This window comes from Paralichthys olivaceus, chromosome 23 (assembly GCF_024713975.1).
Source record: "Paralichthys olivaceus isolate ysfri-2021 chromosome 23, ASM2471397v2, whole genome shotgun sequence".
Taxonomy (NCBI): domain Eukaryota; kingdom Metazoa; phylum Chordata; class Actinopteri; order Pleuronectiformes; family Paralichthyidae; genus Paralichthys; species Paralichthys olivaceus.
Genome location: NC_091115.1, coordinates 5,771,386 through 6,009,657, shown reverse-complemented (window position 1 = coordinate 6,009,657; position 238,272 = coordinate 5,771,386). Strand labels below are relative to the sequence as shown.

The 238,272-nt window shown below is 41.6% G+C and overlaps 4 protein-coding genes across 5 annotated transcripts; 2 read left to right on the top strand and 2 right to left on the bottom strand.

Moving 5' to 3' along the window:
* The first annotated feature begins 13,971 nt into the window (after positions 1-13,971).
* hgfa (hepatocyte growth factor a) lies at positions 13,972-34,861 on the top strand. Of its 2 annotated transcripts, none has more exons than XM_020092175.2 (18): positions 13,972-14,178; positions 17,656-17,812; positions 17,969-18,081; positions 18,709-18,820; positions 22,242-22,384; positions 22,753-22,873; positions 23,063-23,181; positions 25,365-25,536; positions 25,732-25,865; positions 26,753-26,846; positions 27,922-28,061; positions 30,030-30,062; positions 30,303-30,411; positions 30,498-30,572; positions 31,051-31,188; positions 31,292-31,398; positions 31,515-31,648; positions 32,128-34,861. In XM_020092175.2, the coding sequence occupies exons 1-18, from the start codon at positions 14,115-14,117 to the stop codon at positions 32,299-32,301; spliced, it is 2,139 nt and encodes a 712-aa protein (XP_019947734.1). In that variant the 5' UTR covers positions 13,972-14,114; the 3' UTR covers positions 32,302-34,861. The 2 variants fall into 2 exon arrangements, with proteins under 2 accessions (XP_019947734.1, XP_019947733.1); XM_020092174.2 differs by having other exon boundaries at positions 25,714-25,865; positions 32,128-32,449.
* Positions 34,862-37,470: 2,609 nt separating this feature from the next.
* pax4 (paired box 4) lies at positions 37,471-41,131 on the bottom strand. The gene is made up of 10 exons (XM_020092184.2): positions 40,990-41,131; positions 40,314-40,444; positions 40,024-40,239; positions 39,850-39,934; positions 39,436-39,567; positions 39,241-39,323; positions 38,764-38,827; positions 38,543-38,610; positions 38,210-38,315; positions 37,471-38,008 (listed from the first exon to the last, which is right to left on the bottom strand). The coding sequence occupies exons 1-10, from the start codon at positions 41,021-41,023 to the stop codon at positions 37,698-37,700; spliced, it is 1,230 nt and encodes a 409-aa protein (XP_019947743.2). The 5' UTR covers positions 41,024-41,131; the 3' UTR covers positions 37,471-37,697.
* A 5,235-nt stretch (positions 41,132-46,366) lies between these two features.
* snd1 (staphylococcal nuclease and tudor domain containing 1) lies at positions 46,367-215,163 on the top strand. The gene is made up of 24 exons (XM_069520370.1): positions 46,367-46,641; positions 49,685-49,834; positions 50,608-50,728; positions 51,054-51,135; positions 55,033-55,193; positions 56,629-56,720; positions 57,305-57,463; positions 57,567-57,673; positions 58,122-58,212; positions 63,665-63,769; positions 74,511-74,612; positions 84,191-84,291; positions 86,126-86,236; positions 87,704-87,776; positions 91,041-91,182; positions 100,483-100,592; positions 149,697-149,885; positions 172,322-172,463; positions 190,608-190,731; positions 192,752-192,821; positions 195,228-195,341; positions 198,764-198,967; positions 212,101-212,145; positions 214,145-215,163. The coding sequence occupies exons 1-24, from the start codon at positions 46,567-46,569 to the stop codon at positions 214,208-214,210; spliced, it is 2,736 nt and encodes a 911-aa protein (XP_069376471.1). The 5' UTR covers positions 46,367-46,566; the 3' UTR covers positions 214,211-215,163.
* lrrc4.1 (leucine rich repeat containing 4.1) lies at positions 119,455-123,020 on the bottom strand. The gene has a single exon (XM_020092236.2). The coding sequence runs from the start codon at positions 122,870-122,872 to the stop codon at positions 120,014-120,016; it is 2,859 nt and encodes a 952-aa protein (XP_019947795.1). The 5' UTR covers positions 122,873-123,020; the 3' UTR covers positions 119,455-120,013.
* Positions 215,164-238,272: the final 23,109 nt, after the last annotated feature.

Sequence of the window (238,272 nt, the reverse complement as noted above, 5' to 3'; positions counted from 1 at the left end):
CAGATTGTTCGAGCCACTATTCCTGTCTAACCCCCCAAAGACAAACTACTGGCTCATTTTACTCTTTATTATGGACGTTAAAACCAACCCTACCTCTGTAAGGAACCCTGCGAGCTGAAATCTGAAATCCCTTAGGGACAGGTGCTCAGGTACGTTTTAAATGAGACCAATTACAATGTCTTTAATATTTATTTTTAATAAAAAATGGCCTCTATTGTTGGAAGCACAGCTGGTGAATGGTTATACAGAGAATGTGAGATTACATATTTTACAGACCCTGTGAAAAAATTCAAGCAAAGATTTGTGAAACTTTTTGGCAAATGTGATTCGATGAGTGAATACCAAATAAAATCCACCTCAACCCTCTTAGATTTAGATATATAGGCCTTGTCTATTAGATTTTGTAACCATGGCATATTTTCACCATTTGTCTTTTTTTTTCATGCATTCAGTGAATATTGTACGACAGATTTATTATCGTGCTAAAAGAGAGAAACCTGTGTTTTCCCGTGACAGCACCGTATCTTTCATGGACCCCCGCTTCCCTCCCCACCAAGCTCTTCCTGTCCAGAAGTGTTATTCCTTGTCTGTCATGGATGAGCTGCGATGTCAACAGCACGCGGTGCATTTCCTGCCAGGGGCTCTGGATTTCATGTCTGGCAACGGGACGGCCCAGTCGGTTTACACGAAGAGGTCATTCCTGTTGTGTTTTTGATTGTTATCCTATGTCTCTGGGCTTGCGTCCCCTTGCCACTGATTGATATCTGTCCTGAAGTCCCATAAGTAAACGACCCTTCGAGTAAATATGAAAAGTTTACTGTGTAAGTAATTACATTTCTAAGTATTAACAGTCCTCTCATTACACAGGCAGATTTGTTTTTCCAAAATGGGCTTTTCCAAAGTCCTTAGAGATGGTGTCACATGTCGTTTGTGCACCAGAATGAACCTTAAGTGCTTCATTACCTGGGACCTCACAATGGTCACGCACTGTAGCTCACAGATTCATTTATATGCATGAGCCGCTTTCCGAACCCTCTCGCCCACTCACCTTAGTTAATGCTTACTCTTGCATACTTCACTGTAGATGGATAAGATATGATTTCTACTTTCTCCCTTCCAATTCCGTGAAAAGTGATCCGATGGTATGACTGGTTTTAGATTAACCACAAGGACATTCCCCCCCTACCCGAAAACCTACCTCACGCTCACAGACAATCCAAGCTGATCAACACTGAGAAAAATTTAGTGTTGCTCAGATGCAGGCCACAAAGGATCCAGTAGGCACATGCTTGTTAGGTAGAAAATAACAACTTTGCGGGTAATGGTTGGGGAAAAACCGCCTCGAGTGACAACAAAGAGCAGGGATTAGACCACCAAGGCATTGTTGAGGTTTTGGTTTGTGTAAACATCTTTTGTCCTTTAGCTCTTCTGTGTACTTTTACATGTCGTAACTTTGACTCAGTGCTCAATAGGGGCATCTGTAACAGCACCGATTCCCAAATTAAGTTCTTACCCCTTTCATTTAAATTTCAAGCACACCATATAGACATTTGTCTGGCACGGGATCAAATCTCAATCACAACCGCTGTAATAAATATCTTGTGATACTTATTTGGCTCGAGGGGATCTTTTTTTTTAGCTGAGCAGAGATTGATATGTTTTAGGTTTCTTGTTCTACCCCACAGAATGTCTCGTTCCCACTGTGACAATCTTATTTGATAATTCTGTACCCTGAGGGTCAGCAGTCGACTGCACGCAGCTCCTTATGGTCTTACATTTGTTGTGAATATTATATTACAACGGAAATTACGTGAGCCAGCAGCTCCAGGTAGCCTGTTGTTTTCTGGAAAAACAGCAATAAACTGCATTTGATCATAGAACAAACTTTTTAAGATATAACATGTAACCATTTATTTAAATATCTAAAAATGACAAGACCTATGTTACATATTTGTGGATATTGACTTCTTGTCTTGTACTTGCATTATTCAAACCCAGAGAAATCCTTCATTTTATTTAAGGTAACAGGACGTTTTTGTTGCTTTTCAATTGCGTCATATCGGCTTTATCTGTGGCTTGCTCAAGATGTATAATGAAAGAAAAGCACACTGCAAGCCACTTACCTAGTTAGCCAGTTGTCTATTTTTTCCTTCCACTGTCGTGTTATTGTAATGGTCACATTGATTTATTGCCATTTACTGCGTACTGTGAATAAAACTTAAACTAGCATGATATTGTCAGGTTTTCATTGACAGTGGTGGTGAAGACAGTGATGTCGTCAATCTGTCTTTTGTTATTGTTTTTATTCAGAGACCCCCTAGTTGCCAAAGTTGATATTTAGCATTTTAATATAACATTTTTCCGGGAGCTGGACTGCTGATATGAAATCCCATCGGCCATTATTATCCTGAAGTAAATTACCCGACTTTGTCATCATTATTTAACTGTGAGATCAGCTGTCTTCTCTGAGCTCGGGTTTCTAAAGGTTTCAGAATGCTTGAAACAAAAACACCACACTTGGAGTGGGTGGCAAACAAAACCCTTTTGTCCTAAGTTTACCCCGGCTGCATCTCGTAGTATTGGATACTGTGTGGTTTTTGTTTGTCAGGTTTTTGGTGTTGCTGTCAGCCGCACACTCCACCCACACACACCTTGCCAATCACTTATGTGTGTGTAAGTGAGTTCTTGGTTTCAGAGAGTCACAAAAAAAACGTGCGTTTTCGGTCCTCATACGGGTTTGAAGAGAGTGTCGAACACACTGAGGTCCTAACTGTGTCATTTCTAATGGAAAACTGAAACTCTGTGAGTTTACACACTTGTTCGAGTTCTTTCCTGAATGTTAATCCTGAAATCTGATACGTAATGTCGAGACTGAAATTATTTTAAAAATCCAGGTGCAGTCCAACAAAGCTGTCTTGGTTCCAATGGTGGTCCGGGCTTCACTTTGAGTGAACTTGTGTGATTCCCCTGGGACCACACATGCTGATTATTATAAACAATGTCTTTGGGTGAATGTGTCTTTTTTGTTTTGGTCTCTTAAGAAGAGGAAGGGGAAACTGTGGTCTTCACATGGGGGTGAAATGTCTGAGTTAAGAAAATACATGATATGCTGATTGATATTTAAGATCAATCAAGATAAAAAATATCAAGAGGAATGTCTTGTGTTTTTAATGTCAACAAAAGTGACTTGCATGATGGAAGATGGCTTAATGAATTCTGGATTAAGATATTTTATGTCAAAATAACACTGTAATCATGCAATTACATAGAACATTTGCTAAAGAAACTTTTCAAATGGTCCCATCGACACGAACCACCTGAAGGCTTGGCAGAGCCTGTTCTCTTGTTTCCAAAACAGCCTGAATTCCAAATATCCTCCACCTGCTCCGTTGTCTCTGCACCACTTCGTAGCCCTGTAGGGAGCTTTTACTTTGTGACTCATCTGCTGGTCATTTGTGCACTTACTTTGTTGTAATTGCTGCAGTCTGGGAGCATTGAGGCTTTTCATCTTCCTTTCATGTTTTTTTGGCCGCAGAGAAAGTGATGCTAGAGTGGAGGCCCCGGCTGTATCGGGAAAACAGAAAAATTCCCCCAGGCAGATGTGGGACTCCCTCCCTCGTCGGGCCGCGCAGTGACCAGTACCTGAGGCTTGATGTGGTTTTTGAATCACCGGCATCACCCACGGTTCTGTATCAGCTGTCCTTGACTGGAAATGTGAGTGGTCCTTATCTCAGGGGAGAGGGGAGCAGAGCAGAAGAGAAAATAGAGGAGCACTTAGAGAGATTTGCAGATGGACTCGAGGTGAAAAAGGAGCAAGCTGTCAAAACTTTAAATAACTTTAAATGATGGTGCCCCAAACAGGAAAGAAAGAAAAAACGAATGTTCAGTTACTCTTGAAGATTGATGGAAAAATTCCTTTCACTCATGGAGATAAATTGAGTTTCTCAGGAAACATGGATTCATCAATGTTTGAAAACTCTTCACGAACAAGAGATTGACACAGAGGCTAAAATGTTGGAAACAGATCTCCAAAAGCTTAAAGGAGAGATATTATGTCTCTGCAATATCATGTTCATATTTAGATTCATGATTTTAATTTGGGTTATTACCTGAAAGGGTTTACATGACATATCACTTTTCTAAAACGGTCACTCTCCGTTTGGAAATGTCGGCTTCGGTTATCACTGTACCTGCTTTGTTAGGGGACGTGTTGTCCAATGAGTGGTGTTGGGATGTCACGTGACATCATTTTATCCAGGAAGTATCGGCCGGACGACTGACCAGGGGCTTTAGAGGCAGTGTGGAGATGTTCTGTGGGGAGCTTTTACTTTGCAGAACGTTTAGATACACAAAAGACTCATATAACATACTAGAGGAAAGAAAATGTGAAAAAAGCTTGATTTGCGTCCTCTAAAATGTAAATGTGCATTTCTAGATCTCACGATTATCGAGCAAATATGTTTTGTGTAATTCGGGTGAGTGGACGCTGCAGGAAATGATCAGTTGTTTTCTGATAACAAACAAAGCAGTGAGGCAGCTTGAATCAGCCATGCAAATTGAGTAAATAGCAAAAGTAAATTGGATCGTCTGAGATTTGTCAGCATCTTAATCTCCCTCATCATGACTACTGTTCCTTTCTTCCTGGTTTGAACGGACCAACTGACAGAGTCACAAACAATGACTAACTTTGCCAGACTTATAACGAGTCCCAGGCTCATAGAGCAGATAACAAACGATTGTATAACGCAGACTCAAAGAGAGACAGACATTTTTTACTTTTGTCCAGCATGAGTTATTTCCTGTCACCCCAGGTGTATGATCAGCACGGCGAGTCAGCGTGTCGACTCCGTGTAATAACATCGTGATTAAGCGGCAGGGTCTGGCACACGCAGAAAGCAGACTCTCTTAAAGATCCTCTTACACACCAAGTCCCATCTTGGAGCAATATGCAGATGTGCACATTCTCAAAAGCCAGACACACACACACAAGCAGACATGCATAAAAAAACATGGCCTAAAAGCAGATAAACAAACGTGTAAATCCTCATGTATTAAACACTCACGCTCCCGGCAGCAAAAGTGACTCCTCTGACTCATTTACAGACCTTCATCTCCAGCGCGGCTCACTCACGCAAACAAACCGCCCACACACACTCACACACACACGATCCTTAACGGGCATTAACTCTTGGGCCGCTATAAATGGGTTGGTGTGTGTATGTGTGTGGCACAATGCTCAGTAATTGTGTGTTAATGCATAAATAAACATAAGCATAAACCTGAAGCTGGAGCCATTTAGCCAATTAGCTTTATTCAGCACAGAGACTTCAGCTCGGCTCTGTCCAGCACCTCTAAAACTCGCCAATTAGCACCTTATAGCTCTTGTCACAAAAAAAGACAAGTTAGGTTTTACGGGGGGTTAAGTGTGTGGCTATTTAGTGGCCCAGCAGTGACAGAGGCAGTGTTCACCTTCAGAGAGAGCCGGGTTTGCTCGTTTCCCCTACTTCTCCACTCAGTCTGCTGAAGGGATAGATTGCGTAAGTTAGCTAGAGTGGGTTTCAAGATATTAGTACAAATTGCGTGTCTGCACAAACGATAAAATGGCAACCCTTTCTTTAACAAGACTTCGGGACTCTGTTGGGTCGAGGTAAACAGCTGTTTGTGTTGCAAAGTCTCTTGCACAAGCATGTAAGTCCTCCTTAAATCACTTTGTCATTCTCTGTGGGACTTTGAGCGTTTACTCTGGACCAAGGTTGTTGTCTTTGTTATGGTATTTAAATTTGACGGATGTGCGTCTGACCTCAGCATGTTGTCAATTCTGTGGGTCCTGGTACGAGTTATTTGTCTGAATGGAGGAAATTAATGACCTGGTTCATTTCATTGCCACTGTAATATCATATCAGCAACTTTAGACGCAGTACTCAACACTAGATAGAATGAACATCCTTGTCATTCACACATTCCATCGTCTGAGGCGATACGCAATCCTGCAAAAAGCCTCTGCCTCTTTTTTTTCCTTTTATTGTTTAGTGCCGTCTCAACTTTTCCAAACTATCCATAAAAATGTTTTCACTCTGCAAACAAATGGTTCATTTTGATCCAGACCGAGATCACCTCTTTTGGTTGGACTGCAGTTGGATCCTTTTACACCTGTTATTTGGGTTTAGACCAAAGCAAAAAGTCAGATGGTCCAGATCAAACAAGAAAGTTGTGACAGCCTTAAACTTTGTGTAGAACCAGGCCAGATGTTTTTATTTTGTCTCATAGTCTCAGAATAAAAGAAATCAGCATATTTCTTGAATTATTTCAAATGGTAAGCGTGGCTTTATGAGGGCATGTCACCACTGGGGGTGTATACAGGCGTAACAGTGGATGTGTGCACACGACTGTCCCAGTTGGTAAGTGTGTGTCAGAATGTGTGTCGCAGGCGTGTGTCTGTGCTGTGTGTTGAAGGGAGGTCAAACCTCGGTCCGGGTAATTTGCCACAGATGAAACCAGACTCCATTCCAGGGGACCAGCACAAGCAAACGTTTCAAAGCTGCAGGAAATCTATTAGCACCTGGTGGGACTCCCCCCATCCCCCCTTTTCTGTCCTCTCTCTCTCCCCCTCGCTCCATCCTTCCATCCATCGCTCTACCATCTCACCTCTCGCTGCCCCACCCCGGCTAATAAAGCCACACAGGACCACCGCACTCCCGCTGTGCCACTAAAGCCTGGAGATTAGTGAGTGTGTGTGTGTGTGCATGTGTGTCTGTCTGTGGCGTGTGGCGAGGTGTGCATTTACGCCTGCATGTATGTGGACCGCGTTGTGTGTGTGTGTGTGTGTGTGTGTGTGTGTGTGTGTGTGTGTGTGTGTGTGTGTGTGTGTGTGTGTGTGTGTGTGTGAGTGCAGAATATACATGCAGTGGATCTGGACTTGTCCCTACACACGTGGAGCCAGTTAGCAGTGAATGAGGTGCCAGACAAACATGCAGCAGCTGCCACACTAGAAACAATAGCTCATGATCCAGACACAGTAGGCTGCAGAGTGCGGAGTGCTGACTCCAGGTCAGATCCTACGTTCTGCTCTAATTGCTGAGATGATGATAACTGGATTTCACATAAAGCCCCCTTTTAAGAGGATTTCTTTTTTATGTGTAAGATATGTGACATCGGAAAAATCTATTAGCTAGATGATTAAATCCTTTTATATTCTAATATTGAAACAACTGAGCCTGAAAGCTGGAGGCCAAACACAATTTAATGTCGGTACTCAAAACTTTCAATGTTGCAGATGTACAAGTCAACATTTACTTTGCTCATTGTTGTGAAATGTGGAAGAGGTCTGATGTTTTTATCGAGTTTCCATGACGACTTCGGAACTGCAGTCGACAACAAACAACAACAAAGTAGCTCCCACGTAGGTAGCAGCCAATCATTTAACTTTGCATTTAACAAGGCACCTATTCATATAATATTCATATTATGTGAGACTGTAACTAGCATGCATGCTCATCACCATCTGCTTATGGCACTTGTTCTTTATTTGCTCTAAAGCTGCAGCTTGTTTTAAACAACCTGCTGAATTTTGCACATTTGCAACTTGTGCTTATAAAACTGGTCTTTTCTTCTCCTCCAGTTCTCTTCTCCCTTTTGTCTTTTTAATTTCTTCTTTTTCACTTGAACCCGTTCACGTGACATCTGAGGTGTGATCCTCAGAGCCCTTGGATTCACAAGGCATGTGGTTCTAGGCAGAGCTAATCATGGTTAACTTAGATAAAAGCTGTCATGTGATCATCTATTTATAAAGTGATCATGTTTACCAACCCTTTTCCGTTTTCACTTCGGTTTAGTCTGATTTCTGAGCAACAACTTTAAACGTTTCCTGCCCACTGAATACCCCATTTGTGCCAGACCACAGTGGATTGAGCAGAACTCATGTGCCAACTTTTTAAAATCATTTAATGACTTGATGACAAACATGTTACAATGTCTGCTTCCATAATTTCAGTAACCTGGTGAACACAGATGGATGAGAGGCCAATTTATCTCCCGTTTATATCAGCCCCATAAAATGAAATGCTTGAAATCTCATCTACAAGTCAAAGGTCTTCTGGCTTCCAGTCCAAACAAGGCTTTGCACTATCAGGAGCCGACACTGGGAGGGCGACTCCCTGAGGAAACATGATTATGTCAAAGTTTTGTTGCCTTCAGCTATATAAGCTTGGCACAAAGTTCATGTTTAATTATTTAACCTGTATTGTTTGATCCCTTTGAAATTTGTTTGGAGAGATTAAGCATTTCTCTTGATGATGCAACCTCGAACATTAATCTAAAGGATTCTGCTCACAAAACCACAGTTATTAAAGTGGAATTTGTGGCTTTTCCTGACAGACCACCTGCACAAAGAAAACCCTGACACTGCTGTCAGAGCTGATCACCCACCAAAACACCAAAATCAGACAAACCCAAACAAGCGAAATCCTGAATTAGAACATTGGTTTACTTAAGCTTAGAAAGCCTTTAACCAACACTAAGTCTACACCTTCTCTTACCTGCTGTGAAAAATGTGATTACTTAAGTCAACTGTGTCTGCGGAGCGTTTGGGCGGTCGCAAGTGCACTCGCCTGCTCGCTAGCTGTAGCTCGTGTGCAGGGTCCTACCTAATTGGATTTATGTGCGGGAATGTTTTCCAAAGCCACACTTGTGAAATACCTCCACATCTGCTGGCCATTAGCAGTGGACATAACACACAACAGAGAGAGGAAAGCCCCCAACGCCTTGATTCATTGGACTGCAGCTCGACTTTTATTGCAGCGGAGGAAAAAGGCTCGCTGCAGCGTTCCGGCACAGCAAGTGCTGCCTTATCTGTCTTTGTCCTTTTCCTGTTTCGTTTTCTTTCTCATTTGTTTTTTCTTTTGGTCACTTTATCCTTCGTTTCGCTCAAAGTCTTTTCGTGCAACCTCTAACTCTCTGTGCTTGATATTAAATTTTTTTCATTCCAGCTACAACTGCTGTCTTTCCCCCTCAGGTGCAGCCATATCGCTTTCTACTTCTTTCTCTTTCTCTCAACTTTCACCTTTTCTCCCCTTGAATATCTTTCGTCCTCCTAACGCCCGTCCAACAGGTCTTATTTTCCATCTGCAGCCCACCCTGGCTCCCCCCACTCTATACGCTCCCGTGCCCAGTTGCCCCGACACCAATTTGTCTATGACAATGTGTCTTCCACTGCTGAACCTTTTTCCCTCGTCACTTCCCAAGGCAAAGATATCCTCCTGTTTCATCCCACGGTGGGCACGACGAGAAACTAGCAAGGGGGTCTGACAACCCCCGACCCCTCATCTGTCATCTGCAAAGGGGAAAAAGCACCCTCCTAATTTTTTGGGGATGGGGTTAAGCTTTGAGGGGTTGGGGGCTAGCTGGTATGGAAGTTGTTATTCTAGTGTCGGGGGGAGTCAAAGGTGAAAAGGGGGAGATCACACTGGTGATTAGCCTCCTTCATGTGCAGGAACGGAGAGAAGCAGGGGTGGGGAGGGGGGGGTTTGTTTGCTGGGCAGCTGGTGTGTAAGGTAATTAGAGGGAAGGGGTAAAATCCTGCTCTGGAGGATGGTCAGTGCTGCTAATGATGATGCTCCAGGTCAATGCATGGACACCTGGACCCCAATTAAGTGATTCCTGGTCAATTACATAAAATCTTTTTGCAAGAAAGAGACGGGATGAGCCCCGGGGATGAGAACTCTCCGAAACTCAAAATTTAAAAAGCAAATATTAGTTGACTAGCAGGCGTGCACTGAACTTCTGAAATGTCCTGCATCGGCTGGTTTAAAACTGTGGGTTCAGTCCTTTGAAATACATTCAGCTGCTCATAATGTCATAAATCACATATTTGACACTGCCAGCTGGATGAACACATCAGCTGTGAGCAACAAACGGCTTAATCTCATCTGAGGCTGCAGATTCTGTGAGTGCTGACAGGTTCTGGCCCCGGGAGCTGACGGTTTGTGAGACCTGCGAACCACCCAGGTCTTCCTGATGATGATGATGATGATGATGATGACCCTCCTCTCTGGGTCTCCCTCCTCTCTTCATCTCCATGTCCACGCCTCTCTACATGGCGCAGCAAGCCACGAGGTAGGCGAGTGTTTACATGGGCAGAAAAGACGAGGAAAAAAAAGATAAAAGAGAGAAATGGAATGCAAGAGAAAACAGCTGCATTTACAGATTCATGCCTGAGACAAAGAGCAGCTTTTGTAATGTTATTTTCGATCATTGTACTGTCTAAATTATCAAATGTCCATCGAACAGGGTATTCCAGACGTGCCTTATTTTTCAATTTATCTCTTAAAATACTCTCACAGTGCAAATTATAACGTCGCTGCCACAATGACTGATTCTCCAGTTCGGGGTTCTGTGTTCGAGCATCAGTGAACTTTGAATGAACAGGTGAACAGCTCTTTGTGCAGCAGTGGTGGTGTAGCTTCAGGGTTCTTTACTCGCTGCGGCTCAATTTCTGACAGGCAGATTTCAAATGGGCTTTATAAGTTTAAATATGGTATTTACAGTAAGATGGAAAACTTGAAATTCACCTGAAGTCATCTCTGTAGATACAGTGCAAGAATGAAATCTACGTGTGTACAGAGCATGTTTTTTTTCTTTTCTTTCGTTACAACTTTCATTTGAATTTCTAGTGTAGAATCTATTATCCCCGAGGGGCTATTTGTTGTACAGCTTTTAATCACTTAAAATCAAAAACAGATAAATACAATGTCAATGAATAAAACATAAAAATCACATGGACTAATTTATAAGGTCAATGGCAGTAGGGACTAATTTCAAATCTATTCATCCTGCATTTAGACCAAGAGAATCTGCGACCAGAGGGAAGCAACACAAAACAATTACATTAATCATTAGAAAGAAATTGAGGCTACAATCACTGAAGTTAGCTTTCATTATCTCTGTGGCAACAGAGGGTCATAGGAATTTATTACGGGTGATCGCAAATTACCTTGGAAATCATCAGGGAGTGACTTTTGCTATCTGATTGGATGTAGTTGGTGATTACGCTCCGCATGAACTGGCCCCTATTGTTCCTGGCAGTTGGAAAATTTATGTCAGTCATGCTGATTAAATCTTAAGCCTTTATTTAAATAAAGTTGCTCATCTGTCTTGCACATCAAAACACTACCAAATTTCCCATGTTCTAATTAACGATGCTGTGGAGTGAATGACATGTTGGAATCACCAATGATAGGCCCGGGGCTGGAGTGAAAAACATAAATCAAGCAAGTTAATACTCCCAATGCTTTGGTCTGTTTTGAAAGAGCACTCCCACCTCCAATGTCCTGTCAAACGTAACTTATTTACCTGCGGCTTGTGACGCACTTGGGACAGGGCTATGCGTAGTTCAAACGGCACCGATTGACAAAACTTTCCTGCGAGTCTGGATTTCCTCTTTTCGCTGACACTGATTGACGTTGCCGGTGTGATGTGTGTATGGTGCACGGTGCACGTGCAAGGCACAGTGACGCGCCTGCTGCCAAAGCTTAGTTTGCAGCCCCCCGAGCACACACACACACACGCACTCCTGCCTCTACACCTGCTGGTACTTCCCTGGGCACACACACAGACCAAAGGGAGGAAAAAGGGGACCAAAGAAAAAAAAAGACCTCCACACGTCTTAATGAGACAGAGTTGGGGTGTCTGGCATTTACCTCAAACCATTTCTTCCCCCCACTGCTGCTGCTCTCTGGAGGGCTTTAAGTCCACCTCCCGTTAACGGCTGAAGTGTGGATTTCCTGTCAAATAAGGGTTAGGGCCTAACAAAAGTCCTGTACGCTGGTACCTAAATTGGATCACTTCCAGCTGCCCTTCCTGAACGCACACTCGTCATGTGTTATAATGTCCCTATAGGGATATATACTGTGTCTGTGGTGCTCAGTATTGTCTTTATGGTGACCTTTATGACCTTTATGGTACTTTTAAACTCCTATAATCACTGTAATATTCCTGTAGGACATTTTGTGCAGTAGTTTACGCTACCCAACAGTTTCCTTGTACTATATAAACTTTATACTGCAGTTCTACTGTATGTAGCAGCAGTACCATGTCTAATGTGGCATTGGGATAAACCATGAACAGACTGTTGGCGCTGTTCTCCTTCTCCATACTTCTTTCTCTCGTGGGAATCGTTCTCACAGCAGGACAAATATTCCCTCAGTCCCTGGTAGATATTTTTCATTTTTGTCGTGATTTGATTTTCATGAGAACAGCTAAGCTGTTTTTGTTTTCTAGGGAAAATAGCGCAGTTATCTTGTGATGTGACCACAGTGGTTTAAAATTCCCAATTTGTCTCATTACAGACAAATTATGATGGACCATTTTGCATTTCTGTCCCGACGTGAGTAAACCTTAGAAGTCCTCTTCAGTTTAATTGGATGTGATGCTAATTCAGTTCACTTGCTCGAGGACAATTCAAATGCTATTTTCTTTCTTTGCTCTGTGTCTGATACTGTTTTAGATATTTTTGCAACTGGCTAATCCACTATGGTTCTCCAAGTGAATTTTGGCGTGCATAAAGAATCCTATCTGCCCTTTCAACCGAGGCGAGGCGAGTGCGGAGAGAAAGATGATGCAGGGAGCGTGATTGTTGCCAAAAACTGTCCGTCACATCAACACGAGTATTTTTCACGACACATCATCACTGACCTCACTACCCCAGTGTCTGGTTCAGCATCACCTCTTCGTCGAAGGGTGAATATGAAAGTCTTCTGTTCACATCTATTGCGACGGTTTTGATGAGCTGAAGAGCTTAAAAGAGCATTAACAGAGATTTCCTTCACAACCAGGCAAATTAAAATGTATTGCTCACTGCAGTGTTTACAGCTGATCTATGAATGATTTATGAAGCATCAGTAAAGTCATTATTTCAAGCTTAACCCTTCTTAAGCATTACCTCATTAAAATGTAGTGCCACGCGCTACCATGCAGACCAACATGAGGCTAAAAATGTCTGCGAGAATGCGCGGTAATTAAGTGCTTTGCAACTCATTTAGGACACTAGAATAGAATAGGACAGCTAAATAAGGACAGTTGCTTTCGAAATAAAAAGCCAATGTTTTATGATGAAGCTTTGCATATTAACAGAAGGGAGGGAGGGAGGAAACAGAACAAATAAACCATTATTCTATCTCTGCTGGCTTATTCTGGCTGACTGACTTTGATTAACATAATCTTAAGCCTTCATCCTTATAGAAATATGCTTTCTATTTTCTAAATTCTTTTGATAAGTGGGAGAACTTTGGGTGAAACCAATTTGTGTTTCAGGTCACAAAAAATAGCTTCCCAGGGTATTGGAAGCTATTTTTTTAAAACTAGAATGGCACTCAGTAGAGCACATGTCTCCAACGAAGGGCCAACAGTCCCCTTAAATTCAATCAGTATCCGTCCTCTCAATGTTCCAGATTATTTAAACAGGAACTATGAATTATTCCCTGGGAATTTGGTTGTTTGCATTTTCCTGCTGAAAAACAAACATAAAACAGAAATTAAAATGTAATCTCCTTAGGAGGAGGTAAAGATGTTGTATCTATCCATCTATCCATTCATCAATCCATCTACCCATCCATCTATCCATCTATCTATACATTTATCCATCCATTTATCCATCTAAAGCGTTTTCCTGGTGGTCAGGTGCTATATAGATCTCCTCCATGTTAATAGATGGCACATGGACCAAACTAAAAAGTCAATGTCAAATATTTTGTCATTTTAGGAACTTCTTTTGTCAAATCTGTATCCAGGATATTTTAGCTTAATTTCTGGATCGTTAGATGGTCGACATTGTGATGTGTATTAGTAAATGTCACTAGAACCTGCATCCGGTTTTATTTTGGCAAGAAACCACAGCCGGAAGTTGTTTGAGCTGATTACGCGGGAGTTGACGGAAGGAGCCGCTGACAGAGGAGCACACCCGAGTCAAAAGGGGGTTGAACCGAGGACGTGTGGCTCCTTGGAAAAGTGGCATCCGAGGGAGGAAGAGTGAGTCTTGTGCCGATCACCAGCCACCCGGGACTTCACACAACCACCGAGACTTCAGTCCGGACTCGAACCTGCGCCACAGCCCCTGAGCCACCATGAGGATAAACGTATGGATTTACCAGGCTCTGGTGTGCGCTGCGCTCACTGTACTGGACACAGGTAAGAGAGAGAAACTGTGGATTATGTGCATGACTGGTGTTGGTCAGTTTTTATTTCCTGCTGCAGTAGAAATAACTCCACCTAAAGAAGTTAGAAAGTTAGAATAAGTCCAGTTCCTCGTGTTTTTTAAATTGTAAACTCAGGATTTACTTTTAAGCAGCTCAGGATATAATGTGTATATCTCGTTTAGGTTCCCCTCCTGCATAAGCATGTAAACACTTTAATTCATAACAGAGCTGTGAGAGACACTGAATGAACCTGATCACAAGTCCTGTCTTGCTCTGTGGAAAGTAATTATGAACATGAACCTGCTCAGGGCTGTTTTCTGCGAGGAGAGTTATCAAACCTCTTGATAAGGACTTTGAAGAAGAAGGAGAATCACGCTGATGCCCTGGATGATTATTCCTCCTCCTCCTCCGGGTTTGGGTCATGTTAATCCAAAGCCTATATACAAATTGTTTCTGTGGTGAGAATGGATCCTCGCTTTGTGCCATTCCAGCTGTACATCTGCTGATCTTACTGCTTTGTCGTTAAACTTTTTATACAGGTCATGGTCAATAGCATCTGTTGGGCCCGCGCCAGCAGCTTCTTTGGGGAATTGCGCTCGGGGCGCGCGGTGCGCACCACCGCCGCATCCAATAAGAAACCCAAAGGAGCTCCGCGCTGCGCCATGACGCGCGGAGTCCGTGATGTCCTGTGGCCCTGCATGCACAGTCAGAGTGTGTCCCGGCTTCACATCTGCCCCCGGCTGACATGTCACCGGGTTAAAGCACTGAATCCATAGTTACCACCTCCAGGGGGTCCCGACCCTGACCCCTGACCTCCACCCCCCTCTCTCCAGGAGCTGGGGAAAGTAAAACGCGCGCCTGAGCAGAGGTATTCTGTATGTCCCGGTAGAGAGATAGAAAAGGTGTGTGTGTGTGTGTGTGTCAGAGGGGTGGGGGTGCGTGGGCAACATCTGGCTGCAGAGCTCAGTTCACTCTCTGGAGCAGATGTAATGTCTGCTTAATTCGCACACCCCTTTAACCTACAACCCTCCTCCTCTTCATCTCACACAACTTTACAGTGTAGTAACAATGATAGATTCCATGATTATTAATATTACTTTGCTTTGACGGGGGAACTCGACCAAAACACTTATGCAGGGCACACTGGGTTCTCTGCTCAAGTGGAAGTGTCTGAGGAGGGTCAGAGTGTTGCTCCTTCACCTTTCCTCTCCACGTTTTCAAGATCAAACCAGAAATCCAAACCTGCGCCCTGTGGCCGCCCCCTTCTCATTAAATGTCATCTCTCTCACACTCACCTCCGCCCGAGCACCTTTTATCGTAATCTCCACCTTCAGCAAATGCTCTGGATTTTGGAGATAGCAGCATTCTGACTGCGAGGAGAGGAAGAGACTAAGTGAAATCTAATTGAGCGGCCTGGCCAGACATCAGGGCTGGAACAACACGGTGATGAGTGCCAGATGTGGTCCAGTCCAAACATTAATAACACGTCCTCCCAAAAACCATTTTCAACCACGAGGAGCCTCTAAACGCTCCACAGTTTACAGTATCTTAAGTACACACACAACGTCTTGTGTCGGATCTTGGCGCAGCAGCACGTTGCTGTAACTCAGTAGCATGAGATTTTCCTGTGTGATTTATTTCGCACTTGCCCAATAATTATAAAAGGAAAAACGTTTGTAACCGAACACATTGTGCATCTAAAGATCTCGCTGTGGCTCTTAGAAACACTATTTACTCTACAACTCCATCCCACTGAAGAATGGACGCTTAATTTCTTCCAGTTGGTAAAAATGATTGATATGTATCTTAAAATATGCCTGTGTCCTGCTTTTGAACCCACTTGGATCTCTTATACATTATGCCGGTTCTTTGCAATGATAAAGTTCTCTTTTGATGTCCTTTTTCCAAAGGAACGATATGTCAGGAATGATACATCATAACAAGTCCTTTTGCACATTGACAGCTTTGCATTTTTTTTGCACATAACTGATGATGTGTGTGTTTCTTCCCACGTGTTGGATACCAATCGCTCAGAGAATACTAAAAGTTTTATTAATTCATGAAACAATGACTAACGTGAGAGCTTTTTATCTGACTTCTGATATGCATCTTGATTTGTTCATTAAAAAACAAAAGCATTACGCTTGTTGCACGAAATGAAAGAGTGTAAATTTCACCACAGCAGTTATTCCGACATCTCATGCCTGATAGGGAGTCATCAATGTCATGCAGTGGGTACCACAAAGCAGTAAAACTATAAAAGAAAACAGTTTTCTTTCTCTGAGCATTAAAATATGACATATGCAGAGATCTGCAGCTCTGGAGCATATTCACCCGTTGGATGGACTCCATTCTGCTTTGCTGTCTGTCTGCACAATTTTAGAATTTTGCAGTCAGCTATTCCTGGTTAAAGCATCAGCGCTGAGGGGCATTTAGAGATATTGTCTTTAATCCCAAACATACTTCACACCAGCCTTTCTCAATAAACTTGTGTGATCCCTCGTTGTGTCCAGCACAGCTGAAAACCTGACAAAAGCTCAGAACAAGCGGAGGCGTGAGGGTTTCATGTCAGTAAACATGGAGCATGACGCAGACTGCAGCTGGAGGGGGCGCTTTCGTAGACAGCGGGCCACCAAGTTCAACGTTCAACTGTGAAACTGTCGTTTTTCCTCTGCGCCGTCCGTGCCAAAACCGTGTTCTCGCTCGTTCCAATATTTGAACCGCCAGGAGAAAACTCAAGGAAATATTCTCATTGCTTTGACAAGGTCATCTTCAGCCCCAGCAACCTGACATCAGCAGAGAAGCATTTGGCCGAATCCTCCTGTGTTTGAGCAATGTGTGATGATGCTTTGTCAGTGAAGAGGAGAGAAACAAATTCCACATGGTTTCTCCGATATCTTTTTTGCATTTGATCGATAGCTGATAAAACCACAAACCACAACCTGTATATAAAGATGGACAATGCTTATCCACCTCGTCGCTCTATCCAGAAATGATGCCAAAATATCCCAAATACAAGAGCTGCCATCTTATGCATATTTTTATAGCATCAACTAACAACTTAAAACCAAACTGGACCTTGAACAAACATCAGAAAATGTTACCACCTTAAAACAATTTTGAGAAACAAATTTTGACAACATCCACTAACGTGGAGGAGGTGGATTTATGACCACCACTACAGCCAGCCACCAGGTGGCATTCAAAATGCTTTGGCTTCTCTTTTGGGGTCTATCTTCACGTACAATCTCTGGTACAAACAAGAGAACCAGTCATGTTAAAGGGTAAAAATACTTTAAAAGTACATACAAACATTGCATATGAGTTCAATTTTATGACCCTCAGCCATAAAACACCCAGGTGATGCGATCACAGCATTGGCAGGCCCATCTCGTTCAAGCCGAACATAAAGACCGTATTGAAACATGCCAATAGACGTTCTTATGCTGAATTCTTCTTGTTTCTTCAGGTTTCTGCAGAAGGAATCATCAGTCGTTACAGAGGTATGAGAAGAGCGAGAGCCACATGCTGGTTTGCACTGACTGTCCTCAGGCCCCTCTGGTACAAAACAGCCGATCGCAGGAGCACTGCGCCCGCAAATGCAAGAATAAAAACTTCAACTGCAGGTGAGTTGTAGTTTCTCACTCCGTCTCCGACAGGCAGCACATGTTGGTTTTTTTTAATCACTCCTCCTCTCCTCTGTATGACTCAGTATTTACATTTTTTTTCTTGTTTATCGTGGCCCCATCTCCACTCAACGACTTCCCGTGTGTTTTCGACAGGGCTTTCAACTTTCAGAAGCACAACAGGAAATGCCACTTGCTTCCCTTTGACCGTTTCACCCACGGCGTGAAGAAGCAGGCCAACGTCAACTTTACGCTGTATGAAAAAAAAGGTGAATCTCTTTATTTTCACAAAGTGTGACTCTGACTCTGTTGTTTTTTCTCATGAGAACGCTCAGGTGCAGACAGGGGTTTCCACAGGTGAGTTGTTTGTCAGTGATTGCCGGTTATTGGCTTCTCGATTTTTTTAAGGTCTCTTTCTGTTGACACAATAAAAAGCAACCAGCTCTACTGCACCCCCCGCGCTGTTTAATCACTCCAGTGAGGTTTGTCGCTCGCATAAACATGCAGCGGACTTGAGTGGAGTGTAAACAATAAAAAAGTCATTGTTTACAGTCGGAGCGCTGGCTGTTGGAATCTAGCACTTTAGAATTTACGGCAGAATGTACGTAAATCCCCCCCCCCCCCCCCCCCCCGGTGACATTTAATGAACTTCGGAGAGTTTTCTGTATTGAGAATAACACTCAGACCGGGACACACTAAGACAGAAGTGGGAAAAAGTCTCATTGACCTTACATGGGAAAATGTATTCCATGTGGTCAGGAAGAGAGAGAATAAACTTTTAATTTATGAAACGCTGTATAAATTGGCACAGGAGGAATATACAGGGACAGTTTGTATCAAAGGGAAACATGAATGGATGTTTTCAAATGCTTTTTATGCCTCTGCCCTTTACTCAGATTATATAAGGGAGTGTATCATCGGCACCAAGGACTACAGAGGGAGGAGGTCTTGGACGAAGTCAAACATCACTTGCCAAGCTTGGTCAGATAATAACATCAATGAACACACGTAAGTCTCTCATCTTTAACCGAACAAGTCAAACCAAATGCTTTTTCTACATGGGACGGGTGGTTACAATTCACTTGTCACATTGAGCGTGCAGGGCCTTGGACTGCGGTTGTTTTTAGGGAGGAGAGTGTTAATTATTCATTTCCCCCTGGCCGCATTCCTGCAGCCATCAAAGCCAGCATCTCAAATCCTCTGGCCTCCGCCACCTTGCCGGATGCTCCTTCTTTATTTCTCTGTGTCTGATATAGAACAGGCCCCGGCAGCTGATTTACCGATGTTCAAATCATCCCCTTGCACCTCTGGGGTTAAGGGAAGGCGGAGGCTCTGAGACGGTTGAACGTTTATCCAGAGTTAAGTCAGATTTCTTTCAACACATGCAGGGATGTCCTCCCCAATGAGGCTGGTGTGTGTTTTTTTGTCTGTGACAGTGAAGGTCATCAGGTGTACAGTAAAGATGTGTTTTTCCACTGCTACAGGAGAAGCGAGATCAGCGACTCTGCGAGGATGGTTCTGTGCCAGCATCTCATTAGTGGTGCTCATTAGTTACGAGATATTTTAACTGCGATGGGGTGGGCCAGGGGGGTGCGAGACACAATAATAAGAGTTTGAAGAAGTACAGCGGGGACGTAAAATGAAAGAAAGAAAAGTGCAAAGATTTATGGACTGAAGTAATGTTCTGTCTGTTGTCCAGCTGAGCTCACAAAGCCACAGACATACTCAGGGAAAATACAGGTTCAGTGATTACAACACTTAGCTGTGTTGGTGCCCGTCCTTTCCTTTCGTCTCCTACAGTTCCCCTTCAATCCTTTTGTCATTATTTGTTTGACACACGCTTCAGGTTCCTTCCTGCACGGCAAATGTAGCATCTGACAACATCGCCTCTGGCTTGTCAACAACTTTTAACTTTCAAAGGGTTAAAGCGAGCTTCACTTACGGGAGATTTAGAGCCACTGTGGGGTTACCTAACATGGGACCGTCCCGCTGTGTGAGAATTACCACCATAATGAACCACGCACCATTTGAGTCTCAGGTAACTATTATTTTCATGCTTGACCGATCACCATGGGGCAGGGGTGATTTCTCAGGAGGTTCCCTTCCAGGAATGGGACTTCCACCTGTTGCCTATATTTAGTGTTTGAACCACGTTGTGTGTTGATGCCCGGCCAACCCTGGAGAGAGGAATGGAACATTGTTATTCATCTTCTTAATAATACATAACAACGCAGTCATTTGTTTATTCCTGCAGAGACCTTAATTTATTTTTCTGCTCATTTCCACTGGGAGGTCTCTTAGTGCTGTTGGCTTCGGAAACACACTGGTGCATATTGGATTTTATGTTTCGCTCAAAGGAAAAGAGAAGAAAGATCAACTCTAGGAATGATTCATGTGTCTCAATTTAAAACTTTCACCGACAGCTAGTTAGTGTAGCTTAGCAGGAAAACAAAAAACTGTGGGAACTTCTAGCATGGCTTGTCTGATGTGTGCAGAATTGGGGAGCTGTCATGTCGTCCATACAGTCTGTGGCTGTTACTCTGCGCTAATTTGAACTAAACCAAGCTAAGCGTAAAAGCTTGCATGCTCCGGATCTTTTCATCTAACTCTCAGCAAGACAGTGAGTCGGTGTACTCCCCAAAATTTCAATTCTTTCCCTTAAGGACACTTCAGCAGATGTCAGCTGTCACACTCTGCGTCCAAAAAGCCTGTATTTATGTCTCCAAAATTATAAAGCAACCCCCTAACCCCTTACTTCCTTTAATCTTCCCGTCTTTTACTCCTCTGGATGCTGTAGCACCGAACCGTGACCGTGTTTGTTCCCCAGTCACCAGGTGCACATTGCTTGACATTTTGCAGCAGTTACTTCAGGTCTAGATTTCATCTTTAGTGATATCCAAAATCTAGCCAATATGTTAAGTCGGTCCAGGGAGCGAAGCATGTGTGCATAGTGTCTGCCTGTGCTCCGATGGGAACAGACTTTGGCAAGGAGATGAATAACTGGCCAACATCTGTTAGCACAACATCATTATGGTTAACTTGTTCCCATGCCACGGCCTTTTACGGACTCTCACCAGATGCTGCCTCTTTTGTGACGCGAGGAGCGTTGTATTTCCATTTATAAATTAGGGACAATGTAGTATGATAGAAATATATTACGCTTATGAGTTACACACAACAGATGTGTTTTGGCGCTTGGCAGAGCGCTGCTTCGGAGAGGGACAAGTGTTTTGTTTTAGTTAAATACGTAAGTGAAATGTCAATGTTAGACTTAACCCTGTTATATTTTGACACTTGTAGGAGTTACAGTGCGGTTGAAAGTCTTTGCCCCCCTCTTTCTCCTTTAGCTCTCTCTGTCTGTCTCTCCTTGGGCCAAGTTATATGTCTGAGATTTCTTCCACGCCTGGGCTGAATGATATTGTGCATTTGTGTAGAAGCCTTACATAAACCCCAGGGCGCAGAGGGGAGAGCATAGCAGACTCTCCCAGGAAAAGAGTCATTGCCTGGGGTAGAATGCTCAGACAAGCTGCTGAAGGGAGGGAGGGCTCTGGTTCTTTCTCCTCGTCGATCCCTGCACGTTTTTTTTAAAAACTTTTTACATCATCACTGAAACACTGAGCAACTTTTTGGCTCATTCCATTGATTCTGCTCACTTTCTCCTTTTTAACCACTAAAGTGTCACATGTTTCTTCTCCTCCTCCTGTGCAAAAAACATTTTTCTCTACTCTCCCCTTCTCCGTCTCCCTGGGTGGGAGGGGGAATGCGGTCGACATGGATCAGGGGGGTGCTGACATGCCAGCTTTTCATCATCCTGCCCTGACACAAGACGGATTTCACACACTGTCCATTTAGTACGGGGATCCCATGCCGCTCCCAGTGGTTGCGTCCCACATGTTTCGTTTATCCTGGTTCTTTTTCTTACGGCTCACAGCGGCTTGGTCGCACTGACGTGATGTAGCCGTTGACAGAGAGGGATTAGGTTTAAACGTGTTCAAAGGCTGCCAGCAAATGACCTGCTTGGGCTGCTCCAAGTGGTTCGAAGCGCTGTTCTGTGCTGTTGGTGGTCACTGTGCTGTGACAGAGTCTGGCTGCTTCACACATGAGGGACCTGGGTTGTGGCAGGAATCAGTGTGGCAATCGCCCAAAAGGTGCAAACCTGGAGAGTAGAGATGTATTGATGACCTACTTTGCATATGATTGCTATGACTGCTTAGTCTAGGATTTCAAATGTAACCTGGTCACATTTTGGGGACTAACATTTCTTAAAACTGAGCCAACATCTATGGAATGAATTTATTTTGCTTGCATCTGAGAGCATTAGCAGGCAGGTACAACGCTGTATATACTAGCGGAGCAGCCAAGTGTGCAAGTACTCCCTAAAATGTATTTATACAGCTTACAGTATCAGGTAACACTTTCTCCCTCGTAGGTTTTATCCTGATAGATTCCCAGCGGAAGACCTTAGGGAGAACTTCTGTCGGAATCCGAAGAACGATCCTGGTGGTCCATGGTGCTACACCACTGACCCCAATGTACGAGCGGAGGAGTGTGGTGTGCCGCAGTGTTCGGAGGGTAAGGCCCTCCAAAATATCATTATCATTATCTCAGCTACACATTGGTGGTATTTATAGATTTCTAGCAATGTTAAAGAAATGGACATTCCTCCATCCTTTGTCCAGATCCTATTAAGAATTTATCGGGTTCTTTCTTGGCCCACGTTCCATTCTTCCACCAATTTTCTTTAAAAATCCGATCAGAAGTTTTCGCCTAATACTGCAGACAAACAAACCAACCAGTAAACACATAACTTCATTGGAGGAGGTATTAACTCAGTTAACATCAGAAAGCAAAACAGGGTTTAATCAGTGTTTATATGGTAAATATCTTTGTCTATGTCTCAGTCATAACGTAAGTAACGTTAAGTTTTGCTTTGTTGACAGACGTCTGTATGATCTGTAACGGGGAGGATTACCGAGGCAAAATGGACCATACAGAGAGCGGGAAGGAGTGCCAGCGGTGGGACTCAATGAGACCTCACAAACACCTTTTCCAGCCCAAGAAGTGAGCTGCAAACCCGCTAACCACACTCTTACATTTCTCACGGACAACACCCGCCTACGCCCATGACAGATGCTTAAATAAATGACGCTAATACTCGAGGGAGGTAGACCTCACCAGTTGTTATGACTTACTTCTCTCCCTCCTCATTACTTCTTTTCCTTCTCGTTTCCCCTCTGTTTCCTCCCTCAGGTATCGTGACAAAGATTTAAAAGACAACTACTGCCGAAACCCAGATAATCGTCGCCGTCCCTGGTGCTACACCATGGATCCGAAGACTCCGTGGGAGTACTGCAACATCACTGTGTGTGGTACGGACCTATGCACTGTATACACTCAAATGTTGGACCTGGGCTCTGTGGACAAGTCTTCAACAAATCAGCAGAAGACTAAATTACAGTTATATGCTGATTTATGGCTTTCCTTTGCTGCTGGTTTTTCTCTGTGTCTAGTCCCCTCACAAACTGATAACAAGTAAAGCCTTTTTTCAGACAGTGGCTTGAGTTTGCCTTTTACATATGAAGCAGGAGATTGGTGCACGTCTGACACAGTTAGGAATCCTTTGTCAGATTCAAAGCATTTCGGAGCCCTTGCTTGGTTTTGGGACAAACCAACGGTGGTTTAGCACTTCCAGCAAGTGGTTTGAGTGCGTCAGGGAGTTTGTTACATGCAGGACTTTGGTGGTTTTTAGGTTCTTGTGGTCAGGTCCCCTGCAGAGTCTCAAGTCTTTTGTTTACCCAGTTCTGTGTTTCATGTGGTGATTGGGTTCAAATCCCTCCACCTCAACAAGGAAGAGTAAATAGGTTTTTGCAAATTATCAAATCTGACTCCAGAGAGCATGAAGTGTTTTACAGAGACCACTCAGATAACTAGGGGCAATAAAGCGGAGGACTACAATAGAGGCTACTGTGCTGCGATGTCCCACATTGCCACTGGAAGGTCTAATAGTGGTTTTAGTGCTGTGAACATTGTCTCTGACATTTAGATATTTAGAGGCAAGGGGCGAATTATAGGGAAAAGCTTAATTAATGCACGAAGAACAAAACAGTTGCAGATGCTTCCATGAATGACTCGGGGGTTCAGTGGATGGTGTGTGGAGCATAAAACCCCCACTGAGAACATCACTCTCCACCCCCGTGATCAAAACAACACGTGATGGAAACTGTTTTGATATTTTGAAACAATTGTGTTTGATCCCTGTTCAGAGACGCACTGAGGCTGTTTGTGGTAACTTTAAACCGAACTAAGAAAGTTTATTTTGTCACCAATTACAATATTATTGTTGAAAGAGCTTGTGCATTGTCAGGAAATGACGTATTTACACATTTACTTGTTTCCAAGGACGTCACTGTGTGTGCTTTGAAACTGATGAGTTATTTTTTTGTTTGCAATTAGTTTTTCCAATTTTTTTTATACTAAAACAATCTTAAGAGCAGTCAGTATATTGATATATTCATTATTTGCCCCTATCACTTGTGTCTGATTGAGCTGTAGTGTGGAACACTGGCCTCCATATGTATTATAAAAGAAAGAGTGGATGCCAAAAACAGGTTGCACCTTTGGAGAATTTGATTTTTTCACTGAACGCGCTTTGAAATATTCCCTCATGCTCAACGACAAACACACAGAGCATCTCTCTTTGTCTCTGTTGGCCGCATACACACATGCACTTTACAGTACATGATTTACAGCCTGGGCGGGGATCAGCATTTGTCCAGATGTGTGTATCCCTCAATGCCTGCCCTCAGAAAGATAAAAACCACTGACCTGTGCTGCGCAGTGCACACAGACACTGGCATGCATTACATCAAGCCAAAGAATCCCTCTTTTCCACCCGCCGGCTCGTCTCTGCCTCAAAACTTTTGCTTTACTCCTCCATCTTCTCCAATCTCATTTGTCAAAGGCTAAAGAAACAGAGACAGAAATCCGGAGGGGAGAAGTCGCTCCCTACGTACCGGCTATTCCCGCTCTGCTGAAAAGCAGAATTCCATCTGAAGATGTTTGGAATAGTTTTCCGGTGGATAAAGTTGCCCCAGTCGGACCAGGCTGGATGTGATATATTTTGTCTGGCTGAAATAAACAAATTCAAACCCAGATCCTGAATGTTTGATGTGAGGCTAAATGTATGTTCATGAATATGATCGAGTTCCAGGAGTTTCTCAACAGCAACCTGTGACATTGTGTGGTGTCAGCAAGTTAGATAACTGCATCTTGTTGTGGATGTCCCTACGTGCAAGAATGTGGGGCACCAGTGTTTTGAATACACATAAAGTTTCCTATCGCAGCAGAGGCGAACAGGGGGAGTGCTACTGTTTTTGATCATCTGTCTCTAGGTTAAACACGACACATTCTTCTGGGGATTAATATCTCCCTCCTTCTCTCCCTCCCTCCTTCCTGCTTTCAGTTTTTCACATTTCACTCTCTTTTTCTTTGCTTTCTTTTTCTCAAGCTTATTACACAATTACAAATCTATTTCTTTCTCTTTCTCTTCTAGAGTCAGACTCCAGCGAGGACACAGATTTCAATGTCACAACGTCCTGCGTCCAGGGGAAGGGCACAGATTACCGAGGCACAATGAATGTCACTCCTGAGGGTGTGACGTGTCAGCGCTGGGACTCGCAGTTCCCACATAACCACTCGTTTCTGCCCCAGAACTTCAAATGCAAGTGAGTCACGTTTGTTTCCTGGCTCCTGATTGGTTGGATTTGGTCCTCAGTGCTCTGTAAAGGAGGCGATTTGTTCGTTTCATGCATTTGACTGTTGAAATGCCAAGAACAGGGATTTTGGAGTTGTTAGCCACGCTGCAAAAAACACAGTCCTCAGCATCATGATTTAAATTGTAGTTTGTGTGTGTGTCACAGAGACCTGCGAGACAACTACTGCCGTAACCCCGATGGAGCAGATTACCCATGGTGCTTCACTACAGACCCTAATCAGAGGATAGCCAACTGCACCCACATCCCAAGGTGTGATGCTGAGGCGACACAAAAAATAGGTAAATGACTAGATGAGAAAGCTTGATTTTAAAGGAACAGTGACATTTGCACATCGTGCCATAGACTTGATATGAAGCGAGCGACAGCAGCTGAAGTTGTTTTTGGCTTTTGAAATAAACATATTAAATTAAAGATTTATGGATAAGTGATCTTTTTTAACCTTTGCACAGAGTGAGGCTAGCTCTTCCTCTCTCTTTATAGGCTAAGCTCAACCAAGTGAAAGAGCTGCTGGCTTCTGTAGCTGCGTATTTACCTTCCAGACATGAGCTTTCATCGAACTCAGCAAGAGAGCAAATGTTTTGCATTTACCAAACTATTCCTTAAAGTCTGTCAAAGCCTTTTCCAGGTGCCAAATCTTTTGAAAGTTACAATTATTCTATAATTTGGTTTTGAAATCCTGGACTACAGGTGCTTGTCATGTTTTTGCAAAGAGAATTACACATTCTGTATTTTTCCCATAGGACTGGACCGCTTGGCAACTGCCCAATGAGTTCCGCTTGATGGGAGATCAAAACACCAGACTTTGTCAATAGTTCTCGCTGTCGTTTCCCATCTTTCTCTGCTTTACGTTTCAAAAGACCACACATGTCAAAAAGCGGCCAGTCAGCTTATACAAACCCTCCTCTGATTCTGTTTAAGAGAAAAGACATAGCACGGTTTAAATTTTCTATTACATTTGAGAACCACCAGTTACGCAGGGGCCCTTGACATTAAACTGATGCAAACCACAAGGAGAACACGAAACACACAAATTCCTTTCTTTGTCTCCGCACATGCATGAATGTTCGTTTACGAGTCAGCCTGCTCACAGATTTAAGTGTTTGAGAAACTGCTGAGATCTGTGATTCCAAAATAGATAAAATAACCTTATCCTGTTTTTCCTCAGAGTGTTATGAAGACATCGGAGAGATGTACCGGGGCACTTTATCCATAACTCGGTCTGGGATTCCCTGTGCCAACTGGTCACATCACATAAACAGGTAACAAACTCATTGATCCTGCATTGAAATTTGTCCTGTGTCTCCTCCTCTTTTCTCCCAGTCGAGCTTCAGCTGCGTTAAGATACACTGGAAATGTTTCCTAGAGAGGCTGACATTCTTTACAGCTCATTTTGCTCAGTGTTTGTTGACAACTTAGCCCCCATTGCCATGTGAAAATCCCTTTCATATGAATGAAGCTAAGCAGTGAAAACAAACAGCGAGAGGAAATCAGGGGGCTCCTCAGGGGTCAATACGAGGCCCAATTATTATTCATCTAACTGTCGAGAGGAAACCCTGGGGTGCTCTCCGAGTGACCCATCGTGATGGAGAGGTTGCCCACTGCAGGGCTGTTGCTTCATGCTGAAGTCAGGCTGTTGGAATTACTTAATTTATAGGAATTTTAAAAGCCAAAATGGCACAGACAGATGGACATGTTCCAGAGCTGACCCCTGACCCCAGGAAGTGCTTTCTGAGGGAAGCAGATCAAAGCCAATCAGCTCCCTCACGTTGACTGCAGCCAGCGAGTCTGTCCTGCTCAAGGTTAAGGGTCATCCCAGGAAAACTGCTAAGAGCTGCAGCTTGTTTTACATTCTCCTGGGATGTGGAATTATCTTCACCTCCTGACAAATTGATGTCTATAGCTTGGGATTATTCTTTACCCACTAGCTGCTTTCCAGGGATGTCAGAGAAGGTTATGTTTAATTTTTGTCGGACGCTGCAAAAAAGGCACAATTAAATGTGAATTTGTTCCACGGAGGATGTGGCTCCTACTGGTCTGAGCCCTGCCGAATGCTTAGAGTGCATACTTTCATACTCCCATGAGCACGCCTCACAAAACTCTACGTTTCCTTCTACGGGCTCAGTGCACCGAATGCAGAGGATTCATTGCACTAAAGAGAAGCCAGAGTCAGACTTTCCAAGCATCTACCACGGTTACTTACAGTGTAAATGAACTGTACGTGCATAAAGGTGTAACCACGACATGGTTGTGCATGTTATTGAGACACGGGCTGGCGTGAGCTCTGTGCAAAATAACAAAATGGAACATGAGAATCTGTATTTGTGTGTTTTACAGTGGGGATTCTCACTCTACAGTGTCCCATGTAGGGCTGGAGAACAACTACTGCCGGAACCCGGACCGGGACAAGCATGGCCCCTGGTGCTACACCAATCCAAATAACCGCCTGGCCTGGGACTACTGCAAACTGAAACACTGTGAGTGGCTCAAATAACCTTGTTTCCTCTCATGTCCGTCTCTGTAACAGTAGATACGTCTGGGTTCATCACTCAAATTGTAATTTTATAGCCCATATTCACAAATCACAATTTCATAGGGCGTAGTGTTGTGTGTGCAATTCATTCATTTATTTTGAACATTAGAAATTATACACACAAATGGAAAAATAAAGAAAAAGTATTATTTACAATGCCAATCTCATGTCTGTGTGCTGCTCAACGTAGGCTAGCAGAAAGATTCAAAACACCTGTAAAACCAAAGTGTTTTCATCGATGTGCCAACAAGCGCCAACGTGCTCTTTATTGAGGTTTAGAGCAGCATGTGGGATTTTCCTGCACTCGTTTCCAGCCTTTGTGCTAAGCTGATCTTGCCGGCTCATGGAATTAGCTTCATATTTACCACACAGAAGTGATATATCTCACTTTGTCCTCAGCAAGAAAGGAAAATGAGCATAGTTCCAAAACATGCTAAACAGTTTCAAGGTGGCGTTTCTTCCACAATAACACTTTAAAAGAGAAAACATTTAGACCGACCCAATTTGTTTTTTAAATGTTTGTTGGTACGGGTGAACAAAAGGCTACACAAAGTAAAATCTTATGACAGAGTATTATTATTATTACACATAATCATCAATAATCAGACTTTGAAAAGATTGACGCAAAACATTTTCTGTTGTTTTCTGTTTTCTGTTAGAAAGAACCACACAGACTTAGAGGAAATTGAGCCTTAAGTTGAGGAGGAAATGTTTATTAATGATCGACTGTGAGGCTGTCGTTAGTGACATCTGTGTCATATTCAAAGGGAATGTAGTTTGATTGTTTCACAATTTTAGATCCAAAAACGTTGATCCAGCTTATTTGTACTTTATTTATTTCTGAGTTACAACTACATTTTAATAATATTACATCCTTATTCTTAAAATCTCCAATGTGTTTGTCTTCAAAGTGGCCCAGAACACTTGTAAACCCACATTCCCTGGTGTGTGTTTAATGTCCCCACATCTGAAAGCAGCTTTAGACAATTTTCCCCATGATGCACTTGGTCTAAAATATATTTTGTAAGCACATGGTGGATATAAACCTTGTGTCCTGCATGCTGTCATCAGGAGTTACTTTGCATTACCTCAGAAATTACGACAGCTGGTCTACATAATGTAAATAAGCCTGTGAGCAGTGGGGAAGGTATGTGACACAAGCCAGGAGAAAAAATGAATAGCACTTCTTCACATCAACATTTTAATTAGAATAACCCACTAACGTGTCCCCATGCTGCGTTATGCAAAAGTTCTCAGGGAAGTGATTCCAGTGTCAGCTCAGGACAACGTGGTCCTGATCTCCTTTAACTCCTTTTAATCCTTCAGGTATAAAGAATATGAAGTATTTGAACAATGTCGCTCAGATTCCAGCTGCTTAAAAACAGAAACAAATATTTCACAAGCCTTTGCAAACACTTTAAATAGAACTAGTTTATTACAAAGCAGAAAACGTGTTATTTCCAGCCTTCATCGACTCCAACTATATTGTCATAATTTATATTTTTCACAGCCAGGCTGGTGGCTTACCTAATGTGTAAGCTGCGGTTTAGTCCAATTGGCAGAGAATATATTTGATGCTCAAACAGCAAACAGATGCAGGACTGTGCTGTCATCCTTTTATTCAAGGAAATGGCTGGTTTCAATCATGTTGCACCGAAGAGCCTCTTTTGAATGGCTGCACGATAATTACCGTAATGTAAAACATGTCCTGCATGAAGTTTTTGAGGTCTTGAGCAAATTTCATTCTGTCCCGCGGTTGCTAACTGATATAGCCTCCAACAACAAGTCAGATTTGAAGTGCTGGCAAAGTAAAGAAATGTGCGGTCGGTTTTGTGTCGTTTGAAGGTCGACGGGTCAGAACTATTCCCGCTGCTGTCACGTTTCTTCTTACCGTTTTCTTTCCCTCTATCAGGTGAATCATCTACAGTAGCTCCTCAACCAAAAAGTGAGTATAACTTTTACTTATCTGGCTTTTACCAGTCTCGTCCTCTTCCTCCTATTCCTATCTCCAATCTCTTCCCTTTAAACGCTTTATATTGAATCCATCTGTGGTCATTTACCTGACTAATAGAATCATATTTTGCGGTCCTGTTTTGACGTTTTTAATAAATCTTTTCCCATTGAAATGTAAATGATACATCCATCTAAATAAACTGCATTAAAAATGTCTCCTTTCCTTTTTAAGATCTAACCAGACCAAAGGTTTCATGCTTCGTGCATATAAACACCAGAATAGTTGGCGGACATCGTGTGCAAGGTACAGACGGCAGCTGGGTGGTGAGCATCCAAAGAGAGTAAGTCATATTTCTTCTTTGAGTTTTTACAGATTCTCCTTCGTCCCCCTGTCATGAATAAAAATGTCTTCTTTGCGTTTTCTCAGGAAGGCTCATTTGTGTGGCGGCTCGCTGATCAGAGAGGACTGGGTTTTGACGGACCAACAGTGCTTCACCTCCTGGTAATACTGAACTTTATCGTGTGTCTGACTTAACAAGATCCTAATGTGTGTTTCCAATGCCTGCTTCCTCAGGCCAGACCGTGTTTACTGAGACTAATCCTCAAACAGACCTGAGATATGGAACAAAACCGTTGGACTGGAGATCTGTTTAACTTCTGCAGTTGTCAGAGCCACTCGTATACTTGTACATATAGCATCTCTGTCATCTGCAGCAGTGGTTTTAATGGAAACCTCCCTATCTGTGTAGTAATATGCAGTACTGTGGGTATTACATATGGTGTAGATCAGCAGCTTTCAGCTGATACTGTGTAGGGGAGGGACTCGCTGTTTTTCTTGCACTCATAGATATCAGTCATGTGCCTGACTATTTTCATCTTGTACGATCGATTCATCGTGTAGAAAGGGTGAAAATGTGAAAAAAAAAAAAATCAAAAATACTGCAGGTTCTCCATCTTACACTGGTCCTTGTGGTCTTCAGTGTTCCAGATCTCAGGGATTACAGCGTGCAGGTCGGTCTGCGCCACCTCAACGAGTCGTCACACCACCCAAGGCTACGCATCTCACGCCTGATTTGCGGCCCAGAGGGATCCAACCTGGTCATGCTGAAACTAGCAGAGTGAGTTTCCAACCACATGCGACGTTTCCACTGATATTTAAGATCTGAATATTTATCTATATTGCAGTTAAAGTACAATAATGGATTGTTGTGTTTGTTCTAGCCCTGCGCCTGTGTCTGAAGGTGCCTCCACGATTCATCTTCCAGTAAAAGACTGTCACATCCCCGAAGGCACCAACTGCACCATGTATGGATGGGGGGAAACCAAAAGTACTGCCTTCTCTTGCCAATATGCCAAAATGCTACATTCCATTATCATTCAAACTAAACAGATGTAAATGTGTGACCTCTGACGCTCACTGGTTTGTGTGTTCTTCTCCGCATAGACACAGGATACGATGAAGCGCTGAACACGGTCACCATGCCGATGGTCAACAATGACATGTGCTCACAAATCAAAGGGGACGCTGGGGAAAGCAGGATATGCGCCGGCGGCAGGAGAGGAGAAGGCGTATGTGATGTAAGGAGAACGTGAATGTACAGTACTCAGAACAAAATACCACGGCAACAACTTGAAATTTAGTTTTCTTTGGAACTACTTTCTACTAGGATTTGGGGAAAATGCATGACTGTATGTAAAGATGTAGAACACAACTGCTCACCAAAAGTGAAGCCAAATCCTCTTGATCACCGCCTGGTGGCTGGCTGCAATATAGGTTGTAAGCCCAGCCTCCTCCATGTTAGTGGATGAAACATGGACCAAACTATAAAGTGCTTCTTATTACACTGATTGATTTTAATTCAAGAAAATGAGTAGTTTGGTTTGAATTTGTGAATTGATGCTATAAAAACAAGGGGAAACATCATGATTGACAGCTGAGACTTGTGATTGGTCGAGGGCGTGTCAGCAGAATCCAGCCCTTAAATTACGTTCATCAGCACAAAATGGCCGCGTTTCTATCCACTATATAATGTTTAATTCTCTTGATTTTCTCACAGAAAGATAACGGAGGCCCGTTGGTCTGCCAGGAGCATGAGCGTAAAGTCATCATAGGCGTGAGCATCCAGAGGACGAAATGTGCCTCGTCGCAGCCTGCACTCTTCGTCAACGTTGCTTTCTACTCTGAGTGGATTTATAAAGTGTTTAAACTTTACCCCAGCGAGAGGGACTGAAGTAAAAATCAGGACCGCACCACAGCTGGCGAGAGGAGGGGGCGACTCTGGGCCAGACCTCTCCGGCTCGGTCCGCGTGGGAGACATGAGGAGAAATCACCAGTTTGGGATTTTGTGGCCGAAGCTGTCGTTTCACGGAGAGGACGGGGACTCGTGATTGAAGTCTGGATACGATAAAGTGGAATCTCATGCGTTCTTCCACATGTAGGTTGTTAGCCTGCATAACATTTTTACAACCAAAGTCTCGGGCACATGGACGGCGTACTAATTGTATTTGGACATGAGAATGACACGTGTGACTCAGTATTATCTCCTGGAATCTACTTGAACATGGACAGAACCCAGATCCCTGTTGGACACGACTGTGACTTGGATTTATTTCTTTGCTTTTATATTTTAATGTGTTGAGCTGGACTGCAAAACTTTTATTGACCTCCAACACACACAGATGTGGACAGAAAAAGTCTACAATGTCAACAAATTTACTAATTTGGCCATAATGATGTAGGAGGCCTTAGAAATATAACCATAACAAAAAATATCCAACAAAAAAAACAAGGTTTGACCAAAATGGAAGAAGATACGAGCATGAAAAAGTCATTAAACTACATTTGACACTCTCTAGGACTGGTCTGTAACTTCAAACCTGTACTTTGCTTCAGATATACCATGAATTAAGTGTATAGAATACACTATAGCTGCTTGAAACGCTGACTGCAGCAGCCTTGGCGAACCATTCAGTGCTAATTGTGCGCAGTAGCCGGACTACCTTTTCCCCAGTTAGCTGTAACTGTTAGTTTCCCCCATGAGAGGGTCTAAGTAGGAACTGAGCAAACTGCTCCAGATCTTATGCTAATATTTGAAGCATGAGAGAGAGAAGAGCCATGCCAAATATAACATGGTTATTTGGTCTCCAGTTTGGAGGGAACTGTGGCCCCTGGCGGGCTGTGTGTGGTCAGTAGGATATTTTATATATATGTATTTCTTTTTTAATTTCATGGAAAGTGACTCCTTATGTACATAACTGCAGATTTATTGAGTATGTCTCTGCCGTGCCATAAGATTTTATCGGTCTTATAGATCTGGAATATTTTTGGTTCACTTAGTAATGTCAGATTGGCTTCTTCCTGTTTCGGATTGTGTTTAATATTTAAAAGAAAGGACTGGTGGATTGTGAGCGGTCGGTTGGTGTATTTATTTTTTTTGAAATAGCAGAAGACGTTGCAGATAATGATGGCTGGTTGATTTTTTGTTTCTAACTTTTTAATAACATGCTGCATGTTTGACTCCAGGTTAAAGACATAGAAGCAGAAATGAACATACCATTGATAATGTGCCTTATACATTCAAACCAGAGACTTGAAATAAAGATGGACGACACGTCTCCACTTCCTCCCACTATCCAGATATGAAGCCAAATTATCCCTGATACGACGCATTTGTAGCCAGAGTCTGAACAGTAGTGATCGTGGGTACACGCCGATACACGCACTCAACCAGTCATGAGTCAGTCTCATCTGTCAATCATGATGTTTTGATAACTAATTGATAACTAACCTATTTGTTTGGTCTGTGTCCCGTCTACTAACATGGAAGGAGGCAGTATTTATGATCTGCACTGCAGCCAGCCACTAGGGGGCAATCATGATGCTTTGGCTTCACTTAAGGGGAGCAGTCGTGTCTTCCATCTTTGCTTCTTAACATGCTTCAGTTTTTACATTTTAATCTTTTTTATTGGGGGGGGGGTTCACAAGGAAGTGAAAATGCATCAGGTGTTCATGCAAATACACAAACGTGAAAAAGACGACAATCAAAGATGTGCAACGGTTTTATTCCCAGGTTTTTACTTAAAAATAAAGAAACATTTAAAGTTGTGATCGAATTATTTCATGAAGAATTAGTTCTTGTCAATGAGGAGGAAACCACGAGCACTGATGTGAAATCACACTTTTGATAAATCAAACGACCACTTGCCTTTTTTGAAAATTAGCTGGAAGAAAAAAAGTGTCTCCAACATTTCCAACCATTTCTGATGAAGAAAAACTGCATATTTTAATTCCCCCGATGACCCTGTTATTCCCACGTCGTTGTCTTAAAGTGGAAATGATTTTCACTTGTTCTGAACATCACATGTAAAATGCTACGTACATTAAAAACATCCAGAAACCCTCTAATAGCCTTAGAACGATTATAACAGTCTCTGCAGTTAACAAGAAAAACGCTTCACTGACTAAACTGAGGAAACCAAACACCAAATATTCTTATGTCACGTAGCAGATCACATGACCTGTTGCTTTCTTTGTAACTGTTAATTTATGTGACTTTCTAATTTACCTTCATGTAAATATGCCTCGTGCGTCCTGTAAATTACAACTTGTAATTTTTGTAAATACCCTCCTGGAGTATTTTTACTCCCTGATCTTTCTGTTTATACATTTGTACAATCTAAACGTTAAATATAACAGCTGCTATTTTGTTTTAGTGAACGTTTTCTATCTATTGCCTTTTTCTGAATTTTGTAGCCCTTGTATTATTCCTATTTTAATAAAGAAAAACTGACATCACACGTTTCAGTACTCGTCCTTCCGCTTGGCATTTTCCTCTTGAGTTATATGTGGAATAAGGAATAGGCCGGCAGCAACAATCCAAGTGTGTTTATTCCCTTGCTTTCTTTATCACTCACAGAAGCAGCTTGTAGAGAAATACCCTGAAGTGGGTGAGAGCAGCAGATGTCCTCCATACGACGGCTGCAGAGGATAAATAATAACGTGTCTTCGGAAACATTTGGATAACAAATTTGGTTGTCCCCGCAGAGTTAAGTGATACATAGTTGAACTTGGATCCGCAGCTCGGAGACTTCTGGTTGCTCAATGTGAGATAAGATAATACTTAATGCTCCGCACGCAAGATGGATGTTTGCGTCAGTTTGTTATATCGAAGTAAAAACCTGCTTTCTGTCATTTTGTTGACACAGAGTTCGGTAGCCAGTGGTGAGATATTTGACTTAAAGAAGAAGAAGCAACGTATAAGACAGATTCTGACCTCGCTGCATTCGCCTTCTGTTAGATTTCACATTCATGCTAAGATTGAATGAATTTTAAGGCTTTACACGACAAAGACCCTGTGTTTGTCAACGACTCAACTCCCTGTGACTCCCTCCCTTTACCATCTAATCTTAGATTATGATGATGATGATGGTCATTTTTTGGTAGTTCACTGAGTCCTACAGGAGACGAAAGTTTATCATAGACGTTCCATGTTTGTTGCTCCTTTTAAATCCCTTTTTGAAAGGTTCTGAATTAAATTTTTTATTTGTTTTTAATTGTATTTGTTTGTGAAACTTTGTAACTTGGTTATGAAAAATGCTATACGATACAATTATTATTATTATATCGTTATTATTAGAGGTAGTGGTAGAAGTAGAATTCCCTCTCCCTGCAACCCTCAGATAATGGATAAATAAGTATTATTATTATTATTATTATTATTATCACATTCCTGTGTCCTGCATAATAGAACATAATAATTATGGGCGTAAATCCTCCAAAGTAAAAGTACCCTTCGTGCAGATAAACTTTGTGACTAATGTTGTTGTGATTTATTGTTATGGATGGCTTAATTGGATTTTTAATACTGTTGCATCAATGTTTGAGCATCATTTCCTGTTGCACTGTGTTCCTGGCTGAGATGACACGCCAGGCAGTCACAAGATAAGTCTGAATCGTCAGGAGATGATTTTAGAAGAAAAACAAAGTTGCACTGAACAAATGTGTTTTCATTTTAAGGTTATTTTCTTGATTTACGTGAAACCACGTTCAGACCTTGGAGGGGGATTTTCAGTTTTGTGTGACGTGTGTGACAGATCTCAGAGGAACAAACAATTAAAACCAAAAATTTTGTCAACAACTAGTTTAAATTAGAAACAATCCCTTTGATTATATTTTATAAATGATTTATGTAATATTCAAACGGAAGATCTCAATCTGTTGTGAAATCAATTTAGTGAAGTAAAAACAATGATTTGCCTGTAAATTATCAAATCAAGTTGCATTAGACAGATATACTCAAGTAGAAATACAAGTACAGAAGTAGAATAAATGTACTGAGTAATTTTCCGACCACGATCGGTAATAGATGATTAACATAGCAGTAGAAATCCCTGCATACATGGTGTCATTTACCCATCAGACTTCACAGCATTAGATTCCGACATGGTCATTTTACCAGAAGGCCTCATCCACGCTGCTGACCGAGCTGATCCCAGCCTCCCCCCCCCCCCCCCCGGTGACCAATTATCGAGAAGTCGTACCGTCTCTCCGCTGCAGTAAAGGGACACGGAGGAATTCGATGCCTCTGTCCTGTTGCAGTCATAAAAGCCGACACACCGAGCAGAGCAGATATCAGATCATGTTTGGACTTTTTGAAGCCGCACTTTTATAGATTTTCCCACTGGCCGATCCCTGGAAAGAAATCTTGGAGGGGCGCCTGTACCGCACTCCACACTTAAACAAACAGCGAGCCCAAGAATATGAAAGACGTAACATCCATATATTATTATAGTGGTAACCTTAAATGAGCCATGCAGATATGATTTATGTCACTATCACTGAGCAGATACGCTGTTCTGCAGAGCCGGCTGTTAACCTTCTCCTCAGATATTCCTATTTCATTTCTATTAGAATTAAATTAAACGTTTGTTGGCTTCATCACACTTTGTGGAAATTCAACCAATAATTACCCCAGGGTAAAAAGAGGTTAATAGCAATAATCTGTTCAGCTTCTTTCCGTGCGTCATGTTTTAGAAAGCTGGGTTTTCTTTTCTGGATTGATTTAATGGTTCTTCTTCGTCTGTCGTATTCCAACACAAATACACAGCTGCATAAATGTACCAGGGCCTCGTGCCAGTTTGTCCGTTCTGGGCTACTGTAGAAACATGGCGGTGTCCACGGTAGCGTAACCAACTCCCTATTTAAATATAAAAGACTCATTCTAAAGTAATAAAAATATATTGTTTTGAATCTAAGGTGGCTGCACAGTTAATGCGACTTAGTTATGAGAACGATATCCAATATTTATAAGTAGATCCTTATAATTTCTGTGCACTGTACCTATAAGATCCGTTTACATTGTCCGATGTAACAAATTAAAGATTTCAGAATCCAGAATTTGGAAGAAAACTTTCTCCTTTTTAATGTGAATTTCAAGAGAAACAGATTCAAAGGAACGTGACGAGAACAATCTTTTTAACTTCAGTCATTTGTCGCCCTCTGCTGGCCAGAATGTCTCCCTCCAGTCCAGACTTTGACCTGCACCCCAAAAGAAAAGTTTCTGGAGATCAGAACAACCTGCGTTATCTCATTCACATCACAGAGGCGGTCACAGATTTAGTCCAGATTCTAATGTGGACTGACGTCCCAGGTCTGCGGCGCGAACAGAAACCTCTGGTCCGTCTGAATCTGGCTCCAAGTGAGAGAAACTCCCGGCTGAGTCCAGCACTGAGTCACAGGGCGGCCTGTCCGCACCCCCTCGCTTATCACAGGGAGGGACGTCCTGGTGTCTGCGGGCCGGTGGACCAGTGGAAAAGTGAATCCCTCCGAGTGCAGAGCCAGTGGGGCCGTGTCTATGTTCTGGCTCATCAGGTTGTTTGATGAGTGGAAGAGTGATGGAGGCAGGGAGATGGACGTCACACGTGCAGGATTTCTGACACCTGAACATCAGAGTGAAGGAATCCGATTTGTTAAAAACTCATATTTGTGTCTTTGTCAAACTTCAAGTGATCACATGTCAGTCATTTAAAAAAAACTCAACATAAAAAGGCCACTATTTAATTATTTTAGCCTTCGACATCAGTTACTGTATACATTTTTATTTAGAATTGAAAACACTGGTTTGATGAAACTGATTTTACCTGTTTCTGTGGAGAGAATGCAGCCGTTTTGTAATTTCCGAGAAACTGTGTCATACGAGGAGGAGGCATCTGAGTGTTGATGGTAGATTCTCGGCACTGGTGTTGCCTTCAAATCAACACAAACAGTTAACACTTCCAATGTGGCTACAAACAATATGTTCCTCTCCCCTGGCAATATGGACGTCTTGGATTCAAATGATGCTTTGAAATGACAGAAGTCTGTTTCTGACTTCGGCTGGAGACAGTCGAGCTCATGTTAAGACCCCGTCGCTCAAAGAAAAGAAGCTGAGGGGCTTCAAAGTTTCTCCCACAAAGTGTTACCTCCCTCTGTACCTGCTGAGATGTGAAGCTCTGCGGCATCGCTGGATTCACAGGAGGAAAATCTCTTTGCTTTTGAACATCTGTGAAGGAGAAAAACATTTTGTCAGCTTGGAACTTTCCACTCAGTTTAGTTAATTTTGTTGTGGTTGAAGGAAAGTGTCACACACATGGTGTCTAGGCCCCAAATACACACACGCACACACACACACACACACACGCACACACACACTTACTCTGAGTGGCGATCCTCTGTTTGGTTTCCCTCCTCCACTTCGCCCGTCTGTTTGAAAACCAGACCTTTGTGAGACATGTGGAGAGCAGAAGTTTTAATGATGGACAAATACATGTCACGTCTGTATTGTCCCACGTGTGGAAAACTGATTTGCAGCCATAGATCCACAGCATGCAACAAAAACACAACATCAACTGTGACAATAACACAATAAAATGCAAAAAAAACACAGAAGCCAAGAACAAAAGTGCCGGTGTGCTGAAATACAAATGTTCAAAGTAGCTTCAACTAAATCTGTCCTCAACCCTCGACTAGAGTTACGAAATTCAACCAGGAAAAAAATGCAGAAACCTCAAGGAGAGCCACCAGTGAGGGTCTGCAAATATACAAATATCTTCTTATTGGGTTTCCAAATGATATAACAATACAAAAGAATAAAACAGATTCAATAAAACCTCAATACAGTTGAGAAATCTACCTTGATGGTTTCCTCGGGAAGTTTGATTCTGTTCGACAGTTTCTCCCTCAGGTACATGTCTGCATACTGGCTGTGAGAAAATTCTGATTTGGGAGATGGGAACAGATACTTATTTTCTTATAATTGTGGGGGGGGAGTATGTAAGTAAGTGTTAGTTTGACAGATGCATGGACTCTCAAAGATTTTTTCCGTCACCTTGCTCAAGTGCTCTGCTCTGCTCTGGGGTGAAGGTGGTGCGGTTTCTCTGCTGGACACCTTTAACTCTGAGGTCATCACTGCAGACTGTGTCTCTGTGATTCAGCTCATCTTGAATCAAATGATCAAAATCTGTGCAGCACACACACACACACACACACACATTACATCAGCATCACAGAATGTCATTTCCATCTGGACTTCCCCCTCTCTGTTTATTAGTTCACCCAAATCGTGACGTGTGTTTATGTGGGAAATAAACAGGCTTAATTGAATTTTATAAACTGGGAGAACTCAACAAGAGGATTTGGGAAATGATGCATCTTGTATTCTGGTTATTTTGTTCCATAACATTCATCAACTGGAGTTTACAGGTTGCTCAGGATTTCCCTTGATCCTCTGCGGGTGACTTACCCGGCTCTATGTGCGCACTGAGCTCCATGCACATGGGTCCATGCTCCAAGTGGATCTTCCTTAAAATCCGGTTTATGGATGACACCTTGAAGAGAAACATTACGCAGTGAGAAACGTTTGCACATATTCAGTTTTCGGTTACATCCCAAACTAATTGATTTCAGTTGCACTTACGCTGGGAATTTTGGAGACTTTGCAGAACCGCGCCGCAGCCATGCGTTTCCGGATCTCCCAGGCGAAAATAGTCGGGTTCTCCCTCTTGCACTGGATGATGGTGGCGATGACGCCGGGGGTGAGGAGTCGAGGTCGGCTCCCTCCCGTGGTCTTGGGCTCCAGGAGTCCCGTGCGTCGGTACCGGCTCAGGATCTTACTCACGCACCCGTTGGACACCTGGCACAGGATTCCCACGTGAGCCACTGAACGTGTTTTAGCTGTAAAACTATGACAACAGTGTTTTTCCTTACCCGCAGAATTCTGGATATTTGACTGGGACGAACCCCCTCTGAGGCCAGCTCGATCATTTTCCTCCTCTTGGATTCAGGGAGAGGTCTGCCGTTCAGAAACATGCCTCCCAGCTGGTTCACACGTCCACCACCTTATTACAACAAGTCTATACAGTTGAATTTTGTCTTTAAATTACATTTTTACTACAAAAATGACATTTACACTTGTTCATATTCAACCTTCAGGCTAAAAAAGTCTCAGCAGGTAGTTTCCTGGATGTTTTATGACTGTATGGATGGTTTAGAGCGCAGAACTCATCCAAGGCCCAACAGCCCCGTTAAATTCAACCAAGCTGCGCCAAATTGCGCACAGTCATAAATATCAGTCCTCTAAACATGCCTGATTATTTTTATCCAGATCCATGAATTATTTCTCTGGGATTTTTTTGAGAATTTGGAAAAAGGCCTATTTCGCAATCTTGGAGAAAGTGGGAAAATTAATTCCTGGATCCGCCACCTGATCCGGATCCACTCCAAAATTAAATGGGGTTCTTCTCAGGCCCATATCCACCAAGTTTCGTTGAAATCCATTGAGTAGTTTTTGTGTAATCTTGCTTACAACCAGCGAACGCCCAGGGACGAAAACTGGATTTCTAATCAAAGCATTAAAGTGCGTAAAAGTATTGAAGAAATTAACCTTTATTTTGCAGATCAGCGTTGGTTCCGCACATCTCCACTCGCTCCCTGCAGCCTAGATGATAAAGCTGATCACAAAAAATAAAAGTCTTACAGTGATGAGGATCCCTGGAAAAACACGACCTCGGACGCACTCAAGTCTGTGCGCCTCTGCAGACTGACAATAAAGGACTGACGCGCCTCCGCAGACATTTATAGGCCCGCAGAGCTCAACATGACGCGGCGACCTGTTACCAGAAATGTCAACATTAGCTGGAAGTGAATGTGGCCAAACATCATCTTTAAATGTTTATATAGTCCCCAAATGTATTTTCCTAAAAAAAAACCTAAATGTGAACTTTTTATTTCTTCCAGGAAAATTCCAAAAGCAAGTGCAGCAGTTTGATTTAAGCGATGGGTCGAATATGACATCAGTCATGGAGATTCACGATGCAGAGAGAAACTGCTGTGATTTAAATCAGGTGAGTCCAGCATTTAGGTGTTTCACTTATAAATGTTAAGTGATATAATAAATCAGAAATAACTGATCACAGGTTCTCTCTCGAATGCATGAATTTGATTAATAAGGTTAAAATAAGATGAATTGTGTCTATTAATAAGAAATGTTTTCATTATCTTTGCATTGACTTGTTTAGAAGGCATATTCAGACAGTTGCTGCACCAGAGACTTGATTTTTTCTGATCAGACTTCTGTTGAGTGTTTTGGCTTTGGCACATTTCCTGCAGTGCCACGACATAAATATTTCCACTTCTGAATTATTATATATTGTGTTTCAAATAAACAAAAGGCATCCGTGTTGCTGTAATCAGCACTGCATGATTGTAATATTGACGTTAGGGAATCCAGGCTGATTTCCTTTTGCGCAGAGGCTGCCTCCACTCTCAGCCAGACAAATATTTGGAGAAAAAAAAAACATTCAGTGCCCAATCCACCCCTGAAATGTTCTGCTTCTGAGCTTGTTGTCCTGCCACAGTGACAGTAAACATTTCTGTATTTCAAAAAACATAAATGATCAACTCTGCTGTTTCCCCATCCTTCAGGGGGGGGGCATGGTGGTCACGTGACTCGAGCATCCTCTGCAGGTGAAGTGGCACCGATTAGAAAGCATCTCTGCTCTCCTTCCATAAAACAAACATTTGGAAATCTGCTCCAATGACGACTGCCATATGGTAAAGTGCTTTTGATAAATCATAAATCCATCGCGCTCTCTCCCTTTATTACATTTTCTTTCAAAACGTGAACAAATAGACTCGTGCATGGGCGCACGGATGTGGCCAATTGGGGAACCTGGTTTGTCCAAGAGAGGGAGGCTAAAATAGCCCTCACAGATGTTCCCTGGGCAGCCAGCAGATAAAAATGCGTTGTAAACGTTTCGAAGGGAAATATTTGACGAGCAAATATTAGCCCATGTGAAAACCCACACGAGCCTCGTCCTTTGGTCTGTTTAATGACTAATTGAATATCATTAGTTGGGTCCACACAGATCGAAGTGCCACCGAAATAAAGGCCCACATTTTAAAATGCCATATGGCCCAAATTATACATTAACCATGAGTGGGAGGACAATAATACTCTGTGTGTACAATAAGCCAGGTTAGATAGAGGACAGCCATTTTTGGACACCATCGTCTCCTTGCCAACCGAGTCAAAGGACAAATAAGACGAGCTTTTTTAAATTTATTACCGGGCAGTTTACGTGCTCATTGATTTATAGTAGTTTATTGCACGTACGGTGTGTGCCAAACGAGGTTGATTAAAGTACTTCGGTTGTGTTGTTGAGGCAGCACCGCATATTCGTGGTGCGTAAATGTTCATGTGAGCTCGCCAAAGGAAGGGGCGGGAGTTTGAGTGCTAAAATCATGTCACAGAACAAAGTGTGCCGTGTAATTACGAATCCTATATGTTTGCTTTTAGTGTAAATGACGTGTATCCGTGTTATTATCTGTCCTGAAGTGTAAATATGCAGAATAATTCAGCCGCGTAAAAACGTTTCCAAAAGCTCTCCGTTGCGCACCGAGCTGCCTTGTGCGCAACGGAGCTGCCTTTGTGGTCGCTGTAATTTCCTCTTTCCTGTAATGAGCCAGCAAATAGATTCATGAAACGTTCATGTTTTATATTTTAAGTCCAGATAATGTTTTTCTTATTCTGTTTACGCACATGAACGTTTCACTCTTTTATTATATAGAGATATTTAGAATCATTCTCATGATCGTGGGCCAAAAGAAGCTGCGCCACAACAATCGTCTGTCTTTACATGCAATTCAGTTCCAGCCGTGTCTTAAATACTTTATTTGCACATGTAAAAGATTGTGACCTGAAGATAACTTTTGTAATTGTTCACTTTATTTACCTAAAATAAAAGGTAAGAATTCACATTTTTAATAATTTGATTAAAATAATAAGTGGATGTGATTTCCATTCGTAGTGTCAGACACAACCACATTTTACCACATCGTCTGTAACCATCAATACAAGTCTGATAAATGACAAAAGTACATTTTAATAGGCTTTGTAATTTAATCTCTAACTGTCCTCAAATGTTGTTAATCGCCACATTTCTAAAACACGTGAGTTTACTCACAGGCAGAGAACATCCCTCTTCATTCCGCTTTTACTTTTAAATACTTCTGAATGAAAGTTTATCGTGAATTCTCGTTTATGCTGCAAACAGGGGAAACGCATACAATACCAACCAGGCCACTGATATTCCTGCTTTCAGATGCGTTGTTGGATTTGTCGAGGAGGAAGTTTGAGTTAATAATAAATGTCAGACTTTATGCAACACGCTGTAAGAAAATATCCCTGTGGTGAATGTCACTCTTCTTGATTTGAACGTTCATTTTGTACAAGGAACACCCAGTGCGCCTTTCCTAAACCCAGTGACGCACATTATATATAACAAGTGCGTAAGGTTGGTAATCATCGAATGTGGATCACATATTTTTTGATATGTAATATTAAAACAGGAACGTTTAAAGCCAGTGTGACTATAGATTTACCTGGAGAGGAACAGTTGAAGGTACTGACGGTCAGTGTCTGCTCATGCATGAATTACTTTTGTGTTAATGTATGGATTTATAATGCATCACAATCTTTTCTTTCTTTTTCCCTCTTAGGTGAGATCATGATGCCAGCCTCTCTCCTGGAGCAGCTTCAATACGTGAGTAGCTAATTCATTCATTATGATTAATTAAATCAAGGGATGTTCTGCTGTTTTTAAATTATAGTCATAAATATAAGTTACAATAACAGTAAACATATTAGTTGGGTGATGTTTAATTGTTGACAATCAAATAAAAATCCACATCACAACCACTGACTGGCTTCATTCAAACATATAAAACATACAACATGCTGACAGTAAGTCAAAATGATAACTCTGCCAGTGTGATATGACACCCAGAGGGCGATATTGCCTCACATTTAAATTCCACTCATATCATACATGATATGATATGATGCATTTATACATGTGAGCCACTATAATTTGCAGAATTAATAAATAGAGAGATGGTGGAGGGGGAAAGGGAATTCATTTGTAACAATAAAAATATATTATAAACCAACTGGGTATGAAATACAAAGGGGATTTTAAGCCTGTAGAGAATTTCAGTTATGCACATATCAAACGGACAAATTCAATACGAAAATCACTTTTGTCTTTGTGTGTTTGCTCTGTCTCACTCTCTCACACACACACACACAGTTAATGGACGTCATTACCAGTTGCTCCTTTTGGGAATTCATGTCCGAGCATTAAAAGAGGCACGACACAAGAAAACATTGCAAGGTTATGCAAATATTTAGAGTAGGTCCCCAGAGCCTTCATGTTATTTTACTGTTTTCCACTCACAGTTGTACCCACAGTCACATGTGGGAGCTGCAGAACAAGCAAAACATTTCCTTTTTCATCTGATGCATAAAAATAAATCTGAAGATAAAAATAAAGAAATCTCTGTCATCATGAAGGGGATGGGTCTTAAACATGGTTACCATGGTGACAGCAAGTGGTGTTTCTGGGGAGCTCAGGTTAGAGGAAGTGTTGGGGTCACTTGTTCATAAAATTTTAATAAACTTGTTAAATCTCATCAGACGAACCCCTCCATCTATTTTAAACTGCACTTGCTGTTACCATGGAAACCCCGTTTAAGACGCAACCCTTTCGTAATGGCACAGATGTGACAAATACACATTTTAATGGGCATGAAACAAAGTTAGTGCAACAATAAAACGAAGGAACCTCTGTCTGTTGAATGTGAAATTCTGGAGACCCCAACCCTAACTCCCCCCATTTATTTTCTCTGAGGATGTCACAGGTGATACACAGCTTTGACTGCTTTGATCAAATGATCTGCTATAATAAAAATCTACATGTTGGGTTAAAGTGTTGTAAACTTAAGATTTAATTGAGTTTTACCTGTAAACTGATATGAACACCAGCGTGTGTGTGTGTTTGGTGTTTTGCTTGTGTGATAATACAAAGCAAATAAAGTCGACTCTCAGAGCTAAAATGATATCCTATGTGGTTTATATCATTTTAGGCTTAAAGTCCTGTGCTGCAGGGGCAGAAAAATATGCAGGAAAGTTTAGTTAATTTATCTAATTGAAAAAACAACAACAGATAAAAACAGAGCAATTATAATTGAATTAGTTAAGTCTCATTTTATAACCACCACAGTTAACCAAAGTGCAGGATTAGAATACAAATATAAAAGTATATACACATAAAAACCCCCCAGAATAAATAGAAAATACAAAAAGCAATACAAAGTTAAACATCATGAATAATTTGTAATCTTATTTATTTTAAACAATATGGGTAATATATCATCAGTGCAAAAGTTTCAACAAATTCTGTTCCATGTATTGAATACAAGTTTGAATATAAACATAATAGTTTTTTTCCATAAAATATTTAATAAAATATGATATTATATTATACTATATTAAATATATTTGTGGAAACTTGGAAACCGATTTTACAAGATTTACCACGGAGTTATTAATAATCATGTACTCTCGAGTACAGTTTTAAGCCCACATATGTTTTCCTATTTGTAAAATGATATATGCCGAATTGACTATTAACAGTTACTTCTGAATATTCATCAGTCATTATACTGACAACTGTGACTGAATTACTCCGCGACCAAAGAAATCTTAAAAACCAGTTAATCCTCAGGCAGGTCCTGCAGCTGCCCCATTCGGTATCTTCAGTAGCGTGAAGCCCTGATTGAAATATAAACATTGACCGACGGGCCGTGAAGGCAGCATTAGCCGGGTTAACGCTATGCTGACGTGTCGCAGCTCCTGCTCCGGAAGTCTTTATTTCAATTTTCCTACGCGGTCGTGAAGCGGCGCCGTTCACTCCCATTCATTTCTGCTCGCCGGACCCGGAAGCGCTCGGACTGGTGTGTGTACGCATGGCAGAGCGTGTTTCCGGTATAACGTGTGTGTTGATCGGTGCTCAGCCCTTTTTCTCTCTTGGCTTCCCGTAGAACAGTCACTGACTTCAGGGTCCCTGCTCCCTCACCTGGTCGACCCCCTCAACGGCGTTTACACCTCTACCCGGCGGACATGGCATCTGTTTCGGCACCAGCTCAGGCGGCCCCCTCTCCGTCTGCTCATCTGCAGCGGGGGATCGTGAAGATGGTAGGAAACCATGAGGATGTGGGGACACAGTTAGCTTCGTTAGCCGGTGGGGGTTGGTGGGGGGGTGGTGGGGCAATGGAGGCTAAACTAAATTCCACTGAGCTAACGTGGCGGGTTGAAGCCACTTCTGTGCTGAATGCAGGTGTTGACATCGGGTCTCTAACAGCTGTCAGTGACGGTCACCTCACCCGGCAGCATGTCAGCTAACCCCGGCTACCTAGCCTGCTACTGACTTAGCTGCCCTGCTAATGAGCTGAATTGACATTAGCACACGTGAGCTATCCTTAAAGTCTGCTAGTTGCAAGTTAATCCAACATTTTAACAGGAAGTCTGATGAGCCCGCTGTCCCGAGACCAACTTTATTCACGTTTACAAACTGGTAAAGTGGCTGAAACACTGATGTCAGGCAGGGACTCTTCTGCTGCAACGTCAACAGATGTTTAGTTTCCCAGCTAGCAAGCTAACTAGCTGTTAGCACTCACTGTCCAGCAACTTATGTGAACAAAGTTTTTGGCGTGAGGCGTCGCAGAGTTAATGGGTTTGACAGCGTTTACCCCAAGGTTTAATTAATCAATCGTTTAATTGGTGGAAGCTTATTGCAAAGCAGCACCTAGCCACCTAGCCTGAGAGCTAACATCGTCTACTTTTACCCCAGTTAGACTTCCTCTATTGTGACTCATTGAAAACGCTGGTTGTTGTGATTATGAAATCGAGGAGTCCAGTGTGTCATGGTGGAGCTGGTTAATGTGTGGCGGACCTTTACAATCACAGGCTGACTTTCCTCTGTGTGCAGAGCGACCACAGGAAACTGACACGTAGCTGCAGCTTTCTTCCCCCTATAATCTCCCACTCATGTTGGACGGTGCAGCCTCTCTTCGTGTTTCTTCACCTTCCTCCATTCAAACTCGATCAGACCCCATGAAAGTTAATCTTTACTCTCCCAGATAAAGTCAACAGATTTTCCTCGTTGTGTACATTTGCATGGTTACCTAGTTTAACCTGTGGAAGTTACCCCCCCCCCCGTCTGCCATTAACCATAATAGATACTTTACTGATCCCGGGGGAAATTTAAGAATCCAGTGTCACACACAACTCAAACACAAGAGCATAAAAAGAATAAAAGGTCAAACTGGGTCAAGAATAAGTTCACTAAAGTGAGATGGACGTCCTGCCACCAGAACTACTACCAAGCTGTCCCTGTAGAGAAGTATTTGCAGATGGAGATACTGACAATACAAATATTTTAGGTACAAGTTGATTGAAGGACACAAGTAATCGGGGCACAGTATAAAAACCTGGTAACCTGGTTAATATGTTAATCTGTTTGAGCAGCCTTTTCCCCACAATATCAGTATTTAGATTTAAGTGTGTGTGTGTGTGTGTGTGTGTGTGTGTAGAATCTGATTTTGCGATGAACTGATTTAAGTAGATACAGCGTTAACAGTTTAACACGTTGACACAAGCAGATTTAAATCAGTTATCTGGTTGTACTCGTAGGGCTCCAACAACAATATCAACTGTTACCACAATGTAATTTTCTTCAAAAGCAATCTCACAAAAGTCCAATCACTCACTCACTCACTCACTCACTCACTCACTCACTCACTCACTCACTCACTCACTCACTCAATCAATCAATCATTCAAACAATCAGCACAGTGAGGAGGTGTAACACTTCTACCTCAGAAGTGTTTTGCTGCTCATAAAGACGAGTTTAAACTCACAACCTTCACTCGGCAGCAAAAACCAGTCTTGAAACTGGGCTTCAGTCGTGTTATATAATGTCTCTCGTGCTCCTCCTTGGCGTGAACTTCATCAGGGAACCTACGCAACGCACCCAATAACACTGGTCTCCAGGCATTAGAAGATGGGCTGTTATTAGAAGTGTGGTAGCTGCTGTAAACAGGTTGACATCGGTGTTCTCCCTGGAGAAAGATGTGTGCGTGAGTAGGTTACACTCTGGTGGGTTCATTACCAAAGGAATTGAGGGTGTTTGTAAAGGGGCTAATTAAAGCATTTCTTCAGTGCACTAACGTCAGAGATTAATTTTGCAGATTGAATCTTTGCTTTCTCCAGGATTTTAAATTATTTTGCACACACTATAAATAATCTTGTAATGTAATAAAACCTACATCTAATGCAGTCATGTCTGTGCCCCAAGAAACGTAAGCCTGGAGTCTTGCAAAGCATTGTGGTGCATTCCAAGTTGAACGTGGCCGTTTTGTAAACACAGAAAGGAGGGGTAGTGCCTCTTTTTTTTTCCATGCCTAGTTGGCATTTGAAAGATCCAGGAATCTTCCTGCTTAGCTCACACTTGTGGGATCTCAGTGGGTAATGGTGCTGATATGATGGAAGAGTTTATCTTGCCCACATCTTAGATCAACAGCCCTCAGTGATGCTGCGTGCAGACACTCAGGAGAGTCCGCAGATAAAAGCTGTTTGCTCAGATTTGTGTAAATGCCACGGTTGTCAAACCCAAGAGTAGGTTATCTTTTTTTGTATTTAGCCATGTTATCAGTTGGCCTGATCTTGTCCTGCGTTTGAATGACAGACTGTCACCACGGCAACATCTAGAAGAAGTTGCTTTCCATCTCCACAGCTGTAATAGTTTCGAGCAGTTTTCCTGTCCCACCCATAAAGCCTCCGCTAATTTAAAGCTAAAATCCACACGAGTTTGGAGCTTTAATTGATCCTCTCGTTATTTACTTATTTATTTACCTGCTGTGCTCGTTTATCTTGCAGCAGTTTCAGAACAATCCAGCTTGATCCACCCTCAGTGCTCATCAGACCGTCACAATGTTAATGAAAAGATAACACTTTTCTAAATGCCCCAGAGTGTGTGTTCTCTGAGGAAATACAAACTGAAAGCCACCACGGACTTCTCCCTTCACCAGGTGTTGTGGTCTGGTATTTGCCCCTGGTGTTTGTGGCCTGTGAATTGCAAAAATAATTTTTGTCTCTAAAGCCATGACCTACATTTTGCTGATTGAAACACAGGCTTGTATCTCCTCCAGCTCACACGTTTTTATTGTCATCCCTCCAGGTCTTGTCGGGCTGTGCTATCATTGTGCGGGGCCAGCCTCGAGGCGGCCCGCCCCCCGAGCGTCAGATCAATCTCAGTAATATCCGAACGGGGGCCATGGCCCGCCGAGCTGCTCAGGGCCAGCCCGACACCAAGGACACTCCCGATGAGGTGAGTCCCTTTGTGTTTGTTTATTTATATTTGTGTGTGTGTGTTTGGCAAAGGCAGAACAAGGTCCTGCTAAGTACCTCCCCCCCCAGCAAACTGATATTTCCAATGTGATGGTGTGTTGTCTTCTTTTTTTACTGTGGGAAGATTTTACTGTCACATGACTTTTCTTTCCTTTTTGATTGAGTAGTTTTACCATAATTATGTTTGTATATAATTGTGTTCACATTCTGCCTGTTTGTTTGAGTAATCATGAGGCCTCGAGATAAACATGTCTGCTCTCGGTTCGACTTGAAGCTTTAAGATATCGCTCTTGAATTTAACATTTTCTTATCAGTTTATTCAAGGCAGCCAAATGTGACTATTATCTCCTTTTTTGGGATTGATTAACATCTGCAAGACTTGACTGTCTGCTGTTTATGTTTTTAAATACTTTTTCCAATTAGGCTTTGACAGATGGCCACAGCCTTTTATTTTTATCAGATGAAAAAAATCTATTTAAATCAGCTGACAGGAATACTTTGCTTTGACAGAGATAAAAATCTGAGTGAAGAAGCACTGAAGCTTTTCCCTAACATGATCATCACGCTGCTAATTATTGCATTAATAGGAACATTTTATTTTGATTATGCACAAGACACATCTAAAATGAAGGATATGTCACAACGGCAATAAGTTGTTTAATTCTGCTGCTACTGATGAGTCAAACTGCACCATTAACTTCTGATGGGACCATGATGTGGGAGTCCATGTTAATATTCCTGTCTGTGTCGCAGCCATGGGCCTTTCAAGCCAGAGAGTTCCTGCGGAAGAAACTTATCGGCAAAGAAGTTTGCTTCACTGTGGAAATCAAGACCTCTCTGGGCAGAGAGTACGGCATGGTCTACCTGGGGAGAGGTGAGTCCACTGTCGGGTGCAGCTCGGGTTGCATCCCTCTGTATGAACCTGACCTGACTGGTATTCTGCTTTGTGTCCAAAACCCGACCGAGCCTGATGCAAAGAATAAGCTCCACTGAGTTAGTTATTAGTTATTGTTTGCTTTCCCTGACACAGTCAACGTCATCAACATGACATCAACATGAATACCTCAAATTTTTTCTCAGAACCCATTCTGACTTTGTAAATCTAACCATATTGTTAATAATACATTTTAAAATAATATAAACTGAATTGAAAATAAAAAATAATTTTGATTAATTTTTTTCTTTACCTCTCTTTTTAGACACATCAGGCGAGAACATCGCTGAGTCTTTGGTGAACGAGGGCCTCGCCACAGTCCGCAGGGAAGGAATCAGAGGGAACAAGTAAGATGTTTGCGTCTGAGCTTCGTGCACTCTTCTACTATTTGTTGAAATGCTAAACATGCTGACTGAATGACCGCAAATGTTAGCACCCAGTGGTATGACCTTTCAGAGATTCAAATAAAATGTGCTGACACATTGGTAGAAGCTTTTCTTCCTGTTAGTGCGTTGACAAGTTGGTAACATTGACCTTAAATTTGTATTCCAATGTTTTATAATCAAATACCCAAAGTAACATATGAATATAATATAGGTCATAGATTGACTTTGGGAGATCTTGTTTTTAGAAATCAGATTTTGAGTTATGTATAAGGTTTGTTTTAATGCTGAAATTACATCGTTGGCATGACTTAGTCAGTGGAGTTTAGCTTGTTTTGTTTCCTCAGAATTAAGAGGAAATCACTGTCAGCAACTTGATTTAATCTCCTGCTTGCAAAAGCTTACAGCAGCACAACACTTAATAAGCTGTGGCGAGAGATAATATATGTTTTCAGTTGGTGCACTGTAGAGAATTGAGATAAAGCCCATGTGTCCCTGATGGTGGCAGTATTACCCTGCTGCTACAACAACGTCCCTCAGAGGCCCTTCTCTGCCACATTGCCCTTAAGAGCTAATCCCCTAAATACACTCACACACCCAGCGCTCTATATGACTTTATAAGTGCTGCAGAGCCCCCCCAGTGGCAGCTTTTGCACATTACAAGCAATTTGACCCATGCTGCTACATTTGTATCCTCCAACGTGAACAGAGATGATGCACATATTTTGTCACTAATGACCCATTTCGAGCATCCTGTGCAACGGCCCAGAAAAAGCACTAATGTAAACGATGCTTTAAGAGTAAGTGGGCATCATTTAGCCAGAGGGGAGGCCCATTACTCAGTGAGGACTTCAGGCCGCAGTTTGTCCCCTGACGATCAAGCCTCCGATATCATTACCCCTCGTGACTGGCGACGCTAATCACACCAGCTGTAATGTGGTGATAATTACGTGGGCGACGATAACGATGATGGCTTCGGACAGTGCAGTTAAAGTGCTCCGAAACTCACCGCGACTCGGGGAAAACAGTCAGCTCACTGACGCATTTAAGAGCGGTGGCCAGTGTTGAGCAGTGTAGCAGAGCAGGCTGAGGCCCAGATGTTTCTGGGCTGGTTTCCCTCGGTTTATTAGAGCAAAAAAGGAACAAACAGGAAGTGTCTCACAAATCAGACTTTCACATTATACTGTGAAAGTATTTTAGCTCTTGCTGCTCTGCTGCAACTCAGTTTCCAGGCAACGTGAAGTTTAAAATTTACCATGAAACAATTGTGATTATCTTCTGTCTTTAGAAGTGAAAAGACAGAATTTTACATGTACTCTACCCACATCAGAAGTGCTGATAGAGGGGAGTGAACGGCTCACGTGATGAACTGCTCTTGTTGGGGAATTGCTGCTCACTAAACTGGTTTCAGTGAAGTCTGGATTTTTCCAAATGTCAGAGTCAGTTGCTCAGCACATTTTCAGCATTTTTTACTTTCACTTCCCAACAAAAATGTCCATAAAAACATCTGAGTGAGTCCCTGTGAGAAAACAGCAGAAAATTCACAGTGAGGGAAAAAACATAAGGAATATACAATATCCCATACATGTGGATGACACCGATGATGATGTCATCTTGGAAGGACGACAAGATTTTGGTTTTTTTTGGGGGTAATGACGTCGATGTGCTCTGAGCTTTCTGGAGCTTAATTTAAACTCTCCTGCTGCTCTACCCTGGTGCCACCCCTCACCCAAACGTTTTCCTGTTGTTGTGAATGTGTCTGACCTGAACAATGTCCTGCTGCATGCTTCATATGTGAAAGGAAAACTCAAGACAATGTCAAAAAAATTGCGCCTGGAGTTCATGTCTGAAAGCCCCTCAGCAGTGGAACCCTTCCAGTCAGGTCCACATGGGAACAACAGGACTTCCTGCATCCTTTTCATACTGTCCAGAGTTAACAGGGAGGTGTAAAACAGCTTCTCTAAGGTTCAACAGTTTGTCTATTTCTGGTTCTTTTGGCTGCACAAGGGAGCCACATGCAGATGAAAGATTTAGAACTGGAAAGTTTCATTCCTCCTCATCTCGCTCAGTATTGCACTTTCCTACCCGTCAATATCTGTTTTGATTTGAAGCAATATGTCGGTCGGGGGGATTTGCTGACATATTGAAAGAATCCAGTCTGCTTGGAGACATGGATAAGTTTGCTATCATCTTCCTCCACACATGGATTTATTTCTATATCTAAATCAATCTCTGCTTCTGAGTTTCTTTCCACTTATTTCCGTGGCTTTACAATGTCTGCTGTCCTTGATTGCATTGTTGCTGCCTCTCACTCTGCTCTTTGTAGCCGTCTGTTATTTTCTCGCGCTTAAATTCTAAGTAGCTTAAAACACAATTGACTCCTTACAGAAACTTTGACTATTGTTGCTCAGTAAACAAAAAACTGTTTATTAGTTAAATCAGCATAAAGGGGAAGGTGCGCTAGAGGCCATTTTGGAGATGTGTCCAAAGCCCATCAGGGAAAACAGCTGTGGAGCAGGTTGTGTGTATGTGTCGCTGGTTTCAGACATGAACTCATGCAGCAGGAGATTGTCCAGGTCTGACGTTTCATCCTGAGATGTTTGTTAGAAATGTCACCAACACTCCCAGTCGCTCGCTGGGGGCTGCGCTCATTCTCGGGACATTTCACTGTTCTGGAAAACATATGTTGCAACTGACTCGTGCATTTGCATTCTCACATACAGCCCCTGTGAAAATGTCTGGAATTCAGTGCATTTCTGAAAGCAGCTAGTTTATTTTGTTATTTTAATTGAGCCCCACTTTGTTGCCTCTCCAAAGTGAAAAATGTATTTCTGGCAGCAAGATGTAGAAATATTCATTTCATTCACTTCCACATCTCTCGTCAACATCACTTCCCCCACATCAAGCGGGTAGAATTCACTTCTCGCTAAAACAAAAGCCTGGTGGCCATTTGAAGTTGTGAATAATTAAAGATGTACAAGGGCCCTCAAAAAGCATGAGGCGGCACCGTGGAGAGAGCCAGCATGGACGTGATTGTGGCGTTTGTAGCCAGCTGCGTGATTGCCTTTTGAAAAAGCCGTCAAACGCTGTTATCGTCGCTCCTCAAAACGCTCTGATGGATCTTTTTAAGCAGTTATAATCTGATCTTCTGGTTTACCACTTGGGCAACAGTGTGGTTTGTCAGGAGCAGCACTTTACCCAGCACTTAGTTCGACGAAGCCGGAGTCTTACAGCTCTGTAAGGAGCACTTAAGCACATTTAAGTTTAGATCCGGTGACACTTCAGCTGCACAGAAGAGCTAAAACCATTTTATGTACCGTGATGAAGCCAACAGAAGTTTTAATTCTTGTATTTGCTTATTTGAACAAAGCTCCTGTAGAACATGTGAAACAGAGCATGTTAAACTTAACGGGGTGCAGCCCCGCAATCAAAACACTTGTTAGATTCAGTGCGCATCCCTTTCTGACTGGTGCGAAATTAACTGCAACTTGTTAACAGGTCGAGCTAACTGTGTTATTGTTCGAGTGGATTGTTAAAGGCGGTTTTATGACACTCAAAGACTGTAACCTCGTTATGAGCAGCGTTTCAAATGGAACTCGCCCGGCATCAGTGCAGCTGTGTTCATTAACTGCATTTTCATGTTCCAAAGCGTCTGTGGTTTAAGTTTCCGTATCAGTTTCAATCAGCTGCAAATAAAATGCTTGATATTCAACTTAAAAAAAGGAAAAAAAGTTGGTGGGACAACAGCAGCAAAAACACACACACAGAACGTAAAGAGCAACATAATGATTGTACCATTGAGTTTTAATGTGGTGTTCCTTTTATTGGGTCTTTAACTTCTCTCTTAATTTGTGTGAACAGTCCAGAGCAGGCCAGACTCTGTGAATTGGAGGACCAGGCCAAGTCTTCCAAGAAGGGCCAATGGAGCGAGGGCGGCGGCGCGCACACCGTCCGCGACATGAAATACACCATAGAGAATCCCCGAAACTTCGTCGACTCCTTGCACCAGAAACCTATTAACGGTAAGGGATTTTCTGTACACGTGTATGTACACTGAAAACAAAGACACAAAAACCCCAATACAAGCAGGCACAATATTACATAAGCCTCATTCTTATAAACGCCAAATTTCAGAAATCAAGCTATCTTCTCTAAGATCTTTTGCTGTGAACTTCCAGGAATGTAATGGCTCAGAGGGCATCACCCCTCTCTGGCTCATTCCCCAAGTCTCTCATCTCTGACATACCCGAGGTGTAATATGCCACTCAATTCATTTCAAAACGACCGTCGTTAACAGGAGCTCAGCTCATTTCAGTCCCCTTTAATTGAGTGGGAAAATGAACAGGGCAGGACCCTGTTTTTACCTCCTCACTCTTTTATTTCTTGTTCTTGCCATTCATGAGAGGCTGTCAGGGTTGTTTCGGAATTGAAGGCAGCAATCCAGCCAAAGAGGTTTGGTGAGTTGCTGCGACAAGCGGAATACCAATTTGTCTTACACCTGCCTATGCGAACACACACACACACACACACACACACACACACACACACACACACACACACACACACACACACACACAGAGAGACGAGGTGTACACAGAAAGCAACAGTTGAGTGATATGATTTCAGGGACAAACACAATGTCAGACCTCAAAAGCTTTACAAGGGAAATGACCTTGCCTGAAATTTTGACATGCTGCATATAACACTATCAGAACCTTAAAGTGACAGGCCACCGTAATCGAGCATTCCCCTTTAGTAGGCTTGAAAGGTGGCGGTCTAATAACAAGTGTATTAGCCGTATTGTCCTGGGCTCAAAATTAGGGCCAGTAAGATTGTGAGTTATTAAGGTGATATTCAGAAAAATCAGTCCACAGTTTGAAGTTGAAAATTAACCTGTGTAACCTGTTTGCCCTCTGATTGGATTGTCGTCATCCAATCAGGTTCAGGTGTACAGACAGGGCCAAAGTTCAGATTTGTAACTTGCCCAGCGACCTTTTGAAGCCCTCCACTATTGTGCGTTGAATGAGGAGACGTCTTGGTTGAAGCGGATCACACAGTCTGCTGCGGAGGCCTTGACATTCTCCTCTTTGAGAAGTACCAGCAAACAATCCTCTAGAAAAACACTTGAGTGTTATTGGTCAGTCAGACGATCACAGGTATTATTCTTTTGAATTCAATGAGCATCATGTGAAAAGAGAAAACCTGCTCTGACAATCTTCCCAGGAAGAAGCACCATTAGAATAAGTGACATAAATCCAGGGTATGATCAGTCTGGCCTGTGACCTTTGCAGTAAGTGTTGTGTTTCACCCTGGATGCCTAATCTTTCAATCATCGCCTGACATTTTCCACTATAGCGCTTATAAACCAGCCAGCATGTCTAATACTGGAGCTCGGTTTCTCTGTTGCTCTTCTTCTCCTACCTCACTTCTTAATTCTGTTCTCCTTCCTCCACACAGCCATCATCGAGCATGTGCGTGACGGCAGTGTTGTTCGTGCCTTGCTGCTCCCCGACCACTACTTGGTCACAGTCATGCTGTCTGGAGTTAAGGTAACCACAAAAACTGTCAACGCACTGTGTTATAGTCAAATGACTTCAGTAACAACAAGTAGTTAGCATATATGAATGCACCGTCCCTTCTTTAAGTCTGCGTTTGTCCTCGCGGTGTCATATCCGCCCCACTAAATTTCCCCCATCCGTCTCTTTCACCAAGTCCGGCTCTGCCAATGGATCATTCAAGATAACTAATCTGTTTCATCTCCCACTTGAAGATATTACATCCATTTCAAGGTGTTCTTTTTCTCGTTGTTCAAAAAGCTTGTCTGCCCACGGCGCCTGTTGTGTTTATCTGTCTGGCGGTTTGCCACGCTCAAAAGGAGAATACAGATAGGATGTAAAGTGAGGTGACAGTTAAAAGAGGATAACAGTAGTACAAAGAAAGAACAGATTATATCAAAGTCTAAAGTTTGTGCTTGAAAACCTCAGAACAAATGGTTGACTACTGGGAATTGACAAATTGCATGCTAGCATTGCAGTGGTCTCATAATCCGTTTCAGGACTCATTTTAGTATTTTATCAATGCTTGAGACGTGGAACAAGTATGATCGTGTTAATGTCATTTTTTCCCTCTCCAGTGTCCCTCGTTCAGGCGGGAAGCGGATGGCGGCGAGACACCAGAGCCGTTCGCAGCAGAGGCCAAATTCTTCACCGAATCCCGACTTCTGCAGAGAGACGTTCAGATCATCCTGGAGAGCTGCCCCAACCAGATCATACTGGGCACCATCCTTCACCCGGTAGGAGGACGCAGGAATCTGCCACCCAGCTGTGTTGGTTTTGTCCAAATTCTTCCTCTGTAAACTGATCTTTTTTTTCTGTCCCTGTTTCTTTTCCGTCCAGAACGGTAACATCACAGAGCTCCTGCTGAAGGAAGGATTCGCCCGCTGCGTGGACTGGTCCATGGCCGTTTACACCCAGGGAGCCGAGAAACTCAGAGCGGCTGAACGGTTTGTAGCTGCACCAGAGCTATTGGCCCTTAAATTCTAATATTCGTCATTTATGTTGGTCAGGTCCCTTTTTTTTAATAGAATATTTGAGAAGCCTATTTTACATAATTGTACCTTCTGGAAAATCGCGACATGTGATGAATACTTTGAGAACATGCAGATTCTTGAGATATTGGAAGTACTTGTGGAAATTAGATAGTCGATGTGCAATTACAGATTTATGCTACAATTACTCGAAATTAACAATGTCACTCCATTCTGCTGCAGTGACACTTATTCTCTACAGTCATCGCAGCAATGGCTTCTGTGTCATGTAGGAATTAATTACTTTAATGAGTTAATGTTTGATCCTGATTAAGCCCTTTTGTGTTCCTTAATATCTGACTAAATGTAGGACAGACTACCACTGATGATGATTATGATGATAATGTGTTTTCTTTTTGGCCAGATCTGCTAAAGAGCGCAAGGTCCGCATCTGGAAGGACTATGTGGCGCCCACAGCCAACTTGGACCAGAAGGACAGACAATTTGTAGCCAAGGTGAGGCCCTGACCTAGTTTTTATTATCTGTGTCTCATTAGAGAAGCTGCTCTCCCTGCTTAAGCTCCTTATTTTTTATGACTTTTTTTTCTTTGATCCTTAATATTATGTTTTTTTCCCCCACTTCCACAAACGTCACTCGTTCCGACCTGGCGTTAACATTCGTCCAGAGTGATCCAACAACAATTTGCAAGACACACATGCAAACAACGTATTTTGATACTGAACAGACAAACAAACTGTCGACTTGTGTTCAGATCTTTCAGAATGGACGTTAATACCAGGTTGGAGCATTGAAAGTCCTCACGAGAGGCACTACAGACAGAAAGCTGGAGTAAAGTATAAAACTTTCAACAGCGACATGCAGACGTTACAGAATATGACTAAGACTTGGCATTAGTGCTACAGGGAAGCTGGTCGTTTGCTTCCACCTCTCGATGTCTACCGCAGTATTTCCAATTTTCTCCCATCCACTGCAGCAAAATGTAGAGCCACTTTGCGCCCTCTAATGAATTATATCCTCCTGACTCCTCTTATTTTCACATTTGCAACCCCCACGACTGAATATAAAAAAAAAAAAAAAAAAGCAAGAGAAAAATCCCTTCGCTAAAGGTACGAAGAGGAATGCTTAACACAAACCTTGAAGCACTCCCCAGTCAAATTAGGGCCAAATCGCTGGCTTATGCTGTAGCGGTGGCACAGAACGACCCCTAACAGCCGAGAACTGGAGATATTAGCTTTGGAGGTTATTGGCCAGAGCCTCAGGGGGGAAGGAAGTGTCCTTAATATCAAGTACAAGGGAGAGCACTTCCTCCAAGTTGTCAGCATGCATTAGCTCAAATCCAGTGAGATGGACTCCTCGATACATTTTGGTAATATAGAATAACCTCATTGTCACTATGAGATGACACATTATAGGTTCCGATCCGTCGCTTTAACGTAGTAAAGCAACTCCGGCCTTAAAACATCAGCTTTATGTTTTTAAATCTGCTCTCCTCTGAGTTGCACTCCACTTTTCTCTTCATTTTGTGTATATTTCTCTTGGAATGTAAAAAAAAAAAAAAGTTTAATATCCCTAAAGTTTGTCTTTTGTCTGCGTTTGCTCCCTCCAGACCCTGAACTTTTAAGACCCTGAAAAATTCATGGCTAGCCGCAGGGTTACATAAAAGGTGTTGCTTTGGCAATCTGCTTACAGAATGAATTTGATAAACTGCACACACATAAAGAAGGCGCTCCCCCCAAAAAAAAAGCAACCGTGTATGTATATTTTTTCCTGAGTCAGAGGGAAGGGGCTAGAGAAAGGATAAAACATTTATATTATCAGTGTGAGCTGCTCTCAGATCTCTCTGAATCCCCCCTTCAATAAAAGAAGGTTGGGTAGTGAGGGTGTGGGGGGGGGAGCATGAAAAAGAGGCTGCAAAATAAAAGGTAGATGGTTAAAGAAGAAACTGAAAGTGTGAGTTTGTGTGGGGGGGACTTAAGGGATGAAGGATGAAAAGACATAAGTAAGAGTCAGAAAAAAAAATCACCTAATCAAGATCCCTGCGAATGCGCATGTCCTCTCTGGGTTTTTATTTTTTATCCTGCACTGTTGATGCCCCCAGTTAAACTTTGATGCACTTTTTTGATCTCTGCACGACTTTTCTGTCCTGTTTTCTCTTGCAACTTCGCTCCCCCTTAAAAAAGCCACAGAGGAGGCTTGCTATCAGTCAGCCGCTGCTTTATTCGTTGTCTTCGGGAGGACGCCACACTTTGGGCGGAAGTATTCTTCCTTGCGTCACCTAAGAATTAAAACATCAGTGACATCCAAGAGCCCGTTCAGACCCGGTGTCAACGTCCATCCAGAATCATCCAATCACAAGTGGACTCTTCAAGTACAGGTCCGATCCCTCTGACTGCAGTCGGAGGTCAAAGGAGACACAAACTTTGCCCTGTGATCAGATCGCTCATGTTAAAACCAGGTCTGAACGGGTCCTGGACAGTTTGAGAAGTTTTTCGAAGACCTCTGAAATGACGTGTCTCAAAAAACTTTTCCTTTTTAAAAAAGTGACTAGCAGTTGAGATGGAAAATGTCTTGCTGACCCTGCAAATGGTTGAGTTGTTTTAGAGCTAAGTATCGGACAGGCCTGTCGCCGTCCCTCCGTACTCGTCCCTGTGACATTTGCACGGGTTCTCAGAGGGACACGTCTATCCATCAGTCCCATCATCACACACCCCTCCCCTCCCCTCTCCTCGTCCACTCTGCTTTTCACTTCTTATTATCTGAGTGACGGGTAGAGTGGAGAGCCGAACCAGGCCCAATCCCCACTAGTCAATCCTGCTGACGCATCTTTCTTTTTGACTGTCTCGTCCCTCTCTTCTGCCGTCTCTGCGGGGAATGGAGATGCGGATGTAGGCCAGGTCCCAATAGTTTTCTCTCCTCCATTTCTCTCCTCCTCCCTTCGTCTCCCCTGGGTGAACATCAACCTGCGAGGTGATGGATAAAAGGTGACGTGGTGTAAACCTCTTCACCAACCTCGCATCACGAGCTTTTGTCGCCGCTGCACAAAATCCATTCGAATATGATGGTTCAAAAGCAAAATATGTATTTTTTATGTCTGAGATTTCAGATTGTTTGGCAGTATAGAAAATGTTTTACTGGTTGTATGGCCTGGTTAAACACTTTGAAAAGTAATAGACACAGAGAATGAATGGAATGGAACATCTTTTATCATCTAGTTTGACAGTCATGAATGAAAAAGAACTCAGAAAAATAGAGAGCTTGAAACTGTCTTGCATACAGTACACGTTGCCGTTTTACTTTTAGTGTTGCCTCACATACTGGTACGTTTATTTTGTGGTGGACTTAATGAAAAAGTGAAATTAAAGATCTCTTTCTGTAATTAGAAGTAAACCTCTACATTATTGAAGAAGGAAACAGATGACACGAAAGCTCATTTTGTACTTTGGCTGTTGAAATAAGTCAGACACCATGGTAACAAGAGCAGAGACATGTTTTTTTTCCCCTTGTAGGCCAGGATGATGAGGAAAGTGTATATTGGTTCGTGCCCTAGTTAAAATCAGTCAAGTGGAAAGTCTGTAGATTGTTGGTACCTGTCCCAGGAGGATGTCCTTCTTCAGGATTGCACCCTCGTCATCCTCCTTTTTTCCTCCAGTGGCTAGATTTCAGTTTAAGGTGTTTATCACAACATCAAACACACCACTTGTTGATGTAACGTCATGTCATTTGGGTGAGAAATCATGTCCACTGGCTCTGAGGCTGAGACGCTGCCATAGGTGTTGCTTTTTGAAGGAGTTGATCTGACGTGAGTAATGAGTAAGTCCTGGCTAAGCCCGTGCTTGGCCCTGTGGTTAAAACCAACTTAATGGATTCGGCTGACAACCCAAACATTCCCTGACGGCAGCCAAGAATCCTCCTCGTGCTGTGACTGATCTTGGCCACTGCAGATGTCATGTCGGCCGTGGGCAGAGGGTGGCAGTAGATCCCCACCTCTCGAGTGTGAGATCAGACCAGTGAGTCACGCCACTCGTCTGTTTGTCTTCTCCGTCTGCCCCGGCCCTCGTGGCAGCTACTCTGCTCAGACTTTTTGCTCTATTTATCAGTTTTTACCTCTTTTTTGCTTCGTCTCAGCTCCGGTGATATTTGCCGAGAGATTACGCCGCCTCTCTGGCTCGCTCCGTCTTGGTGTGTGTTGATCCTGTCCTCCTTCGCCTTCGCCTCCTCCGGCTGATAATTAGCCAGTAAACGTTGAGCCATTTTCCTCCGCTCCTGCCACATTCCCTCTCTTGCACTTTATTACTCGGGCAGGCCACAAAACGACCTTGTTACAGTGTGAATTTGTGTAGGCTGGTGTGCATGCATGCTCCCCCCTCGCACTCACTCATTACACCCTCCTCCCCCCCTGCTCCCTATGTCTCTGTATCTCTCCCACTCAGCTCAGTGATTAGTATATGATGTATTTTGGCTGCTGTTGTGGGCAGCCTATTTAGCATGTGGGCCGGTCTAATTTCTGTTCTCTGGTGGCAAGCGCAATGGCAGTCTGATTTGTTTTCATGGAATAATGAATCTCCCAAAGAGCCTGATACACCTGGATTTGTGTCCGTCACACACAAACACACATTATCAGATGGGTTCGACTCAATAATAAAACCAAAGGATGTTTGTTTGTGGTTTTTGTTTTTCTACCACACAGTCAGCCACAAAAAAACCACCCACACGGGCCTTGAAACACAGCTCAGACCAGCATCTCTCACTTTTAGGGCTTCAGCTTGAGCGCAGCCTACATACGAACTGCAGCCCGAGTGATGAGGCCATTTAATACGCGTGTGGGTGGCAACATGTGTAGGGCGATTGATTTCCCAGTCTCTTGCATGCAGCCTACTTAAAGGCTCTGGGATTGGATGCCTCCTTCATCTCAGTCACATTATACTCTCAATCTGTCTTTACTAGGAAGGGCACAGCCTCATACTAATGCACATATTGAGCAGAGACTGGGCCGAGTCACAAATAGTTATCGTTAGTTTTCTTTATTGACATAATCTCAGATCACAAAACACAATAGTCAACTCATCATGATGATAGAGTTTTAACAAGTTGGGAGACTGGACGCAGGAAATGCAAAGTAGGCCTGACGCAAACATGCACTCGTAGTTAAAAGCGTGTTTAAGTGCATCTCTGGCCTGAGTCACCAGCTGCAGCTTTTCAACATCCACCTGCATCCTCCTGAGCTTTGCCTGTGTTGGCTGCTAACCTTTTGATGCACGGAGAAATAACATTTAAATGCCAATCATAAATTTGTGTGTCTTTGCTTACACTTGTAAAGGTCGCCAGAGCAAAGTGCTGGCAGCCAGCTGTTGGACAGAGGGCTGTGTAACGCTCCATCAGCCCATCTTTAACGGGATGTTGGTGTTTTAGAGATTTCTCTTTGCACTCTGTCTCCTTCCTTCTCTCCCTCCCTCCTTCCCCAGTGGTGCCAATCCCCCAGATAGCGAAACGTCCTCCCTCTGTCCTCCAAACCTCGCTGGCCTGCCGGGACGACTCGGCTCGCTTACTTACTCAGTCACTCAAGGATCACTCTTTCTTACCCCGCTCTCCGTGTCTTGTGTCTGTGACGGCACACGATCTGCACTGTCACTCCCTCCTCCTTTGAATGGATCTCTTCCTCTCCATTTACCCTTTACCTGCTCCTTCACTTCCCATCTTTCTTTCAGTCTGTCTGCTCACTCACTCAACAAAATGCAATGCAAGTCTTTTTTTTTTTCTCCAACACTCCTTCAACCCATGGGGGGTGGGGGTGTATATCCGCCAAAGATTTACAGGTTTTTTGGACCCTGAAATTAATTTCAACTTGGTGTACATGTTTTTATTTTGACGATCACACTTTCAAAAACTCCCTCCTCCTGCTTTTATCTTAACCACCTCCTTCTCTTCTTTGTTCTTCTGTCCCTGTAGGTGATGCAGGTGGTAAATGCTGACGCCATGGTGGTTAAGCTCAACTCTGGAGAATACAAGACCATCCACCTGTCCAGCATCCGGCCCCCAAGGATTGAGGGAGAGGTACAAACAAACCTGTTTCTTTCTCTGTGCGTTTGTCTGTAAACAGCTTTGCACAGAGAGTGTGTGTGTGTTTGTGTTTGTGTGACCGATTGTCGTCATGTGGCAGAGCTTGTGGGCAGCCAGGTAATTAGAACCACCACAGAGACGGACGATGTCGCCGCTGTCTCCGTCTTCTTGACAGAGTTGCTTCATTTCAAGTCGAACACGAGCTGTTTACAATCTCCCTGCTCAATATTCACACCCTCTTCTCTTCCGTCGCACATCAGTCTTTTCTCTCTCTGTCTCTAAATGACCGTGGGAATGGTTTTGACCACTTGGTGGCGCCCCTGTAGTTGGGGCACATGCAAACAGCGAGACACTTGCACACACCCAGTGGTTGCAGCACTGCAGAGAGGGAGGCAGATCGATTTTCTTTTTTTCCTCCCTTTCCCTTCTACACTCCCCCTTTTTCTCAGAAAGCCTGTGAAAACACACACACACACACTTTCACATAGAGGCAGCAGGAGAGATGTATATTTATTGAAACACGTATATAGTGTCTGGGGGATAAAAGCTGCAGTGACACAGAAGTCGACTGCGCTGGACGTCACTGTCTCGCCATCACTCACCTCACTTCCCATCTCTGATTATCTAGGAGTTCATTGGTGGGAATGAAAACCTTTTCTCCACGTTGCAATGCTTATTCACCCGAAAGATTTTATTTCATAGAAAAGGAGAGATCATTTTTTTTATTCTTCAAACTACCAGTTGTGTCTGACTCCTCTAAACTGCTGTCATTTAGTAAATAAGTGGCTCATGTGTGGAAATGTCACACCCATTAATTAGATGTTTTAGTGTCACAACAGCAGAGGTTTTTCTCTTTAATTTTTGTCACGGGGAGAGTTACATCTTTCAAATGAAACCCTTCTCTCCCTTTTGTTTAATGTGTCTGCTGCTGTTTGACAACCAATTCCTCTAGCCGACACTGTGTTTACTGTAATATCAATTTATACACAAGTGATGTCTGGCGTTTCCCCTTTCAAAGAGGGAGAAAAGAGGGGGTGTTGTGTTTCTGTCTCGATTGCAAAATGTTTGAAACAGCCCTTTATTTTCTTATGCTTTGATTGCTTTTGTTTTATTGACTCCCTTGTTACTTCTTTGCCATTTTATGGTTTACTTTTTTCTTATCTTTTACTCCTTTTATTGGTGTGGAGTTTAGTTTTTATTCTCTTCGTCCCTGTCCCTGCCTCTACCTTGATGCCGTTAGTGCCTTGCATCATTAAGAAGCTTCCCGTCTTCTCCACCATAGTCCCTCTCTGTTCCTCTTGGTGGGGACACCGCGGTCAGATTGTTGACCTGCACTCTTGCCCCTCATATGTGTTGATCTTCTCCTTAGCTCTCTGTGGTTATAACAGAACACCTCTCCATTTTGTCTCTCTGCCGTTCCTCTTTTTCTTTGCACACAGCAATTAAAGCCTTGTCCTTCCCCTGTCGTAGAAAATTTGGTCTGGACATTTTTCCGAACTTTGCCTCTTGCATATGAAGAAATGCTGTGGGAGATAATCAGGGTCAGATGCCTTCAAAACGGTCATAATGTTAAACACATAAGTTAATTGCCATCACTGCAACTTGTTCGAAGGTTTTGCCGTTGGACCATATCGACTAAAAGCTCACTAATTTGAATTCCACCTGTCTGCTACTTGAGGAATATATATTCATTTGTTTTCTGTTTATCTGTATTTTGTTAGAAATTCAACACTTGCACTCAATGGCTGTGAATTTTTCAGAAATGTTCCTAGTAATGTCTCACGTGGTCTCACATTTTACATAGCGGCTGCCAGGGAAAGTTCCACAAAATGTCTGCAGCACTTGACTTGGACATTTCTCACTGTAAAATGTCTGAAAAATGTTTGGACGTCAGTGCATATCTGGAAACAACTCAACTTTCCTTTCCTGTCTTCTCCCTCCCCCCTCCTACCTTGAATTCCATCTTACTTTTGATTTCACACCCTTGTCTCTGTCTCTCTTTTCTTCTATTTCCTTCTCTGTCGTTCAGTGCCCGACTCTTTTCTGTCTCTGCCTGCACCAGATGCCTCGACAGTATGTGTTTTGTGCTTCATTAAACTGTCGTATGTTGCAGGGAGCCTGTGAGAGCGGGCCCAGATGTGAATGTCTCTGAGATATTGTACTGGCGTGACATTGCCACAGTATTGTACTGCAGAGGTAACATGCATAAGTATTCAAACAGGGGCACAGTTGTCGTTATTTGGCGTCTCTGACCAGGATGGATTTGAGTCAAAGCTTTCAATATGTGGCTGAAGCGAAGACGTTTGGCTTTGATTTATAGTTTTTACCAAGAATGTTGCATTAACTGTTAAGGGATTTAGAGATTTAGAAGATTACACATTGTCTTTGCTTGCTGCAGGCAGGGACTGCTGGAGGACAGTGTCTTTTTTCCAGAGCTGGTGTTATATGACAAACTGTTGCTCCATTTTGATTTTAATAAGGGCTGTTCATGGTGCTGCTGCTGCTGGTGTTGTTTTGTTAGCTAGTTATTTCTGTCTGTGAGCTAAAGAGCCACCCGTCTGTCTGTAATGCTGTTGGCTCAGCTTTGAGTGTTGTCGCTATGGCAGCAATGCAGAGTTGTGATGGCTTCACTGAGGCTAAGATGAGTCCTTGGACTGTGAGGCAAGAACAAAAGCCACTGACAGAGAAGCACTGGAATGTCTCTGATATCTTTACTAAATATTTTTCTATATTCATGCATGATAATCTTATGTTCTGTCTCATTTCCCATCATGCCTGTCTGCTGGAACACTAAATTAGGGAAGTGAGCTGTTACCTTTGTGGAGCCCGGGAACCTAATTTCATGCCCCGTCCACACGACTTTACAGAAGCACATGTAGCAGTTCACATTGTGTTAGTGCAAGCGATTGTGGACATTGCAATCTGTCCATTTCCCTTCTTGTTACTGTTGCAAATGTTTTACAGATTTATTGTGTAGCACCTTCAAATATGGAAGCTCACCTGCCAAAGTATTTCCAAAGCTCCACACACACACACACACACACACACACACACACACACACACACACACACACACGTTGGCTAACATTGTCACGAGTGAGCTGGCTTCTTGCTTACAGCATCCGATGGACAGACACAAAGACGTGGTTATGGTTAACAGCACAGCTTACACACACAAATACACACACACATACACACACACAAACATTAGCACACACAAGAAAGAGAATGACATGCTTGGTTAAGCTGCATTAGCCTATGTCAGGAATCATCTCGGAAATTGCTGTCAGTGTGTGCACAAACATGGATCACACAGACATGCTGTATGCGTGTGTGTGTGTGTGTGTGTGTGTGTGTGTGTGTGTGTGTGTGTGTGTGTGTGTGTGTGTGTGTGTGTGTGTGTGTGTGTGTGTGTGTGTGTGTGTGTGTTTGTGTGTGTGTGTGTGTGTGTGTGTGTATAGAGACTCCAAATGTGTGCATGTGAACACTGTAGCCTGGTGCAGGAGAGAAAACACACATATATAATTTGAGTTTGTGTGTTAAGCCGTTTTCAGACATGACCTACGGGCAAAATCTGAAGAATTTGCTATGGAGTTTACCCAGAGTTTGCCTTTCACACATGCACAACACAGCGGGGGGTTCTCTGCACAGACATGTTCGCAACGGCATCAAATCCTCAACGTTATTCATGCGAGAGGTGGAGCAGCCGGGTGCAGCAGACCGAGGCAGGAAGTGACTTATTACCTCCGCTGCAGAGATCACGTGATCATGTTTACATAACACCGTCAGCTCTTATCACCACTAAATCCCTTGACATCTTCATCAGTGTCTTCTACGTGTACGACACCGCTTTCTCATCCGGAGATAATACTTTTCTTTTTGTCTTTTAATTTGTTGGAAGCGTCATCAATGCCCCGCTCACTCCAGCGGGGGATCCCCTGCCGTGTTCACAAATCCACTTCTCCTGGATTTCTTCGGACTTTATACTAGTAGGCCAGGCGGATAAGGTCCGTAGAAACTGGGGGTGAAGAGGCCAGATGCAATGTCCCAGTGCACTGATGAGCTGTGACAGTTCCTGCCAAGCCCCCTTCCTCCTCCTCCCTCCACCACCTCTGGTTCCTTTTAGTCCTCTAACACTGCACCTCCCCTCTCTCTCCTCTCTCATGACCACACTAATTGTGCTCAGAATGACAGATTGGCTGACCAATGGTGTCTGGCTGCAACAAAACACAGGGCATGAATTTCCTCACTCGCGCTGCTTTTCCTCCTCCGTCTCTCATTTGGTTTCAGCCTCACACCCCCCGCTGGCATATCTTCATTTGTTATTTTCAGCTAGGGAGTTGGAGTCAGCCTTTTCTTCGCTCTCTTTCTCTTTTTTTTATTCCCTGTTTCTCTCATGTGCAGGACAAAGCCCCACTAGTGGGTAGAGGTGTCTCTGCCACAAAGTCTCTCAATCGAGACATTTTTTTTAAAAGATGAACTCCAGAAAATGTCCAGAAAATTGCATTGCTTACAGCCCATGAAGAAAGACATGAGCCTTTCGCGAGTATGGCACCTCTTTCATCCGTAGATATTTGTATTCTTTCCGTGTGTTTGAGAAACGGTATGAACGCGTGCTCTCGCTCGCTGTGAATTTTCCAGACATTTTCTTGCTGTATTCTCACTTTCAGGACCTTTTTATTTGAGGGTTGGCAGGAAAAGTTAACTTAAAATGTCCGGACTTCAGATGCAGGTCTGTCTCTCTCTCTTCATGCATTGTAATGCGTCTGTGTGCTTATGTGGTTTAAGTAGGGTTCAGGACAGTGCTGATGGAGCACAACCAGAGGTCAACCCGCTGTCCTTTATATAAGGCAACACAATGGCTGTGTCTCATCGCCACTCTATTCCATACAGCCCTGCCTACTCGTCTAACCTCTCTGCGGTCCACCTCTGTGCATGTGTGTGTGTGTTGACTTTGTGGATGATTTAGTCTCACAGTACATCTTTCATCCTTCTGCCGCTGCCTCCCATAAATCATCCGTCTCTCCACCCACCTCTCTTTTCATCCGTCTCCCTCTTATTTTTACTTTCACATTAGTAGGTTTATTTCCGGAGTGGAACATTGCACATTGATTAGCATTTCTGTAAATATAACCGTTTTCAGCGCAGGTCTGATAAGTCTGTGGGCGGATGTTGCCAGTTTCCACATCTTCATACCTGAGGATGAAGTGCATCCGATTCTGTGGACGAGCCTGGAAGGCATGTCACAAAACAAATCAAGGCAGATTGTTTTTGCTGCACAGCTACTGACATTTCACATATTATTATTTCAAATGAAACCTAAGAAGTTGTTCATGTTTTGTTGCTGTTGTCTGCACATGATAATGAATTAACAAGTGCAGCCAAGACATCAAGGTTTAGGTAGAATATAGAAATAGAAAAGGAGTTGTAATATAAGCGAAGCTCGTCAGGTAACTATCAGCTGTAGATTGACACAGGAAACACAATTATAATTGTCAGAGCTGAAACATGATGCTTACACAACTGTTCCGGGTCTCTCTCCCCTCTCTCTCTCCCTCCCCCATATCTCTGTCTCTTCTCCCCCCCCTTTTTCTTCAACTCACCCTAACTGGTCGAGGCTGACGGCCGCCCACGTTGACTCTGCTGGAGGTTTCTTCCAGTTAATGAGGGAGTTTTTTTCCTTCATTAACCTGCTCGTCGTAGGAACTGTTGGGTTTCTCTATGATCTTTAAGGTCTCCCACCTTCTTGAGATAATGTGAATTATAATTTGGCGTTATACAAATAAAATTGAATTGAAGATAAATCCTGTTGGCCAGAAAATTTACTCCATAACAAACAAAAACAATAACATTTGGGAGCAAGAGGACAATAACCGCAGTATATTGAGGTCATAATTTAGAAGGAAGCTTTGGCCCTTTTATTAAAATAATTTTGGTTCTAGTTTGTTTAATGCACTAAAGTTGCTTTTAGACATGCACTGAAGTCCAGACTCAAGTGTGAGAATGCAAATGAGCCGGTTGCTGTGGACATGTTCCAGGACTTTTCCTGTCAGCCCTCCAGTAAAGTGGAGTGTGTTGATGTTGAAGTTTTTACACACGACAGATAGGAAACAGAAGAATACAAATATCTCAGGATGTAAAATGAGGAGCCGTGCATGCGGAAGATGCAGACGAAGATGTCAACTTAGAAAGAACAGATTGGAGAGATTTTGCCGGTTCGGATATGTCCCAGTTGTTGTGAATTCCTCTTGAGTTGTTGGTATGAACAGACAAACTCTGATTAGATTGCAGGCAATTATCACTGTTAAATTAGAGTTCTTCAAATTGAAAACATGCATCAGAGAAGATACTGTTTTACAAGAACCAAATATTAACTAAGAAAAACCCCATCTGCTCTTTCCTGAGTTTGTGCTGCTGAGATATTTTATCCAGTCCCCCCCCCGTCCTCCTCCTCCTCACTGATTTCCACATCCTCCATATCTTATGTCTGGCCATGTGTGTGCCCTCAGCGTGCCCCCAGCCCGGCATCATGACATCCTTCGACCTCGGATTTTGGTGCAGGATGACAAGGGAGGAGGGTCGTCCCTGCTGCATGACTCATTTGTACGCCACCGGCTGGCCGAGGCAGATTGGTAGCCAGTATCCCTCCTCACCACTGGCTGAATATATATTTTTTTGGCTCTGTTTGGCTGTCACTGTTGAAGAAGCAAGGACTTGGCTTGCCCGTGTTTGTGTTACTGCAGGAGATGAAGTTAGTCAAGGGGCTTAAATTGGGAGATGAGGTCACTGTTGCTTTCGATAGATGAAGGTTGTAGTGGTATCTGGAGCACCGTGTACACTCCACCTGTTTGTGCAGAACTTGTTTCGTTATAGAAAAGGAGATTTTGGGGGTTTGAGATAATGCATCATGTTCCTAATCACCATGTATAAGCTGTGCAGATATTCTGTGTTTCCACTTGTGTCATATATTTAGCAATAATAGACATTTGGTTTTGCAGACAGCTCTGCAGTTTGTCTAACACTGCATCACCATGTCTGTCTGCAGGGCCAGTCTGACCGTCTGTCTCTTCGAACAATTATAAACACGACACTGCACATTCGAGCACCACACAGTGCAGCTGCCTTGCTCAAACAGCCAATTTAATGCTTTACCACACATTTTCTTTTCATATGACATCCTCATTAATGACAGCAGGATCATAACGTGGGCTTCCACCTGTCACAGCTGTCCCAGTCATTTTACCTGCACCAGTTGAGAAGCTGTTTGCTGTTCGTCGTGCTGCGGATTGATTTCATTCTGAAACGCTGTTTCATTCTCGAGCCATGTTGTGAGAAGTCACTAAGTAATGACTTATTTGTATTCTGCCGTATGAGCGATTATTCAGAAATTCTAATTTGATTTTCTATTGTAGTACTACAACCAGCAATATCCTTCATGCTCTTGCTTCAGGAGATACACGCCCCTTTCCTCTCTCTCTCTCTCTCTCTCTCTCCCTCTCTCTCCCTCCCCTCCCTCCCTCCCTCCACTGCAACCCTCTGCAGCTATTCGATGTTTATGCATGCACAATTAATGTCGTTATGCATATAATACTAAATGCACAAGACTCTGAGTGCTCTCGGACCTAGACACATCAGTGTTTTTTAGATTTTTTACACAGGAGAAATACTAATGATTCAGTTAAATGCAAAACTAGGTAATGCTGTACAGTCCCCAAGCACCAGAGAGCATGATGTGCTCCTGAGTCATGATTTCACCCTTGGAAGTTCCAGAAGCTGCAAATGCTTCCAGCGGTAGCATCCACACATTTGCAGCCCAGCCCCCCTGCAGCCCTGCGACACTGTACAATCCAGCTAGCGTCATGCCTCTGCAATAGTCAAAGATGATTCCTGAGCTTTAACGGGTAATTTGGAACGAAGGGAATTTACCCCAAATAGAACAGAACTCCCCCCGAGGATAGTGAGAGCAAACTGTTGTTATCGGGTCACGGTTAAGACATAGCAGTGACTCTCTCCTCTTGTTTGTAACCTTCCTACAGCTGCACGATAACAGCTCATGGATGATGTGCGCAGAGTTTGCCTTGTTGGAGTAATTTAATGATGATGATTTTATCTCTTTATCCATGTCTGGAGACTGAAGTTTAAATCGCTGCCATCGTCGAACAATTATACTTGTCACAGTCTACTTTTTCCTCACAGGTGTGATTGCACTTAACTGTCGGGGGGATGCTTGGTTTTCTCCTCAGTAGCTGTCTGACATGGGACCTGTTGGTAGTTGCAGCGTAAAGCAGACCAGGCCCATTTTGAAGTACAAGACAGTTGTTCCAAATCAATAGGCGTCATTGATTCGTGGTCATGCTAAAGCTCTTGCTGGCTGCCCTTTAAAAACCACCACTGGTCTTTTGTCTTTAAGCACGCTCTCACCCTTCAGCTTGTTGACCATCATAAGGACATGAGTACTATCAGCGAGGACGAGGTAGAAGTCGTCCAGTGGGTCACGTCGGAGTGGGAACATCGGCTCGGTGTGGAGAGTGCGATCGACAATGTTTTCTACCTCTTGATTGCTTGAGTTTTTTTTAAAATTATAGTTGTAACATTTCCCTTCATTGTCTCATTCTCTTGCTTTCCAACTCCCTCACCGGCTTCCAATCAGCCCTGCTCATTCCCCACAGACCTTCTAAAAGAGGAGGAGTAAGTACCTTTTGTCCTCCTCGTCTGCACCTCCACTCCTTGTGCCTAATTGGCATAGAGTGCTGACATTTACACCCTTCGCCCTCAGTGACATGGCTCCCTTTCCACTGGAAAAAAAAAAAGAAGCTTATTAGTTAGAAATGATTTTTTTTCCTTCTTATTCTTTTCCCCTGTCTGCTTAGGTTCATCCCTCACTTTTCCCTGTTGGGGGTTGTCCTCTTGATTTGACCTGTGTCTGTCAGAGGCCTAATAGCCTATTCATGGCAGAGCTCTATTATCAGGGGCCGTGTCTAAAAGCCTCCCAGCAAACACACCCTCATCCAACGTCCGGGAGTCACGTTAATGTATGACATAAAGAAAAATGGAGGATTTCACTGGAGCGTTGGTGAAATTGTCCTCATCCCCCAGCTGTGGATGGCTCAGCCCAAAGCTCAGGCACAAAATGGTGGATTCGTGGCTGGCAGTGCTCCTAAAAGGCCCCATCATCCCACCACAACTGACTTGATAGGGATGAAAGACCCATACAAAAACAAAAATGCCCTGGCTGATGCAAAATGGAGGACATCAGGGCTGAGCATTGTGGGATTTCCACTGGCCGTGTGCAAGATTAACTCACCTCTGAGGCTCCATGCTGCGCTGACTCCGCTTGTGAAAGTGGAACGAGAACGAGGGAGTGAGAAGAGAAAGACGGAAAGCTATTAAACTCAAAGGTTATTACATCGCTGCCAAGGTTATGGGAACTCGTTGACTTATTTTTAACTGTATTTTGGAAAATAGCCACTGAAACGTCACTTGGCGTCGCACTTGTTTGACATCAGAGGGAGTTTGTCTTGCGAAATTAGTATTTAAGACTTTAATGGAGCCATAAGCACATGCTTGAACATACCAACACATGTTCACACCCTCTTTGCTCCCCACGTGTCTCCTCTCCACATCCATCTGCCCATCTGTGTGCCACACCTGGCGGCTCTGAGCAACTGGAGAGGCATTAAAAATGAATGAAGAGCGGAGGAAATGAGGAATCAGTCCAAGCCTTTGTGTTCATATGGACGAGTGTTACTTCTGTTTGTATGGCAGATAATGATGGCGCTCATAGAGGAGTGTGGGAGGGGCAGGGGTGGCGAGCTCACTGGTATTGTCATTCATAGCCTTATTTCTCCTGTTAGTGCCTGTCGTTTATTTTCCCACTGTGTCATTGTCATTTGCTGTACGATTTTTTTTTTATTTATATCCCGCCCCTACAAAAACGGCACCTGTCACTGTGTGTGTGTGTGTGTGTGTGTGTGTGTGTGTGTGTGTGTGTGTGTGTGTGTGTGTGTGTGTGTGTGTGTGTGTGTGTGTGTGTGTGTGTGTGTGTGTGTGTGTGTGTGTGTGTGTGTGTGTGTGTGTGTACACTGGGAGCAACAAAAACCTCAGCTTCCTTTGAAAATGCAAATAGGTTCTATTTGTGGCCGACTCCTGTCAGAGAGTGGGTGAGCGTATTGAGGGAAGTTTTTGTGCGCAGCTGTGCGAGTGTGTGTGTGTGTGTGTGCGCGGCATGTGGCTTCGTCTGCGTACACGTACATATGGTGTCAGCTCGTCTTTATGCATCTGTTTAACACAGTGTCTGTGCCTTGGCTGCTTGCATGTGCGTGTCCTTGGTAACTGTGATTTCTTTTATATTTCTTGTTGGTGCAATGTGTCAGCACTGACAGCAAGAGAGATGTTTGTGTTTGAGGAAGGTGTGTGTGCGACTGTGTGTCTGAAATGCAGCCGTTCACACTGCATTGTTTCAGTGAGTTCAGAGTCCAGATCCTCCTCGGATGCAGGACTTGAAGTAGAACAAACAAGCTGACTGTGTGTTTTGTGTTCATGTACAATGTGCGTATGTGTGAGTTGGTTTTTGTGTGTGTGTTTGTGCATCTGCAGCGGATGTGTTAAGCCGCGCAGCCTTGAAAGTGCAGTGTGAATAACTTTCTCCTTCTATTCTGTCTCCTCTCTCCCCACATCCTCTTCCTGACCCCCCTCTCCCCACTGTCTCCTCCGCCCTCCCTCCGTCCTAATTCAGGAGAAGAACAAGGACAAAGACAAACGTTTCCGTCCCCTGTATGACATCCCCTACATGTTCGAGGCCCGGGAGTTCCTGAGGAAGAAGCTCATCGGTAAAAAGGTAAGAAACAGCGATGCCCCTTTTCCACTGGTCAAACAAAAAACCCAGTTAACACCCAGTAACATGTCAACTAAAGGTTTTACTGGCTCCCGCAATGGAGACATGTTATCCGGGTGAATGAGCTAATTGCTGATGCTGCACGTAACTCCTGGGTGTTACTGTGTAAATAGCCATGATACTTATTGTTTTTTTTACATCTAGGGAACAACAGTTCTTTAATCGTGTAAGAAGTTTCTGGTGTGTTTGTTGTATCGAACATGATTCACTGTGTGGGGGGGGAAATATTGTAAAGACAAAGTCCTCTTCTGGCAATGTTCAAGTTGTCGATCGACCTTTTTAAGCAGTTTTACCTGTGCTCAACCCACTCTGACCTGAGGCACCGTGTAATGTAAGAAACCTGAGCATTGTTTGAGAACAACCTCCTAAAACCCGAGGGTTTTCTGATTAATTTCCAATGTTTACACTTCAATTTCTCAGCGTCTGAAGCAGATAGAGACATGAAATAAAAAACATTTAACAGTTTAAATGTGTCCCTTGGATAAAAAAAACAATCCAGCAAACTCACCAACACCCTCCTCCTCTAACATGTCTCTTCCCGACTGAGCCTCACTAAGCAGGAACATCGCCTGAATCAGAATTTGCATTAATCTGCTTCAATATCTTTCCTGTCACTTAGATCTCCAGCCATCTGAAGTGCTACTTTAAAAACATTTTCCAGGCTAAGAGTGCTAACAAACAAACAAACTGCCTTTTCTCACAATGCCTTTCTCCTTTCCCACAAGAATTTCAGTGAATCATGATCAATCTCATCAATTACACGTCTCATCTCATCCGGCTCTAAAGGGAGAACGCACAAATGTCACACCCGGCCTTAAAGGTTTACACGTGCATGTGGTGCATTAGGTCTAAATAGGTAAAAAGACCCTGCGTATACTTGCTAATTTAGGTGTGACAGACTTTGACAGAGCCCTCTCAATCTTGTGTTTATGCTTGTATGTGAATGAACTTTATTGCCTCTAATCAGCTTTTAATGAATTAAACAATAGCTCTAAACAAGAATTCCCCCAGTGGCCGTACATACACTCCCAACACCCAGTCCCCCCTCACCGGTAACCAAACACACACATTTCTGGAGCCCTAAGCCACATATCAGTTTCTCTCCCTCTGTGCGTGTGAATACCAAGTACTCTCAGTAGATGCCCTGGGGCTCGGTATTAGCTCGAACGCACCCTTTAAATGAGCTGTGTTGATTTCCCCCTCTTGTGTCTATTGATCTGCTGGGTGTGTACACCCTGGGCGCCGCTATGATTTATACACATCTGACCCAGCGGAAGCCAGCGCTCAACCAGGGAGCACTTGAGAGACACACCACTGCTTGAACATCTGGCTTTTTTGTGTTGAGTTTGAATTGGAGTATGATTATAGGTCTGGAAAAAGAGAAACTGATGTAAAGTAGGTGCAGTGTTTGGCTTTGTCCCGATTTAAACGTAGCCAACTTTGCCAGTTTTCAGCAAACACAGCAGGTTGTCTTTTACACCAGGGTCCCTTCAGAAAATCTGTGAAATAATGTCCACATTGGCAGTAATGACACAGGGAGAAAAGGCCTCAGCCCAAGCTTTTGTCCACCATCGTATAGTTAAATGAATGAGGTTTTTGTTAATAGCTAACTTTAGCACTTGTAAGATACAGAGCAGCATTACAATGGAACCATTCTGGGAAAATGATTGGAGTCTTACTTTGCAGAAATCTACATGAAAATGCAGTTGGAAGTCCAGATAGATGGAAAACTCAGTCAGAATGATGCTTTTATGCATAATCACGCTGACAAAATGACTTCCCTCGACAAACGTTATCTCATAAATACAACGTTTCGCAGATCAGATCTTGGAGCTTAGACGTCCACAAATCAGTTCTCAGTGTGCTATTTAAAATCTCGGCCTCTGTTTCTGTTGATGCACTGAGGAAATGCACAGAGTTCAGGGGTCCAAACCACAGCAGCCAGATAAGAGATGGAACAAACACAACCGTGTCACATACTTTCAGAAGCTGACAGCAAAAAAAAAAAACATGTGCGCTGCAGCCTAGTAAACACAAAAACACGCACAGACTCGAAGCCAAAAAGCCAAGAGAGTATCTTTTGGCATTCAGTTCAGGAGTGAGATTCATGTCCCTGTCCCAGCCTCTCATCGCAGCCATTTTAATCATCCTCATTAATGTTTTTTTAATGACATAAAATTCTGCCGAAAGCCGGCTTTTGACGAGTGAAGCGAGAATAATGATCTTGCTGTTTATTTGTGGTGTTTGTGTTCGGGGGATAACGAGTGTGATGGGAACAGGGAGACTATAGTTTTGTCAAGGTGTACAATTACTGTACAAACATGAGCAGTGTTATGATGATGAAATGTGTGCGTAGCTCGGGTTTGTGGCACCAAACCTCACACGGGGCTGTGTAATAAGTGTAAAGTACCATGTTGGGGTTGTTTACAGACTTGCATCCTGGCTTTAAAACTCAATGGTGTGTGTGTGTGTGTGTGAGCACATGAATCCTCATGAATTCATCATACATGCACAGTTTATTACCTTGTAGTGCCTGAAACAAATACTGACTCATGCAAACTTGAGCCCAACTGATTTATCGGTTGAGTGATGGTTTCAGCTGATTCACGGCCATATCGATCATTTATTCTTTGCCAGTTTAAAGGCTTTTATTTTACAGAGTTTATGATGCATTTTGTGTGAAGGTTTATTTTCTGAAATCTAGTCCTATACAGTTGGTTTTATTTGTGTGTTCTTTTTATTTATAGTTATTTACAATGACGTTTATGAATAAACTGTAAAATATAAGGGTTTGATAATGACATCTTGGGAATTATAGATTTAAATTAATTCAGTATTACTCTGCAATATCAGCATCAGTCCCCAAAAATCCACATTGGCTTCTAATGTAAACCCAATAATGTGACTATTATCTGTTTCCTTATGTTTGCAACCCAAAGAAAGGGATCAAAATAATTCAGTACATAATAATGACACATCTCTTTAAATACCTTTTCTTGTTTGGTGTTATAATTGTTCTCCACACATGTAAACACAGGCACAACATCTGACATGGCTCAGATCAATCTGTGCTGTTTTTATTCTGAGCTTGATTTCACACTATTGCTTGCTCACACTCTGGGGTGTTTCAAAAGTCAACTCAGTGAAAAGGTTCCTGTGCTTTTGTGAGCCTCAGGCAAATCTCTGTTTGTTGTGTTTATCGGAGAGGAAAGTACGCATGATCGTCTATGTGTCGAAAGGAGTTTGTGTCTTAAGCGTGATAATGCATGTTTAGTTATTTTCGTTTTTTTTTTAACCAGATTGTGTCAGTGGCTCTGTTTACAATCTGCATTAAAATACATCCTGAGTGATCCAGTCATGTGTGGAGAGCTCTTATAGCAGGAGGACGTGCACTCCACAATGTGTGGAGGCTACAGTTGAAGTCGGTGGTCATCAGGGATCTGTTGGTCCGCATGAAAACAAATGCATCCCTGGTCTCCTAATTAGCACAACAAATCCTCAAGTCGCAGCCCATGCCAATCGCAAATTGCCTTTTACTCTTTCTCGCTCCAGTGTCTCGGCTGTAATTGCGTCAGTTCACACCTGCCATTAGATTGCATCTTCATGTGCATCTTGAGTGACCACTTCTGATCACATGTCCACGCTCCGCCTGCAAAGACCCGAGTGCTGTGTTGTTTTTCGCCAGTGCAGCTATAACAGACTCTCAGAAAGAGAGAGAGAGAGAGAGAGGAAAGGTGAGACTGAGTGAATCAATGCACTGTGTACAGCTCTACGATGAAATTAGATTTTACTTCAAGGAAATTGCAAAAAAAGGGAAAATGTATTTATGGTGGTTAATGTGACGGGCTGCTACAGATAAATCGATATCTGAGAAACACTGTAGAACAAGTATTTTCAGTTCATCGTGAAACTGTAGCAGGTCAGAGGACGTCAGCTGAGTAGGCCGTCCTCCCGACAATAGCATGATGTCAAAATCGGCTGGTTTTCCGTTTGATAGAGACATTTCTTTGCCTCTGTAATATCATTATGAAATACTACCAGTATACACAACTTCAATTGCATCTCCAATACTTGGGCACGTTCACATCTGTACTAGGTGCTGTCCTCTGAGTCTCTTTTTTTTTTTTTACCTCTTCTGCTTTATCACTTAAATCAGCTTAGATCAGGCCCCACACACTTCCCTGCTCTATCATTAAGCTGAATGTATATACGTACAGTATATGCCACTGTATTCCACTACATTTGATTAGTATTGAAGTTGGGTCTCCCCAGTGTGTGCTTGTAAGCTCTTTGAAGTGAGTTGGGTTTAAGTGGAGAGCTCTCGCCCATTTGCCAGCAGTAAAACCTCCTCGCTCTGCAAAATCAATAGCGGAAGAGCTCTGGAACGCTGCGTCCCTCCCATTCCTTTTAGTGTTGCTAAGACACAAGGCTAAAGCTCTGAATTATACCCTCTGTCACAGTGTTTCATCTTTTTTTTTTTTTTTTTTCAATAATTGCAGAGTCCCTGAAACAGCATTTTTTTTCCATTTCTACTAACATCTCCCATCAGCTGCCTTGGCAACAAGAAAGAATTGGTTTGGATGGACCGATGGAGGGATCATGGGTAAATGTTTAATATCTGTGCTACTTCGGTCTGATCTGAAGGCATGTTACATTTTCTGTAGTGTTTCTCCTGCTGGAATAATCTGTCAGCCAATTTGATGACTATTTTAAATAATAAGTACAACCAGGAAGGGTCACTGCCCTCTGCCGTGTTTTCAAACCCACGATGCACTGGGCTCCTGCAGACTGTTGCTACTCACGGTTTTGATAAATCAAATTTGAATCATTTATACCAACTGTTGGGATTTTTTAACTGCATTCTACTATGAAACTGGTAACCGTATTATCCGTAGAGAGGAGTGTAGTCGACCCACTTACTCTGTCATCCTGCCTTCCAACACTAAGCTCTATTGAGACAGATTTGGGGCTGTAAGCATTAGTAGAAGACTCTAACACCACCACTCCCCCTGAAATTCCGCTCCAGAGAAGTCCACTTACTCATTTCCCTCTCCATCAGCGGTGTGGTAATTGGGGTTTGACCTGGTGGATTCTAAAGAAAACACTTTGTCTGAGCGGGGTCTTCCCAGAAAGAATAACTGGAGGAGAACTTGAGTCCCTTGCAGAGCTGTCATTTCAGTTTATCATCGTAGTATCTTCAGTATCTTTGCATCAACATGCTTCACCTTCCCGTCCTGAGGTTGAGTTATCAGATCGACCTACAGGTATTCCCCTTGACAACATTTCCCTTCAAACCTCACAAACTGCCTCGGAGTGGGAAACAAGCAGATTTTCCCCTGACTAAACCTTCCAGGACGTGACTAAGCATTAACTATGAGTCGCAGTGTGCTGAGCTAAAGCTCAAAGCCTTAATGCCTCTGCTCTGCTTTAGGAGAATAAAGCGACATTAAATTCTTTTTTTCTATTAAACCCCCTATTCCTCATATCTATAAGGAGAGCATGGCGCTTTTGATCTTTTATAAAGCATATCTAATATCCATATTCAAAAGATTAGCTTTTTTTTTTTCTTTTTTTGGCCAAGCTGAGTCTATATTTAATAGCTTTCAGAGGCAGAAAAAAGAATTGGTGCAGTACCTGGTCTGGTCTTCCAAAAGAGAAATTTACAGCTTCAGGTGGTGATGAAATTGTGTCCTGGGCACCGCGTCAACTCTTACAATAATATATCCACGATTAGTTTCGTGTTGACAGCTTCTAATTTTGTTACCCAGTCATTGTAAGAGCTGAAAGTGAGATAAGGACTTAAACAGTTAATTATCAAGTAATAATGAAGCATGTCCTCAGATGACAATACAAAAACATACGACAGCTTTTTTTTTGAGTATTTCCTTCCTTTAAACAACTTCCTGTGAGCTTCCCCTTTAAGGTAGTCTAAATAGGCACTGAGGCATTTTCCCTTCGCTCCTTTCTCTCCATCATTCTACCACTGTCTGCCGCCATCTCTCTCTCATATACATGTCCCCACCCGCATTGAAATGACAGCGCTTGCATGGTGACATAATCCCAAAAAGCTTGATTTGGCTAACTTTATAAGTAGTGCTTCTTGTGCGCCTGGGTCTCAGCCTCAGCAGAAAAAAAAAGTCCAATGGAAATGTTGCATTAAGCCACTTATCAGGGTTGAGCACATTCGGATAATCCTGCGTGCTCAAAGTGGCTCCTGTTATGCAGCTGCTTGTGTTGTACTGTTAGCACCAGAGTTCCCCCCCCCCCCTCTTGTCCGTGTGCATGTGAGTGCGCGCACGCTCCGAGAGTGCTCCGTGCGCAAGGTGGTGTTTGATGCAGTGTGTATTTGTGAGAGTAAAGCCTTGGATTTGAGGGGAAAGCTCAAGGTTTGTGCGTTCAAGCAGAGTCTGAAAGTGTGTAGACCTTAGCGCCACCAAGTCCTATGGTGGAGGATCCAGATGGGGCTCCCTCCTCCTCCTCCTCCTCTTCCTCCTTCTTTTCCCTCTCCATCTCTTCCAGCGCAGCTCACTTCATTAAATGATAGCCAGCTGCGATTACAGCCTGCTAAAACACAGCAACATCTTAAGCACCTCTTTGACACACACAACACACACACAACACACACACAACACACACACACCACACATTCACACACGCGCTCTTCTCTCACTTCACCTTCTTACCTTGTTTTCCCTCTTGTTCTCATTTTCTGAGGCACCATCCCAATCACTTCTGTCTTTAGTTTTCCTCTTCAAGGCTTAAACGTGTCCAGAGATCTCTCCTGTCCAACTCAAAGTTAGCTTGTGATTGGCTGATACCCCAGAGTGTGTATAAAGATGGACGACACGTCTCCACTGTCGAATGCTGATGTTGTCATTCGTGCGATCTGTCTCAGCTGTCGATCACGACCTTTCATGCTTAAAACTATCAGTGTGATAAGAACGACCTTAAATGACAGAAACCATCTTCAAGAAAAACATATCTGACGTGTACTGGGACTTAGTTCGGTCCATGTCCCACCCACTAACATGAAGTCTATGACCGTGACTGGTCGTGTGCGTGTGTCAGTGGGACCTAAATATCATTGCACCAAACCATGATCACTACAGCGCAGACTCCGCAAGATGGTGGATTTCATATCCAGGTTATTTTTGGCTTCATTTCTGGATAGTGGGAGCGTTTTTCATCTCGATATACAATCTATGAAAAATGTCTTTATGTTCCATGTAATGCATATAAACACAGAAACAGTCATACACAATGAACATGTGTGTGGATACTTGTGTATTTGTAGAAACACACAACAGATACAGCCTCCTGAACATTGTTATGCAAACATGCTACAAACAAGTTTCCATCAACAGAGCAAACTGAGTCTCCTCCTGCCGCTCATCACATCAGTCTAACAAAATAATTTTGTCTTGCTCTCGTCCTGCTGCCCTTGTCCTTATCACCCCTCCCCTCTCTCTCTAATCCATCCACTGCCTCTTCCCCTCCATCTCGCTCTCCTCTGGGGGCTTCTTATAGATAGCTTTGCCTTATCAGGGAGATCTGTTAGATGGCCCGTGGAGAATGGACTTGGAACTCCTCTAATCTAACATCGTGCGGTCAAAGTTTATAATCTGTCATCACCCCGCTTAATGGGGGGACCACTGTTGTACTGGTTTCCAGCTTTATATTTTACTGTGTTCAAATCTTTTTAGAATGTTTGTCGGCTCTTGTATTCCTGTTTTTCACAGCTGTCTTTGTCTCACATCCGTGACGTGTTCCTGGTCCACGCACGGCCACCGAACATAAAAGCGTCCACAGATAAAGCAACGTGTTATTTTTTTCTTAATTTCAACGGCTTCACTTTTCAATAAAGCTGAATAGACATCAACCTCTGTCGTGTCGGGGCCACGAGTAGAAGAAGAGCTTTGATGAGGTCGGGATCACATCATTTCCTTTTTGACTGAGACAATGGCTTGTTTTCGTGGTTACAAAATTAATATGGAGAAATTGGAGGTAATTTTAAATCTGGATGAAAATATTGTCCCTGCTAGCATGTAATAATTAAATATAATTTGTCTGTGGTTTGCAGATGTTAATTTTAGATTATCATTTTCCATTTTGTCCCATCGGTTTCATGTTTGAGATAATATCGCTGTGCAAAAAACTCTACACGCAATATCTCTATCTCTATACAATGCTAAACTAAGTGAAGGCAACTCTATTGTTCAGCGACATTAGTAAGCGACCCACACATTTTATTTTTCTGCTATAAAGCAGCTTCAGAAACATAATCTTTTGTATTTAGCAGTGCAGCCAGCTGTGGCTTCAGAAAACCCTAATCCGTCTCCCGCTCTCCTTTTTTATCTTTCACCTGTGCTTAAAATACAGACAACACATTCAGCCGAACAATTCACCACCGCACATTCACTTCACCTCGACAGAATCTTTGTTTCTGCTCGCGTCACCTTGTCCTCATCCCGTCCATCTAAAGACAAGTCGACGTCATTCAGTGTCCTGTCTGGCGTCTCAGTAATAGGCCTGTCTGCGCTGAATCCATTTGACTTGTGTCTCTGCAATGACGGCACGTTCCCACATCATTTGTTCCCTCCATCACATCTGTCTGACATGGTTGACACATGGCTCTTAACCTGCCCATGGTGTGTTGTGTTATTGCTGCATCACCTGCTGTAAGTGCCGCCTGGACCGAAGTTGCCTCTCCTGTGCCACAAACAAGAGATGGACCGATTTTGCCTCTCGCATATGAACGAGGCAGCAGGAGATTGTCCGGGTCAGACGCGTCCACAACAACAGGAATATTTCAGATGAAGAGTGACATCGACGACTTCGACACCGATGTGCTGTAAACAAAAAAGCGCTCAAATGTTGATGTCTTTCCAAATTGATGTCTTTATCTTCTAGTTGTATGGCTCCTCTTATTTGTCCTGAGATATTTGTATTCACCTTACACCCCAGCCTGTCCGCTCCGCTCTGCATCGGCCAATCGGCTTGCTGCTCCCTCACTGCGAGGGAAACCTAGCCACACGACAAAATCACGACTGTTTGGAACGAGCCCCCCCCCCCCCCGTTGACATCAGGACAGCAGAAAGTCTACACAGACTAAAGACACTTGTAATTTGGCTTTTTGCAGCTAAAGTAATTGATTCTTGCTGTTCTGGGTTTGCCCCCTCATGGTTGAATGCACTTATTGGAAGTCTGATGTTTAATGTGATGTGTTCTTTATTTTTTGTGATGGGGCTGGAAGAAAAGTAAAAACTGCAGGAAAAATTTCTGAAGCATCTGACTCAGTGTCCCCCACATACAATTGTGTCTTGCATTGGATTTGTTTGTGTGGAATTCCACACAGCGACTGTGTGTTAATACGATCTACTGTGACTTTGAGAAATGGGACACACACACACAAGTCAAAACGCTCCTAGCACTTATTGTTACCTTAACTGCCATTGTCTTTTTTTTTGCCTCGCTCCTCTTTGACGTGTTTTTTGACCTTTTGTCTGCTCTTGTTTCTTTAGGTCAACGTGACAGTGGACTACATCAGAGCAGCTACCGGCCCCGGAGAAGGCACCCCTGCCTTCTCAGAACGCACCTGTGCTACAGTCACAATTGGCGGCATGTAAGTAATGAACCCGGCATCATCCACTTGCTTTCTTTCGATTAGTTTATTCAGGTTTACTACCCTAGGTTTCCAGCAATCTTCACTGACATACCACACAGTGTGTTATTTCTCTGTGTTAGAGGCTCCACCAACAAATTTCATTCTATCACACAATCTTGTCTCCCTGTGTAAAACTTAAAAACTTAAGGTCATCTGATGCAAGAAGACACAGAACAGTCATTTGTAAACGCTTTGTGATTCACAGGGAGATTAGAAGTTCCAAAGTAACCTGAAAGTGCTCGGCTTTATTTTAATTTTCACGAGAGGGGTCGTCTCAGTGCAAGCAATTATTTTCTATCTACAAACACTTCTTTGGAGGAGCCAGGTTTATCCTTTTGAAACGTGTATTCTTCACAGATCTAAACGTTATTAAACTGTTCGCGGGTTGAAATGTATTCAGTTCTGTGACGAGAAGAATCTTTAATGTCACCTGACTTCAAATGAACCTTCAGACGTCTGTTCTCAGTCAGAAAAAAAAAACAGTTTAAAGCGACGCTTATCATCAGAGCTGTCACATGGAAACATGGCTCCCTCGTCTTAGCAGTGTTGTATTTCATAGAACATGCTCACACGGAGGTCAGGACCTGGCCTCGTGACCAGTCCCAGCATCAGCCAACGGTACCAGCCGCTCCGCTCCACAGATAACAGTTGGCATGCCCCCCCCCCCCTTATGATAGCAGAGGGCAGGGGCCAATTCAGTCATTCTGGTGGAGGATTTGACCTTTGATGACCCTGTCTTATGCCGTTTTGCAGTATTTTCAATTTTCTCCCTTGTGCTAAGAGACTCAGTGCTTATCTCATACCTCTTTTACACCAGAATTAGTGAAAATGTTATGTTATTTTTTAAATGCCGGTAAACTCACCTTAAAAAAGGTGGTGACTCATTTCCATCACCAGTAGAGGAGGAGGGGAGTTTGCCTTTCTGTTTTTTCTGAGTCACGTTGAGAAGCTCTCTCCCCTCGCTGTCTTGCCAGTGTTGCATCTTGCATGATGTGAGGAAAACTTATGCCTGGAAATTAAATTGCGTGTCGTAACTTGCAGCATCGGTGCGTGCAGTGCAAAAAAGGGACGAATTTGGCCCAGTTCGTGTTTCCATCTCTGCCAATTGGAGCCGATTAAATCCTGTCCACTGCAGAGTAAATTTAACATGGGAATGAAATCTGATTGTGCACATTCTCATTGCAGACAAAAGTTTTGTCCAGTGAAAAAGGGGCTTTACCTTGTTTTGGAAAAAAAAAAAATAGTTTGCTTGATACTTTGTGGAGTTGCTATATTAAAAGCCACGTAGGGGTGATAAGGTGAAGGTGCTGGAAGCGGACACCTCAGTTTTATATTAAAATACTGTACAATGTAGAAAAAGCTCAATAAAACATTTTATTGGTGAGAATAACTGTTGTCAGCTCCTGTAACACAGGGACACGCGAATGCACCCAGTGACACAAGCTCAGTTTTTCTCTTATCCCTTCATTTCTTTCTTCCTACACTTCAACTGGAACGCTGATGTCCAAGGGCTAGCCACAAAGTGCTGCATTAAGTACAACAATACCCCCCTGCTCTGCCCTTCATCCTCTCCTCTGTACACCAGCAACACAGCGAGGAGGAGGTGGTTAGTCAAGTGTGCAAAGTCAACATTTAAGTGACCTTTGTTCCTTAGCGGAGCCACCTTTGGGATTCGTCATGTCCTTATTTTCTTAGTTTTGTCGAGCCAGCTCGCTTAGAATTCTGTATGCGGCCACTGTTTTTTTGTTTTGTTTTTTGTATTAAAGTCATCTCTCTTTTTCACCTCCACCAGTAACATAGCAGAGGCTCTGGTTAGTAAAGGCCTCGCCACGGTGATCAGATACAGACAGGACGACGACCAGCGCTCCTCCCACTACGATGAGCTGCTTGCTGCAGAGGCCCGGTGAGGAACACACACCTGACACGTACACACACACTCCCTTTCATCTCCCCTTAACATGAAGCTACACTCTTGAATGTCTCTCACCAAACCTTTTATTACAGCCACTTTCTACCATCGAGTTGTGTATGACTCTAACAAACTTCGCTCTTGAGAAGTGGAAGAGAATTGAATGTGACCTTGAGGCTTTTTAAAAAAAAAAATTGCTTTTACATCCAAAAGACAGGTTTAGCATCTCAGCCTGTCGGAGCCCACCGCTGCTGCACTGTCCCCAGGAAACATGTCATCGCTGTCACATATTCTCTCATACATGTATTGATCAACCCCCCCCCCCCCCCCCTTTACTAAGCATACATGCCTGGACTCACATATACACCCCCCCATGCGCTGGATGCTAAATCAGAGTCTCTCTTTACACAGGCCCTATGAATATAATTATGTGAAGGTGCAGCAGAGAGATTTAGTACGTGCTTTATTACTCTGCCACAGATTAAGATCTGCTGGCTATAGGTAGAGCAGATGCAGCCACAGCCTCTTTTTATAAGACCCCCCCCCCCCCTCTCTCCCCTCTCTCCTCTCTCCCCTCATGCAGTGTCACTGCTCGCCCGCCCTCCTTTTCCTGCTCACCCCCTCCTCCTCCTCATTTCTGTCTTCCTTTGCACATTTTGTCCTTATTTCTCCACTATTGCCGTTTCCACTTTTGTCCTTCTTTGGCCTTGCTCTTCTGTGTCTCCTCTTCTACCTTTTCCCTCCCCCTCCCCCCCCCCCCCCCCCCCGTCTCTCTCTCTGTCCCTAGTGGGGTCTTATTAGAGTTGATGAGAGTTTTCTGTCTATTGCCTTGGTTTTATTTTTAGATCCTCCGCACGAGGCCAATGGCCCGAAGCCTACAAGGAACCTCCTCCCGGCTATTAAACGCACATATATATATTTTTATATGCATGCTTTCATAAATGTACATACTATCTCAGAAGCAATTGTGTGTGTGTGCTTCCCAGTGACCCAGTGGTGGAATCATTCCTCTCAGCAGCCGCAGCCTCAGTGGTCATTTTCATCTCATGTGGCCCTTGAGGCTTTTTAAGGCAGCGATCGCCAGCACCGGTCATCATTGCTAAACCCCCCAGCTGGCTCTAAAGAAAGCAACCCATGTCTCTCCACTTCTCCTCATCCCTCCATTCTAACAATAATGTCTCCACCAGTGTGATTTCTCTGCCACCATTTCCACTTTTCATCTCGAGCCTATAGATTATCTTGGCGGAGAGGAAAAAAATCCCTGTAGTGCTTCCAATTGAGCCATAATGGCAGTTCAGGGAAGAGAACCTGGTATAAATTTACATCCTACTTTCCATCCCGCTATCTACGGTAGTTACTCAAAGAGCCCTTATTTCTCCAGGTCTGTTCATCCTCGAGCTCTGTGCTCTCTCACTGTTATAATGGTGTTGGTGATAAGTGTGTTTTGTGGTTTGTTTCCAGGGCCATCAAAAACGGGAAAGGTCTGCACAGCAAGAAGGAGGTTCCTATCCACAGAGTGGCAGATATCTCTGGGGTAGGTATCTTTTAGCACGTGTTTGCTACACCAAATTTTTATACGACATGCATAACCGACATTTCCGTGTATTCACTGATGTAATGAGTATAACTGCGGACTCATTTACACACAACCCCTGTGACTCTCAGATGCGTCAGTGCCCAAAAGCCACTGACTTGTTCTATCACACACAATAAATCTCAGAAGACGATCTATAATCCTCAAGTCACCCACTACCCCCTTTCTCTCTGATCCTCGCAGCCAGTTCCTTCATCTTAAAGAAACCGAGCGTCCTCTAAAAATAATCATTACCATTAATAAAACCATCAGCTGTGCTCGGTCCTGGCTTGTTTACGTGTGCCCAAGGGCTTGATGGAGGCATCATTTGGCTAATGAAGCCTGATTGGGAGCGCTCACCAAACGAACATTAGTGCAGCATAGCCATAAAAATCTGAGTAACGAGTAATGAGCGATTGGTACACATTTAGTTTTAAGCATGTTGTTGTAAATGCCACAGGAGAAGGACGCTGGTTTTAAAATGTGATCGCTGTGATGTGTTGTCGTGGCTTCTGTTCACCTCAGGGTAACACTCCCCTTCAAATTTGAATTGTGTGAAAGCCAGCCCCGCTTTTGTTGTAAATTACGTTCCTTTTTAATGCATAAAATCATTTCCCTTTACCTCTTTGGTTTCTGAGAACAAATCCATCTCTTGATGTTCCCCTCTCCAACACAAGGGGGTCACAGTCCACTTCAGTGTGCAGTCTCTGAATGGCCATCGTTATATACTTTTGATAATCCACCGGTTGGTTGACTGCGAACGACTCAAAGTTGAACTTGAGAAACATTAGCACCTCATTGTCTGTCTCACTTGAGCACTCTTGTTGTACTTGTATCCTCCTTAAGGCTAAGCGGTCCCAGCATTTGGTGGTCATGAACATGCTCTGTAAGTTGCTGTTTAAAGTGTCGTTAGAATAAATTTACAATTTATAAAGGCTCTTTACCACAGAGAGTACTTAAAGCTAATTTATTCTGCCTTTACATACAAAAAGACATGTGTCTAATTGTTACCGCCCACAGTCCTTTACTAGATTTCATGGTGACAGTGGTGCAGGTTGTGAGGATGATTTTAAGAAAGAGGCAAAAGCAGTGTTTTTTTTCTTTGACTCTCTCATCACAAAGTTCGGTCATTATTGAGATTTCTTCTACACTACCCCCGTTTTTCCTGTGGTACGTGACGATGTGCACAAATACGGACGAAATGAAAGCGGAGTATGGGCAGAACGCTCAGTCTGTTTCCATGTACGTACAACCAACGTTGAGCATAAACGAGCCTTCAGGGGTCAGATGTTGCTCTCACACGTTCCACATCATCATCAACATACCCTCCCTGTGTCTTATTGTGTCAGCAGGACAGATAAATGACTGCACCCTGTAAAAATAATTATGGCGGGGAATTGCTGTGCTGACTGAGTAACTCCCATGACTCTCTGGGAGTTTTAATGCATTTTACATTTATAAACCTCCAACCCCTTAACTGGCTAAATTGACCATATCCTATGTGTAGCAACGACTTGGGAGTAGTTGCGGGGGGAAGTGCTCAATAATTGATTTACTTTAAATAACACATAGACAAAAAGTAATATATGCCACACCTTGTTTCCAGCTGGAGATCTCACGTGTAACTCATTAAAAACTGTCCCAGTAACCCAGCCAGGCTGCATCAGTGTGAGAATGATTGTGCTGAGTCATGTATTTGTGTGTGACATGCACATCAATGCCATGGATCCCCTCTAAACACTCCCTGATTAGCGCCTCCCTGTCATTGGTTCAGGTCAGATGCTGTTATACGCAGCTCCTCCCCGCTCTTAACATTTCCGTACGTTTCCAAAAAGGACTCGGAGGATTTGCAGCACAGTCCAGGATCGTTGCCAGTCAGTGCCGGTGGGCATGTGTGTGTGCACACCCGCATGCACCAGTTGTTTGGCTAGGCTAATGTAATGAGCATTCTTATAAAAAGGACCAAAATAGCAACACCGCCTCCCACCTCATCCTTCCCCTCCCCTCTCCTCCTTTTTCTTTCCCTCTGCTCCTCTGTGATACACACCCGCACACAACTTTACACTTGCAGCGGCGCATTCCCCACGCACATGGAAACACACGCACTCCCGTACGTCAGCATCCTTCAGCTCAACGCTGGAGGTTTGCAGAAAAGGGATTATGTACATTGAGTGGGATGCAGTCGCAAATAGAGCAGAGATGTGTTTATAAACGTATAGTGTGGGAGATGAACAGAGGAGGTGGGAGGAGAGTGGATAAAGCACTTGACTCACCTCGTACCTTTAAAGGTTGCATAATGAGGTCCTCTCTTCTCACACGTCTCTTCACCCTTTTTTTTTGTCGCTGAACCGAGTTAGACTGCAGCGCCAGCCCACAAGCTGCAGGTGAATGTGTTTGTGTGCACGAGAAGGTGTTTGGTTTAGTTGTCTCCCACTCAAGGGACTATTTCAGACTGAGGTGGGTGGAGTTCAGTTGGTGCATCTAAAGCACATACCCTTTATTCACAATGTCATCGTGTGCATGTTCCATCTTTTCTGATACAGCTTTATTTGTTTTCCCTCAGTCAACTGTAGAAAATGGAAACTGCATTTTGGACTCTCCTTATTTGAACTCTATCCTTCTCTTTGCTTCTACTCAGATGTCCACACTGCCCCGCACATGGACACACAAACACACACACGGCTCTGTGACTCACTGCTCTGTTGTGCCTACATGCTCATGCCTGAAGTAGGCACATATTAAATTATTTTTCTATCGTTTATGAATCTTCCCCCCTGCTCCTGCATCACCAGCTCTTCTTGAAATCCTCATGATTTAGCTCCGCTTGTAATTCTGGCCCGGGCACACCAATAAGCTTGTGACTCACCCCCTGCAGAAGGAGATGGAGGCAGGGAGGGATGAGAATTATTTCTGACTGCATGACGTTTCAAGATGTGTCAGTGAGAAGTGCAGCGGACTTCATTAAGAGTGTCCAACATTTAAAGAAAAACCCCGGAAAACATATTTACTCTATCCCGTCTGTTTTGGTAGCTTTTCGTTTGGCTGAGTTTTACTTTCTAGATCCCATATCCAGATTTTTTTTCACTCGTACAGATGGTTACTGAGGTGTCTTTGTTTGTCTAAAACAATTATTTATATTTTGACATATGGCAAATCATTAGACTGTATTTATTTAGCTGTATTTATTGTTTAATGTCACATCTGTCTCTTTCTTCCTTCCATCAGGAGACACAGAAAGCCAAGCAGTTCCTGCCCTTCCTGCAGAGGGCTGGCCGGTCAGAAGCGGTGGTAGAATACGTCTTCAGCGGCTCCCGCCTCAAGCTGTACATGCCCAAAGAAACCTGCCTCATCACATTCCTCCTTGCCGGTAGGTAGATCTCTTTTACCCTCCTGATGTGGCCACTTAATTCAGAGTCCTCTAAATGACTCACCTCTCATTGCTGGGAAAAGTTCAACGGCGTATATATTTTAGAAGTGGACAAAGTCAATTTTCCGAGTGCTGCAGTTAGTACAGCACATAGAGAATGTTCCACGTTGTGAGTCCTGCCGGCTCAGAGGTCAGAGCGTCGGCCCCTCGTCACCCCGCTCAGCAAGAAACCCCCTGACAGGGCAGGAGGGTAGCTCTGTATCTGCACCAACCACCACCCACTCTCCTTCAAATCACCAGGGTTGTCGTGAAGCATGTGTCACCTTTGACCTCACCGTCCCCTCATCTTGCTCTGTGCCACGTTTAGTAGTGTTCATCTTCATTAGAAACAGGCCACTGTGTAGAAGTAGCAGGAGGCTGCAACTCCACATTCCAGATCTTTTCTTTTCCCTCTCCTCCTCAAAGTTTCTGAGAAGGTCATATCGTGAAAACTTGATATCTCCTCGGAATGTAAAGTTGGACCATTTGGCATTCAGCAAGAGTCAGTGTTTTTTTCCTGCCTGAAAGGTTGTTTTTGTTTGTGCTTCATCTGATTGGCAATACAAGGGCACAGAGGACAGATACTTTAATGAATTGGAATCATACGGAAGCAGAGCAAGTTTTCGTTCAGTCATTTGACAAATAAATGATCAGCTTTGGTTTTGGAACGATAGTCGAATAATACAAACCGTACATATAGAGCCTGATTGATAGATTGGCCCTTTCCGGGGAAAACATTTCCAATACCGATGTATTGGTCGCACTTTAAATTTAAATATTAATATACATTTAAAAATTGGTGATGATGTCATTTTTAATTGAAGCTTGATATTTTACAGTTTAACTATCAACTCTATTATAAAAACAAAAGAAGAAAACACAAATACAACCAAATATATTATATAAACATTTTGAATTAGTTCAAAAATTTAAAAGATTAATCTTATCTCTTATTTCTTCTGTACATATTTCATAAAAGCATGTATCTACAAACATATGTGCAGATACCGAAACGTCCACGAAGGCTCAGCTTGAAAAAATTGGTCTAAGGATAAATCGACTTTGGGGTTTTATAAGAGGCATCAACACAATTAGTTGAGATAATAATGAGGAGGATTAAACTTGGAATTAAAATAATCCATAGTAGCAGCCCTGGAGAGAAATATGTCCTCTCCTTTAGTCTTTCAGGCTGAGAAAACAACAGTGTTAAGCCTCGGCCGAGATGCAGATGGGATGAAATACACAGTGTTTGATCGCAGGTCCAGTCATTTATTTCCGCTCCTCGACTGTCTTGACAGTTTGCGCTAGTAATAAAAACACTGAGACTGTATCTTGGCAGCCGGCAATGATTTGCACATCCCCTCCGATCATGGGAATGGTGAGAGCGCCTATCCCATCCACCGCCCATGATACTCTTTGTTACTGTTGCAATAGAATCAATCCATTTCAGTCAGACGTTTCCTCGCCACACTCTTCCTCTCCTCTCCCGTTTCCAGCTGGATGAACACCACACACTTCTAATAAACACCCAGATTCAGTTTAATTATGCGTGGCTGAATTGTTGATGCATTAATTAATTTCGTAATTCGCTTCTGATTGTCTTTCCCTTTCTACTGATGGGTTTCGTAATTAACATTTCCTTTTCTCTGTCTGCAGCCTGCTACTCCATGTAGTGACATGACCCTTGCCAATAGGCAATCAGCATATAGGACCATACAAGTTTTTTATTTTTTATAACTGCTTTATGTTTGACAATTCCCCCTTAATAAGATTACTCAACGTTAACACTTGAAGGTATGTGTGGGATCTTTATATAGCCCTTCTTTTCTGAATGGGTTTTATTCAATCAGGGGTTATTAGCAAATGGTAAGAAGCACAATAGAGCTGATGGCCCCCGTGCAGGTTTGATTAAGGTTGTCCCCAGTAGAAAAAATTAATCTGCTGGAAATTGGATAAGTATTGTCTACAATATAAACATTAGGCTGCATTAGCGCTGATTGATACACAGGATCCCATCTTTTGTAATTTTAACATCTATTCCAATTAGATTCCTCGGAGAGCTCCCTGAGGTGTGTGTGTGTGTGTGTGTGTACCTTCATCGTCAGCCTCTTTTTTCCCTTTCGGCTTGTTTTCATCTTCTGGAGATTGAATGTTTATGAGATGAAACATTTATATCCGGAGGGTCTTGACCTCAGTGTTTCTGTGCATGTATGTCGTCGTATGCACAGCTTCCTCTGCCCGATAACTGATGTTAAACATTTAACCATACATGAAATGAAGTCCGTAGGCCCTCTCTTATCTGTCTACCCGCAATCTCAATGTGCTCCCTATCTCCTTCCACTTTCTCTTTCCTGTCAAAGTCATATCTTTCCATGTTTTATTCCCCTCATCTGCACCATAGGCTGTGTTTAAAATGAGACGTGTGATAAATCGGCTCCTCCAAGCCTCATGTGTTTATCAGTGTATGAAACATTTCAGTGGTCGAAGGTCGCAGGTCCTTGGTGGATGGAGGCATACGACTGTGCCACAATAATTCTAGTCCTCACGCTGTATTCATTAAAGCTACATTTTTATTCTTACTCATTTTACGGTAAATGATCTCAAAGCAGCAAGTGATTTCACACAGCAAATCAAAATCCACATCTTTGAACTCCTTGCCCAGCAGAGTTTGTATTTGTGGATTTTATTTCCCTCATGTTAACATTGAACCACACTCATTGCAAGGACCCGTTGGTCCTCAAAGCCTCTGTGTCTTCAATGCACCTAGGCTCCTTCCTTTTCCTCAAGTTTACCTTGATGGATAAAGACAGCGCTTGAAGACAAACGGGGGTGAGGAAACAAAGGGAAGCAAGAGGGCCGGAGGTGTGCTTCAGGGGTTGAAAGGAAGCTCCCTCTCCTCCCACATCACACTTCCTTTCTTCTCCTCTAACTCGCCGGCCTGCGCGGTGTCACCTGCGTATGCAAGTTTGATAAAGGGTAAAGAAGTCATCCTGTTCCCGAACGGAAAAGGGATTTGAGAGTGTGACGAGGGGAGGGAATAGGAGGATGATGAAAGGAGGGGGCGGCGAAAAGAAGAGGTGTGGACGCAGAAAGGACAGACGAGGAATAAAAAGGAGGGTGGCGGTATGAGAGAAGACAAAAAAAGAGTACAATTGATGTGGAGTATGTGGGTTTAAGGGCCTGTTGAAGCCGACTGAGGCCGAGCGGCGAGAAGGCTGTAAAAGTTTACTCGCTTCAGTAACTTTCCCTGAGTTTCAGATGGAGGCCACAGCAGGTGAGGTGTACTTTGAAAGTTCCTCAGAAAGGTGTGTTGAGCAGCAGTCTGTCAAAAAGATGAAACACTCATCACGCGGACACAAAGATTTACAGTGTCAGCGAGAAGCATTAGCCATCACACAGTGGGTGGCTTAGTGCCATTCATCTTGATTTTTGATATCGGAGGGTGTGCGTGGTAGTTTGCCCGTGTGTGTATCTGGTACACCTCCTGCAGTGTGCGAGCACAGGACAGAGACGAGTGGTAGAGAAGGTGAGCAGAAAATCTATAGACTTCTTTCCTAGAAATAACTCTTCAAACAAAAAAAGTTTAGCATAGTTTCAACTTGAGGCAGAGAGAAAAAGTCTGCAAATAAAATGTTACCGTGCTCTGCCGTGACCTCTACGTACTGGCGTCCTTGTTTGGAGCCGCAGAACTGCATCACACTGAGATTCACATGTTTATTAGAAGTGTGTGTGTGTGTGTGTGTGTGTGTGTGTGTGTGTGTGTGTGTGTGTGTGTGTGTGTGTGTGTGTGTGTGTGTGTGTGTGTGTGTGTGTGTGTGTGTGTGTGTGTGTGTGTGTGTTCGGAGGCCTTGAGACACATTTTAAGGCCTGCCACATAATAAAGTTGCTGGTGAGGAAGGAATAATAACTTTGGATAATAACACTTTATTGGTGTTAAATTTACTGCACTCCGAGCTGCAATCTTGAACCTAAACATAGGCTATGAGCTGCATCAGCCTATAGACAAATCAGTCATCCACCATAAACCTTGTGCCGCTGCTGCAAGAGGGAGATGTCCTCAAGCCCTGGAAATATGCTCTTGTCAAAGCCTGGCTAATATTGAACGGAAATAAATAAAGAGTTGGCCGTGCATGAGTAGTTGGGCTGCTGTCTCGTGAAGGTGGAAGCACATCTGGGATTCAGTGAACTGAAGTCTACAAGAATAGTGTAATGAGCGTTCGTAACGTGTCACAGGTCTGAATTCAGCCCAAACCTCATTATTTGGGTTAAATCACCCAAACAGCTTTGCACAGATAACAGGGGCAGTTTTACATTTAAAGAACCATGGAGTTGAATTAATGTTCAGCTTAAAATGTATGATTCCACACATGTATTTCTTTGAGTTCACTATCCAGTCGCTAAGATACATGTAAATACAAGGCTGGAAAAGAGCTTTACACTCATATGAGAACCATTTCTCTGTGACCGATACTAAAAGCAGATATGATCAGTCACAGTCTGTTTTTTTGTATTTTAAAGTTTAACCATAAACTTCATTATAATCAATTGTGAATGAAAAAAAAAAAGAATTTGAATAAACAAATGCAGATCTTTTCAGCGTTGCTTATTATGTAAAATAAGAAGTTGTAATATCAGTGAATATTGGCAAACGAAGAAGCCAACACCTAAGTTGTCTCTGAAATTCTTGTATTTGCTGATATATTATCCTCCGACAGATATATCAGTCAGGCTCTACTTTAGAGAAGCGGACGCAGCGCTGCCTGAATCTCATCTGAGGTAATGAGGCTGAACATTCGAGGGAAGCAGCGAGATGATGGTGAGACAGAGGGATGGATTGAGAGGATAAAAAAGAGGGATACTTATACAATCCTGGGCTTTTCACTCAGAGCACACTCCTGCCATCACCCCCACCTGCATCTTTCACCTCCCACAGACCTCCTGTGTTGAACGGACTTGTGAAAATACTATAAGACTTTAAAACTTCACAAATATTCACACTGACACACCTTTTATTTTTTGCGTGTCACAGCGTTAAACGGTCCTTTCACCGACGTGTCAAAAATAGAAAATTAGTAATAATATTAAAAATTGGACACTAATTGTGTTCACACTGAGCTGACTTGTCACAGGACATGATCAAAACAACCCAGGCTAATCTGCATATAGACAATTAGCGTCAGTGTTTACGCCATGATGCAGTGGTGACACTAATTCACAGCGGCCATGTTTCTTCCTCTAGATGCGCAGGATGAAGCTCATTTTCTCGGTTCGGCTGGCGGAGGCAGGGTTCCGCTCAATTCTGTTCTCACTGTAGGGTCAACTGAAAACACATTCTCTTACAAAGTATAAAAAAATATATTCGAAATTGCCCGGGAGGAATGAACGCATGTGAATTTATCCGGTTGGTTTTGGTCTGTGAGAAGAATCTCATCTGGTTCTCGCTGAATAGATGCATACTGTGTTAACTGCATATTTACATTGTACATGCATATTAAAGGCTGCACGTGTGGGGGGGGTGGTGACTCAGCTGTCATCCATGACGTTCGAACTCGTCTGTGTGATTAGAAATACCTCAAATGTCAGAAACCATCAGAAAAACGTTGCACTTTGACTTTTTAGTTTTGTTGTTGTCCCATCCACTAACATGGAGGAGGCAAGGTTTATGAGCTTCACTGCACTCAGCCACCAGATGGCGATTGAGATACATGAGAAAACACATTTAATGTGTTTGATTTCTTGTTAAAACTCTAAAAAAAACAACAACAAAAAAACTCTAATAATGAAATAATCTTTCTCCTGTTTAAGTCTTAAATATGTTAACATATTATGTACAGGGTTAATTTAGGTCATATTAATGTTAGCATGCATTTACCACAACGTCTCACATGCTTAGAGTCTCGAATATTAGCAAAACTACAAACAAGGCCGAGATAAACTGCTGTTTCTAAGGTTATTCTCTATTAGACTACCTCATCATACTGCTATCACTATTCTATTCTATGTGGATGGAGGAATTGGCAGAATTTACAGTGAGGCCAAGAAACAAAAGGATGTGCGTGCATGCTTGAGCAAGAAAGGTTTTTTGTTTGCGCTAAGGGGGCAGGCAGTATTTCATCAGGCGCGTGGCTCGCCCCAAGCCACAGATTAAAACATTACATCTTCTCCACGGGGCCTCCCAGCCCATCTCTGAGTCACGGCTCTACGGCGGGGCAGGGGAAAGAGGCATGGTGGGACACAGGCCGTGGGAAGAGATGCGAAGCGGTGGCGTTATTAAATGAAATGCTTGATAGATTGTGATCTTTCTGGAGTCGGTTAAAACGACATGAATTGATTTTTCTTTTTTGTTCCAATCTGTTTATTCTGCTGTTCATCCATTTGTTCCATCATTTTAAGACGACAATTCTCCGCACGTGACGCTGTTCAAGTTTTTTGCGTGTCTGCTTATGTGTTAGGCGTGATGTCGGGAGTGATCAGCACATGTCTTGTTTCCCTCTGAGATCAGATAAGATGGATCTCCTGTAGTTTAGCCCAGATGTTTATCTCAGTGTCAGGAACGAGTTGTAAATCACGGCGCAGGTTAAAATGGTGCAGTTAAGTGACTCGCTGGCTCGGTTTAAATGCTGCGGGGAGGAGACCTCGAGAACTGTGTGTGTGAGTCGCAGGATATTAAGTGCAGTTAGAAAAGCTGTTTGTCACTTGTCAGTATTTGACCTATTTTAACCCTTTTTAAAAAAAAAAGTATAATCCTATAGATTTTTCTTTGTGTGTTAAGTCTTTTCGGGGACTTTTTTTAAAGAGCTTATAGTTTTGGGTTGCGTACGCTCGCTCCTGTGGGCCTATAAAGCCATTTGAGACATTGTGCTGTACGTGCTCGACAATTTCTTCGTCTGTTTCATTCTTGTCGCCTTTTGTGTGAATTACGCTGCAGAAAAATACAGTTCCAGCCCTTTTATTATAACCCAAGCCGAAACTCAAATATCCCTCCTCTCAGCAATTACTTCACACCAGATCTTGCTAACAGTGTGCAGTATTAACCTCTCTTGTCCTTTTCTTTTTCTCACATTTTGTATTTCTCAAGAAAAACAGACTCAGACTACAACAGCAGTTTGTTTGCCTCAGATTCAACAGACCTCTGCTCTGTGTTGATGAAAATCTATAAGTCATCGTGTCAAACCTGCCCCATTTTAGATAACCGTTTGTGATTGGCCCACAGCATGGAAATCAGTCCGACCCGTCTGTGAGGGAGAATAATGGTGAGCTCGCTGATTGGTCCGGTTCCCTGCGAGCTTTCCTCTTCTCTCCTCCTCTTGATTCTGGCTCTGTCGTAGCCACAGTGTCCCACATGGAGGCCCCGTCCTGGTCCACTTCTATAAATAGTTTCAGATGATCTTGGCCGTCAGTGTCGTCTCCTCCTCCTCCTCTGCTCTCTTCAGGAATACTTGTCTGTTGTCTTATATTGAACGTCTGCATGTATATCGGCATATTGAACTGTGTATTGATAACTGTAACAATATTTATTTTGACTTTGGCATTTCTAAATGTAAAAAACACATTTTTTACCACAGCTGAATTTAGAGAACTTGGATTAGCTGCAGTGCAAAAGGTGCAGAAACTTGAGGGTAAAGCAGAAATTTGCATGTATCCAACAGTTTTTTGTGCTTTTATGCTGAACACCTTTAAGTTTTAGAGAGGGTTGACTCAACAGTTCTTCATGATGCTCCGGTGCTGACTGTCCTGTGGCCTCATTTTACCTTTCCTGGGTCATTTGCCCCTCTCAGCCAGAGCGAATACGCTGATGTCTCCAGTTCTCGTCCTCGTAAATGGGACAAACAAGGACATTAAGGGAACAAATAAAGCTAATCAAAAATATAGCATCTATTTTGTTACTGATCCTTGCAAGAAAACAAATGCATGCTGGTAAGTTAGCTCCCTCATTATACTAAGATTATCTGCAAGGGTTCGGTCACACTTTTGCTGTTATCTTTTCCAAACAATGCACAACTACCTTTTAAGAAGCTAAAACAGGGCGAAGACAATGTTCTTGAATTAAAAATACATTTGTATTTCCAAAACAAGATAATTATACGAATGTGGCTTGTTGAACAGATCTCTGTACACTGTGTCCCAGATTAACGTCGCTGAGAAACACTGCTCCATTGACAAGTTTTAAGGTGTAAGTACTAATCAAAAGAATTTGGAAAGGAAACTTAAGACAAGCCGTGGTGTTCATGTTACATTTTAAATCTTATAAACACATCAATTCTTTCTTTACTCTGCACATTTATTTCAAGTTCGTAATTTGTTTTCTATCTTTCACATTGGCACAAGAGCCCAGCAGCATTTTCCTCAAGGGAAAACTGAATCTCTCCTAAGGATACTTTGCATAAATCAATACAGCACCAACATGCTTTCTCGTGCACGTTTGTAGTGTTAAAATTCCTTCTGTGCTTGTTCTCGAGAACTCAACATGTATACCTTCAGTATTCAGTGTGTTTGTCTGCTCCTTCAGCATGTGTTGTTGAACATGTTGCGCATACACACTTTTCACTCCTAAGGGGATAACACACAAAAGGAGTGATTCTTCACTGATAGGAGGTGTGTTCCTCCCATAGAGGCTGCACATGTAAAATTCATAGTGTATGCACAGAACGTGAAATTTCTGCATTTCTCTTTTTTTTTTTTAGTACATAGAAAATCCCACAGCCTCAATACCCACTCATTTCCCTCAGGCTGATCCAATCCCACCTTAACTTTATATAGCTGCTTTCAGACATGCACCAATATTCTCCTGAATGAATTTCTTGGTCAGTTGCTCTGGACATTTTCTGGAATTATTCTTGTGTCTATGTACTTTTCTATCTAATTCATGCGTCATGTTCTGCCTCCTGAATGCTCTCTCCAGACACCACCCCTCACCTGGACACAGGAGATTTGTCTGTTGTTTGTTGTGGACACGTTTGATGCAAAATCTCCTCCTGCGTCACCTCTTGATGAATAATTATCCTTTTAGTTGACATGAGTTTATATATTTTTTCCATTTGTTGTCAGGATCACTACAGGTCCCAAAATGTGTCGCTACAAGTCTGTTCATTAACCTGCAGATGTTTGTGATGATTTCTTCAATTTTGACAAATACAGCCAGTTTATGTCTTGTGGTGTTTAATGACTTGATCGTGCCAAACTATCCAGGGCACCTTGCTGTTCTTTTGATTAGCTGCTGCGCTGCTTCTCTAACTCTTGCGGTTGTTCCTGTCTTTCCAGGTATCGAGTGTCCACGCAGCTCCAGAAACACGCCCGGGGGCATGCAGGTGGCTGAGCCCTTCAGCGAAGAGGCCATGCTGTTCACCAAAGAGCTGGTGCTGCAGAGGGAGGTAAGAGCTACAGCGGGACATCCCTGGCACTGATTTCATCATTTCTCTTACAGTTTCACCGCCCGTTCCCATGTTGGGGAAACTCTTGATGTTCTGCTGCTTTGGCTCCTACAATTTTTTTTTACTTTCACACTCGCAGTTCAACTTTAGTTTTGCATTTGAAGACCAGATGATGTTGGTTCAGAGATTTGTGAAGAATATCTATAATATACTTGTAATACAAGCTGGTGAAAATCCTAGCAGCTTCCCGACACGCAGTCTCCCTGTGTTTTTGTGTTGAATAACAGACAGCATTACAGTACTATAGATTATCCCCATGTCTCATGTTGATTTGATGTTTGATGCCGAACTTTTTCATTAACAGCAGTAAATGCATTATTTAAAAGACAGTGGTTTTGAATAATTAATTATAGACAGGATTTTTCTTGTTTCTCCCAAACGCTTTTCAAGAAACATGTCGGCATTTTCAATTTTACCACCAGAGAAATCTACACTAGTATAAAGTTTGGTTTCATTCAAGTGTTTTTCTTCTTGTGCATCTAGTGCTTGTACGAAGACACACTGACAAAATGGTTGACTTTTAAAGTGCAACACTCTCTGTATTGTGAGTGCTTTGAAATCCCAACAAAAATCCAGATAAAAGTGGGCTAGACCACACACACACACACACACACACACACACACACACACACACACACACACACACACACACACACACACACACACACACACACACACACACACACACACACACACACACACACACACACACACACACACACACACACACCCTGTCCTGTCCTGTCCGTTTGCTCCCAGTTTATGGAATGCTCACCTGATAGTGGATCAGTGCTCTTGGGCTTTAGAAAAACTCCATCCACTGTGTGCCTGTTCATTCACATGCTAATAGGTTTTTATAAGAAGCAGTGAACGGACCAAAGTCATGATGGAACTAGCTATAATCCTGCCACCACTTATCCAGGCCGCACACTCCCTCTGTCTTGTTCTCTTTTACTCCCCCTCTCCATCCACATCTCCTCGCTTAAAGGGCCTTTTTCCCGTGCAGGGTGGCTGACTCCACTGTCCTCTGGTGTTTAATTGTCATGTAAATGTAGGCTTGGCCGGCGTTGGAGGTTTGGCTAATGTCAAGAGCGTCCATATTTGTGTGTGTGTGTGTGAAGGCCAGTAATAAAACTCTGAAATAATTGGCTCAAGCAGCCGCAGCAGATTTTGATTGACAGATTCCTGCATGACTCAGTACCGATGCATGTGCTTTGTTAGTTTTTCCCAAATGTTCACAAATGAATAATCACTCAGATTAAATTCAAGACTTGCCTCAGTGTCTGAAGTCGTTTCTGCGCTCGTATCAAATTGAGGATAGTTTTTTTTTTTTTTTTTTTTAAATCACAATCTATTCTATCGCACACTGACGCACACACACTCGTTACACATTGTCTCCCTCGCCAGTCACCGGTGGTGTCGGCAAGTTTTTTCCCAGGTAGGTGGGTGTTAACAGGCAGTACCGAGCCTTATAATGAGACTTGAGCCCAGTGCGGGGGCTGCTTGGCTGGCTGCACTGACCCCCTGGTATGGGCTAATGTGAACACACACTCACACACACACACACACACTGACACACTCTCTCAAAGGGGAAACATTCCAGTCGATAACACAATTAAGACTTCACACTTGAGAGCTGTCGATGTTCCAAAAAGGCAAATTATTCTCTGAAAGAAAGTTAAAAAAATGTTAAAACGTTCATGGAGCAATTTGGGATGTGGCAGAGAAATAAAGTGACGGCTCTGGAACACACACAGACACACAACTAGCTGGAGAAAAGATTTAATGATAAACAGAGTTGCATGGAAGAAGCTAGAGTAAAGGACCTGCTGGTGGCAGCAGAATAAAGATGTGATGTGTGATAGACAGGAAGAAATGGTCTCAGCTCTTCATCCACACGTCCCTCCGTCTCTCCCTCCCCTATAGAACAAGTGGAACCTGAGCAGGTTATTAAGGTACATGTGGCACTCAGACATGAATATGGATCATTTGATTTCATTAGCATGAGATTCAGATGTTGATTTGTCTCTGAATGGCGTCTGATTGCAGCAGCGTTTTTAAAGATGTTCCAAAGATGGCCTCGCATGAATAACTTTTGATTTTGGTTTTGGTGATGTATTTATTTGCATTCGTAAAATATTTTTCCACGCTGGCACTACTCGACAAACATCTTGAGCTTTCTAGGGCTTTGTTGATCTGATGATATGTTGACTCAATCGTCCACATGTTTTTTTTCTCCCCTCTCTCACATTTCCACATTTCCCGACTCTGTAATTAGCTCTTTTTCTCGTCTGCTTTGAAACTGGAGCTTTAGCGCAGACGAGGCTTGAGCACACTTTTCTTTTTCATTCCTTTGTGCTGCTGTTTTAGTCTTTTCTCTTCTTCCCCTCTCCTCTTCTTCTGTGTCCAGTTTTAAATCCCTGACTGACATTCGCTCTTAGCTGCCTCCGTCCTCGCCTGCCATCGCTCCCTCTCTCAGTCTCTCTCTCCGAGCTGCCACACAGCCGTGTCTTAATTTCTCCTGATGCAGACACGCATAATTAATGTGGCATCCAGTGCGGGGAGAGGTCCTGGTTTCTGTCTCCTCTATTTATAAGCCCCACCTCGCCACCCCCTCGATCGCTCCGTGTCTCTATGGTGATTCTCTCCGTTCTGCGTTTCCTTTACTTTAAGACGCTCTCTTTTGTGTTTATCAGCTCTGTCTTCCTTTCCCTGTCTGTCTGTCTGTCTGTCTGTCTGTCTGTCTGTCTCCATCTGTCTGCCTCTCTCTCTCTCTCTCTCTCTCCCCGGCGCTCTCTGTGTAGTGTTAATCTCTGACAGACACTGCTCCCCTTCCCAGCATGAAGCCAGAACAGCTGCACAGAATTTTTTTAGAGAAAACACATCGGTAAACACTACTCCCCAGACATTTCCATTTCCACTTTTTGATGTCTCACATTTAATTTTTCTCACCTCCCACCTTCCATTGACAAAAACTCATCCATTCACGCTATCGCAGTCACAGAGCAGATCTGTTGATTTTCTTTATGGTATTTTTTTTTTGGGAGGGGGGGGGGGGGTGGCAACTTCAAACACTCAGTGTGAACCAGGAGGGAGGCCGACAGAGGAATTTCACTGCATTGATGTTTTTATCTAGGATGAGTCAGTTAGACAAGGGACATAATTAGTGGTGCAGTGTTATTTAGTATAGACGTCAGTGAAGCAATATTTAAACTATTCCCAGAACCTCATTAAAATACTTTATGTTTAATTAACCATATTCTAAAATATACAAAATCGTCATGTCAACTCAGTTTAAAGCAGAATAATCTTCTACTTGTGTTACATGTGATGTTTTATCTTTACATGAAATGTTTCAGACTAATCAGCTGTGAAACGTTTTTTTAAGTTTGCATTAAAAATACCAATTTCAATCAATTTCCTATGATTGGAGCCTCTGTTGTTTTAACTGCAAAATCAATGAATTGATCACCAGGTGGGAGAGGAGGGAAGAATAAGAAAATGGGGTGGAGCAGGGACGAGAGCGGACTAAGTGGACAGTAATGTGCGGTGTACTGTTCCACCTACGTACACTGTCAGTCCCATTGACCTCATTCAGTCTGGGCGCTCTCCTATCTACTGTACTGTGCTGGCTGTCACAAACAATTACGCCTCATCTCACACTTAAAAACGCTCACAGCTTATTTTATATTCTCACATATTTGTTGGCATGTAATGAAAAAGGAGCAAATGTGAAGAGTGGCCTGCTGCGTCACGTCTGGCTGTTTAAACACAGCTTTGGAATTTAGTCTTAAATGTCATAATGCAAGTGAAGATGATGTCTGTTTTGTGACACACAGAGCCCAAGAGAATGAATCCCATGTGGCTGCAGAGGGCGCTGATGCTCAGTGAAAGTTACATAGTGTTGCTTTAAGCTGCAGTTGAATTAATCTTGAATTTGAAGAGGTAATAGTTGTATTAAATAAAGATATATATGTTAGCTGCTTAATGTAATGGTCCTAACACACACACACACAAACACACAGGCACTTACCTCTGTCTCTGAGCAGTGTCAGTTTTAGGTGTGATGTGTTCATGCGTGTTGTTCCTCTGCGAATCGCATCCTTAACCCGGCCCAGTTGTGCTCTAAATGAGTCCGTCCCCCCCCTCAACGTAACATGAACGCTGCATGCACCAGGCTGCCATGGGTGGGTGTCAGCAGAGTCTGCTTTCAGACCTGCAGGAGGTTGTGTTGTGGAGCGGTGATGAGTCACAGTGCCAGCGAGGCATCACAGATGCCCTGTAGTGCCTCCCTCCACAGATCTCTCTGCTTTAATAAACATTCTTTTTGGGCATTTTAATTAAATGCTAATAAATCCAACACATTAACAAAAATCAAGAGGATTTTGTTCTCTGTCTGTCTGGGTGTTGTAATTTCTTACTTCTTAAGTAGGGACATTGTAGCAAGTGGATAATCAAAGTGTGATCAAGTTTCGTTTCTTTATTTTTTTCTCTCCCTGTGCATATTTGTGGTCAGTGCAGCTCAGATCAATTCATTTAGCATTCTCCACACACACAGGCACGCAAAATGCATCCTTCATGCATTTCAGCCTCTTTTGCACGTCTTATTTTGCCTCTCAGGGCCGCAGGACAGCATCGGATTCCTCCACAGCTTCCATGCTCTCACATTGATTTCCAATCACGCTTGAATTATTTTGGCATGAGGCCGATTACACAAGTACTGCATCTCACACTCTTTGTCCATGTCTCCTCTTCTCTCATCCCCTCCCCCCACCTTCTCCCTCCCTCTCTCACACACACTTGACTCACACACTGTTGTTCGAATCGGCCTATTTTGCCGAAACACATTTGTATATCTGTTGTTTTTGTGTTTTTTTCTTTGCATCTATTTTTGACTTGTTCTTCTTTCGTCATGCGGCGCATGCATTCACGATGTGTGTGTGAGAGATGGAGGGGAATCAGTACACATGATGAATAATGCATGGTGTGGTTTCCTGGTCAGACAGACGGTGGGGACAGTGAACTGCCCCTCGGGTCCTTTTTTCCCCACCGCATACTGTAGTTAAACAAACCATGAGTGCAGAAGACAGTGCTGTATCCATTATTGCTGCTTTATAGCCACAGACAGGATGTGTCCCCATCAATTCATCACCAGTGTGCAGTATGTCCATATATCAGAAACATTTAATGCCTTTTACCATCATAGTATAATTGTATCTTCTGCTAATCTTACAGTTAACTGTTACTGTAAAAGTTACTGTCTCACACACGTCTGTGTTCGTATCAGAGGGATTTGACCCGGATGAGTTCAAGTGAATCATTAGGAAAACTGATTGTAAAACTTTATGTTGTCGAAAGTTGCGTATCTTTGCTGTAGGGTGTCTTTATGTCATCATCAATATTTTAAATCCCATATTGTCGCGACATGTTGAAGTCGAGCTGTATCTTTGTCTCACTAGCTGCAAAATAACTGTCAAACTATCGCAGTTAGCAATTTAAATAGAGATTAAATTTGTAATTTGAAGTTTGACCTTGACATCCACCTTGTGAACATAGAGCCATTAAATGGTCATTTCTGTTGAGTACTCAACATAAATTCTGGCGTCCGTGTTACTTTGGACTAATTGGTGTCACAGGTAGAGATCGTTTTATTCTTTTTAGCGTGAAAAAAAAAGGAAAGTGCTGCTCGGCCTGTTTGCGTGCATCAGTGTCACAGTCGGCTTGTTTTTGTTCCTTGAAGATTCTTGAATTATAGCCTGAAGGTGAACACAGCGACCCACATAAACGCATTCACACCGTCGCCAGAGATGGAGAGATAGATGGGCGCTGAATCGAGATGGAGAGATGAGAGGAAGGGAGAAACCCACTTTATCGCCCCCCAACTCGTTTACTTGGGCGACCTTCTGCTGTGACGTGCGTGGTGTGTCTGTGTGTGCGTTAGTGTGTGCGTGTGATGGAATTGCAACTTCACCGTCCAGCCTGATAAGCAAACCATGCAAACCGTGCAAAGACACAGGCACTCACAGCGCTTGGGGACCAGCTGAATCCTCTTAGCCTTTGCCTCTACATGAAGGGCACTGCAGTACTCTTACACATCAATGAGGGCAATAGTATAATGCTCTCATGCACTTGCACTGCACTGTCTCCCATTATATTTCTCGCTGTACTCCTCATTTTCAATTCTCTTTCTTCCTCTATTTTCCTTACCCCTCACATATGTCTACATTTTAGCTGCTTGAGTTTAAAGCTCAAACGTCCTGCTGCAGAGAGCGAGAGAAAACGGATGAAGGACATAAGTGCTCGCGTTCACAATTCGAACACATCTGTTAAATAATTATCCAACCCCAAGGCCACACAACTTTGAGCAAAGTTTTGTAAGTGATGGAAGAAGCAGGTAAAAGAATTCTATTTTCTCTAAAAAGTCCTTTTCTCTAATTACACTCCAATCCCTCTCACTTAAAAAGAAAGTAGCCAAACTACATATTGAATTTTGGGTCTGTCTGAGAATTCCGAAGGCACACAGCCAGATAGCCAGTGGCTGTGTAAACAGACACACTATTACCTGTTGTTTTATGCCGCTGCTGTACGTCCTTCATTTCGGCTCCTGTTTTCCTCCTCCTTTACTATTCAATTGTTCTAATAAAGAATAGTTTTATTTGCAGGAGGTTTCAATTCTTCATTTTTATTCCATCAGTCAAAAACACTCGAGCCTGTGATGGGCGAGAGATGACGAGCAGAGGAAGAGGATTGTCGAAAAGAAAAAGAAAAATCAGTTATGACTGCATTATTTAAAGAGGTCAGTCTACTGCATAAAAGAATAGACGGCCCAATGGCGACGCAGAAGTGAAGCCAAAGCATCCAGATCGCCTCCTGATGAGTGGCTGCAGTGTAGGCCAGAAACCCTGCCTCCTCCGTGTTAGTGGATGGGACATGGATGGAAGATTTTTCTAATAAATGGTTTGTCATTTCAAGTAGTTCGAGAAGAAGTGTTGTGTGTGTTATGTTATTTGATGCTATAAAAATGGGATTGAACGTTGTGAGTGACTTGTGATTGGTCCACCCCGATACTGCGGCTTCATCTCTTGAAAACTCCAGCTCCAAATCATTGGAGAAAAATGGCGGCGTTTGCTTTCTTGATATTTTGGTTTAATTTCTAGATAGTGGGGGGGGAGGCAAGTGGAGACATGTTGTCCATCATTGGGACTCAATATTTGTCTGATAGTTGGACCAATTAATTTTTTTCTTTATCAACAAGGTCGTCCCCATAATGCCCCGATGTGAGATGGGTGGTTTAAGTAGAGCCCAATTTATACTCATTAAATAATTCTAGGAGTTTAATTGTAACAGAATCCTTGGAGATCAGATTTTTGGGTGACAGCCAGAACATCCTTTGCTCTAAAAACAAGTGGGGAAATACTTCAGCTTTTACTCTTGTTTTTATTCTGCGACTATAGTCTTCTTAATCGTCCTTCGGCCAGCTGCTTCTCCTTCATCTCTTGTTCTGCCCCATGAGGCAGCTTCATTTTTACTGCTTATCCCTTAATTTGCTATTATTGTTGTCCTCCCTCCCCATTCTTTTCACTTGACCGGCATTTTATGTTCTTCACTAAATTAATGTTGGTGGTCGCACAAGCACGCAGGCTTTTGTTGTGTTTCATTACCCTGACTTGTGCCCTCTTTGTGGTGTTGTGTGCAGTCTCCCCCCTTTTTTGAGGCAGAGTTACAAGGTAAACACTTACCTACATTTCCACGCACACTAAAACACACATCTCCCTGCTGCGCTGCCTTCTGAGCTGCTGGCTGTTAGGTGTTTGTTATCTACATATTAAAACAGTTCGACACTTTAACTAAATTGGCGTGCGTAACTTAATCTATTTATAGTCAGTTGCTCTGGACATTTTCTGGAACTGTCCCTGCCAGCTCCGAGTAAAAGACCTAGAGAATATCATAGGAATATGATAATTTGCAGCGAGTGTGTTAATGATGTTTCTCACACGCGATGTATACAAAACTGAAAAAAAATAAAGAAATAGAAATATCATAAGGTGGAAAAAAAAAAAAGCTGCAGTACACGTAGAAGACGCTAACGAAGATGTCAACTTGAAAAGACGAGGAGCTTCGAGAGTTTTTGGTGATTTACCTTGATGCATTTGACCCTTACAATTTCCTGCTGCCTTTTTTTTGATATATGAAAAGCAAACTCTGGACCCAGTTTTCCATCCGTCTGAAAACGACCCAACGGATATTTTACAGCATTTCTGTCTATAAAGTAGTTCGAAAAAATGTATATTTAATGCCAGGATAATAATATATAATTTTAATGTCTCCTCACTGAAATCTCACTTTTGCAGCCTGACCTAGAAACACTTTATAGTTTTTGTTCTTCACCATATGTTCATTGAATCTCTGATGAGTCCGCCTCAGGAAATGGCTCAAGGCCCCTGTTCTTTATTGATGATGATTGATCCTTAAGCTGTGTGTGTGTGTGTGTGTGTGTGCATGCGTGCGTGTGTGTGAGAGCTGATTACAGATACCAGCCTCTCAGTTGTGCTAATGGTTCCCTTGACAACACGGCGATGGCCACACATCAACGTTGACTTGGCTGTTCAAAAACACATACTGCTCACAATTACACACACACACACACACACACACACACACACACACACACACACACACACACACACACACACACATACTACACACACACACACACACACACACACACACACACACACACTGAAGCCAGCTGTCATGATTAAAAGAGCCAGTCAGTCTCTGCACCTTTTCTCCCGTCGCTATAGAATTAACATTCGATTGACGCACACCAACACACGCCCCCTACTGTTGACACATCCTGGCCTCGTCCCTTCCCCACATCTCCCACGCTTCATGTCACTCCTCCGTTACTTGGTCGCGTATTGAGTTGTCAACATCTGGCCCCTGCTGCGTAGAGGTCACACCTACTTAGACCCCTCATCTTTTCTTGTCTTGTACTTTTCTTCTTTCCTGTCACCTTCTTACCTCTGCAATCACAAGCCTGTCCTTTTTTGTCTGTGGCGGCGTGTGCGTGCACCTGGCTCGAGAAGGAATAAAGCCTGAGAGATCTGAATAAATAAGTGGCAAATAAAGGGCAAAAAGAGGGAAGATTTGAAGCGGTAATCCTTCACCAGCTTACCACAGCATAACGTCCTCACGCCTGCGCCCTTATCCCCATCTCAGCATCTCCTTCCATCTACCTCCGCTCTCATTCCATTCCTTTATATCCCTTACCAACAAGAGAGAGGCTATCTCAGCGGCTGTGTCAGCGATCGGCATCTCTTTCCTTCATCCCTCCTCTCTCTTCTTTTTCTATGTTTTCCCAGAGGAGAGTCAGAGGAGAGGGGGGGGGCATAAAGGGAAGAACAAGCCAGGCAAAATCTTTTCAGAAAACCAACAGGGATTGGGCTCTGAGCTTTGAATTCAGACAGATAAAGCTAATGGCAGAAGTGGGCGACAGGCAGGGGAGCTGTGTGCACGAGCGTGGCTTCAATCGAGGCCAGCTATAGAAATATAGTTTCTTTAAACCCCTTTGCTGGCTGAGTCTCTGTGAATGTGAAAGGGTGTATGCAGGGGAAGTTTGAAGAAAGGCCGGCCGGGCCACTGCAGTTTCTTAAAATGCTTCCATGGCCTGCTGGGTCTTATAAGAACGTTTGGATTGATCAGTATTCCTCCAGTTAAATTAACATGCGCACTAGTCTCCTGGTTATTATCTGTTTTTAAGCATGTCAACTTAAAATCCTGATTCCCTAGATCAGCATTCTAACTTTAATTTCACTGGTAATTGGGGAACGTGGTATCTAGATTAGGACGTAGGCATGGACAGGAAGTAGAACTGTGTGTATAATGGCCCCAGAGTTCCTCCAATTCCTGTTAAGCTTCCAGTTCTTTGTGTTTCTTTCATCATTCTTTCCAAGCAGCTGAAACATGATACTCGGTGTCCCCGTCCAAACTCTCTAACCTAAATAAAAGAGTCTTTGGAAGTTGTCAGAAGCTGTGGAGTTGTTAGCACTTTGGCCTCCGGTGTTTCTATAGAGCGAACGTTTAGCGCTGTTGTCTGACACACCCACAGACAGACTGACACTTGCTTCCACATACATTTCATTTTGCCGCTCCATATTGTTTGTCTGCCACCTCGTTGCAACTCATTTGGCACTTTTGCCACACACACACACACACACACACACACACACACACACACACACACACACACACACACACACACACACACACACACACACACACACACACACACACACACACAGTTATTATCTCCTGGAACAATACTAATAGATGCATGTACTGCTGTGAGCAAACAGTTTGTGCCTCTGCTGCCAACAGAGTGGGAGGGTGAATGCTTGCCAAGTCTCTTCTACCCTGAGCCTCCTCTCCTCTTCTCTCTCTCTCTATTTTCTCTTCCTCCTCAGATCATTTCTCTCTCCTCCCTCTGTTAATTCATCCCATAAGCTTAGTCACATCCTCCATCCCACCTCATAGTATGAAACTCCCATCACAGTAGTAACTCTATAGTCCCTGTGCTCCTCGTATATCACCCTGATAGAACCTACTTGCATTATATTTTTTGCTGTGCTGTGCCACCGCTCCCTGATGTTTACACTCTCAGTTTAATCTTAACTTTGGTTTGAAGTCATTTTTCACTGCAACAACAACAACAACTTTAATTGATGGACAAACACAGGCCTGCGTGCACTGATATCTGCCGTTCTGTTTAATTAGCTTGTGAGTGAGGGACAACCGATTGAGGTGACAAGAGCGCTGCAACTGGCCGTCTAATTAGTGGCTCCCCCATTGGGCAGGTACTCTGGTATCAGCCAGGCCGACGAGGTCACACTTGGCTTGGGGCCAGACGGCGCCTCTGATTCACCTCTCGTTGAGAAGTTCTTCTGTCTGAAATGATTCACACAGCCATGAACACAGTAACCGCTCATAGACTCTGCGGGTCTGGTAACTCATTGACGCTGCCTCTATGTACGAACAGAGAAACATCAGTTTCAAGCGATGTTAACAACGCTACCTAGATTCATGATTAATACATCCGTGAGAGAGCAGCGTAGAGGCGAGAGTTTCTGAAACCATCATGGTGTTAATGTTGGTGGTCGTCAAGTTTATCTGTAACATTAAGCTTTCAGAAAACGAAATCAAAGCCGATTTCTGTATATCTGTCTAATGTACAGTTATGTAAGATCTGTCCTCCTGACTCTATAGGAGTAGTTATTAAATTAAATTGAAACCACACTTCTTGCTTCAGAGATTTGCCAGTTTCCAACTTCCATTTAATTGACTTCATCTTCATATTTAGTCTCTTTTTGCCTCCACAATCTTATTTTTCAGTTTGTCCCAGTGCAGCGCTCGCAAACTTAAAGTTTCAGTGTTGTCTCCTCTGACATTAATAAGCAGCTAGTGGATTTAAAAAGTTCTGTACTGTCTGTTTCCCGGGATGGCGTATGCTTTGATCAGTTTTTTGTGCGGAGGTTGCACAGTTCCGCTGGCACAGGTTCACCTGCAGTCAGTCCTACATAAGCTCCTCAACATGCCATCGCGCATCTGTACTTCTGGTGCTGTTAGAGAGTTGCATCTAATCTTAACACATGGCAAAAAAATCGGAACCATGGAAAATATAACAGCAACTATATGTATGCAAATGATTTGTTGTGCAATAACAAGCCAAACAAATGCGCCCACTATACCACACGGAAAAACACAAGCAGACCACATCAATCCAGCCTGAATCATTTGAAGTCGGAATTAAAGGAAAAAGGGGGAAAATGAGCTAAATGTTTACAGCTTAAAAGCATAACCCACATCCCTTTCTATTAAGTGAGGACTGTGTTTAAAGCCAGCACTTTGGGTGACATCGTTTATTTGGGATCCATTAAAACTTGTGGCTGGGATCAGCGCCTGGCCCCCGCTGCCTCTTTAAAAATGCTTTTGAGCTGATTTCTCTCTTATTTCTGTTTTGAGCTGCGTGTGTATGTTATTCCACTCGCAGCAAGTAAATAAAAAGTTTTACAAATGTCCAGTAAAAAATACTGAAAGCCCAAGTGGAGGCAAAAAAACTTCCCTACCCACAGTGCACTGGAGCTGAACTGAGGTTTTCCTATTGATTTGTTTGATCTCTCAAGAATCACTGCTGACCCAAACACACACACACAGCAGTTTGCTGCAGCGGCTGAATAATTCTGCCGTCACATGAAAACCGTGTCTCAAACCTCGGATGCTCCACGCAGCACGTTGAGGCTTTCATCCTGACACTGCTTTCATGTGCCATTCTGTGCTCAGCAGTGCACGTTTCCTCTGCCAGTCTTTGACATTAGCACGCTGCTTGTCATCTTCAAGTCTGCATCAGTGTTAAAAATCATGATCCTGCAGAACAAATACTGAGCTCTTTATCCGTCTGATAGCAGATTTCTGTTGCGGTCACCTTGTCAATTCTTTTTTTCTCTTATGCTCTTTGTTCCACAGCCCTTTGTCTCTCTCTTTCTCTTTCGCTCTGTTTGCCCACTTCTTTCCCGCTGCGTCTTTTCCATCTAACACTGCTGTCCCCTGTCACACTAAATCAGGATATCATAGGTAATGTGTCGCCCTCTCCGTGTACCTCACTTGATTCTGTTACCCTTGTCTGTTTTTCTCACTGACACCTTTTGTTAATGTCTTCTTGAGCAGGGCAGGAGGCCATTTTGAAACCCCACATGCATCCATTCACACTCACCAAAACGTCCATCCTTGAAAAGACACGTTTTGACAACTCATTCTCAGAACCCTTATTTCCTGGAACATACCAGTCTCCTGTTTTGCGAGAAACATTTCATTATCTCTGCTTAGACTGCTTGAGTAACTGCCAATTTGTTAACAACAATGTCACAGGATGTTTTCACTTTTTCTCTCCTCAACTCTATCAAGGTTTTTTTTTTTGAATGTTTAAGGATTATGTAGAAGAAACCCTGGCTTCTGCCACAGCAGCTGCTCACTGGGTTATATTACAGTCCAGACCAGAGGGAGGAAGATGTTCTAGATGAAGGCAAAACAAACGTGACTTGATTTTCAGTTGTCAGCCCACTTTTCTTTCTGAATTCAGTCAAAGCTGCCTGAAAAGACATTAAACAGATGCAGAATTTGCTTATTTCTTTTATAAATGTGAACACAGTTCTAATTGAAAAGATTGTATTGAAGGTGTTTAGATATTTATTGTATTCTGCGATTGTGTTTTTGTGTGTCTATGTTTGTACGCCAGCGAATAAGGGCTGATGCACAGTATCCTTGGTGATGCTGTTCTCATGGTCACGGTTTCTCTCTAAGCTGTAAATTTCAACAAAAGCAGTGAAATTAATGGTCAATGGCTTCATTTTTTACACCCACTGTGTGTTTGTGCAATTGTGTCTTTATTTGTGTTGTACACACACAAACACCTCAACAACACACCCCCTCCTTACATATGTCTCTGTCCCTCGTTTGCTGCTTTCTGCAAACGTGATTTACTACTCGTGCACCGCAGCCCGAACTACTCGTCGGGATCATAAAAGTGAGGCTGCGTCGTCGCTGGCTGCTAAGAAAACACAGGGATGTTTTTCACCCAACAATCGGCAATAAAGTCCGTCTCGCAGAGCGTAACACACTTGAGTGGTCATCCACCTGGTGTAAATAGAACAACCCATCTGCCATTTAGTCTTTTAACAGCAGAATCTGTGTGAATTTGGACCACGGTACAAATCCAGTATCTGTTGGCATGCTGCAATTCAGCGCGACAGCCTCCGATGGCAGCAGGCTCATTTACAACCAGTGAAAAGCAGTTTTTTCTTTGCCCCCGCTGACCTCGGTACCGACAAATCCCAACACCAGCTGGACACTGATTATGGTCATTTGCATCAGTTTCCACATGGTCAAAGTCAGAAGCATCACATCGACTCGTCCTCTCTCTTTCCTCCAGTCTACCAACAACGTCCTCACCTCATGCTTTTCAAATTAAGACGTAAGATAATGTAAAGTAAAATATTTAAAGTAGCGCCTAAACCAACTTTCTCTATTGTTAAACCTCCACCTTTGACTCTGCACCCCCTTCTAGTTCCCCTATCTGAAATTAGGTACCGTCAACTCTCTGGCCCTGACTCATGTTGACTCAGAAGGCAGCACGCTTGCAGGCCTGCTCAGAATAGCCTCCTGTCTGCTCCACTAGCACACTGGCTAGTGCTCACACAAACATACTAGCACATGCACTGTGTAGCACCCAATATTGGAACGCTAGGGGTGTGGATTTTATCAACAATCTATAAAAGCTTGCTAAACACAAAATGCATGAAAACAGAAAGCAGTTGGTATTGAATCTTTCTGCCACACAGCCTCCCCCCCCCAAAAAAATAATTGAGTTAGAATCTCATAATGATGCTGCTATTAAAACTGCTCCTGCTGCTCTGCTCTACACTTGATATTCAGCAAATAATCAAATTTACATTATTAAACATAATATTTATGCACAACTTGCAGGCTTCCTTTAAAAAAAAACAATGATTCAAATCACGTGAACCTGGGAAAAGAAGAGGCTGTAAACACACATCAAGCGTTAAATGATGAATGGGCTCAGAAGCACCTTCAACCCCTTGATGTTCCTGTCATATAGATCCATACATTCTTATCTCAGGCTCTGATCAATGATGCAGGATTAATCCTCACTTTATGAGAATCCAGCTGCATAAAACATCTGCATGAGACAAGGTCACAGGGTTGGGTAAATATAATTGCCCCTCATACTTCTAATACATAATTCTGCCACCTATTGTTCTCCATCATTTTACCAGAATAACGTTTTATTACAGCCATCTCCTGCGCAGGTCTCAGTGCTGGGTTATTTTATATTAAGAAAAACATGAAGAGATGTCAAAATAAAAGCTTCAAAATGTGCTGCGAACCTTTATAATTTTTACTATTAACTCCCTTTTTAAAATTGGTTTTAAGCTGAAGCACCCACTGTTTGTTTGCTGCTGGTCTAAAGGCTGTGGCCCGTTAAATTCAGTATCCTCTTGATCACAATGAAAACACACACGTGTGCACGCACATGGCTGCACTGTGGCAGTTATCGTCCCCACAGTTCCATTTGTGCTGACCTCTTGATCCTGCCATCCTCTCAGCTTTCATATTCACCGGTCTCCCTCCCTCAAGTACCCCCAGTGGATCAGTCCATTACTGGTATCAGCACTTCTTATCTGCTACCACTCTGCTATGGTAACATCACACCCTACTACCCACCCCCCCCTCCATCACACCCCGTGTGGTGCAGTCCATGCCTTTCACCAATCATGCAGGAGCCATGATGGCCAGGCTATATATCCCCCATTCCATCTGTAGCTGGCACTCTTGCATCACATTTGCACTGCTTACTCTTCTCCCAAGCGCCTTTGCTCTCTCTCTCTTCCTCTCTCTCAAACACTCTTTTGCTTTCCCCTCTTATCGTAGCCCTAACTCTTCTTCTTTTTTCTCATCCCGTTTCTTTTTTTTTTAATCTTTGTTTTTTTGCTTCTACCGTCTCCCTCCCTATTTATCTTGTGTCCTCATTCTTCCTTAATTCCCTCACCCTTCTTCAGTTCTTGTTCTCAAAGCTATTTTCCCTCCAGTCTCCAAACCTGTTTTCTATTTTGACCAAGTTTTTCACTTATGCTCGCACCATAATAACTTCTTTCGAGCAATCTGTCATGCTTTCTCCCCCACTTAAATTTTCTGTCCTACATCTCAATTTCTTTTCCACTTAATCTTCGTCTTCCTCTAATTCCAATCCCCCCCCCCCCCCCTGCTCCCCGAGCTTTCTGAGCTGTGGATAAATAGGTACATCTTGCCTTGCTTCCTCTTTCAAATGGCTTCATGATTGCTAATGAAGCACTCAGACAGAAAAAAAAAAAAAAAACATGATGCGGAGGAGGAAAGGATGGAGGGGAAGGAGTGTTTCCCATGGAGACGGGATGTTCAGTGGCTGGCTAGCTGATATGCTGATTGATGACCTTGTACCCATGTTGACTGATTGGTATGATAGAGCCTTTTAAAACACAGAGGAACTACAAATGTGACCACAATGCACAAACATACTCTGGTATTTAGCAGTATGGGGGAGCATAAGCCCCAACCTGCTGTACAACACTGAGGTGCAGCAGCGTTATCTCCAAGCTTACGTGCCATAGAATACCATAACACAGCTTAATGCTTAATGCAGTGCTTACATCTGTTCATACAACTGCTCACAACCCATCTGACCCATTTACACTATGCATTTAGAATCGACACACTGATAACTACTGTTTTTGTTTTTTTTTTATGTCTGAACATTCCTCATATTTCACATTTGACACAACTGGGAAACCGTCCCAAGTTATCAAAACAATTATGAGTAAATGACAGGAGTGGGATACAAATGCATGGTTTCTGAGATATGAGTCAGCACAACGACAAATGCTCAGTACAGTATGCAATGGCCATGTTAAATGTTAATTTGATATGAATCATCCTGCTCTCTCTCTCTCTCTCTCTCTCTCTCTCTCTCTTTCTCTCTCTGCCTCTTCTCTTTTGCCCTGATCCTCTTATTCTTCCCGTCTTCCTCGTGTGACGTAGCCCCACACATGACAGAAATCACAGTTGACACCAGAAGACACACACGTGAAGAAACACAGACTCGCATGTCCGATCTATTGAGCTCGCTCCTGCACCTGCAGAAAACGCTCGACATTTGAAATGCAGGCTGAGTCATCAACAGACTTTGTGAGGAGGGGAGGATGGCGAAGATAGCTGAACTTGATTTGATCATATCTGATTTTTTGTGACCAGTTGTGACAGCCTTGGGTACACTGCAGTAGGTTATTTTTACCCCCAATTTGATGACAGTTGGTAGGAGATAGTAGAACTCTCAGTTTGGGGTGATGACAACGTAGTGATGCAGTCGTGACCACTCAGTATCTAACCACTCCTATGTTTCATCCTAATATTGTCATTAATTGCATTGTTGTGTTTGTTTATATTAAAAGCTTAGTCTCTCTGGCCGTTCTTGTCTTTCCATGCCAGATGTCCATGGTCCAGTGGGCTTCCTCTAAACATGTTTGTCAGGAAGGAACATTTTATGGTTTCCTTTTTTACATGGTGAAGTAATTTCTCTCTTTGATACATATTTTTCTGTATTTGTCTTAACTGCAGTAGTCTCCCCCCATTGGGATCATCATATCCACCCCAGCCTCCTAATGTAGTGGAGGACATTTCAATTATACATTTACAACAAATGCTGTCTTCCGAGATAGCACATAAAAATATATAAATGTAAAAAAAAACCCTTCTCTTCAGCTTTTTTTTTTCCTCTCCCACCTACTCTGTCTTTCTCACTCTCCCCTCTTTTTGTCACTTCGTAAGCTGGACTGTCGCCCTCACAAACAAACATCACTATCCTCTTCTGACAGACTGTACTGCAGGTTAAGTACATCACACTGCTACACCCTCTCCCCAACTCCTATCTCTCCTTTCTATTCAAAAACAGTCCCTGTTTGATTCCTCTGCCTTAAATTTTGAAATGATTCACTGTTGAAGAGACAAATTGTCATATTGCTCTTGTGGCCCTCACAGGTCCTCCCCACAACCAGCTCTCCACTACACTAATAGGGCAAAGCTTTGCCAGCTCACACAGCCTGTGGGTCAGATTTTCTGAAGATGATTTATTGAATTTTCTTAAATATTAGTTTAGATGTGTACAGCTTCATAGAGATTAATGACAGAGAAGTGTTTGAATCTGTGTCTGTAACATTCCCTTTGTCATCCCTCACCCACATGTTGCCCACTCCAAACATGTTATGACGCCTCTTCACTGATATACGCTTCCAGGCTAGTTCACATCACCTTTCTTTCTCTTTTGCCATTTAATAATAAACCGCTGTGCTTGAGACTCAGTAACAAGAGTTTAAATAGAAAGGCAATACCTCTGCTTTGTCTTCAATTCAATATACCATGTTTTTCAAGCAAACTGTCTCACCTGTCCAATATATGCCACAACCACTGTGTATGTTGTATGTTATCTTTCTTTGTTAGCCAGAGAACTGTGAGCTATATTATGATTGAAAGGGGTGATATTGTCGAAGATGAAAAATGCACAGTTAACAGCGAGACCCGAATGCATTTGTCACCATAAAAAGCCCCCATACTGATTGATGAAGGCACAACAGCTGGCAATGCAATGAAAAGTGAAATGAGGATCTATATTTTCTGGCAAAGTGCAAGACAGTGTTGACACCCAAACAGTATTTCACCTTAATTTATCTCCTTTTCACTCATTAGATCCATGACTAATAATACCAGTTTTTGATGTAGAGAATAATCTAGGTAACACAATCAGCTTGCATTATGTAATAAACATTTCAATTGGCAATAGATAGCACTACTTTACTTGTTTTTCCACACACCATTTAATCTTTTATCATCTCAAGGCATTTAGAACTTGCTTTTCAGTAGCCCCACTTTGAATCACCATCCAGTAGTTGTGTAAAATAAAGACCAAACAAAGACTTGCGCTGAATATAATTAATGTAATAGATGTTGATGAGAAATTCACAAAAATAAAGCACCATCCACTTCTGCACCATGATTCATTCTATCTGAGTCATTCAGCACACGTAGGGTTAAAGTATAGCTGCAGCGTCTTACTGCAGTGTCTAAAGCATTTGGCTGATCGTTACAGTATACGCCAGGAGAAGAGAAGGGGGGGAAAAAAACATCTCTCTCTAAAACTTCCTTTTTTCTTCCAAAAATCCATTTTATTGCATTTATAACATTTGGCACAGTACAAATTCTTGGTGCTTTTACAAGATAAACCTGTAAAGATCGACACTGACCTTTTTTCGGTTTTGTTAAAGAAAGTCTTCTCTGTATAAATATTTTTCTCATCACTGCATTCTCTGTAGCATGGTGTAAAAATCACACAGAATGCCCCTTTTTAAAACAAGACTACCCTCATTTGTCAAAGTCAAGACAGCATCTTAAACAACTCATTGTTTTAAATAGAAGTTACAAGTTAGAAAATAGTTTCAATTTCTTTTTAATATATGTTTCTCTATCACCAGCCCATGGTAGTTTCAATTTGTCCATATATATATATTTATTTATAAGCATGTACAACAAGAAATCATCAGTCCTTAAGTTTTCACTCTGTACAAAAAAAGTAGTTCCTGTCCTTTTTTCGTTGTGCATTCTATTGCATGATTTTATGGGTAAAGGACAATTGGGAGTGTGGGGCTGGGGCAGGTGGGACCTAGGGACCTAGGAAAAGGAGTTGGAGCCTTTTAGGGGTTCTTTTAGATCTGAGTCTCCTGTACCTTCTCCTTGGTGTGAGTTTTTATGACAAAGGGCTCAGCCATTGCTGTGATGGTGCTGGGCAAGGTTCGAGGCAAAGAGTTCCCAACATTGTTGTCTGTCCATTTAGCCCCATGGCCAGTTGGTTTATAGGTGTTATATTTAGGCTTTAGAGTGCTGTAGTCCACTTTATGGGGGCTGTAGTCCACTTTGTGCGGACTGTAGTCAAGTTTAGGTCTCTGAGTGTGTGGACTAAAGTCACACTTGAAGGCGCTGTAATCCGCTTTGTGGGGGCTGAAATCACTCTTGAAGGCGCTGTAATCGGCTGCAGTCTTATGGGGGGTGTAAGGATCCTTGGGTTTGTAGGTAAGGTCAGTTTTAGATCTCTGGGAATTGTAATCTGTTTTGGGTTTAGGTTGAGTGCTATAGTCAGGCCTAAATGGGCTGTAATCAGGCTTAGGTCTTGGGTGTGTGCCAAAGTCGGGCTTGAATGGACTGTATTCAGCCTTAGGTTTATGCTGCATGTTGTAGTCCGATTTTAATGGGCTGTAGTCGTGTTTAGGTTTTGGTTGGGTGCTGTAATCTCGTTTGAATGGGCTGAAGTCAGTTTTCTGTCTGGGATTGGTGCTGAAATCTGGTTTGAAGGGGCTGTATTCCGTTTTAGCTTTTGGGTGAGTGCCAAAGTCTGATTTGAATGGGCTGTATTCTCCTTTAGGTTTGTGAGTGTTGTAGTCCTGTCTAAATTGGCTGTAGTCAGGCTTTGGTCTATGAAGGCTAAAATCTGGTGTGGATTTGTGAGTGCTGTAATCATGGATGGATTTGTGGCTACTGAAGTCCATATTTGGCTTATATGTGGTATATTCCGCCTTGGGCTTGTGAAGGGTGAAATCAGGCTGGGGTTTGTATTCAGCCTTGGGTTTGTGAAAGCTGTAGTCAGTCTTGTGGCTGATAAAGTCCAATTTGTGTATGCTGTTATGGTCCCGGATTTCAGGCAATGTGAGAGCTGTCTCTTGAGCTGCAGATGCTGGTGGTGGAAGGTCTTCCTCATCCACCTGGATTATCTCCACAGTGCGTGCAGCTGCCACTGTGCTCCTTTGCTGGTGGCGCTTCCTCAGTTTGTAGAAGGCAATTAGCATGACGGCAGCCAACAGTGTCACTGCTACAAAGCAGCCAATTATGATCTTGGTGGTCTTCATCACTTCATCCAGGCTAGGCCCAGACCTTCCGGGCTTGCCAGTGGAACCTTGGATTCCCGGCACTACAGATGGCTTTGCTGCACTTGGTGGGCTGTCGGTGCTTTGCAGTAGTACAGTTGGTGTGGATATAAAGACTGGTTGAAACACAGAAGGAGAAGCAGTTGTAGTTGTTGTTCCAAGGCCTACCCCTCCTCCAGCTACCCCAGCTCCTGTAGCTGTAGCCGTGGTGGTGGTTTTAGGTTTGGGCATCTCAGTGGTTGGTCCCAACACCTCCACAGTCACCGTGGTAAAGTAGCTTAAGTTGGATGTATTCAGCTCAGCTGCACTCACATTGAGGTAGGCTGAGGCATTGGAGTTTCCAGCTGCATTGGACACCATGCAGGTGTAAGTGCCAGTGTCTGCTGCAAGAACATTTGAGAAATTTAGAGTACCATCATTTAGGACTGATATTCTCAGATGACTAGAGGCATGTGTCAGGATCGTCCCATTGGGCAGTAGCCAGCGAACCGAAGACATAGGGGCTGTGCGGCAGCGAAGCTCAGCCACTCGCCCTGCTGAGATGTTCAAGTCCCTTGGCGCATCAGCAATGAATGGTGCAGAACACTGGACTGCAGCGCCGTCTCCTCGGTCCACCTCAACCAGCTGTCGACCTCTCATGCTGGCAGGGGAGTGACAACGTCCACAGCAAGTTGAGTTAGTAGGGATGTACTCCCTTAGCCAGCGTGCTAACCATACAGCCTCACAGCTACAGGTCCAAGGGTTATGGTGGAGATGGAGCTCCACCAAGTACCTGAGCGGGGAGAACAGATCATGTGGCACTGCACTCAGATTATTATGGGCGAGATTAAGCTCTACCAATGAAGATAGGTCGTCAAAAGCATTCCGCTCTATCACTGTGATTTGTGAGTTCATCACCCATAGCTTTTTCAGTGAACGCAGGCCTTTGAAGGAGCCTGGCTTTATCTCTGGGAAATGGTTTTCAGATATCTCCAGTTCCTCAAGGCCCTTTAGTGGACTCAGGTTTGGCATATCACCTCTTATGTTGCACATGCCCAGATTGAGGTACTTGAGATTTTGCAGGCCCTCAAAAGCTCCCTCTGAGATGTACTCCAGTTTCCTTAATTCTCCCAAGTCCAGTCGCATAAGGGAGGGCACCCGATTGAAGGCATAGGAGGGTATACTCTCAATGGGGTTGTTCCTCAGCCATAGTTCCCTCAGTTTAGACAGGTACTCAAAGGCCCCACTGGGCACCACTGTCAACCGGTTGTCAAACAGCTCCAGTGTGTTGAGGCTGGTCAGTCCATTAAATGCGCCCACCTCAATCTGGCGTATGGCATTTCGCCCAAGCTGGAGCACCTCAAGGTGGTGCAGGTGGCGGAAGGAGTCAGCCTGCACCGCCTCAATGGCGTTTTCCATTAGATTGAGGTGGCGCGTGTTAGCAGGAATGCCGGGGGGCACACGGGTGAGGCCACGTCGGGTGCACACCACCTTCCCCTGCTGATTACTACAGGAACACTGCGGTGGACAGCCCTGGGGTCCTTGAGACACCGCCGCCCCCGCCAAGGCCAGGGAGGCGCTGCTCCACGCTCGCGCCATCAGAAAGACTACACAGAGCAGGGCGGCTTTCCTGGCACGATGCACAGCTACCCGCCCCAGGAGACTCATGATGTGGCACGTTCATAATTCAGCATCATCTGGGGGGGGGGATGGGGGTGTTTGGGGCTAGTGTTTGGGGGACCTTGGGTACAGGGAAAGTAGCTGGTTGGCTGGTTGTAGTGTTAAGGTAACCAGATTAAAGAGGTTAAGGGAACTGAAGAGGATGAGGGGCTAATGTGATGTGGAGGTTTTGCTAAGGGGTAATTGTACTTAACCTATCCTCGATTAAGTAATGCTTTTATTTCCAAGAACTGCTCATGGTCAGAAGGCGAGCAGAGGGTAGAAAGGGCTGGCTTTTCTGACACATGTGTATGATAAGGACATAGTGGGAAATTAAACAACCAAAAAACTGTATTACAAAACAGAAGGGGTAGGGTGTTACAAATTGATGCAAAGAGGGGTTGAAACACTAGACACCTACCTCAAGTTATTATTACAGGTCCTTGTACTGAGATATATAGCTTCCCTCCTTTTTGCAATCAGAAAGCTGTGGTATTCAGATCAGATGTATGTATATCCAAGAGCAGCAAAGAAAGCCTTTTTATATTTGCTCTGTCAAAACCGGTATCAATGCCAAAGAGCTTAACCAAGATGAGCCCTTTTGTAAATCCACACATCCAAAGAGAAAGGTTCAAAGGCCCTTAGTGAGTTTTTTTTTTCTCCGTTTTCTTGCTGACTACAAAAAAAAAATTAGAAAAAAGATTGTAGATAGGAATCCAGTCAGGCTCCCAAAGCAGCAGTGCTTCCTTGCTCGCCTCTTGCTGTCGGCTCCTCTTCTCTCGCTTGTCCTTGGAATCCGACAGTTGATCCCCCTGGTAGACACCTTACCCAGGTCTCCATAGCACGGGCGACCACACAAACACACATGCACAATTTTTTGTGTCAAATGCCAAAGCAGAAAGAACAAAAACAGGGAGGTGGGGGGGTGGGATTGAAGAAGGTTGAATGGAAATTCCACAGTCCTTTCCAATGTTCTTTTGCCTTTTGTTGCGAGGGTTAGAAGAGAAGGCTGACAAGAAAAAAAGACCCCCTCCTCTCTGTATTCCTCTGTTCACTTTTTACTGGTCAATCAGTTGGTCGGTTTGTCAGTCTGAAAGCCCTTCTCCCTCTCGCACTCTTTTCCGTTTGCTCCCCGTCTTAGTGTGGCGTCGTGTCCATTTAATTTTCTTTTTTTTTTTCTTTTCTCTTCCAGGAGTTCTCAGCAGGGGTTGAAAAGACTAGGCGACACACACTGCCTTCATTAGCTTCTTCCTTCTCTTAACTAGCCACATGCTCCAGCCTCGGTGGCCGTGGTGGCAACAGCAGCAATTGCAAACGCACACACACCATCCTTGTGAAGCGCACAGCAGCAGTAGCAAGCACACACAGCAGCAGCTGCAGCCTGCCTCCCGTGCACTTCCCAATAATCCGTCAATTTCTTCAGAGGGGGAGTGGGATGGGGGATGGAAGGGGGTGCTGGGAGGAGTGGGGGTGTTGTAGCTGGGTTGATCGAGGTGGGTTGGAGGGAGGAGGGGTGGTGCGCAGTTTCTCCTTCCCCTCTCTGGCGTGTTTCTTTTTTTCTTCTTGTTTTCCAGTTCTTTTTTCCCTCCTCTCCTCGTGGTGATCAGCACCCTCTCGCTAATGCAGCATCCGACTGGGAAGAGGAGCAAGACAGGGAAGGCAATCGCTGGGTGAATGCACGGCTTACAGGCGTGACGTTAACAGTAGCGTCGATGTGGAAAGGATCAGTTGTAGCAGCAAAAGAGAGTGTGTGCGCCGGCTTGGATCTCTCTCTCTCTCTCTCTCCTCCTCTCTTTCTTTCTCTCTCGCTCTCTCTGTTAGTCTGTCTGTCTTTTACATTCACTCTCTCTCTCATACTCTCTCTCTCTATCTCTGCCTCTCTCTCTCTCTCTCTGTGCCTCCCTCCTTCTCTGCAGTGTCCTGAGGTAGTTGGGTAAGCTCAAAGCACTCAGACCTTTTTAGAGATCTACCTCTTCAAAAGCCAGTTTGCTCCTGCTGTCCTCCACTCTCTTTTTTAATACTGGCAGTCTCTTGTTCTGTGGCTTTCTGGGGCTTTGTGTGGCTTAGGGGAATAGATGGATTGTCCAAGCAAAAGACAGGGATGGACAGTGGCATCCCCACAGCAACCAGGTTTAACCCCGTTCTCCCCAGCAATAATCCAGGCATTCCAAACGAGTCTGGCAAAGCTTTCCACCATTGCTTTGGTGGCAAAGGCAGGCAGATGGGACACAGTTTCTCTCACTCCCTCGCTTCCTGTCTCTCTCTTTCCCATCCCTGCTCTCCCCTTTCCCTCTCATTCGTTTCGTTTTGTCCTTTAGTGGAAAATAGAGAAACATGAATGGACTGCTGACGCATCCTGCTCGGAGCAGTGCTTTGGTTTGATGCAGTGTGTTTTTGTGCATTTACTCCCCCCCACCCACCATCACCCTCCTCGCTGTCTTCCCTTCTCCGCTCACTCTTCGTCCGTCACTGTGTCACTCTACTTTATCTCCAGCTTTCTATGTGTATATACTGCAAACCTTACATTGAATCCATTTTTGTCACTGCCTTATTGTGCATGTCCCTTTCTCAGTTTTATTTTTGGGTTGTTAGGACATGAGGTGTGATTTATTCCATCTCCATTTCAGCTTTGCTCTTCAATGAAACAAAAAGTTTACATTGTAAGAATGTTTGTTACTTTATTAATACCAGGCACGTATTTGTAAATATGTATATATCTATATATGTGTGTGCTTGTATGTGTGTGTGTTTATGTGTGTGTGTGTGTGTGTGTGTGTGTGTATATATATATAACATATATATATATATATATACATATAATATATGTATATATGTATAACTGTGACTAAGATATGCTAGACGGTACAGCAGTATATGGCATTAAATAAAAATACAAATTGTTCTGCTCTGTCTATACATTTTGCATTTCCCCCCTCTGTCCCCACTTCATCATGTAAACCTGCACAGGTAGTAATTGCACTCTAACCAGGCAGACCTTAACCCTCAATTTGAGCACAAACTGTCGCTCCAGGAAGCACCCAGCCATAAAGGTCATGTTAAGAAAGGCGAACAAGAGAAAACGAGACATGCTTTACCTTCCTGCCAAGGGAGAGGATGCAAAACTAACGTACCCTACTGTCCCATTGTCCCTCTCTCTCACCAATGATTTGTACAAGCCTCATGTCCATTAAACTAGGAAGCAGTGCGGGTAATTGATGGTGGGTAAAGGTAGCTGTGACTGTCCTGATAGGTGTGTGTGTGTGGGGGGGGTGTGTGTGGGTGTGTGTGTGTGTGTGAGAGAGAGAGAGAGAGCTGGATAGTAAGCGTGTGAAAGAAAGGGAAGAGGAGAGAAAACATGCGAGCTAGAAAAGGTCACACTGCCTGTAGCACAGTATGTTATTCCCACTGGCACAGAAGTATAGAGCCAACTCCTATATTACACACACTGACTTTCTCCTTGACTTCACTACAGTTGAATACGAATGGGCTTCAATGAAGCACATGTAACAGTGAGGTGGCAGCCACAGGAGTATAGGGGGATTTCCAGTTAAGAAAGGGAGGCTGTTTCCATTTCTCTCCACAGGGGATTCCCTAGCACTGCGACCATTCAGGGGGTGATATCAAAGGTGTGCTGCACTACTCCGTCCCCATCACTGTATTCTCTGAGCAAGCGGCGCAACTTGTGATAACGCAGGCGTACAGATGAACAGTGGCAGGTTATGATACAAATGCAGGATCTTTTTCTAATGTGCTGCACAGTACACACATTTCTTTGATCAGTTATCAGTTAAGCCAATTGCAAATGAAGGCTTCTGGTTCTCTGTGTGCTTATTGATTGAAAAATCAAATGTAGTACAGTGTGCCTACTGGCACTGCTAACCTTATTTGTGTGTCAGATGGTGCTTCGGCACTGTTGTAGGTGTGGTTTGCCACTATTTCATAAGCAACTGACCCAGAATGAGTGCAGGTTGTGTTTTACCTACCCAGCACATTACATCCCTAACTTCTATCCAACCAAAATCATCCATTGACCCGTAACGTGACCGATGCTGAAAGAGCACCTCTCTGCTCTTGGCCCTCTTCCTGTCTGTTTCTTTTCTATCTGTCTTTTCTATTCTCACCATATTTTTTTCTGTCAGTGGACACTACTTTCACACTTCTGCTCGAGTCTGGGTCATGGCCTGCCAAACTCTGTAATGCTCCACTGACCAAAAGTCGTCAACCCTTGCGTTATATAGTTTGATCCTGGCCCGGAATGACCAACATGCCTGGATGGTCAGCCAAACACAGTGATCACAGCAAGGTTTTCTCAAGGTCCAGCCTGTGTGTGTCCGTGTGTGAGTGCACACCTCATGACATCCCTGACGGATGCAAAGAGTTGAAGCAGAAAAGCCTTTTCCAAGGTAATGATCCTTTTGTCCTGGGTCGAATCAGATTGGGTGGTTCAGGCCAAGTCTGAAAACTTGGTTATGATGTTTAATTGTTGAACATCTTTACATTTTTTAGTTTATACTAATTATATATACTGGGGCACAGTAGCCAACACCCTGGCCAAGGGGGTCCCATATGTTCACAGTACAGCATACAGTGCTTTGACATGAAAAGTGTTGTCAGGCCTCACCTCCAGGACTTGCTGACCGATGATGGCTTGATGAGCTGTCAGATATGTGGGACCTTCACGCTGTCATGCCAGCCACTTGCCCCTACTTTCTAATCTCTGCCCTCCCTGGTTCACCCAAGGCTCTATTGAGCCACCAATGGGCCAGGAGGGTACCGGGTGTTGTCTGGGGGTACCGCACGACCTACTTTGGTGCGGCTTGTCCGCGAATCAGCCAGCATGTTCAAGGGGTTATATGCAAACAGTACAGAGCCCATCCCCTGGGGTGAGTGCTTGCAAATCTGGGCTGCGGCCAGTCACATGTAGGTCAGCAGCCTGTGTCGGTTTGCTTGCATGTACGTGTCAGTAGTTCCATTTGGATAAATGGCCTGCAGTATGGTATAGTAGCAATTACAATCGGATTAAAATAATGTACACTCAAATGATAGATCTAATGATAATGTCATTGCCTTTGCCATTGCCAGGATCAAGGATTTACAGTACAGGCCCTTGGGCAATCCACATATGGCTTTCTGTGTGTGTACGAGGGAGACAGAGTGATATTTTCTCAAGGAGACAAGAGGCATACTATTTTTGGGCTTGTCTTGTTCTTTGAGAGCTATTACAAATTGTATGCATCTAGGTGTGTGTACATGCACGTATGTCCTCTGGTGAATTGGATACCATTGCCCACCCTGGCACGATGTTATCACAAACAAATTTTTCCAGGTCACCATGCTGACATTTTTACGCACACACACACACTTGCACATAGACACCCCAAAGTCTATGATGCTGACCTTGAGGTAAAGAACCTGCTGCTAGACACTTCCTCTCATTTTCATTTCAATCTCCAGGAATTAATTCTGCAGGAGATTACGTGTAACACACACACATGCACAAATGCACGCACACACACATGCACACACACACACGCTGATATCAATGTCCCGGTAAAGGCTTAAAACTGCTTGGTGGGGATTTTTTTCTTTTTATCATTTTTCTCATCACACATCATGCTCACGCGCTCAGCGACACACACACACACACACACACACACACACACACACACACACACACCAATCTTATGTCAGTGTATCAAGAGATTATAGAAGGCAATAGGGTATATTAGTGTCTTTCGTCTGGCCAGGTTAGATGAGTTGTTGTGTTTTTATATACTTACTCTTTCTCGCTTTGACTGACCTTGTTTGGCCTCCACTCAGTACAGTGTACTAATATTGATAACATTATCTTTCAGTGAACATCCTATAAAAATGTCATTGTATGCTTTGGTTCCTTCTTGCTCTCCCTTTCCATATGGTTGTCATGTTTCATTGTTTTTGTTTTTCTCTTTTCGGTCTTCTTCCACCCGTGCCCTCCTCTCCACTTGTTTCTTGTCCCCTTTTCTTCCTTCTTGTTTTCATCTTGTTATTCTCCTTGTTCTTTTTATTCTGCATTTGTTCTTACTGTTTGTATCCCCCCCCCTGCCCTTTTCTTTTACCTTGTGGCTTTTCTTCTGTCGTCATGCCATCACTCTCATTCTCAAAATTGACACTTTATTCAACACATGTTTTGTGGTTTCTGAAAGAAACTCAAATAACTGAAATATCAGGCCCTGGCAACTGAAGGCTCTCTGTATAAGATGACCATTTTTAGTCCTCTGTTTTTCTGTCATCCTCTGTTGAAGCTTTGCTAGCAGTCATTGTCTCCAGACTAATGGGCTTCATTATGTTGAGCTGTGTTCATACTGGCTGCCAGAGCAGGGATTAAGCCCCAGCGCCATGTTAGTTGGAGGCACAAGAAAGATAATGCTAGGTAAGCACTGCTAACCCAATCAACATGAGCCAAGTAGCTAGCTAAGAGGTAATGCTTCACATGTATTTGGAAATTCAAGTGTGTTTGTTTTTGGCCTCTTGAATTTTCCACCTCTCAAGTTCTTTTATCAATACCGGAGACATTTATTTCAAGTGTAAGGAAAGAAATACTGATTCCTGTGTTGTGTTGATCCTGTGATATAATTTAATTAGACTATTCTCATATTTTTCTAACCATATGCTAATGCCCACCATGTCTTGCCCTGGCCTTGTCCCTGGTCAGTTGGCCTCATTAGGATTCATGGAGCATCTCTGTTTGTGCGTTCATCACAATGTTGCCTTGCCAACTGCCTGGTCGTAGGAAATGGATGTCTCTTTCTCTGAGCAATGTGAAGGTAAAAACATAGTAATTCACAGCAGAGAGAGCTGCTAAATCTTCTCGACTTTTAGCTCCTTTGGAGCAAAGATGCCGTCTTCATTCAGATGCACCCCTCCCTCTCCATCTTCTCCTTTAATGCCCCTGGCTGTGTCAAAACAAAATTCCTTAATGCTGAGCTGCTACTCTGCAACATTACTTGTGACATTACTCCCTGTAAAGCTTTTGAATTACTTGCACTTGTCTTGGTTCACTTACTTGTTTTTATAGGATAAACAAGCGTGGTAAAAGTGAATTATTGTACTTGTTTTCTCTTGACTTGATGATGATAATAATTATCAAGGTTTTCCTGTAGCCTTTATATAATAACAAGTATAAAATGTCTTCTGATAGTTAATTTGATAAAGCACAAAGCTCTTGGTTTGCCTCTAAAACTACCAATCTTCTGAGATTTTATGATAAAATATAATACTTTTTTGTAAGTGATAAATTGACTAACTTGCCTCACAGACAACCTGCTTTTGTTGTACTCTAAATGGCCACCTTTATTTCCTCTCCCACTATGATGTCCCTGACCTTCATATATCCCCCTCATCCTAAGATCACAGTGACAATTACCCTTCTTTGCTGTTTTATTTCTATGAAATTGTTAATCCTCAAATCTCCACCAAGGCTTTATGGAGGCGAGGATTAGCCCTACTGAGGCCTGGTATTGCACAGACGCACGGATGGAAGAAAAAGCTTTTCATTTTTCGACAAATCCACCTGGCCACACACCCACATTACAGCAGGACTGGCCCACAGTTTGAGGTGGCAATAATCTTAGCTTTCCAGCTCCATGTTGTGTATTTGCAAGTGAATTTTTCTGTCTCACTGTGTATTTTTACCTTGTGCAGATATCTAGGCACGGACACAATATTACAAACTACTTTCAAATGATTTCCCCGTGTTGTAAAGAAACCATTTCTTTCTAATATGCTTCCAATTTGGATTTCATTACTGATAGTTGCCTTGTCTACCTTATCTGTGTTCAACTATCTGCTCTCCAATGTGAGCATTATAATGAGAAATGGTACTCAAGTATCCTTTGAGAAGGTGTGAAGAGTCATTGTTGTGACATGAAATAACATTTTGCTTGCATATGCAGAACTGGTGATGCATTTTGTGTGTGATTTCTCTAATACTCACCTCCCTGCCACTTATTTTTCCCCATGTAATATCCTCCCTGTCTCTACCTCCATTTTTTTCCTCCACACTGGAGGATTTGAGAAGCCAAGCTAAGTGTGTCTAATCTATGAGTGCAGCCAGCGCGGCGTCAAATGTTTGGTGCCGATGTACCTGCAGCCTCCAACAATGGAACACTTCAGTAGCTGTCCACCCAAGCATGCAGGAGACAATGTGGGATAAAGAGGGCTGAAGGTTGAGCGACAGACACTTAAGTGGACATTGACATTATTTTTAAACACCTAAAGGAAGTAATGTGAGTAAAAGCATGGAGAGATTATGGGTCGAACAGGGAAAAAAAAGTACCCCCAACACATCACTTTCCTCACACACCTCGTCAGACCGTTCTGCGACCTTGCTCAAATGTGTTTTCTGTAGCAGGGCAATCAGGGATATCCCCCAGAGGTAGGCTGTGGCTAGGGGCCAGCAGGGTCCTGGCTTTGAAAGGAGGGGGGGCTGAAAAGCAGCAGGCAGCACTTTCTAAATTGAAGTCAATAACACAGCAGTCCATTCTATAAGAGCCAGTCCTCCCACACAGTCCGCTTACAGCAACTAAGGAGAGCTGATGGTAGGATGTCGATTGAGTTCTCCAAAGTACCACTACACATGACAACATGTGTTTGTGTGGGTGAACGCACATGAGGGGAAATAGTGTTGCGTTGTGAAGCGAGGCGAGGCACCGGTCGCTGTACAACTCTTAAATCTGTATGTGTTCAAAGAGAAAACAAATTGGTCGACACGTCTACAACAAACAAAGAAACGGTACATTTTAGGAAAAACAAACCTGACCAACTGCCCTGACACTGCTGCATGACAGTGCCTCTATTCTACATGTAGCTGTGGCTGTTGTATGAAATGTTGCTAATGTAGGCATATCTGAGACACACATGCAGCCTTATTTTGCCTTTAATCCCCTTTTCTCATGTTAGCACTTCTATGTAGCTTCGGGGGATTTAAATCCGGTATGGTTGGCCTGCCCTGAGTCGGGGTGGGAAGGGAAATTAGTAACTGGGAGAGAGGATCCGGCTGACATGAGTTGGGCTGTGTGTGTTGATGCATGCACAGTGAGCTTACATGCTCTGTGTTTGAATTTGATGACGACGTAATGGGACCCACACATCCGCACAGCATGGTACAGGCATGATTTGTTTGGGAGCTAGCACTTTTGCTTATTCTTCTGCTGAGCCAAATGCAAAAAAAATAAAAATAAAAAATAGATGATACGCTGCAGTTTTAAGACACTGTGTTCTCAGTGGTGTGCTGACATGCTTATGCAAGTTGTGTTTTTCAACAGCAAAAGCAATTTTATGATAAAAGCACATTTACCTTTCAGCCCCTGTAGATGGCTGGATGTTTTTGCTCTTGTATTTAAATGGCACATTTTTTTCTACTTGTGCGAGAAAATAAATCTGTTAACTTAAGATTGTTCTTGAAATGGCTTCATAACTCTCGTGCTCTTTCCCCAGTGATATATTTTGGTATCTGAAGAAGAGAACTGCACATGCAGTCACAGATGTTCATGCTCGTATACATGTCCTTGGTTTTATAATGCAATTAAATGTTTAAATTTTACATGATATCCAGGGAGTAAGCTAAATGAAGTGTGCAGATATTCTTCATCCACGGCTCTCTTTAGCTCTAGCTCTCTTTATTGTAAAACACATAATAAGTTATCATCTTCACATTTAGCAACAAAATACATTCTATTTGTTTTTATCTGCATTATCTCTTTTAGTTTCATGTTGTTCTGCTATACATTTAATTTTTTATAGATCCAGTCTGCACACAGGCTACTGCCTACATAGTCATCCCACTGGTGCTCTTTCTATTTTCTCTGTAGCATTTCTCACTGATGGCATCAGTCTAGGTCACTTGCACCCTAGTTGTGTTTATTGGTGTGTGTCCTGGTTATTTTTTTCCATAATAACCACTCACACACTCACTCACTGACACACTCACATGGATGAACAGTGGTAATTTCCCCAGGCAGACATTGATTTCACTTTCATTTTCCTGCCACTCATTGTTTGACATCCTGCTGAAAATTACAAGTTTGACGTGAAACCCTTTGCTTTTTTTTTTCACCAGCTCATTTTACCTTTTTTTTCATTTCAAGTGATTGAACAGTTACAGATAATGAGGTAATCATATTGAGAGAGGGTTGACGAGCAGTAAATGGCATTGATTGTAAATACTGCTATAGTGCTCAATAAGTAAAGCTGTTTTCAGTTCTTTTCTTGAAATGCTTCCGGAGGGGCTGAATGTGAGAATGCAAATGAACATTCTGGACTTTTTCCTGTTGTTGTGAAAGCATCTGACCTGTTTCTGCTGCTATGTGATCAGCAAACTCTGTGAAATCTCCAGATCCAATTCTACAGACACTTTGCAAGTTTCATGTCTGAAAATAGGTTTAGTAATCTCTAATTAGAACTGGAGAAAGTAGCAAGTTTCTTATAGTAATGATGTGTCTTTTGTAATTTTTTGTGATTTTTTTTTTTTCTGCTTTGCCTTAACACTGCTTATGTGTTCATTGTGTGAACTCAAGTGGTTCCTCATCATTGCTGTGGTAGATCCAGGTATTAGCCGTTTTGCTTCACTTTTTAATTGTCCCAAAAGTGTTTCCTCAGATTATTTGTAATTTCATTCACGTTGTTGTATAGTTAAACACGGTGCTGGCAAGACTGAGTGCCTTTGTTTGCAATTTAAAATGCATCTTTTGTCTGGATGGCACTGCTGACTTTACTGTCTAGACACTCTTCTTCAAGAGCTGGCATTTGTTTTTTTCATGTTGCCTATCCCTGTTATGCCATCCATTTTAGCGGCTCAGCTGTACACTGCAATAAATAACTGAAAATTGATGAAACCGCCGAGACACAGGTCTCCACTTATTCATTCAGCGGAAATACCACAAGACAACAGCCTGTGGGCATAGGGTTTTACTTCTTAAAAAGGCCCCCATTGGGTATTCAAGCAGTAAGTCTGTGCAGCGCGTGTGTCGAGCTGGGCCACAAGATTGTTGTAGCTTGTAGCTCCATGATGTAGTGGTGGGGTGTCAGCTTTTGCCTGTGGCCACATTGTTGAAATTGAATTTGAAGAGAGTTGCTGTGCCTCCGCCTGTTTAGGAGTGAGTGTCATCCATCCTATTTGGAAGCGCAATTGTCACATTGGTGCATTCAGAGCCAAATGTATCAGGTACACATTCACATACTGAATGTATTGTAATTGTGCTAATTTCTTTCACCTATACGTTCAGTTATATGCATCTAGCCTAATGTATAAAGGTCTACCAATGTTTACCTTTTCCCATTCTGTTATTGTCCTGTATATTAAATCACACTGTCTTTTAATGGCCACTCAACCAGATTAAAAAGACAGTCTCTGAATTGTTGGAACACATGTAACCATAGTGACAGCACAGGCCTAAAATGGTGACTGCAGTAGCTTTTAATAGCAGTAAAATATATCAAATGAATTTGCTGAACAGTAATTGTAGTAACAGTTAGTGTACAAGTGACATCACTTCGCTGAAGGGTATGTTTGATGCCCTTTTTCTTCATGTCCCCTTAGAGATGACTCAATCATCCTACATATTGTATTGAATCATAATGCAGTGAATGAGCCGTGGTCTTTTGTTCACGTTTCACAATTCTGCACAGGTTGTCCACATGTAAAAAGAATGGCTCAGAATGTGCTGCAGTTCTGATTGGACTCACAGCCCTAGAGATTCTGTCAAAAGAAAAAAACACAATGGTGGACAATGACTGTACGGAATCTCTCAGCATGTCATATGTCCATTAGCTGCATCTTCTTGTGGAGAGAAAGGAAAAAAAAAACCCTGTGTCAACAACACACTTTGTTGTGACCTGTTCTAAGTTTTGTCTTCCTCACTTTTCTACCTTCACCTCACTGTCTCTCTCGCTCTCAGTCTTATTCCACAGTTGTTAGCCCCATTTCGCTCCCTTGTCTCCTCATTATGGAGGTGTTTGGAGGCCCACTCTTGTTTTTTGGCACTGAATTTTTTTCTTCTCCCAAATGGCAGGAGGAAAACAGGACAGGGATGATTGGAACAAAGTCGGAGAGAAAACTAATAACAAACTGATGGTGTCACATTTGAAACTTTGTTGTGGGGAGTGGGCTCACTTCAAAATTTGATCCGTGATTGACAGAAGCTACCTTCTCCTTCGGTGGACATTTTCAATTTTAATAATTCAAAATAATCTGAATCTTGTCTTGTATCTTCAGGAGAGTGGTTCATTAATGTGTAAGCATTACTTGTTACTCAAACTTTTTTCTCAACCATGTAAACTGGGGCCATGTCTCTGCAGATGTAGGTTGCAACAGCAGCTGTTACTTACTTCTATCATCTTGAGTTTTGGCCAGATGGTGTGTGTAACGTCTCCCTTGCGATGCCTGAGTCTGGGGTTTGTTTCGAGCACTCGACTGTACTTTTGAGGCGCTCATCCGTGCACTCTATCCGTGCTGTTTGATATAATTCTTCTCCTTTCTCCTTGTGCAAAAACACAAAGTTCCATTCAAATGCCTGTGATATTACTGTAAAGAGTGATTAATGGCACCACAACTTTTAAGAGATTTAAATATAAAATAAGCTTTTATATTATTACATGATCCTATCAGTTACCTGAGGATTAGCATGTTATAACGAGTGCTGACTGAGAAATTGCGTTCTTATTAGCATACCGATATGAAACTGTACAACAAGTGCATCGTAATAAATTTATGGAAATCACAAAAGATGAAGCTGGAGAGAAAGTCTCTGCATCCAGACTCTTGGCATGCAAACATTAGACTTATTAGAATTGGACAATGCAGATTTTCCTGCAGATAAGATAATTGCCCAAAAAAAAGATAAAGCCAGAAAATGAGTAAGAAACATCTTTACGTCAGAGGTCAGTACTCCAATATCCATTGCTTTGTTGTCCAAGTTGTCTCTTTGACAAAGGCCCAAATATCTATCACTGCAGCCAAGCTGAGGAAAATTGCTACCGTGAAATGAAAACACCCACCTACCTAATCTCCCTTCCCCCAACCTGTGATAGAACTCTATCCTGGTAGCATGTTCTTAAAAGTGGGCCTATAAACCAATCACAGGTGGGACATAATCCCATTTATTTGATGCCACACTGATAAGATTAACTACTATGGGCAGGTACTAGTGTAGTCAGACTCGTCAAAATGGGTTCTAGTTGAAGAAGGAAAATAGAGGGCAAATCTCTTTTCCCCATGAGTCATCATTTGTAGTCCAGCTGCATGGCTCCTAAGCAGGCATGACTTGATTCAATCAGTGCCCCCCCCCCCTGTGTGTCTCTCTCACACACACAATCGCACAGCACCCAACTCAATCCCCTGACTCATTTGCTGATGGTCACTTGGCATTTATGTGATTGAACGTGCAGCGAGGTTGAATTGGATTGCCAAAATTGAAGAATGATTACAACATGATTTGTCGTAAGAGGTTTTTTTGTTTGTTGACTGGGGGTCAGATCAGCATTCCTGTCATGTGACCTCTGACAACCTGTTTGCGTGACAGATTCATTGTAGCTCACTATTATATACTTTCTTAGAGCGTTTTGTCAGCAGTCTTGGCCGAACCAAGGTTCATTCATTCGGAGGCGAATTCTGCAAGCAATCCTGCAAGCCGCTTCTTTTTTCTCTTGTATTGTTTAACGCTGTCTCAACTTCCTGCAATTGGTCAGAAAGTCCAAAATATGAAATAAAAAGCGTTCTCAAGCAAACAACCCAAACCATAATTCGTCTGATCTGGACCGAGACCACCTCTTTGGTTAGCCTACATTTTAGACTGTTGGTCCAGATTGTGGTCGGAGGCACCTTTCACATCCTTGTGTCCCTCATTGTTTCCATCTAAGTGTCTTCAACATCATTTTCCACTTAAACCCAGAACAGAGATTCAGCTGGATGTTTTGTTTCTCTACACTTGGATGAAGCAGCGAAGTCTCTCTATCAGACTCTGGGCAGCCTCCCCCCTCCAACGTTGACTCTCGACTGTTGTGCTAGTTACTACTATATAGCGAAATGGAGTACCTCTTCAGTACCTCATCTCCACCACTTTTCTCACTCTCAGAATTCAACCTAGCCGAACAACTCTCCAACCAGCCTAGCAACTGGGCACTGCCTCTCTTTTTGACAAGCACACAGAAATTGACAAAAAGCCATGCTGAAAAATGCCTCTGTCGGCTCTTTTCCTCCCCCCCTTTTTTCCTCTCTTCCTCATTCTCTCACTCTGTCAGCACAGGCAGAGTCTGGGAGGACAGAAATGGCTTTTTGAGTGACACAGGCTGGCTACGCCATTTGCCGTGTCAACTGGTGAAAGAGGATAGAAAAGGAGGTGGAGACAAATGATGATGGCCCGGCCATGATTGTTCTGCGCCCCCTTCTAGCTTTCAGCCGCCATCTTTCCCCCAAGGTCACTGAAGTCCAAGTAATGTTGACACAATGCCAGTAGGTGTAGAAACATTTCTCACAGCGCTTCTGCTTTTTCCCCCTCCTCATCTGCAATATACCTTCACTTCATTTTCTTGTCTTTCAATATTCCTTTACATGCTTTAAATGATTTCTCCATAGCTCAGATGCTTGTGTTCAGTACTTGTTAATGAAATCCATCCTGGAGTAATTGGAAATTCGACTAGATACTGTAAGTCAGTAGTGAATAATGAACCGAGCCACATCACAAACCCTGTCTGTCTGTGTTTAATTTGGAGTTTTGTGCCCGGTTCCACTCTTGGGAACATTTCCTTGAATAGAAGAAAAAGAAATCTAAATTGACTTGCAGTAATTTAGTTTCTGATGTTGTCAATCAGTCCACTCTGTTCATTCTCTCATCTTTGACAAGACTCCAGCTGGCTTTTGTCCAACTCCTCTTTTTCTTGTCTACTGAACTGTCCAGTAAAAAATCATGCAACCTCACTGTTTTCCCCACAAAGGGCTATCTATGGCACAGAACTCGAGTTTTGTCATTACAGCCACAGAATAATAAATATTTAAAATTCCATTATGAAATCTTAAATCGCCTCATAAAGCCGCAGCAAGTGGAGCATGAGTGAAGAAACAGCTGCTTGCATGGCGGATATCACTGTCGAGATAAAGACTCCGGCTCTTTATTTTACATGTTACCACCTCTGCAGTTATTAGCCCCGTTTAAATGGGAATAGTAAATAGGATTATTTGTTCCGAGTTGTTAATGAGAGATTTCTTCATTTTCACAGCAGCTATAGTCAAATGAACGGGCTGAAAGTTCCTATATGGTTGTTTGTGTGCAACTTAGCTCGAGGCACACGTGCTGTGTGCTGAAAGTCATTGTTGCCTAAATGACAATGACTGTAAGCCACGCAACAACACAAAGTACATTTCTTCAAGGTAGGCAAAGCTCTGGCTTGACTTTGTGCGTAACCGACATGCAAAATGTTGACAGAGATAGCTTGTGGTGTGTACTGCCGGTTCAACAGAATAACCACAATGCTCACATTCAATTTGCGCTCTCTTTGTCACAGGCAGTAAAAACACGTCATTTTTATTAATTTTTTTCTCTGTGTCCCTTTTGCTGCTGCACTGCTCAGTGATTGCAAAATAATGGCCAGGGTCTATTGGTTATGTACTCCATGGTGTATGTATACATGTGTGGGAAAACAGCGCTGTCATTTTTGTAATATGGCTTAATGCCCCCTGCAATCATGTTGACCACCCCTAAATGTAGTCAATGTGGCTTGACTGCTCCCACCAAGCCTTTGCTGCTTCAGGCCACAATTTGAAGATTTGAGACCCTTACTTCCCATAGCTTTCTCATACCCTGGGGCCTCAAGAAGCTGTGTGTCTCAACCCAGAACACAATTTACTGATAGAAAGTTAAGAGAAAAATGTTCAAAAAAGTGTTCATACCAATGCGTGCAGAGCTGCAATTATTTTCGAGTTATCCACAGTTTCGTTTCCATTTAGATCCGTTGCATCTAGGTTGTGTAGTTGTTGACAAAATTGAAAACTGCTTTGATGTAATAACTTTTACAGAGTTATGTGACATTTGTTCTTAACACCCATTCAATAACTTACAGCCCAGTTCAATTTGTGTTTTCCCACCTGCACCCTCACACTATCCAGTTAAAGGGGAATTATATGATATCAGTAATATTACAAATGTAGCTCAATATTCATCGACCGACATGCCATGTCGCCCCTCTCTTAAAAATGAGATGGATTGTAGTTATTGCTGTTATTGATTTTAATAACCAGGCTGTTAAAGCCCAATGCAGAGCCTTGTTCTAGCTCAGCTACCTCTTGTGATGTGTGAGGGCTCTGCTTTTCTTTCATCTGGATAACAAAGGATCTATAAACTCATTTAACTACAGGTTTAGCATGATTAGGTTTGCTGACTCTTGCAGTTTTTGTTTCAAACCCCCCTCAGATAATACAGGTTTTATTTGTTCTTTACCCCACATCTCCCATCAAACGCCCTAAACCATGGATACACAAATTACTGCGGTTAATTTAACAGGGTCCAGTTAATGGACTCAGGCCTTAGCCAGGTGTAATGTGTTAGTTGAAGGATCATGCTTCCTCACATCACTATTGATCCGTTAGACTAGTTGGAGAGACACTGACTGATTTAGAATCTTGTCGGCCATTACATCACCGCAGGTCTTGCATTACTCAATGTCAATGACCCTTTCTCCATGTTGGGACTTTTCAAACCCCCATGGTGTCTAATTGTTGTGCATGTCGTCGCTTTGGGGGGTAAATGACAGAAAAGCAAGATCACAAAGGCCACTGAGCATCACAAAGGCCTGCAGGTTCTAACCAGAGCCCATTTACGATTACACGATTCAGCATGACCTTGTTCCTGTGGTCACATTTTCATAGTAATGGGTTAAAACTGTGTCTGGTCAGAGTATAATGTTAAAGCATGATAGTTAAATTCAATAGATTCATTAATTTAATGGTACATGTGCATCGACTGCCCATAATTATCAATCCATGGCCACAAAAAACAGAGTATACAAAGTGACTTCAGATGTTTCCAGTGTTTAATGTCACAAGTAGAAGAACAAATATGTTTTGACAATACTCTACCCCCCCACCAGGAGATCTGTCCATAATGTATTGCTTTAGTTCTGTGCTGTACAGTACGTCATTCACAAAGGACAACACCAGCTTCTGCTCTGACTGACTCACTATTGACCCCTGCCTCTTCTCTCACTCCATCTCTTCTTCGACTTCCCCTGATTCTGTGAAGGCTTCATAACTCTTTTAAAGCCCTCCTTTGAAACGCTGCTTATGTTTAACTCTTTCTCTTAATACGTTTCCTCAGGGCCGGCGGTAACTCAGACTATAGACTTGAATTGTTATAGATTTTCATTCTCTAGCGAGGTAAGGCTGAAAGATAACCAGCCCTCAAACCTTTGCAGTGGCCGCAGAGCATTGATTTAAAATGTTGTTTTACATATCAAGTTCTACAACTACTCTCTAAAGTAAAAAATGGAATAATGTTTAGATCAAATGGGCAATGTACATGTGACACATTCAACATTTATGTACATGGAGGTCCAAAAAGACTTCCACTTGAATTTGAAAGTGGTCTTGGATATCTGATTCACTTGAGAGGTAAAGTGGGAGTTTATATTGAATGCATTATTAAAACATTGAAATCATGCAGAAATTGTCCTTAAAAGCCTCCCAGTTTCTTCAGCTGTGTTAAAGCACTGCAACTTCGGCCAAAGACTTCTTTCAAGTGTCATATTCCGAAGGTAAAAACAGCATGAAAGCTTTCTTTAAATCAATAACGAATGGAGCACCATAGCAAACATTAATGCATTTTTCAGCGAGAGTAACACTTGTATTTCGTGTTCATTGGAGATGGCCGAGTGGAGCCTTTGTCAACAATTTTTACTAAGGAGGACCAAAGGGACAAACGGCTAAGTACTTGTTTCAGTTTATGCTGTTGGTTTTTCTTTTTCTCCATTTTCTCTACAATTTCCCTGGAGGTGAGTCAAACACAGTGTGAACTCTACTTGATAGCTGAGTGAAGCAAGTGTAAAATAACAAATCCAAAAGGATAAGCAGGTAATGACGGCAAATCATTTTGTGTCCTATCTGCATGAGCTGGAATCGTGTCCCACTCATACATTCGTCTCTACATCCCTCTCTTTTAACCCTCCACCAGCTTCATGTATTCACCTGTTTTGTCTGAACAGTGATGCAGGGCAAACATCAATTATCTATTGATGAAAGAAAAACTCATTAATGGGCATCAGGCAGGTTTAATGGTGGGGATCATGCTTGTTTGCCTGACCGTTAATGGCCCTGACCATTCGAGAGGCGGTTTGACTTTTCTCCACCCTGCTGACGACAGACAGCAGCCTTTCACTGACAGTGATGCATGGGACCCCTTGAGTCACATTGATCACCCTGGGAGAGTCCATACAGACGTAGGCACACACACAAACACATTCCTGCCCACTGTGCATGTCATCGTACCTTTGCTGGCAGCACGGTTCTTTTTCTGATATCGGTCAAGACTATTGGAAAAGCAAACAAGAGAACACGCTGGTTGTTTCCTTCCAAAACAGAAAGTTTTTCTTCAAATAGCAGCATGGCTCTTAATTAACTTGCATCTCCTGAGGATGTACAGTTTGCCCCAGAACAAGTGGACATGAGCTGTGGATAGTTTGCTGTAGAAACCTGTACATGATTTGTTTTCCTCGATGACATTTGAAGTAGTACTTTTGTGCAGTTGCCCAAGTTGTTAGGACAGCCAGGTTGAGACACAGTGCATTAAGCTCTCCAGACAGCAATATCCTGCTGAGGTGAGGCCAGTCCTAACCTTGCAACATGCTGCAAACTTTCTTTTTCTTGAGCTCTGACCTGGATTTCCACCTTTTTCTTGTTCTCCCACAATGGAAAGTCTTTTAAGTTGTGGTCCAGCTAAGCCCTTTGGGTTTTTGCAGTGCATCCACTGCTTGTCCTTTATTTCCAGGATATGTGTATCCTGTATGCATGCTTATAAACTGCAGAATGTTTTATCCAGGGTATTTTACAACCTCCCCCCTCTCGGGCTCAACTCGATCAACATGTGACAAATAGCTGTCTGTCCTGACCCCGTGGTCTGAGAGTTAATGAACCAACCTAGTTTGGAATTGGTTGGTGCCACAGGTTTGGCCCTTGGCCTAGAGCTTAGCTGTACTGCTAGCTTGCCAAAGCAGCAACAGTCAATAAGCGGGACCCCCAGGCATCCTACTGGCTTAGGACAGCCGAAGGGGGAAGCATCACCTCGTCCAACCTTTTTCAATCTAAAAGTGTCCCCCTGTTTTGCTGTCGCTGATAATGGAGTCTATCTCCTCCAGGTTTTTTAATATGTTTTGTGTGGATGCATGGATAAAAAGAAATCCCACTGCAAACCAAATATTCAAATGCCAGCAGAGTGTTCTCCCCCTTTTCATATTGACGCTGTATTTGCATTTAACATGACTTACTTTCACTTCACTGACTGACTTCTGTCACCACCACCCTATAATACTCCACACACACAAATAAAATATTCTCTAATACGTTTGTTGACAAAATAAGTCAATCATATTAGCTGACATTGGTAAATCCATGATTAGTCCCATTACCTTTATTTTACCACCTTTGAGTTGAACTCATTTAACCTTCATTATCTTTTTGTAGTGGGGACCTCACAGGTCATCAGTTTGCCGGCTCACCTTTTTTAACACTGGTTGCAGCTGTTCACCTCAATGTTAGGATTTCTTTTTCTTTTTTCTAATTACAGGCCCCATTAACACGCTATTTGCATCCCTGCCTGATCTATGCCATTAACGGATCAATAGCAGTTTGTTTAATTCATTAATTTATTCTTCTTTGTCTCTCTCATGCTGTCTCTTTTCTTTTTTTTTGTAAGAGGTGATCTATATTCATAGATTTGTCCTGGAACCGACTGGCCTCTTCCTCTCAACCACAGTGACGTTGTTGCACATTTAGCCATTTTCAGACCCACATATCCCTGATGTGACAATACCAGGCAAGTGTGGTAGCACTTAAGAAAGAGGGTATTTAGTCAGAGTTAGGACTTTTTATCAGCAGGATGTCAGGATAACTACACCTGAAAATTGCCTATTACATAGTCAAAAAGCAATTTTTTATTTGGTGGGATTTAGCATGTGTCCCTGTTTCCTGGCAGTGCTGTGCCACTATGTTCCATTAACAGCAGTTTATGGACCTTAGTAATGGCTTTGCACTATTGATAATGGGCTGTGGGATGATTTTTTTTAGAGGGTGACATGCAATAGTACGGTGAATATTGCCTGTGGCTTTTGTGAGTGAATATGGGAACACCTTTTTAGTTTTTTCTTGTTTTCAGCCAAATTATTGCACACTTGAATTCTCCACGAATATATTCTTCTATCGGCTTGTCATCTTTCTTACCTTCCCTTGTTTTGCATGTTGAGATTATCCATCATACACATTAAGATCCAGTGGTATATTGTTCATCAATGGTGACAGCAGCAGAGAGATGTCACCCCTGCTCTCTGCCATGCAACCAGTTGTGTGTATGTATATATATATATATATATATATATATATATATATATATATACCTATCAGTTTTTAACCAATCACCCTAAGACACAGATTCGGAACTCGTTTTCAAACATTAACTTTATGAAAATGTTTAGAAAAATTGGGACTGGACATTTTTCTGTGGTTTTCCTTTCACATATGAAGATCGCAGTTAGTGATTGTTCGAGTCAGACTCTTTCATACCTTGAGATATTTGTATTCTGTTTTTTTTTTTAAGTTTTGCATCCGTCACCTTTTAGAAATGTCTTCCACATCCCCACTCACCCGCTGTGAGTTCTACTGCTGCCCCTCTGCAACAGGATCGTTGTGGATTGATGCAGGTTCCCTTTCACATAGCTGTCATGGCGTTTAGCAACTCTGTCACATTAATAGTGTATTTATTACCTAGTAGTAGTTGCTCCATCCTCATTTGTCATCCCGGACACTTTGATTCAGTTTGCAATTTAGCTCTGATTAATTATCTCCGCCCAACAGGAACACCTTCACCAGATATTGATTTTTGAGATCTGATCAGAGTTGTGGTGGTACGTCTTGCTCCGGTGTACAAATGTATCATTTAAAGGAACTCTGTGTGTCCATTTAGAAAAATGATCCATATGAACCGGCGTGCGTGGCAACACAGAGGGAGAAATGATGGACCTTTGTGGGATGGGGCCGTTCATATCTCCAAATGGAGTTTTCACGCAAGACTGGGCTTAGACTAGTGAAGCTGACCCGTCGATTCTCAGCTTTTTCGACTTAAATCCACATGTCCCCCACGAAAAGGACAAACTGTCCTTTTCATGTGACATTCATGACTCTGAATTAAGTGTTCAGAGCCATTGATTTTCTTTAAGTGAATAGGGAGGGTTAGGAATATGAATTAAGGTGTAGAGATTATCTGATCGCTCTCCCCCTTTTTCTCCCCTTTCTCCCCACTTTGCACCACAAGCGAGGGCTTAGGATCGCTCATTGCTCAGAGGAGTTTTGATCTCTTTACCCCATCACACAAAGGAGCACACACACACACACACACTCACACTTACACACTGACACATCACCTCCACATCCCTCCTTCAATCTTCTCCAAGGCTCAGTTTGATAAATGGCTCATTCTGCTGGATGAGCAAAGCGCTGTAGATGAGAGTAACTCCAGTCTTTCTTTTTCTCCATTTCTGACTTTCTCTTTATGTTCGTCTATCTTTCTATGCAATAGAAGAAAGATTTTCTCCGTCTCAGGGTTATTAGGGAGATGAACAAACAGTATGACTAAGATGGAGATAAACTGATGCCAGTCGTCTCAGTTTCTCCGTAACTTTGACCTCCTTGTCAGTTTTAGTCTGAAGCATCAAGTGAGGTAAAGATATAGATTGACACTATAAAAAATCAGATTGAATAGAACCAAACAAACATAGGACACGGAGCAGTGAAAGGTTGTCCTACTGGGGCACACCTCTATATGCATGCTTCATGTTCCAATACATACGTGATCAAGGGCGTCAATTCAGAATTCATGCATCAACCATGATGTTGTTTTCATTGTATTTAGTACAGTTCAATGACAATAAAGTATTTGTATTCTATCCTTTTCTAACATCTTCTGCATCACTTGCTGCTGAGAACTACTGATATTTTCACTTTGATTTTATTTTACACACACAGCCAGACGTCCAGCTAAGTCTCAGAGACTAGTATCCATAAAAGCAGCCGTCTCCTTGTTGCTTAATGAGAATGAATGAAGACCTGCCAAAACGTCTCCGCCTGCCCGTCTGTTTTCCCCGTGTTCACTGCTTGCATCTGCACATTACAGTGCACTCTTTTGACAAACACACTTCTATCACACACACACACACACACACACACACACACCATTAGCCTGAGCTATACACACTGAACAAATGCTTTGTTTGTCAAAGCTTCAGCCCCTAAACTTTTACGACCAGAACCGGTCATTTGGCTCATGCAAACCTAAAAATCTCTCTGGTGATAACTGTGATCTCAGTAATTGGAATATGCAGTGAAACTCCGATTTAAGTAGTGGCAGAGGTTTTGTTTGCGATGATTGAAAGCTCTGACTGACAGATTAATTTCCTCTGTAGCTTGCATTGTGTACATTGCTCTTTCCCCGATGAGAGAATTCATTGCACATACAGTAATGCTGTGTGCTTAGAGCAATACTGGAATTGACTTTCAAACTTTGACCTCATGGACACAAGTGAATTCACCCTGCTCCCTGTAACCTTTGGTTATTAACACATTTTCTTTTTACCCTCCAGGTTTTCAGAAAATAGTTTTATTTGGATCTTGTGATAAAAGGAAATCCCATTGAGAGCCAATTTGTGAATTGCCAGCGCACTGTTCTTCATTTTCTTTGTGTGTGTGTGGTAGGGCTCTGACATGACGTGTCACCTACCACAGTCTTTTCAGATTTTTTTTTCTTTTCACTTTCAAACAGCTAAGTGAATTAAATCTGCTGCAGTTTTAAAACATGCCCTCGGGCCAGGTTTCACTTCAGTGGTACCAAATGGCTTTGTCTTTTGTACTTGTGAACGGCTGCACATGTGTATGTGCTTGCACGCACACGCATGGGTTTGTGTGTATGCGTGTTTTGCCTTTTTCCTCTTTTCCGTCCACTGTGTCGACACAATCCCAGCGTTTATGAGATTACCAGAGCCCATTTGTGTTCCGGCGGGAGCCATCTTGGCTCGAAGGAGGCCTCCGCTGGGAACCATCTGGGCTCTACTCAAAGCAGCTTCCACTCCGCCTCCTCTGTCCTCCTTACATTGTGACCAAAGCTATTTACTTAAAAGGGAGAGGGAACTTGGATTGAATTTGTGTGTGTTCATAAAAACTCTGAAATTTAGTCCGATCATACTAATGAGCTCTGGGGTGGCACTGCCTCTGCACGCAAAGTGACTGACGTTGCATTATATTGTCATTGGTTGCAATAATTGTGAAGTCATTAACTGATCATTTTGAAGAGTTGTCTTTTAGTCAAAAATGTGACAAACTCTGATTAAAAAGTTAAAAGTAAAAGTAATTACTCTTATCTAAAAGTCAGACGGACTGATTAGAGCAATGTTGAAAACAATATTCCAAAAATACACCAATTTTAAAGCAGAATTGCGAGACCAAGAGAAAGGGACATATCATTGATGGCAATTAGGGCTGTGACGGTACCCCGTGAGCCCAATCCCGCTGTAGGCATCACATAACCGCGGTATTGCGGTAATGCAGTTACCGTCACAGCCCTAATGGCAACGATAGCTCACTGGATAAACGAGCCGTGATCAGTTCCATCTTTCAGATTGTGAGTTTTATTAAGTGCGACAAATTGTACAAATGCTGGTTTTATTCTGCCACCCGGTCGTGGAATTTAAGTCTCATGGAGCCGATCTTATTCTGCCAGTGGAAAATTGGGCTTCTGCTCTTTTTTAGAAATTAATTTGTCCTTCTTAATTTCACATTTGACCTCTCCATTAGCCTCCATCATTTCTTACCCAGTGCCCGGTAAAATGCCACTTTCCTCTCATTTAATGATGCCGTCAAGGTCTCGGTCACCCATGTTTTATAAGTCACTCTTATTTTTGACTTTAGTTTTTAGTATCACACTTTCACCACAAGGACAAATATAACTTAAGACATGATTAGTTTCCTGGTAATTAATTCATAAAGATGAGTGGTGCGCTTGTAGATTGGCTGTTCTTACTCCATCTGATTTGTTAACGAAGCATCTAATTATAGCACAGTTCAGTGATGTATACTAAAATCTCCTTTATATATATATTTTTTATTTTTTTATTTCTAGAGTAATTGTTAGGAAGTGATTGTATTAGTATTCACAATGGGTGCAGATAAGCTGGATGTTTATGCTCATGAATTGACAATTATCACCTCTGCTCAGGGGGTATACAAAAAGTCCTTTCAGTGTGTATTTCATAATCTAGTGTGCGTGTTCAGCCTGTGTGATGCATCCTGTTAACTTTCCTTGCAATTATCAATCGGGTCGTGTAATGTAGGTCATATATTCTACAGTATACTACTTACATTTCCTCAGTAGCCGTATTTGTAATTGTTAAAGCGATGTGCAGTAATTTCATCTCCCTTTATGTGCCGTTGCCAGGAGCAGGCCAATCTTCTATAACGTTGGCAGTATGTGGTAAATTAAGTTTCCTCCATCTGTGGTCAGGGAAAGAAAATGGACACATTTTTTATATTATGATATGTGGACATGGACATGTGGCGTCGACCACATGTCCGTGTTACCAGTAATTTGTGTCTCGCTATCATGGCCGATCTGACGGCGACATACATCAAATGTATGTTGAATATTATTTAACTCAAGCAAACCTCTGAGCGTTTTCCAGAATAAACGTGGATGAAATGTTCCCTTCACCTCAGGAAAGCAAAACTGAAAACTTGAGAACTCGCTGAGCTGGACATTTGGACATTTGAGTGTGTGTAATTTCCCGTTGTTGAACTATGGTCATATCTGTTAGTGCCATGCCTTCTCTTTGACTTTTTGAGATTGTTTCGACACATTTACAATTGGTAGAACTCCTTTTCACTGATTCCACTGACTCCACTGATTCTACACTATTTCACATTCTGTGCTCTGTAGAAATAATGAACAGATTTCATTTTGCATCAATTTTTTTAACACCTCATAGAGCAGATTCTGGGTCAGCAGAAGGCCACCGGCTGCACCAATCAGAGTTGACAAACTTCTCGTTAAGTTTCTCTTTTCCTTCCAAATTGGACTTTTTCCCAGCAGAGAGTGTTGCTTTTAGTCGTTAGTGCTGTTTTATTTTTATTTTGCATTCGCACTTCAGCGGTAGTTGGTAACAGTTAAGTATGTTCCAGCCGTTCCCCTTTTTTCCCCAGCGCTCGCGCACTTCGGCATTTGACATTTGGGCGCTCGGAGGACCAGTGATGCTCTAATAGCCTTGTTACATAACTGCTCCTGCACTCAGAGACAAAGAGAGATAACATGGGGTTGAGTATCTGAGATAGCAGAGAGGAGGGAAAGTAAGAGAAAGCAGATTATACAGAATCAGATTGAACTTGGATCCTATCGTGGTCATGACCTAAGAGGTTAGACTTTGTGTCCTCGCCGCTCTTTTGTCTTTGTCCAGTACAGTAATTATTATATGGTTGTAATTTCAAATAACAAGTAACAGGAGTTGCAATAACATAACTTGAGAGAATATGTCTTCGTAGATAATATTTTCGGGTTGATCCAAACGGAAGCTGTGTTCGTTAAATGGAAATATACAGTATCTGACTTCTGGAGTCCTCTGTATGTCACTGCTATATGCATAGGTTGTCAATTTAAAGATTAATAATAGAGTAGATTATGCATTCATTAATAAAAGCTTTTAACTTTAGCTGAGAACAAGTCAGAGTAGTTTACAAACTTAATTCCCCTCAGATTTCCCTTGTGGCTGTGGGGCTAAGCAGCCCGAGTCTTAATCGCTTGACTTCTCCCTATCTCTTCAACGCACCTGCCCTCTCAATTTCTCGCTGACTGAGGCGTTAGAGTGGGATAAAATCAATTGATTTTTTTTTTCTCTTTTCTTTCCCTGGTCGTCCATCACTTATGAAACAAAACGCAATGAATAGATAATTAGCCTGAATAGGCAGAATTTGGTAACAGTCCATCGTGGGCAATGTTGTGAGATCTTTCCTACTTTGTCAGCAGGGTTAGCCATTTCCGTGCCCTCATTTGTTAACTTAAAGAAATTGCAACTTGGCTGTCACTAATTGCAAATGACTTAAATTGCAAAAAAGAGGATGACAATATTTACAGTCCTAATTAGTTTGAAGTGCATACGTGACACATTTTCAAAACCGTTTTTGCTTTTTCTTCAGGCTCAGATTTTTACAGTTAAGAGTTGTATAATTTGCAAAAAGGTGCCAGTTGTATATAATGGAAGCTACAATGACAACTTCATGGACAAGTTGGCCTCTATGTGCACTAAAGCATGAGATGACTGCAGGAGACCCCTGTAATGCTATTTATGTTTTAAAAGGAATGAAACAGGATCTCTGTGTGCAGGCCACCTTATCAACAGGGAGCTCACAGTCGTCCATTGATGTGTCTGTTTAAGAACAGAGGTGTCTTGTCAGAGGACCCCATTCACTTCATCGCTGTAATGGAATCTCAACCCTAATCTCGGATTCAGAACATTAACCACGCTCTCTTCTTTCTCTCCCTCTCCTCTTATTCTTCTGCTCTAGGTGGAAGTTGAAGTGGAAAGCATGGACAAAGCAGGGAACTTCATTGGCTGGCTGCACATCGAGGGTGTGAATCTGTCGGTGGCGCTGGTGGAAAGCGCTCTGTCCAAGGTCCACTTCACAGCGGAGCGCAGTTCCTATTACAAAACCCTGGTCTCAGCAGAGGAGGGGTGCCGACAGAGGAAAGAAAAGGTAAGTCCCGAGCAGATGCCGGGAGAGCTGCACAACTGTAGATCATATTAAACTATCAAAGTGATGACTGCTCCCAAATGACATAAAACTGTCTTCATAAAGCTTCCAAGGGGTGAAAAAGGCACCTGGAGGAAGACTTGGAAAACCAGCTTGGCTTCTAGTTCAGTATTGTTTAAATTCAGTTAGAGCTCAAGTTACATTTGTCATGTATCACTAACAATAGGCCCTGGTGTCATGTTTGTTAGGGGTTATATAGAAAAACTGACTTGTGTCACAGCAGCGTTCAGCCCAGGTTACTACATGAGGATTTACTCTGCTCGCTTCCACATCCCCGATTTATGGTGTTCTAGCTTTAGCTCTCTGTGGACATATTCTAGTCTATGCTGCATAAATCTGAAAATGGCCTCTTTGTTCTCTGGCTGGAGCATTGTCCATTCCACGCAAGCCACAAGACCAGGCCAGCTCCCCCTCCCACCTTCAGCTCCACCTCTCCTCACTAGTTCATTAGTAGAGGTAAAGATGCAGTCAGCTGGAATAAAGACACTTTAGAACTGAGGGGGGAAAACATAAAAAGCTGTTTGTTCTTCACACAAACACATTCTTCCTGCAGTCCGTACCCAGATGCTGCTCTTCTCCAAACACCAACTCTACCATTGTCTCTGTTAAACTTCCACAAGTTGACCTCGTCAACGGTAAAGCCCAACCCCCCCTCACCAGCCTGACCATAAAACTGTAAAGGTAGAGAAGGACACATCAGCATGTCTGTCTTGCCTTTTGATGGTGAAAAAATAACACTGAGTCATCCTGGGATATGAAATTGCTTTAAATGTATTTATAAGATGCAGTCGGGGGCGTGAGTTTAAGGAGACATATGATGCTTTTTCACTTTTTCTGTCCTCTGGTGTGTTTATAAAGGTTTTTTTGTGAACGTAAAAGGACTGGAAAGCTATAAAGCCCAAAGTTTGCAGTAAAGGGAGCTCCTCTCCTCCACATAGAACACGGAAGCTCCTGAAACGCCTCGTCAGTTGTCCAATACTTCGTTATGACAGCACAATGCCCCACATTTGCATAATGCACACTTAGCGGCTAGTCTGGCACGCCCACTAACAGAGACATGTAATAAGATATAACATGTCTCCATGAAAGCTACACTATTGTGAAAATGCTCCACCTGGGGCTGAGAGTAGCCACATATTGGAGGTTATCATTCAAAGTTTCCTCAATGGGAGCCCTTTGATGGATGGAGGCCTCCTCTCACACTGATCCAGATCTTGCCTTGCATTTTCATTAAGGCTCCACTGTCACCCCTGCCAGATGCATGAACTGCCCGGCCAGCTGTCATCCTTGTCCTCTTTCTCTCCGTCTCTGTTACTTATTTCACTTCTCTCTCTCCTTCCCTCATCCCTCACTCACCTCACCCTGTTTGAGTCCTTAAGGATCCACAGATGCCTCCTCTCCCCTTATAACTGTGATGTATTGCTGGAGCCAGGAGAAGGGCTGTGTTCTTTTTCCCTCCCCTGAATCTATCATGTCCACACTTAGTATGTTCCCTACTCGTCTTTCTTCTCCTCCTTTTCTTACAGAAGCACTTCATCTCTGTCTTGCTTCTCTGAAAATAGTGAATGAGAGAGCTTGAGATGTTGAGAGTGGTGCGCAGGTGAACCTCTGTCTGGAATGATCCTGCCAGCGATGTGAACACACCGACTCTGCCATGTTGAATCTAACTCCAGCGAGGAGGCACATTCCTGACACCTCTGATGACAATTCCCTTCCCTCTTTGCAGCGTCGAGACAGATTGACTTTCACCACAAGGTTTTGACTTGAGCTAACCTGAGTGCGGACAGGGCTGAGAGGAACAACTGCAGAACAGGGCCTGAGTCGACCAGACAGACAGTGATTATGTTTGATGTTATGTTGCCACGGGCACCGGTGCACCGATCAACCACGGCCTGATTTGTTTGTGCGCGTGCATGTTGTGGGTGTGTGTTTGTGTGGATGCAACCTATGCAAGTTGAAGGCAGATGAGGTGGGACTTGCTGTTCTAATTAACCCGTAGAGACCATCCAGAGAAAAGCTGTGAGCTCGGCTTTTTTTTTCTGTCTTTCTCTTTTGAAGTTGGGGCTGGTCTTTGTCTGTATGTAGGCTGAGGCTAGGTAGGGCAGATTGCATCTCCTCCCCAGCTCCCTCCCGCTCTTCCTCCTCTCTCATTGCCCTCTCCATATAGTCCCTACGGCTGTGGATATGGAAGGCATCGGTGGTACTGCTGTGTCAGGCGTCCCTACAAGAAAACAATGTTGTTGTAATCAAGCGAGCTCATAGGATGTGTGTGTGTGTGTGTGTGTGTGTGTGTGTGTGTGTGTGTACTCTGACACACTCATTAAAGAAAACTCTGCGTTGGTGGTCCAGCAGGGACACAGGGGACAACGAGGGGGATTGAGGCTTGCTGGAGTAGCATCCTGAACCAAAACTGCTTAGTTCGAGTGACTTAAGTGAATATTTTGCTTCAACGAGACCAATGGGACAAAGTGATTGTGTTCTAAATGAAGCATTCCAAAGGGTTTGAAGAAAAGCCTTTTCTAGAGCTCAGCATATTCTCAACTTGCGTATCAGCATCTCTTGGAACTCTCCTCACAGCAAACCCGATTCTCCACACATGCGGAAGTTGAAGGCCTGGGCACATTCCTAATTCTGTCCCCCTATTATGTTTATTTACGGCTAAGCTATTGTTTACACAAATCTCTCTAAAGCGTGTCGCCCTGTCAGAACCCATTGTCATGCTTTCAGTATTAACATTTACATGATTCAGCAGGACGACAGACCCAGGACGCTGCAGAAACTTGTTTCACATCGTTTTAACAATAAGTCGGCCGTTGCCAAGCGATGCTCATGCCCTCTTAAATCTTTTTTTTCGCCTGGTTTTGCAAGGCATTCTTGTGTATATTTGGATTCTCCGAGGGGGCAGGAAAAACTAATTCTTGCTTACCAGGCATCTCTATAAACAAGATTCGTTGCAAAAACACTGTGTTTTGTCATTGTAATATGAGACGGCTCATTGCAGCTATTCATATGATGTTCCAGTATTCCCAAGCTGCGGCTGAGCGAAAAAGTAAATTTGACAATATAGCAGCAGTTTGGCTCAAAGTGGATTGGGAGGAGAGATTTTTGACTGTAGAGACATTTGCTGTATCTGTCATTGAAGTTCCCCTAAGCCTGAATAGGTGTGGTTTGTTAATATTTGAGTCAAGGGACTTTTAAAACCAAGAAACAAAAGAATTAAATTGAATTTGGATAATGAAGAGGAAACTGCTCCTGGTTTTTCTCTGCAAGTTGGAGCTTTTAAACATCCTCCAATGTTGCTATTTAAAAATGTTTCCTGTCAATTTTGAGACATGGAGGTAAAGCAGCCTCACGGCGGCTGTACATTAGCAGAGGATAAAAACATTCTTGCAACTGGAGTGGCATCATTTAGAAGAGGTGTTCTAACGTTGGCCCACATTGATAACCAGTGTGCTTTGTGTTGAGCAAGGCTTTTTATTTTTTTGTTGTTGCTGTAATTGCCCAACCTTGAAGGAGATTGACGCTCTCCTATGGGTCCTGGATTGGAGACGAGAAGATGGAAAAGAGGAAGAAGTGGAGAAATGAAGAACAAATTGAGGATATGACAACCCCTGTTAAAGATATTTCACGTCACAGGAGTCTTTTCATCGCCGCCCGCCCCCTTTCATTCAACTCCACTCACAGACCACTGTCTTTCTTTTAATCTCTTCAGTGTTCATGCATCCTTATGCTCACTGTCTTCACTTGTTTCCCCTCTCTTTTCCACTGTGCTCCCTCAACTAATCATCGTGAAATCCCCTCCTATTAACCGGATTAATTTCTTGTCGGATGCCCTGTGTCGTGCCCTTGCTCTTCTGAGCTGCTTTATGGTTTTGCAGATGCTGCAGGACAGATTCCTCACCGGCCTGCTCTGTGGTCACAGTGACTCAGACACCTGCATCACTTGTACCCTATTTTTAATTTGAAAAAAAATCAAATCCCCTGGCAGCATTCATTCAGGAACCAGAGCTGCTGTTCCTTATACTTCACCTGTCAATCAACAGCACTGGTCAGAGAACATAAAGCAGCATCATTTTGACTTTGAACTTGTTGACGTGTCCTTGGCAGAAGCCTGATTGAAGCACATAATCCTGTTTCAGCTTTCTCCTTTTCTTTTTTTTTTTTTGTGGTGGAATTTAGAGTTGAAAGTCCAGCTGATTAGACTGGTGCTTCTCCCAGGGGCCTGCACACAAGTATGCATTAACACGTGGCTCAAACATACTGGTGAGGGGTGGCGCCTGGGGAGAGCATTCACTTTGACACCTGTGTTAGTTCTTAGCCCTTGAATCTGTTCAGCATCTACATGTTATGGCTCCACCTTATCAATTTCGTTTGGTCCTATCATGTGAGCACACTCGCTTGCTGTGAATTTTTCCTGCTGTTTTCCCACCTGGGCTCACTCCAACGATTTCTGGAACGTTTTGCTCGATGGCTGGTAGAAAAAAAAACATGCACTTTCCAAAGCAACCTTTGAGTTCTCACATCCAGCCCCTATAGACTTTCTGAAAGCAGCATAATTTCAATGTGTACTAAAATCAACATCTCCCTGTCCTCCCATCTAATCTGTGTCTTCTCAGCAGTCGGCACATCACACACCTGGCTAAACAGCAACATGCTGTGGATGAATCAAGATAATTGGGCTTTTAGCGAAGCTAATAGGCTTGTGTCTCCGAGTTCAGGCTGCAGGAAGTTTACCTCTCGTGGACTGGTTTCCATCTCAGGGATTAGCTATGGTTAGCATTCTATCCACATGCAATAATAGGATTTCTATGGAAATCCGCATGGTATTGTGTGTTTTACCTGGAGCGGTTTACATTCAGCAAATGTAAAGAAAATGCATGATTTGCACAGTGAGTGACCATTTACTGTTATGCACTGATTCTTAGTCCTCGGATGTAGAATTACATACAAGCAGCCTTGTTTGGTCTCCATGGATGACAGTCCCTTTTCTATTAATACCATGCTCAGTGCTTCCTTAAGCCCCGCAGCCATTGAAACGCTTTCAGGATTGCAATCTTTTTCTCTTTTCTCCCCCCATTGTTCTTAACCTCTCATAGTGAAATAACCTGTGGCAGTCATCAGGCAATATCATGGGCAAATGCTGCGGATTAATATTAAAGTAGCTCAACTATGGACGCTTCAAGTGAAATGACATAATAAATGTGACATACTGTGTTGCTGAGTCAACACATTGTTGGACCAAACCATTTCACTGCTCCATTTTCCTGTTAACCTCTGGCCGGATAATTGCACCTGCATTACCTTCCCAGTTTCATCCTACTCCTCTATTGCTTACGGCTGCCACTGTCGACTTCTGATTTAAGAAAGAGAGGCTGTATTGTGTGTGGAGACATGGACCATGACATGACATAGCCAATCAGAGAGTGATATATGATATTCAATTATGGACTGGAATAGATACCTGTCCAACAAGAGTGAAGGCTGAGGAAACTTCCTCTCATATCTGAATTAAAATAAATAGCTAGATTGTCTGAAATCATTTTAACATCTTTGTCTACAACAATTCCTCTGCAATGAGAACTAGTATCACTGGGTATCAGTTACATTTCAACCAATATGGTAAAGGCACTGGTGCCTGGAGTTCCTGTACTCTCACTCTCTGTAGGTTAACATTGGCTGTTATGTTGTTGTCACTACTCGATGTAATTCGGTCAGTGCCCTTTAAAGTCCTGAATTTGATACCCAACCCTAATAATGACTTAATCGAAAAGCATAATTGAATATCATCCAATATATCTTTGGTGATATTCTCAGGGTCATGAGCATCCGCAGCTTGTTTGCATTTTCTCAATTGCCTTTTGGAACGGTTTCAGAACCGTTTGTGGCGAGGCTTTGTATGGGTGAACTCTGAATAACAAAGAACAGGCACTTTGTATCGTTATATTGTGCCAACTCCAGCAAACTCTCTCATCTTAATTTAGTAAACTTGGACGTCTGCCATCATTGGTTTTGAGGTTGAGGCTATGGGGCCTATAATATATGTTTAAGACGTTTGGGAAATGTAGCCTGAAAAACCATTTACAATGCAGTTGTATGTAAAACTGCTGATTGAGTGTAATTAATGCCACAAAACCCAACAATTATAATACATTTGTTTTGTGTTAAGTGTTAAACCATATGCATCTGTCCATCCAGTGTCTTTACTCTATAGTCTAAAGACAATATATGTCTGTGTCCTGACTCCAGAAAACCGATGGATGAATGAAATGTTGTCAGTGGCAGCATTTTTCTCGAAGATGGAGGGTCAGGAGAATCATTGCGTCAGTGGCGATTTGCATTTTTTTGCCCTTAAGGTGAAGTGAGTGGCTCAAACTGTGCCAAGAGTCACAGTACATCACCTCTCCCATGGCCAATGTTCTAATGCTCGCCTCGCTCGTGTTTGGAATTCATCATCCACAGTGTTACAGCAATCAGTAGAAAAATAGCCGCTCACGTCTTTGTCTCATTAGAACACAATGCTGTGACTGTGAGTAGGATGTTTCAGTCCAGTGACTCATGTTGCACTGGGCCTCAGCCTACTGCGTCCAAATCAGGCTGTTTTTCACCACCACTACTACACCATCAGAGCCACTAATACTGTTAATGATTATCTGAATCACCCTGTGAGGAAATAACAACACAGTGCAATGTCTCTGTGGCACAAGCTAACTAACAACGTGCTCAGAAAATATCACTTTCAATCTAATGAATAGGCCTCAAGCTCCTGAATTTGTTTTTTATTTACTGCACTGTGAAACCACAAACATTAACTTGCGCTGGTTTATTAAAGTGCCGCGTTTAGATACGCTTTTATTAATCTCTGTAACTGTCATATGATCGGCTAAATTCACAGCTGAATTATAATTCTGGCGTTTATTAATTTGAAGTGAAATCACATGCCAGTACATTTCAAATCAGATGTGATTACAGAGGAGCTTTTTAGTAAGAGACGGTGGAGTGATGTTAAAGCTCTTGTGATGGCCTGTCAGCCTATTAAGTGGCTCAGGGGACCCCCCCGTCCCATGCTGGAAATCAACATATCCAACGAGAGACTGTTTAGGCACGTTGCCAGTGTGTCAATACACGAGCTAGATAAAGGCTGCGGGGTTTGTAGGCAAGTGTGAGAGAACGGCGGGCTCACAGCAGGGAGACTTTATTGCCTGCATGGTGGCCACAATGGGAGAGGTGACCCATGTTGAGACCTCACATCTCTGGGAAAGATGGAGAGGACTGAATGCTCCGTTATATATATATATATATATATACACACCACAAACTCCCAGGCTTCCCTCTGTGTTCGCATTCATATGTGCAGCGTGTGCAGATGCCGCATGTGTGCGTATTTTAGCGTGACTGCATACCATTTCCTTTCTGTTTGTTTACTATGCCATAATGTTTGTGTGCGTGTGTGAGTTTACTCCCGCCTTCATCTTTCTCCTCAGCCTCGTGTGCACAAAATGAACCACCGACCACACAAAAGCAAAGAGCTGACGGAGGCTTTTTCATATGGCTGAAAGATTACATAATGATTCTCAGTGCACTGTGAACACATCTGCACACACACACAAACTTGGTTGCAGATGGAGGGAGGCACCACACGTGCGCGCACACACACACACACACACACACACACACACACACACACACCATACTGTCAGTGTCTCTTTCCTGCTTACTCAAACACACTTCAAGCATGTGCAGTCCGACACTGCAGCCTCAGACATACACATGCATGCGCTCTCTGGAGACACCCCTTCCTACTGTAGACAGCAAGCTGGACCCTTAGTGCCCCGGGGCAGAGACACAGAAAGACACAGGAAGAGATCAGTGGACCCAGTGATGTGTGTGTTATTTACACCCCAGCCCCCAGTTTTCTCTGTCTGCCTTCATTCCTCCTTTTCCCCAGTTCCAAGCTGCAAATTCAGCAGTCTGTCAACTCCACTCGCACTCTCGTCGAGCACACATGCAAACCCCTCCTTCCGTCTTCATCTGCATCTCCTTTGCCCCCCCCCCCCCCCCATGCTGTGCCGTGCGTCCGTGCCCGCGCCGGTCATCGGCAGAGCGGCACATGCGAGCGCGTTTTGATGAGCAAGAAACTAAAAACCGTAACGCACACTCATCGAAGCGAGTCTGTCTCAGCAGTCTCACCTTCTGCGTGCTGAATTATACATTCACATGAGTTGCAGGATTACACGCTGACTTTGGAAATGTCATCTGAAAAATGCATCCAGCCACAAGGACATGACAATCCTGGAGAACACACACTCTCTCAGATGAAGCATTCTACTTGATGAAGCATATAAACAGGAAGTCTGTCTTTTTTGTTTGGTGCAGCCTCTTCTTTGTGCACAGCTTTGTCGTTGGCTCAATGTGCATTTGATCCGTTCTGTCCACGTGTCTTCAATTTGTTCGCCCTGCGTCCTTAAACTGTGTTTTTGTGCATCTTTATTATGTATACGATGGCGCACATGTTTTTATATGCTTTTGTCTTTATGTCCTTGGCCTTGTGCTTCCTCCTCTCCAGTCATGCACAGGATTCTTGCAGGCTCTTAGCAGAGGTCCACAGGGGCAGGTTTGCGGCTGCCTCTGGTTCATCAGTGCAGAAATAACTCAGGCAGTCCCTCCAACCCCCCATCACCACCCTGCCGCACAACCAGCCACGCTCCCACCCCTCCGCTCTCGGGACGAACGGCTGAGGCCATGGGAGGAGAGAGGGCTGAAGAGAGTGAGGTGGAACGCTGGCAGAGTAAATGATGTGATATGACATAGTGCATTGCATTATGGCTGATTAACACATGCTCAGCTACGCCACCCGCAACAGAAAAATACAAACCCCCAGGTCTGCCCACCCGCCCCTCTCCACCACCCCCTCTGCCTCTTATATCTTAGGGCTTCCCTACTCTCCTCTTCCTCTGCCCCAATTTCTCCTCAATCTCTGCTGATGAAAGTGAGTGTGAAGGACGTGCGCTCACTGGAGTTGGGCTAGCGTATTATTTGATCTCCCTTTTTTTGCTAGTTTGGACACTGTGAGGAGACACTTTTCCACTTGGTTTGCTGAGGACTGGTTGTGGCAGGCTGAGCGGAATATACAGGCAGCAAGCCTTGTATTTTAACACTGATATCTGATCAGCCTTTGATTATTCAGTTCCTCGTGCAGTGGCCGCTAATTGACAAATTAACTTACTTAAATGCTGTCAGACTTGTGCAAATGTATTTGAAAGTTATCCTTGAAAATCTTCCCTTTGGAAAACCCTTTACTACAAGGCCCAGCTTTCCTTTTGAAAAGACTACAAAGTCTTTAAATCTTTATTATGCATGATATATTATTATGTATAAGAAAAGCTTTGAATAATGAATTGGTTTGAAGGAGCTTGTATTGGCGTCATTCCTGTGACCTTGCAGCAATTTGCACCGACATCCTTGTCGTGATGTATCGGCCGCATTCGTGTGAACATCCGTTAAGGGTAGAAGCAGCGATGGCATTTTCTCCTGCAGATAACTGACATTTATGTGTGTTTGGAGTCATCAAGCAGATGCTGTGAAAACCTTAAATCCCCCCCCCCCCCCTCCTTTGATTTTTTTTTTATCTGCCGCGCTCCAAGTGTCCTCGCTAATCGTCCCTGTGTAATCAGGGGAATGTGTGCGTTTGCGCTAAAAATAAGAAAGGCAACTTATAGTCATTTGCACACACTTTGACATTTTTTAGGGCCCCTGCTCGGAGCCACACTTAACTCCAGTTAATATGGGTCGGCAGTGAAACACCCCTCTCCTACCCTCCCTTGCTTTTCTCTGCTGTGTAATGAAATGCTAAATATTTGTTTCTTCAGGGCACCATTTAAATGCTCTCTCTGCTGGTTGAGACCTTCAAACCTCTCCCCGTTTAATGAGATGCTGTTTTATTAGTTCCGAGGCATTAAGATTAGACCTCGTCACCTGAAAGGGTTTTGACAAGGGTTACAGCGTTTGACATCTTTGACCTTCCCAAATAGGTGTTATTATAATGATGATTATTATTGTTGCTGCTGTTGTGGTTACCCAGATGAATGCAGGTTCCTTTAACCTCGCCTCGGTTGCAGGTCATACCGCTGCACTTGTGGACAGAATAGGAAGAAGCTTGATGCTAACGCCTCATCAGTTTGCTTTATTACACCTGCTCATAGACCCAGAATCCTCTACACGTCGGCAACATTTCCTTATTCTTTCCATCTGTTTGCTTTATGACTGCTTTCATTCTTTTGCTCTCTCTCACTCCCTTCCCTCCTTTCAGCTCCTCCACTGTTTCTTTCTCTCATTCGTTTGCTCGTCTCAGCACCTGCACAATTTCTTCTCACCTCTCTTTTCCCTTCCCGTCTGTAATTCAACCTCTTTTCTCTTTTGGACTCCCTTATTCCCTCAGCCCGTCTCACAATCTCAGCCCTGAATTAGGCATTTAGTTTCTTACTCTTACCTCACATGCTCTCTTATGCTTTCACAATGTTACGAGAATGTAAAGTGCATTGATTCATTGCTGTCCTCTGCTAATGTGCAGTTTCTAAGATGTGCACCCAAAAATGAAGGTCGCTGAAGTTTCTTTGAATGAGACCTTTTTTTTTTTTACTCCACCAGCTCATCAGAGTGGATCTTTGATAGAGCGGACACGAGGTAGCAGAGACTAGCTTCTGTATGTTGCTCTCACTTCTCATGTTTGCAATTTTCTGTATTATGCTGCTAGAATGTCATGCTCTACCTGCGCGGGGATGATATGAGCCTGGTAACTGCAGAGTGCTGCACCTGTCAGTTCATGTCTCATATTTTAGTGTCTTCAGCAGCCTCTCTCCATCACGAAAATAAAAATCTCAGGCATCGTCACACTGTCCGACAAATAAAATATGTTGCTGTGACCCCCCCAGTTAAGTTATAAAACCCCAGCCGCGCTGCAGCCTGCCAGCGCTGGTTTGTGGTGAGGCATCCAACATGTTTTTTTAAACCATAAAAAAAATGGTAGCCCTTAATAGAAAATTGATGGGGCCTTTTTTCATGGGCTGTCAACCTTGGAGTACGGTGACGTGTGGAAAGAGGAAGAGACGGATGAATACAATGAGGCAGGGAGAGATGTAGGATTGGAAGGATTGCTCTGAGGATTGACAGACTGGATTGTTTGTGAGTTGTGCTGTCATGGTTGATGATCATTGTATTCACATGGACAGTTGGTTTCATCATTTCACTGGGTTTCTCCTTCCTTCCACAGATTTATAAAATAAATGCTTGAAATTTCTGTTTTTCTTTTTCTCCACTTATGTGGCAGATATATTCACTCGGTAACAGTTATTTCCCCCCACGTAACATTATGCATTTAATAGATTTAGCTTGTCAGCATCACTTATATTCATTTACACCAAAAGTGGTTGTGAAAAAATATATAACTTCTGATAGAGAGTAAAAACACTAGTCTAAAAGATATTTTTTGTTTTAGAACAAAGGTTTGAAATTACAATAAAAAAGTATTACTGTTTATTTAAATAAATAAAATAACTGCTGATATCTTCTTTTTTTTTTAAAGTTTAAATCATTTTTTTAAATTCTTAAACACTCGTTATTCAGCTCAGCCCACTTCTACCCTGCTCAGTGACCCGCCTTCAGAAATCACTCTACATCTAGAGCATGGGATCACTCTTTTTTGTATTTTTTTGCTTTTTACAGTCTCTCTCTTTCTTTCTCTCTCCTTCATGCCTCAGGGACAGACAGTTACATAAACAGGCTCTCGTCATTCCTGCATTTCCGATTCCCACCATTGTACCAGTCTCTCTTTTGTCCCTTTCTTTTTCTCTGTCTGTATTTCTCATTTTTCACAGATTATGTCTTTTTCCTGCTGCTACTTCCTCTGTTTATATCCATCTCTCCAAAGCTTTTCACATTTAGAAAGACTCATACAAGGATCTGTTAAAGGATTAAAAGAAAAGAAAATTACCATGTAGAAAATAAGCATTAAACTGTTTCCTGAATACTTGATGAGGAGAAATAAAACTTTATTTGAAAAAAATATGAGAGAAAGATAAAAGTATATTCTGAAGAAATGAGCTCGGTGCGTGGTGTTCCCAATTAGAGCCGAGTTGATTTCGTACCTTTGTCAACATATTAGTTTGCATTTGTGCACACGACAGCTCCGACCTCAGTCTCTCCTAGATGCTGATTAGCTTAGTTGTTTCTCAAACTGTGGGAACCGTTATTCGCAGGAGGAACATCACACCACTGAGGCTTTTTACAAATTGTGAAATGTGGAAATCAGTGGTGATGGTATTGTCCTCTTTTTCTCCCCCACCTCCCTATCACCTCTCCTTCTCCCTCTTCTTCGCCATGTCTACATCCAAGTTAACCTCTCTGTCTGTCTCTTGCCATTCTGCATCTCTCACTTTTCCTTTATCCCCACCAGCTCTGCTCTCCTGCCTCAAATGCTTCCTCCCTCTCATACCTAAATTCTTCTTTTTTAATTTTAAATAAAGCGGGCAGAGGGAGAGGAAGAACAATGCAGTGGAAGGTGTGATCAGCATCCCTCAACAGAGAGGAAAGAAAAGAGAAAGGGAGATAAAAACCACCCCCTGGAAATTCAGTTGTCATGGCAACACTGTGGCAATCCGGGACAGCCTGGCCTGTTAATTAAAAAGTTGATTAATTGCCTTTTAATTGCATACTTATACATTGTAACATTCAGGTAGTCCTATATCTTAATTACTCTGCTTTGTACCCACTCTTTTCTCTTTCTCTTCTACAATCTCCAGTGATCAGACGGAGAGCGCGATCTCATGGCCGATAATCCGCCAGAGTTGATAAACGTATCTTGTAGAGGACGGATGAAGTCGAAGCAGAAGGGATTGGGGAGGGGGGGTACACTGTGATCCCGCGCTGTGTTTAGTCATGGGTGCATTTTTCTGAGACAGAATTTCACCCATTTGGCATCAAGGTCGTAAGAATGTCTGGCATGAACGGAGGACAAATCTGAAAGACGAGGACAGTGAGACAGAGGACACGTCATCTGGCAGATCATACATACAAATGCAAAAAGAGTGGAGGGCAAACAAACAGTAATCAAACACCAGTCGAGTGTCTCTGGAGTCCATCTGAACAGCCCTCCACCTCTCCTTGTAGCATCACCTCATCTTTTATCAAGGTTATCATGATGCACAATCAGACAAAGTGTTTGTCTTGGCCACAACTTAATTATTTTGCCTCCCTCTTTGCTTCCGCCTCTGTCCACGCCATTGGAAGATTGAGTGTCTGTGTCATGTGCCCTTGCACTTGCAGCTGGTCGCCTTTAATTGCGTGCTGATTCCCCAGCTCTGCTTTTGTCGTGCTCTTGACGACATCTCGCTCGGCTTGATCATCATTTAATGACCACACGTAGACGCGCTCGCTGCCCCGGCTGGAGACAAGAGAAATGGAAGAGAATTTAAAAAAACAACGGCCACTTGTCACTGTGAGTGACGGCCTCCGGGGACGACGTGTACGTGTAAACCTTTGCGTGACGCCCAGTGCCCGCCCTCTCAGCCGTCTTCTATACCCGCTGTGTGGGGTGGCGCCCATGAGGATTGCGGAACAGGTGTCGGTTTCTGTGTGTGCGCACGTATTACCCCGATTACATATGTGCCCACATGTCTTGTTTCCATGGTAACACTATGCCCCCTCCCCTCCCTCAGTTCACGTGCACATACCTCCACCGATCTCTTGTCAGGTGCAAGTTAGTGCTTGTTGCTAATAGCACTTTGTGAGGGGGCCGACAGACCTGCACCCACCCACCCCCACCCCCACACACCCACCCCTGCCCACCCACCCCTGCCCACCCCCCCCCCCCCCCCCCCCCCACCCCCCCCCCCCCCCCCCCCACCCCCCCCCCCCCCCCCCCCCCCCCCCCCCCACACACACACACACACACGTCTAAGTGGATCAATTTGTGTCAATTTAAAAGTGTAAGAAGTTACCACCATGATAGCCTCAGGTCGTTTTAAAGCCCTCTACTGTTGTGTGTGTCCGTGCGTGTGTATATGTAGTGAGGGGGGTCGTATTCGCCGTGTAAGCCTGGGCTGAGTAGCCTCGCCGCCTGCCTGGTGCCTCTTTGATGGCGGAACATCTGTTGGCTGTGATATGAAGCCAGGGAGTAACTCTACTTCTCTCCTTCTCCCCGGCTCCTTCACTTTCTCTCCCGTTTCTGCTATGAATTCCCCAGCTGCTCGGCCCCCTCCCTTCACCTAAAAACCCTGTCCCCCGCCACCTGTGCAGTTTTAATGCATAATTTATCTGCTAAGTAACCACATCCAAGAGACTCATCCCTCCATCCGTCTCATGCTCTCCCCTCTCTTCCTCCTCGGTGTGGTTTGGTCTCGGACGTGGAAATATACACCTATTTTCTAATATTCCTCTTCAAGCAGATTAGGATTGATTGGGTTCCAGTGCCGGACAGCGGAGCCAAGTGTTGAAATCCACAGTCACAGGCCTGTTTCTCCTTGAGCTTGAAAACTGTTATTTGTTTGAATGCGGTAACTCTTAACTCCTGCAGTGTCAACATCAATTTGTATTTTGAGTTTTCAGTTGTTGTGTAATGTTCAAATACTCGCTTTTTTCATATCAGTCCAAACTTGTCACTGGCTTCAGACCCAGAAGCCAAATAACCTCTATTTTGACCTCTCTCCATTGCCAAGCAGTCAAGTATAGGATTGATTTATAGAATGTATTGATCAGTGTTGAAGGCAGCAGCTGTTGTCTCAAATCATCATGTCATGGTGACATTGTTAGTTTGAAAAGTCTCATGTGTTGTTGTTCTCAATGATAGATATTAGTACGCTGCAGTAAAACTACACAGAAACATTCTCTTCATATGTCGTACTTGACATATAGAAGGTCCTATGTTTCATTTCTCATGGTCTTAAAAATACTTCAGATTTTACTACTTGAAACCTGCAGAAATCCGTATGAATGTTTCAGAAACATGTTAATGAAAAAGGCTTGCCTCTGGACCTCTCTGTTTTTGATGCATTAAACCTTTATATCAAACATGATATATTCGTGTTGTGTGATTTCAGTTTTTACAGCTTGTCATATATGCCTGTGTGCAGTTGACATGTTTTGTTGCCTTGTCCACATGTGTGGCCTTGCAGGCCCATAAGCGGTCGTATTATATTAGCCCACTGAGGCAGGAAAGATGTCCCCACCACTCTGTAGCTCCACCTGGACCAACTCTTCCCAAGGCCACAGCCGTGCTTTTGTACACATACATGTGTGCTTTTCCTGGAATGGATGTTTTACGATGCAAGGCTGCCATGCATTATATATCTGAATATGAGGACGACAGGGAAGGAATGACAACGAAGCTTGTCCCCGCATTCGATAAATCATTTTTCCCCCACTGCCACAGCCCCTTTTAGTTGGCCCACCATGATAAGGTGAGCCATCGAGGTTAATGTCCCATCAACAACCCCTCTTAACCTTGGAGAAAGGTTTTTTTTTTTTTTTTTAGGGGCTGGACATGGGGGTAATGTCTTTTCTCTTTAGAGTACAAGAACAATTGTGGCGCACTGAGACCTCTCACGACACTCACTGTCCAATCAAGACCATTTTTTCACAAGGTTAGACTTTTTGAATTAGAGGTTAAAAAACTGAAGCGGCCATGAGCCTGTTGTGTGGAACACTGTCCGTTATGATCATTCACCTGAAATGAACTCTCAATCTGTTATAAATCAGAGTAGGGGACCCTGATAAGCTCGACTGTCAGCCCGTGTTGTACCTTTATCAGCTCCAAGGATTTACCCGACATCAACCTCTCACATCTGTTATTGCTACTGAGTTCTCTTACAACTTTTACAACATTTGCACTTTGGGAACAAACAGAGGGAGGGAGGGGTTCTTTTTCAACATTTTGATTTATTTAGTGTTTTTTTGTTAAAGGTGATTTGTCACTGACATTGACCTTGATAAATTAAATTATGAGCACGAGCTGGACTAATAAAATCTTCATTTATCAGTCATTAACTTCTCACCTGTTCATCAACAAAGTCACATCATTATAATCAATTGTCATTTATGATGACAACCAGATAACAAGCTGCTCCACTCAAGTGGTGTTAGTATGAACTATTATTATTTCCTGTTTGTACAATCTATTAGTTACTGTAGTTGCCTTTTGCCTCTTAGCCTCTTAGCACTTGAATGTTTTGTCCCTGAAGGCAGAACCTTTGCTATGTTTCTTAGTTTTGTTTGGCTGCACTGACATGATTAAACAACCTAAGTTACTTTCCTCCCACTTCAAACATGGCCAGTAATTTTGTTGGTACAAAGTACCGCTACTGGAAATTGAACTCTGTGTCTCATCTGCGATGTGGCAGAACGTCTTTTAATGAAGCAATTGTCTGTCGTGTTGACCATTCTCCACCTCTAATGGCTTAGTCAATACAGACAACATCATTGAGGAATGGGGAAATCCCGGGTCGCCCACCTTTTCTGCCACGCCAACCTCTGCCAATTAATAATGTGATGCCAACGCAGCTTCCTAATGAGCTTCTTCTCACTTTGTATACAGATCAAATTCTTTCCAAGAGCATATTGTAGGTTACAGGGATACATTTTAAGTAAATCCTCAGTTGTAAGGCAGCCGATGCTCCGAGTATGAGGAAAAAGATTTCAGGCTGTGCTCAACTTTTACATCGGCTGAGGTTCTGCTGTACCCGTCTGTTAGTTGGTTTGTTGGTGGGTTTGTTTGTTGGATTACCTTTAAACTTTTAAAACTATTTTCTTGAAACTTGGTGTAAGGATAGGACATGGGCCAAGAAAGAACCCATTAGGTTTTGGTGACTTATATTCATGAGTGTGTTTAATTTGATGTAACTTGATTGAATGTAAGGGGGCTGTTGGGCCTTGGCGGGAATATGCACCGTGCTGTGTTCTAGTTTTGATCTGTATTCTTTGCAGACTCTTCCCTTTGATGCCATCACCTGTTGTGTTGTTGCATGAGTAAATCTCACCCACCTATCATCCAAACAGAATCAGATGTAAACGGGTCCCGTTCTGTTCTTATGCGAAGCTTTAAACCTTTTGATGTAAGCTTCTAAAAAAAAAAAAAAAAAAAAAAAAGTGAGCACAGTGAGACTGAAAGAGAAAAATGTGCGCTCAATTGAATTAATGAACCATTCTCTCCAAAGGGGATTCATCAGGGATATAATAGAGGCTAAATTGATTTACAAAGTGCACTCCTATGAATAACATGCTCCTATTGATTTAAATCATTCTCCGAGTGTTATTGGGAAATGAACGAACAATGGAACTATGTAAGTTCTCATGTTAAAAAAAAAAAAACCACACACACTTGTATCTTGCTCGATGTCGCTCGGCTTCTCAGCTAGTTTGCGACAGCTGCGTTGTTTCAGAATTGCACAAGTTAGCCACGGGTTGCGGGGCCAGAGTTACCTTGCGTATAGACGGGTTATTGAGGAATTATGAAGATTTAGAAGCCATGCTCACGATGTTCTTTTCGAGGAGCGCTCCATGCCGAGTCTGTCAGGTTTATAAGAAAAGGGTGTGATGTTCTTAATGTCATCGAGTAAAAATAAAACACATTTTCTCAAATGGTGGAAAAGTTTTGAGAGATTGAGTTCATTTAAACCTGGGTTGACTATTGCAGTTGTGGGTGTTTACTCTCTTTTTCTCGTAACAGTTAATGGTTCAAACCAAAAACCATTTATTTTAATTTTCAGTCCAATAATATTGTCGCCTTCCTCACTGATACATTTTGGCATTTGCCTGAAAACAAAGTGCACAATTTGTACTTTTGGGTAGAAACTATGATTTTTGTTTCACCAGACGAGATGCACACACACACACTATGAGAAATTGACACTCTGCCACCTTTAATCAGTGTTCAATCCAGCCCTCACCCTCTCGTTCTGGCTGTATGTGTTGGTTCACTCATCCATCTGTCTCTGTATTCATCCACCTGTGCTTGTATGTGTGAATCTACGAATGTTGCACCATAGCTCGGTCTTTGGAGGATGCTGCGCTCTTCATCAAATTAGAAATATTCAGGCAAATCCGCTCTAAGGTAATCAGCATTAACTCTCTGAAGCAGAGATGCACTTACACGTGAAAGCTCTCCACTTCCATCAGAGTGGTATCTGGTGTGCCGGGTTTGGAAACCGAGTCGCTCCACCTCAAACAATTCGGCTGTAACCAGGTATTTCTTCCTCAGGAGCAAAAACATGTTTCAAAACAAATTTAAGAAACCACTCAAGTGATTAATGTCTTAGGGAGTTTGTCAAAAATTCTATGAAAGGAAAATCTGTTTTTGTAACTCTAAACTGCTCAAATTGTATTAACTTTACTAAAAAGAATCCAGTGATAAAAAGATTGACTGAAACTGCAAGATTATTAAAGTCGAACCCGAGAGGAGAATCAGGGTAATAGAAGATTAAGAGAATGAAAGGTAGAGGAGTAGAAAACTGATTTTGTAAAAATGGAAAGAATTAATCCCTTCCACACATGCTTGAATTCTTCTTTGTGCCTGTGAGTTCTCATCATCACCATTTACAGCAATAGACCAATGTGCTCCGTCATCGCAAAACCCAACTGGACTCACTTGTCATCAACTTGGCTGCAAGTGTGTTTTTGTCATTCAGGAGTTGTGAAGGTCAGCCCAACCTGCCATCTCTCACCGCTTGGCCCTCATTATTAGGAATTGTTGTCCTCTCGGCCCAAGCTTAATGGCCTGCCTCTTTGTCCCTTTTTTCCCATCTTCCTTTCTTTCTTTCTATCCCTCTCTTCTCTGTGCCTCTCTCTCTCTCTCTCTCTCGTGCTCTCTCTCCCTCATGCTCTCTCCCATTGTCTCTGGCAGCTTAGTGGCTCTAGCGTCTGGCTGCAGTTGCAGAGCAGCAGCAGAAGCAGCAGTCATATACCTGCATTCAAGTGGAACAAACAGGATGGTTGGCTGCTCACGGAAGGTCATCAGCCCTGGGCACAGACTGTGTGTGTGTGTGTATGTGTGTGCGTGTGTGAGTGTGTGTGAGAGTGTCTTTCAAAAGAGATGGAACTCTACAGTGTTTCTAATACTAAGAGGCAAAACCAATGTTCATCTTGCTGTAATCACACTGACCGCTGACGTGTCTTGGCAGAGTTGGCCACAAATATCCAATATACAATCGAAGATGGGTTTTTTTTTTAATCGTGGCAACATATTGTTAGTGTGAAATGTGTTTGTGAGGTTTTACTAAGTGATCACCATTTAAAACCATTACATCAGAACTGTTTCAGCCAGTTACTCGACGTCGGGAAACTTTGCCTCTTTGCTGTTTTAATCAGCGTTAGTCTGTCTGTTAGCAGGATTACTGAGAAACAATTCAAATACTCAACTGATTGTCGTGACAGTTTGTGGCTCAAGAAATAAATGGGTGGATCCATGAAAGGCATATGTGCTCTAACTATCCCAGTAGTTAAGTTTAGTTTAATAATTTCCTGTGTAATCTACAAACAAAATGATGGACTTAAACATTACATGAATGAAAAAAGGAGAAGGGAGAAGAAAAATTTTAACAAAACAAAAATACAGATGGCCATCCTTTTTTTTTTTTTTTTTTTAGATTTCCTTTCTTTTCACAAATCACATAACGAGTCAATTACACGTTAATCAATGCAATGTGTGACAGAACAGGTTGCACTTGTGCGATCTAACCAGCTGTCTACACAGGCCATTAAAGGCTCATATTGTTCCCACAGTACACATGACAGGACTCACAGCACATTTTTAGGTTTCAAGTCCATTTTCTTCCCTTTTACATGCCGACAATGATCCAAATCTGACTGATCTATACTTATACTCCTGTTTAGAGACAGATGGAGCACTGAAGCTGCTACCGCTCTGCTAAAATACTGACACGAGGACAGTGTTAGCCTCGTCTCATACATGTAGCTTCAAAGAGAATAAAAGAAGCTGCACACATTTTCACTGGAAACCTGCCACACAAGATGGCGATAACGTTTGAGGTGCGAAAACACACACTGGTCGACAAATCGGCTGAAACAATAACACTTATGTTGGTTGCCACGGAGAACAAATACACAGCAGTTCACAACTGCCCTTCTGCTGAGACAGAACTCAGTATGTGAACAACTTGGACGTTTGCACCGTTTCCAAAAAAACACCCGACTGAGTTAGAAGAACGATCTGCATCTGCTCGTCTCTTTGACTTTATGTTAGTGCAACCTTTAAATGTGAACATTTCACCTGCGTCATGGTGTCGTCAGGATGTGTAGACGCTTCATCGAGGACTTTCCTCTCTACCTGTGTCTTCCCGCTGCTACACCCACACTCCACACAAAGTCCGAGGTCAACAGGAAACCTCGTGGCTGCAGTGTCCAATCTCACCATAATCCCACCTACTTGTTAGCCCCCTAAATGTGCGGCGGTGATGGCCACAGGGCTAATGAATGCTGACACTCTAATCTTTGTCATCCCTAATTGGTGCTGCAGGTTTGATTAAAAGCCAAGCCATGTCAGCTCTGTTGCAATGTGGAGAGCATGCTTATTACCACACTCTGCGTTTTCCAGCATTTTGTGACTGTGCATATAATGTCTGCATATAGCTGTACGTACGTGTGTGCGTGTGTGTGCGCTAATAATGCACATGATTATCTAATGCTGTATAAAAACATGGCGGTTGATCTCTGGGTTTACGAAGCGCGGCTGTGTTTTCAGTCTTCATTAACCTTGCTTGCCCTCAATCCCCAGAATTTCTACCTGCTTTCTTCCCTCCTATTACCTTCTGTTCTCCAGCTTTTTTTGCAGCGTTTGTTGGATAAATAATTGAATGTAATTGGGTTTTACCACCCTGTCTTTTGTTAGCGGGTGTAGGGGGGGGGACTTCTGTCACTTATTTCATGGGTGATATTTTCCTTCTTCCCCTGGTTCCTCTGTCACACACACACACGATTCCCTTCTGTAAAACTGTACATCAGCACATCAGTGAGGTGAAATGATAATCTAATAAGCAGAGAAGAGCCGGCATATTAAAAAAAAAAGCCTCCGGTATGATTAACTAAGCTTTAAAACTAGCGTAGCTCTGCATATGAGCCAAAGCAGAGTAAAAAAATGACAACATTAAAACTAGCTAATCTAATTAGCTCCATGATACCATGCAGTTAAATAATTAGCCAGAATCTAATTGGCTAATACACCACACTGTTAAAAAATCTGTCTGCCTCTTTCCTTCTCTTTATATAACCTTAAAAAGTAAATACTTCCCAAATAGCCTGGAGAAATGAATGGTAACAAGCTGCCGCTGCACAGGAATATGGAGCCCAGTGAAGCTCGCTTGCACTTTTTGACTTTTCAGTTCCCCACCTATCTCTACTCCCCGTCTCCTCCTATACAACATCTCCTTCACTCCCCTTCTCCAGCGTTCCCTCTGCAGGGAGCTGATTAGCTCGCTTTCATCCTGACCGTCTTGTGTTTGTGCACATGTTTAATACTGTTACTGTACTTGAAGCTGTAAACACGCCACCGTATTTAGTCTTAACAACCACGCACTTTCTCGGCCACAGCCCTTGCTCTCTGTAAACAGACACACACGTACGCACACACACACACACACACTGACATCAATGCGGTTTGATATGTGGCCCAAGGCAAAGCACTTCCTCCTAATGAGCCTCCTGCCCTCTGTTTCTCCTGGGCAGCCGAAAGAGAACTAACCTTGATGGAGCGTAGAAAGGATGTAACCTGCTCACACACACACACTGCAGTGCTTGAGAGGAACCTCACACGCTTCATTCTTCCCTAAGCTTGTGACATTTTCACCAGCACCACACGGCTAATCTCTAATGTAACCCTAACCCGGGACTGAACCCTGACACAAATCAATTCTCCAGAGGCGACAATAGCACAGTAACACGCATGACATAGGACATGTGAAACTAAAGTCCAGACTTGTCCACAGTTGCGTCTCATGGATTAGGACAGATTCTGACCCCTGACCCTGCCCTCAGTAATCCTGCTTTCACTGTGAACTATTTTTTCCTGTAAAATGTCCAATGTTTTGTATTTTTGGTTTTAATAGACACTTTTTAAGTTGCTTATGATCACTATTACTTTCAAATCCTCATTGTCAAACGTCAGACCAGTTTATTATTGTTCACATAGTATCTTCTGTCTATAACAACTTTACAAACATCGGCCGTGATCTGAAGTATCTTTGAATAGGTCATCGTCCCTATTTTTTCTTATATTACTCAAAGCTGCCGTATGAATTATACAAAGAGGAATTAATCTGCATGATCCTATTGCAGATATCTGATGTTGCTGACCTGTCATCACTCTGTTTGTGTTTTTGTAGGTCTGGGCCAACTATGAGGAGAAACCAGTCGAGGAGGTTGTGCATGTAACAGAGGAGAAGGAACGCGTGGCCAACTACAGAGCAGTATACGTCACCGAAATCACCGACACCCTGCAGTTCTACACCCAGGACGTAGAGACAGGTACCCTCAGATACATACACAAGCAGATCAAATGAGAATGAGGGAAAGAGGAATTTGTTTGCATTACTTACTGCTACAGTGACTATTTCATCATCCCATGCAATCCAACAATTTACTCCACCATGAACAGTCTCCTCACAGACATTGGAGTAAGGGATCTCTTTACTTCTTACTCCCTTTTAGCACAAGACTGATTTTATGAATGACAACTATCTCTGATATTCCCCTCCTCCCTTGCTGCAGCATCCCTGCAGCATCCCTGCCACCAGCAGAAACAAAAGAAAGGATGCCCCATATTTTATTGTTACTACAGAATGACGGGAATAAATCACACCAGCCCCTCGTGTCACCGCTGACATGGGGAGGAAGGGAGAGAAAGTTTGGAAGATGGGAAAACTAACAATCCCTGGTATTCCCGCATGGCTGCTCTTTCTGACAAGCTCAGTGTGTGTGTGTGCGCGTGTGTGTGTACATGAATGACTGCTCACATAATACCTCCCTCGCGCTGGGTCCGTCTTTCAGGTAGTATGCTTAATGGTCCAGCCTCTGCTGTAACAGAATCAAGTAATGTCTCTGTGTATACATATGTAATGTATCCATGTTTATTTACAAGGGATGATGGGACACTGCGGTTTGTTGCTTCAGTATCGAAGGTCAGACGGAGGTTTTGTTTCGCTCTTGCTGTTATTGTCACTAAAATATAGATAATGAGTAAAGAAACATTTCTTTTTCAGAACATATATAAAGATGGAGGAAACTTCCTTATTTCCTCCTGTCGTACAAGAATGAAGCCAAAATATCCCAGATTCACATGCCACCATCTTTTTGTTATTGTGATTTGTTGCCAGAGTCTGTGCAGTAGCAATTTTTTGGGGCTCCAGATGTAAACGGCAGATATCCGAGGCGAGACTCCATCTTCTGTTCACCGTACGCCGTTAACAATCCGACGAGTCATAAGTTCCTCCACGCAAAAGTGCTAACAGATACTTTTCGTACATGTTCTAGGTCCAGATAATATCTTATCCCTGTCGCAGCTGTCTCAATATGAATGCAGATAAAACCGATAGCTGATGCATTTTGGTCAATGTCTTCCGTCTAGAAGGTCGACCAGACGGCTCCTTACCTCAAAATCTTGTCCCTCGCCTGCATATTCACATAAATAATCTGTTTATAGAGATTAACGGTGTTGCGTAGCGAACATGGTGTAGAGCTGTGGCATCATGGTCCTGTCAGTCAAGTATCAAAAACCAAACTGACTGGATAATGAACAAACACAACCTAAAATGACCAAGAAAAAAAACATCTTTAAGAAAAATCGATTTGACTTTTTAGTTTGGTCCATGTCCCATCCATTAATATGGAGGAGGCGAGGTTTATGACTTTTACTGCAGCCAGCCACCAGGGATTAATTAAGATGATGTCGCTTCACTGTTGGGGAGTGGTCACGTCATTAATCTTTATAAACAGTTCAGCGGTATTCCAAAGTATTGTAACGTCTGTTTGGCTGATTTAACTTTCATATTGTAGCCAACCTGACACTTGGATGTTGTGAGTAAATTATCTCCTCCAACACAACTTGACGTTTAGAAACAGTCAAACCTGTATTCACAAACCAGTTGGAACAGATCACAAGCCTTCATGCCAATCACTGTCCCTTCATCGCCTGCCAGTTTGTGTGTGGGAGCGGTTCGGGATGCTGAGGCCTTCCTCTCTCCGCCGTCTCCCACATCTGGCTTCTCTGGCAGTTGACTGTCAGAGGCCATGAAATTGACCTAAATTTTCCTTACTGCCGTAATTAATTAATTTGCCTTCATTTATTGCCAAATTTGAGCCTGGGCGTCATTCACATCATAATTACATAAAAATAAAAAATAAATCAAATGGCCCCCAAATAGTTGGCTTTAAACGCCCCTACTGTTTTTCCCTCTGCACACTTAGTAACAACTATCTTATAATCATGTTGGCCTGAGCTGTCGGTTAAAATTGAAAGCCCTCACACCACCTCTGGCTACTCCGCCTTCACGCCCCTGCAAGTCGAGAGTGATGTTGAGGTTATGTGGGATTTGTTTTATCACTGATCAAAATCCCGTGTCACTGGGAAGAGGCTGAAACGTGGAGTAATTGGCACAAGTTAACCTGCAGCTAGAGCTAATTCCTTCAGCATCACTTGCCGTCAGCAGCCAAAATGAAGAGTGGAGCTATTTTCCCTGTGCGATGGACTACAGGAGAGTTTTTTAGCGTCTGGGAAAAGCGTTGTGCTGGAGCTACACCTGAAAAAGCAAATCAAAAATATTTTTATTGATTTTGAAAACATCTCTCATATAAACTCCTCAGCTGTATAAGGGACCTGGGGAAACCGCAACATGCAAAGCAATTACAACTTTTTCTAAGTAGCAACCTGAGTGTTGCATTTTAAAAATTGTACACAAGCTGCATTTTTCATATATTGCTGCTTTAAGTTAATTTTGACAGGAGAGCTGTGAGCTATTTCATTTTTTTTAGATGATCCAGCAATGCTTTTTATTTATTTATTTATTTCTCCATTTAATTGGCCCGTGTTCTTGCAGCAAGAGGCTTATGTGCTAGTTAAAAAAAAAAAAAGTGTTATTCTCAGCAGGGAGGCATAACCTGACCAGACCGGCCCCCCCACCTCGCTCCCCTCATCTATCTCTCTATCACGTTGTTTACCCTTCCCCACCTTCCTCCCTTCGTCTTTCTCTCACTTCTTTTTTTTTTTTTCCTCCTATGGTCTCTTTCATTATTGCTGACGCTTCCTCAAAGCTACATTAAGTCACACCAACCCCTTGAAGAGCACATCAAAGTGTGAGGACCAGTAAAATCATACAAGCTGAGTGCTTTGCACTATCATTACATGTTCCACCTTTTCTTCGACCTCCTTATCCGTTCTCCTCCTCTCTCTTACCTTTCCCACAATTTTTGAAGTGAAATAATTCATATATTCAGATGAGCTCGGGCTCAAAGGCCGACTTTCATAAATATTCCTGTGATTGCAACTGATGACAACTGATACCAGCTCACAGAAACGATGAGGTGGATTTTAATGTTTGTGCCACAGTTTGTGTTTCACAGCATGAGAAAATGGATTTTTATTTTTATATGTGCTGTAACTGTCAGCAGCACTTTGGCCTTTCCAGTTAACCTCTATTAAACCATGTCCATCAAGTAATTGATTCAAAACGCTCAACTAAAAACGAGAATGGCACTAAATAGAGCACGTACTTCCCAGTACCCTAAATTTCAATCAGGCCGCAAATTTCACACACACACACACACACACAATTCATATCATATCAGTCCCCTAAATATGCCTTATTTCATTCAACAAGATCATAATTGATTCCCCTTAAAAATTTGTAAAAAAAAATTCAAAAAATACTTTATCTCGCAATGTTGAAGTAAGTAATAAAAACGGTTCAGGATTCTCCCCTTTGTCCAGCTCCACCCCAAAATTCAAGAAGTTCTTTCGTGGCCCATGTCCGACCCTTCCAACAAGTTCCAATAACGAACAGCAAACGTAATAATACAGCAGCAGAATATGGATCCAATAGTGTAGAATTATCAGTGCAGTTTTTTATACAATAAAAATGTTAATGTAAGGAGTACTGCCTCTTTAATATCAGAATTCAGCAATAATTTAGCCTAGAAGGTTGAATCAACAGTTACACTCTTCTAAAAGTTATCACAGAGTCGGATCAACACTTTCCCAGATGCATTTTACCCAGAGTGTGACTGACCTCGACACCTTCCTCCTCCTCCTCCTCATCCTCCTCCTCCTGTTGCAGTATTTCCCAGCTCACATCAGAGACAAAATTCAGTCCGTGTTTTTGGCCGCCACTGCCAGCACTCCATTTGCCAGATGGAGCAAACGCTTTCATCGAGCACTCCTTGACCATCCTTGAGGTATAGCACATTAATGACACGGAGTGCAGGTACAGTAACCCCTCTGTCTTGTCTGATGTTCAGTTTGGAAGCCAGGAACAAGCCCCAGTGAAAGATACTTGGAACAATAGAATAACACCATATCGCCACAGCTTTGCTTTTGACATCATAATGATGATGGGTGCGAGTCCATTTACTTAACTGTGGTAATCACCAGCTTTTATTGTGGGTGTGAAACTAATCATGAAAGGTAGCTGTATTTATAGAGAGAAAATGAAATACAGCTGCGACTGGCAGAGAAAGAGTCATTTTCCCGTCTGCAGTTAAGCTCCCATTTGTTTGAGCCGTTCCGTCAATAAGATAAGATGAACTTTATCGATTCCACATAGGAAAATTAAAGTGTCACAGCAGCGAGACAAAGAGAAATATTCCAGGTAGCTGGATAATACTGACAATGAGAAGTATGAGTTAAGAAAGTGCTTGCGGAGGGCTCCTTTTTTGAATGATGAAGAAGAGAAGGAGGAATGAAAATGGAGAGCGAGTAAGAACGGTATATGAGAGATGGGGTCAGGTGTCTGCAGATAGCACCGACGCAAAATAACCTAAATTGACAAGAGCTTATAAAGTCTGATGCAGATGGCGGCAGATATTTCAGTGTGGTAATAATAAGCGATCTAGACACATTTAGTCGCCAATATGTTACTGGAGACGAAAGAAGAGGACAGAGACAAGGAGAAAATCATAAAAATACTACTTTTACAGTCATTAACACTGAGATGCAGTTCCCAAACCATCAACCTTGTGGGAGTTGTGGCGGTCTGATAGAGCGGCACGCATTTATTTATTTATTTTGGTCTGCTGAGGCAGCGGTGATTGAAAAGTAGCTGCCATGCCGCTTTTGATGAACAAACGTTTCCCTGTGTAACTTTTCTACTGTTATCTTTTGAAGTTACTCTTATGCATTATAGAGAAAACGCGGTTTGTAATATCTTTTATTCTCCGGGGGTCTTAAGCGCTCTGTATTTTACCCCTTTTAATTATTCACATTTAATTACTCTTAAGTGTGGGTTCTTTTTCATATATGGATATCTTTACACAAGCTTGATAAGTGATTAATTCCACATTAGGAATGTTTTTTTTCCACTGAGAAGCTTGAGGGATTGCGCTCTTTAATCCTCAGTTTATTTTAAGGGTCTTTATCTGTTGCTCTATGCATTTATCTCTCATTGTCTCACCCCCAATCTCACACACACACACACACACACACAAACACACTCACACACTCTCTCTCACTGTCCTTCGTACCACTGTTTCCCTTTTCTCCCCCTATTTTCCTCCTTTGTGTTGTGTTGCTCCCCCTCTCTCCGGAGGCTATATGTAATTACTGTCAGAGGGGGACCTGCATAGATCTGTGTGACCTTGGACACTCAGAGACAGAGGCCATTCCAAGAACGGGGGGGGCAGAAGTGACTCTGCTGTACGCTGTTGTTGCTTTGCCACTATGGTGGTGAGTCGACATAATTAAAAACTCTCTAAATATAGCCCTGTAGACTTGATGGGTGTGTAGTCATAATTGCTGGAACCTGAGTATTGGATGCTCTGCAGCTTTTTAATTTTTGACAGACCTATCTTAGAGCAGTATTAGTTTCCCTGAAAATTCATAAGCTGGGCCTCAATTTCACATTATCTCATAGTTTAGGGGAGTTTTGAATAAAGTTTGAGGTATGAACCAACTCGTTACGCTGACAAGAGGCAGTTGAGATGGCTCTGGGAATCTAATTAAGTTTTAAGGTTTATTGGGCACGCCCAAGCAGGAGGGGTCCCCAGGGTAGACACAGAACTCTCTGCATGGACGCCATATCCCATCTGCCTTGGGAATGCTTCAGGATCCCACTTTAAGAGCGAGGAAGTGTGGCTGGGTAGAGAGATGTCTGGTCATCATGTGATCAAGTATGGAACTATGGCTTACTGTTCTTCATCTCCTTAGGAACGACCATGAAATAGAGTTGAAACCATTTGAAAAAGCTCGTAGATGGACTAATATCACCAGATTATCGTTGTCCAACCAAATGCAGGTTGTAGATGATGTAAGTTGTTTTCTCTTTTACAAGTTGACGTCAACTCTCCTTGGTTATACTCAATCAGCATGGGTCCTTTTGACAGAAGAAAGGGAAGCTACAAAAGATCAGAGAAAAACCTCTCTGGCTTTTGGCTGATTTTCATTCCTTTTTTAATCTTGGAAATATCACAGCAGAGATAGTTTAGCACAGCACACAGCATTCCATTGGTCGTTTTCATGTGCTCACTGTTTGTTCTGTTTATGTCATTGTTATCTCACAATGTTAGAGGCACACAGATCTAAATCCTGGAGTAAGTTTCAAAAACTCAAACACGTACGGTCTAGCCTTTATAGGCAGCCCTTGTTTATAGATTGTACCACTGTGCAACATTCCTACAGGGTTTAATTCTCTTTGTTGTAGTTTTTTCCTTGCTAGTCACCTCCCACAGATCTGGACGTTACCCAAATGTCACCTCCATGTGACTGGATAGCTAGACTAGGCCCAGCTCGACTGACAAACACACATTCTCTGCTCTATCCCACCCCAGGCCTCAGTTGCAGCGCAGTTGGTGGTACATTCTGTCTAGTGCTTGTTTCCTGGCACCCATACAATCTCATAATGAGTGAAGTCGTTCCCCCCCAACCAGGTGCCACTCCGTCCGCATTATTCACACTTCTACCTTTTACACACAGCAGCTGTTCATCACCTAATGATGCTGGACCCGGCGAGGCAGGCGGCGAGGCAGGCAGGGAGCTGTTCTCACTCTGGCTCTACTTCAAACCAGACCCTTTTGAAACTGAATTCCATTACTATGAAATGTTACGTTTCAATCTTATTTTGTCAAGAGCTTGTTTAGGTTCTGCAGCTCGAGAATTTCCATATTGGTTTATTTACTTGTTTCCTCTCAGAGCTGGTTTTCTCCTTAATTCAGTTCTTTCCCAAACATCTTATTCCAGTATGGCTTCTCTACAATGATCTCACAGCATCGCTTGACATTGTCTCTGTTTTCAAGCCTAACTAGAGCTACTGCCAGAGTAACATAGACACTGAAACAATATGAGAATTGCTGTACTATTTCATATTGATCAGGGTGAGTGGCCTCCTAATTTAATGTAATGTCAAGGCAGCAGAGCAATGATTACTTTATACCATGGAGCTCAATAAAAAACACAGGTTCACATTTAGAAATGGTTTGTCACAATGCTTCCTGAATAATCATGTCATTTTTCCCCCTTATTCTTAGTGAGAAATCTTTCTGTGGCGCTGTGGGCTTCAAGCCAAAGTCAGACAGTAGTTGAGATGATTGACTCCTTCTATCTTTTCTTTTTAAAAGTATTTCTAGTGAATCATGCAAGTTCTTCACTTAGCAGACTAATTAAAACAATCAGGAACTAATTGTACAGAGAAAAAGATTTTCTGGAGAAACGACATAGGAAATCCACCAAAGTGCGAAATGTGACAATTGAATTAATGATTTTGTTGAATAGTTTAATAGCCTCCTCAACTTTTGGGATTTAATTGCTGCACTGTTCTCCCAATATGGATGCAATTATTTTCAGGCTAAAGCAGAAAGTTTTAATTTCAGATTCCGCCCACGCAAAATGTGTCGCTGTCTAAATAGTCAGATGCTTCCGTCTAAAAAAGGCCTGAAAAGAAGACCAGTTATTGTTTCTGTGAAATCTTCACCCACATTCAGCACCATGTATCTTTTTTCATCCGCCATTTATGTCTCATGTTTAATTCAGCTGAACTGTGTGCGAGGCCTTGTTGTGGTGCCATTCAACCTCATACCTGCAGTGAACACAGTAACAAAGCAGGTGAATGGAAGTTGCAGCAGCTGAGGTAGCTGTTTTTTGTTGGGGTTTTTTTTTCTACTCGTTGCTCCTTGCCACTGCAGCAGATGCAATATTTAGAGGTCAGACCCTGTCCGGATGAAGTCCCCCGTCCCAAAACATTTATTATTAAATGAGATACGCAACTTAGCTTCTAAAAGGTCAGCTCACCTGTCGGTTTGAGGCAGGTGCTTTTGCTTTTCAGGTGGAAAATAAGCGTCTTCATGCTCATTCTTCACCATCTTAGCGAGCATGATTCGCACTAATGTCAGCTTCTGGCTCTATTACCAAAGAGCTGAATGGCTGAATGACACTTTTCACAGTGGTGAGCCACTTACAGGCCCAAATGGGGTTCTCTTCAAAATTGGCCAGGACCACCTCCATTCCCACCCTGTCCAATCTCCCCTGATCCTCTTCTCCAAATACGGGCCCATCTTATGAGTATATTTGGACTCCTCACAATCAAAACGGGGCATTAGCTGCAGTCAATGAGGCTCGACAGGTGGCAGAGAGAGGAACAGGAGAGGCTGATGCAAAAAAGCGAGCCACAGATGCTGCCTCTGTTTAGATATTTCACTGATGACTTTTCCAATTACAGAAACAGTAATTTGCCATAAAAGGCTCCAGACTGCCGGGAAGGATAGAATGGAACTGGGTAATTGGTGGTGGTGGGGGGGTATCACATGAGATATAATCCATATCATTCTCCAGTGGGAGTGGAGCAGCATTAGTCAAGCAGGGGGATCATTTGTTTTTATAGCAGCCTCCCTCAACGCTCTGCAGATGCTGACACCACTTTAAACATCACTCAGGAAGGGGAGTAAATGGCCTCTCTCTTGTCGTAGCTCCCTCCTTCTCACACTGTGTCTTCAGTAAGTGTACAAACATCCCCGGGTCTTTGTTGACCAACCACTGGGGGCATTGGACTATTGACAGCTGTATGTGTTTGCCCACATGCACAAGTTCAGGCCTCCCCGGCCAGAACATAATATGCTGAGCCCGTGTGTTTGGTGTTTGTCAGTTGCGGCCTTTTACCTTTTACTGAAATCAGAAGTAATTGTAATTGTGTGATTAGGGTTAGGGCTGAGAACCCATTTGAGATCAAGATATTCTTGAATAACTTTTTTTCTGAAGGTCATAGAGACTTGGAAGTTGGTTCCATCTGAACTAAAGTGGGTATGCCCGATCCATTGGTACTGTCCCCGAGCTTCTACGACCTTCGGAAGGGGTCAAACCACAAAATCTAAAATCCAAAGTACAAGATATTTTTGAATAACTTTTTTTCTGAAAGTCATAGAGACTTGAGATTTTCATGATTAATAAAGGGGTGCCTGTCACGCACCCATACCGAATTTCAGCTTGTTTCGAGCAAGCAGCGCAGAGTTATTCAACCTAAGGTCATATGGGTAAGGGCTGAAATTAGGGTTAGGGTTACAATTAGGGTTAGGGTTAGGGTTGTGATTAGGGTTAGGGATGGAACCCATTGGAGATAAAGATATTCTTGAATAACTTTTTTTCTGAAGGTCATAGAGACTTGGAAGTTGGTTCCATCTGAACTAATGTGAGTATGCCCGATCCATTGGTACCGTCCCCGAGCTTCTACGACCTTCGGAAGGGGTCAAACCACAAAATCTAAACTCAAAAGTACAAGATATTTTTGAATAACTTTTTTTCTGAAAGTCATAGAGACTTGAGAATTTCATGATTAATAAAGGGGTGCCTGCCACGCACCCATACCGAATTTCAGCTTGTTTCGAGCAAGCAGCGCAGAGTTATTCAACCTAAGGTCATATGGGTAAGGGCTGAAATTAGGGTTAGGGTTACAATTAGGGTTAGGGTTAGGGTTGTGATTAGGGTTAGGGATGGAACCCATTGGAGATAAAGATATTCTTGAATAACTTTTTTTCTGAAGGTCATAGAGACTTGGAAGTTGGTTCCATCTGAACTAAAGTGGGTATGCCCGATCCATTGGTACCGTCCCCGAGCTTCTACGACCTTCGGAAGGGGTCAAACCACAACATCTAAAATCAAAAGTACAAGATATTTTTGAATAACTTTTTTTCTGAAAGTCATAGAGACTTGAGATTTTCATGATTAATAAAGGGGAGCCTGCTACGCACCCATACCGAATTTCAGCTTGTTTCGAGCAAGCAGCGCAGAGTTATTCAACCTAAGGTCATATGGGTAAGGGCTGAAATTAGGGTTAGGGTTACAATTAGGGTTAGGGTTAGGGTTGTGATTAGGGTTAGGGTTAGGGTTGTGATTAGGGTTAGGGATGGAACCCATTGGAGATAAAGATATTCTTGAATAACTTTTTTTCTGAAGGTCATAGAGACTTGGAAGTTGGTTCCATCTGAACTAAAGTGGGTATGCCCGATCCATTGGTACCGTCCCCGAGCTTCTACGACCTTCGGAAGGGGTCAAACCACAAAATCTAAAATCAAAAGTACAAGATATTTTTGAATAACTTTTTTTCTGAAAGTCATAGAGACTTGAGATTTTCATGATTAATAAAGGGGAGCCTGCCACACACCCATACCGAATTTCAGCTTGTTTCGAGCAAGCAGCGCGGAGTTATTCACCCTAAGGTGATATGGGTAAGGGCTGAAATTAGGGTTAGGGTTACAATTAGGGTTAGGGTTAGGGTTGTGATTAGGGTTAGGGTTAGGGTTGTGATTAGGGTTAGGGATGGAACCCATTGGAGATAAAGATATTCTTGAATAACTTTTTTTCTGAAGGTCATAGAGACTTGGAAGTTGGTTCCATCTGAACTAAAGTGGGTATGCCCGATCCATTGGTACCGTCCCCGAGCTTCTACGACCTTCGGAAGGGGTCAAACCACAACATCTAAAATCAAAAGTACAAGATATTTTTGTATAACTTTTTTTCTGAAAGTCATAGAGACTTGAGCTTTTCATGATTAATAAAGGGGAGCCTGCTACGCACCCATACCGAATTTCAGCTTGTTTCGAGCAAGCAGCGCAGAGTTATTCAACCTAAGGTCATATGGGTAAGGGCTGAAATTAGGGTTAGGGTTACAATTAGGGTTAGGGTTAGGGTTGTGATTAGGGTTAGGGTTAGGGTTGTGATTAGGGTTAGGGATGGAACCCATTGGAGATAAAGATATTCTTGAATAACTTTTTTTCTGAAGGTCATAGAGACTTGGAAGTTGGTTCCATCTGAACTAAAGTGGGTATGCCCGATCCATTGGTACCGTCCCCGAGCTTCTACGACCTTCGGAAGGGGTCAAACCACAACATCTAAAATCAAAAGTACAAGATATTTTTGAATAACTTTTTTTCTGAAAGTCATAGAGACTTGAGATTTTCATGATTAATAAAGGGGTGCCTGCCACGCACCCATACCGAATTTCAGCTTGTTTCGAGCAAGCAGCGCAGAGTTATTCAACCTAAGGTCATATGGGTAAGGGCTGAAATTAGGGTTAGGGTTACAATTAGGGTTAGGGTTAGGGTTGTGATTAGGGTTAGGGTTAGGGTTGTGATTAGGGTTAGGGATGGAACCCATTGGAGATAAAGATATTCTTGAATAACTTTTTTTCTGAAGGTCATAGAGACTTGGAAGTTGGTTCCATCTGAACTAAAGTGGGTATGCCCGATCCATTGGTACCGTCCCCGAGCTTCTACGACCTTCGGAAGGGGTCAAACCACAAAATCTAAAATCAAAAGTACAAGATATTTTTGAATAACTTTTTTTTCTGAAAGTCATAGAGACTTGAGACTTTCATGATTAATAAAGGGGAGCCTGCCACGCACCCATACCGAATTTCAGCTTGTTTCGAGCAAGCAGCGCAGAGTTATTCAACCTAAGGTCATATGGGTAAGGGCTGAAATTAGGGTTAGGGTTACAATTAGGGTTAGGGTTAGGGTTGTGATTAGGGTTAGGGTTAGGGTTGTGATTAGGGTTAGGGATGGAACCCATTGGAGATAAAGATATTCTTGAATAACTTTTTTTCTGAAAGTCATAGAGACTTGATATTTCCATGATTAATAAAGGGGAGCCTGCCACACACCCACTCTGAACTAATGTGGGTATGCCCGATCCAATGGTACCATAACCCTGAAGGTCATAAAGACACCACCAACTTTGGCTTCGTAATTAGTCACAACATTAATATTGTTTGTAGGCGAATCGGTTTAATTCTATGAACCATTGCTGCTGTTTGTTCGTAGTGTTTACGGTGAATTTTGAACCGGCTACAGAGTAGAGACTCACATGCCTAGTATATGTGAATGGTTTTCTGATATATACATTTCCAGGTGTGTTGGCGTGGACAGAGATTAGTACTCATACAAGGCTCAATTGTTTTAGTTTTAATATTTGTGCGTCGACTTCGTCTCACTCCATTCTTCCATTCATGAATTCGATTTTTAGCCAGGTTTAGGTTTCTGGATCCTATCCAGCTGCTTGTTTCCCCAGCAGGTGTCCTTTCCATAGATGCTCTCCGCTTTGTCTCTTAATTCCTTCATTCTTATAAACCAGGAAATTAGAACGCTCTCATATGCAACCATTGCTCTCTTGGCCTCTAATCTGCCATATTGTGATTATTTACCCTTCTGTGGTTTAATAGCTTTCGTAAACAGCTTAATAGAATTCAACATGGCCTCAGGATGTGTGGGTACATGTGTCACTGTATTCAATGACTTTTTGTCCTCCTCCCCTTGTCTTGATTTTACCGTGTGGGTTATCCACAGTATAATCAAATATGATCATAACCAAACTGTTAAGCTGTTGTCACTCTCCTCCTTTCTCTCCTTTTTTTTAAGCCTGATCGTTCCCTCACTCTGTACTGGGCATTCACAATGTAATTATATATGATTTACAAACAGCTGTAGCCGTAATGGTGTATAAACAGATTATGGAACAAGGGAGAAAAAAAAGAGACAAGAGGCATAAGGAGATGAAAACAAGAGAGAAACTGGCCGGCGACAGACGCAGTCAGTGGTTTGGCTCTTCGTCTTTTTATTGGCTCTGCTCGCAACACAAAATGAGCTCTCACGCTCGACATGGTTTACCCCTTCCACATGCAGATATTCAGTTGTCTTTTAGCCAACATTAAATGGGAATCTGCCTCTGTAATGCAGTGTGTCCTGGCTGCATTTTACTTCCTAATGTGACTGCTGCTCACATCCACTCAGAATTTCACTGGGCTGCTGCACATGCATAAGAGTTTGCTCAATTGACCCCACAGGGCCTGGATTTTCTCTCTGCACCGTTTTTCCATGTAAAGCCCATTTCAGTTTCCCTCCACGCTGATCGCAGTCACAGCCTTTTCTTTTATTGTGGTCATTTATGTCCCTTTCCTTGTGCAAACTTGCTCCTTCTGTATACTTATGTGTTGTGATAAGCGCATTTACACTATATCACGTCTGTGGGATATTGCCAAAATCTCATACCCAGATATTGTTACTTATTATTCGTACCTTCTCTCGACTGTGTAAATTGGGGCCATTGCTTTGCAGATATAAGTTGCGATGGCAGCTGTTCCCTCCTTCCATTTTCATTGGTTTTTTCGCCATATGTTACATCTGTGGTTTGTTTTAAGCACTCGACTATACTCTCATCCACAGACTCTGATTCTGACGTAGGTGGTAAAAGAGGTTTATTGTGTGGAATTTGGAAGACATGGTCCTTTGGTTTGTTTCAGACTTTATCATAACCAAAACATGTCCATCTGACAGAAGGTAGCCCCTCTTTCAGATACCACCTCCTTTTTTGTCTTGGCGGGTTGAAGACTTTATTCCTATTTGGAATCTTCCCATTTAGGTGAAAGAACTCGGTGAGCCTCAGTTGTCCATATTTGAATATTTCTACAACACACACCGTTAGCAGAGAAGATTGTTAGTCCAACTTCCATGCAGACAAACCAAAAGGCTTGAAGTAGATCATCTCAGAACATCTCAGTATTATTTCCTTTGGGAGGGAGCAGATAACCAGACTGGATCATCATTTCAAGATGATTCTGTTCTTGAGAGTGGGAATTGTCTCAAGATGCATCTTATCCCAGGGACAAGGATAGGAGGGCAACTCCTTACGTGAAACAAAATCTAAAGCATTCTTACAGAGGCCTCAGCACATCACTTTGGTCAGGCTCTGTACATTTCTTACACAGAATCAAAGATGTAATAATCTCAAATTCCCTGACAACCATTTTTGCCAATCCTTCCTGCATCCATTCCGCGTGGAAGAGCACAAAGTGCCGTCCAAATGACGAAAAGTAGTGCTGTAAAGAGTGAGACAATGTGACATGACAGATGTCATCACATCGCACAGAGCTACACTACACAGATAATGGAAAAGCACTCACGTACGCAGGAGGATGATGTGTTCCTGATAAATTCATAACCCCAAACTCCAGTTTGTCCTGCTCAGCAAATCAGAACTTTAAATCCCAACAGAGAATAATGACAGTGGATGAAGCCCACTATACACACTAAATCAAACATGCACGAATGTGGACATGCACATTATAAAATGCTGTATCCACATATTGATTTTTACTGTACAGTCTTTTTCTTTTTATTATTTCACAAAAGCTAGAATTGACATCAGTCTGTGGAAAGGCTCTGGTTTATTTTCAAAAGTGTAACTGCCCTTGACTTGGAACTAATTCAAGTGAATCCATGGGTCACAGCTTGTTAAGATTGGTGATCCATAACACTGCACTGTCAGTGCCCTCTGACTTCATAACCCAACCAGAGCCTATACAGAGTCTGCAGGATATAGAGAAAACGGTTATAGCAGAACATACAGTGTACAAGTACCAGGGAAAGAAAGAGGACAGAACAAAACAGAATGCATGTTGGGTTTCGATCGGGCTTGGTTAGTTTTGTCTCTGGTTTGTAGGAATTCTGACTCTTTAACTAAAGGTCAATTTAGAGTCTCCAAGTAAACTAACCCCGGTCTGCATTTCTTTGGCCTTTCCTGGAGCAAACCCCCACAGAAACCTAAACCAGGACTTAAACTAGGAACCTTCTTCTGCCAGGCAACAGTGATAACCACTTCCCCCCCATGCCACCTCATCTTACAACCATCAATCCTGTAAAGTGCAGTGATCAACGTCTTCTTCCAGGAGGAAAACGCAGCATAGTTGAGGTGCTTGGGAACAAATTGTACAATATGTGTGAGAAGCAGTTTAATCACATCGGCCCCGTTTTTGATATGAGATGTGAATAGAAAATAAAGAGGTTGACTTGAATGGCTTCTGGGGCTCTTCAGAAGATTTAGAGTGATGCATGTGAGCAGCACAAGCAGTAACGGGACCTTCCCCAGAAAAAGCTTGATTTGTATTTATGACTGCACTGTAAGTGTAATTCAAAGCCAGCAGCGTGATGGCGATGGAAAGCATTTAGGCAACCCATCTGATTTGACAGCGAGGAATTGGCTGTCAAACGTATGACGTGCGGAGCGGTGGCAGTCATATCATCTCACCATCACCGAATCAGGACACTGCTCACGATGTGGCATGTTGGAATTTTTTTCCCCGTTTAATGTATCGCACAGCTGCATCTTCATACCATCACTCAGGACGGCTTTTACCATTTCCATGAATAAAGCATTGTTAATTAGGCTCGACTAAGAGGCTCCATCCATTAAGGCTTCATCAGCCTGAGTATATACTGTTCATAGCAGGTACAACCCTTATTAAAGGTTGTGTGCCATTTATTTCAGTTCTTGCTGGAACCCACAGCGGAACATGGCCCTGGAAGAGATATAAATATATATCTCTGTGTAAATGTACACACATAAATAATCACTAGTGCACTTGAAGAGGGAGGGAAGACACACACTAACCTTTTTTAATTAGATTAATAAATCAAGGAAGTGGCCGGCTGTGACGGCTGCAGCCCCAACGCCTTCCCAGCTAGTCTGCACCAAGCCACCGTGGCAAAGCTGGAGCGTAATGATGTCACCACACCACCCCTGAGTGTATGTGTGTGTTTATGAGATGCAGGCAATTCATCCGACAATGTTTTTCCAAAAACTGCTTTCTCTACAAAATGCTGTGGATGTGTCTGTTTCGTGCGTGTGTGTGTGTTTATACTCCTATTCCCCACACTGCATTCATCAGCAGTTGGTGTAGCAGTAGGTGGCCAATGAGGTGTTTGGACACCCCCCCTCCTGCCCTGACCCCCTCCACAATCAAACTGAGCTCCCAGTTTTTCTCTCTAAATCCCCTCATACCCCTCGTCGGTGTTTCTATTTTCCTCTTAGTTTGACATCATGCTAATGAAGATTTCCTGCAAACTGCTGGTTGGCAGCTGCCAGGCTGTCTCAGCACAGAGAACCCTGGGAAAACAGCCTCATTATTTATATATCTGTGTATTATATTTACCAGCATAAATAATATAAGGCGTTAATGACAACTCATAGCAGCAGTGCAGGGGTAAGGTGAGTGCTGCCTTCCCTCAAGCTGTTTCACAGTAACATGCAAGAAGCAGAAGTCATTTTCTCACTGACTGTATCCATGTGCACATACAAACACAAGTCTACATTCAAAATGATCAGTAAAGAGCTTCTTGTTTTAAGCTGTTTTCAGAACTCTGGAAAATGTCCTGAAAATTGGCGACTGGGTAGAGCAGCAGGAGGCAGGACATTCATACATTTTGTTCTCATCACTAAAAGCTCTTGAATCTTATTGTCTTTTCAAGTTGATGTTTTTGTGGTCGTCTTCTGCACGTATGACTTTTTATTTCTCTTCCTGAGATATTTGTATTTTTGCAGACTCGTGTCCATCACGTGTTCGAAATGACGCTTGCAGCCTTTTGCTTGGGGGCTGGCAGGACATTGTTCGGGAAATGTCTGGAGCAGCTGAGTCAGACATTTCCCACATACAGGAAGCTTTTGAAACCAACTAATTTAAACTCTCTCACTTTTATGTCTCTTAAGTTTATTTGGACCCTGGATTTTATATTTTTTAATATTAATACATATTTTACAAATAAAACAGCATCATCTGGCCTTCATGCCTACAAACACCCTGCAGCAGCTGAATCTGTGAAAACAGGCTTGAAATATGCAGCCATTGAATTTCATATGGGCCATTTTACTAAATCAGCTGCTTTGATTGATTGTGCACACACACACACACACACACACACACACAGAGAGAGCACAAACAAATCGACTGTATATGTTGCACAAACAGCAGCAGGTGACTCTCTGGGAGATGCATATATATAGTGGTGCTCGCAATCAGCTTCCCAATTGCAATTGATGGGTCTAAATTAGGCCGCCATTTACCACAGTCATTGAAACCACAGAGCCCTCACTCACTATCTGCTTTTTCCTTCTGCAACTATATCGACAGCCACATTCTCCTGAATCCACCATAATAGGTCTGCCCCTCATGATATAATGGTTTGATAGGCCATAAAGGCCCAACGGGTGAGCAGGCTTGCTTTACTCAAATCTGTATTTCTCCAACAGGGTCAAAGCAGCTTTAACTACGTGGTGCTGATGTGCCAAAAGTCACAAAAACCACAGTTTATTTTTCTTCTGGGTATTTCTGGTCTCTTTTTGGTTTCTAAAGGGCAGTTGAGGTCAACGTGATCAGATTCCATGTGGCATAACAATGGAGTTGTAATATTTGAGATTTAATAACCTTGTCTTTCCTCCACATCCTCCACAACCTAAATCTGTTTTTAACAAATGTTATTTTTGAGTTTGAATGAAAAGCTTTGTAATCTACCAAGATGAATTGTTATTTTTTGTGCTTGTCCATGTGAATTAATGTTTATAACTCAGTTTTAAGGGAGTGATGCAATTTAACTTCAGCCTTAGCATCTTATATCAAACTAAACTGCGTCGTGCAATGAAGTAATAAATCTAATTTTTTAATAACAAAAGAGAAGTGATTACTAGAAGATTTAAACAGCCCAGACAACCTCCAGAAAAATCCTCAGCTTGTGTGTGTGCACAAAAAGCTCTGCAAAGAAGCATGAGTTTATTCCTCTTATACTGATGAATTTATTCAGGTCTGCGAAGGTGGGATACAATGGTTTTCATTTTCTGCTGTAGCTCTAGGACCTGCTCTCTGTCAATCACTCAGTCGGGCCAACATGCAAACGAAATGAAAACGCCTGCACCTCTATAGCCGAGAGAATTTAATGAAATCTGCGACCCAATATTTCCAATGTCCTCTCTGTGGGGAGTGGGAAAACACGTTTTAAATTAGATTAAATAGTAATAAAGGCAAAGCAGCAGACGTATCAGTGTCAAAGTGTGTGTGTGTGTGTGTGGGGGGGGGGCTTGGAGCCATCGCAGTGAAGCTGTAAATTAAAGTGTCTCTGCCTAGAAGTTGTCACTCATGTTGTCACTGTGTCTGTTTTAAGGAGGCCAGTTGGAAAGTCTGATGGAGACCATGAGAGCAGAGATCGCCGCCCAGCCTCCAGTGGAAGGATCCTACGCCGGACGCCGAGGGGACTACTGCATAGCCAAGTTCGCTGACGGAGAATGGTGAGCAAACGTTATGATACTTAACCCATCAGCAACATGCACTGAAAACTAACTGATCTCCCCTGGTCGGTCAGAGGCGACGGATCCGACTTAAATCAGTGTTTCAGCAAATACCCTGAATTCAAGTATCACAGGACAGAAAAACTGCGTGACTCTACCTAAAGTAATTATTATTATATAACAGTTTGGTCAGCAACATACTGTACGTCTGTGTTTTTCTTCTATCCGTCTTTATAATCACCTGACATTTTCCTCTTACCTTGTTTCTGTTTAAGCCTGTGATGTGTTAACTGCAGACACCCTCAGGGTGTAATTAGCTCACTGCCACTGCTCTGGCCCTGTAGAATCAGCAGCCGCTTGACAGTAACACGCACGCACGCACACACCCACACACACACACACACATATACAACCCCACACCCCCACACCCCTCTTCATCTTGTCTCTGCACCGGATGCTGGAAGTTTACAGATGGTCATGGGGACAGATAGAAGTCACAGTGATCGAGGGAGGGAGAGAGAGTGTCTATGTCAGGAAGGTGATGACAAAAAAAGATCACAAAACTGATGATGGAAAAAAAAAAAAAAAAAAGTTCCCTGGAGCAGGTGTTCTTCTCTCTTCCCTCAGTCTTCCTCTGCCTCTCCTGGGTATCTGGGGCCAAGCTAAAGTTACTCTCTTGCTCCAGCCTCCAAAAACGAGTTGTAGAAACCCATCACTCCCTTTAACCTATTGTTTGTAAAGACAATTGTCATTTTATTTTTTCAGCAGCCGAATAATAATCCTGCACCCTGTGGCAAATTATTTTTTTGTCTTTAAAAAAAAAAGAAAACAGCTCCATATAATTCAGCGAGCTAATTATGTTTATGTTCACATTGTGTCCACATCTTTGTATTTTGTGACGCATGTGGAATGTCGGCTTGTTTCATTAGGGGGCTAATTAGAAATCCGTTGCCTTTCAAGGCCTTTCAGAACACCGCAGAGTCAGAGTGAATGGAAAGGAGGGGGAAAATAAAAAACTGCGTTCATCAGTCACTCACCCCGTCTCTCCCTCATCCTCCCTGCATCTGTAGCTCGTCTTTATGTCTTCCCGTTTATCGCTTATAACTTTGTTCTCTTGTCTCTCTTCGTCTGTGTGGGTCTTCTCTCCCGCTGTCCTTGCTTTGCTGCCAGTTTGTCTTTGTCACTCACTTGTGTGTCGTGGTTGAGAGTCAGACGAGTGGTGGTCAGACGAAGAGACACCTCCTGAATCGAAGTAACTTAAACTGAGGAAGATATTGTGAATTCATGACCAGGATTTAGCTCTTCCTCGGATCACAGACTGTGTGTAAAGATAGACGACAGGATGGCTCCACAAAAAAACCATCTCGATCGCCCCCCTGGGAGTTGGCTGCGTTGCAGATCATACATCCTGCCAGCTCCATGTTAGTAGGTGGGACATGGGCCAAACGAAACACACGATGGTTCTTATCACACTGATATATGTTTGTTTCTGGATAGTGAGCGGACGTGGTCTCGTCGTCCATCTTTATATACAGTCTATACCTTAGAAACGTACCATTGCTTTTCCTTAAATTTGTCAATAATGTGTTTGTCAATTATTTCAACTTTCTCTCATTCAGATGTCCTCCGGTCTTTTTTTTTATCATTACCTCTAATGGTTTAAAGTTATTTTCTACAAGACAAAAATAGCCTAAAATATCTGTCCTTTATTGCAAAGAGGCCTCTGTGCAATTTCAGAGCCCTTCCTTGTCCTGATAGAGCCCCCCCCCCCCCTCTGTCCGCCCGGTGTCCCCCCCTCACTCCCCCGGGCCGCTCATCCTCGCCTGCTCCTCTCCTCCGATCACAACAGACAGATCCTCCAACACCTTCTCCCCAGGGAAATAAGCATGGAATCATTTACTCATCTCCTTTTCCTCTTGTGCCCTCTCTCTTCATCTCTTGCTCCCCTCCTCTCCCTCCCTCTCTCTCTCTCTCCCCCCATCTTCCTCTCCCTCTTTCAATTATTCTATTGCCGCTGCAGGTACAGAGCCAGAGTGGAGAAAGTTGAGTCGCCGGCAAAGGTGCATGTCTTCTACATCGACTATGGCAACGTAAGTACATGTGACCAAATGTGACCGTGTGGCAAAGCGACTGAATGTTGCGTTATCACCGTTAAAAAAGACAAATCAGTTATATCAGTTGATGCTCAAAACCCACAGCCAGAGGGAATCTAGAATCTGAAAGGGGATTTCTTTTCTATTTCTTGCATCTACCAGACACCAGTTGTTTGCGTATCTCCATGTTCAAAGCGGCCTTAATGTATCCTTTCAGCTGGAGGTTTTTTAGGCCAAATACGACGCAGGCATATTTGTTTTCCTTTGTTTACCACTGAAGCAAATGGTACAACTGAGTATATCATTTTTATTTCTTTTTGAACCAGTGACAAAAGCAGAACCCCCCCCCTTCTATCTCAGTCTCTTTTCTCATATCTCTGCGATGATGAAGGCACTCTCTCGATCCTTATGAGTGCGTTATTGTCTGCGTCCCTGCCCACGTGCGTACACATGCTTGCATCACCAAGTGGCTCATGCAGCCAACCCCTGGCCCGCGGGAGATTTCCCATAATGCAGTGGAGCGGCACAGTGTGTGACTGACCCCGGAGTGGGGGACAGCTCGAGGTTTGGCTGGCAGACGCGATGCATCCTGGCATGTTGCTGAAAGTGTGATTCTCCGAGGCCAACCTGGCACACACACACACACACACACAGGCTGCTATCCACCTCGGCCTATGTAGTTTTGTGTCTTCTTCGATTGAGTCATTCTGGCCGTGGTTTCATGCTGCTGTGTCATGAGCTATTAGTCACAGGTACAGCTCCATACCTGAATTATTATATGATCATTAGCAAACACAGCAGAGCACTTTTGTCTTTCATTTTTAAAGGCCACATTTACAGTGCTGTCAAACTCTAATAAGGCGTCAATAAATCTTAACCTTCCAATCCATAATAAATGTTGAGGGTATTCTCTGTCTAGACTGTACAGTCCAATGAACACATTAACCTAAGATATGGAGGTCATTAAATTAACTCCCCACTTCTAACGGCTATATTTGTCTGACTTTCCACCGGTGTGTTCTCCCTGTGGTGATCAGTGATTGGACATTACTCACTCCGACTTACACCTGTTGGGACGTATTAACTTTAACGCTTTCATTTGTGTGTTTCATTTGCTGAAATTTGCATTTTTGTTTAGATTCTGAACTTGGGATTAGGGTCAGGGTCGTTTCAAATAGTTGATGAGAAAAAGCTTGTGTTAAGATATGACTTTCATGAAATCTTTACACGGTCGAACTGGGATGTTCAGTCCCTTCAGCGAGGTCTAGGTTCTACCCCTGGTCCCCCTGGCCCCTTTAGAGCAGAGGCTCTACACTGAATCCTCACCCTGAATCTAAGACTGAGCTCAGAAACTTGTTTGGAGAAAACTTATTTCAGGCCGCGTTCTGGTTCTCTCAGTCACTACCCAGAGATCTTGATCATAGGCGAGGGTTGAAAAGTTAAATGACAAAGCTTTGCCTTGTGGCTCAGCTCCGTCCTCACCACACGGTCCAGTACCACCCCTGCATTACAACGTAGGCAAGTTTTTAATTGATGTTACACAATCATCACGATATCCAAATACACAATAACAACACAGGCACATATTGTTGCCCTTTTTTTTGTGACAAGTTGGGTGACGTTCAACCCAACGTCTATTGTCATCTTTACTCATTCTTCACCTTTTGCTTGTCGCTGCGCTACAGAGCAGATGGCTCAGTGAGAGGGGTCTCAGCACGGCTGTAGAAACAGCTGTGAAATGAGTGGTAAGGTGACATATACCAGCGTGTGGCCCCAAAGCTACAACTACAAAATGGTATCTGTCCTTCCTCCACATTGCGAAAGTAAACATGTGTAATGCGGAGCTGATGTAAACTTACATTCCAGGGAACAGGACGAGATCCAGTGTGAGTCTGTGTTGAGTTTTGTTTGAACATGTTCTTCACTTCGATTTGATTTAAGAGACTCAAAAATTCTAAGAGGAAAATGTCTTCACAAGCTTCCAACAAGCTTGTTGCATTTTTCTGTTTTATGTGTGTGTATCATTACTGAACACGCCTGAGCTCGTCCCTACGTCTCCTCTAACTTGTGTTGCTGCAGTTGTAGCAAGAGATGGAAGTCTGTCGTGTTTGCTTTGAAAATGGCTTCATCTCAAACAAATACACAAATTACTGTTGAGCTTCACTTCATGGTCTCAAAACCTCGCCCTCCAGAATCTGATCATTTCCAGAGAGTAAATATTTCAAACCATGAACAGAGACTTTAGCAGCTTTAGTATCCGCAGTATTTGCACATAGTATTACAGCCGTAGTCAAAACAAATGTCAGTGTGTCTGTTTGATTGCAGAGATCAACATCATGCAGGCTGCCTTGAAAGCTGTTCTATATTGGGTCTCATTTCTGTCCTCTCCTCCTCCTCCCTCAGAGAGAAGTGGTGTCGTCCACCCGTCTAGCTGTCATGCCCCCCGCCTTCAGCACCAGGACCCTGCCAGCACAGGCCACCGAGTATGCCTTCGCCTTCATCCAGGTCCCACAGGACGTAAGTGCACGGACGCGCACTCATAATCTCTAATATGTGTCGCCGCTGAAAGCTTCAAAATTAACTCTGAGATATCAACTTCTTCAGTCTCATTTTCTGCCAGCTTTTGAAAGTCGACTTTCCTGGCAAGACCTAAAAACTGTTTTAACTTTCACTTATCGCACGAGGTGATAAGTTTGTAACCGACGGACGGGGTCGAGATTTCATTCAGAGTATGTGTTGGTGAAAATTGTGCTCATGCATAATGTATGTAGTACAAAGCCGACAGAGCAATGACAAACATGGAGCCATTGATTTACTCGGTTGCAGAATAATTGAGATGGTATCAGAGACGCTTTTACTTTTATATCTTTATTGATTCGATATTTCTGCAGCAACCAAGAGTCCCAAAGCTTCGGTAGATAGCTAGAAGATAAAGGTTTTTCAGGTACTTGCTGTGTTTGTGCTCAAATGTCCATCTGATAGTTGAGAAGCAGTTACTGTTTTTGTTTTTTTCCTGCAGCTAATCTTCTTGTTTACATCAGCGTGTGTTTGCTTAACCCCCGGTGTGTGTTTGTCTCCGCCTGTGTTTTGAGTGTGTCAGGGGGTCAACTCATCGGTAGCGTCCTGAGCCGGCAGCTTCCAGATTAGTTGGTGCAGATACAAACATGGTTTATTTTGTTTTGTGCCTCTTTGGTGCAGGACTAAACTCTGGGTTGTTTGGTACATTCAAGGACATTTGTTTGTAATGTCCCTAGAATCAATTAACTACACTTAAAAGCATTTACTTTTTAAAAGAAAGATTTTTGGAGTTATTAGCAGCACACAGTTGCCACTTTATTAGGCACACTTAGCTTCTGCAGTCGTTAATGGTCAAGTTGTCATAAGGTGCAGATCTGTTGGTTATTTTTGACTTGTCTCTCCTGAAATGATAAAAGTATCAAAGCTTCTCTCAGTTCAGCGGCTTGGTAGTAGCTGTGTGTTCAGACGTGTGTGTCTGCGCACAAACTTGTAATCCTTGTGTGCATGCTATCACCTGTCTCATGAGTCAGTGTCTCCTAAAGGAAGTGGCGCATCTGTTGGTCAAACCCGGGGGACAGAGGCATCACCTACATTTTACAGCCCACACACACACACACCTCTCCCTCTCACTCTTCCTCTGTCACTCTGAATCTGTCTCACCCTTTTCCTGTTCTTTTTATTTTCTCTTGGTTTTTCATTTGTGTGTTTGTCGTCTGGACTGTTTCATCGTGTCATTCTCGCTGACTCCACGCCGCCTCTCTTGCGCTGCACCTTTGCTGCTGCTGCACACAGGACAAGTTGTTGCCTCTGTCGCTCAACCTGCCAAGCGATGCCCTGCACATATGTCTGTCTCCACTATGGAGTCACACGGCTTCACAGTCCAGCCTTAAAATCTCTTTTTCGCAACAACACAAATGTTCTGCTTTCTATTGGACTTTCTTAAGATGCCCTTAAAAGTGACATCATCTTCAAAGAAAAGGTAGAATGGCAGTTTGCCCTCATTAGTCTGTTGTTTTGTAGGAAAACTAAAATAAAATTTGAACTTGTAACTGCACAGCACATGTTATTTTTATCATCTCACTGTAGCAACAAACGCCACCACATTTCAGGTCCAGTTTTATCCTGGATGTTGTGAACTCTCGTGAAGCCGCCTGCTCTCCGGACACCCGGACTCTTCAGGATGCTTCGTCAGCTAATTAAAGAAAGTAGTTAATGTCTGGAGAGCACTTGTAAAAAAGACAAACAACAGAATAAATCCTAAAAAATGCCAAATAAAAAAAAAAAAGTCCTACTGCACAATAGCGGCTTCCTGATGACTTCGGTTTGAAAACAAATGGGGAAAAGATACAACTCCAATTAAACAGTTCCTCAAGGTTACACATCTTTCCTACAATTTATTTTTGTGCATTTGCATCACTTATAACTCGCTGCCATCAACATTTTCTCTTCAAGGGCTGGGTATTGATTCTCTGTAGTTTCTCTGTACCAGCGCTCTCACACTCGTCTTTACATATCCATATACATTTGTTTCTAATGTGCACGTCCTTTATGCGGTTCTTAGGCGGGTGCTTTGTGTGAAGGCAAAGTGAGGAACGGATGCTTTGGCTTTTGAAAAGGTTTTGTAGAAAAACATCTTTTTATATTCCTCTGAGAAAGAATCAAAGTATAACGTGTCATTACTGAAGCTGAGGTTTAAATTGGGTCAGGTGTTGATTGTAAAGAAAAAAAACATCCAGTTACACCGATCATACCACAGTAAGTAAAGTGGAAATATCTCGGCCTGTTGTTAATGCGTCAAGTGTTTTACCTGGGATTGTTCCGCACATAAGGTCGACAAGACGGGGTCACTGGAAGGCTCTCATTAATTCATTAATTTTGTATAACCAGTGTTGACGCATCCTTGTTCTGTAATACTCTCTTCCTGTGTTTTTCTCTCTCCTCCGGTGTCTGCGGTCTCTCCCTTTCTCTCTCTCTCTCTCTCTCTATGTCACACACCAACTCTTCCTCGGCCTCGCTCTCTCTTGCCCTGAGCTCCCCTGCAGCGCCTGTGACAAGCTGACCAGGGGGAGAGCGGGGACAAAAAAAGACCCTTCGCTTTTGTGCCTTGAACAAGCTTCCCTGCCCACACATGCTCACACACACACGCACATACCCAAGGGCGGCTAGCTCGAAGGGGGTTGCCATGGAGACAAGACCAGGGCAAGAAAGAAGGGAAGCAAAGAGATGGATGGTGTAGAGGAGGGATGTATGATGGCCAGGGACCCATTTTTTAGTTTTTAAGTGTCTTCCTGTCTTTGAAGATGCAGCTTCCTTTGTTTTCAGTTTTATTTATTTATTTTTTTTTGCCCTGTCTGCCGGAGGATGTGAGGTCACGATTGCACCGTGGCCGCTCCACCTCCCTCCCCGCACACGCGTTCAATCAATTGCTGGCCTTTCACATTGAAGAGGGTGAGGAATAAGAGCCATAACTAACTGAAGAATGAGAGGAAACGAGAAGAAAGGGATATGAGGAGATAACTCTGGCTGAGGAAATAATTCCCACGCGATCATGAAATAGTTGCTGATTGGTGAATGATACTTATGATTGCGACCACATGATAAAGCATTTTGAACACCTACACCTTTAATCCCCCCCCCACTCAACTGTTATGTTCATGCATATGTGACTGTTTACATCAGCCTCTGCATTGCGTGTCTTTGTGTGTTTGCCCATCACTAACGAGTCATCACTGATAACACACTAATTATCCCTTTCACCTCTTTTTCCTCACATTCCCTCCCTTCTCCTTCCATTCCATTCCATTATCTCCTCACCCTTTTTTCCCCCTCTGTTGATCACACCATCTATTAATGCTCCATTTCCTCTCCTCCTCTTCCTTCCTAATCCCCAATCCTTATCAACGTCTCTCTCTCTCTTCCAGGAGGACGCCCGTGCGGACGTGGTGGACTGTGTGGTTCGGGACATCCAGAACAGCCAGTGCCTGTTGAACGTGGAGTACTCGGGAGCCACCTGCCCGCACGCCACGATACAGTTCGGGGACACCAAGAACGATGTCGGCCTCGGCCTGGTCAAAGAGGGATACGTCATGGTGGACGTCCGCAAGGAAAAGTACCTGCAGAAAATTGTGAGTGAAAAAACAGAGGAACAGCAATCTTAATTTGAGACAAAAGCTGAATTCTAGGCTGCTGTCCAGACTTCTCATGTTGTTTCTCCGACTTGATTGGTCAAATTATTTTCCCTGTTCCAATCAGGGACACTGTCTAGTGTCACTAATGATATAGACTGGGCAGTCAAGGTTAATGTTTTCAGCCAAACCAGTTGAATAATATGAATTTCTATTCGGGTATAAATCCACAAACAACACAGTTTTGTTTCTTCTCATAGTGGAATGAGAATCGTCATTGAACTTTCATCAAAGGAGACATATTATGCTCATTTTCAGGTTCATAATTCTAATTTGGGTTTTTTTCTCGAAAAATATTTACAGAAACACATTTCCTCATTGCTGCAGCTCGTCTATTCAGCCTCTGTCTGAAATACTTGGAGTTAGATCCTGCCTCTTAAGGGCCCCTCCCATTAAAGCCCAGTCTGCTCTGATTGGCCAGCTGGTTCACACTGTTGTAATTGGTCAATGGCTTCCGGCAGGGGTCGGAAGTGTTAGCCTCCGCTCTCCCTCTTCCTGATTTGATAGAGAATGTGCCAGACTAGCTGCTAGGTGTGCATTATGCAAATGTGAACGTTGTAATTTCCCTTGACTGAATTGACTGCGAGTTCAATTCAATTAAATGATATTGTGTAGTGCACCCCATGCATCATCTCAAGGCACTTTACATAGTGAGGTCGAGATATTCCAACATTATAAAGGAACCCAACAGTTCACACAACGAGCAGGCACATGGCGACTGTGCAGAGAAAAACTCTACATTTTCAAATAAGCATTTTTTTTTATTTTATTTATTTGATAAGCAACACTCTGTTAGATACACTGAGTTAATGCATTTAGCGAGGGGAGTCGTTTATATTGTTATATCTGATGCACTGACGAGGCGTTCAGGAGCTTCAGTGTTTCCTGTGGGAGAGAGAAGCTCCCTTTTACGCAGACTAACATTTTTACACACGAGAGAAAATATGATGATATGTCTTTTTGGAGGTGGTCTAACTGTGATAGGTTGAATTTATTGCTAAAAGGTACTGTGTAACATTAAGCACATAGTACGTGTGTTTAGCATTCTTATTGGCAAGCAGGCCTCCCCCATTGTTTATTATTTGATGTAAGAAGGTCCATTTGCCGCCTGTGGCTTTCTGACACTCCAATAATTACCACATCTTCATGCTCGCATACAACTACCTACTCGTTTCCAGCTCAGTGTTTAAATCAGTACCCACAAACTTATATTAGTACATTTTACCGCATATTTGTCAATCTACTGGTGAAAAAGTACACAATTTAAACGACAATATTGCCCCAGATGGCGGCCATTTTGTCAAACCATTTACTGTCCTCTCATTATGCTAATTTGCGCAGCGGACTCAAAGCCACTCTGTACATGAAAGATAAAGAAAAATGGAGGATTTATTCCTCCTGCAATTACTGCTGCCGCACATCCCTAATATTAGTCACTCTGCTGTTTACTTAAAAATTCATACGCACAAAGGGATGGAGAAAAATGTCCACCAGAGTGTAATTATTTATAACCAAATCCAGTATATTTATATGAATTACACGCTGTTACACATTTTGTGCACTCAATTTATTCACTTGCATACAGAGACATAAGTGACTTCTTTTTGTGCAGAAGCAATATAAGCACTCCCGGCCCCCGTCCGTCAATAGAGCACTGAGATCACATGATTGTGAGAGTGTTTTGACCTCTGACCTCTAAAGAGTAGCCAGGGATCATAATGCAGTCTCTGGGTAATGGACCCTATAGACAAAGACAGTGATTAAAACCTCCCAGCCATACAACTAAACGGCTTATAGACTGCACCGATTTAGGTTTTTGTTGGATCAAATGGTTTCTCATTAGTATTCAGCTGCATCTTTCCAGTGTTTTGCCTCGTCCTCGCCAGCCGCAGACATTTTGCCAATGCCTTACGCGAGTGTGCTGAAGGAAGTTCCAGTTATTTTATGAACTTAAATGTGTTACCGCTGAAACAATTAGTTGATTATTGACTGAATATTGAGGATTGATCGCTTGAATCACAGGAAATATCAACTATTCTGGCATTCAGCTATTTCTGTCATTTTCAAAATCCTTCCTCTGATTACGGCTTTTTAAATTCAAGGATTTGCTGCTTTTCCTTTTCTAGAAAATGTAATGTTTTGGATTTGAACTCAACAAAACAAGATTTTTTAAAACCTCACATTGGACTCTTGACATTTTATGGAGAAAACAATGAGTAGAGGAAATAATTTGCAGATAAAGTTAATGAAATCCGCTGTGAAAGTTGTTTCCTAACTGATGTCATTATTGACCACTTTCCCTCTTATGGATGCATGAAGGCGGTTACAGTTTAATCTTTTAATTTGCTGTATTGCTGCCTTTTGTTCCAGTTCTCTCGTGGAGTTGACCTCGAGTCTTTTGTTTGCAAGGTGCATTTCTGACTCAAATATTTATGAGCAGCACTGCAGCTGCTGCCAGTGCGACAACAGAAAACATTATCTTGCAGAGGCAATAAAGCCAAAAACCGCTCAAAGATACAACCTTTTGTTGACCCCTGGATCTGTGCCTCTACTCCTTTTCATCTTATGGAAAGTTTGCCTTGAGCTTTTCACAGTATAGTTTCCAACCTTGAGTTCTTTCGCTCCTCCTTCCTCTCTTTTCACTCATGAAGACTATAAGCCTTCTCGTAGAAGTGACTTTTGTCCTTCCTATCTGCTCCATTTTGGCTCCATTCTTTATTCATTATCCATTCCAGAGGATTGGAACATGGTCATTGTAATCTGTAGTGCTAAGCATTGCGTAACAGATGGGCTGTAATGTTCACTGGCACTTGAGTGACTATCAATAGTCAGTCATAAGTGCACTGAAGGTTAACACCAGTCTTTGAGAGTGGCATTGTCCCAGGAGAGGGAGAGCAGAGAGGGATATTCATCCATTTGGGGCTTTTATTTATTTTTTCCAAGTGCATTTCAGCCTTAAACCCTTCACTCGCTGAAGCCCACTCTGCGCACCATATGGAGTACATAGCTATTGTTGCAGCTATCTATCAGTATCATGGCAAAGGATGAGGATTCATGGTGAAAGTGTAGGCGAAAAGATGATCGTACACCAGCTGCTGGTCTCTCATTGAGGGGAAGGGAGGTATTAGAGGGGAGGCAGGGAAGTGGGGAGGTAGGAGGTGGGTGGACAAACAGTAATCTAAATGATGATTGATAGACTGTACTTAGTGAGGGGAGACTGACAGCGACCTAGAGGTGTGGACGGACAGTAAAGCATGAGATTAAAGTACAACAGGGAGGATGTCCTGTGGTATGGAAATGACCCATAACATCACAGATAAAATCAGATCACCCATAAGCACTCAGTCGTCAATTTTTTAAGGAACACCCAACTAAAACTAGTGCCGCCATTCTGAAGTTTATGGAGGTTTTAATTCAACGTGGAGGACTAGTGCAGCGGCCGTTCTAAATGCACCTGTCTGGAATGGGCTGTTTGTTTGGCCTGTGGTGATGCTGGTTGCAGCTTTTCTTTCTCAAACTGTAAATGTGACCTGCGGTAGTTGAGCCGCGGAAAATAAAGACCGGCTCCATGACTCAGTCCACAGAACCCTGAAGCCACAGCTGCTTCACAAAGAGCTGTTCACCTGTTTATTAAAAGTTCAGTGAAGCTCCACTCAGTACGCAGAACCTCCAACTGGAGAAGCAGCTGTCGTCGCCGTTTTTTTTGTGAACGCCGCTTTCGTCGGGTCCCATCCGCTGCTGCCACAGAGCGTTGGTTGCCTTTTTATTCAAATTTGATTTATATTGAAAGTATCGCGTGTCCTGTTGTTGCCAAATTCAACACCACACTTCCTTTGGCCTCTAACAATAAACATGCCAAGCGTGAAGCCGATAAAACAAACGATTCTCCAGATACGTGAGCCCCAGACTGAAATTGGTGGAATTATCAGAATGATGTAGTTTGTGCTGCTGCTAAACTGCATTGCACCATGTTGACATCCCATTCAAATCGATAAGTGGACCACAGTTGCACGTCTTTGTATAATGCGGCACTGCTGCAGCCCTCCAAATGACCGCAGATTTAATACCCGTTTCACGCACAGGCCGTCTGACAAACAGATCTAAGGTCATAATATGAGCTTTAATCCGTTATACATCTGGCATATCATGTGTGGACCTTCTGCATGTGTTGTTTATGAGCCTTTGGTATTTAGGTTATCATCAGTGAGTGATATCTGTGCTTTATCACCAGATCAGGGTCGGAAACAGAAGGGGGCGTTATGTACTTATATACAGTAGCTACAGTATTTCAGCCTTTGTGAGCTTGTAACTGTGTCACTTTGGTTTCAGTTATAGCCTGAGATTTTTTTTTTTTTTTTTTTACTGCCGACCACATTTCCTTTCTCGTAAGTCTCCCCGCATCACATTACTCATCCGGGTTTGTCTGATCTACCTCCTTATTTGTCGCCGCTCAAACTTTTTATGCTCTGATACAGATCTCAAGAACTGTTCTGATCCGATAATTCCCCTTCAATTCAATCAGGCTGCAACACATTTCACACACTCGTAGATATCAGTCCCGTGATTGTTTTTATCAGGATCCATGGCTTCGTCTCGTGTTAAGAAAATCTGTCTTGTTTGTTTGGATATAGTTCTAAAACTATGGATGATAAAAACTGTTGAGTCCCGACTGAATCCACATTTGGTGGTTTTAAAGGTTTGTAACTCTATTTGTTACTGTAGAGTGTGTCCCCAGTGAAAACACATTTAAATCCGCAAGATTGAGCTCTTGTGATTCAGCATTGTGAACTTGTCCCTGGGATAATCAGTGAAAATGTCAAACTCCTCATCCCAAGACCGTCCCTGGATTTAATGGGTTCTTTCTCGGCCCTCGTCCCGTCCTTCCAACAAGCTCTGTGGAAATCCCTCTGGTAGTTTTGTGTAATCCCACCGAGGGAGGGGTGGAAACACACTTGTTGGCAGAAGGTAATGAACTTGTAACACAGGCGTGTATGAGTCAGGTACAACTGTATCATAAATGAGCTGTTAGCCAAACTCTAACAGAAATGGTCAACACCGTGGACGTTTGCCAAACACAAACAATCTTTTTTTAACACCACGTGAAGAGATCTCATCTCTCGCTCTGACCTGAGACTCTCACGTGGACTTCACCTCCGGCACAGTCGCTGCACCAAGCCATCCCCGAAATTGTCCTGGCACCATCAACCAGCCGCCGCTCGGATGGCAGGTTGCCATGTTGGCACAAACACACACACACACACACGCTCACTAACGTATTTCCTCCTCGTCCTTCGTTTCTTTTAACGTCTCTCTCCGCTCATTGTTCAGGACCTGATTTCTTCAATATTTTCTTCCCCCTCTTCACCGCTTTGTCAACATCACTCACTCTCGCCCTCCCCTCCCTCCCTCACCACTTACATCTCCAGTGCCCTCCTCTTCATCACTTATTTTTTGTTTTTACACGCTCCTGTTCTCTCCGCCTTCTCCGTATCACTCCCTCACTTTGCGTCGCTTGTGATTATGACTTTTTGCTGCTCACACTCATTCACCCCCCTCTTCTGCACCCTGTGTTCTTTTTTAACCTTTGCTATCCAAACTGAGCCTGAGCGTTTTATTGGACCAGTGCTGCGGAGGAAGCTTGTTGGACTTTTACATTCGCTCATTTGCATTTTGTGCTTCAGTGCAATTGTTTGTAACTTGCATCAGCCGATTCTGCCCCGTGAACCCAAAGTGTGCTGACGGCAATCCCTCTCATTTAACATTATAAGTGATGGAATACAGTAGAGCCGTCGGATAATATTTGAAAGAGAAAGTGGGAAAGGTGATGAGTTCAACAGATAACAAGATACACAGAAACTCATTCTCGGATCTGATATTTTTGTGGTGTAGCTGAAATGAGTCCGTCATGGTGAGCAGGGTTGGTAGATGGCTGCGTACTTAGAGACACAATCTTTTCCTGTGCGTCATTGTTTTCTTTCAGCAGACGACATAACCGATTCAAACTCAGACAGGCCACCGGGCTCCAACTGTCTCACCCAGTCCCCTCAGCTCACCGACATGGCTGCAGGACCCTAAAGTTCATTAGTGTTACAAGCTTAAATCTCCAGTTTGCTAATTACAAGTCAATTACAAACACGGAAGTGTCTGTCAGTCCCTTGCCAGCTCAATTATTATCAATCACCAACAGCGATGGCTGCATCGACCTCGGTCTCATTTCCAATATGTTCTCCACTGAAGGGATTACAATATCGAAACTATGTTCACACCTCAGACAAATGTTTTTGAAGTGACTCGTAAGATTTTTATTAAAATGTGACCGTGTGCTGAAGGCAGACTTTGGGGAGTTTAGTGTCGTGGAATCTTTAATTATCCACAAGCCCCTTGAGAAATATCCTTTTATTTCTTCCCCTCTCTCTCTGTGTTGCAGCTGGATTCACACTGAGGCCTTGTTTTTCATGTATGACTGCGGTGGACAACTTTTAAGTAGCTTCAAGGAGCCTTTAAGTGGTGGCTCACATGGAATCGAGTTTTGTTAGTTCTTGCATTTCTTTTCACAACAACTGCTTCATGGATAATCTAGTTTTCTTACAGCTTGTGCTCAGAGTCCCTGGTGTGGTTACTAGCGCAGCAGTTGCATTATACAGTGATTGTGTTAACGGGGGTGGGAATCGTAGATGAAGATGAAATGGCGTGTTAAAGAGCTGTGGGCGCCCGTACAGCTGCATATGGCCAAATCCATACAGGAAGTCAGGAAGGAGGCTCGCACATACACAGGATGTCTCCAGGGAAACGTTGTTCCATTTATCAAAGTACAATTGTGCTGTCAGTCCACACACACAATATAGCAAGGTGGCTCGTGTAATGTAGTCCTCTGCCACCACCCTGTTGGAGGAGGCTGTTTGGACACTGATGATGTGCCTCATGGGAATGTTGCCATGTCTATACAGTGGCTTCACTCTCAACAAAATGTGGCCTCGTGGGTAAACAGTGTTTCATGTAGTAGCACGGCTGTTGTCGCTCATGGGCTGTCCCCAGGAAGAGAGGACGAACATAGTATATATGTTGGCAATAAAGAGAAGGTGAGCCACAAAACAACAACACAACACCTGATGGAGAATAGATAAATAAATGGAATAAAAAAATAAATGGCCCTCGCCACAGTGGACCCCCCCCCTCCACCCCCACCTGAAAAAATTGTCACCGTGTCATCTATAAATGGCTTTTAGCCGTATCCGGATATCCAATTGACTGACTTTCGGGTCACTGCCCTCCGTGTTCAACCCCAATGCCTGCGCGTCACAGCCCATCAACAATCACAACACCCCCCCACCCCCCACCCCAATCACCTCCCAAAACAAGGGCACATAAACACACACACACACACACACACACACACACACACACAAACGCACACACAAACGCACACTGAGCTTCATGGGTATGTGAGAGCATGACCGCTCCTCACCAATGGCTCAATACCTAATTTACAAGTAGAGTTAGAGATGGGACCTTTTAATGGACATTTTCTGCTCCCTGTTATTGACCACACACACACACACACACACACACACACTCACTCACTCATACACACTCACTTGCACAGGCAGTTGCCTCCCCTGCTGCCACCGCTCTAAGGGCCCTTTTGACATGTCCTAGCTGACACGCGCCACTTCCCAAACGCAATTCCATCTTCTGCAGATGTACACACTATATCCTCCCCCCACACGCCCGCAGGGTGCATGGAGGACAGGCAGCAGGGGAGTGGAGGCACCAGGTTGTTCAAACTTACATTATTTTGAGTTGTGTGACCTTGTGGGAGCAGAAGAGTAGAACAGCAAACTCTTTACAAATCCTTTAATAAATTATCCGTGTGTGACATGTTTGTATGACACATGAGTTTTTACATAAGAATTGTTTTCTTTGGAGAACGTTCCCTGTCGTATCCGTTATGTCCTTGTGTTGGTTGTGTGTGTGCGCACATGTTTTACTTGTGTGTGCGTGAGTGAGTCCTCCTTAACTCTATGAACCCACGCTGGTGGGCTTGTCACGCCACGTTCCCACCAGAGCGCCTGATCTCCTCCGACAGTCATGCTGGGGGGACCAGCATGCATCAGGGCGTAATCCCAGTTTACCTCAGACAGGGACAATGACACTCATACACTTGATGTACATGAAAAGACCCCTAGTTTTGTTTATTTCATTACAGCATTCACAGAGACCTGGCCCCATGCATGAGAAGCAGCATATCTGAATTATTGGATTCTAGTGTATTTTGTTGTAGTTCACAGTCAACACAGTTCAGTATCTTTAATTTAACACTAGACTTTGATATTTTTTTACTTTTTAATTCAAATTTCACTCTCTTCTTTTAAATTCAGATACATTCTTGGATAGTTTGAAAAACACTTATGTACATGTTCTGCTATTCTATTTTTACGTCCATATAAACAAGCTGACAAACTTCTTTTTATCGAACATTTACTCAAACACTTTCCGTGTCCCTCAGACACACACAAGAAGCTTTTTAGGATTCTCTGAAGAGACTTTTCTCGGGCTCTGTCCTCCTCTCTGCTCACCATGCAGTATTCATGCACTGGTATATTCAATGAGAGATGTTTCTGTGGACAGAAATCCACAGCTCAGACAACAGAACTCAGTCTAAATCTGGTGTGAGTTAAAGACTTTTTGTTCCAGCTCAGGAGACAAACTGTCCTGTGCAGATTTTTCTGCATTAGGTGGAGTCAGTAGGAGGTGGAGTCGGCAGGTGGAGGGAGAAAAGAAACCAGAAGTAATGAGGATTGAACGAGCGGTGTGGAAAAACGAGCAACGCGTCATCAAAGGAGAAGTGTCAAAAGGGAGTTAGTGGCACTTTGTTTTTGATGGGAGTTTGATTGCTGGTGTCTGGGAGGCTGAGTGCGTCTGATCGTCATTGCTGTTAATGAGAAAAGCTCAACATGCGTAGAGGACAAGCTTCATTGTTCCCTTTCCGCTCGAGTGGCTTTTACGTCGCCTGACACCCCGTCTCTGCGGCGAGGACCAAGAGAGCAAGCGAGGGAACATACCCCAGCGCTGAAACTTTGATTAGTCACATGCTTTTGCACTCCATCCAAAATCTGGTGTTTCACTCTGCAAAAGAGTCTCGGCTCACCTACGCACCAGACGCACACAACCTGTCAGAGAGCTGTGGCGTTAGCTTTCGCTCAGATCCATCACTTTCACACCATGCTAACCAGAACGCCACCTGGGCACGGCATGCCAGCCAGCAAAGGCAGATACATCCTCTCTCGCTCGCTCTCTCTCTCTCACTCCCAGGCAGACGGATTCACTCCTTGGCAGACACGTCGCCCGGTGCCAAAACGCCAGACACACACCACCTGTCGTTCATCTCACGAAAAACATCACTTGGACCAAAGTCTCCCGCCAAGTCTTCCACCAGAAACGTACCTGCATATATTACATCGGACTCAGACACTAGTTGAACATAATCCTTCTCTTAATTGTCCTCTGAGCATCAGATCATTGTTTTTTGTCTCTGAATGCTCACTCAAATGTAAACCGTTGGTGTGAATTTATAATAATTTGCCTTCTGTTATCAGTTCAACGTTCTGACTGCAGTTTTGCAGACACTGAGCAGAGTTAAATTGATGCTGAGAATTAATCACATACATTCAGGGAACACTCCCAAACACACACTGAGAGCGTCGTCTTTAGCCAAACAGCATAATCTCTGTTAGTGCCAGTGTCCGTGGCCCCTGCTCACCAAACATGGCATCTGTCTGACATATGGCAGCTCTGTAGGGTCATCCAGACGAGCACGCCGTCACCCGCTGCCTTCTGCCGCCCGTAACCCTTCACAATTCTGCATTTTCTTTACTTGTCCCCTCATTCATTCATCACTTTTTCTTCTGTTACCTTCCTCCCTCTCACTCCTTCTCACCTGGAACTTTAACAGCTTTAAGGTTTTCCTTGTTCACCTTGAACATAATTAATTGCTTTGACAATTTCACATCTAACCGTCCCTCCCTCGTCCTGTACTGGCATGGTTGTTGCACAGTCTTAGAAAAGAATGTTTGTATTATTACATTTATTTTATTATTGCATTCAATAATCTGAATTTTAGATTTAGAAAATCTTGAAATATGTTTAAATATTGAGGGCTCTGTCTTAAACAACACACTCGCTCTCTCGTGACGTTACTCATCATCTCCTCACCAGTCGTGCTTCTGTGTTGTAAATGAGCCATTATGCCGCCCTGCTGGAGCCAATAGAAAAGTCATGAAAAGAAATATCCGGTACCAGGATACGTGGAGCTGTTCAGAAAAAATGTGAAGGCAGTCGTCTCCTGTGTTCAGCTGCGCACTGATTGGCTGTTGTGTTTCTCCGAGCTGAAGTGAGCAGAACCATAACACAAAGAGGCTCACCGTAATGGTTCCAATATGGCAGCAGTCATCTGTGCATATTGTGCTGTAGTGCTCTCGACTGTCTTGTGCGTGGAGCAGCCGTGTAGTTTGGAGAACATGTCGATAGAATATATTCACTTTAAAGTCAAGATTTTTTTTCTCAGCAGTGTAATTGTCGCTCTTGTTTTTGAATGTTGCCAAATCCACTTTGGCAGATATTAAACCCTCTTCCACATCATTTTAGCCTCTGCTGAGATTTCCAAGTGCAGCACCAGGAAACTCGGCTCAGACTGCGGCTGGCACCGATAGCTCCCCTCCAAAGCCCAAATGGCATCACTGGCCTTTTGTGTCTGTAAAATATCGTTGGCTGGATCGTCCATATGGTGACATCTGCCTGATGGGACCAAGACACCGTATCCCAAAGCCTTCCCAAAAAATCTCCCCTTTAGTTGGCTGTGATAGATGACTTATGCAGACGCTGCACTTTCCCGGGCCGCACGCTCACACGGTGGCTGTATGTTCCACCTGCAGGTCTGTTGTCTTGGCGGCGCCGTGTGCAGCGTAGCTATCAAATCAACCTATGTGCACGAGCTTGCTAAGCAATTAAACTCTCGAGCCCGATCCACACTCGACAGTTTTAACATCTGGTATCCTTGTCCTGGTGTGTGTGTGTGCGTCTGAGTGTGAACGCCAGCTCATCTGCTGCTAAAATAAGATCTGAAATGTGGTGCACGATTGAATCCATTGCAAGAGCACAATGACTCTGGTTCTTTTTGTTTTTTTGTATTTGTTTAAAGCAGTTTTCTTTTTTCTACTTCTATCTTGGCGAAGACTTTTTTGACCACAGATTGAGGACTTTGTGCCGTTTCCTAACTTTATTAAAATCAACTTTCAAGGCCTGTGTGTGTGTGTGTGTGTGTGTGTGTGTGTGTGTGTGTGTGTGTGTGTGTGTGTGTGTGTGTGTGTGTGTGGACCTTGAGTCGATTACTCTGTATCCACTCTGACATTGTAATGGTGGAGGACAGCTCCACTCAGAGGGTCTGCTGCTGCCAGAGTTTTCCAATGTCCATACATCAACTAACCCTGAACGCATCTAACCCCTCTCTCTCTCTCTCTCTCTCTCTCTCTCTCTCTCTCTCTCTCTCCTGCCCCCCAAACCACGCTCTGCCCTATGAATCATCACTGGTTCATTCAATGAGGCTAAATGGCTGTTCTAGCAGAAACAGTCAATATGCTCAATACTCCACATTGGCTTCCTCCTTCCAACTCTATTACAAATGTCCTCTCTGTGCCGACCACAACAAACTTCTGCATCTAACGACCATTTCTAGAGAAACGAGGACCTTTTTACTTATTTCTTATCACATATAAAATGTTAGAATGTCGGATGTGTTCGATGTAGCAAGACTTTAAAATAACGAGGGAAAGGTGACAGGCCGCTGCGTTTCCAGTATGTCCAGTACTGCTCCGAGCACAGCTTGTTCCCTCAACAGTCTACTTGAGTAGTGCTATAGTCATTTATTGTACTCCAGCACACAAATAACCCGACGGTGCACACCGGCAAGAGGCTGAAATGGTGCTCACGAGCACCAAGTGCACTACCCCTCAGCCAATCAGGAGAAAGTGGGCTTTTAAAGAGGTCTGAGCTCATATTGCCTCTCTCCGTCAGAGGCTGAGCTGAGAGGCTGCAGAACAGTCTGAAATAAACAGGCACTTTTTTCCAACTGTGAATCATGCAAAGCTGCTCTAGTGGAGTCCCAGAAAAACATATAGTGCTGGAAATGAGCATAATGGTTCTGCTCTAATGTTCCCGCTCTGTGGTTGAAGCTCGTGGCTGTGAGAGGGTGTGGGTCACATTTGTGTGCATGTGACATGTTATTGTGAGGCTGTCTGGGGTCAGGAGAACATGTTCAACAGTACGAAACACTTCAGTACAAACTTAAAGAAGAGGAAGTTTAGACTGAGATGTAGGAAATATGTGAAAACATTTCATATTTCCGTTATTTCCAGAGTAAATGTCGCTGTGTTTTATTCTGAAAAACGTCAATTTCTCCCACTTAACAGAAACTTTTCATTTTAAGAGGAGCATTAGAAGAGTATGAATGTAAGCTCCAGTTTGTGTACAATAGAAACTGGTAGAATCTGGCTTCACCCCCCTGTTGAGTTGTAGCTTCCTATAGGTGAAATTGAGCTTGGTAAACTGCTGTGGGGGGGGCACGAGACGCTCTAATCTCCAGTGTGTGGCTGGTGTGAGGAGCACAAAGCGATGCCCTGCGTGCTGAGGCTGAAGCGACGACCCCCCGCACAGTAACCTGTGATGCGGCGCTCCTTGTGTTTTCGTTGGCTTGTTTGTGCGTTTTACGTTCCCCGCAGTGACATTACCACTGTCTGCGTGTTGTCGTGATCCTGTTGATCTTCAGGGAACACCGTGCTCCTCACATCCGGGGGTGACGGGTGGGTGGGTGAGAGAGAGTGAGAGAATGCCCTCCCGAATAAATAAAGTGAACTTGTGTATTTCTATGGAAGCAGGTAAAAGAAATGAAAGAGCAGCTTTGAAAGAATGCACTGATTCATCTTAATCCTTCCAAACCCTGCGTGTGACAGTGATGTGATGTTACTGACTCTCTCTCTCTCTCTCTCTCTCTCGCTCTCTCTCTCTCTCTCTCTCTCCAGGTGACAGAGTATCTGAACACTCAAGAATCTGCTAAGAGTGCCAGGGTAAGTGTCACCATCCCAACAACCGTCTCATTGCTTCTCTTTCCGACTGATAATCAAGCTTTGTCTGAGAAAACAAAACAAGAAGACATCACCACACTAATTACTTTTCTACACCAACTACAAGAACCAGAGAGAGTTGTCTTTCTGTGTTTCCTCTCTCTCTCTCTCTCTCTCTTAAGACGTGACACATTCCATTGGCAGTCACTATTGTCCCATGTGGACTACTGCCCACAGTCTGTGCAGGTCCATACAGTGAGAATGGGGGTGGGGACGGAGAGGAATGAATAAGAGGCAGCATAAAGAGACCCTAAAAGAATGTAGTAACCAGTTGACCTCCGCCTAACGGTCCCTTTGAATTCTGCACCACATCCGTCACTGTTCTAAAACTGCTAAAGATACAAATACAGTCCACATTATCTCAGCTACACATCGGTGGTAGTTATAGGTTTTTAATTTGTTACCATACAGCTTCTGAAAACAGCCCCGACCCAATGAAACCATATTTAAATCACTGGATCCAGGTTTCTATACATCCATACATTTCAGCCCCCAAACATTTTTCATCAAGATCCGTGAATTAGTCCCTGGAAATTGAGATAAATGTCAAATAACCTGGATTTGTCCCTTTGTCCAGATTATCCCCCAAACGAGTTCTTTCTTGGCTCAGGCCCCGTCCTCTAAAGTTTATTGGAAATCCATTCAGTAGTTGTGTGTAATCCTGCTGACACACACTTTTAGTTACTTGCTCTTTTAATTACTCGCTCGTTTTGCTGCCTTTAGTTAGCCGAACTTAAAGTGACCCACTGTTTTAGAGAACAGCTCTTTTAGTTACCTTTTATTTACCCACAATTTGAATAACCCTCTCCTTTATTCAACCACTCCTTTAATTACTCGCTCTTCTATGCACCCCATCTTCAAGTCGCCCAGTTTTTTATTTACTCGTCCCTTAAGTTACCTGCTCTTTAACTTGAACACAGTGAGGTCAGTGACTGATCACGAGCAGAGCCCTTATGTTTTAAGGCGTCTGCGAGGAGGAGAGGAAATGCAGCGGAGTGAGAGATGGGAAATGACAATATGTACAAATGGCTCCATTCATTCATTCATCCTAATAAGTAGTGCTAATTAGCACAGTCGCTAATTAGCTATGAATCACAGCATTAACAGCTGAGCGCTCACGCCTCTGAGAGCCAGAAAAGAAACAAAACGGCACACACACACCTCAGATTGAGCAATTTTTATCACATTTAAATAACCCATATTACACTGGATGCTGCTCCCAACCACAAACACACACTATTTTCCAATCGCATCGTGATAAAGGCAATTAGGAATGTGAAACGCATGTGACAGTTTATGAGCCAATGCAGGAGCGATATTGTGGCGGAACAAGAGAAGTAATAGACCGGCTGGTGTTTGAGACTGTGTGGACCTCCGGACGCACAATATGTTAGATAGATGGATCAGAGGTTAAGTGTGGAACATTTAGGTGAAAGGCAAAATAATCAAGTGCTGTTTTCACTGGAGTTAATCACCTAAATTGTTCTAATTGTTTTTTTTTTTACCCAAAATTGATCTATATTCAAATACTTTATATTTACATCATGAGTGGTTCATCTCCACGGAGGCCACCATGTTTTTTACACTCTTCCAGACTGGAAAAAGTAAACACCTTAAGAGTTTTTATGACAACTGAAGGCTAAAGCTGAATACCCCTATTCAGCTGCAACATGCATCTTCACCAGTAGATGTCACTAAATCCTACACACTGAACCTTTAAACCAGGATTCTGCCTTTGCACTGGCCTGAGAAAGCTCTGCTCTTTCTCTCGACATTGCGTTGTAGCTCTCTGTCTCCCCTCTCCCTTCTCTCTTGATCATTTCACATGCAATGTGCTGGAGAAATTATTGATGTCTCATTCCAAGCAGTTGGGAATGTTACAGCATTTTATGGTTATTTGTATCATCATGGTCAATAAAATCCATCTCGGTCTTCCCATTAGCTCAACATTTGGCGCTACGGAGACTTCCGCGCAGACGACGCTGATGAGTTTGGATACAGACGTTAAAGAGGAAGGAAATGAGAGAAAAAAATAAAACCAACCATCCAATCAACACCATTCCAAAGACCAACATGGACGACGAGTGACGGACAGAAGAAAACCGTTAAGAAATTATGAGAAACTAAACGACAAGCATTGACTCACTATTCTTTTTTTTTTTCTTTTTTTTTTTTTAATTTTGACATCCCTCCAGTCCTGACTTCTCCGCTGCTCATTCCATATTTTCTCAGCTAGACCCTGTAGTGCCTCATAGATCATGCTAGTAATGCTAAAATTAAAAAAAATGGAATCATGCAAGAATCACTTTCTATTCATCCTTTATCTTCGTGATGGGCCACTGCCAGCTCAAGAAGCTTGCACTATTGCACATCTGTGTTATTTGCCATGTTACCCTTTCAACACACTTCTGTGTGAATCATAACTACAGTACTCGTGTGTTTTCAGCCAATCATGTTCCTTGCTTTCTGATGCTCTAAACCAATCCCTGCTTTCCTCTGTACAGGAAGTGGCTGGATGTTCGGGGAGGACACTTAATTATTTACAAACAGTTATGCTTCCCTAATGAATTTCATGTAAATGTACGGATATCTTGAGACGTGTAAATTGATTTATTTTAGAGAAATACTGTAGGTGGAGCCACACAGACAAAAAAAGGATGAGTTTATTTTTGTCTTCAGTGTTTATCTGTGTGACGATGAAATTTGCGGATGTATTTGTGGGGAGTGTTTTGTCGTTTATTCACTATGTCACACTTTTATGACCAGTAAATATGGGTGCCATCAGGTGGCATTTTATCATCTTTCTCCTTCTGTCAAGTTTACATTCTAATAATGGTTATGATCCTGTCTCTGGCAATCTCTTCTCTTCCTGTCTCTGTACGCCATAGCAGAAAGTGTTTGAATTTATTTCCACGTAATGGACCTTTGCATTCTATTAAAAATCTGCTAAATAAAAACTTACAGCACGTGTTGGGATTTCTTTTCACAAAGTAAGTCAGAAGAAGAAATAGTGTAGTAGGTCATAAAGATGTCTTCAAAAAAACGACATAGTATATTATGACTTCCAAAATCTCGAAAAAACGACATAGTATAGCATGACTTTCTAAAATCTCGAAAAAACGACATAGTATAGCATGACTTTCTAAAATCTAGAAAAAACGACATAGTATAGTATGACTTTCTAAATCTCCAAAAAACGACATAGTATAGTATGGCTTTCAAAATCTCCAAAAAACAACATAGTATAGTATGACTTTCTAAATCTCCAAAAAACGACATAGTATAGTATGACTTTCTAAAATCTAGAAAAAACGACATAGTATAGTATGACTTTCTAAAATCTCGAAAAAACGACATAGTATTGTATGACTTTCTAAAATCTAGAAAAAACGACATAGTATTGTATGACTTTCTAAAATCTCCAAAAAACGACATAGTATAGTATGACTTTCTAAATCTCCAAAAAACGACATAGTATAGTATGACTTTCTAAAATCTAGAAAAAACGACATAGTATTGTATGACTTTCTAAAATCTCGAAAAAACGACATAGTATAGTATGACTTTCTAAATCTCCAAAAAACGACATAGTATAGTATGACTTTCTAAAATCTCGAAAAAACGACATAGTATAGTATGACTTTCTAAAATCTCGAAAAAACGACATAGTATAGTATGACTTTCTAAAATCTAGAAAAAACGACATAGTATAGTATGACTTTCTAAAATCTAGAAAAAACGACATAGTATAGTATGGCTTTCAAAAATCTCGAAAAAACGACATAGTATAGTATGACTTTCTAAATCTCCAAAAAACGACATAGTATAGTATGACTTTCTAAATCTCCAAAAAACGACATAGTATAGTATGACTTTCTAAAATCTCCAAAAAACGACATAGTATAGTATGACTTTCTAAAATCTCGAAAAAACGACATAGTATAGTATGACTTTCTAAATCTCCAAAAAACGACATAGTATAGTATGACTTTCTAAAATCTCGAAAAAACGACATAGTATAGTATGACTTTCTAAAATCTCGAAAAAACGACATAGTATAGTATGACTTTCTAAATCTCCAAAAAACGACATAGTATAGTATGACTTTCTAAAATCTCGAAAAAACGACATAGTATAGTATGACTTTCTAAATCTCCAAAAACGACATAGTATAGTATGACTTTCTAAAATCTCGAAAAAACGACATAGTATAGTATGACTTTCTAAATCTCCAAAAAACGACATAGTATAGTATAGAGTCCAAAATCTCGAAAAAACGACATAGTATAGTATGACTTTCTAAAATCTCGAAAAAACGACATAGTATAGTATGACTTTCTAAAATCTCCAAAAAACGACATAGTATAGTATGACTTTCTAAAATCTAGAAAAAACGACATAGTATAGTATGACTTTCTAAAATCTAGAAAAAACGACATAGTATAGTATGACTTTCTAAAATCTCCAAAAAACGACATAGTATAGTATGACTTCCAAAATCTCGAAAAAACGACATAGTATAGTATGGCTTTCTAAATCTCCAAAAAACGACATAGTATAGTATGGCTTTCTAAAATCTCGAAAAAAGGACATAGTATAGTATGACTTTCTAAATCTCCAAAAAACGACATAGTATAGTATGACTTTCTAAAATCTCGAAAAAACGACATAGTATAGTATGACTTTCTAAAATCTAGAAAAAACGACATAGTATAGTATGGCTTTCAAAAATCTAGAAAAAACGACATAGTATTGTATGACTTTCTAAAATCTCGAAAAAACGACATAGTATAGTATGACTTTCTAAAATCTCCAAAAAACGACATAGTATAGTATGACTTTCTAAATCTCCAAAAAACGACATAGTATAGTATGACTTTCTAAATCTCCAAAAAACGACATAGTATAGTATGACTTTCTAAAATCTCGAAAAAACGACATAGTATAGTATGACTTTCTAAAATCTAGAAAAAACGACATAGTATAGTATGGCTTTCAAAAATCTAGAAAAAACGACATAGTATTGTATGACTTTCTAAAATCTCGAAAAAACGACATAGTATAGTATGACTTTCTAAATCTCCAAAAAACGACATAGTATAGTATGACTTTCTAAATCTCCAAAAAACGACATAGTATAGTATGACTTTCTAAAATCTAGAAAAAACGACATAGTATTGTATGACTTTCTAAAATCTCGAAAAAACGACATAGTATAGTATGACTTTCTAAATCTCCAAAAAACGACATAGTATAGTATGACTTTCTAAAATCTCGAAAAAACGACATAGTATAGTATGACTTTCTAAAATCTCGAAAAAACGACATAGTATAGTATGACTTTCTAAATCTCCAAAAAACGACATAGTATAGTATGACTTTCTAAAATCTAGAAAAAACGACATAGTATTGTATGACTTTCTAAAATCTCGAAAAAACGACATAGTATAGTATGACTTTCTAAAATCTAGAAAAAATGACATAGTATAGTATGGCTTTCAAAAATCTAGAAAAAACGACATAGTATTGTATGACTTTCTAAAATCTCGAAAAAACAACATAGTATAGTATGACTTTCTAAATCTCCAAAAAACAACATAGTAAATTATGACTTTCTAAAATCTCCAAAAAACGACATAGTATAGTATGACGTCTAAAATCTCGAAAAAACGACATAGTATAGTATGACTTTCTAAAATCTAGAAAAAACGACATAGTATTGTATGACTTTCTAAAATCTCGAAAAAACAACATAGTATAGTATGACTTTCTAAATCTCCAAAAAACAACATAGTAAATTATGACTTTCTAAATATCCAAAAATCGACATAGTATAGTATGACTTTCTAAAATCTCCAAAAAACGACATAGTATAGTATGACTTTCTAAAATCTCGAAAAAACGACATAGTATAGTATGGCTTACAAAATCTCGAAAAAACGACATAGTATAGTATGACTTTCTAAATCTCCAAAAAACGACATAGTATAGTATGACTTTCTAAAATCTCGAAAAAACGACATAGTATAGTATGACTTTCTAAATCTCCAAAAAACGACATAGTATAGTATGACTTTCTAAATCTCCAAAAACGACATAGTATAGTATGACTTTCTAAAATCTCGAAAAAACGACATAGTATAGTATGACTTTCTAAATCTCCAAAAAACGACATAGTATAGTATAGAGTCCAAAATCTCGAAAAAACGACATAGTATAGTATGACTTTCTAAAATCTCGAAAAAACGACATAGTATAGCATGGCTTCCAAAATCTCGAAAAAACGACATAGTATAGTATGACTTTCTAAAATCTCCAAAAAACGACATAGTATAGTATGACTTTCTAAAATCTAGAAAAAACGACATAGTATAGTATGACTTTCTAAAATCTCCAAAAAACGACATAGTATAGTATGACTTTCTAAAATCTAGAAAAAACGACATAGTATAGTATGACTTTCTAAAATCTCGAAAAAACGACATAGTATAGTATGACTTTCTAAAATCTCCAAAAAACGACATAGTATAGTATGACTTCCAAAATCTCCAAAAAACGACATAGTATAGTATGACTTTCTAAAATCTCCAAAAAACGACATAGTATAGTATGACTTCCAAAATCTCGAAAAAACGACATTGTATAGCATGGCTTTCTAAATCTCCAAAAAACGACATAGTATAGTATGACTTTCTAAAATCTCCAAGAAACGACATAGTATAGTATGGCTTTCTAAAATCTCGAAAAAACGACATAGTATAGTATGACTTTCTAAAATCTCGAAAAAACGACATAGTATAGTATGACTTTCTAAATCTCCAAAAAACGACATAGTATAGTATGACTTTCTAAATCTCCAAAAAACGACATAGTATAGTATGACTTTCTAAAATCTCGAAAAAACGACATAGTATAGTATGACTTTCTAAAATCTAGAAAAAACAACATAGTATAGTATGGCTTTCAAAAATCTAGAAAAAACGACATAGTATTGTATGACTTTCTAAAATCTCGAAAAAACGACATAGTATAGTATGACTTTCTAAAATCTCGAAAAAACGACATAGTATAGTATGACTTTCTAAATCTCCAAAAAACGACATAGTATAGTATGACTTTCTAAATCTCCAAAAAACGACATAGTATAGTATGACTTTCTAAAATCTCGAAAAAACGACATAGTATAGTATGGCTTTCAAAAATCTAGAAAAAACGACATAGTATTGTATGACTTTCTAAAATCTCGAAAAAACGACATAGTATAGTATGACTTTCTAAATCTCCAAAAAACGACATAGTATAGTATGACTTTCTAAATCTCCAAAAAACGACATAGTATAGTATGACTTTCTAAAATCTCCAAAAAACGACATAGTATAGTATGACTTTCTAAAATCTAGAAAAAACGACATAGTATTGTATGACTTTCTAAAATCTCGAAAAAACGACATAGTATAGTATGACTTTCTAAAATCTCGAAAAAACGACATAGTATAGTATGACTTTCTAAAATCTCGAAAAAACGACATAGTATAGTATGACTTTCTAAATCTCCAAAAAACGACATAGTATAGTATGACTTTCTAAAATCTCCAAAAAACGACATAGTAAAGTATGACTTTCTAAAATCTAGAAAAAACGACATAGTATTGTATGACTTTCTAAAATCTCGAAAAAACGACATAGTATAGTATGACTTTCTAAATCTCCAAAAAACGACATAGTATAGTATGACTTTCTAAAATCTCGAAAAAACGACATAGTATAGTATGACTTTCTAAAATCTCGAAAAAACGACATAGTATAGTATGACTTTCTAAAATCTAGAAAAAACGACATAGTATAGTATGACTTTCTAAAATCTAGAAAAAACGACAAAGTATAGTATGGCTTTCAAAAATCTCGAAAAAACGACATAGTATAGTATGACTTTCTAAATCTCCAAAAAACGACATAGTATAGTATGACTTTCTAAATCTCCAAAAAACGACATAGTATAGTATGACTTTCTAAAATCTCCAAAAAACGACATAGTATAGTATGACTTTCTAAAATCTCGAAAAAACGACATAGTATAGTATGACTTTCTAAATCTCCAAAAAACGACATAGTATAGTATGACTTTCTAAAATCTCGAAAAAACGACATAGTATAGTATGACTTTCTAAATCTCCAAAAACGACATAGTATAGTATGACTTTCTAAAATCTCGAAAAAACGACATAGTATAGTATGACTTTCTAAATCTCCAAAAAACGACATAGTATAGTATAGAGTCCAAAATCTCGAAAAAACGACATAGTATAGTATGACTTTCTAAAATCTCGAAAAAACGACATAGTATAGTATGACTTTCTAAAATCTCCAAAAAACGACATAGTATAGTATGACTTTCTAAAATCTAGAAAAAACGACATAGTATAGTATGACTTTCTAAAATCTCCAAAAAACGACATAGTATAGTATGACTTTCTAAAATCTAGAAAAAACGACATAGTATAGTATGACTTTCTAAAATCTAGAAAAAACGACATAGTATAGTATGACTTTCTAAAATCTCCAAGAAACGACATAGTATAGTATGGCTTTCTAAAATCTCCAAAAAACGTCATAGTATAGTATGACTTTCTAAAATCTAGAAAAAACGACATAGTATAGTATGACTTTCTAAATCTCCAAAAAACGACATAGTATAGTATGACTTTCTAAAATCTCGAAAAAACGACATAGTATAGTATGACTTTCTAAAATCTCCAAGAAACGACATAGTATAGTATGGCTTTCTAAAATCTCGAAAAAACGACATAGTATAGTATGACTTTCTAAAATCTCGAAAAAACGACATAGTATAGTATGACTTTCTAAATCTCCAAAAAACGACATAGTATAGTATGACTTTCTAAAATCTCGAAAAAACGACATAGTATAGTATGACTTTCTAAAATCTCGAAAAAACGACATAGTATAGTATGACTTTCTAAATCTCCAAAAAACGACATAGTATAGTATAGAGTCCAAAATCTCCAAAAAACGACATAGTATAGTATGACTTTCTAAAATCTCGAAAAAACGACATAGTATAGTATGGCTTACAAAATCTCGAAAAAACGACATAGTATAGTATGACTTTCTAAATCTCCAAAAAACGACATAGTATAGTATGACTTTCTAAAATCTCGAAAAAACGACATAGTATAGTATGACTTTCTAAAATCTCGAAAAAACGACATAGTATAGTATGACTTTCTAAAATCTCGAAAAAACGACATAGTATAGTATGACTTTCTAAAATCTAGAAAAAACGACATAGTATAGTATGACTTTCTAAAATCTAGAAAAAACGACATAGTATAGTATGGCTTTCAAAAATCTCGAAAAAACGACATAGTATAGTATGACTTTCTAAATCTCCAAAAAACGACATAGTATAGTATGACTTTCTAAATCTCCAAAAAACGACATAGTATAGTATGACTTTCTAAAATCTCCAAAAAACGACATAGTATAGTATGACTTTCTAAAATCTCGAAAAAACGACATAGTATAGTATGACTTTCTAAATCTCCAAAAAACGACATAGTATAGTATGACTTTCTAAAATCTCGAAAAAACGACATAGTATAGTATGACTTTCTAAAATCTCGAAAAAACGACATAGTATAGTATGACTTTCTAAATCTCCAAAAAACGACATAGTATAGTATGACTTTCTAAAATCTCGAAAAAACGACATAGTATAGTATGACTTTCTAAATCTCCAAAAACGACATAGTATAGTATGACTTTCTAAAATCTCGAAAAAACGACATAGTATAGTATGACTTTCTAAATCTCCAAAAAACGACATAGTATAGTATAGAGTCCAAAATCTCGAAAAAACGACATAGTATAGTATGACTTTCTAAAATCTCGAAAAAACGACATAGTATAGTATGACTTTCTAAAATCTCCAAAAAACGACATAGTATAGTATGACTTTCTAAAATCTAGAAAAAACGACATAGTATAGTATGACTTTCTAAAATCTAGAAAAAACGACATAGTATAGTATGACTTTCTAAAATCTCCAAGAAACGACATAGTATAGTATGGCTTTCTAAAATCTCCAAAAAACGTCATAGTATAGTATGGCTTTCTAAATCTCCAAAAAACGACATAGTATAGTATGACTTTCTAAAATCTCCAAGAAACGACATAGTATAGTATGGCTTTCTAAAATCTCGAAAAAACGACATAGTATAGTATGACTTTCTAAAATCTCGAAAAAACGACATAGTATAGTATGACTTTCTAAATCTCCAAAAAACGACATAGTATAGTATGACTTTCTAAAATCTCGAAAAAACGACATAGTATAGTATGACTTTCTAAAATCTCGAAAAAACGACATAGTATAGTATGACTTTCTAAATCTCCAAAAAACGACATAGTATAGTATAGAGTCCAAAATCTCCAAAAAACGACATAGTATAGTATGACTTTCTAAAATCTCGAAAAAACGACATAGTATAGTATGGCTTACAAAATCTCGAAAAAACGACATAGTATAGTATGACTTTCTAAAATCTCGAAAAAACGACATAGTATAGTATGACTTTCTAAAATCTCGAAAAAACGACATAGTATAGTATGACTTTCTAAATCTCCAAAAAACGACATAGTATAGTATGACTTTCTAAAATCTCGAAAAAACGACATAGTATAGTATGACTTTCTAAATCTCCAAAAAACGACATAGTATAGTATAGAGTCCAAAATCTCGAAAAAACGACATAGTATAGTATGACTTTCTAAAATCTCGAAAAAACGACATAGTATAGCATGGCTTCCAAAATCTCGAAAAAAACGACATAGTATAGTATGACTTTCTAAAATCTCCAAAAAACGACATAGTATAGTATGACTTTCTAAAATCTAGAAAAAACGACATAGTATAGTATGACTTTCTAAAATCTCGAAAAAACGACATAGTATAGTATGACTTTCTAAAATCTCCAAAAAACGACATAGTATAGTATGACTTCCAAAATCTCGAAAAAACGACATAGTATAGTATGACTTTCTAAAATCTCCAAAAAACGACATAGTATAGTATGACTTTCTAAAATCTCCAAAAAACGACATAGTATAGTATGACTTTCTAAAATCTAGAAAAAACGACATAGTATAGTATGACTTTCTAAAATCTCCAAAAAACGACATAGTATAGTATGACTTTCTAAAATCTAGAAAAAACGACATAGTATAGTATGACTTTCTAAAATCTCCAAAAAACGACATAGTATAGTATGACTTCCAAAATCTCCAAAAAACGACATAGTATAGTATGACTTTCTAAAATCTAGAAAAAACGACATAGTATAGTATGACTTTCTAAAATCTCCAAAAAACGACATAGTATAGTATGACTTTCAATAATCTAGAAAAAACGACATAGTATTGTATGACTTTCTAAAATCTCGAAAAAATGACATAGTATAGTATGACCTTCTAAATCTCCAAAAAACGACATAGTAAAGTATGACTTTCTAAAATCTCCAAAAAACGACATAGTATAGTATGACTTTCTAAAATCTCCAAAAAACGACATAGTATAGTATGACTTTCTAAAATCTAGAAAAAACGACATAGTATTGTATGACTTTCTAAAATCTCAAAAAAACGACATAGTATAGTATGACTTTCTAAATCTCCAAAAAACGACATAGTATAGTATGACTTTCTAAAATCTCGAAAAAACGACATAGTATAGTATGACTTTCTAAAATCTAGAAAAAACGACATAGTATTGTATGACTTTCTAAAATCTCGAAAAAACGACATAGTATAGTATGACTTTCTAAATCTCCAAAAAACGACATAGTATAGTATGACTTTCTAAAATCTCGAAAAAACGACATAGTATAGTATGACTTTCTAAAATCTAGAAAAAACGACATAGTATAGTATGGCTTTCTAAATCTCCAAAAAACGACATAGTATAGTATGACTTTCTAAAATCTCGAAAAAACGACATAGTATAGTATGACTTTCTAAAATCTAGAAAAAACGACATAGTATTGTATGACTTTCTAAAATCTCGAAAAAACGACATAGTATAGTATGACTTTCTAAAATCTAGAAAAATCGACATAGTATTGTATGACTTTCTAAAATCTCGAAAAAACGACATAGTATAGTATGACTTTCTAAAATCTCCAAAAAACGACATAGTATAGTATGACTTTCTAAAATCTCCAAAAAACGACATAGTATAGTATGACTTTCTAAAATCTAGAAAAAACGACATAGTATTGTATGACTTTCTAAAATCTCGAAAAAACGACATAGTATAGTATGACTTTCTAAATCTCCAAAAAACGACATAGTATAGTATGACTTTCTAAATCTCCAAAAATCGACATAGTATAGTATGACTTTCTAAATCTCCAAAAAACGACATAGTATAGTATGACTTTCTAAATCTCCAAAAATCGACATAGTATAGTATGACTTTCTAAAATCTCCAAAAAACGACATAGTATTGTATGACTTTCTAGAATCTCGAAAAAAAGATCATAGTATAGTATGACTTTCTAAAATCTCCAAAAAACGACATAGTATAGTATGACTTTCTAGAATCTCGAAAAAACGACATAGTATAGTATGACTTTCTAAAATCTCGAAAAAACGACATAGTATAGTATGACTTTCTAAATCTCCAAAAAACGACATAGTATAGTATGACTTTCTAAATCTCCAAAAAACGACATAGTAAAGTATAGAGTCCAAAATCTCCAAAAAACGACATAGTATAGTATGACTTTCTAAAATCTCGAAAAAACGACATAGTATAGTATGACTTTCTAAAATCTCCAAAAAACGACATAGTATAGTATGACTTTCTAAATCTCCAAAAAACGACATAGTATAGTATGACTTTCTAGAATCTCGAAAAAACGACATAGTATAGTATGACTTTCTAAAATCTCGAAAAAACGACATAGTATAGTATGACTTTCTAAATCTCCAAAAAACGACATAGTATAGTATGACTTTCTAAAATCTAGAAAAAACGACATAGTATTGTATGACTTTCTAAAATCTCAAAAAAACGACATAGTATAGTATGACTTTCTAAATCTCCAAAAAACGACAAAGTATAGTATGACTTTCTAAAATCTCCAAAACACGACATAGTATAGTATGACTTTCTAAAATCTCGAAAAAACGACATAGTATAGTATGGCTTACAAAATCTCGAAAAAACGACATAGTATAGTATGACTTTCTAAATCTCCAAAAAACGACATAGTATAGTATGACTTTCTAAAATCTCCAAAAAACGACATAGTATAGTATGACTTACAAAATCTCGAAAAAACGACATAGTATAGTATGACTTTCTAAATCTCCAAAATAACGACATAGTATAGTATGACTTACAAAATCTCGAAAAAACGACATAGTATAGTATGACTTTCTAAATCTCCAAAAAACGACATAGTATTGTATGACTTTCTAAATCTCCAAAAAACGACATAGTATAGTATGACTTTCTAAAATCTCGAAAAAACGACATAGTATAGTATGACTTTCTAAAATCTCGAAAAAACGACATAGTATAGTATGACTTTCTAAATCTCCAAAAAACGACATAGTATAGTATGACTTTCTAAATCTCCAAAAAACGACATAGTATAGTATGACTTTCTAAAATCTCCAAAAAACGACATAGTATAGTATGACTTTCTAAAATCTCCAAAAAACGACAGTATAGTATAGAGTCAAAAATCTCGAAAAAACCGACATAGTATAGTATGACTTTCTAAATCTCCAAAAAACGACATAGTATAGTATGACTTTCTAAATCACCAAAAATCGACATAGTATAGTATGACTTTCTAAAATCTCCAAAAAACGACATAGTATAGTATGACTTTCTAAAATCTCGAAAAAACGACATAGTATAGTATGACTTTCTAAATCTCCAAAAAACGACATAGTATAGCATGACTTTCTAAAATCTCGAAGAAACGACATAGTATAGTATGACTTTCTAAAATCTCGAAAAAACGACATAGTATAGTATGACTTTCTAAAATCTCGAAAAAACGACATAGTAAAGTATGACTTTCTAAAATCTACAAAAAACGACATAGTATAGTATGACTTTCTAAATCTCCAAAAAAACGACATAGTATAGTATGACTTTCTAAATCTCCAAAAAACGACATAGTATAGCATGACTTCCAAAATCTCCAAAAAACTACATAGTATATTATGACTTCCAAAATCTCGAAAAAACGACATAGTATAGCATGACTTTCTAAAATCTCCAAAAAACGACATAGTATAGTATGACTTTCTAAATCTCCAAAAAACGACATACTATAGTATGACTTTCTAAAATCTCGAAAAAACGACATAGTATAGTATGACTTCCTAAATCTCGAAAAAACGACATAGTATAGTATGACTTTCTAAATCACCAAAAATCGACATAGTATAGTATGACTTTCTAAAATCTAGAAAAAACGACATAGTATTGTATGACTTTCTAAAATCTCGAAAAAACGACATAGTATAGTATGACTTTCTAAATCTCCAAAAAACGACATAGTATAGTATGACTTTCTAAAATCTCCAAAAAACGACATAGTATAGTATGACTTTCTAAAATCTCCAAAAAACGACATAGTATAGTATGACTTTCTAAATCTCCAAAAAACGACATAGTATAGTATGACTTTCTAAATCACCAAAAATCGACATAGTATAGTATGACTTTCTAAAATCTAGAAAAAACGACATAGTATTGTATGACTTTCTAAAATCTCGAAAAAACGACATAGTATAGTATGACTTTCTAAATCTCCAAAAAACGACATAGTATAGTATGACTTTCTAAAATCTCCAAAAAACGACATAGTATAGTATGACTTTCTAAAATCTCCAAAAAACGACATAGTATAGTATGACTTTCTAAAATCTCCAAAAAACGACATAGTATAGTATGACTTTCTAAAATCTAGAAAAAACGACATAGTATTGTATGACTTTCTAAAATCTCGAAAAAACGACATAGTATAGTATGACTTTCTAAATCTCCAAAAAACGACATAGTATAGTATGACTTTCTAAATCTCCAAAAAACGACATAGTATAGTATGACTTTCTAAATCTCCAAAAAACGACATAGTATAGTATGACTTTCTAAAATCTCGAAAAAACGACATAGTATAGTATGACTTTCTAAAATCTAGAAAAAACGACATAGTATAGTATGACTTTCTAAAATCTCGAAAAAACGACATAGTATAGTATGACTTTCTAAATCTCCAAAAAACGACATAGTATAGTATGACTTTCTAAATCTCCAAAAAACGACATAGTATAGTATGACTTTCTAAATCTCCAAAAATCGACATAGTATAGTATGACTTTCTAAAATCTCCAAAAAACGACATAGTATTGTATGACTTTCTAAATCTCCAAAAAACGACATAGTAAAGTATAGAGTCCAAAATCTCCAAAAAACGACATAGTATAGTATGACTTTCTAAAATCTCGAAAAAACGACATAGTATAGCATGGCTTCCAAAATCTCGAAAAAACGACATAGTATAGTATGACTTTCTAAAATCTCGAAAAAACGACATAGTATAGTATGACTTTCTAAAATCTAGAAAAATCGACATAGTATTGTATGACTTTCTAAAATCTCGAAAAAACGACATAGTATAGTATGACTTTCTAAAATCTCCAAAAAACGACATAGTATAGTATGACTTTCTAAAATCTCCAAAAAACGACATAGTATAGTATGACTTTCTAAAATCTAGAAAAAACGACATAGTATTGTATGACTTTCTAAAATCTCGAAAAAACGACATAGTATAGTATGACTTTCTAAATCTCCAAAAAACGACATAGTATAGTATGACTTTCTAAATCTCCAAAAATCGACATAGTATAGTATGACTTTCTAAAATCTCCAAAAAACGACATAGTATTGTATGACTTTCTAAATCTCCAAAAAACGACATAGTATAGTATGACTTTCTAAATCTCCAAAAAACGACATAGTATAGTATGACTTTCTAAATCTCCAAAAATCGACATAGTATAGTATGACTTTCTAAAATCTCCAAAAAACGACATAGTATTGTATGACTTTCTAGAATCTCGAAAAAAAGATCATAGTATAGTATGACTTTCTAAAATCTCGAAAAAACGACATAGTATAGTATGACTTTCTAGAATCTCGAAAAAACGACATAGTATAGTATGACTTTCTAAAATCTCGAAAAAACGACATAGTATAGTATGACTTTCTAAATCTCCAAAAAACGACATAGTATAGTATGACTTTCTAAATCTCCAAAAAACGACATAGTAAAGTATAGAGTCCAAAATCTCCAAAAAACGACATAGTATAGTATGACTTTCTAAAATCTCGAAAAAACGACATAGTATAGTATGACTTTCTAAAATCTCCAAAAAACGACATAGTATAGTATGACTTTCTAAATCTCCAAAAAACGACATAGTATAGTATGACTTTCTAGAATCTCGAAAAAACGACATAGTATAGTATGACTTTCTAAAATCTCGAAAAAACGACATAGTATAGTATGACTTTCTAAATCTCCAAAAAACGACATAGTATAGTATGACTTTCTAAAATCTAGAAAAAACGACATAGTATTGTATGACTTTCTAAAATCTCAAAAAAACGACATAGTATAGTATGACTTTCTAAATCTCCAAAAAACGACATAGTATAGTATGACTTTCTAAAATCTCCAAAACACGACATAGTATAGTATGACTTTCTAAAATCTCGAAAAAACGACATAGTATAGTATGGCTTACAAAATCTCGAAAAAACGACATAGTATAGTATGACTTTCTAAATCTCCAAAAAACGACATAGTATAGTATGACTTTCTAAAATCTCCAAAAAACGACATAGTATAGTATGACTTACAAAATCTCGAAAAAACGACATAGTATAGTATGACTTTCTAAATCTCCAAAATAACGACATAGTATAGTATGACTTACAAAATCTCGAAAAAACGACATAGTATAGTATGACTTTCTAAATCTCCAAAAAACGACATAATATAGTATAACTTTCTAAATCTCCAAAAAACGACATAGTATAGTATGACTTTCTAAATCTCCAAAAAAACGACATAGTATAGTATGACTTTCTAAAATCTCCAAAAAACGACATAGTATAGTATGACTTTCTAAAATCTCCAAAAAACGACAGTATAGTATAGAGTCCAAAATCTCGAAAAAACCGACATAGTATAGTATGACTTTCTAAATCTCCAAAAAACGACATAGTATAGTATGACTTTCTAAATCACCAAAAATCGACATAGTATAGTATGACTTTCTAAAATCTCCAAAAAACGACATAGTATAGTATGACTTTTTAAAATCTCCAAAAAACGACATAGTATAGTATGACTTTCTAAATCTCCAAAAAAACGACATAGTATAGTATGACTTTCTAAATCTCCAAAAAACGACATAGTATAGCATGACTTCCAAAATCTCCAAAAAACTACATAGTATATTATGACTTCCAAAATCTCGAAAAAACGACATAGTATAGCATGACTTTCTAAAATCTCCAAAAAACGACATAGTATAGTATGACTTTCTAAATCTCCAAAAAACGACATACTATAGTATGACTTTCTAAAATCTCCAAAAAACGACATAGTATAGTATGACTTCCTAAATCTCGAAAAAACGACATAGTATAGTATGACTTTCTAAATCACCAAAAATCGACATAGTATAGTATGACTTTCTAAAATCTAGAAAAAACGACATAGTATTGTATGACTTTCTAAAATCTCGAAAAAACGACATAGTATAGTATGACTTTCTAAATCTCCAAAAAACGACATAGTATAGTATGACTTTCTAAAATCTCCAAAAAACGACATAGTATAGTATGACTTTCTAAATCTCCAAAAAACGACATAGTATAGTATGACTTTCTAAATCACCAAAAATCGACATAGTATAGTATGACTTTCTAAAATCTAGAAAAAACGACATAGTATTGTATGACTTTCTAAAATCTCGAAAAAACGACATAGTATAGTATGACTTTCTAAATCTCCAAAAAACGACATAGTATAGTATGACTTTCTAAAATCTCCAAAAAACGACATAGTATAGTATGACTTTCTAAAATCTCCAAAAAACGACATAGTATAGTATGACTTTCTAAAATCTCCAAAAAAACGACATAGTATAGTATGACTTTCTAAAATCTAGAAAAAACGACATAGTATTGTATGACTTTCTAAAATCTCGAAAAAACGACATAGTATAGTATGACTTTCTAAATCTCCAAAAAACGACATAGTATAGTATGACTTTCTAAATCTCCAAAAAACGACATAGTATAGTATGACTTTCTAAATCTCCAAAAAACGACATAGTATAGTATGACTTTCTAAAATCTCGAAAAAACGACATAGTATAGTATGACTTTCTAAAATCTAGAAAAAACGACATAGTATAGTATGACTTTCTAAAATCTAGAAAAAACGACATAGTATTGTATGACTTTCTAAAATCTCGAAAAAACGACATAGTATAGTATGACTTTCTAAATCTCCAAAAAACGACATAGTATAGTATGACTTTCTAAATCTCCAAAAAACGACATAGTATAGTATGACTTTCTAAATCTCCAAAAATCGACATAGTATAGTATGACTTTCTAAAATCTCCAAAAAACGACATAGTATTGTATGACTTTCTAAATCTCCAAAAAACGACATAGTAAAGTATAGAGTCCAAAATCTCCAAAAAACGACATAGTATAGTATGACTTTCTAGAATCTCGAAAAAACGACATAGTATAGTATGACTTTCTAAATCTCCAAAAAACGACATAGTATAGTATGACTTTCTAAATCTCCAAAAAACGACATAGTATAGTATGACTTTCTAAAATCTCGAAAAAACGACATAGTATAGTATGACTTTCTAAAATCTAGAAAAAACGACATAGTATAGTATGACTTTCTAAAATCTCGAAAAAACGACATAGTATAGCATGGCTTCCAAAATCTCGAAAAAACGACATAGTATAGTATGACTTTCTAAAATCTCCAAAAAACGACATAGTATAGTATGACTTTCTAAAATCTAGAAAAAACGACATAGTATTGTATGACTTTCTAAAATCTCAAAAAAACGACATAGTATAGTATGACTTTCTAAAATCTCCAAAAAACGACATAGTATAGTATGACTTTCTAAAATCTCGAAAAAACGACATAGTATAGTATGACTTTCTAAAATCTCGAAAAAACGACATAGTATAGCATGGCTTTCTAAAATCTAGAAAAAACGACATAGTATTGTATGACTTTCTAAATCTCCAAAAAACGACATAGTATAATATGACTTTCTAAAATCTAGAAAAAACGACATAGTATTGTATGACTTTCTAAAATCTAGAAAAACGACATAGTATTGTATGACTTTCTAAAATCTCAAAAAAACGACATAGTATAGTATGACTTTCTAAATCTCCAAAAAACGACATAGTATAGTATGACTTTCTAAAATCTCGAAAAAAACGACATAGTAAAGTATGACTTTCTAAAATCTCCAAAAAACGACATAGTATAGTATGACTTACAAAATCTCGAAAAAACGACATAGTATAGTATGACTTTCTAAATCTCCAAAAAACGACATAGTATAGTATGACTTTCTAAAATCTCGAAAAAACGACATAGTTTAGTATGACTTCCTAAATCTCGAAAAAACGACATAATATAGTATAACTTTCTAAATCTCCAAAAAACGACATAGTATAGTATGACTTTCTAAATCTCCAAAAAAACGACATAGTATAGTATGACTTTCTAAAATCTCCAAAAAACGACATAGTATAGTATGACTTTCTAAAATCTCCAAAAAACGACAGTATAGTATAGAGTCCAAAATCTCGAAAAAACCGACATAGTATAGTATGACTTTCTAAATCTCCAAAAAACGACATAGTATAGTATGACTTTCTAAATCTCCAAAAAACGACATAGTATAGTATGACTTTCTAAAATCTCGAAAAAACGACATAGTATAGTATGACTTTCTAAAATCTCGAAAAAACGACATAGTATAGTATGACTTTCTAAATCTCCAAAAAACGACATAGTATAGTATGACTTTCTAAAATCTCCAAAAAACGACATAGTATAGTATGACTTTCTAAAATCTCGAAAAAACGACATAGTATAGTATGACTTTCTAAATCTCCAAAAAACGACATAGTATAGTATGACTTTCTAAATCTCCAAAAAACGACATAGTATAGTATGACTTTCTAAAATCTCGAAGAAACGACATAGTATAGTATGACTTTCTAAAATCTCGAAAAAACGACATAGTATAGTATGACTTTCTAAAATCTCGAAAAACGACATAGTATAGTATGACTTTCTAAAATCTCGAAGAAACGACATAGTATAGTATGACTTTCTAAAATCTCGAAAAAACGACATAGTAAAGTATGACTTTCTAAAATCTACAAAAAACGACATAGTATAGCATGACTTTCTAAAATCTCGAAAAAACGACATAGTAAAGTATGACTTTCTAAAATCTACAAAAAACGACATAGTATAGCATGACTTTCTAAAATCTCGAAAAAACGACATAGTATTGTATGACTTCCTAAATCTCCAAAAAACGACATAGTATAGTATAGAGTCCAAAATCTCCAAAAAATGACATAGTATAGTATGACTTTCTTAATCTCCAAGAAACGACATAGTATAGTATGACTTTCTAAATCTCCAAAAAACGACATAGTATAGTATGACTTTCTAAAATCTCGAAAAAACGACATAGTATAGTATGACTTTCTAAATCTCCAAAAAACGACATAGTATAGTATGACTTTCTAAAATCTCGAAAAAACGACATAGTATAGTATGACTTTCTAAAATCTCGAAAAAACGACATAGTATAGTATGGCTTACAAAATCTCGAAAAAACGACATAGTATAGTATGACTTTCTAAATCTCCAAAAAACGACATAGTATAGTATGACTTTCTAAAATCTCGAAAAAACGACATAGTATAGTATGACTTTCTAAAATCTCGAAAAAACGACATAGTATAGTATGACTTTCTAAAATCTCGAAAAAACGACATAGTATAGTATGACTTTCTAAAATCTAGAAAAAACGACATAGTATAGTATGACTTTCTAAAATCTAGAAAAAACGACATAGTATAGTATGGCTTTCAAAAATCTCGAAAAAACGACATAGTATAGTATGACTTTCTAAATCTCCAAAAAACGACATAGTATAGTATGACTTTCTAAATCTCCAAAAAACGACATAGTATAGTATGACTTTCTAAAATCTCCAAAAAACGACATAGTATAGTATGACTTTCTAAAATCTCGAAAAAACGACATAGTATAGTATGACTTTCTAAATCTCCAAAAAACGACATAGTATAGTATGACTTTCTAAAATCTCGAAAAAACGACATAGTATAGTATGACTTTCTAAAATCTCGAAAAAACGACATAGTATAGTATGACTTTCTAAATCTCCAAAAAACGACATAGTATAGTATGACTTTCTAAAATCTCGAAAAAACGACATAGTATAGTATGACTTTCTAAATCTCCAAAAACGACATAGTATAGTATGACTTTCTAAAATCTCGAAAAAACGACATAGTATAGTATGACTTTCTAAATCTCCAAAAAACGACATAGTATAGTATAGAGTCCAAAATCTCGAAAAAACGACATAGTATAGTATGACTTTCTAAAATCTCGAAAAAACGACATAGTATAGTATGACTTTCTAAAATCTCCAAAAAACGACATAGTATAGTATGACTTTCTAAAATCTAGAAAAAACGACATAGTATAGTATGACTTTCTAAAATCTAGAAAAAACGACATAGTATAGTATGACTTTCTAAAATCTCCAAGAAACGACATAGTATAGTATGGCTTTCTAAAATCTCCAAAAAACGTCATAGTATAGTATGGCTTTCTAAATCTCCAAAAAACGACATAGTATAGTATGACTTTCTAAAATCTCCAAGAAACGACATAGTATAGTATGGCTTTCTAAAATCTCGAAAAAACGACATAGTATAGTATGACTTTCTAAAATCTCGAAAAAACGACATAGTATAGTATGACTTTCTAAATCTCCAAAAAACGACATAGTATAGTATAGAGTCCAAAATCTCCAAAAAACGACATAGTATAGTATGACTTTCTAAAATCTCGAAAAAACGACATAGTATAGTATGGCTTACAAAATCTCGAAAAAACGACATAGTATAGTATGACTTTCTAAAATCTCGAAAAAACGACATAGTATAGTATGACTTTCTAAAATCTCGAAAAAAACGACATAGTATAGTATGACTTTCTAAATCTCCAAAAAACGACATAGTATAGTATGACTTTCTAAAATCTCGAAAAAACGACATAGTATAGTATGACTTTCTAAATCTCCAAAAAACGACATAGTATAGTATAGAGTCCAAAATCTCGAAAAAACGACATAGTATAGTATGACTTTCTAAAATCTCGAAAAAACGACATAGTATAGCATGGCTTCCAAAATCTCGAAAAAAACGACATAGTATAGTATGACTTTCTAAAATCTCCAAAAAACGACATAGTATAGTATGACTTTCTAAAATCTAGAAAAAACGACATAGTATAGTATGACTTTCTAAAATCTCGAAAAAACGACATAGTATAGTATGACTTTCTAAAATCTCCAAAAAACGACATAGTATAGTATGACTTCCAAAATCTCGAAAAAACGACATAGTATAGTATGACTTTCTAAAATCTCCAAAAAACGACATAGTATAGTATGACTTTCTAAAATCTCCAAAAAACGACATAGTATAGTATGACTTTCTAAAATCTAGAAAAAACGACATAGTATAGTATGACTTTCTAAAATCTCCAAAAAACGACATAGTATAGTATGACTTTCTAAAATCTAGAAAAAACGACATAGTATAGTATGACTTTCTAAAATCTCCAAAAAACGACATAGTATAGTATGACTTCCAAAATCTCCAAAAAACGACATAGTATAGTATGACTTTCTAAAATCTAGAAAAAACGACATAGTATAGTATGACTTTCTAAAATCTCCAAAAAACGACATAGTATAGTATGACTTTCAATAATCTAGAAAAAACGACATAGTATTGTATGACTTTCTAAAATCTCGAAAAAATGACATAGTATAGTATGACCTTCTAAATCTCCAAAAAACGACATAGTAAAGTATGACTTTCTAAAATCTCCAAAAAACGACATAGTATAGTATGACTTTCTAAAATCTCCAAAAAACGACATAGTATAGTATGACTTTCTAAAATCTAGAAAAAACGACATAGTATAGTATGACTTTCTAAAATCTCAAAAAAACGACATAGTATAGTATGACTTTCTAAATCTCCAAAAAACGACATAGTATAGTATGACTTTCTAAAATCTCGAAAAAACGACATAGTATAGTATGACTTTCTAAAATCTAGAAAAAACGACATAGTATTGTATGACTTTCTAAAATCTCGAAAAAACGACATAGTATAGTATGACTTTCTAAATCTCCAAAAAACGACATAGTATAGTATGACTTTCTAAAATCTCGAAAAAACGACATAGTATAGTATGACTTTCTAAAATCTAGAAAAAACGACATAGTATAGTATGGCTTTCTAAATCTCCAAAAAACGACATAGTATAGTATGACTTTCTAAAATCTCGAAAAAACGACATAGTATAGTATGACTTTCTAAAATCTAGAAAAAACGACATAGTATTGTATGACTTTCTAAAATCTCGAAAAAACGACATAGTATAGTATGACTTTCTAAAATCTAGAAAAATCGACATAGTATTGTATGACTTTCTAAAATCTCGAAAAAACGACATAGTATAGTATGACTTTCTAAAATCTCCAAAAAACGACATAGTATAGTATGACTTTCTAAAATCTCCAAAAAACGACATAGTATAGTATGACTTTCTAAAATCTAGAAAAAACGACATAGTATTGTATGACTTTCTAAAATCTCGAAAAAACGACATAGTATAGTATGACTTTCTAAATCTCCAAAAAACGACATAGTATAGTATGACTTTCTAAATCTCCAAAAATCGACATAGTATAGTATGACTTTCTAAAATCTCCAAAAAACGACATAGTATTGTATGACTTTCTAAATCTCCAAAAAACGACATAGTATAGTATGACTTTCTAAATCTCCAAAAAACGACATAGTATAGTATGACTTTCTAAATCTCCAAAAATCGACATAGTATAGTATGACTTTCTAAAATCTCCAAAAAACGACATAGTATTGTATGACTTTCTAGAATCTCGAAAAAAAGATCATAGTATAGTATGACTTTCTAAAATCTCCAAAAAACGACATAGTATAGTATGACTTTCTAGAATCTCGAAAAAACGACATAGTATAGTATGACTTTCTAAAATCTCGAAAAAACGACATAGTATAGTATGACTTTCTAAATCTCCAAAAAACGACATAGTATAGTATGACTTTCTAAATCTCCAAAAAACGACATAGTAAAGTATAGAGTCCAAAATCTCCAAAAAACGACATAGTATAGTATGACTTTCTAAAATCTCGAAAAAACGACATAGTATAGTATGACTTTCTAAAATCTCCAAAAAACGACATAGTATAGTATGACTTTCTAGAATCTCGAAAAAACGACATAGTATAGTATGACTTTCTAAAATCTCGAAAAAACGACATAGTATAGTATGACTTTCTAAATCTCCAAAAAACGACATAGTATAGTATGACTTTCTAAAATCTAGAAAAAACGACATAGTATTGTATGACTTTCTAAAATCTCAAAAAAACGACATAGTATAGTATGACTTTCTAAATCTCCAAAAAACGACATAGTATAGTATGACTTTCTAAAATCTCCAAAACACGACATAGTATAGTATGACTTTCTAAAATCTCGAAAAAACGACATAGTATAGTATGGCTTACAAAATCTCGAAAAAACGACATAGTATAGTATGACTTTCTAAATCTCCAAAAAACGACATAGTATAGTATGACTTTCTAAAATCTCCAAAAAACGACATAGTATAGTATGACTTACAAAATCTCGAAAAAACGACATAGTATAGTATGACTTTCTAAATCTCCAAAATAACGACATAGTATAGTATGACTTACAAAATCTCGAAAAAACGACATAGTATAGTATGACTTTCTAAATCTCCAAAAAACGACATAGTATTGTATGACTTTCTAAATCTCCAAAAAACGACATAGTATAGTATGACTTTCTAAAATCTCGAAAAAACGACATAGTATAGTATGACTTTCTAAAATCTCGAAAAAACGACATAGTATAGTATGACTTTCTAAATCTCCAAAAAACGACATAGTATAGTATGACTTTCTAAATCTCCAAAAAACGACATAGTATAGTATGACTTTCTAAAATCTCCAAAAAACGACATAGTATAGTATGACTTTCTAAAATCTCCAAAAAACGACAGTATAGTATAGAGTCAAAAATCTCGAAAAAACCGACATAGTATAGTATGACTTTCTAAATCTCCAAAAAACGACATAGTATAGTATGACTTTCTAAATCACCAAAAATCGACATAGTATAGTATGACTTTCTAAAATCTCCAAAAAACGACATAGTATAGTATGACTTTCTAAAATCTCGAAAAAACGACATAGTATAGTATGACTTTCTAAATCTCCAAAAAACGACATAGTATAGCATGACTTTCTAAAATCTCGAAGAAACGACATAGTATAGTATGACTTTCTAAAATCTCGAAAAAACGACATAGTATAGTATGACTTTCTAAAATCTCGAAAAAACGACATAGTAAAGTATGACTTTCTAAAATCTACAAAAAACGACATAGTATAGTATGACTTTCTAAATCTCCAAAAAAACGACATAGTATAGTATGACTTTCTAAATCTCCAAAAAACGACATAGT

What these genes read in the sequence shown, in the direction of transcription:
- snd1 (XM_069520370.1), top strand. Translation starts at nt 46,567, where the DNA reads ATGGCATCTGTTTCGGCACCAGCTCAGGCGGCCCCCTCTCCGTCTGCT. An exon ending in CATGGTCTACCTGGGGAGAG is followed by an intron (nt 50,729 to 51,053) that starts GTGAGTCCACTG and finishes CTCTCTTTTTAG; the next exon opens with ACACATCAGGCGAGAACATC. An exon ending in AAGTTCGCTGACGGAGAATG is followed by an intron (nt 190,732 to 192,751) that starts GTGAGCAAACGT and finishes TTGCCGCTGCAG; the next exon opens with GTACAGAGCCAGAGTGGAGA.
- pax4 (XM_020092184.2), bottom strand. Translation starts at nt 41,023, where the DNA reads ATGTGCGGAACCAACGCTGATCTGCAAAATAAAG. An exon ending in ACAGAGGATCGCCACTCAGA is followed by an intron (nt 38,611 to 38,763) that starts GTAAGTGTGTGT and finishes TCTCCTTCACAG; the next exon opens with ATGTTCAAAAGCAAAGAGAT. An exon ending in AGAGCTTCACATCTCAGCAG is followed by an intron (nt 38,316 to 38,542) that starts GTACAGAGGGAG and finishes GTTGATTTGAAG; the next exon opens with GCAACACCAGTGCCGAGAAT.
- hgfa (XM_020092174.2), top strand. Translation starts at nt 14,115, where the DNA reads ATGAGGATAAACGTATGGATTTACCAGGCTCTGGTGTGCGCTGCGCTC. An exon ending in TACGCTGTATGAAAAAAAAG is followed by an intron (nt 18,082 to 18,708) that starts GTGAATCTCTTT and finishes CCCTTTACTCAG; the next exon opens with ATTATATAAGGGAGTGTATC. An exon ending in TGGATGGGGGGAAACCAAAA is followed by an intron (nt 31,399 to 31,514) that starts GTACTGCCTTCT and finishes TTCTCCGCATAG; the next exon opens with ACACAGGATACGATGAAGCG.
- lrrc4.1 (XM_020092236.2), bottom strand. Translation starts at nt 122,872, where the DNA reads ATGAGTCTCCTGGGGCGGGTAGCTGTGCATCGTGCCAGGAAAGCCGCC.